General features: G+C 45.0%; 7 protein-coding genes across 10 annotated transcripts in view; 3 read left to right on the top strand and 4 right to left on the bottom strand.

The window, feature by feature from the left end:
• The window catches only part of LOC142570994 (uncharacterized), a 119064-nt gene extending 83182 nt beyond the window's left edge, over positions 1-35882 (bottom strand). Inside the window, exon 1 of the mRNA XM_075679288.1 lies at positions 35751-35882. The gene's annotated coding sequence lies outside the window, so the exon portion shown is untranslated. The remainder of the gene's footprint in view (positions 1-35750) is intronic.
• LOC142572776 (epithelial sodium channel subunit gamma-like) lies at positions 3364-23165 on the top strand. Of its 2 annotated transcripts, none has more exons than XM_075682122.1 (6): positions 3364-3543; positions 4679-4757; positions 9803-9854; positions 10315-10358; positions 18360-18432; positions 21511-23165. In XM_075682122.1, exons 1-6 carry the CDS (start codon positions 3489-3491, stop codon positions 21796-21798), a joined length of 591 nt encoding a protein of 196 aa, XP_075538237.1. In that variant the 5' UTR covers positions 3364-3488; the 3' UTR covers positions 21799-23165. The 2 variants fall into 2 exon arrangements, with proteins under 2 accessions (XP_075538237.1, XP_075538236.1); XM_075682121.1 differs by having other exon boundaries at positions 10300-10358.
• A 2494-nt stretch (positions 35883-38376) lies between the features above and the next one.
• Positions 38377-65573, bottom strand: Atg4a (Autophagy-related 4a). The gene is made up of 13 exons (XM_075682120.1): positions 65514-65573; positions 64287-64385; positions 63744-63815; positions 62290-62388; positions 59828-59926; positions 58245-58321; positions 58058-58133; positions 55198-55367; positions 54278-54356; positions 47586-47725; positions 45757-45813; positions 44143-44257; positions 38377-38641 (listed from the first exon to the last, which is right to left on the bottom strand). The coding sequence occupies exons 1-13, from the start codon at positions 65530-65532 to the stop codon at positions 38577-38579; spliced, it is 1167 nt and encodes a 388-aa protein (XP_075538235.1). The 5' UTR covers positions 65533-65573; the 3' UTR covers positions 38377-38576.
• A 4656-nt stretch (positions 65574-70229) lies between these two features.
• LOC142570462 (uncharacterized) lies at positions 70230-76997 on the top strand. Its single transcript, XM_075678847.1, has 3 exons — positions 70230-70311; positions 74430-74472; positions 76599-76997. Exons 1-3 carry the CDS (start codon positions 70274-70276, stop codon positions 76995-76997), a joined length of 480 nt encoding a protein of 159 aa, XP_075534962.1. The 5' UTR covers positions 70230-70273.
• Positions 76998-84383: 7386 nt separating this feature from the next.
• Positions 84384-208613, top strand: LOC142572773 (uncharacterized). Its single transcript, XM_075682116.1, has 22 exons — positions 84384-84581; positions 88630-88721; positions 97317-97406; positions 102882-103000; positions 105291-105404; positions 116593-116677; positions 117939-118006; positions 125635-125691; positions 126522-126658; positions 137378-137507; positions 141256-141372; positions 143570-143686; positions 162252-162438; positions 171671-171771; positions 172821-172849; positions 176851-176941; positions 178169-180151; positions 184481-184569; positions 192316-192449; positions 197731-198031; positions 202725-202813; positions 206374-208613. Exons 1-22 carry the CDS (start codon positions 84535-84537, stop codon positions 206448-206450), a joined length of 4254 nt encoding a protein of 1417 aa, XP_075538231.1. The 5' UTR covers positions 84384-84534; the 3' UTR covers positions 206451-208613.
• An 11291-nt stretch (positions 208614-219904) lies between these two features.
• LOC142572774 (zinc finger CCCH domain-containing protein 10-like) lies at positions 219905-236783 on the bottom strand. Of its 3 annotated transcripts, none has more exons than XM_075682119.1 (5): positions 236646-236783; positions 235715-235953; positions 234886-235038; positions 227793-228038; positions 219905-223223 (listed from the first exon to the last, which is right to left on the bottom strand). In XM_075682119.1, exons 2-5 carry the CDS (start codon positions 235856-235858, stop codon positions 222852-222854), a joined length of 915 nt encoding a protein of 304 aa, XP_075538234.1. In that variant the 5' UTR covers positions 235859-235953; positions 236646-236783; the 3' UTR covers positions 219905-222851. The 3 variants fall into 3 exon arrangements, with proteins under 3 accessions (XP_075538234.1, XP_075538232.1, XP_075538233.1); XM_075682117.1 differs by lacking the exon at positions 236646-236783 and adding an exon at positions 236417-236620; XM_075682118.1 differs by lacking the exon at positions 236646-236783 and adding an exon at positions 236126-236360.
• Positions 236784-237897: 1114 nt separating this feature from the next.
• Positions 237898-255000, bottom strand: part of LOC142572772 (integrin alpha-PS2-like) — a 93510-nt gene continuing 76407 nt past the window's right edge. The window contains exons 20-27 of the mRNA XM_075682115.1: positions 254436-254608; positions 252398-252487; positions 250208-250310; positions 247305-247505; positions 246222-246305; positions 243155-243376; positions 242348-242473; positions 237898-239473 (exon numbers count right to left, since the gene is read on the bottom strand). Of these exons, the coding sequence (XP_075538230.1) occupies positions 239375-239473; positions 242348-242473; positions 243155-243376; positions 246222-246305; positions 247305-247505; positions 250208-250310; positions 252398-252487; positions 254436-254608 (1098 nt within the window). The 3' untranslated portion in view covers positions 237898-239374. The remainder of the gene's footprint in view (positions 239474-242347; positions 242474-243154; positions 243377-246221; positions 246306-247304; positions 247506-250207; positions 250311-252397; positions 252488-254435; positions 254609-255000) is intronic.

Raw genomic sequence — 255000 nt, 5'->3', positions numbered from 1 at the left:
TTCAGCAGCACTTTGGATGAATTGCAACAAATGATTGAAGACTTTAGCCGAGAAAGTTTAACGCTGAGATTGAAGATTATTATGCAAAAGAGAAAGATAACGTGCAATAGCCTGGCAAGAGATCAAGAATGTATGATCGGTTGTCAGCATCTGGAATCTGTGCATGAGTACCTTTATCTAGGTTTATCTAGATAAGCGGTAGGTAGATGTGGAGTTTTTATTGATATTTCCTAAGATATTCACATATGTTTTTTTGTACTCTTTGACTACGCAATACCTCCATGACTTGTATCTCTACTTAATCAGATGTTTATTTTTTCGTAATCTATGAAAGCCATAATATGGCTTTCATAAATTATATTATAGGTTATAGATATATAGATCATACATTAAATTTCATAGAGTATATCGTTAATTATATTGTGGTTGATTGTACTCCGCAGATTTCTCGGACCTGATTGATAGTATGGATGCGATTCATTATACCCAAATACCTTTTCCAAGAGCCAGTCTACTCACTTGGTTAATTGAAGTGCTCCCCTGATTCTATTGAAAATTGCCTAAATAGGTATTTTATACAATACCAGTATACAATACTGTTTATCTAGAAGGAAACTTAGACAAGGATAAAAATGTGTTGAAGCGCATACAGCCTTTATTGTCAGATCATGGCCGACAGCTTGCCGCTATCCTTGAAGAAATAAAAGTGTAAAATCATTGCATGCATTCTACCGATACGTAAAATGTGGCAGGAACTTGGAGGTTAACAAAGAAGCTGGAGAAGTTAAAGACTGCATAACGAGCGGTGGAACGGAAATGCTAGGCATGACTTTGTAATGTAAGCCATGTAAGTGATGTAATGCGTATAGCTGATAACCGGTGGACCATTAGAACTACATAGTGGGTGCCAAGAGAAGGGAAGCGCAGTCTAAGGTGGCAGAAAACGAGGTGGGGCGATGAAATTAGCAAATTTGCAGGCGCAAGTTGGAATTAGCTAGCTCAAATCAAGAGCAATTGGAGATCCCTGGGAGAGGCCTTCGCCCTGCAGTGGACATAAAAATGTGACGGCGAGTATAATGAAGATGATGGCGTGCAATTGATGGCGCGCAACTTATTACATCTTCGACCCACACTGGACATGAATATGTGGTGGTGATAATTATGATGATGGTGATTCAAGGTGGCCTCTCTTTCTTGACATGAAAAAGCAAAGAAAGGCACGGACGTTAACCAGACGCACACCCGACTTGATGCCCCGCACTGGGAGCACTGGATAAAGATGCGAATGGAGAGAAAGAACAGAAGAGAGAAAGCACCACTCGGCGCCCATACTTGAAAGCGCGCATCAAGCCTATAGGCGGTCGCCGAGACCTGTCAGCTTGAGGTACTGCAGCGAAGCCCTCGTTGATTTCTCTGTAAGCGGCGCTTACGGTCACGGTCCAAGTATCTTCGCTTCTGAAAACGGCCTTGAGTCAGAGCGCTTTCATCCTTTCCGGAGAGGGACGCGCTCAACCTCGTAACAGGAACAGAAAACACAGGACGCGTTCAGCAAGTCCTTCGGCTTCACAGGAGTCGTACTTGGGTGTATCACACATTCCGATGCGGAGCAAGCAAGCTCTTGTGCGTGCCACCTCGGTCCAGAGGCGGCACGACAATTTTGCATCGGAGTGGGACATTCATGGTGGCAGTTGCAACTTTAAAAGAGTATCTAGTTAGTGTAGGCGAAGCTAGTAGACGACCAATACGCGTGAATGACAGAGGACAGACCGAGCCAGGAAATAAGGTTTCTTTGCAGCGTCGAGTCTCGATAAGGGGGATCGGAACCACTCGGGTTCTTTCACGGGCGGACTGGGGTCCTCTTCGGTGAAGTCATTCCCAGTAATACTGGTGTATCCTGGCAGCCACTGTAATATTATGTCATGTGTTCTTTCCTCTCGAGAGCTTGATAGCCACAATGACAGTAATAAACTGCCAATTCCGAGGGCTGCCCTTGAGTCGCAAAATATGAGACACTTACAAGGTCGCTCTAGCAGGACGCATTGTGTAGCACCACGCAGAGCAGCAAGCTCTGACGCCGTAGGTGTTAATTATATACAATAGAAATTTCGTTGTGATTAGCGTTGCCGGAATCACGACACCTGCTGAGCTGGTGGACGACGTAAGAGTACAGACCTCCAATATGTCTCATTCATTATAAGTAGCATCGTTTGTTTTGATACCATTCTATGGTGATCAGAATTCTTACTTATCCTTGGAATAGTAAGGCGCACCTGTGACTGTAGGAGACACCAGGAGAAAGATAAAGGTCGCACTCCTGGTCTACATCCCCATGAAAGCCAATCTTGAGTCAAGCCTCATTTTCTGAAGCGATCACTTTTTTTTTTTAAGTTAGCACACTATCGATATAGATAAAAAGATAATACATGGCTTAAGAGGGTTAACATAATCAGATCTACTCGAGATGCCAGTTTAAATACGCCAATCGTACCTTGACCCAATCACGTGGCCCTCCCGAGCAAAGACTCTTTCACACGTTGCAATATTCATTTTCAAAATATTTGCTAGCTGAAGACGGCCGTTCATAAAGGAGTCACGTGATTTTTTTTTCTGAAGCGCATTATATCACTTCTTTTTTTTCTTTTTTTCTCGGACCAGATCAACGTTCAGTTACACGGAGTTTCACGACTTGCACACCACCGTCGCAAAGCACAAGTTTGATGGAGTCGATGACTGACGTTTTCCTCCACTCATATTGAGAGAGAGAGAGAGGGAGATAAATAAAAACCAAGGGGCTAGGCAAGGTGGTTAACCAAGCTGAAACTGGTTTGCACAGAAGGTGATGGGGGAGCGGCCGGCAACGTAATCGTGAATTTTATGCCCTAATATTAAGGGCCGGCCACTCTGGCGCGTGAATTGCACGTGCCCGAGTTCTCAGTGGTAAGCTGAGCTTTCTCGTGCAACAATTAAAGTCAGTTGGAAAAATTACTGTATTTTGATTTTAGCCTGTTCCACATCCTTTGCGAAATATCTGCAATTCAGACCCGAAGCGCTCGCAAAAGCTAATCCACGCCAGCCGACGTACGCCGGCAATGACAAAATGTGGACTTTCTTAAAAGCTTTCGCACTAGCGCAGCGTCTGGCGAATGGCAGCGCAACATCAGGGTATGACGTACGCGCTGACGTATCAGCAAAAAGCGCACGCTCCCCACTGGGAGTTGTGGCTGTGGTGTGACGCGGAATCAGAAGCAGCAAGTCAAAACATGCGAGACAAGCATCTCTCGACAACGGCTAAAAAAAAAGAAAAGAATCGGTCGTCGGAAAGATTCGCATCGCCGAATCGCAGCATGTGAAGCAGGCATTCGCATGTATACGCCGCGCCCTTCAGAGCGTTCAATCGATGATCCGCACGAAACGCGCGTTCGCAGCTTTGCCTCAAGCTGTGTCAGCAAGGTGCTGTGCTGAAAAACTGCAGCTGCGAGTCAAGCTTCATGCCCGCTCCGTCCTACACCCATTACAACGTCTGCGACGTTCTCAACAACAACGGTGGGTATAGTTTCAACTCAACTTCGCGCTGACAAAAAAATACATTATAGAATGCAAGTAGAGGCTTTCCCTCCCCCCCCCCCTCCACCTTAAAAAATAATATCCTGCTGTGCCTGCTCTCAGTGCCACGGCGCTCCCTTTAGGCCTAGCTACACGTACGAGCGCGAAAGCTCGCGCCTACGTGCCTCGCGAGTAATGGCGGTTCGAACCTGTACAAGACGCGCGCCAGCGCACGCCCAGTCGGCTTACTGCTTTCGCCTTGGTGGACATCGTTTCGTATTGATGTGAAGGAGGCAGATCACGGATATTTGTCAGGAGAATATATCAGAGACCGGCGACCGCGGGGACCAGTATAGGCAGCTCGGAGCACAATCACGTGCCCACACAATATTAGAAGAATACGGATAACAGATTATATATAGCACACGGAGCTGTCTGGCCCCGTCCGTCGCTTGGAGAGCCTCGTCGCGCACAGTTTATACGAAGCACCACAAAATGCGGGACCTTGTATCTCACGAACGCCGTCACGACCCCCAAGGTTTGTCGCACGGCTGCGCCACAGCAAAAGCGAAAGTGATGACGAGAATAGCGAGGAACATGAGAGAGCAGGAAATTCAGACAAGCTTGGTTCCTTAGTGCATGCATACATGTTGCCTTTTTGAGGGGGCAATCACCGCTACATTCTTAACCTGTCCCAGGTGATAGTCGTGGTGCACGCCTCGAGGGCACGTATCCAGATGTGATCAAAGAAATGTCGCAATCAATTCATTATTTGCAACTCGCTTCGTTGTTATAGTTCGAAACATTATTCATGTTGAATATTTAGACGTGGTATCATTCGCATGTCGACTTATCGCGCGAGCCTGCACCATACAGCCGCGAGGTATACGGCCAAGCCTCTAAAGAAGTTGAAGACCAGTGTCTCGTGCAATCTCTTTTAAATACGCGAATTAAGGAAACACGTCACAAATATACCTGCCTCATCAAATCATTATGCAAATGGTGCCTAGATACCCTGCGGTTCCACACGAGGAGTAAACGTGTTTGCATGACATCTGTATCGACAGTTCTAACACCCATTTTCCCAGAAAACGCGTTCATTATTCTTAACAAATGTTCTACGTTTATTTTTCAGAGACCCTGTACTGCGTCGACCGTGTGAGACGCCATTATGAACTGGGTCAACTAGAATGCAACTGCCCGCAAGCTTGCGTGTGAGTTTTTTTTTATTATTATTATCATTAACTCTTGATACGAAAACGCTCACATCGTCTTTACTTCTTTTTTGCTTTCCTTTTTGAGTCTCTCCACGCCTGTGTGTCTTCCTCACCTGAGATTATCAAACTTCCTAATTCCCCACTTCTCACTATTGCTCAACAAATATAGCTAAAGAATGTTTACGGCTGCCCCTCCTTTACGCTTATTTTTACAGCAGAACCTGTATATGACTAACCTTCCATAGTTTTTTCGGCGTCCAGCAACAGAAACGGACTTAGCGATTTCTAACAAACCCATACGGGTGCATTTCGGCGGCGCAGGTGTCAAAATGCGAAACAAATTAGAACGCTTGCCGTGAACAATAGCGTGACGTCAATGTTATCACAGCATATAAGCAGGAGAGGTATCAGCGCTAAAAACAGCTGCGTTATCGATGGGGCGGACACGTAACCAGTCATACTTTACTGACGAAGCTACTTATAGCAAGCGACGCAGGCTTCAGCACCTTAAATTTGATGGGAAATTTGATGATATGAAATGATCTCCTCACTGAAATGGCCCTCAGTCCCCAGTGGCTGCGGAGCAGTGACCAAGGCGGTGGTCAGACTTGCAACGCAGCAGAGGGTGCTAAGAATACCTGGGTCCGGACAGGCCGCCAATGGAAACTGACCCTTGCAACGTTTAACACCCGAACCCTCTCGAGTAAGGCATGCTTAGCAGGACTCTTCGAAGAACTATCAGACATTGTTTGTGATATTATCGACCTTAGTGAGATTAGAAGAACGGCTGAGGCTTACACATTGCTGAATAACGGTCATGTCATCTTCCTAATCCATAAATACATAGCGGGCAACATTGACGAATTCTACAGCATCAACGAGAGGGTAGCAGTAGTCATAATCAAACTCAATAAAAAGTATAGATTAAAGGTAGTACAAACATACGCTCCAACGTCCAGTCACGACGATGAGGAAGTAGATCAGTTTTATGAAGATGTTGAATTAGCGATGAGAAATGTGCAAACGCGGTATACAGTAGTAATGGAGGACTTCAATGCAAAAGTGGCGAAAAAGCAGGCGGGTGAACAGGCAACTGGCAACTACGGTGTCGATTCTAGGTATACTAAAGGAGACGTGCTGGTAGAATTCGCAGAAAGGAATAACCTGAGAATAACGAACACTTTTTTCAGGAAACGTAGCAACAGAAAATGAACCTGGAAAAGCCCTAATGGTGAAACAAGAAATGAAATTGATTTCATACTTTCTGCCGATGCCAGCATAGTGCAGGATGTTGAAATAATAGGCAGGGTAAAATGTAGTGGGTAAAATGTAGTGAAGTGAATCATAGGTTAGTGAGGGCCAGGATCCACCTCAATTTGAATAGAGAAAGAGTAAAATTGGTCAAGAAAAAACAGGTCAACTTACAGGCAGTAAGGGTAAAGGCAGACAAATTTAGACTGGTACTTGCAAACAACTATGCAGCCTTAGAACAGAGAGATGATGATGGTGACATAGAGGTAATGAATGGAACCGTAACGAAGTTGGCTTCAGAGGCAGCAAGCGAAGTGAGAAGCAAGGCACCAAGACAACCAGTAGGCAAGCTCTCCCAAGTGACAAACGACCTAATAAAGAAACGACAAAGAATGAAAGTGTCCAACTCAAGAGATAAGATAGAATTCGCGGAACTGTCAAAACTGATCAACAAGGCGAAAATCAGTGATATTCGAAAATATAACGTGAGAAAGACTGAAGAAGCGGTAAAAATGTACGCAGCCTGAAATCAGTGACAAAGAAACTTGGCATAGGACAAACCAAGATGTATGCACTAACAGATAAGCCGGGTAGTATCATCAGAAATCTCGAAGATATAGTAAAAGCAGCGGAAGAATTCTATACTGCCCTTTACAATACCCAGACGACTCAGGAGCACTCTATTCAAAACAATAATGAACAGTATACAGAAACTCCTCATACAACTAGAGATGAGGTCAGAAAGGCGTTGCAAGGCATGAAACGGGGAAAAGCGGCAGGAGAGGATGGAATAACAGTCGATTTAATCAAAGTTGGGGCAGACATAATGCTAGGAAAACTGGCGGCTCTCTATACAAAGTGTCTATCGACTGCAAGGGTCCCATAAAACTGGAAGAATGCAAACATTATAGTAATCCACATAAAGGGCGACGTTAAAGAACTAAAATATTATAGGCCCATTAGCTTACTCCCAGTATTATATAAAATATTCACCAAAATAATTCCCACTAGAATAAGGGCAACACTGGACTTTAGTCAACCAAGGGAGCAGGCTGGCTTCAGGAAAGGTTACTCTACAATGGATCACATCCATGTCATTAACCAGGTTATCGAGAAATCCGCAGAGTACAATAAACCTCTGTATATGGCTTTCATAGATTACGAAAAAGCATTTGATTCAGTAGAGATACCAGTAGTCATAAAGGCATTGCGCAATCAAGGAGTACTCACCGCTTACGTAAATACCCTGGAAAATATCTACAGAGATTCCACAGCCACCTTAATTCTACACAAGAAAAGTAGGAAGATACCTATAAAGAAAGGAGTCAGACAAGGAGACACAATGTCTCCAATGCTATTCACTGCGTGCTTAGAAGTATTCAAGCTATTAAACTGGGAAGGCTTAGGAGTAAAGATCGACGGCGAATACCTCAACAACCTTCGGTTTGCCGACGACATTGTTCTATTCAGCAACAATGCAGACGAGTTACAACAAATAATCGAGGACCTTAACAGGGAGAGTGTAAGAGTGATGCTGAAGATTAATATGCAGAAGACAAAGATAATGATAAATAACCTGGGGGGCAAGGGAACAAGAGTTCAAGATCGCAAGTCAGCCTCTAGAGTCTGTGGAGGAGTACGTTTATCTAGGTCAACTAATCACAGGGAACCCGGACCATGAGAAGGAAATTCAAAGGAGAATAAAAATGTGTTGGATCGCATACGACAGACATTCTGAGCTCTTGAATGGGAGCTTACCGTTATCATTGAAAAGGAAAGCATACAATCAGTGCATTTTACCGGTGCTGACATACGACATACGACATACGACTTGGAGGCTGACAAAGAAGCTTGAGAACATGTTAAGGACCGCGCGAAGAGCGATGGAACGAAGAATGGTAGGCATAACCTTAAGAGACAGAAAGAGAGCTGTATGGATCAGAGAGCTAACGGGTGTAGACGATATTCTAATAGACATTAAGAGAAAAAAATGGCGCTGGGCAGGTCATGTAATGCGCAGACTAGATAACCGTTGGACCACTAGGGTAACAGAATGGGTACCAAGAGAAGGAAAGCACAGTAGAGGACATTTGCGGGTGCTGGTTGGAATCGGTTGGCGCAGGACAGGGGCAATTGGAGATCGCAGGGAGAGGCCTTCGTCCTGCACCGGACATGATGATGATGATGATGATGATGATGACAGAGCACCCGCACGTGGTCGTGCCAAGCAACAGCCTGGCTGGCGGACGCGCATGTTCAGACGTGCAAATCCGGCGCTCAGTATTTTTTCCCCATGCGGTCTGCATTGTCGGCATTGCATTCTGCACCTCGCGATGATTTCGCGTGTTTCTTTTTGGCAGGAGTGCCACCACGTCATAACGCTCACATTCGGTGAGTTCTCCATGCCATTGGAGAGTTCCCGACCTTATTTCGCTAATTTCTCCGTCCGATGTTCGTACGCTGCCACACCGCCCTTCCCTTTAGAGCGCACATCAAGCGAGTTTTCAGTGTCGCTGCTCCATGTTATCAAAAATGCAAATAAAAAAATCACAGTCCAAGCACTCCATACAGATGGTTAACCAGCGAAGCTGAAACGTTTGGCCCAAGTATTTACAACTGCATTAATCCCGACGGTTCATTAAACGACGGCTCGGTAGGCTGCCGGATCCTCGGTACACAGTTGCTGCTGGCGCTCGGCTGCACGAGCGTGTTCTTGTGCCTGGGCTGCAGCACCGGCACGGCGTAGGCGAGCTCGTTCCCCGTTCTGCTCGCGGCGTTGCTGATCGACAGCTGCCTGCTCCTCGGGAGTACGTATGATTCGTGGCCTAGCCATTTCTAAGCAGGAGAACAACTACTGCGCGCACGCTCGGCTGCGATGGAGAGCAACGGAGTGACTTCTGGCGCAGCGAATCCTGCGCCTCTCTTTCTTTTCTTTCGCACATGCGCATAAAGTTGCGCCGGAGGGGTTTTCGGCGTACAGGCGACAGACGGACGGACGAACCGGCTAGCCATGTACAACTTCGCTGTAAAAACAAGAAAAGCTGGCCAACAAACTTTTTGCAAAAGTAATCGAAGACAAACGAAGACGAACAACGTGAAAAGGGCTGCAGCGGACGCAAGCCGGGCTAACTACTTCTACTTATTGTATTCGTGCAATTGTCATAAAAGTTAGTAGCAAAGTAACGTAAAAGTAGTCGATTACTTTTTAGTAATTGCTTAATTATTTGGTGGGTCAGTAATTGGACACTGCAATCAATTACGTCATTGAAAGAAGTAACTGTAATTATAGTCGGTTACATTCTTTATTTAACGTGTGCTAGTAGTCTGAACTCCACTAGTGAACAAAAGGTTCAATAAAGGTACTTAACATCCGGCTACTTTGGTTGTCACTCAACATCGCAAAGAAAAGCTTACCACGAATATGCGAAAGCTAAGACGAAACCAGGATTTGGGAAAATTAGTGTCTTCAGAAAACGCTGTCCAATCCGCGGCTACATTGGTTGTCACGTCAACATCGCGAAAAAATAAGCTTACCACGAATATGCGAAAGCTAAGACCAAACCAAGATTTCAGAAGACGCTGTCCAATTTGCTCACTTCTACAAATCACGAGACAAGTCAGGTGATGTAGGGTGACAAGACAACGTTGAAGTAAATGACGACTGAGGAGCAACAGGCCAATAAACCTGACTTCACAGGTGTGAGGGTGGAGAGGTGACTGCTTGGAATTACATAGTAACTCGTACGGTTGAATAGAAACATCCTTTTTATCTGTTTTCTTCTTCTTTTTAGAGAAACGTTATTCTTGAAATCAGCCTCCATTGCAGCGTGGGCCAAAGACGTGGTAAGTTCACTTTTCGAGAGAAAAGATCGTAAACAGCATTCGCGAAATAAACGTGTCAGTGATACATCCGTTATTTCCCTTTTAGTTGTAACCTATAGTAACGCTTTTTAACCAATTACCTGTTTTTAATTTCGGTTCCATAGGAAAGAGGAACTTAACCGCGGATGCCAATAAAATAATATTTAGCTATAATACAATCGGTACAAAAATGCCACGAAGAACTAAGACCGTAATCATGAAATGTTAGGCACACCGTGTAAATTCCCGTGGCTATCAAACACCAAGAAAGAATAAGACACAAAAAGCATTAGCGCTATTGAAATAATGTCATTTTTGTCAACTTTTTCCTTTCCTTCTTTCTTTCTTTCTTTCTTTGATTCTTTGTTTGTTATTGCTCACTATGTAAATATGATTGACGTTTCATCGTTTGTCCTTTTTTAACCAGAACTATTCTTCACAGGGTGGGAGCACCAATGCCTACAGACAAAGGACAAGAAGAAGTTCGTAAGTGTTGTTCAGCGGCATGCTTTCTTGGATCCACTTGCGTGTCTGCCATTTGGCGTTTGCTCTCTGCTTTAATCCTGCTCAAGCAACACCACGTGTCACGCGATCATTGTTTTTATGCTTTAAAATGAAGACGGTCCACTGATGAGGACTCGCTTCGATAAGAGCGCCTTTACGAAAAAAAAAAACCATATCTTGGAATCTACGTAAAGCGAAGCTTTATTGAAGCGGTTAATTAAACGCTTTACAACTAACGACGATAAGCAACATTTTGTTCACTTTCATACTATGTAAGGTGTAATCTCGTGGAACGTTCATTTTTATCCACCTCAAAAGGCCACAACTTTATTGTCATGCAATTTTTAATGCGAAAGCATTACATCGCTCATTGTGCGACTTCGCCGTCATCAGAAAGCCTTGGCAGAAAAGCCGTAGCTGAAAAGCGGCAAACTAATTACGCTAACTTCATCTAAAAACAAAAGTGGCCACGGTGTGCATTTGATCCTTTGCCCCACCGCCACCGCTCCGTAGCCGAGCGCGCTAATCATTACGCCACATTTTTTTTTACATGGTACTTATTGCATCATGTATATGCAACAAGTGTGCATACGCGAGAAACGTGCAAGCACTTGCTAACACATCTCGCATTCACTGTCTAGAAATTAAGTGCCTATAAATCACGTTAAGCATATCATGCACGACACAAAAACCATGGCCAGCCTCGTTAATTTAAAAAATTGGTAGTGGCTTAGCTCGGCCATACCAGGATATACGTAGCGAAAGCTAAGGCATAGCATGGTTAGCCTTGGTTAATCTTGATTGCAAGTCCAGGTTAGTCTGGTTGTCTAGCTATGTTGCGGCGTTTAGCCAGTCGTTCGGCGCGCTGTTCGTCCGCTTGCTGGGCGATTCGTTTCCTCTTCATCTCGTTCCGATGTCGATTCCAGGCCTCCTCCTGCTTATCAGAACTGTCGCCATCCATACTGCCACCTCAACTGTGCTTGCGGCGCACATGAGCTCTCTTTTTCAATCCTCCGACATGTTATAGGCATGTGACGCAGCTGGCGAAGCGAGCGGAGGCGACCGCAACGACGAGGAACGCGGTGTGACGTCATACCAAACGGCGGCGGAGAAAAGGCGCAGCGCTGCGCAGCGGCAGAACACCTGTGGCTCGGTGTTACTAGTGGCGCATGCGCAGTAGTGACTAGGGAGCGAGAGAGGGAGAAAGACATGCGACGCAGCTGGCGAAGCGAGCGGAGGCGAACGCAACGACGAGGAACGCGGTGTGACGTCGTACCAAACGGTGGCGTAGAAAAGGCGCGGCGCTGCGCAGCGGCAGAACACCTGTGACTCGGTGCTACTAGTGGCGCATGCGCAGTAGTGACTAGAGAGCGAGAGAGGGAGAAAAACATGCGACGCAGCTGGCGAAGCGAGCGGAGGCGAACGCAACGACGAGAAACGTGGTGTGACGTCATGTGCCTCCTCGGAGCACGGCCACGGCGAAATCGCAAGTTCGCGGCCAGTAAAGCTTTCGCTTTAAAATCTATGGGCACTTTGCTGAGCTAAACCGCAATGGGCGAAAGCCTATCTATGACTGCCTCTGCTGTTATTATCTGCACTGTTCTGCGAACGGACGCAGCAGTAGCCGCGAGCATGGGATGCAATCACAGCCATAATATGGCTGCAAAGTTTGTCGCCGATGTGCGCGCACCTCCACGCGCAAGTCCACGCTCTTCCACGCGGCCACTCGCACAGCGCTACTGGCATAGCGCCTCCTCTCCTTGCTCCGCTCGCCGGTGATCACCGTTTTCCTGCGTCCACCACGGACTGCGCCCGGACACTCATGAGCGACTAAAGGCTTACGCCTTAAAAGGTGGCAACGACAAGCAACTTATCAAGAGGTTGTACCAGTTCGGTTGAAAACATGTAAAGTCGTAGATGTCCTCCAAATGCTCAATCATTTGAGCATTCTGAAATTTTGTTACACTGCGTCACTGTCGCAACAGGCGACAGTGCCAGTAATACCTTTTAGGCAGTGCACGTGATTGGGTTTTGCCTGGCGGGCGATTCACTAGGTGGCACACGTAGTAGTCGCACCTATATAATCTGGCACCAATGTCAGCGCTACGGAATCTTCATCGTCGGAAGTTGAATCGCTCGCGGCTACATCATCAGGCGAGACAGCAAAGCGTCGCCGGAGACGCCAGTTCACTGCCGACGAAGTGCGAGGCCATCGCAACGCAGCGAAACGTGCGAAACGAGCAGCTGCAGCTCTGCTTCAATCAGGACGCACATTCAACGCCAACGTTCGTCGGTGCGATGCGTGCCGATCTCAACTTAAGACTCGCCTCTCTAATAGATGCAATCACCACTTCGCGTTGCACCGGAATCGACTTGGCGTTCGAGAACATGCCATGCACAGTGCACGACGTAAGGTACGCATCGACATACTACTCTGATCACAAGGCCATGCTATACAGTCGATCAACTTGGACCCACAGGCGGCGTCGCAGGAGCCCATGGATGGCGACGGCGAATAAGATGCAACGCGCATCAGGTACCCGTCGGACGACGATTACGACATCCCCCCAGAGTATGAGGAGGAGTTCGCCTAAGAACCCGATGAAGGAATGCAGTGTCAACACCATGGTGCCGCTCGACAAAGTACTGTCATCGCTCGGAAAAGTGGCGTCATCGTGCTGAAAAGTAGCGTCATCGTTAAAGAACAACCAACGCAATGTGCCTGAAACAATGCTTTAACGAGAACTCTGCAAATAAAACTCATCTGAGGGATCGCAATATGGCCAGTTTTTCGTCTTGCGTTGTTTCGACCTTGTGAGCGGCAGCATTACACTCGGAAACATAACGCAGCAGCACTAAACTTAGAAATTTCGCTGCAACACTAAACTCAGCGACATAACTCAGCGACACACTCAGCGGCAAGTAATGGTCTCGCATTTACACATCATAAAGATCGCTTACGTGTCCCAATAGTTTTTATGTTTATATAGTACACCGCTCACAAGCTATGCCGAAACGCAAACTCCAATTCAGCAGAATGCACAGCGCGAGGCGTATATGCAGCGACGTCACAAAGACGAAGGCTTTGTATGATGCTTGTTGCGGGAAGGATGGTGATGACAGCTGTAGGCACAAAATAGTATGACACGTATCAAGCAACATTTAGCGATTCTGTGCATCTTGTGTCACAGTGTGTCACAGAAGGTCACAGTGTAACGCAAGGACGGGCACACTCCGGTGGCACATAGCGAATGGTGAAATCAAGAAAAATAAAGCAAATCAAAGAATCTGTCAAATATAAATCGTTGTTCTATTAACAGATTGGCTTGCTTTAGAGATGCCTCTGAACCAACATTTTATGTTCAGGTTTTATGTAAGAAGTTATCTTTTTGTTACGCAGATCAGAGGTGCGCATACTTGGTCAGACCCAACAAGGGTTATATCAGCCCTTAGTACTTTCATTCGGCGCACATATAACTCTTGTAATTGTCACGTCATAGTGACGAAGATTAAAACGATAGCACAAGTGCGAGTTACGAAAAAAAATCACGTAGAGACTCCACTGGAATTGCCCAAGTATGTGTAAGTATTGTGCCACTTGCTCATCTCCACGCAGCCCGGTGTCATTATCAATCTTATCAAACTTGATCTGACCAGTATAACCCCTCATCTACCCTTATCGGTCCCTATCAACCTTATTGGACTTGATCCGACCCTTATCGGCGCTTACCGGTCTTCAACAACCTTACCAGAATTGCTCCTACCATTATAAGCCCTTATCAGTCGTTATCAACCTTATCACAATTGATCCAATTCTTATCAATTATCTGTAACAACCTTATCGGTCATGATCCAACTCTTATCAGCTTTTATCGTCCTTATCAACCTTATCAGACTCGGTCGGACCCTTATCAACCCCTATCAGTCCTTATCAACCTTATCAGAAGTGCTCCGGTCATTTTAAGCCCTTATCGCTCTTTAGCACCTCATTCGCCCGCGTGTAACCATCATCAACCATGACAATATCTACAGAATCCCTCATCACTCCTTACCATCCATACCAACTCATTGATTGCTTATCTGTCGTTGTTGAGCGACGCGAAGCGCATGGCCCTCAGAAATCGGCGGCAATTCGGTCGGTGAAGGAATGCCCCAACGGAAGGCTCACCCGCGACAAACTCATCGGGGATGTGGCGCGTTTGGCATTCAATTTTCGCGAAGTTGGAATTTTCCTGATGTCTACAATGCTACAAGTCATACATGTAGTCCTACAGATGGCTTTTATTCCACCATCATCAAATCTTTCAACAAAGCCTTCGTAGAAACTGTTCTCCTTTGTCATTTGTTTTGCACCGCCAGTATGGCACATTCATATGGTTCAGATATATTCACTTTCTGCAAGCGTGGGTGTTTAGCCCACAGAATTCGGCTGCAAAGTGTTTTGTTTCAAGTACAAAGCGAATAATAAGAGGGGAGAAGGGACAACCTTGCCTTTCTGATGTTCTGAGGCATATAAATTCGTACAGACAACCATTAACTATTAGCGTTGTTGTACCATTAGCATAACAGATAGCGTTGCATTTAAAAAGAAGACACCCATTGTTTATGTGCTCTAACACACGCAACAGGAAGTAATGATTAACTGTATCAAACGCTTTTGCCAAATCAACCTGAACTATTGCGACCTGACCTACGCTTTCTGCTACACACTCTAGCACAGACCGCGCAACGTGGATGTTTGTCTGGATTGATCTTCCTCTAATGGCACGTTTGATAGTATCCCACCACTGATCATATTACTTCTTCAAGACCACTAACTAATATCTTCGCGAATATTTTATAATCCACGTTGCAAAGTGATATGGGGCGATATCCCTCAACATTTTGCAATTCAGATCCTACATTTCACGGGTTCAAATTGGTGTCCAGTGAGATCCGTGTACTTGCCTATGCAGATAACGTAGCCTTCATCTGTGCTGACAAGAAAAGACTGCACTTGCCATAACGCAGCAGTTTTGTTCAGCTTCCAGTGTAGCAGCAAAGAGTTTGACAAGAGTTCAGGGTTTTCGCGAAATCCATGGTGTACGATGCCAACTCACCTAACAGGTATTCAGTGGAGGCAAGACCAAGTAATTAGGCGTACCTCTCTCTCAATATCGCAACAGCAATTGTCACTAGTCAGCGGAAGTTGCAGAAGTACAACGTAAGGTTAGCTGGCAGGGGAGGCAACTCTCCATATTTAGCCGTGCTGAAGCTTTGCAATCTCTTCCTAGCAGCTCGACTTATGTATTTCCTGCAGGTATGCTCGTGGCTTAGGTTGCAAGCGTTCCATCGTGTGTTTGCTGCCTATGTATGGTGCTCACCTGTTGAGGCTATCCGGCGTGATAACATTTTTTTTTTCTCTTGATAGTGGGAGTCTTGGCGTAGTTCACCTTTTAGTAAGGCAACTTGTTTCCCGGTTATTCTTTCGTGATGTAAACAGTCCATTTCTGAGACGTTAAAACTTCGATTAATCAATTACCTTCCAGAAGTAGTTGTTTCGTCATCTGTCAGAAATGCACCAACGGATCTTGGGGCTCCTTGAAGGAGGTCGTTGAAGGCATTCATTTTCTAAAGGCTCTCTTTAGTATGGATCATATATTCACTGCTTCCCACAGAGAAATTTCTGCTGCACTCATAGACACATTTTTTTACTGTTCCCTATTATCGTGCGCCTTATTTGAAATGTACGTAAGCGTATCCTGGATGTACTTAAGTGTATCCGTCGAATGATCATTCCTCCATGGATCAAAACACTTTTCTTTAAGTTACATGCGGCAAATCTTCCTCTCAAAACCTGGTTTTAAAGAAAAGGCTGTTTCGTGCCTTGGTCGACAAACTGCTGTTTCTGTCCACATGTGCTGAAACTATTGATCAATGTCTTGTAGATTGTAGGGATGCATTGTTCTTCTGGGACATTCTCCAAAGAACACTTAAGAAATATTTAGATATCACACCGTGCACATGTCGTTTCCTACGTTTTAAAGATACCTGTGACCTGCATATAGCCTTTGGCGCAGTAGAATGTGCGACAGGCATGCTGAACCACCGCGAAGCACTCGGTTGTTTTTGTCGAGGATCTGTTGCTTACGTTGGTGTTGTGTACGCTGCACAAGAAACAGCGCCGGGCTGTATGCCTTTATCGGATGTTTGCACGTGCTTGGGTGACTTCTGAATACGTTTTCAGTCACCCTGAATTTCTGCAATGCCTTATTCTTCTTGTTTGCTGAAAATTCATGCAATAAAGAAAAAAAAAGTGGGCGTTTAGCCCACTGGGTGAGACACTCGCCTTCTGAGTGCGGGGTCGTAGGTTCAAAACTCACCACGACCAACATATTTCCTTTTGAATTTATTTTGTTTTATACATTACAATAGCGATCCGTCATACATGACAGAAAGACGGACGTGCTTTCTTGTTGGGTAGACAGAAATTCTTACGCATTTATTACCTCTTCAGTGGGCGAACTTTTGCCCACAAGACTGCTAACGTTCAAGCACAACGATAGCGGCGAGCACAGGCGGCGATCGTCGAAATCTGATCTTCATGTCAAGAGTGTCACGTTTTCTACATGACTCGTCGAAGGTTTCAACGTAATCGCTGGTTCCCGCGTGCCTTCCAGAAAGTGCTGCATCATTTGTCTCGCGCATAAAATTTCATTACAAAAGGTTTCGCGACAACATAGACAACATATATAGAATCAACAACAACGTTCGAGAATGTTACGATGCATGTAGGCGCGCCTTGCGCGTAGCGATAGCTTTAGGTTAGCGCGTGAAAAAGCGGTCCCCGGAAAAAGAATGAACACAAATCACGCACGCGTGGCAATATATATCCACAAATATATCCGCCGAGATAGCGACATCTGCCAGGAAGCCGCGCCAAGCGCGGGAATGTAGGCAAAGAAAGATTCGCTTTAATAAACGGTCAGTAATGATGCGGCTCCAACTGTCAATGACAACCCATAGTACTTGCACCTAAATTTTTACTTACTCAGCTGTCCGCGCCGATTCTTTCCATTAAAGCGGCCATTTGTTACGAGCTTGCAAGCACGCATGATCAAAACTGATCATATTTATTCAAATGTCTTTGGGGAAAAGGGTGAAGGGACATACGTGACTGACTTCACTCGGTGGGCTTGCCGATGTGTTCCTATTACGAGCGCGCAGGACCAGAAAGAGAAACGAAGGGGGAGAGAGAAGGCAAGAATGTTAACCATAAAAACATCTGGCTCTGGTTGGCTATCGAAGCCCCGGCGAAGGACCGGGAATGGCGAAGGAAATGGGAAAGTTTAAAAGCGAGCGCGACTAAAGACAGCTAGTGCATGGGTCATCAATGGAGTGGCAGAGTTACATCTAGCACAAACGCTCGCGGCTCCCCCGCGCGTTACAACGCAACGTATTCAATCACCTAGAAATCCGAAGTGGCTGTAAAATATTTTAAAAAAGGCAAATCACAGTTGAAGCTGCCACTCGCGATTTCTCAATAGCATAGGAAAGCATGTGATGATCAACCTTAAAACATCACACCACGTCAGCGTACTGCGCGCCGCGTCTATGTGTGAACGAGGCGTCCTATAGTACTGGGCAGTATACATCGATCGTATTGCAATTCACTAGCTTACCACGGCTTGCTCGGGCACATCCTTATTAGATTGTATGGCAGTCGGGCCAGGTAGCACAACGTGATGGATTGGAGTGAACAGACCTAGTGCCACCTCATAGCCATGGTGTTGGCTCAGCTTCCCCCAAGCACATTCACTCGGCATGTCGGGGCGATGAACAGAATTAGCCGGTCACAAATCAGCGTAACAGCCTACCTTCTTCAATTGTATCCTGAAAGAAGGTTTCGTTATGCCCGGCAGTATAGATTGAAGGGTGCCATGTATTGAGCACTTGCAATGGCTCATTTACCATCAAATCTACAACTAACTTTCTTTTTAACAGCGTCCCTGCCAAAGTGGTCATCTACTTCCAAAGCCTCACGGCGCAGAATATTCGACAAGTGGCTCAATACAGCGTAAGTGAACTGCATGCGCATTTCTATTGGACGACCAGGCGCGTAGCAACGATCTATGTACGCCATCTAAACACCGGTAAAGGAAAGTGTTAGTCTAATCAGCCTCTTCTTTTTTTAATAGGCAAGTTGCATACTAGTCCTGCACATGCTAAAATTAAATATTGTTACGATGAAGGGAACGAAGAAGTTGAATTGGACTAGACGAAGACGAAGTCTGGCAGTTGCCTGAACGCCATATACGCCAGTTGTAAATATACGTCATTTGACACTCGTGGGCCTGCTTTATTCTGCAACATTTTGGTGGAGGTGCGGGGTACAATCACGGAACTTCGCAGCGGACGTCATCTACCCGCCGCCACAATGACAAACGCTGAGGCGTTGACGCCACAGCGACAACGCCTCAGCAGCCCGTGCCAACGGTCATCCTCACTCATCCGCGGGACCCAGGGTTAAAGAAGTATGAAACAAAGAAACTAAAGATCGCACGATAGCTTGCTATAAAGGAAGTCATGCCAAAACACTAAGCTGACCTGTATATTCCAGGCTACTTTCTGAGATTTTCACGGCATTCTATTTATTTCATTTTTTTTTTTCGCATCGTGGGGAAATTAGTGATTTCAACGAATCCTACCGAATAAGAAAAACAAAATACCTAGCACAATTGTCTGATTTGCTCTGTGTGAGCACTATAGAATGTCGGAAGAAAGTATTTATAGGATATTAACGTGATAGCGTTAAGGGCCCTGTGTCGCAGACAATCTGGTGTCGGTGTCCGATGCCGGCGTCCCTGTGAGCGAAAATTTTCGTACATATTTAGCTACATGTATGCGCCACGCCTTGTTATATGACACACGGTATATTCGGGTTATATTGCCACGCCATTATATCACTAAAGTTGCTCATACTGTGTCTTACACTCTTGACAAAGTTATTCCTCGGAATGTTGAAAATGACAACTCACAAACAACTGTCAGGAAACACAACACCGACAGCACGCGCCTTTTATGTTAAATCTTCTTATACTGAAATATCAAACGTGCCAAACAATAACAGAAACCTGAAAATGACGTAATTGTTTTTATACGGTTCTGCACAACTTCCGGAATCGACCCACGCAGGAGGCCGCATTTCTACCAGAAAACTCGCCTTCGTGCAAAGCATTCGCCGCTAGCGTTTCCCAGTAGATGTTACGGTTACATAAGCAGCACTTGCCGGGAAGCGTGAGAAGCAGTCAGGGATTTTTGAATACTATAGCGTTGCACTTGTAAAGGCAAAGCTTAAGCGTCCTCCAAATATTTATCATAGCCTCTCTGTCTCTGCTCTTTTTCTTTTTTTTTTTGCATTGTTTGCCATGTTGCATAATGCGGACCTGAAATTATAGATATTCTTACGGTCACCATTCATAAGAGGGGTGGTGTGTACGCTCCTAAATTCACTCATAAACGTACATTCATTCAATTCACGCTTGTTGAATTGACAATAATACCAGAGACACAACAGTGCTGATAACACGAATGCACTGCATTCGTGCTTTCTCCATTAAGTGTTACATAGTGAATACGCAGGCCCAATAGGCACGACATCACGTGCGATTCTCGCTTCCGGATGTTACATACATTGTCCAAAAAGTGTTGGTTATTCTTGGCGGATTTGTAGCCGACTTTTGAACTGTGCTCACTAATGAAGTTGCAGATGTATGCGTCCGCGAAGTAGCTTCCTGCGGATATCTGAAGAAAAAAAAAACGTGTTCTTTTATTAACAATATGGGGATTTACGCCATCCACTCCTGTTCCGATCTCCGATTTCTAACGTGAAACAACAGAAGGTGCGCGGGGCTACGAACCGAGTGTACTTAATTGATAATATGGCATACATTTTTACCAGTGGCTGTTCGCTCGCACATGTTAAGGCGAGAAATATATAGGCCCACGACTTCAGTTCATGACCTCTACGCTCTACAAGTGCCTTTATTTACCTGAGCCAAAGTATTCCACAGCCTGCCCGAGACGATAATGATACCACTAGAATCCTGAAATTCGCTTTGTACAAATTTCTGGAAAACGACCATGGCATCCGGAAGGGATAAGCTAATGACATCGGCTTATGACATGAGATAGTCGTGCGCATGCAACCGCGCCGCAAGGGAAAGGCTTCCAAATCGAGAGCTCGCAGAAATGAGGCAGCCTTCCACGTGCATCACGGTCCGCAAAAAAAAAGCCTCTCTCTCTCTCTCTCTCTCTCTCTCTCTCTCTCTCTCTCTCTCTGTGTGTGAAACTGGTTTATTCAATCCGGTACACGGCGTGCTTCAGTGGCAGCGCAAAGAGACGCTCATGCAGCAGAAGTTGCCAGTTAAACGCACGCGCAGCTACCAAATTTACCTCAGTACTCACCCGCTGTAGCGGCGTAGTGGCTTTGGGGTTACTAGAGTTACTGTATATGCTACCATATACAGTAATTCTAGGGGTTACGTTGCCCGAGGGCGCGGGGTCAAGTTCCGGCAGCGGCGGCCGTATTTCGATTCGGGCGAAATGCAAAAAAAAATAAAGAAAAAGACACCCGTGTACAATTCACAGGATGCACGTTAAAGAACCCCAGGTGGTCAAAATTAATCCGTAGTCGCCCACTACGGCGTGTCCCGTAATCACATTGTAGTTTTAGCACGTAAATCCCCGCACTAATTTACATCTACCACTTGCCACGATCAGCTTATTCGTCAAAAGGTCTATCCGATTCAGCCAAGTTTTTCTGCACCTTTTGCACCTATTCACGGCGCACTGCACCTAGGCCTTCGATTCCCCGAGGTGCAGCGGTGCACCCTGCACCCCCGGTTTCGATTGAACTGGGTGCAAGGCAAGGTGGCGTCGCGGTGCAGTGCACCCTTGAACCTTGCAGCGAGTGGGTTCAGCCCGGCACACCATAACTGGCACCCCCTGCACCTTTTTGTTTGTGGTGCCGCGCACCATTTTCTGAATCGAACAAACATAAATAGTATCTGCGATCACGTGACCCCAACTCTGGACATTCGAGTCCGCTCAGCGGGATGGGGAGTATCACTGCTTGATATCTTTTTCATTGCAGCCTTCGAACCTGGTGAGCAACATGGGCGGCATACTGGGGATGTACGTGAGCTTCTCGTTCCTGGTGATCTTCGAGATATTCGAGGTGATCGCCCGCTCAGTTCTGTCGGCGCTGCGAGTCTGGAGATCGCGCAACCGGCAGCAGGCGCCCGCCACCAGCGCCTGGTGGAAGGTCGAGAGGCCGGTGGCCGCCGCAGTGCCAGAGACGTTCTACACGAGCCGCGCTATGCCTATGTTCCAGAGGCCCTCGCTGTCACTATACCAGGGCACTGCCAGTCGGTGGCGATGACCTGCAGGGAGCGCTCGCGACATCGAGATATATATAGCCGCCCGTCCGGAAAGCGTCGCATCGAGTCAGCGGAAGAGGACAAGCAAGAAGAAAGAGAGAACCAACCGTGGATTCCTAGCACCAATTTGGTACATTGTCAGATGTATAGTTTGCAGCAACTGGTGCGTTGTACCAGTTGCTTCGAGGCTATTTTCTTGTTACGTATTTTGTTTATGTTTCAGTACGTTGTGCTATTCCTCATTCCTCTGATTCTTCCCCAAATGTTTATATTGTGTTCCTGTCAGAGCTAAATGCCTTCTTCAAATTTCATCCGAATTTCGGCCGACCCACCATAGTGGGTAGGCGCCACCAATAAAAGAAAAAAAAACAGAGACTCTTTCGACACCGAAAGGCAGCATGAAAGACGAAGACGACGCGGAGACCATTCCATTATGAAAACAAATAGGCTTCCGGCCTGGTTTCTCCATTGGGCGCGTGCATGCGCCTAATGGCAAATCCAACTTGCAAATCCAACTTGCAAATCCAACTTGCAAATCCAACTTGCTTGGCAAGGGAAAGAATTCAGTGCATTAGTGACTCTCGACATAGCAAAACATTATGATAGCGTCGAGTACCCACTACTGCTGGACAGACGGCTTGCATTTTCAAATTTCTAAGAAACACAATTTCATTGTTTTCAAGGCGGCTTTTGTTTAAGAAAGTTCAAGCGGAGAAGAGGGCTGTTCTGTCTCCTGAACTATTTAGCCTGTTGATGATGATGAGTTCCGTTCCGCTGCGCCAGGACGTGTATGTCTATGCAGATGGCATCGCATTTTTCGTGGCAGCAGGAGACATCAATTTTCTTTACCTGTCGTTGCAAGCAAATATTTGTACTCTAGAGGCGTGGCTTCGTAATCTTCATCTGTCACTACACGTACATAAAAGTGCAAACCTTATATTTCTGCTGTCCGGGCTGATAAAGTTACCATTAGTACATGATCAGAGAGAATCATTACCCAGGTAGAGCCACTTAAATATCTGGGTATCACATATGGCGGAAAGTGTAACTGGTGCTCTCACATAGGACATATTGCAACCAACGGGACACGAGGCATAGGTATACCACGTAGAATCAGTAACCGGCATTATGGTATGCAGACACAATAATGATGATCGGTCGTACATACCGTATGTATGTACAACCGATTCCTGAATTTGGCTGTATTTTTGTTTTCCGGAAGTGCAAAATATAAAATAAGACCACTTGTTCTTTTAGAGAGAGGAGCTCCTCGAGTAAGCTTAGGTCGTCCTAAATTCGTTGCTAACAATGTGTTTTATAAGGAGGTGCGCCTACACACATAGATTCCGCGTGCTTATGGATTAAACCTATTTAATAACTTATGAATCTCGTCTACAGCGTTCACAATATGCATTCATTTGTGAACCAAATTCTTTTTGGGGGAACACGCGGCCACGTTTGCATACCCCACTGGTTGTACTTGTGCAGGCACAATTAGCACCTTTAAATGTTCGTATTCGGGAAATCATTCCGTTCGATAGGTCCCAGCTGTCGCACAAAATTTAATTTGCAGACATTTTTCCCAATAACGCTAAATTGCTGCCCCCAACGTATTTGTGTGCCCTTTCGCATTCAAATAATCGCGCGCACCGACGGACCTCAAGAAAGTTATTCATCCATCCATCCATCCCAATAAATGTAATAGCGACTGTTACTTTGCCGTGCGAAGAGAAGGCTGGCGTGGGAATCTACTACTCATTCCTCGATGGGTCTTATTCACTTGGCCTTCAAGATTATGCATCAATTTTTAAGGTCGAACTCCTGGCAATAGTTTTTGTTTTGCAGAAGCTACCCCTTTATGCTAGAAGAGTAGTTATTTACACAGGTTCTCTTTCTGTATGCAGTTAACACATCTACAAATTTGGCAGTTTTGAACAGATTTTATGCAGTAGCTCCGCGCCACTTAAGTTTAGTTGATTTTGCAGGTCACCGAGACATTCGTCCTAATGAAATACCTAATTCTCCACCACGAGCTTCTTTATATGATCCGGTGATATATGTGCTGCCGGTAACTGCACATATCACTGCAGCCAGATATAGGCAGTATTTCTAGACCGAAGACATAAAAAGCCTCTCGTTAGAAAAATCTACGGGCTTACTGAATCTAAGTTATTCTTGGAAAGGACAGTGGTGTCCTAACCGACAATTTAAAGTGTCATTTACAAGGCTGCCGTTGCCGTATTCCGCCACTTAATTTTTACTTGCATAGATGTGGTCTGGCGGTATACCCTTTATGCTACCTCTGCAATGAGCCAGAATCCATTGACCGCTTTTTACTTTTTACTATAATGTTGGCGGCTTTCTACTCAACAAAAACGATTTTCGGAAATTCTGCTTCGTTGTATAACGCTGTCTTTAGGTATTACTGTTTTGCGTTCACTTGAGCATCGGTATTAGTATACACACGCAGGAACGTTTGCCGAACCACGTATAGTTAGTTACCTCTGCAACACAAAAAGATTACCATATTAATGTTTCCCATTTTCAACAATTGAGTTATTTCTCCTTCAATAAATTGCCAAGTTAGAAAATTCAAATAGCAAGAACACAAATGCACAGTAATAATATCATTAGTGCTATTATTCAAAACTTTCTCGTTGTTTACGTCGACCCTTTACTTCAGGTATCTTTAATTTTAAGTTCATGTTACCCTACCTGTCTATCTTGCTGCATTATTATACACTATTTTATTTCCTTTATTATCGGTTTCTTTCTCATCTTCGATTACTGATTTATTTTCCCTTGTTTGTGCTTTATCATTTTACCACCCGGTTCGTGGCCTATCCCCACAGTGGGCTTGTGCCTTTAAATAAGGCATCATCATCATCATCATCAACAACAACAACAAACCAGCGCAATAATGTCATTTCCCCTGGAAAGCCCAATTCTTGGCTGACGTCGACAGCAGTTGGGCGCCCCTATATATATATATATATATATATATATATATATATATATATATATATATATATATATATATATATATATATTGCAGAGGAAACAACAAGCAATACCCAACAATACACGGCACCTTTTTCTAGTTTCTGAGCTCGCTGTTGTTGTCGTACTATGTGTCGTTTGTGTCGTTTTCGTCTTGGGCTCGGTTTACTCAGTGACAGGTGATTTAGAAACTCACCCAAGCTGCAACACTAATATTCCTACAGCAGTGTGCCAGGATTTTTTTATGAAACTGACGACAAAACACACGGTGAGCGGCCGACGCTAGAGTTGTTATTGCCTTAGTGGGTAAACAGCGGGTTTTCATACTTATCAGAACGTGCTCCTATGCAAGAGAAATAAAGGAATGTAACTGAAAAAGAAAACTGAAATATGTCTAACTTGTAATAGCCATTAATTTATACAGAAATTGGAAATAAACTACAAGCATCACATGTGTCCTCGTATCGAATTAAATTGAAACGTTTCAATCGACGTCTCCTATCAAGCTTCGACTAACGTTGATTCCATCCAACAAGTCGTTGCATCTGCAGTAATTTCTTGAGGCTCGGAATGGGTGCTTGAGGAAAAAAATTATGCGGATCCCACGCACTGTGGAAATCGATATAAGCGAAGTTTTCTGTGCTGTTTGCGTTGCCATTTGTTGGGCGTGTTGGTAAACTGGTAAACCGGTGTCGTCTCCCTTCCGTCCTTGTTTGCTGGCGCTAAATATGCTTTCTGTTTGCGTTGATTGACGACAATTGACAGTGGTATGGACGGACGGACGGACGGACGGACGGATGGATGGATGGATGATGTTTTGTTGAGTTAGCTCCTACCAGAATGTGGCCTCCGCGGCAGGGAACCTAACCCGCAACCTCGGTTCGAACAAAATGCCATGGCCACTGATCGGTGGGTGATGAAGAAGATGGTCGCTGCCACTTGAGGTGCCACACGTGGCTCACACAAAAGTCGTAAGTAGTCTGTACCACCATATTCTAGTTTAAAGCAAAGCTCTCCTTGCCTGGGGCTATTGCCAACCACGTGCTACTTGCATAGCTGCGGACACCTATTATGCAGACACCTATTATGGTTAATCAATAATCAAATATCCCTAAAGTTATTATTTCCTGCGTTTCTTCGACAATTTCAGGCTGTTGCCAGCTTCATTAGAACTTATGTACTTTGCACATCTTTCCTTTTTCAGTTGCCAGCGTGCATTACGGAGTAAGCCTTTAAAACCAGAACCATGTTAAACCATCTGCGTTTCGTTGTTTCCTGCCCTGCGTTTATAACGCGCACATTCGTGCCTGGCAAGTCCCAATTTGTACTGTGCTCTATAGCCAGGGCCGCAAGAGAACGATGCCTGCAACCACGAACCTGACACCTATAGGTTCCACACTGGCACCTTGGAGGCTTTTCTGTAAACAAGCTTTCGCCACTAGATCTCAAAGGTGCATGTCGCTGGTAGTGTCATCGGTTTCGCTCAGGCCGCGTCTGCTCTTGTAAAGGTTGTTTCTTTTTTCCACCACAAGCTTCTAGCAGAGAGGAAGCCAAAGAAAGGACGTTTAAACTAGAACAAGCAGGCTGTTTTCCACATGCAATATTTAGCCATTTTTTCCCCGATTAATGTTGATGTTGTTTTTTAAATTCGATGAATGTTGACATTAATGCGATTAGTATTCAAGCTATGGAGCGACACCCTTTATTGCCACCCCAGAAACGCAACATGTATGAGGCGTGTACGCAGCTAGGTATACTCTCTCGTGCAACCCCTTGCACATGCTTAGCCATTTAGCGGCACAGGCGCGAAGTGCACGCGTGGCACGTGTCTGAATATATATACGACGCGGGTTCCATTCTTCCCAGCACCCAGCGACAAAAAAAAAAAGTCTAGCTCACCTTCAACAAAATAACAACGCACTATCAGCTGTCGAGGAGGACCTTCGCGCTCCCCCACGCTAAACTCAATAGACCACAGTCATCTATATTCAGAATGCTTCAGACAGGGTCGTTCCCTTCTAGAGGCAGACTGAGCCTTTATTCACCAGAGGTAGAGCCGCAATGTCCGGATTGTGGCGAATCGTACTGCTCGCTAGCGCACATGCTCTGGCAATGCTCCGCGTTAAGCGGCACCATGTTCAGTAAAGAAGAAGACTGGGTGAACGCCCTGCGAAACGACGACCACCATACCCAGCTCAGGGTCGTCCAGAGGGCTCACGCACGGCCGCTCGGCTTTTGGATCGAGCGGCCGTGGCTCACGAAAGGGCGGAGGCTCACGGGCTTCCCGTCCCAATGTGGGTGCGGCCCGCGACCCCTGCCGACCACTAAACCAAGAGTGGGTGGGGAGGGGTTCCTCAGGGCTCAATAAAGTTATTTCCTCCTCTTCCTCCTAGGGTACTTCACGACCTTTCCGGGGTCTGCCTATCTATCCATGGCTCTAACCATTTCCCCTACAACCTGGGAAACTGAATCATGCGGGGTCGAATGGGTTCTGTGCTGAGGGAACAGGGTTCGACACAAACCGTCGGAACAACTTGGGTCACTGGGTATGTGGTACTGCGTACATACCCCTAGTTCAATGAACCTCTTTGATGTCAACTTGGTAACGGGCAACAGTGTGCAACTGGTCATGTTCCGAACTCAAATAAGCTTCTTTGATGTGAACTTGTGTTATTGGGTATGTGCAACAGGGTATGTGCCACTCTTCAACGAACTTCTCTGACGCCAACTTCGGTACCAGTAATGTGAAGCTCTTCTGTTAACCTTACTGGTGGCAACTTGGACCATTGGGCAGGTGCCAATGGGTATGCGCCATTCTTAAATGAGTCTCCTTGACGCCAACTCAGGTCACTTTGTACCTGCCGTTCTTCAATGACAAAAAACAACTCTAGAACTTCTGCCAGTGTTGGACGGCACAGACCCCATGTCATATATTTTCAGACACCATTTTCTGAATAAATATTCATCACCATCATCAGCCTGCTTACGCCCACTGCAGGGCAAAGGCCTCTCCCATACTTCTCCAACTACCCCGGCCATGTGCTAATTGTGGCCATGCTGCCCCTGCAAACTTCTTAATGTCATCCGCCCGCCTAACTTTCTTCCGCCCCCTGCTACGCTTACCTTCTCTTGGAATCCAGTCCGTAACCCTTAATGACCATCGGTTATCTTCCCTCCTCATTACATGTACTGCCCACGCCCATTTCTTTTTCTTGATTTCGACTAAGATGTCATAACTCGCGTTTGTTCCCTCACCCAATCTGCTTTCTTATCCCTTAACGTTAGACCCATCATTCTTCTTTCCATGGCTCGCTGCGTAGTCCTCAATTTAAGTAGAACCCTTTTCGTAAGCCTCCAGGTTTCTGCCCCGTAGGTGAGTACTGGTAAGACACAGCTGTCGTACACTTTTCTTTTGAGGGATAATGGCAACCTGCTGTTCATGATCTGAGAATGCCTGCCAAACGTACCCCAGCCTATTCTTATTCTTCTGATTATTTCAGTCTCATGATTGGGATCCGCGGTCATTACCTGCCCTAGTAAATGTGTTCCCTTGCCACTTCCAGTGCCTCGCTACCTATCGTAAACTGCTGTTCTCTTCCGAGACTGTTAATCATTACTTTAGTTTTCTGCAGATTAATTTTTAGACCCACCCTTCTACTTTGCCTCTTCAGGTCAGTGAGCATGCATTGCAATTGGTCCCCTGAGTTACTATGCAATGCAATATCATCAGCGAATCGCGAGTTACTAAGGTATTCTCCATTTACTCTTATCCCCAATTCTTCCCAATCCAGGTATTTTAATACCTCCTGTAAACACGCTGTGAATAGCATTGGAGAGATCGTATCTCCCTGCCTGACACCTTTCTTTATTGGGATTTCGTTGCTTTGTTTATGGAGGACTACGGTGGCTGTGGAGCCGCTAATATTCACGCACCCGTAACACGCAGAATTCTTGGCAGTGTCGCTATAGATATATAGATGGCACAGTGTGTGCAAATAAAAAGGCCAAAAATGGGAATATTATCGACAAAAGAAACAACAAGTGCAGGTCCTCGTCCAGGCTAAAATAAAGCAGTCCTCTGATCGCTGGCTGGCTGAAGTTCGCGATGCAACTAAAGGGGGTCAAGAAAATTCTGGAACCATATAAGCTGGCTGGGTAAAGCTAATCACAGAAAAGAGGAACAGATTCACAATGCCGAAGGAAATTGTTTAGAGGGAGATGACGCTGTGAACTACATTGGTTCAGTTATAGCAGAGTCATTTAGGAAAGACGATAGGGTAATCGCCCCAAGTGAGGGAGCAACACAGAATAGCATAATAGAAAACAGCTTAGAATTGACCAATCTTAACTGGAAAAAGGCGGAAGCAAATGTTCCAAAATGCACGTCCGCGGGGATAGACGAAATTCCAATCAAGTTAATTAATGAACTTGGCCCAAGAAGCAAGGAAACGCTGATAAAAGCATTGGAGGCAGTCATAACAAATAAGCAAATTCCGCACAGTTGGAAACAGAGTAAAATGAATTTGATTTATAAAGGGAAAGGTGATAAGAAGAACATAAAATCTTTCCGACCAATTACGATAACATCAGTTATATATAGGCTGGCGATGCAGGCGGTGAAATTAAAAATTGCAGGACGCTTAAGCTTCGCCTTCAAGAGTGGAACGCGACAGCGTTCCCGTCGACCCGCCAAGGGGTGTAAGACAATGGGCTACGGCGCAACGACTACGCGCCCCGCATCGGACGCGGTGAGCGTCGAGCAACGCAGCGTTCGGCGCGACAACGAAATGTGCGCCTGAGCAAGCGACGCACGCCTGAGCCTTAGAAACAGCTCGTTTCTAAGGCAACACCGCGTTCACTAGAGGCGCTTTTGTACCGCTTTGAAGCATCGAACTCGTGGCTCAGTGGTAACGTCTCCGTCTCACACTCCGGAGACCCTGGTTCGATTCCCACCCAGCCCATCTTGGAAGTTGCTTTTTATTTATGAAGTGCTTGCCGGGATTTATCGCTCACGGCCAACGCCGCGGACGCCGACGCCGACGACACCGGCTTTTCTGCGACACGAGCTCCTTAACGCTATCGCGTTAATATGAAGTGCCTGCCGTGATTTATCGCTCACGGTCAACGCCGCGGACGCCGACACCGACACCGACGCCGACGACACCGGCTTTTCTGCGACACGAGCTCCTTAACGCTATCGCGTTAAAAATGCAGTCATGGGTAGAAAGTAATAGAATACTTGGAGAACTTCAGAACGGGTTCAGAAGTGGTAGGCGCTTAGATGATAGCCTGTTCGAGCTTACCCAGTGCGTAGAAATAGCTAAGGCGGAAAATAGACCTCTGTATTTAGCCTTCCTGGACATAAGTGGTGCATACGACAATGTGAACAGGGAACTCCTGTGGAACATATTAAAAGCTGAAGGTATCGGTAATGAGGTAATTGATTTTCTACAGGAACTATATCGAGAAAATAATGTTGAAATAACATGGGAAGGAATCAAGAGTACGACAACTGTCGAGGTTCACAAAGGATTAAGGCAAGGTTGTTCTATCACCGCTGCTGTGCATGCTTTATATGATAAGCATGGAAAGAAGGTTACAACGAAGCAATCTAGGGTATAATCTGTCGTACAGATTAGGCGAAAAGGTTGTTGAGCAACGACTACCGGGTTTACTGTATGCGGACGATATTGTACTGTTAGCAGATAGCCAGGAAGATTTGCAAACTCTGGTTAATTACTGTGGGGACGAAGGAGACAGTTTAGGTTTCAGTTTTAGTGCAGCTAAGTCCGGTGGGATGTTTTTCAACGATACAACTGATCAGGAGCTTACAATACAAGGCCACGAAATACCCCGAGTGGCCGAATACAAGTATCTCGGGGTATGGATAAACAAAGGGCAGATGTACACGGAAAAGCACGAACAGTCTCTAATAGCAAAAGGGCGAAGAGATGCCGGGATAATGAAACATAAGGCATTGTGGGGTTACAACAGGTATGAGGTACTGAGAGGCATTTGGAAGGGAGTAATGGTGCCGGGGCTTACTTTCGGGAATGCGGTCCTGTGTTTAAGGGCAGAGGTTCAGTCGAGACTAGAAGTAAATCAGAGAGCTGTGGGAAGGTTAGCACTAGGTGCCCACGGGAAAACCACAAACGAAGCAGTACAGGGAGATATGGGCTGGGCATCATTCGAAGCACGGGAAGCTCAGGGTAAAATCCTATACGAAAAACGTCTGAGGAAATTGGATGATAACAGGTGGGCAGCTAAGGCGTTTAAATACCTATACAGAAAGAGCGTTGACTCACAATGGCGGAAAAGAACTAGGAAGCTAACCAGTAAGTATGCCAGACACGAGGAAGAAAAAGGACAGAGCATTAAACGACAGGTTAAAAATGCGGAAGGTAAAAATTGGATAAATTCAATGGAAAAGAAGCATAGTGTAGAACTATATCGATACTGGAAACAGCAGATCAGGAAGGAAGCGTTTTATGATAACTCAAGAGGCAGTGCCCTACTCTTTGAAGCTAGATCAGGATGTCTTAGAACGCGGAGCTATAAAAAGAAATTTAACGAAGAAGAAGACACATGTACTGTGTGTGGTAAATATGTAGAAACGATGGAACACCTCATACTAGAATGTGATGGTATCAATCCCGATGTCGATGCGGCCACAGTCACCCTTCCTGAGGCCCTAGGGTTCAGAGATGATAGTCATGTAAATAAATATGCGGTGGAAATTAGCAAAAGGCGATTGGAGGATTGGTGGCTCAAAAGCAGAGAGGTGACATAAGGTTAAAAGAGTAGGAAGACGTATTTAAATAAAATCGAGAAATTCAATAACACACAACACAGATAAAAATAAAAGGCAAAATAAAAATCTGAGCATGGTGGCAACGCTCCTACCTTCCATCCATCCATCCAAAAGAACGAGAGAAGCAAGGCTGTACACACTTCGCATACATGACGGGTTCATAGTTTCAATACTAATCGTGTTATCGTTGACCTCCATCCTGAGATGTGTTGTCAGTATATGTGTATATATTGATACGAGGCGCTGTTAGCGATGAAGATGGACAGAAAACAATGACGCTCGATGATGTTCGCGTGTTTCGGTCGCCACCGTCGGCTACTGGTGGATCGGGAATGACGTCTAAGAACGTCACAGCAAGATGGGGCAGGCGAATGCATTCAGCAGAGAATAGTCGACTAGGCTTCGGATCAGAAGGCTCAACGTCATAGGGTAGGGCAAGTTGAACAATGCTGGCAGAAAAATCAGGGCCGAATGTGCAGACAGAAAATCGAGTCTCAAGATGATTTCATGTGGGCATTGTTCCACATGTTCCTTTGTTCGTCCGTGTCTCTTCTTGTGTCGTCTGTTTGGCACTTCTTCAGTAACATGCACCAACTAGCCCAACAAAAAGTTCTGCTGAAATTGTTCCAAAACAGAAAACAAAAGAGAAGTATGGCATCCAGCAATAGTAACACGGGTAGTAGACATCCCAGAAATAATCGGAGTAGCACCGTCAGCTACATACGGACTACAATGATTGGTGCGGGGGTGAGAACTTTGTTTAGACCAGCACGGAGAATGGAGCTCATAACTGATATGTGGGCGCCGGTGCCAATGAGAGCTGTGACAGGTGTGCCACTCACTTCTATGTTGATGAGGCTGGAAGTTCCAGGTAGCGTGCACGGAGGAATTTCGGGTCGAGTCGTCATGGCAGGCTCACCTCTCGGAGCTGCGCCCGCTAGTTTTCCGTGGAGCAGCGAGAATAGGCGAGAGAAGAAAAGCGACGGGGCTGGGACAACCGGGACTGGCGTCGTGATGGCGACAGAGAGCGGCTCTGTGGCGGAGGCAAGGAGGGCGGAGCAGGTCTGTCTTGAATATGCGTCTGCATGCGAGAACTGTCAGTCGGTCATCGAAAAGTCGAAAAGGACGTCGACTCGTCCACAACATACATATTGTTACTCTCAATGTCAAATTCGGAACAACTAGAAACGCTGGCCAAGAACATGCCGGCCGGAATCACTTGAGGGCACAGGCTGAAATTCAGAAGCGGTAGAACGATGTCGTTGTTAGTAACCGTGACCGATGTATGCGGAACAGCAACGTTCCAGTTCAAAAGCACGTCGATGATGGGGCGAAGCACATTGTCACCGTCAGGAACCTATGGCTGGGCGGTCAAAGTGACGTAAGTAACTTCCTCGGGTAACAGACGCACATCGTGAACCGAGCACAAGTGCAGTGGGGCGGTGCTCGGAGCATCGGCGAGTTGAGGCAGTTCCAACTGCAGAACGCCGGTCGCGCAGTCGATGGGAGCAGAATGAGTGGATCAAAAGTCCAATCCAAGGATAACTTTGTGAGGGCAGTTGTCGATCGCAGCAAAGAGAACAAAAGTAGGGCAGCCGGCTATAATTAAACGCGCAGAACACATTCCAAGAACAACCAGGCACGCTGCCGTCGGTCACACGAAGCAATCGGGATGCTGGTGGGATGAGGACCTTTTTTAAACGTCTACGTAGGCTAACATTATCACAGGTACGTGGGCTCCAGTGTCGACGAGTGCTTGGACAGGTGCACCGTCTATTTTAACGCCAATTACACTTCTCCTTGTGGCAGACAGAGGATTTGCTGCGGTAGTAGGCAATGCAGCACCACCTCCGAGGGCTGCATTTCTTAGTTTTCCGAAAGGGTACGGCCAAACGCCACAGGGGACGAAAGGCGACGTGGCTGCGGTGAACGGGAAGATGGGCAACGTGTTTGCGGTGAACGAGACTGGTGTCCGCGCGCTGATGGTGAGCGGCTGTACCACGTGTTCCTAGCAGAGTTGTCGGCGCTGTTAGACTCGGCGGTGGGCGAACCATCGCGGGCATTTCCATCAAAATGGTTCAGGTTGGTCGGCATGCGAGGTGTTGAGGGCCACGAGTTGCGACAGTATCGGGCGACATGGCCAATGCGGCGACAGGTGAAACATATCGGCTGGTCGTCCGCAGTTCTCGATTTACTTAGTCGGGTTGCGATAACGCGGAGAGAAGCGTCTGGGTGGAGTGAAAATAGAAGGGCGTTCGTTAGCTCTGGGATGGGCGACAGCACACACAGAACGTAAACCAATGTTTTGAAGTTCCTGGCGAACGATGGCTTGTACGAGAGGAACTGAAAATGTGGTAGCATCAGGGCTACGCGAACAGAAAGCTGCGGGCGCCATCGCATCCAGTTCACGTCTAACGATTCGCACCACCTCTGATGACGACGTATGCTGCTGTGCGGGTTGATCTTCACACGTCGACGTTGCGGCAGTATTGGGAAGTCTGGCGAATGGTTGCAAGACGCGTCGGCTTTTGGCCTGCTCGAATTGTCGGCACTCTTCAATTATTTCGTCAACTGTAGAGCAGCTTTTACACATGAGCAGATTAAACGCGTCGTCAGCGATGCCCTTAAGCACGTGCCCGACCTTCTCTGCTTTTGTCATGTCGTGATTGGCCTTACGACAAAGTGCCAGCACGTCCTGGATGTACGAGACATAGGACTCCGTGGTGGATTGGGCACGGGAGGCCAATTCCTGCTTTGCGGCAATTTTACGGCGGCCTGGTTTGCCAAACAACTCTGTGAATTTCTCTTTGCATTGGTCCCAGCAAGTTAGCTCCTCTTCGTGGTTTTCCTACCACACCTTTGACGTGCCTCTTAGGTAGAACAACAGGTTAGCTAGCATAAGCGTAGGGCCCCATCTGTTGATTCCACTCACGCGTTCGTACATGGCCACCCACTCTTCTATGTTGACCCCATCGGTCCCACAGAAAGTTCCAGGATCCTTGGGGTGCACAACGACAACCAAAGGTGACAGCGACGTAGCATGCGACGGTGACGTAGGAGGCAGCACCGACGTTGATCCCGAGTGCTCACCGTCATTCATGGTGCAGACGGTGATGCGACGTCCATTGCGGAGCTCCGTTTCCAGCTGTGGCACCCAGCACCTCCACCAATATGTTACGGGGATGTTGGGAGTATAGAAGATTATATTTACAATATATATACAAAATGAGTCCGAGTAGTTCAGATGGCTGACCACCAACCCGCAGCAGCCAGCGTCTCACGATCTTCTCCCTCTCTTCGTTCATCTTTCCGTAACAAAATATATATATATATATATATATATATATATATATATATAGTCACTGAAGAACGGCACATAAGTGGTGTCCCAAATTGGTTGGACCCAAGTTGGACCAACAGTTGGTTTTGAACGTGGTTCCGTCATCTCAGCAGCCTCAATGCTCTTTACGTTCGACCCTGTGACCCAAACTGAAACTGTTAGAGACAAACATTCTGGAAAGTACATGAAGTATTCGAAGAATACCAATTGCATCAAAATACAGACAGGCACAGTATTTCTAAAATGTTTTGCAGCTTGCACGCGCATGGCTAGAACTGCCGTGGGACAGGATACTGGGACTCCTTACACAATGCCAGTTCCTCTAAAGACCCAAACGTTTTCAGTTAGGTTTTATAAGTCCTTGAAGAAAACAGATGGCGAAGCCAGAGAAGGCATGGGGAATAACCGTGATGTTGAACTCAATTAAATGTAGAACTATAACAAGTAAAACCTAGCGCAAATAAGTAGTTTTAGGTGTTAACCAGCACCCACTCCCAATGACAATCTCAAACACAAATACCCAATATTTAAAGTGTACAGGACAATGGCTGCCACAGCAGTTTAATGCAAAAATTACCTGACACTTAAACCAGGAATTGTGGGTTCGGCTTCCACATACGGTATAGCAAGTTGTCTTTGCGTCCACTTTCATTGCCTTTTACCTTACTATTTTAAGGAAACAATTAAAAACAATTAATTTACCCTGTGATTTCTCTGGCTTCACTGTCTGTCTTTGTTCATACTGTTATAACAAAAAAAAAATGGTGCCCCTTGTATTCCATTATCGTTCTCACTCACAGTACCTTGAAGCGTAACTGACCATCACGGTCGTGCGGTCCAGCGTCGACAATGCGCAGCTTTCATAGCGCTGCTTTCAGCATACAGGCAGTGCTGACTAGCTTAGCGCACTACGAGCTCCAAGTTGGCTGGCTGAGGACAACTGAAAATGCAACAAATATTTGCGACTGAGTCGAGGCCCGTGTCTAAAACAAACAAACAAAAAATCTGGAAATGACTCGGCACGGTTTCATTTTATGTATAGATATTCACCTAACCAGAACTGTAGAAATGTAGGGAACGCATCCAACTTCTAGGAGTCCTGGTGTGCAAAGCTGATTGGAGTGTAAACTGGCCGGCACTGGAGATCAGCGGCTAGGCGAGACATGATTAAAGTAGTGGCAGAAGCAAAGCAGGAAGAGGTGACAACAGGATTGTCACCAGGCATACATAACTTTACAAAATAAAGCATAGATGAGTGCAATGCTAGATTACAGTAGATATAGTCACACATAATTATATCGCTGACGCAGCCTAAGCAACTATTTCTTGCCACCCCAATTTAAAGGTGATGCCACCCCTATTTAAAGACCATTAGCGATCATCATTTATGATGCAGTTTGCCTTTCTATCATGTTTTCTCTGCTACTCTGCGTACCGCCATTTCAACCACAACCTGACACAGTTTCTATGGCAATAGCCGTTTAAGTTACTTGACTGGCTTGAATACACCGGCCACTTTTTTTCTTAAGACCGTACAGAATTTTGAAAAATTGCCTGTGGCAGATAGCATAATTCTAGTCATTGAGCTCGATTATTCAAGGAGAACATTACTTCAAAGAGAGATATAAGTGCATGATCAACTATTTAACAGAATTCCCTAATAAACCTTTGAATGAATTCCTATATGCACATACTGCAACTTACGAAATGTAGCCAGTGAGTTTGCAGGATGTATCCGCATAGAACGAATTTTGAGGATGACACCAATTTTAAAATATTCATTCCAAAGTACGCAACAAAATTTATGGATATTGCAGTCATTTTTGTGCTTCATTGCATAAAAGAAAAGTGGAACAATATGCATTTGGGTGGAAAGTTTCACAGCGCATATCTCAAAACCCATGCGATCTTAGAATACGTTCCAAGCGGATACATCTTGCAAACTGATCGGCTACCATTTTTAAGTTGCAGTATGTGCCGTAATGCAATTAAAAAGTCAATTAGTGATTCTTAGTGGATTATGCATTTCACAGGTTACTGAAATTTAATTTGATCAGAGAACACAGGTGCTGCACCTATAAACAGTGCCCCTCACCAATACTCGCCACCAAATGCCATGACTAAAAAAAAGTTTCTATGGAACTGATTGCGATTTTGCGGACAATGTGTGTCTCCCTGGGAGACGCAGCAAGCTCTAGGATTTTGTGTCCACTGTGGTTGGAATGAGAGTTACCGCATTTTAGTTTAAATTTCATGTTTTGTCCCGTGCAGGCGATAAAAAATACTGCTAAAAATTATTGGGCTTTTAGAACAGCAACTACTCCATTAAAGTAACGAATCAAATATGATAATATTCAATTCATTATTCAAGTTTCGAATATTTGCACACCCCTAGCGATTGCAGAAGTGTGGTCTATCAATCTTCTCATTCCTTCAGGACAACATTACTAAACACCTTCATTGCAGCTAAAATGCCACAAAGGAATGCACACATCATCATATGGAATTAGCGACACAGTATCTTCCCAAACCTGAAACACTTTCACTGCCTTTCACAATGCATTCTAAAATTGCCAGGTCCTTTTCGATTGGCATGAACGTGTATGGTTACAATATATAGATCCTACCAGCTTGCTAGTGCCCTGCGCCGTCTGAGAATACATACATAAAAGGCTGATTTGATTAATTCGTGGGTTTACTGTCCCAAAGTAATACTGGGGCTTGAAAAGGCACCGTAGTGTGGGTTTCCAGATTAACTTTGACCCTCTGAGCATCCTTAGCATGCACCTAAATCTAAAATTATGTTGTTCCATTCCACCCCGTAGGAATGCAGCCACTACGACCGACCGGGTATCGAACCTGCAACCTTTCGCTCAGCAGCCAAATGCAACAGCTGCTGAGCCACTGCAGCAGATGCAGACATAAATGGCAAACTAACTTTCTCGTTTGTCAAGAACAAAGAAGAGATCTTCTATTTAAAAAAGGCTTTATGAGCAGTGATGCACTGTATGAAGGCACAATTATTCCACACTACCTTTTCCAAAACAAGTGCAATAAATTAACAGCAAAAGGAGCTCACAGAATGCACACAGGCACAAGACAAAAATGCCGTTATTTATGTGTACTTGTGTCATGTTCAAAAAATGTCCAGGAGGCTGCCGACGCCAACATTTCACCTCTAAGCCACATTATAAACAAAATTAAACATATTGTGCACAGAATCAACATCACAAAGGAAAAAGAAAGAATACCGTCCATTCTGCGCACGTTTATTTCTGACGGCCACCAACTAATCTAATGACAGGTTGTTTTGGAACTCATTGTATAAACATTAAAACACCCATTGACAAAGTTTTGTGAAAAGAGATGCTACGGAAATTCAATATGTAGTTGGCAGAAGCACATGAATCACAAAAAATAACACAAGGATAATTTTTTGCACAAATACTGGCAGCGTATATTTATTCAAAAGTCCTCCTGTATAAAAAAAAAGCACTTGACATTGCATTATATTGGCAATATTATAGATACAGCAGGCCTGAAGAGTGCATAGCATCTCCTCAAAGAAAGGCTAACAGTCAATAAGCAGGCAGAGGGTTTAGCGTCCTTTTTTTACAGATAGGTACAGCTTAGAGAATCTCAAACTCGTCGTCCGAAGTGTCATACTTGCGCTCTTGCTCTAGAACAGTGAATTCTGGGGAAAAAATAAGACAATATAATGTTACCCAAGACAGTAGTATAATATATAAAGAAAATTCCAGGCTAAATACATCAGGTAAAAAAAAATTTCATGAGAAATTTGGTGCACAGAAAGAATAAAACATGTACAAAGGGAGTCCCCAGAAAAAGCAGGAATGGTCCCCCCCCCCCCACCAAATAAAGAAAACAACGGAATTTCACACAGGTCAAAAAGCACACAGTTTCCTTCAAGATAATCTCTAATGCAGTCAATACACTTGTCCAACCTTTTATGCCACTGTTTTGTTCAAAGCAACTCTGCAGCTGCTCAAGCTTAATGCTCTTGAGTGCCTCCTGCAAGGTTGCCTTCGCCTTGTACACAGCGATAAATCTCCTTTATCTATTTAAGTTTCTTCTTTAAAAATAAACCAGAAAACCACAGGGACCTCGGTCCAAGAATATAGGGTATGTGGAGAACATTGGTCAATCCCTGAATGACTAATTACCATGTCGTAGCCAAAGCCGTTAAGATCTGTGGTGCCGTCATGGTGGAGAAGCCAGTCACCTGTATTCCACCATTTTATGCATTTTCCTGGCACATTCTTGCTTAATCGCCTTAATGATTCCGAGTGAAATTGGTGATTCACAGCCTGTCCAGGAGGAGCAAATTCCCGCTGCACAATTTCAGATGCCGAACAAGTAAACAAAGAAACAATGATCACCGCATTCCCTCGAGCGCATTTACCGAATTTTTTCAGTCTTGGTGAAGAAAATGTCCTCAACTGGCTGGACAGTTGCTTGGTTTTGGAGTCATGCTCATAGCACCAGCTTACACCACCCCTGACGCTCTTCGGGACAAGGTCTGGGTCACTTTCAACATGATTTTTCAAATCCTGGCCCAAAATCGAACTATTTAAGTGCTCTCTGCCTTGTTCTTTTGTCCTCTGTGAGCAGGCTGGAAACAAACATTACAGCAAAACATCTCATGACTAATTACTCTCAAAACCCACTCACAAGAGCTCTAAATTATGCCAGCAGCTTCTGAAATGTTGACGATTGTGTGGCGATGACTCTCGTTGATCTTTCGCAGACCTCTTTGACAATTTCATAGAAATTAGGACAGACTTTAGTGCTCATTCTTCCTCTTGAAACCACCCAAACGAATAAAAAACTTTCTTACGGCTCAGTGCATCCTACATAAATGTTGTTTGGAGTATTTCAGGCATTTCTTTGGTTGTTTTGCCAAGAAGTAATCAAAATCTCAAGGAGATTGGCCGCTTAATACGAACAGATGTCACGATTTTGCAAGAGCAGTGCAAGAACAGTTGCGACAACTGTCACCACAACTCCGTACAAAATTTCATGGTGACATAAACTTAGTTACCGACCAGTGAAGTGCTCCCCTACACCTGCTCGTGGGAGAACACAGCAGTACAATTACGAAGGGTGCTATAGAACCACCAGTTATTTTGAGGGTACAGTAAGACCTTGTTAAACTGTACCCGCTTAAACAGTAGTTTCAGTTTAAAAGTAGTAAAGTCAATTCCCCAAATCAGCAGCCATTGAAGATAAATTATTTTGTATCCGCATAAACCGTAACAGCTTATTGCGTACGCATCGGTTAAAACGTAGCGTTTCCACTTTTCGTCGCGCAAACACAGCGGTGCGTCGTCTCCATCGGGCGGCCCGGCAGAAAAACAAGCCTCAGAGATCGGTACAACGGCCTCCAAGCGCCCTGCGCGTTTGCATGTGAAGCCACATCAACATCAACATCCTTTCAACGCCGTGCCAGAGAGCGTTGTGGCATCGTGCAAGCGAGGACTCACGTCATGCCGAAGCTCTATTAAAAAAGGAGCTGGGTGCTCAGCATAGAAGAAAAATTAGACATCGTCCGTGCTGCCGAACGTGACACGAAGAAGTCGGCGCTGGCCCGGGACATGGATCTGCTGTTGACTACAGTGTGTGGCGTTTGGAATGCTAAGAAGTTGCTCGGCAGCACTGCTGCGACCGCGAAGAGATGTCGGCTATGAGGTTCGACTTTTCGCCATCGTTGCCTCTGTTGCTGCCGAAGTGTCGACGACAGTGATGAGGACGACACGGAAAGCGACAGCATGGGCGATTCAGGCCCGACAGTGGCAGAAGCTGCGCGTTACGTCAGCCTCATGAATGCAATCGTCGCGACGAGAACAGGGGTGCGATAACGTAACTATTTCAAACAAAAAGTATTCCGAACTCCGGCACCCGGCAATGAAAAAGGCGCCACGGGACTTCTGCAGCACTACTGCGCGCGTGCACGGAGTATACGTAACGCCAACGAGGAATCTCCCGTGCGAGTGTTTGCCGAGAAGAGGGGGCTGGCTGAGAAGCTGGCACGGAGCTTCAGTAAGTTTGAGGCCGCTGTCGTCGTGCTAGGCCGCCGCGGCATCAAACGAAAATAACAGTTTTGTCGCGCGAAGTGAATAAATACTGCATGTTTTTTTCCCCTTTCATCGCACTCCCTCCGAGTTCCGTTTTCGACAGGTAAGTGGGCGATCTCATGCTATTTCGGTTAAACAGTACTACCGTTTTGTACTTACTTTTTCCGAGCTCCGGCCAACTACGGTTTAACGAGGTTTCACTGTACCCGCTAGTACGCTAAAGGTTGCAGTGTCATATGCAGTAAAGGTTGCAGTAAAAGTCAAGAGTTAGTGCAGAGGCTTATAGCTTTCCACGAATGCTTTGTTTAGCGCAAAGCAACAGACACAAGAAAGACGACAGGACAAGGCACTACTCTCAACTCCTGTCGTTTTTCTTGTGTCTGTTGTTTTGCGCTAAACAAAGTATTCATGGATTCGCACCAACTAGCCCGCCAACGCATTGTGCTGGCCTATAGCTTCTCTGTCAATAGTAGCAGCTGGAAACCTGATATTTAAATGCATGTCTCTATCTATTTTCCATGTTATAGAAGTCGGGAAATCGGTCAGCTTACATTGAAGTAATATATGTGGTGCATGTTACTCAAGCACCACCATGAAAATTTCCATAATGAAAAGCATCCCTACAGGCAAGTAGGCATATTTTTAAAGTGTAGTCGAGTGGGCATGCACCTTCCAAACATCCTAGAGGAGCAGAGCACGAACATCCACTGGCCAAGCAGGAGAAATTTCGATACACATTGAGAGCAGCAGAATGAAGTTCTGAACTGCGCCCTCATCGATAAAAGTCAATTTGGAAAATTTAAAGCCTCTTCTGATTACTTTTATCATGCTACATGTTTGATCTGCTTGCCAGCTTCGAATGTGACGGAATTCCAAAGACACACTTTCTCCTCACAGCTGCTTTGACAGCACTTAAATTGTTCCAATTGCAAAGCACGGAAACATGTTCCCATTTTATGTGTGCACTACCTGTCATGGAAAGCCAAGAGCATTTACATTTGCCAGCTGGGGGTCACTTTGGGAAACAAGATGACAAAACTTTATACAAGTATAATTTCATAAATTATGAAATGGTAGAAAAACTTTATTGACGTCCATCGGAACATGCACTAGCACGTAGCAGGCTGCTCCCACGTCGGGACAGAAAGGCCTACCCTCTCCACCACGTCGAAGGCCCATTGGACTGCCCATAGTTGAGCTTCAAAATCGGGACTGCATAGGGCAGTCTTCCACTTGGATGGTGTAACGTCTTTGTCGCAGCATAACGCGGGGCACCGCCATAGCACATGATCTGAGCTGGCAAAGTCTGAGCAAAGTGCGCAAGTGTTTGACGTCTCAATTTCAGGGTAGATACGGTGTAAGAGGGCAGGGCTAGGGTATGCCCCAACTTGCAAGAGTCTGAGTGTCAATGCCTGAGGCCTGTTCAATTTACTGTGTGGCAGTGAATACCTCTGCCTCCCCAGATAAAAGTACCTTGTAAGTTCGTTGTATGAGGCAGGGGGATCCCCATTGTCTGGAACCTCAGTGCCGTGCCAATCGGTAGCTACGCGGTTCCAGTTCCAGTTGACTAAGCCTAAAATGGTTGCAGCAGGTATAGGTATAACGCTGGAGTGTAATAAGCTGTCTGCTATTACTATGAGACTTTGAGTGGATTGAAAAAATACAAGAGTGAGTCCTTTTCACAAAAATGCTGTTATCAAGAACAATGAATATCAAGACTCATGCAATTCCGTGACGTAAGTACACTTGTTTCCTTTGATGAGCATTTGTCACTGCAGTTTTGACTTGTCGCTGACTAAGAGGCACTAGTTCTGCACAAGTTTCACACAGGTGTTAAATTACTATACCAAGTGGAACACTCTAAGTATGAGAGTCAATGCCTACCCCAGGTTATTGTAGAAGCTTAATCCTCGGAGAACTTTCCCAATCAATGGGAAAGTTACTATATTGGAGAGAGCATCATGACAGGCCATACACAAGCGAGCATCTGGCCAGTGTTTCTTTTGAATTATATGGGCGTGCACAACCATCAGCCTGATGGCTAAGTGATGCAGCAAAATGGCTTCACAAGAGCTACACAACATTATGCTTACACTCCACATAGCACACATACATCAAGTGACCTTTAAAAGTGATATGCACTCATAATTGTATCTACAAAATTCATCAAAAGAGAAAGCTTGTGTGCTGAATGTTCAATGTTACAGAGAACTGCACAACACAACCTACGTTTGCAAGCCCAAACTCCTTTGCTATGCGGGCTTTCTCTAGGGACTGAAACTTTAAGTTTAGGCCCATATGGACAACAGTGGTGCTTAATCTTTAATTAAGCACATTAGGATTACGAAAAGATAACAACACTGATTTTAATTTAATTCGGTGCCTTCCTCTTTATTTGCCAGCAAGATACAGGTGCTGCACGTGCTGGCTCTGTAAGCGTCAACCTGAATTCAGGTGGGACCAAACAATTCCTTCACGGCTCTACAATTGTTTTGCTTGCCTTTACCCACGGAGTAAGACATTTAGGGGGTGAAACTCCCGTCAGCGCGAGCGAGCGCAGGCGACCAGATAAGGTCACAATTGTTGTATGCGCCGACGGGGCCATATACAGTGGCGGCGCCATGTGGCGCGTCGTAGAAGCCGCAACAAAAAAAAAATGCAGCTCCCGGAAAGCTCCCACTGTTTTGCTTGCCTTTACCCACGGAGTAAGACATTTAGGAGGTGAAACTCCCGTCAGCGCGAGCGAGCGCGGGCGACCAGATAAGGTCACAATTGTTGTATGCGCCGACGGGGCCATATACAGTGGCGGCGCCATGCGGCGCGTCGTAGAAGCCGCAACAAAAAAAAAAAAAATGCAGCTCCCGGGCAGGCTGCTCCGGCGCGCTCTCAACGGCGGTAATTTCTTTCCAGGCCGCCATGCACCGCCAGCACGATAATGGCTCCGTGGGCTTGTGACCTTTTCTGGTCGCCGCAAACAGCGGAGTTTCCTCTCCTAAATGTTTCTTGCTCCGTGCCTTTACCATTGTGCCAGAAATATTTCAAGTTCACTGTACCAAGTAGGTTCAAATTGAGAAGTAAACAAAAAAAAAAGACCACGAACCAGTGCTTGGGAGTTCTTGATCAAGTCGGTGCAGCTCCTCTGTGAGGTCTGGCCATCCGAGTGGTCTGTGCTCTGTGATCTCAAATAGCGGCTGCTTCATCTGGCTAATCAAGTGCTACAAGGTGAAATTGAATAAGGAATTCGGGATAAAGCTCTGACAATTTGCAGAGCTGATAGGCACACAGACGTACAACAAACAAGCAATTGACGACAGACAAGTGATTATAGTTTCTAAATGCGGTAAATGCAAATGCACGATGTGAGTGAACCAAAATTTTAATTTTTCTAGGTAACTTACGTGTTCTTCATAAAATGTTTTAACCACAACTCAAATAATGAGCAGTCACACATATTAAAAACATGCACTCAAGGGCTTGCACATTGAGACATTCGAATAAGACATTATTGCCCAAACGTTTCATTCATTTGAAGGGGCCCTGAACCACGCTTCGGGCTTGCCGAAATAACATAGCCCGTGGGTAGCATACATTGCTGTGAACATCTCAGCCAAGTTTTGCTGTCCTACGCGGTGCATGGAGCTCACAACTGGATCGTGAAGTGACCTTTCTCTCAAACGCTGTTTTCAACAGAAGGCCCTGTCCTCACTTTCTTCTCGACACACTATTTCATCATTTCCTTAGACGGCTACTATTGGCCGATAGCTTACATCAAACTGTGGTCGGTTACACGGCATAGATGCCACGGCCGCTGCGGGGTGCAGCCACAGGTCCACTGGCTAAGCGCACTGCGGCTCGCTGGGGAGAACAGTGTTTGGCTTATGTTTAACGCATTGTAGGCATCAAAGGTAGAAGTCGTGGCGTCTACGTTAACATCCAAAATGAAATTTTAACTGTGCACCACGGTGACATTTAGAAGGCGGAGCATTGTGGGCATGCCCCACTGCACCATAGCCTTCGCAGTGCAAGGCACTGACTGATGAAGGATCGGGAGCACAGCGGAGGCAGTGTTCGATTGCCAATAACATAGCTTCTGCTGAACGCATTGAAGTACTTTTTGCAGTAAAGCATTTCTGAAATAGCCTATTTTCACTTCAAATGCCTTTCTCCGCTTCCATAAGAAGTGTTTCAGGGCCACTTTAAATGCCCACAAGAAATGTAACACTTCAGCCAACACAATAATAGTTTTTTTTTAAATCCAAAGACACCTAAGCACTTCTTACAAGTTGTGAATGCAAAAGCATTAATGTCCGATTATACACCGCTGAGCAGTCCTTCAAGTTATGAACTCCTCGCGGGCAAGTGAGCATGTTGAGAAACTTGGTGCATTTTGATTTGGCCTTACCAAGGCGCAGTTAAACGTGAGAGCTTGTGCAAACAAGAAACACGCGGATAACACGGGCTTCTGATAGCTAGGCTAACAGGGCGTCGCGGCAATGCCCTCTCCCCTCACACAACACCTGGCATGCTATCACAGCCAGCAGGCGCTCCCTTTCACTCGCTCTGCTCCATTGAGGTGCACTCGTGACATAGCATCGCAGCCAATGGGAATTTACCTGCCGTTTTCCTGCGACAGATCACAGGCGGCGGCTTTTTCGCTCAAAGGGCCATTTGACACTTTCACATCAAAATAAATAATCATAAATAAGGCACTCACTTTGTGCGCCAAGTTGCACCAACTGTCAAACTCTGCTTCTGTTGGCAGGTAGAAGCACTAAAAAAGAAAGAAAGCAAGGAATGAATTCTAAACCATACACAAAGAAGCAAACACATTTAGAAAACTATTATACGGTGTTGAGGATTGCCAGATAAACCAAATTGCAGGTATTCATAAACTTTTCAAGTTTTCCATGTGTTTTTGCTGTTACAGTGAGCAGATATTCACCCAGTAGTCCCAGTCCAGCCTGAGTTATAATTTCAAAGGGCACCAAAAGTGCTGTTACATGAGGTATTGTTTCTTGGCATCGAATTTTAGACTGCCCCTTTCAGTTTAACTTACATGATGATATGGTGCCAAAGCAAATTGTTTTGGTATTAAGTGTGCTAATTCTGATGCACTTCTATTTCCCACAACAGATACTTATAGACATTTATAGATATTTAGACATTTATAAATTGCCACCTAGAAACAACACAGATGAGTTTGGGAAAACGCATGTTCACACATAAGCCATATCTGCAACATTTACAAGATCAAGCTGTAAGAATTACGAATATCTCTAGTTAGATACATGCAGTACTAATTTACAGTTCCTTAACCCCCTAACTGCCAATGACGAGTTGACTTATCAAGACAAAGGTTCCACTACCTTCCAATTCTGACACATAATAGAGCCTCTGGCTATCTTTTTTTTTTTTATCAAGAGTAGTAAAAGCGCTATAGGCATTCTTGGTATACATTTTAGAGAAAAAAGTCAAAATAAATGCAGCTTTTTAAGAAATCTGCATTTTTCATCAATATTTTTAAAATTCATGATGGCAGTTAAGGGGTTAAGCATGCTACCATTATACTACATACCTCAGCACAAATTGACTTTACTGATATACCGCATACCCAACTTTAGATGGTACAATTAATATTTCTACCCTTACTTAAAGCCTTAACAATAAAAATTTTTCTCCAACAAAAATTTGCTTAAACCCCAGTCACACAGAGCACGTTCAATATGGATCAAGCCCAATTTGGATCGAGTTCATGACTGGCTCCTTTGTGCAAGCTACAGAAGGAAGCTAATCGCAAACAAGAACTTCGATCCCAATCAGACTTTATCACAGTCAAAAGCCCTGCGTGACTGGAGTATTGCTTCCTTGAATAACAACTAGACAGTTTTAGCCTGTCTAGTATTCCAGTAAACGTCGGTGGACTGGACGTCCTGCTGGATTGGCAGAAGCGTAAACGTGAGTAGCCCGAGTGGCGCAGCCCCCCAGTGGTGCACAGCTCAACCAGACAAACACAGACAGACAAGCAGTAGCCAAGGGTATTCTCTTTCACTGCAGGTCTAAATTTTGACAGTGGCTTTACTGTGTCACGATTCCCCACCACCAGAAATTTATACCAGCAGCAAAGTAGAATATACTTCGTTGATGCAATATTAGCTCTGTGTTTGTCTGGTTCAGTTCTGTGCCAGAAGGTGTCACCACCTGTCAAGCCGCTCATGTTTATGCCTTCTGCCCATCCAGTAAAATGCCCAGTCAGCGCGCGTTTACTGCAATACCAGACAAGCTAAAACTCTTTACTAATTATGATAAATTTACTGCTTTTTTATGTGCAGAGTGAAACCTTCATATAACAAATATTGATATTGTGTAATGTTAAACTTGGCATGACCTCCACTTGGAATATTGAATGTATTTTGCTTTTACCATGAGAGCCGAATGAATGAGCTTCGATTCTGCTTGAGATATTACATCAATTAAGTATTCTACATGGCTAGAGTTCAATACGAGGCAGAGACACTAGCAACATTTTGCCGCCTCATTTCCTACAAGAGCAATGGAAGGGTCGAGCTGGCCAATGTCCATCCTGCTGGCGTGGGCACAATGGTAGCTCTCATCTTCAGGACACTCTACATCCAGGTCAACAGCAAGTTGGGTGGTGTGCGGGTCCAGGAACACTAGGTCATCACCTAACAAGAAAGATCAAAGACAGCATGATTCATTTCATACAACTAGGATTATCATCAAGTAAAGCAGATTACTGGGACTGTTCATATTAAATAAAGCTTTCCAGCACTCTGGACCAACCAGGACACAGAAGGGCAATGTACCAGTTCCCTTTTCTATGTCCTTGGGTGGCATGCTGCTTCACACGTGGAAGGCAGTCACTGACACAACATTGTACATTTTCGAAGGAAAAGCCCATGCCAACATATGAAATGCATCATTAAGCTCGCCTTGAAGATCTCTGAGTAAAGTTCTGCGATGTGTACAAAGTGCGCCGAGTGCTGCTAGTTTCGTATGCGCTGTGCTTTCGAGGCTTAGCTCGTACTGAAGCGAGACGCTGTCTATTCGCTCACTGTTGCTGCCACGCCTCACTACAGCATTTTGACGAGTTTCCACGGTCTTCAAATGGTATGTGTTCATGTTTACCTGTGCGCACATGACACCGTGTTTGTTAATTTAGTTAGTAAGCGAAAATGTTTACAAGTTTATACAGCTAATAAAGCTACTATCCTTCCTTCACATAGCTATCTACTAATTTGCTATCACAATCAATTCTTCGCCTTTTGGGCAAAACTGTGTCTTTCTTTAACTGTATAATTGTGACAAACATTGCTACATTGCAATGGGTAACATCCGGCACCTGCAGTATGACGCCATTGTAAGTGGAAATGCAAACCAGTAGACAATCGTTTGCAGTGCCAAATTGAGAGCAGCAATCATCTGTTTATATAAGAAAATGAAAAAAAAAATCTACGGACTTCAGTGATTCCTCTGACTCTCAACTTATTTACGGCCAACAGCAGCAGGCACATACAACAACATCTCAAGAACATCGTTATGCACGACATCTTTGTCTACTGTGGCCCCTGAAATTCATATGTAGACGAGATTACTCTCACAGCCTCCATGCCATTTGTGCATGAAAGCCTTCACAAATTGCCAAGAGAGAATGTCACATGATAGCTCAGTGGCTGGCATGTCTGGCTCTCAATTGCACGATGCCACAGGGGCACGAGTCCCCAGTAGCAGCGGCGAGCAGATGTTTGTTTTAAAATTAAAATATGGGGTTTTACGTGCCAAAACCACAATCTGCTTATGAGGCACGCCGTAGCGGGGACTCCGGAAATTTGAACCAGTTGGGGTTCTTTAACGTGCACCTAAATCTAGGTGTTTTCACATTTTGCCCTCATCGAAATGCAGCCACCATAGCTGGAATTCAATGCCACGAGTTCGTGTTTAGCAGCCCAGCACCTAGCCACTAAGCAACCACGGCGGGTAATGTTTGTTTTCCTTCTTTGTAAGAGGAGTGAATCTGAGGATGACATGGCAGCCTGATGACACAACAATGTTGGCATGACAGTGACCGCATAATCAAAAGGATGGATGAACATATGCAGCAAGCCCAGTTTCAAGCTCTGAACTGTTGTTGCAGTAACAAAAGTAATTCTTAACGACCAATTATAGGGATGCATCCATCACAAAAAAAAATCAGTAGCCAGAATTTGCACCATGCACACATACCAGCACCTTCATGATGATTGCAGTTCATCGTTCTGCTAATTTACGCCCAGAGAAATAGCTGAGATCAATGCTGTACACAACTTTTATTTATGTCTTATTAGAAATGCCTTAAGCTACATGAACCATTTACAGTCACCTTCCCAGGAATCTCATGTGTTTAATGTTCTTGTAAACACATAATGACCTGAGGTGATCCGATTTTATCAGGGTTGAATCACCTTGTTCTCACTGCATATCTGACCTTCGATGAAAACACACGGCAAAAATTATGCCGCACACCTCATCATGAGAAGTGCCGTTTTATAAAATTCAAGTGCTTCATAGAATAATTTAACAAATTAAGAGCCTCAGAACAGGGCAATTATTTCAGGACCTGTGAAAGCAATTACTATTCCAACGAACAATACAATCTACCACAACAAAAAAGCTTTCAACTGCAAGTGACCGATTAATGTGACTGGCAGTTAAACATAAAGGGGTCCTGAAACACTTTTTATTGGAGTTAAAAACTGCATTTGGCATTAAAATTTACTATTTCAGAAATACTTTGCAGCAAAAAGTACTTCAATATGTTCAGCAGAAGCAGAGTTCAGCAAGGCATTTATATTCAATGCCTTGCACTGCAAAGGCTATGGCAGAGTGGGACATGCCCACAACGCTCCGCCCACTGAACATCCCCAAGGCAGGCAGTTCAAATTTAACTTTGGATGTTGACATAGGCGCCACCACTTCCAATTTTGGTACCTATGATGAGCCAAACTCAGAGGCTATCTCTCAACTTACGGATGAGTCCACGGTGTCTCATCCCTTTGCTTTGCTGCAATGTACGAGAGAGCTACATGCGGCTCTTATTTTCTCACACCGAGTGGCAAGTAGCACATTTTCTTTCTTACTTATCTCTGTGGCAATCACACAATTTCCGAGGGTCGAACAAAACAGCATCTTTACGTTCACTAGTGCAAGTATGTTGGGAGCGCCCCCAATGGGTAAGCGATGGATGCCGCACTGCACTTCTACCATAATGGTGACATACCTCAAAGGTGTGCAACTCAGGAAGCCAACAACCTGTTCCAGTCCGATGTTGGTGCTCAGACTCAGTCACCATGCGCCTGAAGTCATATCACCCACAGGGACCAATCATTGAGAGTACACGATTGTCCTCAGTAAGTTGAAGTGAGCTAAGCAAGCGGGCTCGTTACAGCGCCCCGCAGAGGCCAGCCTCAACGCTACGTAGCAGACACAACTACATGCAACTGTACACTATATTTGTTATGTGCATAACCGGGTTGGATCGCACACTCATGCTGATACACTTCAGCCTGGCCCTGCTATGTGGTGCAGACCAGCTTTGTCTTGCATCAGCTTGACAGATGGATAGTAGCCACATCCAAATAGCTCAATCCGAAGTGATATCTGCCAAGGCGTCTAGCCAGGAGTGCCAGAAGTGGCAGGAGTGAGCGCACACTGGCAAGCATATGTATAGTCTCAGCTTAGCTTTCTAATTGTTTTAGGTAAGCTGTGTGTTCAAAACTAATCAAAATTAGCGAGACCTGATGGCTACTACACCGATAAGCAGTGTGGCCAAAGTTTATTTCCTACATGGGCTGCCACAACCAAGTGTAAACAGACAATAGCTGGCTTCTTCCAGAAGTACATAAATTTTATCAAAATTTTCGCTTACTTCAGCCTGTTTATTAAACAGCGTCAATAAATCTACACAGTAACAGTCGGAAGAAGTGCGCTGACCTAAACACCCTTCTTGGTTGATGACAGCTATCAGCCAATAGCAGCCATCTGTGGGAATCTTGCATATGACAACATAGGCAAGCTACCAGCAGTTTCAAAACAGGTTAGGAGAAGGTCTCATTTGAAAAGAAAGTGTCTGAAAAAAAGGCGACTTCACCCTCTTCTTGTGAGCTCCATGTGCTTCACACAACTGCAAAGTTTGGCTGAGATTTTCACAGCAGCATATGCTATCCATGGACAATGGTTTTTCACGAAGCCCGAGGGGTGGTTCGAGACATTTTTAAAGGGCCCCTCACCAGGTCTGGCCATTTTGGGCTGACAATCACAGTGCATACAATGCAGGCTAACGATTGTGCGTGCTAAGTAATAGATTGCTACACACCACAGAAAAAGCTGAAATTTAAAACCAAACATTGTTTGCTCTTCCCCTCACGGGCACCACGGTCCCTGCTGAAGAGGTGACATATATGTGCAAGTGCGACTACGTACATGTACAGTATAACCTCGTTCATACGTTGTTTTGTTTTTTTTAAGTTACACGAAAAACTTACAAACCGGGAAAACGTACGATCCACAGTAACTAAAAATTTCACAGACTCAACTATAGCTGACATCTATGTAACACGTAGCGTCGCGTGGATCATTGCAGCCCGAGACACGTTTTGTTGTTTTCCTGTTGTGCGGTGTTTTAAGAAAGCAAGGGGAAACCAAAACAAAACCGAGCTGGTTGGCAATACCGGATGCCACTGTAGCGAAACGTGATGCCCACATTGCGTCGCCTGCAGCAGGGAATGGCCGAGCGTTTGGATTATTGCCTACTAAAAGCATGCAGTACGCTACCAATCGCACTACACGCCACGCGCTGTAAAACAGATAGGTGAAGATGCTTATCGTAATACGTTTGGCGGCAACAGTTGTGAATGTAGCGTGCGACGACCTGAGTGGAGAATTGCTGCTACCGGAATAAGAAACTGCGCACGCAGTCGTTTTCACGCAAGATGGGCAGGCGAGTACTGCAGTGAAGCTGCCATGGCAGAGAGCTATACACTGTTCTCGATCGCGCAGGCCTCACGCATGTTCTTGTGTACATGGGATTTAGCGGCTGGAAAATGTATCATACGATCGCACTTTGGCAATGTACTCAACGTTCATGCCAAAATTGTGTTTTCCGGGAAGGAATAAACCAGTAAAAGATGGGCGTAACTCTATTGGGTCACTTTTTGTGTTCTCGACGGCAAACGTTGGCGCCAGGAAAACGTACTTAGCCAGAACATATCAACGAGGTTCTAGTGTATATGCTGTAGCGTTGCTCATAATGACACGCGACATCGAGAATTATTCAAAGGAACATCTGTTATTTGTGTAATCTGTTGCTTTAAGACAAATTAAAGTTTAGAGAAATAATAAAACACGCAAACAGAATGTCTGTACGTGCTTGTTTGACATTGCACTGCAGCAAAAGAGATCTGCTTCCATTTCAACAGCTTGTTCCCATGTCATTCAGTCGCACGCACAGACAATGAAACTATGTCATTTTCTATCGTATTCTAGAACACGATCAGGCTCTGTGATCCGTTTGTGTCTACCTCAGTGTTCGTGTAGCACCAACGTATACCACTAGTCAGGCGTTTTCATGCAGAGCATGCAAAATCGTGTGCTGCGTGAAACAAGACAAAAGCAACAGCTCAAGCATGACACCATCAGCGAAACTGCTCCAAGCAGCAAAAAAGCGAGGAGAAAGAAAAGAAGGAGGAGCCTGTGACGTATGCACCCCGGAATCCTCGAGCTCCGGTATGGGAGGACGTAGAGAAGGAATTTCGCTTGCGGAGCAAGTGGAGAGAACGTCATGTTGGCGGCGACGCTCGCCTCCTGAAATCATCGGTTTGTGGCACTGAAATATTTCTATCATTTGAAAATTCTTGTGGTGAACTCTCCCTACAGGACACGTTACAATTTCCAGCCATAACAGAAATTTTCTATGTTGCCTAGTGAGGGGCCGTTTAAAGAAGTACTGACACAAATTTTTGTGCTGTTTTTATTACTTTATCGGAGAGCCCTCAATCCAGTAGTTACATTATGGAGTCTCAATTTCCCGAGAGCGCAGCAAATAATTAATTAAGTTAGCTTTCAATAATAACATTTCAAAGTGCAGGCCAAGAGTAGCACGGCTTCGGATGTGAGAAAGGTTGCCCATTTCATTATTGAAACCTGCTGTTGCGGCCTCGGGGTACAACACACACACACACTGGTCGTGCATTCAGTGATCAATGGCATAGAGCATCACCCTGCATTCCCAAGAGAAGCAAACAATCGGAGAGGCCACTTTAGCAGCTTCCGGCAACACAGTCATTGTATGCTATCAACCATCATGACCTGCCACCTCCACTTTCGGTGACATGAGAAGTAACCTTTCTCACGTCAGAGGACACGCTGCACTTGGGGAGCGTTTTGGGCAGGCCTTACAAAAGGGGCTGTAATTACTCATCTGTGGTGCTCTGGAGGAACTGAGGCTTCGTACTGAGACTACGGAGTCAACAACTCCTTAATGAAGCAAGAGGGACACCAAGTTTTCGTGTCAATACAGTCGGCGTCACCCTTGTGTAAAGCGCAGGAACGGCAGCTTCCGAAGCACTACTGAGACAGCCTGCAACCTCTAACGCTAGCTGCTATATCTGACAACTAATGGTAGCTGCTGGGCATGTCTGGGCCTCATAACTACGTTGACTTCGCTGGCTGGCTCCTGAGCGCCCCAGCAGCCACCATTCCCGTGCTCTACATAAGGATGATGCCGACTGTACTCCTTTAAGACAAAAAGCAGCACGCGCTTTACAATTAGGCGAATTTCCAGCTATGAGACTTAACATTTAACAACCACGCTCAATCAACATTCTCACACTTAAGATCCTGCATTTTCTCACAATAAAGGCGTACTGGCATGACAATTCTTTTTCTATCTGTATTTTTTCTGCATTCTGTATTTTTTTTACATTCTTTTCTCTCATTTCACCACCTTCAGCATCATGATGCCATGACACAAACAGATCGTGGGAAACAAAACCAAAATCAGTTCATGGAAAACTATTACAGTAAATTATTTAGCGCCACTTTGGGGCTTTCCACTATTTTTTCCGCGGTTTCGAGGTCCCGGAACTTCACCTAAAGCAAGAATGATAGGTAAAAGATGTCAAGTCAGTACTCCTTTAATTCGGTGCAGGGGCCATGAGGCACTAACAGACTGCTGTGCTCACCAACAACACCAATGATGTACAGTGCATGGTTCGGTTTGCCACCAATTATGCCCAGGGACTGCTTCAGTGCAAATGTCCTCTGCAAATGAAAAGTGAGTGGCACTGTTTAGCCGTACACATGGATGCCACCAGTGAATCTAATGAGCAAACAATGGTACAGATAAACCGCAGTGAACATGACCCTGACAAATTTTTCAAACATTCCATATTAAGAAACATAAACATGGTCTTCAAATCATTATTTGAGAGAAATTAAAATCTTTGCTCAACTAAAATTTTCATTAAGTCAGCTTCAAAGGTTGACTGAGATACGTACAGGATACATCAAATGAACCTTCCAACCTTTATGCACGTCACTATTCATTACAAGCAGAGCTAACACATTTAAAAGGCATCTGCTGTGCCACTGAAGCTACAAATTGCAATGCAAGCTTACACTCACGGCTACCCCTTTGCCAGTTATTCTGGAGGCTTTTAGAGAGACCCATGCATAGCTCATACCTTTTGTAGTGACTGCTGCTTTATTGGCTTTCCTGCCCATCAACAATGATGCATAATATCATATTCGGTCGCCATGCAATTTTTCAGTTATAAAATATATGACAACCAAAGTACTTAAAAATTTCAGCAGCCTTTCAGATACATAATTAGTTTCAAACTTCGAAATTTTTTTGAACTTTGAACTTTGAAGTTTATCACATTATGCTCTATCTGAGGGCGAGAAGCTTGTTACTGCATTTTTTCTTGCTCTTGGCAACACTACTTGAATGTTTTGTTGATCGATTGTATCACATTTACCAACTGTTAGTTGCTACAGCATTAATATTCTCCTTTGTGAACACTCACATGAAAAAAGCCTTTTCAGTCACTGAAGTGAACTTTCGCATCTGCCAGTAGCACTTCTTCATGTCCATTCTTACCTTGAGGCCACAATAGTAGATTGGGTTGATTTCACTCAGGCCAAGCCTCAGAGGAATAAAGAGCACAAGAGGCTTCCAAGAAGCTGCTGCTGCAGCTGCAAGTCCATGTGGCTGCGTCCGATTTCTAACGCCATCCTCAGCATCTGATGCCTCAACTCTGCATACTTTCCCTGCAAGATAAAAGCAAGCGAAACCACTACAAATAACTAATGGTATCAGGGAGCAATAAGCACATGTTTTAGCAGTGCATACTGCAGTGAGCATATGCAATGCTCCTGTAGGCTGTATTTGTATGAAAATAACACTATAGTTGTTTTGCATTTATAGCTAGAACAAGTATAGACACTGCAAGCGCATTTTCACTGTTGCCGCCCCCCCCCCCCATATCCATGCGGTCCCAAATGAAGTTCAAGTGCAAAGAGAATGAGCAGCTTCTGCGCCACACGTTGGTGGTCACGTGATGTGCTGTGGGTACGAGAGTGAGCCAAGGGGTTGTATGACCGAACCCACACTGCTGCACAGCTGGGCTAGAGGAGGAGAGCACATACATCTTTTTCTCTAGCCTGACCATGTGAGGTCACAGCGGCAAACGCAAGTGACCTATGCACTGTAGCTTGGAGGTGATCTGCTGCAGGTGCACGGACAAAGAGCAAACACGCAAGGGAAGGTCAAGATGATTGGTGGCTTCATGCCCACTGCTTTCTAGTGTGCCTAAGGTTGGAGGTTGCGTGATCCGAGTTTTGGAGACGCGGCCCTGTTAAAATGATGAAGCAAGCGGCAGCATGAATCGCTCACTTTGGGGCGAGCACACGCATTCCTCATATCCCGCACTCCTAATCATGCCAGCGTTGTGACAGCAAGTGCTTGCAGTCAATGACAGGGAACTGCTCATGTCTGTGCGAACTTGACGCCAAGCTGACACTAAGTTAGAAAGGAAAGTTCACTGCAATTTATACGGTACAGCCTATTGAACTATGAACTTTATGTCACGTAGCTAACACTTTGCCTAATACAGCTAAACCTCGACATAACAAAGTAGGTAAAATTGGCAATTTATTTCCTTATATTGAAATTTCATGGTATTGAAATTCAACTTTTTATGCAAATAAGTATAGTCGCTGATCGATTTGTCTTGGATGGAAAGGGGCCACACAATTTTGGAATTATTGGGCAATCGAAAAAAGCAAGTTTAAATGAGAAAACAATTCATTTTTGATGAATTTGGAAGTGAGTAACAAATGATACGGTTTCATAGCACGTCGACGATATCTTCACATCGGTGGTACAAATTAAGCAAAGCCAGCCAGGCATGCACTCCACCCCTGTGGCTGATAGCATTCACCGCACTGGAATGACGTTATCATAAAAAGCGCTGGCAGCAGGCAGCGAATGCTTCGGCTGCCTCTCGCTCCAACAGTTTATTGAAACTCATGATTATGCAACCACCAATACTAAATGCACAGGAAGACAGCTTACATGGTGCCATGACGTCTAGGCAAGCCCACTCTTTTCACATGCAGCAGATTACGCCAATGGCTCTGAGTTATCTCATATTCCCGACACATAGTACACACTTTTAAGGACCTCTAAAAACAAAAGGCCACAGAAATCCTTAACGCCCATTTGCTCCCATTTGAGTGATCACACAACCAAATTAATGAGACTCACAGATTCCAATGGTATTTTGTGCTTCTACTGTCATTGTAAGTGTGTGTGGGAGTGTAGAGAACCAGCCAAAAGCTTGGTATGTGACCATGATTTACGCTAACATGGTTACAGCTGTTCTTTCCCATTGAAATTTTTATACAAAGCTTGGTCAACTGGCAGTAAAGCTTGTTGCAACTTGCAACAATAAAGGTATTAAAAGAATTAGGTGCTGCTGCATCTGTTCATGACAATAGCAGCCCTCTGTGATTCTCACTAATGTCAGTGAACTTACGAATGATTCAGTCATAACATGTCACAGTAATGTAATGTGAATATTTGGGCACATTCGCTGCGGTTAATTTTTCTTTAGTACTAAACTGGAAATAAATTTTTTCTTTCATTTTGTTTTTCAAGTTCTTTGGTTATTTTTAAGCAATGAATGGACCCACAAGTGTCTATGTCACAAGGTGCTGAAGTTCGAAGTCCAAAGTGTCCTTAAAGGGACACTAAAACAAAACAATCAGTTTGGACTAATGAAGCATTGTTTGAGAACCCTGCAGGCAGTCATTTCAAAAAAATAGTTTGATTATTAGATGAGAAAATGAAGGTCCAAGTATCAGTGTTTGAATTTCGCGCCGAAACCCCAGTGCCGGTACGTCAGCGTGACGTCAGGGATTCCAAAGTATGTTTTCACATTTGGGCCGCGTTGGCTGAATAAAGGTTCCCGAAACTTGCCATGTTTAATATTTGGTTCCTTTAGAACACAATGTAGTCAATCTGTACCGCTATATATAATTAGCCCTCGAAGATGCCATCAAAATCCAAGACGTCACAGCCCCCAGGTGAGGGAACTTCAAGTAGGTGTCGCCACCTGCATTTCGTTCTTGCGCTTTTTCTGGCTTACCAAATGTCTTATCGTTGTAAGAGTGGTGTTTTTGGTGTTGTAGAACGGTAATTTACTGAAGCAGAAGAAATTATTTCTCACTTTAGTGTCCCTTTAAGGCAAGTTGAAACATGCTCTGGGCCAATAAATTGATTGCCCACAAATAACATTAGGTTGCAGATGGTGTTCAATAGAACTAAAATCAGGAAATGAAAGAGGTCTTTTTAATCGCAGTTTTTGCTAAATGGATGTTTCTTATATTGAGGCTCCACTGTATAAGTAATGACTGCCATTACACTGCCGAAAAATTAGCAACAAAGTGAGCCTCACTTATGTCGTCCATCACTACAACACTGTCCATGGCAACATGCATGGCAAAAGAGCTCCACTTGTCAAATGCAGACAGCTTCCTGCAAGAAAAAAAAAAGATCTTTCAGAGCTCACCAACCATCTACCATTCTAAACCGCCGTTTAGTTGGCAGGAGACCGCACATGGCGGCACAACTGATGCAGAAACTTGCCTTAGTACGTGAGCAATGGTATTAGGCCCAAACCATTGGCCCACTGTCTTGCCTTCCGAGACACCCATCTGTGCTGGAATATGGATACAAAGAACAACACACACAAAGTCAGCTACTAGTATATAGGACTGCAAAATAAAACCTTGCTGTACATTGCCCTGTTGAAAGCTGGTTTACCGCAAGCCCGCTGACAACCATGGAAGAACAAACCTTCTTTAAGCATTTAGAGCAATCCAAGTGGTCTGTACTAGGACGCGAAAATGTCACACTGCAGTTGAAACAAGCAAGCAGGTAAGATTCGACGAACTCAAATTGGCCAGTTTCACTACCATAGCCAGATTCTGGCTCATTGCTTCAGTTACATGTCACTCATAGCGAACAAGTAAATGGATGGATTAGCATACCTATTCACAGAAAAATGAGCAGCCCAAAGATGCAATAGGCACTCCCTCAAAACAATTTCTTTTTTTTATTTTGGCAAAACAATGTGCTAAATAAAATCGGTAAATCACACATGGTACAGTGAGCTAGGTGCAAGCACAAAAAGAACAGAAATCATAAGAGGCACAGGCTGCATTGTTGGCCATAAAGGCACATAACCTCTGTTACGCAGGGCAACCGATGGTTTGCTGAGGTACATGTATTCACCCTTATGTGGCATGTCATTATGACGGGCTGCACATTTCTGCTTTTGGGACAATACAAAATCTTTTGATTCACCACACAATCGATTGCAACCCCACTCTCTGCAAGGCGAAGTCAGAAAATGGTTCAGTGGATTGTCACTCCTCTTGTGTTCACTTAACCTAGTGGTGACACAAGAGTTGTTTAGCGAGTTCTGCACGTGGGTGGAAATAGATATGCTACTGCCTCTGCACACGAGCAAATGGTTTTGTGCACTTAAGTAAAGAGGATTATGACCCAATCATTCAGCAAAGGATACAGACGATTCAAAGCACAAGACACACTGACATCGAACCTCTCTCTTAAACTCTATACCATAAGAAAAATGGTACAAATAGTTTGCCATTCTCAGTTTCAAGGTTGGTAAGTTATCACAATCCATGCCAACATGAGCTCAGTTACCAGCTGCCAGTGGTAGCATGCATCATATTACAGGTTCAACTCCTCTTTGGCCTCGTGGTTCGTTTGCAATTTCTTTACAAGTGCACGACTGTATTTGTTCAGACAACAAAGCAAATATGTCACTACTTTTCTTTCACCAGGCATCACTTGTCATTTGAATATCAAATGCATGTGGTTGCCACCTAAGGCTGGAGCTTCAGTAAAGCGGACCTCTAGTGAGGTACACTCTAGCAAAAATTACGGTTTCATCATTCTCTACCATGCATCCTTTGAACACAGGGACTCATAGGTCAAGCAGCATGGATGAAAAAATTAATTAAAGTGTTTCTTCAATTTCTCAATTTGAACAAAAGTTGAATGAACACGTGCACCCCCCAGTGCCTACAAAATTCCAAAATGTACCAAAGGAGAAAATGTCTGCCAAGAAAAATGCGTGCCTCCAAACAATGCGGCTCTCCTATGGCCTTGTCTTTATACAAACCAATGCACTCACCAATCTGATGTATCGAGTATGTGCAGTTCTTCTTGTCCTGAAACATGCGCAGGACGCGCAGGTAATTTTCGTCTTTTGTTTCTCGTGACCATTGCCAATCTGCAAAACAGATGTTGAGATTATCACACACCCTACACGTAAATAGTCACTGCTCTACTTGTAAGCATACACATTTGAAAGAATGATATGCCTCACTGCCATCTTTCTCACTAGGATAAAATACCTACAGTAGCTGGTGACAACCTAAGAATACAGTGGCAAAAACACCACTGTCCATAAGAAAGAGAGTTTGCATGGATGTGTCAGCCAATTATGTTGACTCATTACCTTAATGTGATGGTGGAGGAGCACATTTTTTTTTTCAATATACGTACACCTTTTACAGCACCGCGGCATGGGCGCTGGAATCTTCAAACACGTGACCACACTGATATTGAGTGCCTTTTGGCTCCCCCTTCCAGATAGCAGACGATGCACCAAGAAAATGCAGAAAAGCACCGTTTTTGCTTTCTCAGTGAATTATTACTGGCCAGTGATGCAACACTTTCAACCGATAGCACGAACAGTACATTAGTGCTTGTGATGACATATACAAGGCCTTATTATAGCCTGATGTCAGTGAGCAAAGACGGTGCATGAGAGTTGTTCGACGAAGTGATTGAGCCAATTGTACGTCATTCTTTTTCTATTTTTGAGTAACAGCAGACAGATCTTACTGCCTCATTACTGTGTAATACATAGTGACAGTCATTATGTGGAAGAAATCTGTTGATAACATTACTTTCAGCGCCATTAAGAACTTACGTGTTGTTTTTACTGCCTCTCGCAACCATCTGTTCTTCTGAACATGCAAAAGACTGATGGTCTCCGAAGACATATAGCAGTGATAACAGTCGGAGCCACATATACATGAAGGCCTGCCTACTTAGCTACGCTATAGTTATATAAGCTTATTGGCCACCAAGTTTATCATTTGGATAAAATAGGAATAAAAGTAATTAAAATTTTGCACCTGAAGTACCTTGGTGTATCACACTTCAACAAAACTGCAGTCAGTTAAGGACATTTCATTACATGCTTTATGTGCTCAGAACAAAATTTGCAATGAAGCAGAAATTCCGTGACCGTGAATAGAAATTCCGTGACCAACAGTCACTACAATTTAACTTGCTCTCTCAAATGCAACAAATTTCACTAAAATCGGTCCAGGGGTTATTTCAGAAAAACGTTTTTGCGTTTTTACATGTATTTGAATAGGCCGCGTCAGAGTTGGGCCCGAGCTAAAGCTTCCTCTTAACAACCATAGACAATGCCGTTTGTTCATTGACTGAGCTTCAGAGCATTTCGAAGAGGACGCCGATTTTGGCCGAAAAATGATCTTTAGCGACGAGGCACATTTTTGGATGAATGGCTACGTTAACAAGCACAATTGCCGTATATGGGACGATCCCGACCCACACGAGGTTCACCAGGTGGCAATGCATCCACAAAAGGTTACTGTTTGGTGCGGATTTTGGGTCGGCGGCATCACTGGTCCATACTTTTTTGAAAACAGTGTAGGTGAAGCCATCACCGTCAATGTCGAGCACTACAGAACAACGATAACCGATTTCTTTTGGCCCAAATCAAATGATATGGATGCATACGACATGTGGTTCCAGCAGGATGGCGCTACGTGCCACACAGCGGACGCCACAACACGATCGACATTCTGCATGAACGATTTGAGGGTGTGGTTCTCTCTCGCAGAGGTGACGTGAATTGGCCACCAAATTTGTGTGATTTGACCCCGCTAGAGTTTTTCTTGTGGGGTTTCCTGAAGTCACAGGTCTATGCTAATAAGCCGCAATCGATCTATGCCCTTAAAGTCAGCATAACCCAGGCCATCGCTCAAATTAAGCCGGATCTATGCAGATCTATATGATAATGAGGCACACCATAGTGAGGGACACCTGATTAATTTTGACAACCTGTGTTTCTTTGACGTTTGCCCAATGCACAGTACACAGACGTTTCTGTATTTTACTTCTATTTAAATGCAACCACTATAACCGGAATTGGATCCAGTGCCCTTGGGCTTAGCAGCGCAATGTCAAAGCCACTACGCTACCACGGCAGGTCTGTGTCATGATAATGTTGATAATGCCAGATCTGGCATTTTGTGACAACCATCATATCAAATAGCTTATGAATGCTTCCCAACCTTCCATATAGACAAGTGTGATTCTTTCATGTGCGAAAAGTGTGTAGTTTAAAAATTTATGTCAGTACTACGTTAATATTCATTTTATGTATGCAAATAGTATTGCTGAAATTATCGCATCTGTGGCATAAGAATACAAAAGCTCCAGCGGTCAAACCGGATCACAAACTTGAAAGAAGCATTCAAATTATTTTCTTTCTGTATTTAGAAAGCTTAGATATTAATAAAAAGAAAGGAAAGAAACAATGACGAAAGAGACCTTTTCCAAGGTGTCGTCGCATGAGGGCCTCAGCAACTACCATTTGCCCACACCGAAGCATACATCCCCAGCCTGTGTCAGAGGTGTAGTCTGTTCCACCTGCAAATCCAAGAGGACACGCAATGCATTACATGTAGTCTAGCCACTCTCAGTCTATAAGAAACACAGCACCAGGCTGCTACACCTTAGCAATGAGAAAAACATCACAGACTCGAACACATAGCTCGCTTGCATGAACTCCTTCTTAACAAAAGCAAAGCAAAAGTATGTGGCAATAACTGCAGAACGTATTCTATATTAAAACTAGCAGCAAAAACCAATTCAATTTTAAATAAACATTATGCTAGAATGAGGAAGTGGCAAGGACTGTAAACTGTGACAAAATTTTGCATAAATGCACGTTAGCAGCAGTAAGTGCTTACTTAAAGGTTTACCCTGTACGTAAGAAATTACATCTGAACTATGGCGCACGCAGTTCATTCTGCTGTTCTGCCTAATAGAGGTAAACAACACAATGATAACCGCATTTCCTCTCTCATGATTACAGCACAAGGTATGGCATTTGAGGAGGAAATACTCTTTCTCAAATGGGAGACAAGGTCCTGCTAGAAAACTACAAAAAAACCTATAATGTAACATTTGTAGAATGATTCCCACCTTATCTGCGGGTTTACACAGGCTACACTTTTACAACAGTTCCTGCATGTTAGTGCTAATTGTTTTAACATGATAATACTGGCATGTGCTTGTTCTACCGGGCAGCTCAATGTCAAGCGGTTGCACTGCAGAAATCATTAAAAAGCTGCATGTAAAGAGCGCAGGACACCTGCCTAGATCAACCAAACTGCATGTCCGGGACTGTGCAAGCAACATTTACTTGATAACGCCTGGTTTGGGATCAACAAGCATGCACAGCTACATTCACAAGATGTATTGTTTGCTTTCACACTAATGCTTGCCACATGATTTGGCCACCACTTTCGTCATCAGAAATTCCATCTGTGGCATCGCATCACAAAACAATAAGCAGAGATTACTTGATACTTGATGTGGCAAGGCTATGAATGTTTTATACGCATAAGTTTATAAGCTTATGCTGTGGTTGTGTGACTGTTCCTTGAGCCTGCAAAGTTATGGGCTTCATTTCGATGTGCACGTAATTGGGCATCATTTCAACATGCATCATTTCAAATTGGCAAGTAAGAAGTGTGCATGAAAATTTGCATTTTGCCATTGTAGGCAACAGGAGATTCAAGTACAGAAGCTAGATAAAATTAATTAACTCTTCTGGTAAGATAAAAAATACTGTATTACTGTTAGAAATTTTGCAAATCAGGAACATTAACAACAATTTGCTGCAGAAATGAGCACACCATTAAAGTACAGAAACAAAAATTCTAATGCAAGGCTGCTGTAAACGCAAATCTGAGACAAAGTAAGTTTGTTTTTCTCACTAATTGCTGGGAAGTTCCTTCGATATGTCAGCCAGACCTTTGATGTAATACTGTTCCTGAGGTCATCAAGTTCTGGAACAGATGACGGCACAATTTAAAATCTGGCATTTGTGAAGGCCATGGCAGACATGACACATAACTAAACACACACACACTTTAATGTGTTTCATGCAGCAATGAAAAACAATGCATAAACTTCCATAACGTAAGATAGCTGGAGCAAATCAAAAGAAACTTGTCATTTTCTCAGCTGACAATGTTGTAGCAGTTCCAAGCACGGGATAGTTCAGCAAAGGCTCTTTCAATGGCAACATGTGTGCTTACAAGCGTGTGCACAACTTTTACAACAAACAGTAATATAAGTGGCACTGATTTCCTCACAGCTGTTGTGCCGGAAGGTCACTGGCATGATGACGAGCTGCATGTTAATCTAAATGTCTCCAAAAGCACACCGGAGGCTGTGAATTCTTAACAATAATATAGTGAGCACACCATCACATGCAAGCTATCCATACTATATAGTGACATGCAAAAGGGACTGACCATGAAATGTGCTGTACTTTCTTCCCAATATATATACAGGTTCCTCAGATGGCTTGAAGTCGTCATACTCTACAGCTCCGACTTCATAAGTTAGGGAGGCTGAAACGCAACAAAGAATAAAAGGTACATTCTCACACATCCCTTTCCATGCTGCTGATTCGAAGACCTTCCTGCTGCACTACAATATGCGAGTTCTGGCAAAAAAAACATACGCTAGCTTTCCTTGAAGCACTCACGTCGTAAATACAATTCCCAGGTGCTTCGGAAATAAGAGAGCTGTTTCCGCAACATATCACCTCTGCCAAAGCAGACCATCACCCATATGTTTGGGTACAAAAACACGCATGCACACAGCCTTACAAGTCAAGTTCATCTTCAAGGCCACACTGCAGGAACAGGACAAATAAAAACTTTTTAGGTATTGTTGAGTGTCAATACATCGTGCTAGCAATACAAGAAGCGGTAAAAGAGCCTATGACTTAGGTATATTTAAAGAGAAACGATATTTTGTCATTCGAGCACGAACTTTGGAGACGATGACATCAGTGAAATACACCGGCAATACAGTTGACAATGAACGGTTTCGACACTGAAGCGCGTTAGGCTATAAAATATTACGCGCCTGAAGTCACGAGCATATGCCTGTCAAACTGTATTTTATTCCATAACTCATTATAAACCCTGAGCGCTTGTTATGCAAGCCTGAAACCACGCAGCATAACGAGCGATAAATATGAATGACGCGATCGTACCTAAACTTCGTGTCTGTAGTGCGATCTAAAGTAGTCAATGTCACTGCGTGCCACCGCAACGAACGGCGGACTGCCATGACGGACTTCAAAAGTCAGCCAGACAACGAATGTAAACAAACACGTCATTCTGTGGAAATGTACAAACGCTAGTTTGAAGACACGAGAAACACTTTATTTCGAACAAGATCAACACGCCCGGGGACAAAAGATTTGCATTACAATAACCCTTCGTGACGACTGCGTGCAGAAGGACAAAACCTTTTATGAAATCAACGTCCGGAGATGACAGCTGATGACTAGGTCCAAGTCACTCAGTTTTTGAGTCATAGACTAAGAGGCACTAAGCCAGCTTATAAGCATTCTGATTGTATGCTTTGAGTGCAAAACGATGTACACACCCATGAGCAACTTCAGCTTGGCGACAAGTTATGGAAACAAAGGAGACAAAAAAGCACGATCAGGTGAGGCAACATACCATTGAAAACATCAGCCATTCTTGAGAGGCAATCTCTTCATGTTTACCGCGATGGGTTTGATACAGAGAAACAAAAGCGAAACCAAAACTTAAGTTGCAATAACTTGTGCTTTTCACTGTCGTACCACAGCTGCTGGGTAAAAAGAAAAAAGAAAACTGTCTTTCTTTTTTTTTTTACACCGGCTGTAGTCGTACATGTTTCTTTTTTTTTTTTGCTAGTTCCTCTTTATTAATACTAATTGTAGGCTCGTAAACAAAATACTTTCATATTGCCACTTTTCAACGAGTGAACTTGCAATTTTTGTATATCTTCTCATCTTAATTCTTCGCAGTAGAATTATGGGAGACAAAATAAGCATGTTTGCTTTGTTTACTGTGGTAGTCGCGTTTGGGAGCATCGTACATAAATCTGCTCTCTACAGCACGTTTACGTCAGAATACGTAGCAGGCAGCAGATAATGGCTTTTATTTTTATTCTATGCCGCACACACTCTTAGAAAAATTTACACCCTTTGGGGCTTATCTTGTCCCACAATGATAATCGTCATCTGTCTTGCCCGCGTTTCCTTTCTTTAAGCCTGCGAGCCCGGTACTTCCCAGTCACGAACGGCATGCGCGTCATCAGTGTGACGCAGCTGGACGCACCATTCTCGACAGGAAAGTAGCGAGCGCGAGTTTTCAAGAAAGGAAACGCAAGCTGGCAGGTGACGATTATCGTTGTGAGACAAATATACACCCCAAAGGGTGCAACCGCTTTAAGAGTGCATGCACGACACATAATTCAAGTGACACATAATTCTAACATGACTAGTCGTCTTTTTGTCTCTTATTACTGGGTGTGACACGAACATACGGGACCTTTTGTGACCCATGCTCACCTTGGTGTCTTTGTTTGTTAGCTTCTATGTTATCACTAATAAAAATCGGGCCCTCAGTTTCCTTTCTTCTCGTTCATCACGTATAGCGAGGCCTCGAGTCCGGCAGCATTGATGCCTTCGGATAGCATATGTGGGTTTATTAGCCACTTGCCTTCACCCAAAAGGATCACGTACACATAACGCCTGCAGAAAAAAGGATGTTCCACAGCCGCCGTAAATGCCGTGAATGGTGACACTCGATCCCCGGTTTAGTTCCATCAGATAAACATAAATACCCTAGAGTTATATTAATGATCAATACCCCAGAGAACAGAAAGACAGCGCAGCGGTAGCTAAGAGCTACGCACGCGTAATGCGAAGACGTGGGTTCCTGCCCCACCTGCGGCCAATTGTTATTTTCATCCAACTTCATTTCCATTACTTTATCATTACTTTAATTCAGTTAATGAGCGCAAGTAATTATTCTGTGCTGTCCTTGGTGCCCTTGTATGTTGGCTTTTCATGATAGGCCTAATAAATATCGGGCCCTCGGTTTCCTTTGTCCTCGTTCATTACATAGCGAGGCCTCGGATCCGGCAGCATTGATGCCTTCAGGTAGCATGTGTGGGCTTACTTTCCTTCACCCAAAAAGATCACGTACGCGTAACGCCTGCGGCGGAAAGGATGTTCCACATCTGCCGTAAATTAAGGCCGTGCGCGCTGGCACTGGCTAGCACTCCCAGGTTTAGTTCCAGGAGATATACATATAAGGGGTCTGTTCTGAAAGAAGTAGGACTCATTTTTTTTAATTTATTCATGAGAATAGTACAAACAATTAAAATTTTTCAAAGTAGCACCCTTCCGCATCTACACACTGCTGCCAACGAGCTTTCCAGTTTTCGTACGCCTCTGTTTAGTTGCCCCGTCACGGCCTGCTGAACCGCCTCTACCGATCCGTGATGCTTCTCCTTGAGCATCGATTTTATTCTCGGGAATAGAAAAAAATCTGGCGGGGCCAAGTCGGGGCTGTATAGGGGGGCTGAGGCAGCGTTGCCACCTTGTGCTGGGCAAGATACTCCACTACACGGAATATGCTGTGTGGCTCGGCGCGTTGTCATGGTGCAGCCGTCAATTGTTGGTGATGGCTGGGTGGACACGAACAATGCGTTTTCGCAGTCTTTTGAGGACTTCCACATAAAAAACTGCATTAATTGTTTGTCCGGGTGGTACGAACTCTATGTGGATGACTCCATGTCGATCAGAAAAGCAAATGAGCATGGACTTTTGCTTGGATTTGCTCATTGATCGTGCTTTCTTGGGGCGTGGGGAAGAAGGGCTGTGCCATTCTGAGCTCTGCCGCTTGCTCTTCAGGTCGTAATCAAACACCTACGTCTTGTCACCAGTCACCACAGTGGACAAAAAGTCGGAGTTCTTATTCACATGAAGAAGAAGATCCTGGCAGATCGCTTTCCGGTTGGCCTTTTTCTCCTCTGGCAACACTTGCGGCACGAACTTCGCGCACACTTTCCTCATGGCTCAGTTTTCAGTCATGATCTCAAAAACTTGGGTTTGAGGAATGCTCAAGTCATCAGCAATCATTCTGATACTCATCCTATGATTACTGTTCAGTAAATTTTTCACTCGCTACACATTTTCGTTGGTCTTGCTGGTCGAAGGGCGTCCGGAGCGGTCATCGTCTTCCACTATTTCCCTACCTTCTCGGAACAGCTTGTGCCACTCAAAAACACCTGATCTACCCATGGCAGCATCATCGGAGGCTTGCTTGATCGTGTCGTGAGTCTCTTTGCCCGTTTTACCAAGCTTTACACAAAATTTGATCGCTTATCGCTGATCCAGCAAATGGTCCATGATTCTCCATGACGAGGCATTTCGACAGGGGTTCACAGTACAAGCGACCTGCTCTCTTCAACGGCCGAGAGCCGACTGCCGATTTTTCCCAGCGTTCCCAATATCCGCCTTCACTGATCCTGCGCGCGCAGACCACTTTTCGTCGGCCCGTTCGTCCAGGAAAAAACCAGTCCTACTGCTTTCAGAACACACTCTAAAAACAGTTGCGCACTTTGGGGTGTATATTTGCCACACAACGATATTCGTCATCTGTCGTCCTCATTTCCTTTCTTTAACGCTGCGAGCCCGGTACTTTCCAGTAACGAACCGCATGCGCCTTATCAGCATGACATAGCATTCCCAACAGGAAAGTAACGAGCGCAGCGTTTTCAAGAAAAGAAATGCGGGCAAGACAGATGACGATTATCGTAGTGTGGCAAATATATACTCGAAAGGGTGTAAACTTTTCTTAGAGTGCAGACCCTGTATCATTCTTAAGCAAAATTATACCCCTTTGCCACACAAGGATAATCGTCATCTGTCTTGTCTGCATTTGCTTTCTTTAACGCGGCGAGCCCGGTACTTTCCAGTAACGAACGGCATGCGCGTTATCAGCATGACATACCATTGCCGACAGGAAAGTAGCGGGCGCGGCGTTTTCAAGAAAAGAAACGCAAGCAAGGCAGATGATTATTTATGTGTGGCAGATATACACCCCAAAGGGTGTACTTTGTACAACACTCTACAACAGTTGTACCCTTTGGGGTATATATTTGCCACACAACAATAATCGTCATCTGTCTTTAACGCGGCGAGCCCGCTACTTTACAGTAACGAACGGCATGCGCGGTATCAGCATGACATAGCATTCCCGACGGGAAAGTAACGAGCGCAGCGTTTTCAAGAAAGGAAATGTGGGCAAGACAGATGACGATTACTGTTGTGGGACAAATATACATCCCAAAGGGCGTAAAATTCTCTTACACTCTTTAGAAAATTTACACCCTTTGGGGCTTATCTTGTCCCACAACCATATTTGTGATCTGTCTTGACCGCGTTTCCTTTCTTTAACGCTGCGAGCCCGGTACTTCCCAGTTACGAACGGCATGCGCGTTATCAGTGTGACGCGGCATTCTTGACAGGAAAGTAGCGAGCGCCGAGTTTTCAAGAAAGGAAATGCAAGCAAAGCAGGTGACGATTATTGTTGTGGGACAAATATACACCCCAAAGGGTGCAATGAATTGGCCATCCAGTGAGCCGAGGAAGCCGCCAAGGGCCAACAACCGTTGGCCGAAACCTAGGCGGTGTCTAGGCCCACCCCACCAAATCACAGGGCACTCAATAGAGTTATTTGAATGAATGAACGAATGAATGAATGAATGAATGAATGAATGAATGAATGAATGAATGAATGAATGACGGCCTTGGTGACACGTACGACTATGACAACGCCCCCTTTCGAAGGGGATGCTATCATCATCATCATCATCAATATCTGTCCCTCTCTCTTCCCTCTTCTTTCACTCCCTTTCTCTATATACTTCAGTGCTGTTGAGGTACTGCGCTTTTCCTCTTTACAGAATATCTCCCTCTAGCAACGCCGACTAAATGGAAGCTTCACAGAAAGATTAGAGCTGCAATAGACAAACCGTTCGACGCGTAACTGGCTCCCTTTGCCGCAAGTCGCAGCTTTTGCAGCACAAAATGCCGCTCCGCATTTCGTGTGCGAGGGACGAAAGGGCAAGGGAAGTCGCCGAAAGGCGGGATAAATGTATTCCTACTCTCGCTTTTCGCCTTAGGAAAGGCAACTCCGCGCTCAAAAGCTTTCGATTGGTACAAATACCTATAATAATCAGGTTAACTAACTGGAACTTTTGATCATCACCAGCGTCTAGTTCGATCAGCCCAACACACAGCTTCACCTTGATTTACTTTCCCGTTTAGGTTTTTCTCTCTCCCCTTCCTTGGCCAATCCCCCGTAGTGGGTAACCGCCACAAGTAAGCGAAGCAAGCAAGCAAGCGAAGAAGCAGAAGGGGCAGCGCCGTCCGCAGACAATGTGGGTCAGCCTTCTGGTGACTCATCTTGGTCTGTGGTAAGCGTGCTCACAGTTTTTCTAGGCTTCTAGAACTTCTCACGCGTATGTTGTTGTTGCTCATGTGCGAGCGAAACGTTGTAGCATACACTGAGAGCGACCGCGGTAGCCACTTAAATTGCAGTACAGCGTTTCACCTTTAGCTGAGTTTAGACGTTATCCTCTTTTATACACCGGGCGTTGTGTTTTTAAGAGTGCGCAGAAATTTTAAAAATCGCCTTTGGAAAATAGTATGTTTCTTAATTGTCGCTGAGCTAGATTACTCAGAGTCAGATATTCTACTTGCAGGAGTAATAGAAATGCTTAATCGACTAACAAAATTTACGAGTAAGCTTTTTTTAACCATTACATTGCTGCACATACTACAATTTACAAACTGCACCCAGTTCGCAAGGCGTATGTACTTAGAACGAATTTTTAGAATAATACCAGTTTCGATATATTATTTCCCAAACTGTGCGACGAAATACGCGGGTGTTCCAGTTACTTTCTTGCTTCACAATTTGGACGACGATCAAGCTTCGCCTTTAAGAGTGGAACGCGATAGCGTTCAAAGATCCCCGACTGCTTCCCACGCTTCCCGGCCACTGGAGCGTATGTAACCGTAATTTTTTACCGGGAAACGCTGGTCGCGAACGATACGCACGAAGGCGGGCTTTGTGGTAGAAACGCGACCTCTTGCATGAGCCGCGATGCGGTGGAGGTGAGCGCCAGCTGGAGGTATTGCAAGGAACCGGGCGCGCCGCTCCGTGGTTTCCGAGATATTCGCGCGCCGGAGCGCGCAAACGGCGAACGTCGTGGCCGGCCTATGAATGTTAGAAACGCCGCAAAATGGGTTTCTTTTAGTTTTCGCGTAACAGAATTTAGTTTTCTCGTATAGTCAAATTACAGCCCGAGAGCTATGATGTCTGTAGGTTGTGTGTAAGTCGTAGTTTACGATTTTTCCACGTATTTTAGTTTGAGAAATTCAATCAGTTCAGTAAATTTCTTGCGTCACATGGAGGGCCTATTTGCGTGGTTCGAAGTTTTTTTTTTTTTTTTTGCCCAAACAACGTCCGACGCCGACATCGAATTTTCTGCGACACAGGCTATCGCGTTAATACATAAAACTGCAATTTCTTGAAGAAATAAGTGGAAAAACTATTTTACAGCAACTTCGATGGCGCGTATCTCAAAACCCGTGCATAATCTCAGAATTCGTTCCGAGTGGGCATGCATTGTGAACTCGCCGACTACAATTCGCAGATTGCAATGTGTGTCATACAATAGTTATCTAAAACTTATTTAGCAATTTGTTTTAATTGGTCGATTGCGCATCTCGAATTTCTGTACGAGTAATGAGCCCCGTTTCCAGTAATCTAGCTCACGGAATGGAATTGTACCACCTGACACAGTCGATCTTTACAAGCAGCAGAGCTAACAAGACGAGAACGAGGAAAAGAGCGCGGCTGCTAGCGCTGCTGCTTGTAAAATATAAACTTGCACCAACTCGCTCAAGTTTCCCCACTATTCTTTATATAGTCTAAAAAACAAACTGTATATGCCAGGTGTTTCACGGCACACATGAGGACTAGAAGCAGGCTGGTTCGTAGGGCATAGAAATAAATTAAACACTCTGCCGAACGCAAGTTCCTAAGTACGTACACAAAGGGCGATATATAACGTAAAGCTACGCCAAACTGTTTCTTTTCCATTTCTGCAATCAGCCCTCCTCTCAGGGCCGTACCCAGGATTGTTTTTTTTCAACGGGGGGGGAGGGGGGTCGAACGGTGACCATATTGAAAGATATATACTTCGCTTATTTTTGTTTGTGAATCCAGCCCATCGCTTACATATAATAATTAGAGGGTACTTTTAAATTAGTTGTAGCTAAATAAGTAAAAAAGAATCGATGTGGTAAATTAAAGTTCTCGTTAAGACAAGGAATAAAAGGCTGTAATATAACACCACCGAACCGGCGGCAACGCTGCCTGTGTTTCATGAACGAAAGCTAACTGCTTTTGCCATGCCGTTAACGTGCCTATATCGTATAGAAGCTGTGCTCAAAATAGTTCTTCGCAGTCAGCGAAATGTGTTTTTCGTAGTAGTTCCGAACGCTGGTTGCCACTTCTGTGTAGATGAATGCACTTATTGCAAATGGTGATGGGAGATCTAATTACATTTTGTTTGCACTTTCTTGGGCGTGCAGAACCATTATTTGTGCATATGTTAAATGCATATTTGCATATGTTCATATTTAAAACCATTCGCAACAAGATCTTGCGACAGATAAAGCGGGCGGGCGGGAGAAGGAGCGCTGAGGTGGCCTTGTAGAAGAGAAGGCTTGAGTAACGGAAGAAGAGGGAAGTAATATCAGGAAAGTTAAGTGTACGAAAAATCCTCGCAACTGGTCGCTGTGAAGGCGTGTGTATTTTCGCTTGTGTGTCACACAACGTGGCGAAAACCGCAAGAACTCCCATTTTGATATGACGTGTGCTTACTCATTATGCATCACTAGACCGAACAAAAGAAATGCTTATTTCTGATTCCAGGCCTTTTTCGTCTTCTGCCCTCCGCTATTATTCAGTGTAGATGCAAACAGGTCAACGTAGACGCGGTAACAATAAAAGCAGACGAATTTACGCTGATGCTCGCAAACATATGTGCATGCTGCAGGTTTAGAACAGGAAGATGAAGGTAACGTAGAGGTAATGAATGAAACCACAACTAGGCTGACTTGAGAAGCAGCAATTGAAGTGAGAGGTATAAGGCACCAAGGTAAATAGTAGGTAAGCTCTCCGAAGTAATAAAGAACCTAATAAAGAACCGACAAAGCATGAAGATGTCTAACTCAGTAGATCAGACAGAATTCGCTGAACTGTCAAAACTGATCAACATGAAGAAGGTAAGAGATACTCGAAATTACAACGTGGAAAACATTGAGGAAGCAGTAAAAAATGGCCCCAGCATGAAATCAGTGAGAAGAAAACTTCGCACAGGACAAGGCAGGATGTATGCAGAAAAATATAAGCAGGGTAATGTCGTGGCGAGAACGAACCTATTTGCGCCTAATAAAAATTTTAACATGGCCGCACATCGTTGTAGAGCCATTTCGGCCCGTATACGACGTCACTCGGCCGGCTCCTATTCGCAGAGGATCCGTGTTAGCAGCATTTTTAACCTTCCGTTGCACGCCGCCGCGATTTTCTACCAGCCACTGCAAGCTAAGCAATGTACGCGGAGCAATCGCAGACTCCGGCACAACCCTACCCATCCTGTTATCTAATTCCACTGCGCTAGCTCGGCCCACGGAAACCCTCTGCACTTATGCATGCTCCTTGTCTCTTGTCAGGCAATAAGAAAAACCTGTCGAAACAGCCATTGTTATTGGTTTTGAAATCAAACCAAAGTGACCTCTTATGAAAGAGAAGAGCTATTGATGGGGTGGTTCAAACAACGCTGTGCTTCACTCGTGCCGGTGGTTACGTAAATTTGACGTCAGGGGATCGGAATAAAAAACATATTGGAATAGTTTTACGTTATAGGGCCCAAAGTATAGGGCGGCAAAGTACATTGGCGTCCCAGTTAACGTTTAAACAAATAAAGTAAATTAAATTATGGATTTTAACGTCCCAAAATTAAACGCATAGGCACTGTACAGACGCTCTAGTCGCCAGTTCCTTATTAATTTAATTGAACATGCAGCCTATACGGGGTCCTAATTTCCAAACCCCAATACGTGAGTCTTTTGAACGGTTAATGGGAGAAAGCGTAATCCCCGACCTCCACTCTGGATTTGCTAATGCTTCAGGATCGGCTCATATCCGTGGTAAGAAAGGACGCGCCCAGTGTCGTGTGCGGAACATGCGATCACGTGACAAAAATCTCGACGCTGTTTCAGCGAAGTTCACGCGCAGCCTCGCGTCTCGCTGTCATAGCTGCGCGCTGGACGGCGAGGTGTACAGCCGTGCAACTGGACACGAAAATACGAACTATACAAGAAAAGCTGCTCGCAGGGACAAGCGCAGTGTATAATCATATCTGCATACAAGCTATATTGAGCTTCGCTTACTTCGGCAGTCATCTTGGACCATTTCTGCACACGTCTCACTCTCTCTCTCTATCTCTCTCTCGGTCAGGGACTGGTGCACGTGCCCAAAAAGTGGATTCTGCTGCTTCTGGGTAAGTCCGCGTGTTTTCGTCAAAGCGCCCGACGCTTCGTCGTTGATAGCATACGCAAGCGTTCTTACACGTAAGAGGAAAAGAGATCCGGCCACCGACCCACGGGCGCCTTGTTCACAATGAAACAAGCGGCAGATCTGGCGCACTTTCTTCTTTCTTTCTTTCTTTTTGTGCGGATCGAGACATGATTAAGGCGCTTGTCGTACATGGACTGCAGATTGCCTTCGTTGCGATTAGAGTGTGCGCCGTGGTTTGCAAGATTGTATAGTAACAGTCAGGCAAACGGAAGAACAGCCTTCTGAAACCGCGGATATATAGGTCGATCTTGTGTGCCTATTCGTCAAATTGGTTCACACATGACACATCCTATAAAGCAAAAGAAAGAAAGAAAATGTCGGGGGTCGCACAATCATGACACTTTTTTTTCTGTTAGTTTAGACTTCTATATACAGTACTAAGGCCCTGCAAACGTCACGGGTTTTCTGTCGCTCATCGCGGTCACCATACCACAGTATTCATCGAGACGCAGAAGCCTGCATCGTTGGTGCACAGCTGCGCGCTCTTTAATAAATAAATAAATAAATAAATAAATAAATAAATAAATAAATAAATAAATAAATAAATAAATAAATAAATAACGCATCAGGCACAGTCATGCTTGCGACTGTAGAGAGATTTAGGTTAAGGGTATGCAAACGTTGGGGCCCGCTAGCTCTTACTGCGCACGCGCAGTACCGTGGCCCCAAGCGCCAGCGGGCCCCAACGCTTGCGTCCCCCTATTCTAAAAACTCCCTAGTGAATGGCGCTGCCTACAGTGCCCGTTTGCTGCAGCTACAGCGTACTAGAAATCTACTGCCAGCTAGCTGCAGCATACGCAAAACGTATGCAAAATCTGCATGGTTCTTCCGATTGAGGAGCTCTTCTTCCACGGGCGCGTCAGCTGGCAGGTTAGGTGACGGTAGCTGGCGCAGAGGCCTTAGCTATAGCTGCTTCCAACTGGAGACTTTTCCGCTCTTATTAACTCTCCCCGATATATGGGCTAGCAACGTGCTTTCCCACCGCCTTCGACTGCTCCGCCTCGGTGTTATCACGTGACGGTTCGTGCTACGCCACGCTGCCCGAATTTTCCACTCTAAAGAGTACCTTCAAATATCTGTCACCAGAAGAAAAAGAAAAACAAATATAGAAAGAATTTCTTGATGTTAAAGCTGCACTAATTTCTATATTGTTTACTATACTCCATGATATCGTCATTTCTGTCGTTTATCAGTGTTGCCCATGTCAGTACATTTACGGTCGTACTTTAACATCAGTACATTTACATCTCAGTGTACATTTCAGTGTACAATAACATAAGTACATTTACGGCTACGCCGTTGCGCTGCTCCCGTATACTTGGTTGACCGTGGCTGCTGTTTTAACAATGGCTCGAACACAGGACGGCACTCATATAATGAATGAGCCCCATCTTTCTACTACCCCTGAAGATGTGCAGGTTGCCGTCGCTGTTCACGCAATGAAACAACACTCGCACTGCAACAAATATACGTCTTGAAGCGCATATCATCATCATCACCAGCCTATTTTTATGTCTACTGCAGGACGAAAGCCTTTCTCAGCGACCTTCACTTAACCTTGCCTTACGCTATAGCTGCTTCCGAGTTGTGCCTGCAAATTTCCTAATTTCCTCACCCCATCCAATTTTCTGCCGTCCCCGACTGCGCTTCCCTTCCCTTGCTGACTTGCCGGGCAGGCAAGTATATATAATCGCTATGTCGAAAGGCGCGTTGCAGAAGATGAACATGTTTGATAGCATTTAAATATACTCTTTACGATGTATATCTTTTTTTTTTCCTGTACTGGTTTCTCACCCGCGGAGAGATAAGGGTGGGAAATTATTTGGCGCTCAGTAAGTTAAATGGGACAAGAATTTTAGCGGTTGAGGGAGCCAAAATCGTGGCGCAAAATGTGTCGGTACCTTAAAAATGACGTCGCGTGCGTTTTGACGAAAGAGCACAGCCACGCGGTTTACACATCGGGCCGAACTCGTTACGCGTCGCAAAACGACGTTTCGGCGCGCGCAAACACTGCTGCGTGAAACGGAACCGCGCGTCGGCGCTCTGCAGCCGTGCAGGAAGCCTCCCGAGCGCCAGCCCTTCTGCGAGCGGCTGCCGCCAGGGACGAGTGGGCCGCCGCTTCCGTCCCGAATGGCGTCCGGTGCGTCGAGCACGTGGGAAGAGAACGTGTACGATGACGTCGAAGTGCCCGGCTCTAACAAGTCGCAGCTGTACCTGCAGACCAGGGACGGCCTGACCGAGGTCACCTACGAGCCGGTCCCCGACCACGACCACGTCGAGACCACCATATCGCGGGACAAAGAGAAGCGTGCCGCCTCGCCCGATGCGAAGCACTCCGCCGCGGCGCCCGGGGCCAAGTCGAAAGGAGCGGCGGATTCGACCAAGCGTTCGCCCAAAAGCGAGGATGAGCACATTTACGAGAACATCGATGCCGCCCATATAAATTAGCAATATAGTCGGTTAGGCTTACTTCCTGAACTATGTAAAACCCCAATTTTTTTTCGGTATGCTCGAGCCATTGTTTATTTTTTTTTTCGGCTCGCGGATCTGAGAAGGCGTGCTCGAAGAAAAAAAACGTGAGAGTCGTCCGATTGTTTTTATTGCATAGCGATGAACAGTTTGCGTGCACAAAGAACAAACCTACTCCAAACGATGCGGGAGCCTCTTGGTATATAATAGTTTGGTAACCATTACACATAGATACACTTGTGCAGCAGTGATGCTGTCCTCAGAATATTATAGTGAGCTTGGTTAATGCAGCGCGAGCTGAATTTGCGTTGTCTAAAGTACGCGCTCAGAATCTTCGTTGCATAGCCTCTATAGCTTTACTATTTGTTATTATTTTTAGGCGCGTGGTGAACTTGGTCAACCTGTATAGTTTATTGCATATTTTGTAAGCTACGTTTGTCTGGTTCATATAGTGTTAAAGCAACACAATGTTGACGTTATATAAAGTACTCACAGATTTGCTCAGTGAAAGCGGTCCTGATATGTTGTTCAAGTTTCAAAATGTTTGGGCCACCAAATGATATAGCTGCAGGCAGCCAGAAATGAGCGAAGCGGGAAGCCTCAAGATCGAGAACTGTGCTTCCCTGACCCAGACTCGTACATATGCCCCTCGGCTCGGTACAACACACGAGAGATGCCGCTAGTGTGAAGCATATAGCTTTGTGACAAGGTTAGGCTCAATTAACGATGGAACAGGCACGTATATGCAACCGCTCGACAAGCACGCGCAAATACTTTGCAGCAATCGCAGCGAAGGAAGCAGAGCGCTGGAATACCCGTGGGCATACGGCTCGAAAAGTATAGAAATGGAGAAGATAAAAGGAAAAGAATCGCCACTCGTATTATAACGACAAAGACAAAAACAAAGAAAGGAAATCGGGCAGGTCTCGTTGTTTGATGTTTAAGACAGTGAAGAGCTGTCTTGTAAAGGCATGGTAAATATAAGCCAATTAAGCCCAATCATTTCATTGCATCTGGGTATTGTTTATTTTAAAAAAAATGACTCGCCATCCTGCTCCTGCGAAAGTGGATAGCCAGCGGCGCTGTTTCAAAACCACCACTGCAACTGCTGAGGGGGTCATGCAACACTTTATTGATGGTTCACCGGTTGAAGGACACCGGCGCCACAGTCGACAAGGGCTGAATGTGTGGATGAAAAGTCAATGCCCCAGATCACGTCGTATGGGCACTGCTCAAGCACAAGAAACAGAGCACTTGTCCGATGGCCAGATATAGTGACGCGGGCAGTACTTGTTCCAACAACGGTAGATGTACTTCAATAGGCGACTCTTACTGCTCGTTGCACGGCATGTGTCAGGACTTTCTTCAGCTTCTCGCGAAGACTAGCGCTCATCACCGAGATTTGTGTACCGGTGTCAATATACCGGCCGTAACAGTAACACCGTCGACTTGGACTTCAAGCAAATTGGAGCGGGTGGGGACAGTAAGACGATTTCGAAGCCGGGTCAAGACTGCAGCCTCACCTCCGGGCGCTGCACTCGTTAGTTTTCCGGTGCGTAGCGTCCAGGGTTGGCACGCGAAGGGAATCAGCGGGCTTGCGGCGAGCGAGATCGGCGGTCGCACGGTGATGGTGACCTGCTATACACATTGGTGCGAATGTCGACATCGGGCGTGTCAGTTAGAGTGTGCGACAATGTTGTACGGCAATAGCCTTCAGGACGAGGGTTCTGGGTTCTCCGGCCAGTCGGCGACGTCCGACGGCTCCAGCAGTGCCGCGCAATATGCCCAACTCAAGAGCACGCGAAACAGTGGGCGATCATCCGGCGTCCTCCACTCGGCGGGAGTTGCGGTATCGCGAATAAAAGAGCCCCTCGGTGCGACTGGTGAAACTGATGGTGTGACTGGTATAACTGTGGAGCGCGCCCGGTGCAGACAGAGGAGAGTCCCAAATTAGCGACCTCCTGTCGAACCACAGCTTGAATCAAGGAAACCATAGGCTGGTTAGCAGTGGAGACATCGGGCACAAGAGGGGCTGGTGACATTGCTTCTATTTCAGGACGAACGATACATTTTTAAGTGTCTGAAACAGGTGATTGTAAAGTCTGTGGCGGTTCTTCGCATGATGACGATGCGGCAGTATTGAGGAGCCTGGTGAATTGCTGGGCATACGGCGGGATTTTGCTTGTTCGAATCACCTACACTCTTTCATGACAGCACCCATTGTAGCACCGTTCCCGAATACCAAGAGGTTGAATGCGTCCTCGGCGATGCCTTTGAGTCTGTGCCTGATCTTGTCCGCTTCGGACATGTTACCGTCAACTTTGCGGCAAAGCGCTACAATATCCTGGATATACGAAATGTATGATTCAGTAGATGACTGCGCGCGAGAGCCAAGTTCTTTTTTAGCGGCTAGCTGGTGACCCAAGGGCTTGCCGAACAAGTCGTTCAGTTTTTCTTTGCGTAGGTCCCAGCTGGTGAGATCGTGCTCATGCGTCTCGTACCAGACGCGTACAGTTCCCTTTAGATAAAATACCAAATTTGCCGGCATATAAGGGTATCGTCCCACCTGCTCTGTTTGCTGACACGCATGTAGCATGAAATCGAATCTTCGACATCCACGTCATCTGTGCCACAGAAGGTGCCCGGATCTTTTGGACGCGATAAGATGACAAACGGTGGGGACGGCTGCGGCGCGGTAAGTTCCGTCGCGGTGGGTGCTTCAGTGGCCATCGCCGAGGGAACAACGCGGCGGCCACTTCGGAGTTCCGTGCTGGGGTGATGGTGATAAACAGGCAGAGTACCCCGCACCTCCACCAGAAATTTTGCACAAAAAACGTATATTTACAAATATTTACAGGTAAGGTGAGCAGCTCAGGAGTGACAGCAGCCAATATGGCGAGGATGATGATGATGATGATGATGATGGCCTCATGTTATGGCTCATACTCACACTGGGGGATTGGCCAAGAATTGCGTGCTGAAACTATTACCTATCCTTTGAAGTGTTACAAATTCGACGAGGAAAAAAAAGAAAGAAAAGGAAACATACAAAAACAAACAGCCACCTCTACGTCTTCTTCATCGATGCTGGCCTAATGCGATATGGAATGGAATAGAATGGAAAAATTTATTGACTTTTTTAAGGTTTTAGCGGGTCGAGGCCGAAGTCTTCATTCTTGAAGCTTGGGTCCTCTTCAGCCATGGATGGGCCCCTAGTCCAGGGCTCCACTGAGCTGGGCCGCCTCGCACGCGTGTGCTATTATAGAGCTCTTTGAGCCTCTATATAGCTCGCGGCTGGTGAGCCAGCTCTCCCATTGCTCCGCACTTGGTGTTTTGTGTTTGTGGAATGCCTGGTTTCTTGTACACTCCCATGTAATGTGGTATAATGTTGGTTTAGCTCCACACCACGGACAGGTTGCGCTATACTGCGTGGGGAACATCCTACTTAGTATGTGTAAGTTTGGGAAGGAGCCCGTTTGCAGTCTCCGCCATCCTGCGGCCTCCTCCTTTGTTAATGCTTTATGTGGTGGGGGATATTGATATCTTAGCCCCTTATAGAGGTTTAATAGCTCTGAATAGCTGTTCCCGCAGTTGATCTGTGGCCCCTCTGGGGCAGTTGACGTTCCCGCTCGGCTGGTCATCCCTCGAGCTAGGCTGTCTGCCCCTTCGTTGCCTCTGATCCCTGCGTGGCTTGGTATCCAGATAATGTTATGTATAGATTTCTTCTGTCACGCGGCAATATCGCACGCTCTAACACTTGAATAAGATTTTTTTTTGAAACATTGTGTTTGCTGCAACCGTATTTAACTTCTCACAGAGAGTCTCCATTGCCTACGAACAATTTTCCTTAAATTTGGTCTTGGTGGCTCTTAATTTTCTGCCAAGGCAGGGGGCTAAATTCTGCCCCGCTCGTTAGACACGCTCATAACACTCTAAAGTGCTTGCATGCGTAATTTATTGCGAGAGCACCAATTACCTATCTACTTCGAACTTTACCTCCAGGACACCCATTATCTTGTCCTTACCGCCAGCAAACATAAGGAAGCTGCCTCCTTTAGTTCAGTGAGGACACCACGCGAACCTAAAGTATCACGCCTGGAAAAAATAAATGTATGGGGGTTCAGTAATTATTCGTAACGCCTGTAAATAAGCCAGAAACGTTAAAACTGCTCTACACATTGCACTTAATTTTAAATGTTGCCTATTCCTTCAGAGTATAAAATATCTGAAACGCGGAGTTACCTTGGGACATTGGAAAAGCTAGCTAATAGCAGCAGCATACTTTCGAGCACTTGCTTACAATTCTTTTAAAGGCTGTGTTTGATCAACGCGCATTTACCATCGCACCTAAGCTTGCTGTATTGTTCCCATCATGTTCGCTAAAATTTGACCTCAGTTGTAATTATGCCAGCGCAGCCGCCTAATTAAGTTTCGCACTGCTCGTATATAAAACAGGATAATAACGCTATGGACCACTTGTATGCATATTCTACTGGAAAATGCGCATTTAACTCAGCCATTTGGAACAATGACTGCACATTGGCCATACAATGCCCTAATTTTCCCCAGACATAGACAGATACGTTGTTTAGCTCACCGAGGACAACGAAGAAAGAAACTATGAATCTTGTATGATGCACGAAAACACTTGGAAAAGCGCGGGGACGTAGAAATTAACTGCAACACTCGCATCTAAAGCAGGAAAGTGAGTTCCGCAAAGCATTGTGTTTAAAATTCTCGCTATTTTCATGGAATTTCAACCGTCTCTCGAGCTGTTTTAGGAGTCTGGAAAACATTTCGATTAGCAGCAGTGTCACTCGGAACGCTTCACTAAGTAACTTTCTGCAGAGGCTGCAATGAACATACATGGAATAAACGTATATCGCTCGTCGCTCGGAGCATAGCCTCGTACTTCGAATAACTTTAAACACCGTGCCTCGCATATTTTACCGAGCGTAGGGGTGGGGGGGAGGGGGTCACGCCTAAATGCTGTCTATAACGCATAAAAATTGGGAGAAAGCGGCCATTCAGTAACTGTTTTCACAGCACATAAGCAATCTACACAGCGCAAATTTCCAGTACCCGTCACCAAAAAGTGGCCCTCATTTTTTGAAAATACGAAATATCAGTTGTTTTTACTCCTGCCGGCAAACAAGTGATAGTGTGGCTCTTATTTAGAAACAGCCTGAAAATGAAATCGCCAAGTCGGAAGCGACACATGCCTTTAGAAAAAAAATTAGAAAAGCCTAAAGCTTATTGGTAGGTATTGAAATGGCTCGCACGCTCGACCAAGGTAGTTCTCACGAGCATGTCTTCGATAAATCGTGACTACACAATGAAATTCCACGGTTATACCTGTAAGAGATATGATTAAATTTTTGATCGCGATAAAATACTGGGACTGCAACACTACGTAGGCTATGCCTGCACAGCGATTAAATAGTTCCAGCATTTGATAATCCGCCGATTTCATGCCGTACGGCACACCACTCGTTGGGCGCGGCTGATTATAATACTTTATGTGGACCTCGCCCGCAGGTCAATGGTAGCAAGCTGATTGTGTCTTCTTATACGGATATCTAAGCGGTCCCAAAAAACTGGACATGATGCAAGTTGCGCAAGCTGACAGTTTCTTATGGCGGGAACTTCCCAGCGCCAGGCGTTCTCCACAACGCGAGCGTGCTATGACGAATCCCCGCATCGTCCGCTACACAGCGTCCCGAGAAGACACAAATAACAATCCTCGCTGTCCAAGCAGGGTATGTGCAGTAAAGAAAAGCATTACTTATGTGTTCACTCTATTAAGAAAGAATATTAAGCTTCAATTGTAGGTTTGTTGGACTTTCCAGCGTTCAGCTGAAAAGTGCCCGCTTTCAAAAGTGTGTGGGGGGGGGGGGGGGGGGTAAATGACACACTTTGCCCCCTACACTTTTGACAGTGGGGGGCGGGGGAAGTGCCCCCACCCTTAACTTTCCCACCCTCGGTAGATACGCCTATGATCTGTCTTGTCCGCATTTCCTTCCTTTAACGCTGCGACCCCGGTACTTCCAAGTCACGAACGGCATGCGCGTTATCAGCATGACAGCGAATTATATTAATCTCGACAGAAAAGTAGCGAGCGCAGAATTTTCGAGAAAGGAAACGCAAGCAATCTACAGATCACGATTATCGTTGTGTGGCAAGATACGACCCAAAGGGTGTACACGTAGAGACTCCACGGTGTACATTCGTTTAAGAGCGAATTGGTCAACGCACAGTGCTCGCGCATCCGGTCAGTGACGCATATCGGCCTGTTCGGTGAATGACCGGATGCGCGAGTTTGTGTGTTGACCAACTCTCAAGGAGATGCATGGTCACCTGGCTTTTCATTGTCATCACTGTCGTCTGTGCACCATTTTTTGAAAATGTGACGATTCTTGGCAGGGTTAATTAGGACGAAAACCGACAGAGAAATACTTGAGGCGTTTTATACACAAGAGGAAGGAAAATGCATCAGTGTTCCGTCTATCTCTCTGAGCGATAAAGATCGTGATAGCACTTCTGAAAGTCTGGATTTAAAGATGAGTTAGGGCAAAATGGTGTGCTCATCAATTTAAAGATTTTGTACCTTGCTAAGTGCATTGCGCATGCGTTGGCGGTTTCGTGTTCGAGGGTGATCCGTGTTTTCATATGTCAGTGGCTAGTCCAGCGTTCTGGTGCCTCTTCTTTCTTTCGTGCTTGCGTCTCAATTTTTTCGCTGGTTTTCTCAAGTGTCAGCGTGAACCAACTCGCCCAGCAAGCAGCACTTCTACCGTTATACCGGTGTCAAATGATCACTTTCGATCGCGATCATGCCCGATGCGGATTGAAATTCTAGACCGCGATGGGCTACCTCACGCAGTTTGCGCAAAGGAACCAATTGCAGCCGAGAAATTCGATCCGGGTCCGGCTTGATCGCGATCAAAAGTGCGCCGAGTGACACCCGTATTAGTTGCTGCTTTTTTTTTCGTCTAGCTTTTTCTCTAGAGTGTAGTATATTAACTCTATGGATTACCCGCTTTGTTGCTATTAATTTTTTTGCTCAGCCTCACAGAACTATGTAACCATGTCTGTTACTCTGCGCTCTTCTAGTACTTCCACACATAGTAATTTTGTAGGAAACTCTATGCTTCCACAGGCGCTATGGCTAGCCATTGGGCTAGCGTGTGCCGCGGATATCTCTGAGGTCAAGCTGAATTTGACCCAATAATAGAAAAGCAACAGACGCTGTAACACTAGCGTAAAAATTAAATTAAAGATATTACTTGTTTGCACAAGATGCAGTTAAGTTGATTTATTTAGCTTATATATTTAACAAAACAAGTAAAAATTGTTGCTTTCCTCGGCGCAGCTGTGACGTCACGTTACCGCTCGTTCGAACCATTTCGAACCTTTAGTCAACGTCAAATGTCGTAGCTGCTAGTTTTCGCAATGAAATAAGCAATGTGCGTCGGCTTTCATTAATTCCACTCTCGGGCAAGCAGCCCATGCAAGTAATATGTCGAACATCAAGGTAGCTGTCAGGCTGAGGCCTCCCATTGAAAGGTGAGTTGGAGTTACGTTATGCGATTATAACTGTTTCGTACTAACTGCTTGTAGTGCGAGGCGTCGTTGCGTCTAGCATTTCGTGGGTCAAATTTCATACGTCCTACCATATAAATAGTGCAGCTGCATCGAATTCACAGCAGAACAATCAACAATGGAGTAGTTACGATGTGGTGATAACAATGCGCGTTCGGCAGGATTGTTGCTTTTACAATAGACTCTGTTATTTCATCGCTCTATTGCTGGGGCATAACTGTGGCATTGGGAACAACACACCCTTTTATTCTGCTCAACATGCACTTCCCGTTCCCCTTCTCACGTTTTCTTTTTTTGCTACAGTTAACTGTCAGCTTGCTTTAAAACTCGAACGGATGCGCAAATGACCTGGCCACCAGCTGATCACGTGCATCGAAACAAATAGCGCGTTCTACTTCAGGCGTGAAGCTGCAGAAAGTGTTTAATAGCAGTTAATGTAGTGCATAACTCCACAGTCCACCCAGGATTACGAAAAGTTAAAGCCATTGATTTAGCATCGCCGACAACATGTCGAACACCCCATCTAACATGGTAGCGCTTTCACTAAAGTGGCCGTATATGCGTGACGATACTCTGCACACTCAAAGTGAAATAGAGCGGCATTTAATATGCAGGAAGTCCAATCTGGCTCCAGCTCGGTGCTTTTCTTTTTTTCTTTTTTCCAGCCACCGTTGAACGGAAGTGGCAGAAACAGGTGCACTAGCGTGTACAGGTGCCTCAGAAAGTAAACGGAGCACGCGAGTGAAGGCCGAACCCGTGATGTTCTGCACCTCACAGAAAAATTCCCATTCGTAGAAATGAAAGTTATCTATTCCTCAGCACTTCTACCCACATGATTAGAAAAAATATTCCCATGAATTTCCCTGAAAAAAAAGTTCCTTGGCAAACGTGGTTGTTAGATGAAAGTTACGTTGAGTGACCTTGCAAGGTTTATTGGTCACTTCCGTGTATAACGCGTAAAACAAACATTCACTTTCTAATGTTTACTGTTCAGTTCTGGGCATTTCTGCCGCATAGTCCAAAATTTGTCATCCAGCTTTAAAGTGATTCTCAGTTGTTTAACCAAGGAAATATTGACGCAGCAGTCTGCACTTCATGCCTTGTACCAACCATCATAGGAGCTTTTCAATAATGGAGTATAAGAACTTGAAACTGACTGATTCTTAGTTGATCCCGTCCACTGACATTGATGTGCTGTGGATAGACTTCACAATGTCTTGTTCACTAGCATAATTTGAGTGTTTACTCCATGAATCGTAACTTTCCCGGAATATCTCAATGATTTCCCTTTTCCCTTTCCTCCAAAATTGTGGGCAGCAATTCCCTGAAAAGGGGAAATACCTTCACGGAACATTACTGGGCCAAATTGCATCTCCGTGCATCAACGGTGGCAGCATGTACTACAGAGTACGCATGAAAAAAAAAAAAAAATCTGTGGTGGCAGTGTGACACACTTTTGACCACTGCTTTATCGACTGCTCATGCAAACAAGTGTTTTTCGTAACCGCAGCTGCTAGGGAAGCTTCTTGCGCTTACAGCAACCATTTATCAACTGTGAGCAGCTCTTGCCAGAAGCATTTGCTTCCTGCACGTGCAGTATGCGTCGCTGCCTGAGCTTCGTTTCTTGAGGCATGCGATGATTGCTCTTGTTAACAATCACCGTCATCTCGCTGCGAGCGGGAACATCATGATGATGGTGCCGCATTAAGTTGATTTCAAAGAACGATAGACTCCCGCTATGTGCGATCAGTTAACACTTTTTATTCAAAGACCTAAAAGCAAATATTTTCAACGGAAATCAATCTGACTGGGTGGGACATAGAGGAGAAAACTGCTCCAGCTAAAGGTAAAAAAGGTCAGACATTTCGGGATTGGTGCGGTCCCTTCTTTAAGGGGTGACTGAAGCGACCGAAAAAAGTCTTTTAAGCTCCTGTCTTTGTGTTGCCGATTCCTCCTCTCTGTAGCGCCGCAAGCGCCTTGAGCATGCACAAGGTGAAGTGTACTCAATGACCGATGGATGTTGCTGGAGTATTTTGTATGTGCTACGACTCAAGGAGGTGTCTTGTCGTGTTGGTCTTGCCTTCGACCACAGAGGTGGCTTCCAAATCAATCGCATGGTCATGCATCTCGCAGCGTTCAGGGAGAGCGCTGTGCTAGGCTTTGAGCTTTCGTATATCGTTCTTGTTCTGGTGGATTCTGTCAGAAAAGCTATTGTTTTCATCAATGTAAGTGGTGGGGCAATTTGAACAAGACCCTTCAGAAACAATCCCCTGGCATTTCTCCATGGATGGTCGGTCCTTTGGCTGCATGAGCAACTGTGTGAGTGTTCACACTGGATTCTTCATGTACTAAAAGTTTCTACAAAAAATCTTGAAAGCACTTCTCATCTCAAGAAACAAAGCTGGGCCAAGGACACTTGCCACATATGCAGGAAGCAATTGCTTCTGGAAAGAGCTGTTTGCCGCCGACAAATGACTACTGCAAGTGCAGAATCCCCCCTAGCATCGACAGTTAAAAGAAGCGCTCCTTCGTTTGAGCTGTCAATGAGGCAGTTGTCAAAAGCATATCACATAGTCATTGCAGATTTATCTTGTGCATGCGCAGTAGTACATGCTGCTGCCGCTAGTGTATTTTGATGCAAGGTCCATTTGATTCGCGTGCACCACTGTGAAGCGTTTCATGGCAGGCTACAAGAAGTCCAAAAGTTGCCCAGCTCGAATTCAGCAATGCAGGCATAACACAACATGTGAAATGAATGGGGAGCTGCAGATGCGGTTAGTCTGCATAATCTGCATCGTCCATGTTAGTTTGAGAGGCATAGTAAAAATATGGCGGATCCCAACCTGCAGGTATGGTTTGCTTCTTAGGCGTTTGGTCTTAAAAACAGAAAAAAGCTGTTCCTGCGTACAGATAAGCAACCTACAACCTAGAGCACATCTTGAACTGAACTTCTGTCTTCTTTGGTAAACATGCAGGAGATCTTATTTTTCCCTCGGCATTACAGGGCAATACACATCAAAGTAAACCACTAGTCCTGACATATTATTGGGGCACGTTTAATCTGGAACAACGTCGGTTTGATCAGCACGAACAGTTGAATAGTGTCCACATGCATGAAAATTTAAGCACGTAAACAACACATCCGGTGTTGTATATACGCAATAGGTGTGTGTAAGCGGTGTTTAAATCATGCATATGCCGGGGTTCTGTGTCGTTGACTGCGCTGCTGCTTTGCACTTGCATGTCGGCACCATCAGTAGGGAGAGTGCAGAAAAATTGTGAACCAGTACTACATTTGTGCTGAACCTTTGGAAACGAACGGCACGATTCAGAGGATGTCATTGCTGTACCGCTGAACACGAATGGCAAGATGCAGCACATTGTGAACTGGCTAAAATGATGTAGGCAGATTGAACAAACCTTCGGTTTGGCTGACATTCATATCTTCTGTTTACTTTCTGGGATGCCTGTACACTGTCATACAAAAGGTTAGGCACAGGTGCATGTCAAAGAACACCGTCTACTACAATGTCCCTCATAGACCACATGTGCACCTTTGGGGCATCAAGCCTCAGTTATTCATAGTATGTGCGACATTGGAATATGAAGCCCTATCAATTATGAGTGGCGATGGCATCTGTGCAAGTCACTTCATCTTGTTTTTCTGCAAGCATGCAATTCTTTTTCCATTGGGGTTGTGGTTTTTATTTTGATCATAAATGCTTTCTTGAAATGAAATGCTATGTAGACCAGAATTTTCAGTGCTTGTAGGTTGCAGCCATCTTTTCTTGGGGACTGTGGAAACTGGTGAATGAGGGAGAGGGTTGGCGCTCAGCCAGGTTCTTGTTGCATGCGCAACCCTGTCACTGCACCGGCCACACCGACAGATGGTGACTGAGGTCAGGATTATGTATGCTTGCTCTAAATGGGGGTGCGGCAATAAAAATGTTCTGGTCTGTGTAGTAACAAGTCTACTTACCATGTTTTACCAGTATTTTTTTTTCTCTTTTAGGGAGATAAACAATGGCGAAAAAGCCATCTGGAAGGCACATGGCAACACTATATATATGGAATCTGGAAAAATCAACTCACTCCACACATTCGGTTTGTATACTTCAATATTTTACTGCTCTGGCACTTCAACTTCTGTAGTGCTGTATTTTTCAATTTTTACAGTAGGCATTGAGTCGCAAAGTTTGGCTAACCTACACTGATTGCTGTACATAAGTGATCGCACTTGTGTGAAGTAGTCAAATGAGCGGGTCAAGCGCCAAGAGCTGTTTTGGCTCTATCTTATCCGAATCACAGCCGAGAAAGGGGCAATCACTCGATCATTACCACTTCTTGACAGCATCAAAGCATGCATACCTGGTAATTGACAAAGTAGCACATGCATGCCATACGCATGCTCGTGGTACTCTGCATGTGTATGCAAAGCCCACTGCTCAACAGCACAAGGCAAATATGATTTGATCTGCACAATAAGCAGTGACAGATTTCACAAACATTAACTTCACTCTTATTATACTTTGATTTGTATAGAAGGGCCTTAATAGTATGCTTGCCTTGTTTAAAAGTTGGTTGAGGGATTATACAAGTTGTGTAATTTGACACAAAGATCACTTGGTGTTGGGGCCTTGGTCAGATGAAGTGCATCTGCCTTTAGTTTATTCATCCCTGACATTGTACAGTCGATCCCGGATATATCGAACTCGAAGGGGATCGTGAAATAGTTCGATATATCGATAATTCGAAATATAAAATATGCATGTCAAAAGCGTCTCTAAGAACTCCACACATCTCGAGGCAGTTTCCTGATGTCGTTACTAACGGGAACTTGCCGATCTGTGCCTCCAAGGCGTGTAAAAAAACAAAAACACAGCGCAATGACCAGAGCCCTTTATTTCGGAAGAGAAAAATCTCTGACCTCTGCTTGCTTTTTCTTCTGCACCATCAAGTTCATTAAACTGTCCTCATGCTTATTGACAGTGTCCAAATTAGAAAGGCCAGCTCCTTCCATTGTGCCACAACAGCAGCGAATGACGCTGAAAGCTGATGCAAGTTCAGCTGTAGTGCATGGTGATTGGTCCTCTTTGTCGGAACCTTCGCTGCTGCTTGAGTCTACGTCCTCGTCACCCATGATGCCAGCCATAACCTCTTCATCAGCGCGACTCGCTACAGCTTGGACGCCATCGTCAGCACTGACAAAATCGCGTGCTGTAACGCCGCCTGGGATGGTGCCTGGAAATGCCGAGAGCTCGCGAAATTCGCTGTTTAGGCATCCAGCGTCATCGTCTTCACTGTCAAGACATCAGTTGTCTGCAGCTACCACAAAGCCTGCTTTGCGGAAGCAGTTCACAATTGTGCTGTTCTTCACGTCGTTCCAAGCACCAACCAGCATTAGAATGGTTCCGAGGAGGTCCACCTTGAGTTCGGTTCCTAATCGAAGGTTGATTAGGAGCCTCTGCACCAGTCGTCTGTAGCCAACCTTAAACGCTTTCACAATGCCTTGGTCGAGAGGCTGAAGTTTTGCTATTGTGTTTGGCAGCAGAAGGAACGAAGGAAGGAAAGAAACTTTATTTTCCAAGAAAAGTAGGCGAGCGTGGTTGGGCCCTTAGTCCAGGGCTCCACTGGCGCTAGTGGCTCGCAGGGCTTGGTCCAGGAGAGCCACTTGACTCTCCTTTCCCTTGTCCGCAAGCCATGCCGCCCACTGCCTATTTAACATAAGTGGATGTGCAGTTATGTATGGGCTAGTGGTATGTGAAGGCCGTTCCAGGCACTCCCATGTGATATGTTGTAGTGTGGGTTTGTTAGAACACCATGGACAGACGTCCAGAAATCTAGGTGGGTTTATTTTACTGAGTTGATGCAGGTTGGGGAAGCTGTTTGTTTGAATGCGTCGCCAGTCCCTGCTCTGCTGTTTGTTAAGGGCCTTGTGTGGATGACCGTACTCTCTGCGTTCCTCCCGCTGTTGTAGAAGAATGTCACGAGTGCTTGGAAGAAGACCCGTGCTCGGCTCGGCTGCATCTTGGTTGTTGAATCCTCGAGCTATACGGTCCGCCGCAACGTTACCCTCCAAGCCCTAGTGAGCCGGACACCAAATAATGTCGTGTTCTGTCAGGGTTCGTCCCAGAATTCTGCGTACCATTTTGGGTACTGTTCCTTTGAGAAACAGGTGACACGCTGTCTGCAAGTCGGAGAGTATGACTGCCGATTCGTTTCTGTGTTCTGCGTCTGCTATGACCACGGCTATTGCAGCCGCTTCGGCCGCGCACATGGACCGAGTTACGACTGTGGCCGTTATGACACGTTGTTTTTGAGTGACTGCTAGCATGTGAGTCTCTCTACTGGCTCTGCTAGCGTCTGTGTAGTACACGGTAGAACCTTTCCCAAAATGATTCTGCAAGGTTGCAGCTCGTGCTCGTCTTCTACCTGCATGGTACATTGGGTGCATATACTTTGGTATCGGTGCCACCGTAATATGAGATCTCATGTCCCTGTTTAGTAACACTGTATCCTCGTCGCAGTACAGCGGTCGTGGCGTGAAGCCCAGCTTTTATAGAACTGCACGTCCCTGGTTCGTTACGGAGAGCCGCTCTCTTTGAGCTATGAGGACCGCGCTCGCGTATTCCTCAAAGGTGTTGTAGATGCCCAGTTTCTCAACTTTATCGGCTAAGGCTAAGCGCTGCCTTGAAGGCTTTCCTTATAATTGTATTAGCCTGTTTCATCTCCTGGTTTTGTTAGTGCTTGGTACAAGAGTGCGTACGCGACCCTGCTAATTATAAAGGCGTGGACCAGCCTGGTCGTTTCTACTTCAGTTAGCCCATCTTTACTGCTGGATATTCTTTGTATCATACGGGCTACCCATTCGTTGCTGTTGCTCTCAACTTTTGGATGGTGTGTGTGGTGCCTCCGTTCTGGTTGTACCCACATTCCCCGAATGTGCAGTATTTTCACCTCCCTAATGGGACATTCATCCAGATGTATCATTATTGGTACAAATAGTTTTGCTCACGTATTTAGTCCTGGTTCTGGTCAGCTGGCTCTTCTCAGGGGAACATTTCATCCCTGCTCCGTCCGTGAAAGCCATTATCTTGTCCACTGCTCTCTGGAGTGTGTCCTGTTTTTCCGTGTACGACCCTCTTTGTGGGGGGGGAGGGGGTGTTCAAAGGGTTATGTCGTCCGCGTAAATTGCGACGCCTGAATCTGGGTCCTTGAAGAGGATAGGAGAAAGTATAGCTCCTTGTGGGGTGCCTCTGTTCGGGAGGTCGAAAGTGTTGGACCTAGCGGATCCCAAACCTGTTGTGCCAGTTCGGTGCGTCAGGAAGGACCGAACATACGCGTGTATGCGATGGCCACAGTTTATGGACTCCAGGTCTTCCATGATCAAGTCATGGGAGATTGCATCAAAAGCTTTCTTGATATCGAGTGCCAGTATAAAATTGTCACTCGAGCCTCTGATCGGGTGCAGGACATCGTACTTCAGAAGGAGAAACGCGTCCTGAGCTGATACGTGTGGCCTTAAGCCAAACATATTGCTGGGTAGATAGTTTTCCATCGCTACATAATTCGACAGTCTGGTTAATATCACTTTTTCAAACTTTTCCACGCATGATGTCAGCGAAATCGGTCTTAGGTTCTGGATATCCCTGGATTTACCCGGCTTGGGTATTAGGGTGATATTGGACTCTTTCCATTCTATTGGGAGTTCTCCACCCTCAGTCCAGACTTTCTCATTAAAGAAATCCATGATTTGTGTTAGGGCTGCGTCACTGAGGTTTCGGATCATGGCATTGGTAATCTGATCATTTACTGAAGGCGTATTTTTTGGATAAGATTGTGCTGCCGCATATATTTCTTCCAAGGTTATAGGTGCGTCTAAATCGGGTTGCTCTATTCCTTTGTATTCCACGAGTAACAGCTCTGTAGTAAGGTTGTGCCCGACATATATCTCCTTGATCCTTCTCTAGGGTTTTGAGTGTCCTGTTCGCCACTGTTTTTGTACCTCCGGGGTCCATCATGCTTCGCAAGACGTGCCATGTCCGCTTAGTACTCAGTGTGCCTTTGAGTGAGTCAGTAAACTGTCTCCTATTGGTGTCACTCAAACGTTGCACATACTCATTAGCTTGCTGTGCTAGCTGGGTTATACGCATTTTCAGCTTTCGATTATGTTCCTGTCTCCTCCAACGTTTGGTGAGGCTTCTTCTGGCATCCCACAAATGAAGTAGGTGTTTATCGACCGCCGGAGTTTCAGTGTTTGTTTTAATCTCCTTTGTTACCCTCGCGTGTGTCCTTTTGATTTGTGCTGTCCCTGTGCTGACGTAGGTCAGGTCTCCATGAATGTCTAGCCCTTCGCGGAATTTCACCCAGTCCGAGATCTTGGCTTTCCTGATCACCCTTCTTATCGTGGCTGCACTGAGCTTTATACTCAAAATGAAATGGTCGCTGCCAAGATTTTCTCCTAGATTCGTCCACGTCGTGTTCCTTGCGGTGTTCGTGAATGTCAGATCTGGTGACGTGTCTTTTGAGACACTATTACCAATGCGTGTGGGGAGATCTGGCTGTGTAAGCTGGTATAGGTCGTACCTTTCCACTAGGTCTGCTAGCATTATTCCTTTGGGGTTTCTTTTGCAGTAGCCCCAGCTAGAGTGCTGTGCATTAATGTCTCCAAGAAATATGTTTGTCCTTTCCTTTTAGAAGGCCCAATGAGTGCACTAGCATATTCTCGAAGTCGTCCTGTTTCTCTCAGGGAGGGCTATAAACATTGATTATTACCGTTTTAGGCCAGCAGCGCTTTCGAAGCCAGACCATGATTACGTGATGTTAAATAGGCTCGTTCCCTGCATAGCTAATACTGAGTGCCACGTCCTTCTTTGCGAAGGTAGCAATTTGTGGGTGCTCCGGGGTATTGTAGCACACATAGCCCTTCAGATTTACTTGGTGTTTGCCTACCTACTGTACACATATAACATCGGGAGGGACTGGAGACGATTAAATGAATTTTGTGAAATTGCCGAGCTTTTTCCGCAGTGAGCAGCAATTCCACTGCCAAATTTCCACTTGTTCGGTCTGTTTACAATTACTCTGTCTAGCCATGATTGGTGTTCTCGTAACCCAGTCCTACTTCTTTCGATCGTCTGCTGGGAGAGCCTGGGCTTTCACTAGTTCTCTTGTGAGGGTTCTGCATCTGGCTTAGGTCGCTAATGGTGCGTTCCATCTATCCTAGTTTGGGAAAGACAAGCTGCATCTGCTGTACGAGGTAGGCTAGCGACACTGTTTGTGGTTGCTGCGCTGTCAAGGGTTGCACAACGGGTGCGTTCACTTGGCCTGGCGTGTTGCTCGATTGTTAAATGTAGTGCCTCGAGGTGTGCCATCTTAGACTTAACCTCCTCTAATTCCGTTTTGAGTTGTCTGTTCTAGTCTACTACCCTTCTGTATTCAGGGTGTTGCGTGATCGGTGGTGTAACAGATGTATGTTTGGCAGTGAGAGATACGATTTGCGCCCAGCTTACCTGATTCACCTGTGGCTTGCTCTGTGCCAGGGATGCCCCAGGTGACTTGCTTCTCGGATGGGCTTTCGCCTTCGTATTTTCCTGTGTGGTTGGTCTTGACCTCGACGTGGTCCTTCAGCACTGCTGCCCTGATTGTCCGTGCTCCGAGCGGTTGCTTGATAGCATGCAGGTTCTTGAGCGGCTCCTGTTGGTCGCACCTCGTCTGCCCGCCAATTCCGATTCTTTGTCCTCCTAGGAGAACCAGCAAGGTGCTGGCTTGTGTGGTTTCTTGGGTGGTTTCGCTGCTTAGTTTTGTACAGGCTTGAGGCGTTTTGGGCAACTGCGGTCTCCAGTAAGATGGTCCCCAGAGTGAATTGCACAAGTCGGGGTACAGTTGTGAGTTACTTCTGGGTTGCGCACTCCGTAGGTACGGCACTTGGGCAAATCTGGTTGCGGGCACACGTCGGTGCGATGGCCAACTTCCCCACGCGCTCGGCAGAATTGGACAGTGTTACGAAAAGGAATGCACTCCTTCTCACCTCCTCTGTAGTAAATGTATCTTGGTAGGACGTCTCCGAAGAAAGTAAGGAGAGCACTCTGAGGGTCTCCCAACATCCGGGCCTCTACCAGCTCCAGCCCTGGGTGCGAAAACGGATGCTCGCTTTGAGGGTCTCAGACGGAGTGTGCGGCTCTATACCGCGGATAGCACCTCTCCTGGTTCCTTCGCCTGGCGTGACGTAGACATTGACTAGGTGCGGTCTTCCATTGATCTTCAAAGACATGACGCTGCTCATCACGATTGCGACGGTCGCATTCAGGGTGGACGCTAGTGCTATGTTGGAGCCCGACCGAATGCGGAAAAGAACTGGTCCCACCTGATTTTTCCTTGACAGGCCTCCGCTAGTGGTTACATTCCGCAGTGGCAGTCCCTGGTGAGGTCGAAAGACCACTTGCAGCTCATCCTTGGGTAGTGGTGGGGGCCTGCGTCTCGTAGGCTGACCCCGGCGTTTTGGCTGGTTGTCCGCTGTGTGCTTGCTGTCCGCGGAGAAGTCCCCTCCTCACTGTAAATTCCTCTCCTTTGCCTGTTTCTTCCATGCTCTGAGCGATTGGGATATCTGCTGACCCTCCTCTGCGCGGTCAGTCTCTGTTTGGGTGGGAAAATGTGCGTGGACGCCATAGTGCAATTCCCGCCCGGTTGTTGATCGTCCAGGTTTTGGGCGGCAAAGTCCATAACCTCTTCGCTCAAAGCCAGTGCGGGTTGTTGAGCCATCGGATGCGATTCCGTAGTCGATGTCATGGTCGTCACTGTAATTGCGGCAAGGTCGTGGTTGACGTCTTCAGGCGCGCGTCTCCCGGCGTCGCCGCTGCTCCCCTACTCGGGGTGGCAGAGGCTTCGCATGGGGGAAGTGACAGGTGGCCGTCAAATCGTGAAAAATGGTCCGAGTTCGGTGAGAGTTGTGTCCACCGATGCCGGAGCACTTCTCCTTCAAGCGGGTGACAATTTCCGGACGGTTTCAGGGGATGAACCACCCGAAAATGTAGATCATGCGGAGGTCGATGTGCACGTGTCTGCACTGGTCGGCGTCCATAGGCGTTTTTGGCAGCAGAAACTTGAGGGTGATGTGCTTTAATGGGCAGATGACATGATGGGCCGAACAATTGTCAAGAAGGCAAACTTTGCGGCCAGACTTCTCCAGTTCGGCATCCCACGGCTGTAGCCACTCAACGAAAAAATTGGGTGTCATCCAAGCTTTCTTATTGGACACGTATCGAACCGGGAGGCCTTTCACATTCTTAAAGCAGCGTGGCGACCTGCTCTTTCCGATAACAAACAGCCGTAGTTTGCATGACCCATCCATATTTGCAGCAAGCAAAATTGGTACGCCCACTTTGCTGTTCTTTCCACCATGGCATGCAATGCCCTTCAGATGCAGTCTTGTTTCGCAGCATTTGCCAAAACAGTGCCATCTCATCTGTGTTGAATATTTGCAACGGCGAAAAGCTGTCGGAAATATTTGGCCACTCTTCGGACAACCACTTCTCTATGTGGCTTGTGCTAGTTGCCTCGCTTTCACCCGAAAGGGTCTTTCCGACGATGCTGTAGCGACTCTTAAATTGCTGCTGCCAACCAGTGCCACCAGTGAAGCTTTCTTCTCCGAAGGCCACAGCAAACCATTTGGCCTTCTCCATGAGCATTGGGCCGCCAACAGGTATGTTCTTGGCACGTGTCTCCTAAAACCAGGCGTACAATGCCTTCTCGACCTTGTCAAAGGTTGGGACGCGCACATGACACGCTCCAGGGCGACTGGACTGCACTGCCTTCAGCTTAACATAGGCTTTGTTCTTGGGAATAGTACTCGGGGTGTTGCGAGGCATTTTGAACACCGCGGCGGCCGACGACCTTTTCTCGCCAACTTTTGTTGAAAAATCCAAATTCTTGCGGTTTTTTTCGCGACCATGGCTCTGGAACACGTGCCAAAAGCGGAAAGAAAAACGCACTGCACCACACGAGTCTCAAGCCTTCACGTTGGCCTCGTGAATAAAAGGAACAAAGCGAATCAAAAGACGCACCGCTCCGCGTCTCCGCACTACCACAAGCCCAAGCTGCATTGACCTCGTTCGTCTCGCTGCACCAGCGGTGACAGCCAACCAAAACACAGGAAACGGGCGCCTGCGGTCAGCATGGTTTTCCCTCCTGCTTCCCTTTCACACCTAGTCGCACTCAAAGTGCACCTCGTCACGTGCCTTTTACCCACACGCCCCTTTCTCAGAGTGCGGGGCGGCGCGCGTGATATCGCGGGAACATCGCGAGAGCTTCGTGAGGAGAAGCGCACTTGCGGGGGTGGGATGCGATGGGAGAAGCGCACTTGCAGGGGTGGGGTATGGTGGGAGAAGCGTACTTGCCGGGGCGCAGCTCAGCACGAAGTTCGATACATCGATATGCCGGTGCACGGGAGTTCTATATACGCTAACAATAGCGCTATTTTGCATGGGATTCCCAAGGGGATTTTTCAACTGTTCGATATAGGCAATAATTCGGTATATCCAGGTTAAATATATTCGGTATCTACTGTATGTCTAAACCAAACTGAAATTAACATTCAGAAAGTTCAGTATGGCCATGTGCTATATATTAGTGTTCAAACTTGAGCACTGAACAAAAATGTTTTTGCAGTCCCCACTAATTCACCATGTTTTCCTTCCACAGACCATGTTTTTGACTCTACAAGCACCAACCTTGAAGTTTATCAAAAGTACTGCCACCCAATTGTGGAGTCAGTTATGCTAGGCTTCAATGGTAAGCTCCTTGCAGCATGAGGATGAACCAAAAGGGCTTTACCACTGTGTCTTTTGCTGCCATGGGTGATAATGTTCAAGCGAAGAGACAAAGGTAGCGATATGGGCTTGTTGGTACATTTTGACTGAAGGGAAGTCAAGTACAGAGAAGCACCAGGACAAAAAAAGGAGGCATGGTGGACACAAAAGCACCTGTTTGTCCACTGTGCCTCGTTTCTTGTCCTCGTGTTTATGCTTAACTTCCCTGGAGATGTCGTGGGAGGATTACAGGTGAGCAACGGGCAGACCCCCTCCCCTCCCCCTTTTTTCTTCTTTCTTCTTATACTTGCAGCCAGTTTTTCCTGATTGGCTGATGTGATGCATAGCCTCCATTGCACAGAGTTAGTGAGATGAAAATAAAGCATAGCACAGCTGTTGTGCTCTCACAAAAAGAGCGACTTCTCAATGTTTGCCTGTACAACTAGCCATTCATTTTATGTGGTGAATATTGCGATACTGAAGAAGGCCTGCTGTGTTGCTCCTCAATGTAGTGCGAACAGCGAATGTTTGTTTTCAAGAAAATGCAGCTATAGAGTGGGTGACTTATACCCCTGTCACACGGTAAATCTAATGTCATTACCAACAAAAAAAAAAAAGACATTTGTTAGGGTTAATATCATTATCACGGCGAAAACTAATGTCATTTGAAAATGATGACATTGACGATAGTAAAAGAAAGGCACTCAAAAATAGCCTCAAACTCACCTTTATCCAATAATTATTTTCTAATATGCTAAATTACCTTCGAATATGGGATCGTCCCTTTCATACCATAGTGTTCGATCACTAACTTATGAACATTGCCAATGAAGTGGAGTCAAGCCAAGCTGAAGGTCAGGCAAGCAACATGGCGAAAAGCATGATGACTACATCTGCCAAAGTGGTACGAGAAGGGCAGTTGTGTGTCATTGCCATTCTGATGTGCATGCAGGCTCCTAATATCCACATTTTTGGTGTGTGCCACGGGAAAACATGTGCATGCTTTTACGTTAAGTTAACCAAAGTGACCGCGGCCGATGCTCCAGAGTGAACCAACACGACTGCCGCAGCGAAAGCGAAGAGCTGTCTAGTCACTGGATTGAGAGTAGCTTTCTGTAATTATGCACTATGATGCACTTCAATGTCGTTAATTAGGTAATAAAATCAATAAAACAATAGTTATTTTTTTAAACAAAAAAAAGAAGCACATACTGTTTGCGAAACTGACTGGTAGGCTCATGGTGTCGAGGATACACATTCAGTTCTAAAACAAATGTAAATGAGTTTGGCGAACTCATTCGTTTGTAAATGTCATTTTCGATTAATGTAATTTGTTGTAAATGACATTAGATTTGCCGTGTGACAGGGGTATCAGGCAAGTATGTGTACCAAAGAATTGTAAATGTGTGACATGTTCAGCAATTTGGCATCATACACCTTGAACAGCTGCCTGTACTGCTCAAGTTCACCTTAGTGCTGGTTTATGAATGCTTCAATTATGCATTGAAGTAGGGCGACGGTTGTGCAAGATTTCTTATTTACCTTTAGTTAAGCAGGCAATGTGCAAAAGGGGCAGGATGTTTTGTGACATGGACAGAAAGTGAAAAGAATTGCTGCGAAGGGTGACACACAGCTGCTGCTGCTGTTAAAGAGCAGCTGAAGATAATGAAAGGAAGTAGAACATAGGACAGTTTGTGAAAGCAATTAGGCCACTTCTGCGACTGCTGTTCACATGTTATAAGTGACAACAGTGTCAAAAGTCATAAAGGACTCTTAAAACGCTTGAGCACCCCCTCAAACCTTATTGTGCACTTACTACCATCTTCAGTTCTGCTTATAATGACATTTTATCATGATAGCAATTTTACGGACACTTGATATGCATTTGTGCTGCATTCATGCGCTCACGCTTCCACTACCATGGAAGCATGATGGCGCAGTGCATTTGGCTACAGAAATGATGAAGCCACATGGACACACCATTACGCTCTGCTGCGGAGCCAGGTTCCGCCTTCTGCTGCTGGCATGAACATTCTACACACACCAGTTTTTGTGCTGTGCATACGGTGGTCTGAGTGGAAGGGACAGTAAACTTCAATGATGACAACTAAACTCGTGAGCTTTCCACAATTTTTTTACATGTGTATATGTGTAGTTTCTTGTAATTTTGACAAATGAATAACACAATGAATTTTGTAACTTTTCTTTTTTTCAGCATGACCAGTGAAATGCATTTGGCATTCCTGGTATACTTTCTACAGATACATAATTGGCAATAAATAAGCGGCTTTCATAAAAATGGCACTCTTTAAAAAAATTTTGTTTGGAGTTTGCTTTGGCAGATAAAGGGTGAAAAGGACACTAAACGGCAGCCCTAAATTAGTGTATTCTTTCAAAGCCCTATCCTTACTTCTTTGGCACCAATTCATCGATTACTGAGAAAATTAAGGCCAAGCTTCCCCCTTTTCAATCTTCGCACACAAATTGCGACGCCAGTGTCAGTGCCACGTCAGATTTCACACCATTTTCATATGTTTGGGTCATTTCTGTGTTCAGGTCTCCACACTGGGTCTCTGCTTACATTGGAATGCAGTTCAACACTTTCTTATAGGCAAACCTTTAGCCATCCCCGAGCGACCACTGTCAAAATGTGCAATATCGCGTGGAACTAGTGCGGGAACTTCGAAATTGTGTCGCGACCCACTCTGTTTTTTCTGTCCTTTCCAATTTGACAAACCTCCACTCACTGTGAGAGTGATGTTTGTATTAAGTGCATCCTGCCAGTGTTGTTTAGCCTAGCTTGATACAGTAGACCGTCGTTCATACGTCTAACAAAAAAACACGAGAAAAATGTACTAACTGGGAAAACGTACGATCTGAAGTAACTAAAAAAATTGGCAGGCTCGATTGTTGACATGTGTGTAATGCTTAAGCTGGGGCTGCTCCGGCGGTCTGAGATGCGTGTTGTTTTCTTATTGCGCGCTGTTTTAAGAGGGCGGCAGGCAACCGAAACAAGATCGAGCTAGAGGGTGACGCCGGATGCCGCCGAAGCGAAACGTGATGCCCACATCGTGCCACCTGCAGCGGGGAATGGCAGCGTGTTTGGATTATCGCCTTCTAAAAGCTTGCAATATGCTACCAATGGCACTACGCACCATGCGCTGTAATACAGATGGGTGAAGATGCTTATCGCAATAAGTCTGACGGCAATAGCTAGGAATGCGGCGTGCGTGGTCATTTTTCATGTGAGGCAGGTGGCTATGTACTGTTTTCGATAGCGTGTTCCTTACGGCTTTTCTTGTTCACATGGGATCTAGCAGCCAGAAAACATGTATGATCGCAGTCTGCAGCAGGGAACAGCGGCTCATTTCGGTTATCGCTTAAAAGTGTGCGCTATGCTTCCGACGGCACCACGCGCTGTGAAACAACTAGTGGAAGATGCTTATCGCAGTAGGATTGGCGGTGATAGCCAGGAATGCCTCGTGCAACGACTGCGCAGAAAACTTTTTTGGTACCAAAATGAGAAACTGAGTGCGCGCCGGCGTTTTCACGTGAGACTGGCAGGCGAGTATTGCAGTGAAGCTGCCGTGGCAAGCAGCTATGTACTGTACTAGATCACGCTTACCTCGCACATTTTCTTGTTTACATGGGATCTTGCAGCCGGAAAATGTGTCATACTATTGCAGTTTGACGATGTACTGAACATTGATGCCGAAAAATCATGTTTTCTGGGAATGTATGAACCAGTAAAAAATTAGAACTCTGTTGGGTCATTTTTCGTGTTCTCGATTGCAAACGTTGGCGCCGGAAAAACGTGCGTAATGGGAACACATCAATGAGGTTCTATAGTTGACTTGGCAATAGCAAAATCGGCGGGGAATGCGAAAAACTTCGCTCTCTTGACAAATTTCGTTGTTGCGGAAAGAGACAGCACAGATAGGTAATCCATCACAGAACAAAACTTTGATGTCAAAATTCCGTTAGCCTGCTTTGCAAGCTTTGCTCGAGGATGTAGAACCGCATTGCCAACAGTACAAGCAGTGGCAGCACTACCGTAGCCCAGTATTCCCGGTAGATTGCTTTCGGAGATGCGGTCACTTTTGCGAGATTTTGAGTAACTCGGTACTGCACGCAGAGCGACAGCACATGCAGCAGCATTTCCCCAGTGCATGATGTTGCGCATAGGCGCAGACACATCCAGTGCCGAGTGCAAAAGTGATTGTATCTTGTGTACCCGAAAGCAAACGATAGAGATAACGGCCTTTTCATACAAATCTATGGCCGGCGCCGAATCCGCACGCGATGCCTGTCGGGTGGCACCAAAACCAGCGTTCTTGAAGCAAGGGATGCATATTACCGGACGATCGCTGAATCATGGCCCGATGCGTGACACTGCATATTTTGCGACCGCCATCTCAAGCGCCATAAACAATTCCAAGTGGGTGGGACGTGGATTTTCTTGTTTTTGCTGCATTTTTATCACCAAGGCATACATTACGCAGTGCACTGCCTTGATCAGCGATTGTACTTCGAAACGCGCATTTAGTTTGTGTTCAGTTTCGCCTCACATGATGGGCATAGGCCGTGGGGAACACAAACTGTATGCGCGTTTCGAACGATTTACGATCCCACCTATAATAGGCTTGCAAAAACCGTCGTTACATGTCGGTAGCAACATGGGTAGCAACATGCGTGCCGCTTCAAACGGGCGATCAACAAACAAGGTGGCGGCCATGACGTGTTTCCAGCGCACTGACTGCTTCTGGCGCTTGGTTGTTTCTGTGAATGAAAATGGCGGCACCCACACAAGTAGTAATGTGGTGGTATTTTACGTAATTTTAGTGCAAAACAATCGAATTTGAGCACATTTTGGAGCCTACTAGGCTTATGCGAATAGGTAATATGCAGAGTAATGTTCTGGTAAACTTCGTTGATGCGGGATTGCAGTACAGCGACATTTTGTTGCCGAGAGGTTCGAAATGCATTGAATCCTATGGCTGTTTGCTGGGAATACGAAAATGTTTTATTGTCGCGAGAATTTCGTTGTTGCGGGATTTTGTTATCTTGGGTTTCGGCTGTACTGTATTTCTCTCCAGACCCGCTACTGTAGCTTAATGGCTATGGTGTTATGCTACTGAGCTCGAGGTCACAGGTTTAGTGCTGGCCGCAGGAGCCGCATTCGATGGGGATGCAATGAAAGAATAAAAAATGCTTGTGCTCTTAGATTTAGCTGCACAATAAAGAACCCCAGGTGGTGAAGATTAATCTGAAGTGCCACACTACGGTTGGCCTCATGATTATATTGTTTTTGCATGTGAAACCTCTTAATTGGATGTTTCTTTCCCCTTTCACTTTGAGTGACTGTTTCTCTAAATGTTTCAACTCTTTGCTCAAGTGTGCATGCATTAGCCACCTTCTCCCACTCATTGCTTTGCTGAAACATTGATGCTCTTTCCAGGGACCATCTTTGCCTTTGGTCAAACGTCTTCTGGTAAGACGCATACAATGATGGGAAACAGCAGCCAGCCTGGCCTTATCCCCCTGGCCATAAATGCTATCTTCGACATCATCCAAAATGTAAGACATTCAAGATAAGCTGTTTTTGGCTGGCCACCTGTTTACAGCTGCATCTTGTGTGGCATAATGCTCAATAAGCATTGCACATGTAATGCCCAATAAGCATCGCTTAATAAGCATTGCATGTGTAATGCAAAAACTTGGGATTGTTCCCCACCTGCAGCAGGTTGTTTCTTCATGCACTTTCATTACCATTTATTTATCATTTCTTTAATTCAATTAGTAAGTACAAGTAATTTCCCCTATGTTGTCCTTGGTGTCTTTGTTTGTTGGCTTCTCATGATATGAATAATGCTCAGTTAGTGTGAACATAATTGCATGAACTTAAACAGGCAGCCTACTTACATGCACTGCACCTTTAAGTGTTTTAAATTCTGTAAGACTTACCTTTATTATGCCGAGAGAAGCCTTCTACCGCATGTGTTTGTTGCTCTCATTAATGGCACATTATTAAAAATTTTGCTTGTGCACCCACAGTACGCTGAGTTCAAGTTTGTAAGGCGATTTTTGTAGAAGTATTGTATTTACTCGGCTAAAATCCTCCCGCAATGCACACGCACGCTTACACACACACACTGTACTATCTTTCGGAGTGTACCAGGGAGGTATCGGGTTCAATCCTGGCTGCAGCGACCACATTTTGGTGTAGGTGGAAGGCAAAAGTGCTTGTGTATTGTGCATAGGGGGCATGGTAAGGAACCCCAGATGGCCAGATAAATCCAGACTTCCGCTAAAGTGGCGTAGAATTGGAAAGTGCCTGGAACGCGCTTCCAAAAGTGAAGCCAAACGACTGTAACGCCGTTGGGGGCGCTGCGATCGGTAGCACTCACGCGGCGTGGTGCAGAGGTAGAATGTCTGCTTCCCACGCAAAAGACCTGGGTTCGAATCTCAGCAAGGTGTAGTGTTTTTCTCTTTTCTTTTAATACTTCACGCTTTGATGTTTATATTATTTATACTGCTGCTTAATACTTGCTTCTGTTGCTCTGTAAGGCAACAAAGAGTGAAGGAATAACAACAAAATTAAATTTTTTAATGTTGAAAGATTATTTTTGCAGCACCACCTCACGGGAATTAACCAAACTATCCCAACCAAAACATGGCCTCCTACACCTATACGCATACACAAGCCTGCCAACGCCGGCTTGACAGGCTCCGATTGCTTTGCTGGCTGTGCTTTTTGAAGCCATCAATGCAAAAGGGAAACTGGCTGTAGTAGAAGGCGTTCAGTGACCGCAAAACAGCCCAGGTTCGAATACTGCATATTCTGTGTCAACGCGCATATTTATACACTGAATGCACCCCAAGAGAGAAGTCTCCCATCGCTGATGGTATGCAAGAAGCATGCACTCTGGTAATTCTAACCGCACCGTTTCACGGTCACTGAATGTCTGCTACTACAGCCCGTTTCCCTTTTGTATCAATGGCTTTGGAAAGCACAGCCAGCGAAGCAAGCAAAGCCTGTCAAGCGGGCGTCGGCAGGCTTGTGTATGTGTACAAGTCACGGAGGCCATGCTTTGGTTGGGATAGTTTTGGTCATTCCCGTGAGGTGGCGCTGCAAAAATTATTGCTCAAGGTAAAAAATGTAATTTTGTTCTGTTTCCTCCATGTTATGGTTCACTCGTTCTTGCATTACATAGCAGCTATTAAGCAGCAGTATTAATAATATAAACATCAATGCATGAAGCAGTAAAAAAAAAAAAAGAGAAAAACACTACTCTTTGCTGAGATTCGAACCCTGGTCTTTTGCATGGGAAGCAGACATTCTACCTCTGCACTAAGCCGCGTGAGTGCTACCGGTCGCAGCGCCCCCAACGGCGTTACGGTCGTTACTTCACTTTAATGCTTCACTTTAAATGCATTGAAAGAGCGCCCGTTCCGGACACTCTTAGGTTCTAGTACACTCTAGTTCCGAACTACAGTATGTCTCACAATCTTATAATGGCTTTGGCACGTAAACCCGAATTTTTTCTGAGTGTAGTGGCGAGTTAGTAGGCTCTGGTGGTGATGAGAGTGGCAAAAATGAATTAAGCTGAACTTGATCAGTAGTGCTGAATCTTGAATAAATGTGGCCATAGTGCCTAGCCAATGTTTGCTGCGATATTCTGTGTATTATTCGCAATGTCGTCTGAATCTTTACTGAGTATTCATGCACTCAACTGGCACAAGAGCCCCCTACTACCATACTACCCTGCCACGATTCCCCAATATGTTCAGGTTTTGTGCAAGCAAATATAGTAGTAGTTTTGTTTAAAGTGCTCACTTACCAAAAGGTGTTTTTATTGTGGTACAGGTGCCAGAACGGGAGTACTTATTACGAGTCTCCTACATGGAAATCTATAACGAAAATATCCTAGACCTCTTGGACAACGGTGACGGAAAGCACCTGCAGATTAGAGACAATGTGGTCAGTGACTCGTTTGCATTTCCAATACTTTGCTTTGGTATTTATTTGTCACTGCCATAGACTTGCAACTGTTTTGTCTGCGGGCAGTCAACTTGTTGACTGTTGTGACTTGTGAGCTTGTATATACAGAGCAATCCAAAAGTAAAGAAAAAGTTTAAAAAACTGGAAAAACCCAGAAAGTAGCAAGGTGCAATTTTTGCAGAAATGCAAAGAAAGATGTGGGATTATCTTTTATAACTCAATATCTTATAGCTAGAGTAGTTACATTTGCCACTGACAGCTTGTACTAGGCCTTGTTAGCTGTGCCAAAGGGGCAAGAACTATTTGTTTTTCTGGAACAAAAGGACCGTGCATATGTGTTAAAGTAGGTGGATAGAAAGCTGTACCGTTTTGATCTAAATTCACCCATGCCAGTGATATTCATGACTATTGTCGAAAGTAACTGTTAGCTCTTATCTTTGCGAGCAGGTCCGATGTTAAGCAGTGCTGACAGGATCGTTCAAATGGACTTGCACCGATCCTATAAATGTAGTGTAGTCATCATATGGTTTGTTTGGGCCCTAGTTGATGGTTTTAATCTTTTTTTTTCTTTTTCTTTTTGTTGTTTTACCCCAAAAAATATAGTGATAGAATGATCTGCCAGTTCATGTGCTTGTAGCACATTTATATTACTTCATTCGTATATTATTGGCGCAATACAATAAAATATGCACAGTGTATAGAAAGAAACAGCATAGGTTCAATTGTGAGCTTACTCCTGTGTTTGCAATGAAATAGCTCGACAAAATGCTGTTGTCTATTGTGCTCACGCTCATGCACTTCTCGTAACAGACAGCAAGACACATTTGCACACTGGAATCACCTGATAACAATGGAAGTGAGATTGCCACCATTCATGCTTATTCTAACATACATTATATGAACTGATTATTGTAGCTCAGTGTCGAAGATGTATTGGTGACACTCTTTCCTGTCTGGGCGTTTATTTATACGGTTTTGCTTCCTAATTTTCAGTCATATTAAAGATTAACCCTTTCAGGGACGATTTTTTTCGCCATATGCGGCCGCCTAAGGTCAATTTCTTTTAATGCAGATTCCAATTCTTCTGAGGGACCTATTTCAAAAAAAAATTTTCGTAATTTTTCTAGGGTGACCGTAAAGTGAAAAAAATATATTTTGTGTTGGTATATATGTACTCTTTATTCATGAATAACAACAATAAGAAAGGAAATAAACTTATAAGAATTAAAAATTTGATGCATTGTTATACACATACTAGTTCAAGGCTTAGAAAATGCACGCACGAGAATATTTCGCAAGTGTCAAATGTTCCTGCTCTTACACTAATATTTACACTCATAGTGTAGTCGAACCACGTAGGTGAGCACACTCAAGAAAACTGCGGTTGTGTGCCCGTCAAAAAAGCAAAACTTGTGACAAACTTCTGCTAATCTTCATCTTATTGACAACCAGAGGCGATTAGTCTTTGCGAGTCTCAGAAAAAAAAAAAAAAGAAAAGGAAAAGCAGGGCATCCTTCCTATGCGCACCCCTGTGAGCACTAAACGATCGAGAAACAGGCGATGGCCCTTTGAGCGATCAGTAATGAGATAGCCATCAGTTTTGCGAGCGCAATAAGCCAAAACCACCGCAACAGAACCCAAGCCGCCGCCCGCATGTGCACGCACCAATGTGCGAGCAGTAGTACATAGACGTGCTGGAGCAAACTAGCTCTAAAACAAACCATGCAACGGAAACAGAGAGGGATGTGCGATAAAAAGAATTCGCTGTATTCCCACACAGCGGCAGCACATGACAGGAAAGAAAAAGTTATGTAATTGGCGCGCTTTTTAAATGTGCAGACGGCACTGTAGGTATGCGGCATTTACCATTTTGGACTTGTTCGTGGAGCCGTATATTTAAAGGGACCCTGAAACACTTTTGACGAATTTCTACAAACATACCGAGTCATTAGACACTATAGAATGTAATTTCTTGCAGCAGCTGCGAATAAATGCTATACAATTAAAAAAAATTACACTTCTTTCTTATGTTTGGAGTGCATCAGCAATGAAAATAGAGCAGACTAAACATCCATAACATATAAACAAGTGCCAGTCCGACTGTGCTGCTCAGCTTTCATAGCTCGCCCATTTTTTACAAAATTCTTATCATGTAACATACTTTACAAAAACTGCTCTCTGTGCTTTCTAGCAACGATTACAAAGAACAAAAAAAAATGCCTTATGTACAAATCTGCCAACAGCGGCACGTTCATGCTTCCATTCACGGCAGTCAAACTTACACCTCCAATGTTCTTCAAATCACATTATGCCAAAGCTTTTCGTTATAAGGGAACTGCATTCCTGCATTGTTGCATTCTTCATACTTCGTAACATAGACTCGTGCAAGAAAAACGTCAGCAGTGACACTGACGGCAGCAGAACTTACACAAAAGGCGGTGCACGTACTGCTGTCTTGAGTGAAGTATGGTGGCCAGGAGCAAGTGTCATGGCGCTCACACAGCTAAAATAAAAAAATAATCAAGAAAACAAAAGGCACTGCCGGCAGCACGCGCGCTTGTTGTCGCAATGACTGCACGACGTAACTATGTGACTCTGCTCCACCAAAAGAGAGGGCGCGTCCCTCTTCATCTGCCCTCCCTTACCAAAGCAGGGGGCATGATAAAAGAATGTGTCCACTTTTAGCTTTATTCAGGGGGCGTACAGGTACAATGCTGGTAGCGACATATTGTGAGACAGAGTTTAACCAGGGAGTACGCAAAGCTAATAGTGAGATCTCGACATGACAAATATCACGGGACTGCCGAAAATTATTCATTACTTTGAGGTATTGCTGTATCGAAAACGTGCACTTTGTCATTGAAAACTACATTTAGCAAGACGAATCACCTGCATTTGAAAGCAGTACATCCCGAAAAGCATTTATACCGGTGACAGATTCCACATGATAAAAGTGAGAATGCGCATTTATGTTCACGATGACTTCGCCTAGTGCGCGCTCAGCTTGCGCAGACCTCGAGTTAGGTGACACAACTCGAGTGTGTGCCCGGCCATACGTCTGCGCATTGTTCAGTCATAGAAAATAAGGTTATGTGCCACAGTTTCGAGCATGTTCCATAGGCTATAAGAAGAAATGCAGTACTACAGGACGACAGTGATTCTTGGACGTTCGCCAGCTGTCACAAATAATTTGTAAACCATGCAGTGGTGTGCTTCTTCAGAGCTAAAAGCCTGCTGATAATGCCAGTAGCTGTCGGTAAAGTGTGCAACAGGCACTATTGTTCGCATCTGCGCATGCTTGACCACTACGGATCATTGTCAAACATTACCAAAACCCCAAGGCATCCACAAATTTTATCGCTTTCCTTGTGTCTTTCACCAACTAGCTGATAGGGTGTCTACAGACCCGCCGTGGTTGCTCAGTGGCTATGGTGTTGAGCTGCTGAGCATGAGGTCGCGGGATCGAATCCCGGCCACGGCAGCCGCATTTCGATGGGGGCGAAATGCGAAAACACCCGTTTGCTTAGATTTAGGTGCACGTTAAAGAACCCCAGGTGGTCAAAATTTCCGGAGTCCTCCACTACGGCGTGCCTCATAATCAGAAAGTGGTTTTGGCACTTAAAACCACAAATATTATATTAGGGTGTCTACCAACCGGGAAAACTGGGAATTCTCAGGGATATTGAATAGTCTGGAAATACTCAGGAATAACTCAGGGAAGTGCTTCTATCAGGGAAAAGCTGTATCAGCTGTAATTTTATTGAAAGGGAACGAAAGTAGTGGTAATGCTTGCACGCGTAACAGAGAAGAATCGTAACAAATAGGTCTTTTGACGCCGTGTCGTCGGCTGGAGGAGTTGGCAGTGTACAGTCAACGACCGACTTTCCAGACGCCCGATAATTCGGGCGGCTTTGCGGCACCACCATGTACCCCATAGAGTCAATGTATAAGAATGTCTGAAATTTCGGATGCAAGAACCCTTTGCCGTCTGATTTTATAGACTTTTTGCTGTGACCGCAGGTCCGGAACGGCATTAATCAAAGCTACCACTGCCGCCGTTTTGATTACCTCTCCGTAAATGCTAGGCCTAGCTGTTTCAACGTTCGCTATTAAGCTCCTTGCCGTTTGGCACCATGTTTTTCATTGAAGGAATTCGCTGCTATAACCAATGGCACAGACTCCGTCTTTGTGGTCCTCGCGATTGACTTTGAAGCTCGGAAAGCTTGGCGCGTTACATAATACTGGATCCCGCAAGTCAGCTTAGCCTCAACACAGAAATGTTATGTGGTGAAACAAACACAAAAGTGTTGCAGTGAAGCATAACAAGCATAGGAAGGGGTGATTGTCACGCGACACGGTCAGCATCATCACTAATCTATGTTAAAGGGACACTAAAGGCAAATAATAAGTCAAGCTATAGATTAGTGCTTGGGAATCTCTGAGCCGTCAATATTATCACGAACAGAGCCTTAATAATCAAGAAACTGAGGTAAATGCAGGACATGATTAGAGTCCCCCGGGACATTCAGGTACTTGCCCAATGACCAGCGCACTCCTCAGTTAAATCGTCACTAGTACTCAACCACTCGTTGAAAAAACATCCTTGTATTGTATTATCAGACAAAATAAAATGCTACTTATCTAATCCTGTTTCGTTTTTAGAAAAAAGAACTCATTGAAATTGCCGTTGACGACGACGTGAGCAGTCAAATGGCTTCGTTTGCACTTGACTCTGCGCCGCCCACGCTTTCGCATTTCAGTACTTTCCTGATCATGTAGTGCTGTGCTGGTTTTGCTGCCTTGCGAAACTCGCACAAACTGCAAGTAGCAGAGAATTCAACGTCCAGATGGTGTTGCAGGATGCCCGAATGGTCTACGCCACTTGACCAAAAAGCAACTGCAGCGGCGAGTCCACCACTCTGTCTTGGCTCAGTGCCGCCGTTTTACTCACCGATGGCAGCAAATGGTGGTGATGGCGTATGCAACGTCACCACTCCTCTGTTGGGTGGCGGGAGATTTGAATTTCGAACAAGGTATTAAGGCATTTCAGATGCAATTTTTTCTCCCTTCCTTCCTTGGCACGAAACAAGCGTTGTGAGGTTTGTGGAATGGTATTTAAACAGTCCACGTTGACTTAGTATTTGCCTTTAGTGTCCCTTTAAGTTCGCTGCAGGACGAAGGCGTCCCCTTTGATCTCCAATTACTCCTGTGCTGTGCCAACAGATTCCAACTTGCGCCTATGAATTAATTTCATCCCACCTGGTCATTTGCCATCCTCGACTGCATTTCCCTTCTCTTGGCACCTGTTCTGTAACCCTAACGGTCCACTGGTTATCTAATTTGCGCATTACGTGACCTGCCCAGCTCCATTTCTTTCTCTTAATGTTGATTAGAATATTGGCTATGCCCGTTTGCTCTCTGATCCACACCACTCTCTTCCTCTCTCTTAACGTTACGCCTATCTTCTTCGTTCCATCGCGCTTAGTGCGGTCGTTAACTTGTTTTCGAGCTTCCTTGTCAGTCCAAGTTCCTGCTCCATATCTTAGCACCGGTAGAATGTATTGATTGTACACCTTTCTTTTTAGTGATAATGGCAAGTTTCCAGTAAGGATGTGACTGTCTGCCGTATGTGCTCCAACCCAATTTTATTCTTCTCTGAATTTCCTTCTCATGATCAGGGTCCCCTGTGAGTATCATATCTATTCCTTAATTCTACACGCGTCCACCTACCATCTCCTGTCACAGTACGAGCACTGATATGCCTTTTAAGTGTACTGGTAGGCCTTTTCGGATGTGCCTGTGACGATTTGAGCCCTTAACGGCAGTAAAAGACTGCCCGATGTTAAGGGCATTTTCGCGGCCTCTAGTGAGTCCGAAAAGTTAAATGTTGACTGTACAAGTGATGAAAAGCACACTTCAAATGGTCCGTGCGGCAAATCCCTGGTTGAAGGAGGACGAGAACAGAAAGGACATTGAGGAATGAACGGGAAAAGAAGTGTGTCACTGCTTCTTTCAAGGAGCGGGCTCAGAAAACAGTGTTCGCTGATGCTGAGATGCAGGTGTCCCTCATCCAAACCAAAGTAAGCTCGTTAAAGTGGTGAAACGCAATGCTGAGGCATTGCGTGCAGGCTGAGAATATGTCAGGACAGTTGAGGTTGACACACCAGCTGTTGGGGGAGAATCTTACTTGTGACAAATTTCGGGCCTCATACCAATGAACTTGCTATCAATTGATGAAAATAGCTCAAATACCATTCAGTCACAGCGTCCACATTTGTGGGTGTGGCCTACTTTTGCCATTGCTAACTTTTGCCAATGTTAACAAGTAATAGATCACAAACATTAAGCTTAAAGCAAATTGAACATTCTGATAACCTTAATTACTTCCATTTTGCTTCCGAGTGATATGTATCATTACAGATTACCACTTCGGTGGAAGCACTATACCATGTTTTATGTGATGCTTGACGTAGGGCATGTCATTAGCAACCTTGAAATATATATTTTTCTTTCTTGATATGCTTGAGGCCAATGAATAACCTGTGCATGTAATTCGAGTGGGGGATTTATCCTTTTTATGAAGAAACGTAGTATTACTGAATTTACAATATTCTAATATTTAGTTACACTAAATATAGGGACTCATCATAAAATGCTCAGTCATTCTACCACCTTGATTTGCTTTCAGTGGAGTCTCAAGCACCACCTATGTTTCACACATGTATCGACAGTTGATCATAATTCGGGACTGAAGGGGATATTTGAAAACATTTGTTTCTGTGTGCATCTCGTTTTTATTCGTTGAGTATGTTCGACTCGATTTACAATGAGCTTTACTATTTTTTAAAAATATATTTTATTTGCTGTGCATTTTACTAGCCCCTCCCTTCTTACTTCTTTTTGAATAAAATAAATGCTACTCCTTACTATACAAACTGGATTATGTCATTTATCTTTTATTCTTTAGCATGCTTACTAGAGAGTGACAGCATCAGGCAACATGGTGTCAGCCTGTCTTGATGTAAAACAGAATTCTGTATCACTGAGGGAGTTTTGCAAAGCCACTCAGGGAATTTGGAAATGTCAACTTGGTAGACACCTTGGATGATCAGTCTTAGGTTTAGATGGCACTGTAAGCGAACCTGCCTTTTCACCGGTTTTTTATTCATCAATTCTTCAAAACTGTTGCAATTCTGAACAATGCAGAGGGTGGGATTTCACAATCTTTACAGTGCTGATTTGTGTAGTTTCTATTTCTGCGGGCCATGATTACTACAGGCGGTGGCAAAAGGCGGGCATGGATTTGTACTCGCAGCCATCTGCTGCTGCTGATGGTGGCAAACCTAATTTTTCACAATATTGCACTATTGTGTGTGATATTTCAGTTACAAATTCATTATTTTGAGGGGCTGCTAAAACACAGAAAGCATAAATTTTCATTTGGTATTTTCAAATATAAACGTTCTGCTAGGGATATCTTAAATTATTTTGAATCTGAGGAAATTTTTCATATGAAGTTTGTAGTGACAAGATCTCACACTGTAGTGATTGATCATATCCTACTTAACTGAGTAGAATATGATAGCATTGATAATAACATGATTATTAACATGCAGTCCTATGATTTTACTTCAACGAAAACACTAGCACAACGAAAAAAATTATTTAAATGTATTTTACATACAGTAAACCCCAGTTAACTCGAAGCTGTAAAAGCTGAGAAATTTTGAGATAAGCAGAGATTCGAAGTAAGGGAAATCTCGATAATAGAAGCCGTCTGGCCACGCATTAACCATATGGAGCCTTTCCAATATACCGTTCATATTTTCAGTCACTTTCGCGTGTATCGGCACCGGAGATGTCGGCGTCTACAGGGAACTGCATTACTGATACTGTACCAGGACAGCATGCTTGGAACTGGGTTATGACGATTAACCCTAATGCAATATTTGAAGCCAGTCGTCTGAACATAACCGTTTTCAAAAAGCTGATGCTGCTACTTTCTGCATCGTAATGAATACTAGAATATTTACCTTCGAAAATCTCAACTACAGAATAGCGCAATAGTCACGCCTTGAGCAGATGCTTACGAGTGACGCAGCATGTACACCTCACTGTCGCACAAGCATGAAGCGAGCGCCCTTGTCAAGCTACAATCTTGCTGAAACACTGGGGGCACGCATACTGGCTTCTTTTGGGTGCAGTGTGTGGGCTAATCATGCCTGCTCAAAAGTGCTGATATCTATATGAAGTGCATATACAGTTGACTCTCGATACAACGGACCCTGATAATCCAACAAAAAACGTCCATTTTATGCAAAGTTCGTAATATCCGAGACGCCTCACTTCCGAAACGTTTGTCGCAATGTCTAACAAATTTATTGCAAAGAGTGAGTGACAAACGTCCAAAGTAAAAAACAAACAGAAAAGTTGTAGTTTCGCCCAAGAGGCGAAGCATCGATTGCGATAGCAAATTAAGATGAGCGCGGCAGCAGCAACGAGTCAATTTACCTTTCAGCTGTCTCCCCCTTGGATGCGAACTAAACCTCGGAAGCATAGCACATACGAAGTTACCAGCACTGGGCGCACTTTGTTGACCTCGCAGATCACTTTGAAGATACGACACCTGCGTGGCTGCGCCGTTGGAAGCAGCCACCGGAGTAGAACCCCCCTCTTTCCCTCGTGTCCTCCCGTGCCTCGTACACGAAAGGTGGCCTGCTTTTGCCCCGCTTTCCTCCTGTCCTCGCGCGTAAGCTATTGAGCCGCCATCGTCGGCTGACTCTCGCAAGTAGGCTGCCAGCCCATGCCCGTTTTCTATGCCTGGTTTTGACAAAAATTGCTGCTAATTTTGTCCACTGTAGCCAATAGTCCGTTGTAGTGCAGTCCGTTAAAAGCGAACTTCGTTGCATTGATAGAATGGGCAGACCAAACTAAGGTTGAAAAATGGTCCATTATATCCGAAAATCTGTTGTACGCAGGTCCGTTGTAATCAGTGTAGACTATATGAAGGCTATATATACATGCATAGACAGTAACACTGGAGACGAATTGCAACAAATGACCGAGGACCTTAACTGAGAAAGTGCAAGAGTGAGGTTGAAGATTACCAGATCCTGGCTGGCAGCTTTCCACCGTCGTTGAAAAGAGAAGCGTACAATCGTTGCATTCTACTGATCCAATAGTCCATTGTAGTGCAGTCCGTTAAAAGCGAACTTCGTTGCATTGATAGAATGGGCAGACCAAACTAAGGTTGAAAAATGGTCCATTATATCCGAAAATCTGTTGTACGCAGGTCCGTTGTAATCAGTGTAGACTATATGAAGGCTATATATACATGCATAGACAGTAACACTGGAGACGAATTGCAACAAATGACCGAGGACCTTAACTGAGAAAGTGCAAGAGTGGGGTTGAAGATTACCAGATCCTGGCTGGCAGCTTTCCACCGTCATTGAAAAGAGAAGCGTACAATCGTTGCATTCTACTGATGCTAACATATGGGGCAGAAACTTGGAAGTTGAAAACAAGTTAAGGACCGCGCAAATGGCAATGGAAAGAAAAATGTTAGGCATAACGTTAAGAGACGTAAAGAGAGCGGTGTGAATCGGAGAGCAAACAGAGATAGCCAATATTCTTGTTGACATTAAGAGGAAAATATGGAGCTGGGCAGGCCATGTAGTGCATAGGGTAGGTAACCTGACCACCATTAGTTGCAGAATGGGTGCCAAGAAAAGGGAGATGTGCTGTCGAGAATGGCAGAAAATTAGGGGGATGAAATGAGGAAATTTGCAGGCACAAGTTGGAATCTGCTAGTGCAAGACAGCAATAATTGGAGATCACTTGGAGAGGCCTTTGTCCTGCAGTGGGCATAAATATAAGCTGATGATGATTATAGAAAAAGGGAAGGGGGGGAGATAAATTGGGACTGCGGCTGGTTAGCAAGTTGCCGCCTGGTAAGAGGCGAGTGGAAGCGACTCTACTGACACTGCCCGGTTGCCTTTTTCCTGCTATTTTTTAATCCAAGGTTTCAATATATGTGGAGGCCGGTACAAAACTTTTTCAAGATAGATGAGAAGCGAATGGGTTGAAACCACGGGCAAAGAAAAATTTCTACTCTACCTATATATTTATATATCGGAGTTACAGTTAATGAGAGTTTACTGTATTTACAAAGTGTCATACTATGTCGCTATCAGCTTCACTATTACTGTCAACAGCTCTGGTAATCTGTAAACAATAAGGGGTTTATGAACAAACTAAAGCTTTATTAACCCTTTGAGGGTCAATGATGTAAATATGTGGCGCCACAAACAAGTCCAAAAATGGTTGATGCCGTATATTTATGGTGCTGTCTGTACATTTAAAAAGCGCACCAATTTATTAACTTTTTCTTTTCTGTCATGTGCTGCCACCATGAAGGGAACACCTGCGTGCGTGCGTTGGTGCGCGCACGCAGGTGGCGGTTTGGTTTTTGTTCCGCGGGCGGTTTTGGCTTCTTGCACTTGCTAAACTGATGGCTGTCTCGTTACTAATTGCTCAAAGGGCGACCACCTGTTTCTCGCTTGTTTAGTGCTCACAGGGGTGCGCATAGGAAGGATTCCGCTGTGCATGCGTTTCTGTTGCTTTTTTTTTTTTTTTGACACTCGCGAAAATTTATTGCCTGTGGTTGATGATAAGATGAAGATTAGCAGAAGTTTGTCACACTTTTTGCTTTTTTGACAGGCACACAACCATAGTTTTCTTGGGTGCGCACACCTATGCAGTTCGATTACGCTATGGATGTACATACTATTAGTGTAAGAGCAGGAACATTTGAGTCTTGTGAAATATTCTCGTGTGCACATTTTCAAAGCCTTGAACTATGTGTATGACAATGCATGAAATTTTTTATTCTTATAAGTTTATTTCCTTTTTTTATTGTTGTTATTCATGAATGATGAGTACATATATACCAATGCAAAATATATTTTTCTCATTTTATGGTCACCCTAGAAAAATAATGTTGAATTTTTTTCGAAATAAGTCACTAGAATTATTGGAATCTGCAATAAAAGAAATCGACCCTGGGCGGTCACACATGGCGAAAAAAATCAACCCTCAAAGGGTTAACCCCACCATGTATACAGCCTTGGTACAACTCGCTTCAATGCTTTCTTGGCTCACTTAGGATGGCCAGCCTGTCATTGTGGATTTGACTGAAGTTCCTGTTGGCTCCAAGGAAGAAATTGAGTCTGCAATGAACAATGGTGAACGTAAGTCTCCTGTATATATCTTTCCACTATAGTAGATATTGCATTCGCATGAGCTTTTTTATAGTTTTAATTCGCATGAATATGCTTACCTGCCAACCCTACAGATTGTATTTACACAGCCATAAATTGCCAGAGAGACTTCTTCAACTCTACCATGAAACAAAAATAATGCATGATTCAGCACAGCTGCATTGTAATTGTTATGTGCTAGGTAGTTAATTGAAGTCAGATTTGAATCTAAGCCAGTTGTGTGTAGGCAGTGTAGGCCTAAGTTCACTTCCCATCAAAACGTGTGTTGAGGAGAGCGGGTGAAGCAGAGGCTTAATCTACGTTGCATAATGGCTGGTTTTCTTAAGTCAGCTTTGCTTTTATGCAGCCACGTTGTGCAGTGACACATTAAAAATGTAAAGGGGCCACTGTCACTTGACATAGTATGGGTTCCTTGATTACAAATGCATGCGCATGGCACTTCTGGTCACTGTAGGAGCACAGAGACTTCTAATCATTGTACTAAGAGTTGTTGCTGATTTTGCTGTGGCCCTGAAAAAAAAAATTGCAGCGGAACCCATCTCATGATGAATGTCGACAATAATACGTTCAGCAATGAAGCAAATTATTGACACACCACAAAGACACGTCTTGTATGAAGCATGTATGCAGCCGGGCTCCACTCTCATGCTTCCCTCTGGCCTCGCTGGGTCATTCAGCGGCACCACCACAAAGACCATGCATGGAACTTGTGTGAATATACGTTTAGAGAAGCTTATCTGAATATGTATGACGCAGGTTCAATTCTGCCTAAGCACTGGAGAAATCTTAAAGTCTTGTTTTTCTGCCATTGTAGAGTGGCACATAGTTACCCAAGCTGTGTCAAAAGAGGTTCATTGAAAGGCGGCACTTAGCCAGTGTTACATACCACCCAGCGACTCTAGATTGTCCGGCGGTGGGTTTCGAACCCAGTTCCCTCAGCTCTACTCATTAGACCATGGACTTCCCAAAACCCAGGTTGGTTTGAAAGTGGTTAGAGATACAGATAGAACAAACATCCCCCCAAAAGTAGGTGAAGTACCCTAAGAATGCTAAGTGCAAATCTGAATTCTGAGTGGCCCAGGTTGGCAGTTATGAAAATGCAAATCTTTCAGCTAATATATGGGGAAGAAGACCATGAAGATGGCTGACCACATCTGCCACCGCTAATTTCTACCCAATTAGAGCAAATAGTTTTTCCCTCCTCCTCCTCCTCCAATTTCATTTCTTGCAGGTCGTCGCCACGTGGCCAGCACTGAAGCAAATCAGAGGAGTTCTCGGTCCCATTCAATATTCAGAATGGTGAGTTAGTAGCCTGAAATTGTAATCAGTATGCAGTACCTCAAACTTTTGGTGACTGAAGCTGGTGACTGAATCAACCAACAATCGCAGAAATAATGATGTAAAGTGTGAATTGCAAAGAAATTAAACTAACTTTATGTAAGCCATATTCTTGCAATTGTGGTTCCTTGTACAGCAGCAACCCTCACTGTTTTCCAGTAATTTGTTGTTGATCAGTAGCTTATTTCTATGTGGACATTTCTTATCAGTCACCACTTCATCAGCGGGCCTGATGGCGGCCTGCACTTTGCCCATATGGGCTGCGGGCCATTGTTATGGTAGCTCCTCAATAGTGATCATCACATATAGCCTAACTCCTTCCTTGCCACTGAGGAACGAGTTAAAGAAGCCACTGTAGTAACAATTCCTTACTACTGGAAATATGTACTCGTTTTCACTGCATTCATGTTTTATCATCTTATTTCAAGATGTATGTGTGGCAAAACATGCTGTTATACATAAACTTGCAGCCTAACTGTTCGTCTTCTGAATGGAAGTACAGCAGAAATAATTGCTTGAAATGTTTTTGAGAATTCTTGCATGAAATTGCAAGGAACGCTTTTAAGTGTAAATGAGAAATAATTTGCCATTTTAATGAAAGCACTGATAACATCAGAAAATTGGAAATATACAAAATATGTGCCTTCCTCCTGATTTCCATGGCAAAAAATTTGTTCAGATTTGGTGGCATGAGAACTAGCCTTAGAGGGCCCATGCTATATATGCAGCAAAACCACGGCTTTGAAATGTGAAAACAGGTGTGCACCTATTGGTACAGGGAGTGTTTGTTTTGACTCCTCGCAATAGGTGCCTGGTTAAATTTCTGTATTCTTTAGGCTCTTCAAGCAAGGGTTGTCAAGATGGGGAAGATCTGCTAACCTCCTAATACTCAGTTGTCATGTTTGATCAGCTTCTTTCTGTAAGCAAGATTAATAGTCGTGCACCTTGAACTGACACTGGAGCCTTCGCATGCTTTCTACTGCATTTCCAGTAATAAGGACACTTGCGCAGGTTGTGCTTAAACATTAAGAGGTTAGGCTGCTAGTCAACCTTCTGTGGAAGGTTGGTCTGCGATTTCACTTGTATGAGTGAACTCCACATGATGGAAAGGATTTCCCAATAATACGCTGTACATATGCTTTCAAAGTGTTGAAAAATAAATCCAATGTGAAAATCAGTTGCAGTCAATGTTAGATGAACGTAAAAAAAATTGCAGTTTCACCTGAAAGGTGAAGTATGTATTACAATATTAAATTATTATTTAGCTATACAAAGTAAGGAGAGTATTTTTATTGGCTGTATAAACTTGTAAACATTCGCTTACTAACTAGATTAACAAGCATGGTGTCACGTGAGCACAGGCTAACATGAACACATTTCACTCAGTGACCACAGACACTCGCTGTGAAAACGTTGGTGTGAGAAGAGCAACAGCAGCGAGCGAATCAACCTTCTTGCTTCCTCTCGCTTCAACGCGAACTAAGCGGCCAGAACACAGCACGCAAAAAGCTATCAGCCCTCGCAGTGCCTAGACTCTGTACCCATCACAGATCGCTTGCAACGTAGAGCCTGCTTGACTGCACCGTATGCAGCTGCTGCCAAAGTTCAGTGAGGTTTGATTCCACACAGCACCAAAAAAATTTTAAGGATTTTTTCTTTTTGCCGTTGGAGAGCCGCACATACCCAATGACTCAGTTTGGTGTCGTGAAAGAAGTTCATCGAAGAGCGTCATGTACGAAGTGGCCCCATATCGGTCCAACACTTTGTTTCGAACCTGGGTTTATTTGGTACAGCAGCCCAGCGGGCTAGACCATGGAAGGCCCATTGACTAAAGTTGGCAGGAAAGACATTAGATACAGACAAACAAACCTACGTCAAAGTGGATGAAGTAAAAAGAAATGCTAATTGCATTACCTACTAAGGTAAAAGAACTGCTTACGTTTAAAGCTACGGGAGAAAAGATGGCTGTAAAAGTCAGTGAAATTCAGTCTTCAGTTGAATTTCTGTCTAATAAGTATGATACCGTGATTTCCACCATGGAAGCTAACCAACCGGAGATGACCCATCTACACACTCAAGCGGCATCATTGTCTTCAACTGCTGTCACTCGGGCTGACTTGCTGGAAAAACTAAGGAGCGAAGTAAATGATCTAGAACAATATAGTAGGAAGTGCAATTTTGAATTGCATGGGCTACCGCTCACGCCTAGTGAGAATTTGAGGTCTTTTATGGGTGAGTTGGCCCAGCATTTAAGGATAACAGACTTTACACCTAATATGATCACTACTATACATCGCCTGCCCAGTAGAACGGATTCCATTCCGCCCATACTGGTCCAGACTAGCGATGTTGCAACAAAAGACAAATGGCCTAGAGCAAGAAGGGGTCTTTACCGCGGCTTTATTTCAATGAAAATTTGACCCGCCACAACAAGGATCTGTTCAGACTGGCTCGTCTGAAAGGCAGGGAAAAGAGCTTCAAGTTCATTTGGACAAGGAATGGCAAGATTTTCGCCAAGAAATGTGAGGGCGTATCCCTCATCCGTGTAGAGGAGTCTGACCTGGATAAGATAAGCTAAGATGGCAGACACTGGCTCTCTGACTTGCAATAATTTTGTAGAGGTTTCGAAGTTTTTCAATACTTGCAAAGGTGATGCATTTCGTGCCTCACATGTTAACATTCGCAGCTTTCAGGGTGAAGTAATTTCAGGGTAATTTCAAGGTGAAGTACGTTCCCTCACGTTGTTTGCGGCCTAAGAACCTTTACCTCGTACCCAGGCGTTGTACAAGATATGGCAAGAGAATACGAGACTACTATGTTCCTGTATATTTTAACAAATTGTCTCAAACCGTCTTGCGCGCTCAAACCAAATACAAGTTAAAAAAGGCACTCAGGCAAATTGACAACTAGTCGCCTCAGGGAATTATTAGTTTTTCTTCTTCTTTATTCTTTTTTTCCTTCATAGACTACTTTAAATTTGAAAAGTACATGTCAATTGAATAAGTGTTTGTTCCGCTGCCTGCCGGGCACTGCCGCTCAAGCCCTGTGTGGCTTTGGCAGGCCTGTTATGTACGATGCTCTTTTTATGTGACTTTGTGGAATATAGTATTATTATTATTATTATTATTATTATTATTATTATTATTATTATTATTATTATTATTATTAATATGCACTATAACCAACTGCGCAATGAAAACAGGTGAAAGTGTAAGTGCAAGTGCTAAGAGCTGCATTTCTTCACTAAGCAGTGACAGCAATGTGCACATTGGTGTGCATTGCAGTCGAGACATGAATAAGCTAGCGCTGACATGGAAATAGCTAAGTGAAGCCAAAACAATAAAGGAGTAAAGGAAAGGAACAAAACACAAACAAGGAAAACCTGTGCTTTTCCCAAATAAAATTGCTCGCATATTGCTGCCAATGTTTTATGCAACTAATACTGCACGAAAAAATTCAGCTATTGTTGTGCTTGATAATGGTCTAGCTGTTGCCGCCTTCACTGCTACATTTTACTGCAAGAATAGTTGAAAGCTGGGCCTTCTGTGTGTGCATGCACTTTTTGTTCACATAGCTATACAGCAAACATATTTAAAAGGGTCTATACTTTCTTTCCCCATAGCAAGCAATGTTACAAAGGCTAGAGTAACTCCTCTTCTTTCTTGCATTAACAACAAAGGAGACAGTGAGAATGAAGCAGTTAATTAGAGCCATTTTGCACAAAGTGAACCCCGCCATAGTTGGCTTAAGCTGTGGAAATGGCAGCAAATAGACATGCAAAAGCAAAATGAAAAAGACGAGAAAGGACAGGGCAAGGCGGGACGAAGAAAGGTACTGAGAAGCACAGAATAGAAAAGCAGGAATGTCACTAGGCATCCGGAAGTGAGGAAGCACTAGAAGTGAGCGTGACAGAAACTACAATCTTGTGTACCAGCTGCAAAAGCATGGCATGCATGTCACTGATAACGATAAATACAGGATAAGAGGCCAGTGAAATGTCAGTGGTGTACGAGACGTCACACAGTTGGGCGACAATGTGCGCAGTGCAGACATGAAGCGAAGTAATGTCTCGTCCTCACACACCATAGCACACGTGCAAAGGTTTGTATTGCGAAGGTTAAAACGGTAGAGGTAATATGGGAAATGGCCAGTGAAGAGGTGTCCAAGAGGCCGATTGGGAGGGAAGCAGCTCGCGCTTTCATGGGCACTTCGTATCCTTTGATATAAACTGGTACCCTTCCCTTCATGCTGCCAATAATGGTGCCATTGGTTATGTGAAATTTTGTATAAGCGTGTTCAAACTGATTTTACAGATAAAAGGCTTTCCCAGAGCATGTCAATAGTTCCCGCGGAATAAGGAGAGCAGCGGTAGTTCCGTGTTGGCAAACTCAGTGCCTACCATGCCCCTGTGTCCTGGGACATGTGGCGCCCTTTGAGCGCCTGAGAGTGGAGCACTTGCTTGATCAGTCGAACTCCTGCGTTTGTGACGTGAAGGCTTGAGAAGGTGACCTGCAGCCAGAGGAAATATGTGTAGATATCTAGCAAGACTGTGTCGTGCAAGGTGTTAACATACACGAGTGCTTCAGTGAACATGGTTACCTCAGCACTATATGCGCTGGTTGCTTTCATCACCCGAAACTTTAGTATGCTAGTCAAGTGACCAAATTGGTCGAACACGACAAATGCTGCGCCCGCCGCGGTGCTAGTAAAGGCACTGGCCGTTCATAAATGATACACAGAGTGCGAGATATCTCGCTGGCCTGAGGAGGAGTCAGTCTGACGAGCAGGAAACGGAACTTCTTCCAAGGTTGGTCCAGAAACGGGTCACAAGGGAAATCTATTAGGCTTCGATAGAATGCGCTATGGCCATAGCGCGTCACCTGACAAAAGGTGAACAGTGAGAAACACGCTGCCAATCTGTCTAGCCCCACTGTGAGCAGAGGTCAGTTGGCCATGGCATGAAGCGCCGATGTTTTAGTAGTATGATGTACGCCTGTCAGCGCAACAAGGATGGATTGTTGCACGGACAGTATGCGTGTGGTGAGATGCGTCATGGGGAAAAGGGGCCACCAAACAGGGATGCATATAGAATTGCTAGCAGCTTGACTTGTTTGTATAAACTACAGGTGATTGCGGGATTAAGCATGTAAGCAGTCGAATGAAATTTAGTATAATTGTGTAACCAATGCCTCAGCTTTAGTCTTCATATAATCAACATGAGCATGAAAATTGAGTTTGTCTTCAAAGACCACACAAAGTAGTTTAATATGGTTTTTGTGTTTTAGAAGGGTGCCATCCCACCTAATGGACCCGTACCGCTCTGAAGTACAAATGTGGCCATTGTTGAAGTAGACAAAAAAAATATATATTTTGGATAAATAATTTTGAACCCCCTCCCCTCTATGCCTCGCAACGTTAGGCGCCTCGCGTGCGATGGAAGGTGGCGTGCTTCCTCCCAGCTTTCCTCCCTTTCACATAGGCAAGATTGAGCCACGATCATCGGCTCCACTTGCACGCTTTCACTTGCACATACAGCTCAGGGCGTGCGACTGTGTTATGACCCTTGGACTTTATAAGAAACATCACGCAAAGGCAGAAATGCGCCTGGAGTGTCCATGTAGTTGTTATCACAATAAATAGAGAAAGGTGTGCAATAGAACTTGGTAAACACTGTAATCAGACATTGTGAGTTACTGTTATTGCTTGAAAATCTTCCCTAGGGCAGGTCAAAAATGGGTGTTTTCGACGGGAAATTATGTTCAACGCATTTGCTGTCCCCCTAAGCTCTACCGGGACAGACGCTGCTACTAAAGGGTTTGCTATTGGGGCCACCACAGGGGTCAGGCACATGCATGCTGACTGGTCAAGGTTGAATTATCTGGTGAAGGCCAATTTCAGGATTGAAATAACGAAAGTTTGGACCCATAAAAATGCATGGGCACCGGCTGCAACCTTCGCTCATGATCGAATTAATCGAAAAATCAAATTAACCAGAGTTGAAATGACGGAAGCCTATTCTATTGGTGTATGTCACACGACATGAAGTCTCGTACTTATATGTTTCGAAATATGACAGTAATTGTCCCATAAAAGGCATCGGAGATCAAAAACAACTGCACTGCAAATGGCGCAGAGTGAGACTCCTGGAACCACACGTTGGGTAGCTTCTGCAGCATTGCTTGCCAAGTATTAAACTGAGTATTTTAGTAGACATGACAGAAGCAAAGAAATGTCCTAAAGCATGGTGCAGATAGCTAAAGTGTTGGGGTGTTGGGGCAAGAGGGTGAACCCCTTCCTCGTGCCCAGGTTCTTTCCACTTGCCTCAACCAGTATCCACAAGCACCATTACCCTTTCATCTCGCATGTTAGAGCCACTGCCTCTCAACTACTGCCTCCAATGTTTTTTTTTTTTTTTACTGCAGAATTCGTTTTTCTCGTGAAATATCTTGTAGACTTACATCACACAGAAGCTACGTCATCACCCTGCATGGTTCAACACAGGACAGCACACATATATAGAGTAAACATTTATCTACAGTACTAGCCTTAGGTTTACCAGCTGCTGGCTCAGTTCTCTATGAAATCATGCCACAAAACAACAAATACTGCTTAAATATCCTCACTGGAACACATATAAGCCTTCAAGCGCATCCTCCTTTAATAAGTTGAATTCATTTCTTTGCATCTTTCTGCTCTTTTAAAGCAAATAGCTTTCCTGGTTTTCTTAATTGTTTTAGTACTTCAATGGGTGCATTTGTCATCGAACACCAGCTCTGAGACACACAATGGTTCAGGTGCTGTGGTCAGTGGTGATGCTACGTGACATTTCTCCGTCACTAAATATTTTTTTGCCTTGTCCTTGTGCTCAAAATGTGCTCTTCTTCCTTGGGTAATACATATTTCAATGCCATGCACTTGCAAACCTATTCGTCACTACTTTCAGTTTCTATGGCACTCAATGGCCGCAGCTTCTGCGCTAACCTATTTTGGTTCAGAAATCTGTTTCCCCCCTTTTTTTCTGCCTTGTTGCATTGTGCTTTTCAGAGGCTGTCCTGTGCACTTTGCATTTCATGGAAATCCCTGCGCAGTTTCCGCTTCTGGCGACTGAACGTCTGCATGAAGTTGAAGCAACATTGCATGCGACGTTGGATTGCTTGCAGCTGGAATCAAGAGCAGTCAGGCTCTTGATTAAATTTTGAGCGGTTTCTCAGCTTACTTTTGCATCCAGTCGAACATCAACATATGCAGTTATCAGATATGCTGGAGTAGTAAACCTAAAGTGTTTCCCACTGATATTAGCAAGTAATGAATGTACACTTACACCAAATATTATAAGGGAAGTATTTTTGTGTTGGATATGGTGTCATTATAAGGAAGCTTGACTGTAATAGTGTGCAGCCACTGTTGTCGCTGCATGATCTGTGCACTGTGATTGTCTCTCTGCAATATGCAAACCTGATAAAGGACCTCCTAAAGCAATAGTAGCTGAGTTTGCACTTAAAGGGTTCATAAAAAGCACACATTTTGTTGTTACCATGCAAGTTCGCCTGCATTGCACGATCTCAAATTTTTCTACTTTTCTCATCCAGGTGATTGAAAGCAGTCTCAGGGATGGAACAGATGGTGCCGTCGCCATTGGCCAGTTGGTGAGCGATCTTATTCTTTTCCCTCAGAATGCAAAAAATACAAGTGCGGCTTTGCCAATATGATGCTACACACTTTTTTTTAACTGATGTAAAAGTATGAACAGGTGCTTTGTCGTCGTATAATGATGGTTGCTCCTTATTAGTATGTAAAGTTAGATCAGACGGGAAGAAAAAATTGTTGCGAAGTATGTGTGCAGCTGCTTCATAAACGGATTAAAACCATATTTCACTGCGCTGTAAAGGCATCTACAAGGTAAATTTAATGTCAAGTGTGTCAGTACAAGAGCATACCTGCCAACTCTCCCAAATTTTACGTAATGTTTGTGAATTTAGGCTCATTTTACAATCTTATGACTGCTGCATGAAGTCTTAAGGAAAATAAGTTGTTCACAAAACTTTTCGCTTGCTGGACTCCGTACCTTCCATTGGGAGTCTTCTGATGGTGAAAGAACCAGAGTGGCATTTGGTTCAAGTGACATTATATATAGGCACTTTCCTGAATAAGACGAAATCGGCAACAGGGATGTTGCTAAAAGCGTCAGTTACTTGTAGATATGTTGCTTGTCAGTCATTGCTGTTCAAACTTTGCTGCACCTATAGGTAAATCATTGTTAATAAAACGCATATATTCCACAAGAAGCATTTTCTCAGGGCAGACTGAGTGCTACTACCAATGTTAATGGCAATGTGGTATAATATTGGTGTTAGGAATGTCATGTTCATGGCTTCTTTAAATTCTGTTCACAAGTTGGCAGGCATGTGAAAGCAGCCCTAAATTTTGCTCGAGTAGCCCTAATACACTTCGTAATCTGTTTGCTTTTTTTGTGCAGAACTTAGTAGACCTTGCGGGGTCAGAGCGCACAGAGCAGTGTGGGGACTTAGGAGAACGTTTTCGAGAGAGCACCCGCATCAACGTCTCTCTCACATTCCTCACGCAAGTCATTTCCAAGCTCAGCCGAGGAGAAAGGTAACCTCAGAATTCATTGCATAATTTGTGTGGGACTTCAGTCTTCAGTGTGCAGTAATTTCACACCACTAAGTTGTGAAACATATGTTAATGCATCAGTATTCATAGGGTACTTCCCATACTTTCCGGGGGTCCATCCTATCTCTCTGTTGGTCTGTTCTTCCATCCGTGGATAGATGGATGGATGGATGGATGCACTCTTTCAATACTGCCATTTTCTGTGAGAGCAGCAGCAGTCTTGTTACTGTAGAAATTTTAAAATTGTGGCATCCCTCAGGGTCACAGCAACAAATACTTTTTGTGGAGAAAATATATTTTCCAAGTTTACTTAATCTCATGCAAAAAAAATTGTGGCAGAGCCGACCTCATGATGACTGTCGACAGTAATGCGTTAGCGTTGAGTCAATATAGCGGCACAACGTATTACCACCATCGAAACGAGTTGTATACGAGGCATGTACTGCCGCGGAACTCCTCTTTTGCACTTGTCTAAGAACGGTCGACGCCATCTAGTGCGGACGCTGCAAAGCCTGTGCATGGCCTCCGAAATGCAATGCGCACCAATGCGTGCGAACACTGAGAAGCGTGTCATGTGGCAACTGGACTTCTCTCTCACGCTTCTTTATGGTCATGCTGCGCCACCGAGAAGCCCACCCGCGGCCTCTGAGACGAGAAGCGTGGTGCTCCGGTTCCTGGGCTACGCTGAAAATTGTTCCCTCGCTTGCCACACACTCAGTGGCACATACTCTGTGACCCAAGTTGGCGAGAGGTTCATTGAAGAGCAGCACTCATGGTGCAGATAGCTAAAGTGTTGGGGTGAAAGGCATTCATTTAAAAGTGGCGCATTTGTGGTGCAGCCTGTTTCTTATGCATCAGCTTGCTGTCCCTGAGAAACCCTTGTGACTTTGGTTCGATAGCATTCAGCATTGGAGGAATCCTTTTCAGAATTTAAGGAATCCTTTTCATCATACACAGTGGTGGAGAGGCGAGGTCTTTCTGTCTCGGCATGGGAGCGGCCCGCTACGTGCTAGTGCACGTTCTAATGGACCTCAATAAAGCTTTTCCATCCATCCAGACATAGCAGAACAGCACATTCCCAGTGTCACATACCTAGTTACCCAAGTTGGTGTCAAAGAGGTTCATTGAAGGACGGCATACACTTAGTGGAATATACCCAGTGACCAATGCTGGCATCAAATACCGTACAAACCTGCGTATAATACGAATCCGCATATAGCATGAAGTGAAATTTTTGGGACGCGAAATGGAAAAAAAAGTTTTTATCCGCGTATAATACGTGTTAGGAAGACTCGAAGAAAACATTAAATTGCACTCCGCACTTCAGTCGCTGTCTTCCTCAGCTGCCCTCTCTTCGGATAGTTTCTCGTCGGACATATCTTCCCAGAGGTACTCATCCTCTGTGCCATCGAGTGCGTTCGAGATGCTGCACTTCTTGAATGCGCGACGCACAAGGTCCTCTGGTATGCTGGCCCATGCGTCCACAATCCACTTGCATAGCGTGGCTGGCGAAGCCCGCTTCAGTAGTCCGGTCGGTGTTACTGCAGGCTCACTTGAGCGCAGTAATCTGCGTAACACCACTTGACTGCGTCCTTGAACGGCTTGTCCACGCCAACATCTTAAGGCGTCATCCCACCCGGGATAACGACGAGTTCAGTGCCGAATTCGCGCAACAGCCTCTTCACTGAGTCGGCTAAATGGTAATGAAATGTCCAGCACGAGGATGGACGGGAACGACAACAGTGGGCGTGGCCGCCTATACCAGACAGACTTTATCCAGTTGAGCACAAGATTTTCATTCATCCAGCCTTTTTCACGGCTTCTCACGACCACATTTTTTGGCAGCTTCTCACCTTTAGGCACTGTCTTGCGCTTGAAGACGACATAGCGCGGGAGCTTGCGTCCGTCTGCCATACATGACAACATGACGGTAACTTGTGTTTTGTCATTGCCAGTGGACTGGACATAAACTTGTTTAGAGCCCTTTTCATGCACGGTGAGGGGCGATGACATGCCCAGATAAACCGGCATTTGGTCAGCATTGCCGATTTGCCCTAGCTGGAAGTTCTTGGATTTGCGCAGCGAAGTACTGTGGCGCTGGAAAGCCACAAGCAGCTCTTCGAACGATTCAGGCAGCTTTTGCAAAATCGAAGTTCGGCGGCGTAAGGAAAATCCTGCACGGCACATGTAGTGATAAATCCAGTGCTTGCTTGCTTTGAAGGTGGAGCTCGGTAGCCCTTCTCTTGCAAGCTCCTTAGCTTTTCCCTGCATAAGCTCCACACTCACAGCTAGATGCACGGCTTGCTGTTGGCAAACGAATTTCATCAGGGCGAGTTAGATTTCCAGGAACGTCCCACTCTTCGGGCCACGAAAGCTTCTTTGCATTCCGCTGCACTTGAAAAGGTCTTCCTTCTGTCGACGCCACCCGCGAATGCTTCCCTCGTTGACGCCAAACTGCCTCCCGGCCGCACTGTTGCCAATGTCCTGTGCGGCTAAACTAACCTTTCCCTTGAAAGCAGCTGAGTACTGTTATCGTGGTCCGGACAACTTGGTCCTTCAATGTGGAATAAAAAAGACGCACTTCGCGAAGCGTGGTTTGCACGTGTGCTGCCAAGGTGCGCACTCAACAATAAAGAAATGATGCTGTAGTCACGCAGCAACAACGAAACCAAGCCATAGCCGCGCAGCAATAATGAAACCAAGCTGTAGCCACGCAGCAATAAGGAAGCCAAGGGATAGCCATGCAGCAATAACGAAACCAAAAGTTCTAGCCCAAATTTCTGACTGAAATTTTTGTTCGGATCCACTTATAACACTAGGCGAAAATTTGGGACGCTAATAATAGGAAAAAGAAACTCGTATTATACGCGAGTTTTTACGGTAGGTTCATTGGAGACCAGCACAGACTGAGTGGAGCATATCCAGTGCTCCAAGTCGTGAGAGTTTCTTTGAACAGCGGTACCTACCCAGACCCGCATCTGCAGTGATCCATGTCGGGGTTCGTTGGAGAGCGGCACTTATGTACACATTGCCACATACTCAATGACCCTGGTCCTATTGTTGATTTGAAACCCTCAGCACAGTAGCCCAATGTGCTCCCCATTTGACCTTTGTTTTCCCAGTGAACCACATAGGCAGGAATGCAGTTGGAAACAAACATGCAAACCTACATAAATACACAGCCCCCATAAAGTGCGTGATGTACCGTAAGAATGCTAATGCATTGAATCTTGTGTGGGAAAGCTTCAGCAGTTCATTGTATTAACGATAGTGCACTCACTGGATTCTAATGCTCCGTTTATTGTATTGAAATGCGGGCCTGGTTTTAATAATGAAAAAAAGAGAAAAATGTGACTGCCCTGATCCTAACACATGCCCTTTGACTCGCATGCAAAAATACTTTTGTGTGCATGAGCTGTGTACAAGCATGGCTAGTGTCCACACAAAAATTGCTTGCATGAGCAGAAGCTAGATTGAATTTTTCACGTGGGCCTGCACATGTTAGAATCAGCATTGGCTTTTATACGAGAAAGAAATGTTACATGCGCATACTGAAACTCTCCCTCTGATCAACTTCCTGTGCATACACAGCCACACGCCATTTTGTGAAGTCTACACAGCTCACACACACAGTATTTTCGCATTAAGAAGAGTTGCATGCAATGCAGGTCTGATATCAGCTATGGATAAGTGCATGACTTTTTGTTTGTACGTTTTCTAACACACCAATTTTAGACACACCTTTCACACAAAGGAAGTGCAGAATTCGATTGGTTAACATTTCATTGGTAGCATTGTTATTAAAATATCTGGAGGTTGCAGGAAGGTCTCGATTATGTTGTTAAGTATGCGGACATGGCTTCAATAGGACACTACGGTTGAACCCACTTCTAATGATACCAGTTTTAACAATATATCGGATGTAACAATGAGCAGCTGATGCACCGTCAACTTTTGTGTGGGTTCTATGGTAAAATAAACCACTTACTACATTGCTCCCATACCGCATTATTGGTTCATCACATCACCTCTCTCATGCACTCGTCTTCTGTCTACCCTCCATTCGCCCTTTTGCCGATGTCGGAGAGGTGGGAGAGAGACAGAGCATGCCTTTGTTACCATGGTAACAAAGGCATGCTGTGCAGTGTGCACGGCACAAAGGCAGGTATGATGAAGCAGCTCACATTCTTTTTCCCCTGCATTTCGCGTTTTTTTTTTTTTTTTTTTGGCACAGACACCCAGTAGCCATACTTACTTGATATAGTCAAAATGTGGAATGGGAACATTGTAGTAAGCGGTTTTTTTTTTGCCATAGAACACACACAAAAGTTCACAGTGCAGCAGCCGCTCATCATTACATCTGAGTAGTGTTAAAACTAGTAGTGCTGGATTTGACTGCTCTTCTGTCTGATTAAAATGTTTGAATGCTTGACCCCTACACTTTTTTCGTGCAACCCGGTTTAACAGTTATCGGTTGTAACAATGGGATTTTCTTGGCACTTAAACATAGTTATAAGTGGGTTCAATGGTACTATTGTTGGCCTCTGCAAGTCACTCACTGCCTACCGTAGTATACATAATCTTTCCCAGCACAAAGCGTACTCCAGTTCTTTTATTTTTCAGTAATGACATGGCTTTTTAGTGAATAAGAATAAAGTTTAATGAAAACAGGAAAGGCCAGTTACAGAGCCCTAGTCGAAAGGGAACTTTCACTTAGTTTCTCCTCATTCAATGAGTTTTGCAAGGAGGTGGGCTGCGGAAGGCGTTTTCACTTCTAAGAACCTGGTTACAGCAGGAGTTTAGTTGGAATGAATGAAAGAAAATTTGGTACCACGGTCAGTGAACTTTTTAAAGTCGAAACATGTGATACATGTGTGTGGGAAACCTTGTTGTTCACAACCGATAACACAGGAAAGCACCAGCCGTGATTTTTAGGGACTGTTCTTCCAAATTTAGAAAAATTATTAACCTTGCTAAGCACTAGGCTATGGGCTCGATTCCCGCATCCACGTCCCGATAGGAATGGAATGCAAAAATGCTAATGTATTTAGATTTAGTCGCATGTTGGAGATAAAAAACCTCAGGTCATCAAGAATAATCCACAACCCTCCACTGAGGTGTCCCTCATAACCCACTGTCCAGCTTTGGGATGTTAAATACAATAATTTCTGAAAATATTCACCTATGTAAACTTCTACTTCAGCTTACCTTTTAAAATGAGTTTCGGGTTACTCCAAGAATTAACTTCTTACCAATGAATTCAGTGCATTGTCTACAAAAAGAACATGTTCAGTTATGAGAGTAATTGCTTGTTTGTGAAGGCTACCTTTTTCTTCAATTGTACTTATTTTCACCTTTGTTCCTATTCTAAGTCAGCAACTGCTTATGTTATCTTTTAAAGGGACTCTAAGGGCAAATAGTAAGTCAAGCTGAAGCGTTAGATTAAGGCTCGAGGAAGCTGAAGGCATCAGTATTATCGCAAACACAGTTTTATTAATAGAGAAATTGAGGCAAATGTAGGATATGTTTTGCGACTCACCCGTGACATTCAAGTACTAGCCCGATGACGACGGCACTCCTCATTTTATTTCTGTCACCAGTACTCAACCTCTCCTAAGAGATAATGGCATTGCATTATAAGATGGACGAAAATGCTACTTAACCAGTTCTATTTGATGTTTAGAAAAAAGAACTCATTGACGTTACTCTTGACAATGATGCAGTCGGTCTAAAGGTTTCATTTTCGATGGACTCCACGCTGCCCATGGCTTCGCATTTCAGTAGTTTTGTTATGCGTGGTGCTGCGCTGGTTTTGTCAGCTCACGAAATTGCCACAAACTGCAAGTAGCAGAGAACTCAACTTCCATGTGATGTAGCGGGATGCCCGAACGGTCTACACCACTTGACCAAGAGCAGCTGCAGAGGTGAATCCAACTCTGTTTTGGCTCGATTTCTCCATGACCGCACAGTTGTTTTGCACAAAAAACCCTAGCACTGCCTTTCAGGTGCCATTTTACTCACAGACTGCTGTAAAAGGCAGGGATCACGTATGCAATGTCACCACTCCCCCGCTCACAAGCTGGCGATTTCATCATCATCAGCCTGTTTTATGTCCACTGCAGGATGAAGGCCTCTCCCTGTGATCTCCAATCATCCCTGTACTACACCGACTGATTCCAACTAGCACCCGCGAATTTCCTAATTTCATCGCTCCACCTAATCTTCTGCCATCCTTGACTGCGTTTCCCTTCTCTTTGTACCCATTCCGTAACCCTAATAGTCCAATGGTTATCTAACAGGCGCATTACATGACCTGCCCAGCTCCATTTTTTTCTCTTGACGTCAATTAGAATATCATTTATACCCATTTGCTCTCTGATTCAAACTGCTCTCTTTCTGTCTCTTAACGTTATGCCTAGCAATTTTCGTTCCATAGCTCTTTGCGCGCTCCTTAACTTGTTCTCAAGCTTCTTTGTCAGTCTCCAAGTCTCTGCCCCATATGTCAGCACTGGTAAAATGCAGTGATTGTACACCTTCCTTTTCAATGATAATGGCAAGCTTCCATTCAGGAGAACTTTTTGTTGGGCTAGTTGTTGCATGGTTACTGAAGTACTAAAGCGCCAAACAGATGACACAAGTGCTCGACACAAGCGCTCGTCCGTGTCTCTTCTTGTGTCGTCTGTTTGGCACTTTAGTACTTCAGTTCCATTCAGGAGCTGACAATGTCTGCCATATGCGGTCCAACTCATTTTTATTCTTCTATGAATTTCCTTCTCATGATCAGGGTTCCCTGTGATTAATTGACCTAGGTAAACTTACTTCTTCATAGACTCTAGAGGCTAACAGGCAATCTTGAACTCTTCTTCCCTAGCCCGGCTATTCTTCATTATCTTTGTCTTCTGCATATTAATATTCAACCCCACTCTCTCACCTTCTCTGTTAAGGTCCTCAACCATTTGTTGTAATTCGTCTGCATTGTTGCTGAATAGAACAATGTCATGGCAAACCAAAGGTTGCTGAGATATTCGCCTTCGATCCTTACTCCTAAAGCTTCCCAGTTTAATAGTTTGAATACTTCTTCCAAGCACGCAGTGAATAGCATTGGAGAGATTGTGTCTCCCTGTCTGACCCCTTTCTTTATAGGTATCTTCTTGCTTTTCTTGTGTAGAATTAAGGTAGCTGTGGAACCTCTGTAGAATATTTTCCAAGGTATTTATGTAAGCGGTCTTCACTCCTTGATTACATAATGCCTCTATGACTGTTGGTATCTCTACTGAATCAAATGCCTTTTCATAATCTATGAAAGCCATATAGAAAGGCGTATTGTACTCTGCGTATTTCTCGATAACCTGAATGATGACATGGGTGTGATCCATTGTAGAGTATCCCTTCCTGAAGCCAGCCTGTTCCCTTGGTTGACTAAAGTCCAGTGTTGCCCTTATTCTATTGGAGAATATTTTGGTAAATATTTTATATAATACTTGGGAGTAAGCTAATGGGCCTATAGTTTTTCAATTCTACGCGGGCCCTTCAGACATGATTTTCTCTTAAGTGAAGTCCTTTCTTGGCATGAAACAATCGTTGCGAGGTTTCTGGAATGGTATTTTAACAGTTCGCGTTAACTTAATACTGTTAGGAATGGCCTGCCGAGTTGCGGACCTGGAGGTTTTCTCAGCCAGCGCCAGCTGCGAGCGTTGCGATCTTCCCCGAAGAGAACCAGCGAGGACAGCGCTAACCGACCATGCGCCTCGTTTGGAGGATCAGTGACGACAGCAGGGCTGGCCATGTTTGGCACCCCGTGCATTGTTGGTTAATTTGCCGGGTCGTCATGGTCTCTCTGCAGCAGGGGGAGCCTCCCTGGCAAAAGGGTGCTTTGCGGTATGGGGGCCCCAGGATTCGTCACAGTCTGCCGACACACGTGGCGACTAGAGGAAAAAGGCAGCTCTGGAATTTAGAGGTGCCGACTGGGGTCGGGCGTGACCACCTGACTACGAGGATGCCAGACAATGGATACCACGATGACTGCGCTGCAAAGGTCGTCGGCTCTCGGAGAGAGCACCGAAACCTGTGCGGCATTTGTGTGTGTAAAACCCCTACCCCCTTCTCTCAAAGGCGACTACGAGGACTTTCTACGATGACGTCGAACGATGACGTCGAATGATGACGTCGAACGGAGTGGCTATAAGCGGCTGTTGTCGGCTGCTAGGGTGTGCTTGTCGTCGTGCTCTGTGCTCGAAATGTACTCATGAGCTGTGTGCTCGTTTGCTGTATTCTTCGTCTTGCGGGCTCCATTTGGGAGTCACGCTAGACTGTGTACATGTATCCCATGTTTAAAATGTAAATACTGCAGATAAATCCTGCTCGCCTAGTCCTGTCGCCCCAAGTTCCTCGGATTGTCCTACAAGCCCGACTCCAAATCCTACAAATGGTGGCAGCGGCGAGATCGTCCGACAAATCCTACATCTGGTTGACAGCGGTGGGAACGACCTCCAAATCTAATACCAGGGTGTCTACCAACCGGGAAAACCGAGAAAACAAGGAATTCTCAGGGATATTGAGTAGTCTGCAAAAACTCTGGGAAAACTCGGGGAATTTGTGCCTCTGTCAAGAAAAATTAACTGTAATTTTATTGAAAGGGTCGAAAGTCGCGGTAATGCTGGCTCGAGCAACAGGCAGCAATCGTAATGAACTGTCTTTCACGCCATGTCCTCGGCTGGAGGAGTTGCCAGTGTACAGTCAATGACCGACTTTCCGGATGCCCGATAATTTGGATGGCTTCGCGGCACCCATTTCCCATTGAGTCAATGTATCAGAACGTCTGAAATTTCGGTCGCAAGGACCCTTCGCCATCCAATTTTCCGGACGTTTTGCCATGACTGCAGGTCCGAAACGGCGTTAATCAAAGCCACCGCCGCTGTTGTTTTGATTACCTCGCTGCCTCGAACGGGTGCTCTCGCATGCGGATCTGCTGGCAGCTGTTGCCACCATTGCGGCAACACTAGACCCAGCTGCTTCGACGGTCACTATTAAGCTTCTTGCCGTTGGGTGCCTGTGTTTTCATGGAAAGAATTTGCTGCTGTCAGCAATGGCACCGACTCCGCCTTTGTGGTCCTTGCGATTGGCTTGGAAGTTCGGAAAGCACGACGCGTTGCGTAATGCCGGTTCCCGAAAGTCAGCTTCACCTCATTACAGTACTGTTACACTGTAAAGCATAACAAGTGTGGGAAGGGGCAACTGTCACGGGACAGAGTATGTATTCCTTAATTATAGACACGTGCACCCGGTATCTCCTGTCTGAGTGCGAGCATCGATATGCCTAATACATGTACCGATAGACACTCGTAGCATTTTTGAATGTGCCTTTGGCGGTTTGAGCCCTTAAGGGCAGTAAGTGACAGGCATTTATTTTTTCCAACTGGCCGATTTTTCGTACGCTTTCGCAGCCCCTAGGGAGTTAGACAAATCGGACGTGGGCGGTGCAACTGATCAAAAAGATGCTTCAAATGGTCCATGGGGTGAACGAGTGACGGAAGAAGGACAAGAACATAAGGGACCTATGCATTGAGGAATGAACGGGAAAGGAAGCATGCTGCCGTCGTTTTGAAGGAGCTTGAGCTCAAAAAACAGTGTTGGCTCATGCCGAGATGCAGGTGTCCCCCCTCATCCAAACCAAAATAAACTCTTTAAAGCAGTGGAACACAGCACTGAGGCGTCATGCGCGGGCTGAGAATATGTCAGGACAGTTGAGGTTGACTCGCGAGCTGTTGAGAGAGAGAATCTCAGTTGTGACAAAGTTCGGGCCTCATACCACTGAGCTTGCTATCAGTTGATAGAAATAGCTAATATTCAAAAATATTTGCTTCTGTATGCGTCTCTTTTTATTCGTATTTGAGAATGTCAGACTCGATTTGCAATTTTTTTAAGACATTTTATTTGCTGTGCATTTTACTAACCCCTCCTTTCTATTCTCTTTTTGAATAACATAAACACTATTCCTTAGTATTCTAATTGGATTAAGCCATTTTTTTTCTTCATATGCTTACTCGAGAGTGACAGCATCGGGCGATATGCTTTCAGGCCATCTTGACATAAAACATAGTTCTGCATCACTCAGGGAAACCTAGAAAACTCAGGGAATTTAGAAATGTCAATTTGGTAGACACGCTGAATACTTGCCTTTAGTGTCCCTTTAAAAGAAAATTACGTAAAAGGCTTACATTTGCAAGCTCTATCATTTGTCTTGCAAGACTGAGAGGGATAGAAATCTGGGCTACTGTTGGTGAGCTGTGATTAGGAGTGTAAGCTAGATGATAACTGCATGAATTCATGACAAGAAATAAGTGATGGACTCACTACAAACAGAGGTGACAATGCATTGCTTATATAATTGTTTCTGTTCATTGAGCATGTTGTGCTGTTATTTCCTAGCTGCGTTCTAGCTTCTATTAGACAGCCTATTGTTCTGTCATTTGTAATCTTGGAGCAGGGATTAGCTTGCAAGCATGTGACAGCCACTGCTAAAAACAAGGTGTGTGAGAGTTTTTGACAGAATTATAAGATGCAGGTGCAGCTGCATGCAAATTAGAAAGGATAAGATTGCATGCTGCTATCATGATGAATATATACCTACATGGTTTTCTTGATATTATGTGGCTTTAATTTCACTGCCTACCTAAGCACATCCACCCGTGTTCTTTCCAGGGGTCACATCAACTTCAGGGACTCCAAACTGACTCGCATTCTTAGGAACTCGCTGGGTGGCAATGCACATACTGCCATTGTGTGCACAGTCAACCCATGCTGCTTGGAGCAGACACTTCGCACTCTCCAGGTGATTGTGGAGCAATAATGTCGTTTTGTCACTGTCATCGTTGCGGTAGTAAAGCTATCTTTTGTTGCAAGAGCAGCATGAAAAGGCACATGTGAACATCCAATGTGCACCTGTGTCACCGTGACACATAGTGTTCTTGGTAGGCAAATAGAATCTTCTTGCTAGAAATTAACCACGAAATTGATGATTACTATGACTGCAGCAGAATTCTACCCTAAAACAGTGTTTCCCAAGTTTTGCAGTATGCTACCCCTTTTAGCAGTACAGTAGAATCTTGTTAACTCGAGCTCAAAGGCCCCAACTGGAAATTTATTAGAATAAAACTGAGTTCGAACAAAGGAGAGATTCTTTAAATATAGCACCTGATCAGTAGTAAAAGTGGTACTGTGTGCAAAACCAAAACTGTCACTGGGCTCGCATTGAAGAAGCCTCATCTTTCCTCCATTGGCATGTGATATGTGCCGTAAGAAGCCCAGGTTCCCTATAAAGTCCAAGTTTGATAAGATCATGCCTTGACTGCCACTCGACTGCCGCTTGACTGGTGCGAGGGAAAGCATCCAAGGGTGAGTTGAGAAGGATGGTGGCTTGATGCGTGCTGTACTCTTGCAAACCCAGTGTTGGAGAAGATGTGATCGAGCACTGGCTAGCGGCTCCTTACTGATACTTTTAAGCCGGATTGGAAAGGAGGATGTGTGCTGCTCTGTTTGCTCCCGTTCAGTCTTGGCTTTGCGCGTATCTTTCCTTGTTGCTTTACGGTACCTGGCGATGCATCGAACCCTCGCCTTTTGCTCGGTTTTGTCCAAAAAGCAGTGGGCGGGAGTGAGAGATCCTGTTTGAAATAACCGTTGCATGGTTTTTGGAGTTTGAACTTGCGGGAATTTTTCTATATTTAAATACATAGGACTTTGCAGGGACCAGCGGAGCAGTTCGAATTATCCGGAAATTGGAAAGGAGATTTCAAAATATCGGGATTGCATTGTAGTGAACCTCCTGAGACCCTCCCTCCTTCTACCCCTCCCCCACTTTAGTAGCTTTCTGAAAATTTGCATTCATTAATGATGCCAGATATCATATTTACTTGAATCTAACGTGCACTTTATTTTCCAGAAGAATGGGTCCAAAAATTGCGTGCGCGTTAGAATCAAGTACGACCCTAAATCTGCATTACCATATCGCCATTGGCATTTCAAAATGGTCGCCTCGTACGCGCTTCGAGCCTGTTGTAGTGCGTGTTGCACCATCTGTCTTCCCACTTTCTGCATTTGTGCTATCAGCATGGAAATGCCGACTGCAAAGACATGCCGACTTCATCACTAAAACTAAAACTAAAACTAAAAGGAAAGTGGTCAAGTGTGTGAAGATGGACGGGAATCGGGCTGCATAACGGACGTTCGGAGTTCCCAAAACTTGCGAGCGGGACTTGCGCAAACAGGAGATGCATTCTACTATGGCGGCTACTACTATGGCAGCTGCACAAAGATCAATTCACTCCATGATTTGCTTGCTCCTGCTACCGCTGATAAAGAGTTTCTGCGGTCATTGGGCGAGACGTGTTTGTTTGCTTGTGTGCACAGGACACCATGCTTGTTAATTTATTTGTTAAGTGAAGGTTTAAAAGTTTATACGGCCTGTAAAGAAACTATCCTTACTTTTCGTATAGCTGTCTACTAATTTGCCATCGCAATTGATGCTTCGCCTTTCGGGTGAAATTGCGACTTTTTTTATATATTGCAACTTTAGTATATTGGAAGCAAATCTTTGTTTCTCCAAAATAATGAAAGTTGTATTTCTGTGTGAAAGAAGGAGGTGCATGGTACTATAAAGGACTTTTCTTATTTTAGGTCACAGAAAATGGGTGCGCGTTGCAATCGGGGGCAGTTTTTTTTTTTTTTTTTTCGGCCATGGAGGAAAACGGGTGTGCATTAGAATCGAGGGCGCATTAGAATCGAGTAAATGCGGTACATTTACAATTTCATTTATTTAAAACACATTAACTATGGCACGGAAAGCTACCAAAAATGTGTTACTTTTTAACAGGGTTGATTTAATCACGGCTTTTAATGGGAAGAATGTATTTGCTTTCTTGATACAACCATTTTGCTGAACCCAAATTCTACAGTTTCTGTTAGAAAACTATGCAGTTGGGCGGCCGGGTTCGATGAAGTTTTCTTTCTGACTGAAGGTTCAGATCACCATTTGGTCTTGCCATTCTGCCCCCCCATCTTGTGACCAAAACTAATGTTACTCTGCATAATAAACTTCATTTTAGTAGTGATATATTGGCTTATGCATTACTCTTAAAAGAAATGGCACTGAGAAAGCATGGGCGCCGAAGCTGAAAATTTATCTCTGTTCCGGTAAGCAGAATGTGCACATACCTAGTTGGACCATCCATGAGCGCCAGAAAAAGGCTTATGACCCATTTGGGGGTCATGACCCACTGTTTGAGAAACATTTTCCTTATAGGGTGTGCAATACAGATACATATTTAAGTAGCCAGTGCCTGCAGGACATGCTGTTGCACACACACACGTACACAGAACACCTTATATGTACATTCATTTATTACCTACTGGGTGGAAGGTGCTCTGTGGCCAGATATTTTTAGCATGTTTTTATTTGTTTGCTTCCTCTGATTGATCATTTTGTTTCTTGCTTTGTTGTTTATACTACCAGTGGTTGTTTTTTAGTGCTTTTCAGTAAGGACCATAACACTCAATAGGCCTCTAAACCACCATGAGCTTGAAAATCCTACTTTGTATTTATTGTTGATAATTCTAAATTGCAAAGGCTGATATCCCTGTATATATATTTTTATATTTTTAAATATATTTTTTATTCTGTATTTTTCTATTTCTAGCCTTGTTTATGACCATTGATGTAACCACTCCTGCTTGGGACCGAATAAGGCCTGCAGTATTTGTAAATAAAGAATTTGTTATATAGGGGCAGCTGCTTGCCAGTCAACAATGAAAATACACTCGAAAATTTTGAAACGATGTTGTAATATTAAAGTTGTATGCATTTAATGAGCGAATACAGGGCCTCCACTGTTTCTTTCTTACCTTCACTACCCTCCCCCACAGGTGCTCTGTGCCAGTCAACAATGACAATACACCTGAAAATTTTGAAATGTTGCTGTAATAGCAAATTTGCATGCATTTAATTAGTGAATATGGGGCCTCCACCATTTCTTCCTTACCTTCGCTACCCCCCCACCCCACAGGCACTCTCTTCTTTTGCTGCATGCTCTCACCAACCTCGCACAGTGCAGCGAAAGCTACAGGTTGCATAAACACCATAGAAGGAAAGCTCCTCCATTGCCCACCCTTTATTGGCTCAGCACGATGCTAACTGAATGGAAGCTTCATGAAAGAATCGGTAGCACACAACAAGTGAGCCAGCTCGACTCCAGTGATTAGAGATGCTCCATGTGCGCAAAGAACTGCCGAGACACCGCCAGAGTGGGGCGCTTGATTCCACAATAACTTGTATGGTTCATACGCCCAATTGTCAGCCACTGCTTGCTCAGTAAGGCATTCTCTGATTGATGTCGAGTGGAGGTTGAGTCGCCTTCTAACTTTTTCGGTGTGCTGGTTGCCAATGACTAGTTTGAATACTCTATATATTTTTTGCCATGTCGTGTAGTGAGGCATGGTATGGCCTTGTGTGCTGCCTTTAGATTTTCTTCACTGACACACTAGTGCCTACAGGTTATCTTGAGCCATGTGTGTTTTGCATTCTGCAGTTTGCAAGCTCTGCAAAGAAGATACAGAACACTCCCAAGGTGAATGAAATTGTGACCAATGATGCTCAGATCCGCCGCTATCACATGCAAATTGAAGAGCTCAAGGGTAAAGTGAGGGTATGTTATCACTTTTTCTCTTGCATTGTTCTGTTCAGGAAGTTTTAGTCTTACAAGAGTGCAGTATGTTGCCTCAAACCACAGCATTGCATGGGGACTTGAATTAACCAAATGCCCAAGCCTGTCCTGACCTGCATTCTCAGCTCAATTTATTAAGGAGTTAAGGTATCCAACCAAAAGGCATTTATTAAACCCGCAACTGGGCCATTTTTATCATCCCAAGTGATAAAAAATTTCCCTCCTCTTCCCCTATTAGGATCAAGAACTTCCTAAAAAAGCTGCACCTACCACCATTCATCATTTAACCCCTGCACAAGGAACAAAGTTGGTCCTTAAAATAAGGTTTAATGAATGCCACCTTTTGCTTGGCGTCATTACTAACTCTTTAAATAGCCCATCCAGACTGGCGATTCTGTTGAAATGTCTAGCTTCCCAGCTGAAAGGCTTTCTTATTGTGATCATAAACTTGTTAAAGCATCAGTTGACAGCCCTCTTTTCTAGTGTACAGTGCTGCTTTGACATGTAGGTGAAGGAAGTAAGAAAGCTAAATCATAGGTGGTGTGCATGTGTTGGATAGCTTGTGCAGATTCTTATGTTAAAAAAAATTTTAGTAGAACCTCATTGATATGATCCCGTTACGTACGATTTCCCAATGCCAACGTCCACGATTGAAAATGGAAAAAATCACCCAATACAATTACACATCTTTTTTACCAGTTCATGCACTCCCGGAAAACACGATCTTTCCACGCCAACGTTCAGTACATCGTCAAATTGTGATTATATGATACATTTTCCGGCTGCTAGATCCCACGTAATTAAGAAGAGGTGCGGTGTGTGCGCGATAGAGAACAATACCAGCCTGCAACAGCAGCTTCCCCGCAATACTCGCTGCCCGTCTCGCGTAAAAATGCCGGCAGCACTCAGTTTCCTATTCCGGTACCAGGAAATCTCCTCGCAGGATGTCACACGCTGCATTCAGAGCCATTGCCGCCAACCTTATTCGATAAGTATCTTCGCCTATCTGTTTCACAGAGGGACACAGTGCCATTGCATCCATACTGCACACTTTTAATAGGCGGCAGGTGGCACAAAGTAAATGTCGCGTTTTGCTCTGGCAGCATTGTAGGCATTGTATTCCAGTGGCGCCTAGCAGATTGATTTTGTTTCGGCTTCCCGTTGCTGTAGGAAAACAACGTGTGTCTTGGGTCGCTTGGCCCTTGCCAGCTCGATGCAGGTCTATGCCTTGTGCTGCTACATTTCATGCGTAGTGGGCATGTCAAAACTTCCCACCGAAATGCCCCGCTCGAAGAAGCTGCTGACCAAGGCCAAGATCGAGCATTGCAAACATAAAGCTCGCCAAAGCCACAAAAACGACAAAGCGTGTCTTTAGCCACTCAGGCCCCACCAGCTCGGCACACATCTGCAACTCATGCTTCGATTCATGCGACAATTCACATCACCGAGGTGTAAGCTACAGTTGAGTCTGTCACATTTTTTAATAACTTTGGTTTGTACGTTTTCCCAGTCTGTAAGTTTTCTCTGGAGTTCTTACAAAACATGAGCGAGGTACTACTGTATAACACCATTGTGTACCTCTTCAGTGTGTGCAGTGTGAGCCTAGCTCCACGCTGAGCTAGCAGTATTGTCTGCTGGCTCAATTGGTAGGCAGGGCTTGGGCTGGGCCTGGGCCCTACTCAAGTGCAATTCGGCCAGTACAGTTTACTACAAAAGTTTACCGGACAAAGGCTCCATGACAAACTTTAATTTCTGCTCTGGCATGGCACTCATAATTAAAGGGAGATCACTGTGTAGGTTGCAGAACCTACTTCAGGTCAAACCATCTTATTTGAGTCTGTGCCCATGCCTTTAGGAAATTCAGCTTTTTCGCAAATCCTAAGTGCCGGTAATTTCGGTGCACGTTAAAGAACCCCAGATGGCCAAATTAATCTGGAGTCCCCTACTACAGCATGCCTCGTGATGGGGGGTGTTTTTGTCACGTAAAACCCCAGAATTTATTATTTTAAGCTTTGTCATGCTGGGCAGACATTTTCTCTAGTGCCTTTTGTGGTTGCCCTTTGCTCTTGTATGACAGATTCAAGTGATGCCAGAGCAGTGCCTGAATACTCCAGGCTGTTCTCTGCAAAATTTAATCTTTGTATATAGAAAACACTGCTTTACATTAAAATGCATGCAGGACTTGGAAGGAAGTATGCTGACTAAGACTCTGCTGGAGAAAAACAGCCAGATTGACGAGCTCAAGAACCAGGTTCGGTCGTTGGAAAAGAAGCTGCTTGTCTCCACCCTCCCACAGGCAAGCTCTTTCACATTTTGCAGTTTCTTGTTTTGCCTTGTTCTGTTCCCTTTGTGCAAAGACATTGTGAAAGTATATTGTATGTTTCTTTTTATTTTTTTAATGTGAAGCTTTCTTTCCCTGCCATCCATGGTTTCACCTAGGTTGGTTGGTCGGTCAAACATCGGTCAATCAACTAGTCGCTGGTCGGGTTCATGATGAGTACCGTATTTACACGATTGTAAGTCGACTCGAATGTAAGTCGACCCCCCCATATCGCTTGACCGAAAAAAAAAAAAAAACCCCGAGGGCGCATTCGATAACGAAAATTTATTAGTAGCTGACATGGTCACTGGACTACTCGTCTTCACTAGTGCTGTCATCATCGTTGCTGCGGTCCCACAGCGCGTCGTGGTCCAGCGAAATTTCAAATTTGGCAAACGACCGCACCTGGACATCTTGCAGAACAGCAGCCCACGCCAAATGCACCCAACCACACGCAGCTGTCAGGGAGGCTCTTTTGACAGGTCTGGTTGGCGTAATTTCGCAGTCTTCTGCCGCCAGCCACTCGTACTCACGGCGGAGCAGAACCTTAAAATTAAGGCGAAGGTCCAGGCTTGTTTCATGACCACGTCACACTTCACTGGCAGGGACCGATCACGCATTTCAGCGACGCTGCCGCAAGCTTAGCCTACAGCTCCGCAAAGCGTCCAGACTTCGGCACGTGGGAAATTTCTCACTTGCCGCCACAGGGTGAAAATTTCGCTTCGCTGCAGTCGCCACTCTGGCACCACCCGCTTAGAAACATCGAAATTGCGGCCCGCTGTGCAGTGATTTGTTTCTTCGGCGTAAAGGATGGCAGCCCTCTTGAACGCTGCTGTGAACGAGTGCCAAAAGATTAGTGGGCCTGCTTAGTGACGACTGGGGAAGCTAAAGCCACTCCATACACGTTTCCGCCGACCAGGTTAAGTACCGCCAACCGCCCCTCCTCCTCCACGCTCCCCTCCCACTCACCCCCTTAGCTTCCCGCGGCAAGCGGAACTTACGTAGCTGCAGCTTCCTGTTCCGAGTGGAAGTGACACTTTGTTTTTTAGCGTTGTTTACTTTCGCGCCGCTGGAGAGGCTTTAATTGCACGAGTTGCGGTTGAAACTGTGAATGCGATTCCATCCAAGAACCACCGCCTACTGTAACCAGCGATCTGCTCGTGTTCGCTGCTTCGCGTCAACCTGCGACGGGTTGTGGCACGAGCGACAACGTACAGTGGAATGTAGTGCCTGGGCGCTTGGAGACCACTGCCGTTTTTCGTGCATTTAGACAACAGCGACCGCGAACTACTACTTCAGCGGAATACAACAGCTTGTCCCCTTTGCATTCTTCTTATGGTGACTGCCACAGCTCTGCTAAGCACGCGCGGGCGTTTCACCATCGTCTAACAGCAGTTAACGCGGGAATTCCCGCAGCGCAACTCCAGGAAGCGGAAACGCCGGAACCGGAAATTTTTAAACCGGAAATGCTGGAACCGGAAATACCGGAACCGGATTTGATGTGAGGGGAAAAGCGGCGCACAACAAAGGTTGTCGCTACTTAAGAAAGCGGCGGTGGCGCGTAGATGCAGGGGCTTTAGGGGAAGCATAGAAGTAGCACATAGCTGGCAGTCAAGTGGAGCGCGTCAAAAAGTTGGTCAAACCAATGCCAATGCCTTTAAACAGAGAAAGAGAAACCCGCGAACGGTGTCTGCTCTTCCATGAACTACCGATACTGCCCGCAAGCGCCGCCGTTCTAAGGGTGCCGCCGCAAATAGGAACAGCGGCGCTTCCATCAACTATCGACACCCCCCCATGAGTGTTGCATGCACTGTAAGACTCTCAAAAATGTTGAAAAACCCTTCCGAAAAGCAAACAAACACGCGGGATAGCGAAAAGATACAGGTAGGACCATAGAGCAAACATAAAATTAACTACGTTGCAGCTCTCGTTGGTATCGCTTTTTTTTGGCGGGGCCATGTTTTGGTTTCGATTGTAAGTCGACCCCCCAACTTCAGACTTTCAAATTTTAAAAAAGGGGTCGACTTACAATCGTGTAAATACGGTAGATTCCACCTTGCTCTTAAAGAAAGAAAAGTGTGTCCGCTGGCGAGATTCAAACTTCGGTCGCCCAGCACAGCAACCTGGTGCCCTGATCATTAGGCCACAATCACTTTTATTATTATTATTATTACATTAGAGCAGAATGTTAAGCAAAATTTAAAAAAAACACAAAGCACTATAGAAATTTAAGGTGACTGAAAACATTAAAAAGACAGGCAAGCACATGCAAGCTTCCAAAGAAGGCATCTAGTCTGGTGCTGTTTCTTGTGCAGCGTACACACTGCGAATGTAGGCAACAGATTCCTGAAAGAATGACAGAGTGCTTCACATTGGTTCAGTGTGCCTGTCACACATTCTTCTGCACTAAAGGCTATGTAGGCCAAGTACCATAAACATATCATATGGTGGGTCACAGGGATATTTAAAAGGTACGAAATGAATTGTGTACGGTGTGACATCTAAAAGAAAGCACACGGCTATAGATTTAGAAATTAAGTGCTTCTAACCAATGAGGTGATCGTCGCGAGCATGCTTGCATCGGATGGCGACAACAGCAGCGATGATGCAGTAGGGCAGGCTGCCTCAACGTTGCCCTCACAGGAGGCCCGACAGATGATTGTCACTCTTTGGCTTCGTTTTCACAAGGAATCTTCCATTGCACTACGTAGCGCACCTGGATGCCTTGGAGAGGGATGTCGGCAAGCTTTGCGTAAGGCATGCAAGGCTGACGGACATGGGGTTTTCTCGTGCAAGTCAGTGAGAAGTATGTGGCGAGGTGCTTGTGGCGATCTCGCCTCAGCGTTTCTTCTGAATTTCTCAAGCTGACAAGCTGCTGCGGCAACCTTCTTACATTTCTTAAAGGCCCCTTTTGGGGCCACCAAAGCAATGCCTCAGCGGTGCTTGCATATTGCTTGCCACCCGTGACCCCGCTTTGCACTTGTCATAGCAGTGCGATTCTTTATCACCGATAGCTGGGGCTTGTTACACGCAATCAGAGCGCCCAGAAAGCAGTTAAATGAGTGGACACAATCAGCAGCCGGATGGAGGAAGGTGGTGGGGAGGGGCACTGGCCTCCCTGCCATTATAGTTTTCTCACATCAGCTCTGCCATCCTCTGTTTGGTTTTTTCATGAAACCTGGTTATAACAATTATCGGTTATAACAACGGAATTTTTGTGGCACTTGAATATTGTTACAGTCGAACCCCGCTACAACGAACGTCGCTTCAACGAAATTTTCGCTTCAACGAAATATTTCCAATTCCCCGTCAGCTCGCTATACAAAGTAATGGAACAAATTTCTCATCACAACGAACCATTTATGGGGCGCGTTTCCGCTTCAACGAAATTTTTGCTATGCGAAGCTCGATTTAAAAATATATCTTACAATAAAACAAGCATATCGCCGCCCATCTATGTACTTCCATAGGCCCACGCTGCTTTGTTTCGCTAAACATTCGCTGGACCAAACTAATCCACTCACTGAAACGCACATGATCACCGCCATAGCTTGGTGTTGATGACTATCGGGCTGGCTGCCTTGCGACAAGGCGCGGGGGCAAGCTCCCGTTTTCTTCCAATCCAATTCAGAGCCGCAACCAATCCGTTGCCAAAGGACGCAGCAGCCTGGCAACAGCAGCGCGTTTGCCCTAGTTTTTTTCACTCGTGCTTGTGCTGCTAGTGCGCTGTAATGAATGCGAGCATGGCGACTTCATCTAGAAAGCGGAAGTTCCTCTCGCTTGAAGAGAAGGCACGGATTATCAGCGCGGCATCCAGTGGCAGGAAAAAGGGAGATGTTGCAGCGGACTTCGGCATCTCACAGAGCACGCTGTCAACGATCTTGAAGTCGAAAGACGCGATAGCGCAAGCTCTTTCTTCGGGGACATCCGCGAAGCGGAAAAAGCTGACGCAAGCGGCTCATGAGGACCTTGAGAAGGCTCTGTACACGTGGTTCCTCGACGTGCGCGCAAAGAAGATGCCGGTCAGCGGAAACATGTTGCAGCAAAAGGCACTTGGCTATGCCTGTATGCTGGGCATCAATGATTTCAAAGCCAGCTCAGGGTGGCTGACCCGTTTTAAGGCCAGGCATGAAATCGTCGCTAAAGTGCTGTGTGGGGAGTCGGCCTCATCAGACGCCGACGCTGCATCTGCTTGGGCATCAGCTACTGTGCCGGAATTAATGGAGAAATATGCCACATCAGACATATACAATGCCGATGAAACGGGACTTTTCTTCGAGCTCCTCCCCTCCAAGACGCTTCACATGAAGGGCCAGCCATGCAGCGGAGGGAAGCATAGCAAAAAGCGTGTGACTGTGCTCCTGTGCTGCAACATGGACGGGTCTGACAAGCGCTGCCCACTGGTGATAGGCAAAAGTGCGAAGCCGCGGTGCTTCAAAGGTGGCAAGAGCCTGCCCGTCAAATATGTTGCCAATAAGAAGTCTTGGATGACACGGGCCGTTTTCAAAGAGTGGCTAACCGCTTTCGACCGTGACATGACGGCAAAGAAACGTAAGGTTTGTTTGCTCATCGACAATTGCTCAGCGCATAACGTTGAAGACGTTCAGCTTCAAAGCGTGGAAGTAAGATTCTTCCCGCCGAATTGCACGGCTTTAATCCAGCCGCTGGATCAAGGTATCATCAATAGCGTTAAAAGCGCTTATCGACAACGACTGATTCAGCGGCTGGTGTTAAACATCGACACCGGTCGGGCAATCGAAGTGGATTTGTACATGGCTGTACAGATGGTCTCAGCAGCGTGGACGGCAACCAGTCGCAGTATCATCTACAACTGTTTTGTGCACGCCGGCTTTCACTCCGATGCTCAACTGGCAGCGAACTCCACGTCGGACGAGGAAGGCTGCAGTACAATTGCTCCACCCTCCACAGAGGCCAATGCGGCATGGGCAGCCCTTCAGGACTCCGGAGATGTGCCGGCCGATGTTCACATCGGCGACTACATCGCTGTTGACAGTGAAGTGCTAGCTCACGAGGAGCTGAGTGACGAAGCTATAATTGAGGGCGTTTGCCACAACGACGCATCATCGGATGATGACAGCGACGCGGAGGACTTAGCGCCACCACCTGCAATAAAAGTGATGGATGCTTTTGATGTGATCCGCAGATTTTTCGGTGCTCACGATGACGACGTCGCGATGCAACTGTTCACCGAGTGCGAAAGCCGCGCCACTGCACTCGTGGCAAAAAAAAAGAAGCAGAAGAAGCTGACCGACTTCTTTGGAAATAAATGATGTTTTGGGACTATGTGGTCCAACCTGACAGTGTTTTTGGCCTGTTTTCGCCTCAACGAAATTTCGCTTTAACGAAATTTTTCGCGCGCCCCGTCAGTTTCGTTGTAGCGAGGTTCAACTGTATAAGTGGATTCGACTGTACCTGCAGGACATAAGTCGAGCTACTAGGAAAACATTGCAAGCTTTAGTTCGGCTAAAGATGGATAACTGCCGTCCCTGCCAGTTGTAAACCTTACATTGTACTTGTGCAACTTCCCCTGACCAGTGTGTAATACTATTGTGATATTGACAGATACGTTCACCTATGTACTTATTCTTGCCTCCACTGAATACTGGCGAAGTAGGTTAGCATCGTACCGTATTTACACGATTGTAAGTCGACTCGAATGTAAGTCGACCCCCCCATATCGCTTGACCGGAAAAAATAAAAAAACCGAGGGCGCATTCGATAACGAAAATTTATTAGTAGCTGACATGGTCACTGGACTGCTCGTCTTCACTAGTGCTGCCATCGTCATCGTTGCTGCGGTCCCACAGCGCGTCGTGGTCCAGCGAAATTTCAAATTTGGCAAACGACCGCACCAGGACATCTTGCAGAACAGCAGCCCACGCGAAATGCACCCAACCACACGCAGCCGTCAGGGAGGCTCTTTTGACAGGTCCGGTTGGCGTAATTTCGCATTCTTCTGCCGCCAGCCACTCGTACTCACGGCGGAGCAGAACCTTAAAATTAAGGCGAAGGTCCGGGCTTGTTCCATGACCACGTCACACTTCACTGGCAGGGACCGATCACGCATTTCAGCGACGCTGCCGCAAGCTTTAGCCTACAGCTCCGGAAAGCGTCCAGACTTCGGCACGTCGGAAATTTCTCACTTGCCGCCACAGGGTGAAAATTTCGCTTAGCTGCAGTCGCCACTTTCGCACCACCCGTTTAGAAACATCGAAATTGCAGCCCGCTGCGCAGTGATTTGTTTCTTCGGCGTAAAGGATGGCAGCCCTCTTGAACGCTGCTGTGAACGAGTGCCGAAAGATTAGTGAGCCTGCAGCACTCATGACGACTGGGGAAGCATAGAAGTAGCACGTAGCCGGCAGTCAAGTGGAACCGTTGTCAGATGGGAAGAGGACTTGGCAGCTTTGAAGGCACCGCGTCCATGAGCGTACATATACTCATCAACCCATCATCATCCGATACATTGAGTCAAAGGGAGCGCGTCAAAAAGTTGGTCAAACCGATGCCAATGCCTTTAAACAGAGACAAAGAAATCCGCGAACGGTGTCTGCTCTTCCATGAACTACCGATACACCCCGCAAGCGCCGCCGTTCTAAGGGTGCCGCCGCAAATGGGAATAGCGGCGCTTCCATCAACTATCGACACCCCCCATGAGTGCACTGTAAGACTCTCAAAAATGTTGAAAAACCCTTCCGAAAAGCGAACAAACACGCGGGATAGCGAAAAGATACGGGTAGGACCATAGAGCAAACATAAAATTGTAACTACGTTGTAGCTCTCGTTGGTATCGCTTTTTTTTGGCGGGGCCATGTTTTGGTTTCGATTGTAAGTCGACCCCCCAACTTCAGACTTTCAAATTTTAAAAAAGGGGTCGACTTACAATCGTGTAAATACGGTATGTCATAGACCGAACCAAAACCCTGAACTCTTAAAGTTTACTGCTGCACCAGAAGCTGAGCGAAACTGTTGCTTTATGGCAAGGGCATTCTCTACACTTTTCTTGTCAGCACAAAAGAAGGCTATGTCATCTGCATAGGCAAGTACGCGGATCTCATTGGATAACAATTTGTACCTGTTAAAAGCATGATCCTTCAGAATTCCTGAACAGTGCGGTTCTAAGTACAAAGCAAATAATGGAGGGGACAAAGGACAACCTTGCCTTGCCGATGCCCTCAGGTAAATAGATTCGGATAGACAACCATCAGCTATAAGCCTTGTTGTGCCATTAGCATAACGGATAGTGATGCCTTTAAAAAGAAGAGACCCAATGTTTATGTGCTCTAACACACCGAACAAAAAGTAGTGATTAACTTTATCAAATGCTTTTGCCAAATCAACCTGAACTATTGCGACCTGACCTGCACTTTCTGCTACACACTCTAGCAAAGACCGTGCAACGTGGATATTTGTCTCGATTGATCTTCCTCTATTGTCACATGTTGAAGGCAGCTGGCTAATATCTTCGCAAATATTTTGCAATCCATGTTGCAAAGTGATCTGGAGAATATCTCTTTATGCAATTTAATTGCGTCACTGCTTTTGGGGATAAGTACTGTGAGCCCTTAAATTAAAGTTAAATTATGGGTTTTTACGTGCCAAAACCACTGATTTTGAGGCACGTCGTAGTGGGTGACTCCGAAAATCTAGGCCATCTGGGGTTCTTTAATGTGCTCCTAAATCTAAGTACACGGGTGTTCTCGCATTTCACCTCCATCGAAATGCGGCCGCCATGGCCGGGACTGGAGCCCGCAACCTCGTGCTTAGCAGCCAAACATCATAGCCACTAAGCTATGGTGCAACCCTTGGTAGAGTGTGGCGAGTAGGTATTCAGTCTGGTAAGCTTCTTCATATACTTTAAGCTAATAAGCTCTATAATAATAATAATAATAATAATAATAATAATAATAATAATAATAATAATAACCTAATAAGCTCTATATTAGACCACAAACACTTACTTCTCTCATGCCAACGTCAACTAGCTCTCTCAGATGGTCGCCACGTGCTGACCATGATCATGATTTCCATAATATGGCACATACATACAACGTGGGATTGGCGAAGTGGGCCCTACATATCGTGCCAATGACAACTAGCTCTTTGAGATGATCGCCGTGTGTCCATGGTTATGATGTCCATACTATGGTACATACCTACAACAGGGGATCGTCCGAGAATCATGTCCACATGTTCATTATGATGATGATGATGATGTAATCTGCACAATGGCACATACCCCAACAGGCATCGTTGGCCAAGGAGCAGGTGGTATATATAAAATAAGGAGAAATGGAGAAATATAAGCCTATGTGAGACTTGTCACATTGTGTAGCACGGGTGCATGAGAGCACATGCCCACATTATTTTCCTTTTCGCCAAAGACACAGGAATGAAAGGGAAAATTTATAGCATTTCATCAATTGCTTCACGAAAGCCTCGCTTCACATAGATTCCAATTCTGTATCTGCATTGGATCTGCATAATATTTTTCTTTTTTTTTTATATCACAAAGTAGGAGCGACTGTGATATCAAGCTCTACAGTCAAATCTCGTTACTACGAACCCCACATTGACAAATTTCTCAAATGTACAAATATTTTAAAAATCCCCGCCAGATTGCCTATATCTTCAGTGTAAAAATATTTCAGAGCTACGAATTTCAATACAACGCACATTTCAGAACAATGCAGGTAGTTCATTTTCCGCTATGAGGAAACGGCTGCGACTGGGAAACTTCCAAAATGTGGACCAAGCTGTTCTCATGTGGTTCAAAGATGCCAGATTGTAAAACGTTCCCGTGTCTGGCCCAATGCTCCAAGAAAAACCCTGCTAATTTGCCAATGCACTTGAAATAACTGAGTTCGACGCCAGTGCGGGTTGGCTTTTTCGTTTCCACAAAAAGAATGGAATAACTTGGCAGGTAGTCTCAGGCGAGAAAGGGGCTGCTGACAGAGAAGGTGCAGATTCCTAGCACAATGATAGTTTTCTAGAGGTGGCTGAATCGTACTCTGAAGACGATATATGCAATGCAGATAAGGCCACACGTTTTTATCAGCTCCTGCCAGACTGGACAGTGCACTTCAAAGGGCAGCAGTGCAAAGGGGGGAAGAAGTTGCATCTTCGCATGACAGTCCTGCTCTGCTGCAATGCAAGAGGCACGAAGAAAATTAAATCGCTCGTCATCAGCAAGTATGCGAAGCCTCCCTGCATGAAAAACATCATGTCGTTACCGTACGACTACTGCACCAACAAATGAGCCTGGATGACCAGAGAACTCTTTTCCAAGTGGCTCATCAAACTCGACGACCAAATGAGGAGGGATGACCAAAGAATTCTACTGGTTGCCGACAACTGCTCTGCTCTCATTGTGAATGTTCGCTTAGACGCACGTTCGCTTGGAGTTTCTGCCGCCAAACATGTCCTTGCTGTAACCCCTACACCAGGGCATTATATAGAGTGTGAAAGCAGAAAAGCCTTGTGCAGCGGTTGATTATCAACCTCTCCTTAAAGCAGCCGACTGAAATCAATATGAGTCAGGCAGCGGAAATGCTCACAGGAGCTTGGTAGAACTTGAAGGCACCCACCATTAGCAACTGCTGGCGAAAAGCAGGGCTTGTCAAGGCGCCTGTGCAGCTTGAAGATAACCTGGAGGTCACCGACAACAATCCAGGAAAATTGTGGACCAAGGTTGCGGGACTGCTGCCTGCCGTCTCTTCCTTCGATGACTACATGGAGAGTGACAGCGCAGTACTAACGCAGCGGACCTGACAACAGAAAAGATCAACTGCATTCACGACGTCTCCAGTGACAATGACGACCCGAAGGAAAACGACTGTGGGTCACTGAACTCGGAAGATCTGATTGTGTCAAACATCGATGTTTTCGTGCACATGAACAAAGTCCGCACTTTCATCGCTCGGTGCAATGACGCACCCGATGAGGTATTGCGCAAAGTGGAAGATGTAGACGCATTCCTAATTGTTCATGCATGCTGCCTGCGTCAGAAGAAAATCGCTGATTTCTTCAAATAAAGCAGCTTTGAAGTGAGTGAAACATTTTTATTTGAGAGCATGCTTGTCTGCACACGCGTCTACTGCCAAGGTACATCATTTTCATTCCTAGGTTTGTGCACTGGCTTATAACTGGAAGTTTTTCATTACAACAATATTTCAAAATGACGAACGATTTTCGGTGGTCCTGTGTGATTCGTTATACAGTCGAACTCGACTATATCGAACCCGTTTACATCGAATGATTCTATATATCGAACAATTTCTGGACACGGTATAGTTACAATGAGTATATTGCCGCCAGGTGTCACGAGCCAGCGCTGAAAAAAAAGAAGTTGGGACTGGAACACGCGCTCAGCAAGAGACGGGCGCTGAAGTAGAAGAGGTAGAAGCTGAGGACGCCGGCTTAAATTATTGCACGCCATCTTGTTCAACCGCCTCCCTCGCAGACGCCGGGTACATCGTCTATTGTCTTTTCATGACAAAACTGGTGGAGGTGCTGGGTACGGTTTATCCGATGCCACAAACCCCTCCTGGTAGCAGGAGTACCAGCCCTATCCTAGTGGACACCCCTGTTCACCGGGCAAGCAGGAGAATCCGAGGATTGCCTCCGGAGCTTGATCATCTCTCCGCAACAACATCGACGCCCCCACACACCGGTATGGAAGAAACGTCGACGTCCCTACCGACCATTAGGCAAGGTACGGCCACAACGGCAACGCCGTATCTGCTGCAGACTCTCCGAGTGCCGAATGTGTTCCACGGAGATATCTTCGAGGATGTAGAAGACTGGTTGGTCCAGTTTGAGCGCGTTGCCGAGATAAATGAATGGAGTGACGTGGCGAAGTTAAGGAACGTCTACTTCAGCTTGGAGGACGGTGCCCGCACTTGGTACGAGAACCGAAAAGGGCTCATCAAATCGTGGCCTGATTTCCGTCGTGCCTTGCTGGATACCTACACCAATGCTGATCGCCACAAACGAGCCGAACGGGCGCTCCAATCCCGCATTCATCTGCCGAACGAGAGCGTGACGTCGTACGTCGAGGATATGACGCGCCTTTTCCGTCGGGTAGACCCAACCATGTCCGAGGAAAAGAAGCTGCGCCATCTAATGCGGGGAGTTAAGGAACAGCTATTTGCTGGCCTTGTTCGAAGCCCGCCGAAGACCGTGGCTGAATTCTTAACTGAAGCCACCACGATGGAAAAGATGTTACACCAGCGCTCAACTTTCTATGACAGGCAATTGAACCCAACTTACCTTCGGACCAGCGCTCAGCTCCGTATGACAGGCACGCGAACGCTGCTTCACTGACGGACGTGATTGCCTTTGGAAACGTGGACGTTCTCCGAGATCTTATCCGCTCTGTGGTGCGTAATGAGCTTCAACGGCTCATCTGCCTGCCTCAGCCCACGCTAGGTTCCATTTCTGCCCTTGTGAGGAACGAAGTGCAGCAAGCGATCCAGTGTCCCGTTCCTAACAACAATGCGCCACCTGTGACAGCACAGTTGCAGCGGCCATCGTATGCGGAAGTTTTGAGGCGAGTCCCTGTCCAAGCTCCGACCCATTTCGACCCCGCCGCGTCATACGTCCCGCCGCTCCCATCTGTGCAACCAATCCAACGTATGGAGGATCGTCGCCCACCCGAAAGGAAATCTGACGTCTGGCGTACCCCGGACAGAAGGCCTCTGTGCTATCATTGTGGAGAAGCCGGTCATATATACCGCGAGTGCCCATACCGCCGTCTCGGACTGCAAGGTTTTGCCGCGGATTCACCAAGGCCCCGATATGGTGAAAGGCCTAGGGCGATTGAAGAATACTTGACCCAGCAGAGTATGCCACTGTTCCCGCGGCGACAGTCGCGCTCGCCGTCCCCCAGGCGTTCTTCCCCCGCTCCTAGAAGCCCTCCAATGGCAGCGCAGGGACGATCGCCAAGCCTCGCCGGGGAAACTAAGAACAGCGACCTTCGGGGGCGAGGCCGCTGATAATCGCCCTTCCGAAGACCTCCCATCGACGCCAGCACGGTCTATACAGCACGATTCAACGACGACAGCAGCCGAACTCAGCGACAGACTCTCGCTCGACATACCTGTTGTGCTCGACGGCCGCCACGTGTGCTTTATTGGACACGGGGGCTGACTACTCAATCTTGTGCGGAAAACTAGCGAAGGAACTTAGAAAAGTTATCACACCTTGGTCTGGAGCGCAAATTCGTACTGCTGGCGGGCATGTCGTCACACCGTTGGGCATGTGCACGGTCAGAGTACAAATTCGTGGGTCCACGTTTCCTGCCAGCTGCCTTATACTCCGCGATTGTTCTCGGGACCTTATCTTGGGCGTCGACTTTCTGCGAGAGTATGGTGCCATTATAGACCTCCGGGAGCGCACAGTGACTTTTTCGACAGAAAGAGCAGCGAACAACCGCGACAATTGCCGACGTAACGCGCTTCGAGTTTACGCCGACAGTGTAACTGTACCACCACGCGCAAGTGTCATGGTAATGGTCGTATGCGACGATCTGCGTGACGGCGAAGCTGTTGCAGAGGGCAATTCCTCCCTTATGCTGACACACGGTGTATGTGCAGCCCGCAGTCTGATTATGCTTCGAGGTGGACTTTCGGCGCTCCTCGTGACAAATTTCAGCCAGGAACATCGGCACCTCTTTCGTCGTACTACTATTGCTTTCGCTGAGCCCATAGCAGACGTTGCTGAATGCTGTGCGTCTGTGACGAAGGAGAACCCAGCTCAGACACTCAGCAATATCGACATCAATTCAGACCTTTCGGAGCAAAAGCAGAAAGCGCTGCGTGAGTTGCTCCTTCGGTTCAAGGAGTGCTTCGCATCTTCTTCTAAGGTACGCCAGACGTCCATCACGAGACACCGAATAATCACGTATGACGATGCTCGTCCCATACGACAACTACCTTATCGCGTATCGGCGAAAGAGCACAACGTGATTAATGCACAAGTGAAAGAAATGCTTGACGATGACGTCATACAACCATCCCAAAGCCCTTGGTCATCGCCGGTGGTCCTCGTCAAAAAGAAAGACGGAACGCTTAGGTTCTGCGTTGACTATAGAAAGTTGAACAACGTCACAAAAAAAGACGTTTATCCGCTTCCGCGGATCGATGATTCGTTAGATCGACTCCGGCGAACCAGGTATTTTTCATCCATAGATCTGAAGAGCGGATATTGGCAAATCGAAGTTGACGAACGAGATCGCGAAAAAACTGCCTTTGTTACCCCAGATGGACTGTACGAATTTAAAGTACTCCCATTTGGCCTGTGTTCTGCACCGGCCACATTCCAGCGAATGATGGACACTGTTCTGACGGGTCTGAAGTGGCACTGCTGTTTAGTATACTTAGATGATGTCGTCGTTTTTGCGGCGACCTTCGAAGAACATCTGAAGCGTTTAGAGGCGGTACTTGAGGCGCTCCACTCCGCTAATCTCACACTAAAGCCAGAAAAGTGTCACTTCGGTTACGAAGAGCTGAAGTTCCTCGGGCATGTCGTGAACGCCGACGGCGTCCAGCCTGACCCAGACAAAACATCTGCTGTTGCTGCTTTTCAGACTCCTCATGACAAGAAAGCAGTACGCCGCTTTCTCGGTCTGTGCGTACTATCGTCGCTTCATCGCCAATTTCTCGCGCATCGCTGAACCACTCATACGCCTCACGCGAGAAGACACACCCTTTGTTTGGGCGGATGAGCAGGACGCAGCTTTCACCGAGTTACGGCAACGCCTGCAGGAATCACCTGTCCTCGCTCACTTTGACGAGGACGCTGACACCGAGGTGCATACCGATGCCAGCAACATCGGTCTTGGCGCTGTACTCGTTCAACACCAGGAAGGCGTCGAGCGAGTCATCGCTTACGCCAGTCGCACCCTTTCACGCACCGAAATCAACTACTCCACCTCCGAGAAAGAGTGTCTAGCGGTTGTGTGGGCCATCATGAAATTTCGGCCTTATCTCTACGGTCGCCCTTTCAAGGTGGTGACAGACCACCATTCCCTGTGTTGGTTAGCCAACTTACGAGACGCGTCCGGGCGACTTGCTCGATGGAGTCTCCGTCTGCAGGAGTTCGATGTTACCATCGTCTACAAATCGGGCCGAAAACACGAAGATGCCGACACGTTGTCGCGCGCTCCCGTCAAAACTTGCGATAAGGACATGGACGAAGACGGCGCATTCCTTGGGGCCCTCACCGCATCAGACTTGATCATACGGCAGCGTGAGGACGCCGAAATACGCCCTCTCATCGATCACCTAGAAGGCAAGAATGCTACAATCCCACGACATATTTCTCGCAGTCTCTCGACCTTCTGCCTCCGACAGGGCGTCCTCTACAAGAAAAACTCGAGTGCCACCGACAAAGAGTATCTATTGGTAATACCTGCCGCCCTTCGTGATGACATTCTCCTAGCCTGCCATGATGAGCCCACGTCTGGACACTTGGGATTTTCACGCACTCTTGCACGAGTACGCCAGACGTACTACTGGCCCAGACTTTCTACCACAGTGAAGCGTTACGTGCAAAGCTGCCGGGAGTGTCAACGCAGGAAGTCGCCGTCTTTGAAGCCCGGGGGGTTACTCCAACCCATCGCACCACCTAGCGCGCCGTTTGATCAAATCGGCATGGATCTTTTGGGACCCTTTCCCTTGTCAGCCAGCGGAAACAAGTGGATTATAGTCTCCACAGACTATCTAACACGCTACGCCGAGACGAAAGCTGTACAACGTGCCACGGCCTACGAAGTTGCCCAGTTCTTTATCGAGCACATAGTCCTCAGACATGGTGCCCCCTCACATGTCATCACCGACAGAGGCACTGCCTTTACAGCCCAACTTATAGAGGACATATTCGAGCTGAGCTGCACACAGCATCGCAAGGCGACTGCCTATCATCCGCAGACCAACGGACTGACGGAACGGCTAAACAAAACCATAGCGGACATGCTGTCTATGTATGTGGACGTCCAGCATAAAACATGGGATCAAGTCCTGCCGTACGTTACATTCGTGTACAACACCGCCATTCAGGAAACCACACGCTTCACACCGTTCCGTCTTGTCTACGGGCGCGAGGTCCAGACCACGCTAGACGCTATGCTCCCGCACGACACCGACGCATCACTTACTGCCGACGCCGAGCAACTTACTCAACACGCAGAGGAAGCTTGCCAACTCGCGCGCATACACATCGCGAAGCAACAGAGTACAGACGCACGACGCTACAACCTTCGACATCGGCACGTCGAGTACCAGCCAGGTGACCAAGTCTGGGTGTGGACTCCAGTCCGTCGCCAGGGGTTGTCTGAGAAGCTCCTTAGTAGATACTTTGGACCCTACAAAGTGATACGCCGCGTTAGTGAACTATGAAGTCATTCCCGACGGTGCCGCGTCGCCTCGGGGTCGACAGCACCGCTCTGAGATAGTGCATGTCATTCGCCTCAAGCCGTATTTCACGCGTTAAGGCGACGCCAATCCGATATCATACGAATTCCACACTTCCTCCTTCTAGTTTAGTAAGCATCGGGTTGATGCCTTTCTTTTGGCGGGGGAGTAATGCCGCCAGGTGTCACGAGCCAGCGCTGAAAAAAAAAAAGTTGGGACTGGAACACGCGCTCAGCAAGAGACGGGCGCTGAAGTAGAAGAGGTAGAAGCTGAGGACGCCGGCTTAAATTATTGCACACCATCTTGTTCAACCGCCTCCCTCGCCGACGCCGGGTACATCGTCTATTGTCTTTTCGTGACAATACATAGCAAAAATTACGCTTACATCGAACAAAAAAAAGCAGCGACTCCCGATATATCAAACGTCAAGCGGCAGAAAGTGCCCCCGGAAGTTGGCTTTCCCTCGCGGTGGCGGGAAAACCCGGCTGCGTGGCTCCATCCAACCGGTCTCCCTACCGTGACCGCCCTGCCTCGGACGAGCCATCGACACCCCCCTGCAAAAAATGATCCTGGCCCTCCTGCAGCGCTTGCTTAGACAGCCAATCAGAGGCTCTTGTGCCCTCGTCGTGAAAAATGGCAGAAGTGCGAGTTTTCTCGCTGCTGCTTTTCTGGTTCATTGTGTGTGCGCCTTGTAGGCCTTCTCCCGCAGTGTTGCCGTGATGAAGCAGCTGAATTCACCTTTCGTTGCGAAGCTCAAAATCATAAATAGGATCGAACGCGGTGAGAAGTAGGATGTCCCTGCAGCGTACAAGATTCCGAGGAGCACTCTCAGCACGATCTTGAAGGGGGAGATTACAGCTAAAGCGGCCAAACTTGCGACCCGGTGCCCGTGGCGCCCGACACGTACGCCCGGCCGTGTACGAGTAGTTCATTCGAAATTGCTTCAGCCGTGCCAACTTTCGCGTGCTCGGTATGACTAAATTCTGATGAATGCGGCGAAGCCGTTGCCTATGTTGCCAAAGTTCGGAGCGAGCTGTCAGAATTTCCGGAGGCTGTTGACGAATCAACGGTTGACGAGTTTGTGAGCGCAAATGATAGTGTCGCGGCCACAGGAGAGCCCGAAAACGAAGACTACATTGCTGACATCGTACCGAGCACAAGTGAAAGTGGGCACAATGAGGAAAGCAACGACGGTCCTTGGCCCACATCCTCCGAAGTGACTGGTGCGCTCGCACTAGCCTGTGCTTCTGCGCAAATGCGGAAGGTTGCAGCTTCAGCTGCTCCGATGCTTTAGACAATGTGGAAAAGTGCGTGCGTCGCAGGCAGCGAAATTGCCCAAGCAGAAGAAAATGCAGGACTACTTTGTTCGAAACTAAGCTAGTTTCATCAATAAAGTGATCTTATAAATGGTATGTGCTTTTATGACATCCAATTATTTAGCAGGCTTATATCAAATTATGCTCTATATCGAACTGATAGGCGTTTTTTTGCAAGTTTGATATAGCCGGGTTCGACTGTATCGAGACTTGACTGTACGAGTGATGGCGTGATTGTTGTGCAGCTACCGCCACCTAACAGTTAGGTTACTTGGGCGCAAAAGGGTGGCTATCCCTCTTTGGCTCGGGGGTCCGCAAGTGGTGTGGACGTTCTGCGTGTGCGCCGATCCATGCTTCCTTGAGACTGTCTCGCAAGGCCTCGTTCGAAAGCGGCACCGTTCACATGACCGCACACGCAAACAATCGGACGTTGTGTGTAGCATGGGGTGAAGATATTCGCTCGCTATTCGGTTGCAGTTAGTCAGACTTCCTCAGTTTGTTGCATGCCCATTGGCATGTTTTGTGGGTAGCAACTTGGCATCGGGTGCGGCATTGGTGTATGAAAGGTTTAATAAATGCCCTTGTGATTGTTTGCACTACTCTGGTGTCGTTCCTTTGTCCCAAGAGCACGAATCAAACCCCCACAAATGACAGGCAGCACAATTATGATGGCATGGCGAAAATGAGATGATGATCGTTAACGATAACGATGGTGTGATGACTGTGATGATGACAATTGTATGACGACAAATGGATGACAAAGCTGGTATGATAACAATTTAACGACTGTGACGACATCACGTCGACGGTACGATGAGTGCATGGCGATGACTGTATGACGATGACGGCATGACAATAGTATGAGGACAGTGGGATGACGACGATGGCATGACGAGAGGCAGGTGACAAAGCTTGGTCTATGACAACTGCACGACCATGACCACGACGATGCATGATAGCCACTGTCTGATGATGATGCAATGATGACAGTGGCATGACCATAGCGGCATAATCACGATTGAATGACCATAGCCTATTACGACAGAATGATGAAAGAGTGACATCAATGGAACAACAAAGGCGATGTCACAATGACAGCATGATGACAATGGGATGACGTTACTGAAGCAATGATGATGGTAAAACTACAACATGACAACGGTGGCATGGCAACAACGGTATGATGACGACTGTGTGACAATGGTGTGACGGGTACGACATGATGAGAGTCAGATAGTTTCTCGTTTAGTTTGGCGTGCGGTGGTGGGTATTTACATCTGTTCAATCTGTAGTGTTGCGTGACATCTCTGAAAGTGGTCATGCGACCCCCCACGTCCACTGCCGCATCGCTCTCACGGTAAAGTTAGAATGGTGATGATAGGGCAACTGCGATGGCATCACAATGGTGCATGTTGCATGTTTAGTATCATTGCAAATTCATGAGCCGTCAGTGATGTTAGACATCTGGGCAGAGCAGCACCAAAATTTTCGTGTGATAACACACTTGCTCTTCTTTTTTTTTTTTTTTTCTCATTGCCCTTCCTATTTCGCTCTGCATGTATAGATTTCGTATGCATTTTCCTTTCTTACTACTTGCTGCTGGACTAGTTGGTTCATACTTATTATGGTGCAAAAGATGTGAAACTATACATATTAAAAAAAAGGCACAAGAGAATGTGGCTAACGAGGAGTGCTCTTTCCTTCTGTGTTGTATCTCCATATCGTCTTATTTTTTACACCATTCCTTTGATGTTTTGCGTGTGCTAAATGCATGGTGCCGTTTGCTCCTTTCAGTGCCGGAAGCAGCGTCGGGAGACATGGGCAGCTCCAAGGAGGATAGATAGCTCACCTGGAGCCCCGCAGCTCCCACTGCCCTTTTTCAGAGCTTTGCCAGCTAGCAAGGCTGTGGAAAGTCCAGATGTGTTTGAAGAGCGGGGTCGACTGTCAACTGTCATGGAAGAGAGCGAGTCATCGTTTCACGGTAAAGCTCTTCCCACCACCGTCACAAGCTCTTTTCATTTAGTTTTGTAGCTAAAATAATAATAATAATAATAATAATAATGAGAAACTTAGCCCTTTCAGACGCCACTTTATCCTGTGGTTTGAAAACCTACTTTCACCACATTTTTTACATCTTCATAATCATAGAAAGTGTACAACTGCAGAAAAGGTTAAGAACTTTCAATTGTTTAGCGAGTTTTGTCAAGTTTACTGGACTCCGTGCGAGAACTCGCTGTGGGAACATCAAATATGAGAACATAACTATTTTGTGTTTTGAAAAGCTTGAAAAGCACTTATCCAGCCACTTGAAAATTATGCCGGGTGTTTGACATGCCTGAAGGGAACCTGCTACATACAACACACTAATACCGAGTAAAAACACCCAACCTTCTACTTTTCCACTTATTTTTCTAGAACATATTGTACATGTTATCCAAAATTGCAGCACAATTCTGATCATAAGTGTTTCAAGATGTATGCGGCACATTTTAAGTATCATTGTACTTTTTTTATTAAATGTATTTAAGGAGAGGAATCAGTATACTTTCAGCAGTGCTTTTGCTGTTGAGGCACTATCTTGGTGTACACAAGTGTGTATACAGCGCCTGAAAGGGTTAGATTGCTCTTTATATATCAGCTGCCTAAGGGATGCTCAAGGCCCGCGTGTTTGTGGAATCTGGAAATTTTGAAATGCTGCTGTATCTAATGGCACATCAGTTCTGTGGAAGCCTGCAAGGTGCAGGAAGGTCTTCAAAAAGAAAAACTGTCATCCACCTGACTGTAGCATGAACTGCAGAGGAAACTCGTAAGGGTTTCTCAGAAACAAGCCTTCAGAGTTGAAAAATTCGTCCTGGTCTGGTAGAGTGACTACCCCAGAAATATGCTCGTCCCGGGTTCATTCTTCAAACTGGTTTTTCTTCAACTGTAAAGCTTTATTTCTAAGAAACTCGTATATTTTACTTTTGTAGTTTTGTGCTACAGTTGGGTGGATGACAACTGTCCTTTTCATTCTGCTACGTCTCGCATCACTCCCAGTATGGCTCTAGTATCTCTTTGAACATTATGCTTGTACATCTGTGGATGAAAACACCATACATAAATCATAAATGTAATTTTCGTCTATAAAATGCTAGCAGCCATGTTTCCTCGCGAGCACAAGCTCATGGGTATGATTCCCAGCTGCACAATTCACATTCCAAGAACAGAATGCAAGAGGGCACATACGACTTAGATTAACGAGCCCTGAGTAGCGAAAATTAGTTAATTGCTCGTCATTAAAGGCCAACTGCAACGAAATTTCACTTGGGCTCAATTGCCTATAAATGCTTAGAGTATACATTCTACGCTCGTTATAAGGAACCTGTGTACAACAGACTTCCGGATATAACGGACCATATTTCAGCCTCAGTTTGTTCTGCCTATTTTATTTATGCAACGAAGTTTGCTTTTAACGGACTGCGCTGCAACAGACTATCGACTACAGCAGACAAAGTTGGCGGCTATTTTTTTTTTTTTAATCAGGTATATAAAATATACTTTTGCTGTGTCAACACGGTCTGACAACTGACTTGCAAGGGTCAGTTTACAATCGTGGCTCAATATCACTAACGCGAGGGAGGAAGGTGGGGGCAGAAACGCGCCATCTTTCGCACGCTCAAGGCACGGGGGAGAGACAAGAGAGAAGGGGCGTTCTACTCCAGCAGTGGCTGCTTACAACATGGCCGCGATACCTTGAAAGTGATCCGCGATGTGGACAAAATGCGCCCAGTGCCGGTAGCTTCGTATGCATTGTGCTTTCGACATTTAGTTCGTGCTGAAGCAAGAGACAACATGAAGGTCAATTCGCTCGCTGCTGGTGCTGCACTTGCTTAATTTGCTATCGCAATCGCTGCTTCGCCTTTCGGGCGAAACTGCATTTTTTTTTATTTATTGTTTACCTTGGACGTTCGTCACTCACTCTTTGCAATAAAGCTGTTAGACATCGTGACGAAAGTTTCAGAAGTGAGCCGTTTCAGATATCACGGACGTTTTTTGTCGGATTATCTTTCGGACATCTTTCCTGTCCCAACTTTTAGAGCGCAGGCATGCACCATGGCACAACAGGCAACTGCGACTCGGGCCAGCCAATGCGCAGAAAGCATGTAAACTGCATTTGATGAAGCAGCACAAGCTACATTTCAACAGCACAGTCAAGTACCTATGCAAGATCTGCTTGACAAAGACTTTCTCGGGATGACTAGAAGTACCATAAGCCACTATGATGCATGAAAGGCAAAGCCTTGAAAAAGACAAGTCCACTTGTCTTGGCTCCCGCTTTTACCTTGTTCTCGTTTTGCTCATTATCATGAAAACCAAGGGTAAGTTGTATTCAGGGGCAATACTCTTGAGCGATCATTTCAGGTAGTGAATCATCTTCGAGACATTTTGCGTGTCGGACACATCAGAGTTAACAAACGAAAGCCTGTCTGACACAGCGCCAGAAACGCTGTCAATAAGAAGCGCATGCTGAATTTGTTACGAAGAAGGAGGCGACACGGCTGCCATGGTGTAGATGTGCCGGAAAATCCATGCAGGAATTCGGTGCCACAAGGCGAAATGAGCAAAACTTCATCATGGCCGGAGTCCAGCCTGTCTGGCTGTGAGTTTACGCGCACCTAGCCTATGGCCGGGGTAGAGGGTAGACCGGGTAGATCCCTCTAGCCCCGGCCGTGCCAAGCCTCAGCTACTTATCATCCTTTAATACAGATGGTGGTAGTTGTCTGATCGGTCGACAAGTCTGTCATTTCCAGCGTGCCAGGCTGCAGCCGGTGAAGTTTGATGCATCATGCTGGAGACGTTGAGATTGCTTTAATTTTACCCTGTGCTTTAAATGTGACCCACAGCAGCACAGCGATCGGTTGCTGTTGCAGCGCAAATGCACAAGTGTGCAGCGGGCAAGCGCTTTCTTGTTTGTCGAAGGTGCAAACTCAACATGCTCGCATCAGTGAACCCTAACTGTATAGGTCAGTATACTGCTAGTCAGCCTAGCTGGCACATGATGCAGCCTGTTCTAGCGGCGCTGGCATGCCTAAGGACACATTCCATTCCCATGCCAGCCACACCAGGCTGTAGAGTGTCCATTTTTCTCCGACGTAGCATAACTGCGCCACGCGTGGATAGTCGGACTACAGTAAAACCTTGTTATAACAAAACAGGATACAACGAAGCAATTGTGATTACCGTACCCTTGAAGTTCCAATAGATGCCCATGTATTAAAAACCTCGTTTTAATGAAACTAAAATTTTCACCCAGTGGGTATAACGAACCTTCTTTTAGAGTGCAGCTCTTTGGTGGCTGTTCCTGCGTTTCGTGGCGCCGTCGTGCCTCGCCATAACCAGCTCTGTAGCCAGGGCCAGTGTGCTGCTCCCGCTGTGCGCGCTCCTGGCGCCATCTCTCATGCACAGCGCGAGCCTTGCTCTCTTTTCTCTTCCTCCAGTGCCACCCATGTGCAGCGGCAATCAGAGCACCGGCTCGGTGGTGGCTGATCTGGTGGTGGTGGTGGTGGTGGCGGCTGGGGCGAAATGTTCCGTACCAGACTGATTGTCTGAGGCTCACAGGCGGTTTATATTATGATATAAACCGGCTGTCTATATAAGTAGTTTATTCTGAGCCATGAGCGAGGCAACCGGTGGAAGTCGTTCGTCTGCCACTGCTGCTAAAGAAGCTGCCCAAGCAGAGACCTAGCGTCGTCGCCACCAGAATCCAGAGATGCACTATGCCAAACCAGGCATTGGTGCAGCAAGTCTAGCATATACCCATCGATTTCTCCGACCACAAAGCTACCTTCATGACAATCAAGGACTGGGAGTGGAGTGTTTCTTGAAGAAGTGAAGAAAAATAAGTTGTAACAGTACATACATGTCTTGCTCGAATTATTTGCCTCAGTATATAGAAAAGCAGAAACAGCTGAAGAGCTGTGCTCATATTTCACATTAGAAAGTAATGTAATCGCCGGCATTTTTTTTTTTTCCACAACGAGCATTTACTGACCATTTTGGTACCCGTCAGGTCACTGTCTTATAGCACGCAACATTCACGTTTCCCATGCGTGTCTCACGGTCTCTCCTTTCCTGTGTAACTGGTGGACCCACCCGCTGTTCCGCTGCATGCGTGGGGCGGCGGCGACTGCGGTTTTGTTGTTGCTTGTCGTTGCCTCCGTGCGCGTCAACGATATCAGCGTTTCTATCGGTTCGTTCGTGCAAGTTCCCGCTGCCAGAAAGGAGATGGACGACGGCTAATGGAAGTGCAAAACGATATCAATCGAGCAGAAGTGGCTTTGCTGCAAGCCGTCAAGTCTGGCGTGAAGAAAAAAAAAAGTGGCAGAAGATTTTGGCACAGCGTTGAGCACGCTGTCGACGATTTTGAGCAGCAAAGAAGCTGTCACCAGTGCTGTCGCATGTGGCATAAAAGGTGACAGAAAGAAGCTGCTAGCCCCCACTTTTGAAGCTGTAGAGAAGGCGGTCTTCAAGTGGTTTTTGGACGCAAGAGCAAGCGGCACTCTTGTGAGTGGGGCACTGTTGGAGTGCAAAGTGAGGGACTTCACGTGCATCTTGGAGCACGACAATCTTGTGGCGAGCGTCGGCTGAGTGCAGCGTTTCAAGGATCGCCACGACATCATCGGCAGGGCTGTCAGCAGGGAAGCACAGTCTGTCGACCGCGAAGCTGCAGAGGTGCAGGTGGAGACAAACGTTGGACAGCTGCTAGAAAAATACAGTGCCAAGGATTTGTTCAACGCGGATGAGACAGCCTTGTTCTACCAGATGCTGCCGCAAAAAACCTTGGCCCTCAAAGGTGAACGCTGCCAGGGCGGTCTGCATAGCAGAGCAAGGTCCACGTAACCGTCTTGCTTTGGGCCAACATGGATGGGTCGGAAGAGGTTCCGGCCCTTGTGGTCGGCAAAAGTGTGTCACCACGATGCTTCACAGGCAAACGAAAGCTCCAAGTGAGCTATGTGTCCAACCATAAGGCTTGGATGACGAGATAAATTTTCACATAATGGCTGCAGGAGTGGGACGAGCTGCTGGGCAAGCTGAACCGGAAGATATTCCTCGTACTGGACAACTGCGCGGCCCACCACACTGCCGCTATGCTCAAAAACATCGAGCTATGCTTCTTGTCGCCGAACTGCACTGCACTTGTGCAACCCCTCGACCAAGGAGTTACCATGAACTTTAAGTCGGGCTACCGCAAGCGTGGGATCGACTGGATTCTGCTCAATGTGAGGATGAAGCACGAGTCCATGATCAACTTGCACATGGCGATCGAGATGCTACAAGCTACTTGGATGGCTGTACCGGCAAGCACGATCGCCAGTTGCTTCCGGCATGCCTCATTTGGCGTCTAGCAGCGGTGGTTACAGCAAAGATCTCGTTGCTGCTGCCAATGAGGGTGCCGCGGATGACCAGAGAAGACGCAGCAAAAATCTATCAAGGACTTTTTTCTGCGAACTGAGCTGCCAGCTGGTGTGCTGTTTATAGATCAGTGATAAGCCATTTGGCGTGAATAAAGTAGCAATTCTGTGCTGTCTTTTTTTTTTTTTTTTGCTTGTTTTTTTCCTCATGCAACAGCCGTTTTCTTTTTCGCGTGGCGGGCTGCTGTGAGATTTGGTAGTGAGTACCGTATTTACACGATTGTAAGTCGACCCCTTTTTTAAAATTTGAAAGTCTGAAGTTGGGGGGTCGACTTACATTCGAAACCAAAACATGGCCCCGCCAAAAAAAAGCGATACCAACGAGAGCTACAACGTAGTTACAATTTTATGTTTGCTCTATGGTCCTACCCGTATCTTTTCGCTATCCCGCGTGTATGTTCGCTTTTCGGAAGGGTTTTTCAACATTTTTGAGAGTCTTACAGTGCATGCAACACTCATGGGGGGTGTCGATAGTTGATGGAAGCGCCGCTATTCCCATTTGCGGCGGCACCCTTAGAACGGCGGCGCTTGCGGGGAGTATCGGTAGTTCATGGAAGAGCAGACACCGTTCGCGGGTTTCTCTTTCTCTGTTTAAAGGCATTGGTTTGACCAACGTTTTGACGCGCTCCACTTGACTGCCGGCTACGTGCTACTTCTATGCTTCCCCAGTCGTCATGAGTGCTGCAGGCTCACTAATCTTTCGGCACTCGTTCACAGCAGCGTTCAAGAGGGCTGCCATCCTTTACGCCGAAGAAACAAATCACTGCGCAGCGGGCCGCAATTTCGATGTTTCTAAACGGGTGGTGCGAGAGTGGCGACTGCAGCGAAGCGAAATTTTCACCCTGTGGCGGCAAGTGAGAAATTTCCGACGTGCCGAAGTCTGGACGCTTTCCGGAGCTGTAGGCTAAGTTTGCGGCAGCGTTGCTGAAATGCGTGATCGGCCCCTGCCAGTGAAGTGTGACGTGGTCATGAAACAAGCCCGGACCTTCGCCTTAATTTTAAGGTTCTGCTCCGCCGTGAGTACGAGTGGCTGGCGGCAGAAGAATGCGAAATTACGCCAACCGGACCTGTCAAATGAGCCTCCCTGACGGCTACGTGTGGTTGGGTGCATTTGGCGTGGGCTGCTGTTCTGCAAGATGTCCTGGTGCGGTCGTTTGCCAAATTTGAAATTTCGCTGGACCACGACGCGCTGTGGGACCGCAGCAACGATGACGATGGCAGCACTAGTGAAGACGAGTAGTCCAGTGACCATGTCAGCTACTAATAAATTTTCGTTATCGAATGCGCCCTCGGGGTTTTTTTTTTTTTTTTTCGGTCAAGCGATATGGGGGGGTCGACTTACATTCGAGTCGACTTACAATCGTGTAAATACGGTACATCCTCTCTTGCTTGCTAATTGTGGATAGAAATGGATAGTGGCTATAACGAACTAATGATTATGATGAAGTAATTATGGCCCTCCCTTCAACTTCGTTATCACGAGGTTTTACTGTACATCCGCACCTTTAGCTCTGCCACCCCCATGCGCTCTTCTTTGAGCGGATGTACAATGCATCATGGCTCTGCTTGTCGAACGTAGACAACCAGATGACGAAAGCCGGCTTGACTGGGAGAATAGTTCGCATTAAGAGGACATCGCGGATGTGGATGAGCGTCAGCACAGTGCAGGAAGCAGCTAGCAAAGTATACTAATTCTGTGGCAAGCAGACGCAGAGTTATATACCGTATAGTTATAGTTCCGTATACCATTCACTGATACACAGGAAGGGTATACGGAAGCAGACAAGCTGGTCTCTGGTTTCTAGTCTTCAAAGTGCATCATTTCCGGCGACTGGTGATGGCGGCATTTTTTTTTTTTTTTTTTTTTCAGTTTCAGTATGAAAAACGGATTTTTGCGAGCGTTCTGTGAAGTGCCCACTCTCATTTCAAGCTTCACATTTTCCACAGAGGCTACTGTATGTCTAAATTATCTAAAATGGGGTTTTTATGCAGTTCAGAATTTCGTTGCAGTTGGCCTTTAAGTAAGGCGTTTGCACAACCTTTGGGAAGTACTAGTGGTGAAGTACCAGTCCTTGCAGCAAAACAGCAACAGCTCTTTGTGATAGCAAGTATTGACAATGCAGCTGTATACATGTAGCACACGTTCACAGTTTAGATTTATGGCTGTCGTGGCTGCATGGCAATGGGGCAGAATGCAAAAAAAGAATATATTATTCTTACGGTGCTTGTTATAGATCTTTAGCTGCACATAATTAATCAGGGCACTAAGGTGTCTGTAATAGCACTGGTGGGGGGACCTTTGGGATCGGAAATCCTACTGAATACGGTGGAACATTGCGAATTCGAACTGCAAGGGGGCCAAAAGATTATTTGGACGAAATTGAGTCCAGTCCTAAAACAGCCCCTTTAAATATAGTGGTTGATAACATGTATGCTACAACATGCAATAGCATATCATCGAGCAGTGTTGTAGATTTTACCATGCATTTTTGGAAGCACTGTCTAAGGAGTTGTAGATCGCCGAGTGACTGCGGCTATTTTTAGCTGGGAACACTGAGAATTATAAGCACACTAGTGTGCAGCTGTAGACTGTGTGGTAACCGTGGTAGTAGTGGCAGCTACCGCCAGTCGTCGCACGGGATTACATAGCATTGCAGCATCCAGGCTGCTTGTATAGATATGAATTTGCTCTTGCTGCCTGCTTTTAGTCATGAGATCAAGCAATAAATGGTAAGATCAGCTATCGCTTCGTTTTATCTTGGGCTAGAGATGAAGTATTGGCTACATTCTGTCAACAACTGTGTTTTGGCACTGTTCAGGATGCCTGTGAGCAGCAAAAGTATTTTGATTCGTACTTAATAGGTGACACCATAGCATTTAGCGCTGTTTATTTGTTATTGCGGAGCTTTGTAGAAGCCTGATTCCTCACTGCTTTATTAAAGGAACTGACAACCGATCCTTAAGGACCTAGTTTTTTTATGGCGCAGCACAAAGCTCACCCTCGCTAGTTTTTACATTTGCAGCGGTTACTTCCAAAAGCACGTGTACATTTAGTAAGCAGAATTTTGCGATCTGGGTAGCCTCTAAAAAGGCAAGAGTCCCTCCTCCAGCAATGCTGAAAAGTGAGAGCGATGTCGATAGCCCACCTTGCAAATTGTGTAAGCCGCCCATCGTTCTGCTTTCACAGGAGTGAGTGTAACTGTGATTAAGCACCTATATTTTGACCTTTTCAACCACTTTTGAAAATAAATAGCTGGTGCAATAAGTTCACATTGTTATACAGACATTTCTTATATTTGTACCGCATTCTTCCCCAAGTACTCGCCTATGTCATGTATCATGGTAAAGTATCATGTATTACATTAAGCAGAAACGCTTGATTTCTGTGGTATGCTATGTTACGGTGGCTAGCTTATACATTGGACCTTTGTGTTTTACTTGGATTTGTCCGAAAAGAAGTCCTTGGGAGTGAGCAATTTTGTTTGAAAGTAACAATTGCATTTTGGGAGTTTGAATTCATAGAAGCTTTCTTCCTGTTCAAATGCGTGCGACGTTACTTGGATGAACTGCACAATTCAAATTGTTCATCAATTGGAATGAGTTTTTGACTTGCTGGGATTTCAATTTATGCAAAATGTGTGCACATTGTCACAGAAAGTGATGTTTTTGTGCACTTAGGGCTCATTTTGTTGTTTGAGTTTTAACAAAGTTCACTTACTCTTTTTCTTTTTTTTTACATAAATGGCTGCTTCTGTTTTGTAGCCATTTCCTATGATGACTTTGAAAAGCAACTGCAGAGAGAAGAGAGGATTCGAAGGTCAGCTGTTCTTCACTCAACGGACAACACGCTGGGCTCTCTGAGCGTACGTACTTTTCGTTTTGGCAATCAGTGAGCTTTCTTTTCTTTTCACCGAAGTAAACAGTAAGGACAAAGATTTTTACCAGTTCAAATAAGTGACATTCATATATGAACAAACCTCCTGCATGGGAATTGAAACATTTTTTCTAACCTTTGTGATTGATTTCTGTATCACAAAGTACTCTGACCCAATGGTACACAATCATATACTGCAGTTAGATGCTTTCGATTAAGCTATAAAAGTGTCCATTCATTTGTCACTTGTACATCCATTTATGTCAGTCTTTTTCTATATTTATGAGATTTGAAATCTTTTTATTTATTTATTTATTTATTTATTTATTTATTTATTTATTTCATACTGCAGACCTAGTTCAGCTTCAAGCAGGGTGGTAAGACACAACAGTAGTACAATGCATCATTCAATTGAAACAGGCAACAACGATTTATTCCAATCTGTTATAGTTTGGGGAAAACAGGAATACTTGAATACATCCGTCCGTGTAAAATAAGGTATTAGTGAATTCGGATGATGGTGTCGAGTAAGCCTAGACGTTGAAGTAGACAGATAGGATACAGGTTTAATTGATAAATCTCCATCAAAAAGCATGGAAAGAAATCGACTTCTTAACTTTTTCCTTAAGTTTTTCCTCATGAAGCTTTTGAGGGGAATTGCAATTATTCTTTATTATATTCATTAGCTTGTTATTACAAAGTTTGTCTGTAAAGACTCATCAAGCAAGCTTACATAAATGTGCGCATGAAAGTAAGAACCCTCTTGTTTGCGAGGTGTGATCTGTTCTCACCACAACTGGCAGAGCTGCTGCTATTGTCTGGCATTCAGAATGTTGCTTAGGAAAAGCACTGCACACTGAACAGATGGTAACAGCGGTGCTGTTGGCTAATTAAGAAATGCTTTTCAAAGATGAACCAGGAAGGCATCTTATTTTGCATGCCTGTATACAGTGAACAAACACTTGCTTGTATGTTCTGAACAGTTCGGTGGGAATCGCGTAAGTCTGTTTCATGACCCCAGTTACTTTTGTATTGCAGGCTTGCAGCAACACCGCGTGTGCTGAAAGGTGAGTACTGCTACGAGCTTCTCATTAGAGAATGCAAAGCAAGATAGGTTGATTGCACTAAGGTAGTAGCACTCGTGTGAAAACGAGAAAGTAGCCTATAATAGTACTGGTTACGAGTGCTTCTCATTTGCACCTAGTTCATGAAACAATGATGGGGCACCAAACGTTTCATGGTTTTTCAAATTTCAAACCACCAGGCAATTCCGGAGCATTCAGACTCGTAGTACTGAATTTTCATGCACATAAGCTTCACCCACGCATCACCGGTAACTACCCTTGACCTTGGAAACCAGTAGCACTCTCCTCCTCACGCGCTTTCCTTTTTAATTCTTCTCAGATTTCAGTCCCCAATGAGCCGGTGTGTTGCACTCCCATGCTGCCTCCCCACCTTCCTCCATTCCGCGCACAAGGTTGAGCTGCGATCATGAGTTCCCCTTGCATCTGGTCGTGATATATACAGTTGCTGCCCAAGCCCCCCCGCCCCCCATTCATGGCCAGATTGAGCTACGATTGTTTGCTCCCATCGTGCGCTTTCACTAGCACGTACGGCATACAGCACTCGGTGATGGTATTATTGCCCTTGGACTTTATACGAACATCATGGCAACGGCAATGGCCAAAATGTGCCTGGAGTGTCCATACATTTTCTATCCCAATAAAACTCTTCAAGAAGGGAAGTAAGCAGATGTGCAACGGTATTCTGACCATGAATCAGCCCAGTGGTCAAAGAACGTTTGCCTTAATCTCACTGCTCAAGGCACATGCTTGACATGCGTGAAGAGTTAACACTACATGATTAATGCAAGTGCCTAATTTAATGGAAAACAAATTCCTGTGGTTGAAGCTGTGTGGTAACTTGTTCAGTGAGTTGGTGTGATTTGGTAACCTGTCATGGGGACGTGAATGAAAATGGAACACCCAGAAAGGAAAGAAACAAGAACACTGAGACATACAGTACAAACTTGCAAAGAAACGCCCCAGTGGGGAATGGTAAAGCTACTTGGCATATCACGGTAATGAATTCGTTTATATGGCAGTCAACTGAGACTAATTTGTTGACCATAATACCAATATGACGAGATGAAGCAAATGTGCTGTTTTAGTTGTATATCATGGCAGATGCCCTTGTTCATTGTACAGCATAAATGATCTGGCAGTGATTTTTTGTCTTTGAAGGAATAACAACGGAGTTCCTCATATGCAACTCTAAAAGCGATGGTGCTGTCACACAGCTCCAGAGTGTTGTGGGGTGTCATCCAGCTGACGTGTTTCGTCAAACAAAGCAACTGTATGGCGACTTGTGTGTTTTGGAAACAACAGTGGTGGATTAGGCAAAAATGCTTAGGGAAGAATGTGGACGAGCAAGTGATTATTCTCGTCCTGGTTAAGTGATTATTCTTGTCCTGAACAGAGGACACTTGTGCAAAGATTCAAGCTATTCGTGCAAATAGATGCCTTAGTATTCAGTGCATCAGCAAATCAATTCGTCATGAGTGATGGGACTGTACAGAAGACTGTAAAGGATCTGGGATTTAACAAAGCTTCCACATGATGGATTTCGGTGATGTTGACAGAGGGACAAAAGTTGGAATGCGTGGCGTGTTTCCTTCCTGCTACGACAGAGTGGTAATGTTGTTCAGAATGAATCCTGGCACCACGATTTCGAACCAAATGCAAAATTTAGATGTATGCAATAGAAATACTGCTCAATCCCGAGCTCAAAAGTTAAATGGAGAGTCGTGCTTTTCACATTTGTTTATTGCTGTGGATCAATAATGATTGACTTCAAGGAACTAGCTGAAACATTTAATGCCAAATGCTGCTGTGCGACTTTGACCCGTCTTCCAGCATCTATCAAAAACAAGGCCTGGTTTTCTTGACTTCTAGGGTAATTGTACTGCATAATAATACCTTTCCCCAAGTTGCTTGTGGTGTTCAGGAATTGTTCCAAAAATTCAATTGGCAAATGCTGTCACTGCCTCTACAGCCCTGATCTTTTGCCTCATGACTTCCACATCTTTGGGCCTCTGTAGACGGCATTTATAAGATAGGTTTCACTCAGATATTTAGGCGAAGGCAGCCATCCATCATTGAATCGAAAGCTAGCCTTCCTAATTTTACATGGATGGCACTCATTAATTGCTTATACAACGGAATGATTGTCTGAACACCATTGGGGACTTCTGAAGAACAAATGCTGCATCACAATCATGGGTGTATGTACATAGTATAGAAAGTGTAGTTAAATACATAATGCAAAAAAGAGGTGAGGCGTGCAGACAGGACACAAGAGTAGAGAAGTAGACAACACGAACGCCGACTGTCAACTGAAGGGAGCACTGAAGCGAAAAAAGAATGAAGACACAAAACTCATCGTCTTCTTTCTTTTTTCGCCTCAGTGCTCCCTTCAGTTGATAGTCGGCGTTCGTGTTGTCTACTTCTCTACTCTTGTGTCCTGTCTGCACGCCTCACCTCTTTTTTGCATTATGAATCCTTGCCAACTAGCTCAGCTTTCTGTCGTTCTAAGTTAAATATACTACTTACTTACTCTGCAAGCAGCTTTCAGTTGATCAATCAATCCTGGTACAATGAAAATTGTTTAGAGTACGTACTTCATCCAATTTTTGTGGCCTTCCCCACAGGTCTCGTCATTGTATTTACGATTGTTGTTTTTTTGCCTGAAGAACACTCTTGAAGAGTAACTCTGTTTGTACACAGCAGAGATTTGGCCACAGATCTATGAAGCCGGAGCTGCAGTCATCAGTGTCATCATGCCATTGTGCCAGCACTGTCATAGTTGTTCTTATCTTTACTGTCGTTATGCCAGCTATCACTACGTTGAGGGGCGCTGTCCTCTGAGTTAGTTTTGTGAATTTTTGGTAGAGTGACATTTGTAGAAGCACAGCTTCCATAAGATTGATTAGCTGGTTTTCTTTCTAATTGCTTCTGAGCAACTTTTTCTTGTTGCTACTGTTACGTATACAGTATAACCTCGTTCATACATTTAAAATAAAAGAAGCGAGAAAAAAAACTTACTAACCGGGAAAACATACAATCCGAAGAGACAAAAAAAAATTGACTCAACTGTTGACATCTACGTAATGCAAGGTGTTGCACGAATTTTTGCGGCACGAGATGGTGACGTGCGTCAGGCTGGTGATGCTCTGGTGGCCCAAGACACGTTTTGTTGTTTTCCTATTGCGTGGTGTTTTGAGAGGGTGACGAAAAACCGAAACGAAATCGAGCTGGTGGGCAACACCGATGCTACCGAAGCAAAACATGATGCCCACATTGTGCCGCCTGCAGCAGGGAACGGCAGCACATTTCGGTTATCGCCTATTAAAAGCATGTGCTACACTTCCAAAGGCACCATGCACTGTGAAACAGATAGGCGAAGATGCTTATCACAATAGGATTGATGGTGATAGCTGTGAATGCTGCATGCAGTGACCTCGGAGAAGAGTTGCTGGTACCATAATGCAAAATTGACTGTGTGCTGGCTTTCTCATGGGAGAAGGGCTGGCAAGTATTGCGTGAGGCTGCCATGGTGGGCAGCTGTATACTGTTCTCAGTCGCTCATGCCTTGTGCATTTTCTTGTTTACATGGGACCTAGTGGCAGGAAAAAGTGCCATGCGATGGCAGTTTGGCAAAGTACTGAACATTGGTGCCAAAAAATTGTGTTTTCCTGGAATGTAAGGACCGGTAAAGAGTGAGCGCAGCTCTATTGGGTAACTTTTTTTGTGTTCTCAATTGCAAACATTAGTGCTGGGAAATCATACGTAACGGGAATGTATCAGCGAGGTTCTACTATTTTACAGCAGTTTCTAAACAAAATTTAATTGTTATTACAGTGTTAGCCTGGATTTTGTTTAATCTTGTGCTGACTAATTTTGTCTTAATTCCCTGCCATGAGCACCACCTCCCTACAGTTTGATTGTCCCAGGCTGCAGTTTTCAAGCTTCAGAAGCCACGTTGTGTTAGACCAACCTTCTATTTGCAGGATTGCATTCCTAGAGAATGAGCTCAGCATTGTGAGAAAAGAATACAAAGAGCTGGAAGAAATGACTAGACTGGAACGTTTAATGTGCAGGGTAAGTACATGGCTTCTGTTCTTTTTACTTTTCTGTATATGCCCCACTCGTCTGCCTGTTCATTGAGGGTCCTAGGTGCAATTGCTGTATTGGCAATGTTTAATTAGAGGTAGTTATTGCAGTTTTGTGGCAGCATTGCTTCCATATGGACACCAGACAATATACAAGGTACAATTTAAAAGTTTTACACATCAGAAGTTAAACAGTTACGTAAATAATTACATCTCCGATGCTGCCACCGTTGCCTACAAGGCTGAAGTGCACTATTGTTGCCATGTGCCGCCTCAATCTTTATTGAATGCTGGGCACGGATGAGAAGCATCCTGACAGTCTGAAGGGGTCAAAGTTCCAAAGATTTAGTCAGACTTCCTCCTCGGGGCATGTTCTTGACTATTTCTGTGCTAGTAACAGCTCAGGAGGATAAAGAAATATAAACCAACCATCAGAGCATTTTGTCTTGCAACAGCTTCACCTCTTGAGACATGAATGTGTTTATTGCTTGCTGTTAGAACAGTGAACTGCTGACACTTGATCCTTTCTATGAAAGCTGCTGAATACTGTGCACCCATGACAATTCACCAGTACTTTTGATTGCACGCATCTGCTGAGTATAGCTGTCTCTGCCATATGTGACAAAAGAACCAACAAAAACTATCGTTTTCTCCCCGGCATTCTGAGGCAAGACGTAATGTGGCATAGAAAGGAAAACTGGATAGATTAGATGAGCTATGTTGTGGGCGAGCTAGACAAGATGGCCAATGCTATGATCAAAATGTTTGTGTTCACCTTAAGTAGTGCTGTCAGGGCCCTTGCTTGAATTAATAGTTTTTGGGTTTCGGTCTGCCGTGGACAGATAAAAATCCATTAAGCCTCTTCAATAAAGTTGCTTTCTATGAACACACCTGAACTGAAAAACTGTGGTACTTGCACTAACACTCTGGGCCCCTAAACATCATAGAAAAAGAAATGTCTCATGTTAGTGGACCCTTCCTGTGATACGAGCTAAAGGGCGTCTCATACTTATGTCTGTTGCACATAGGAAGGGTTCCGAACTATCCCATCACTGCTTCATTATGACTGGGTCAAAACAGGTGACATGAGCTGCCTCTAGACCACTGCCTCTTCTCTTGAAGTACTTGTTACTGCTTCTCATGCTTTCGTTAACAGGTGTTCAGAAAGTTGTGGTGATATTTTGCAATTTTAACGTGCTTTTCTGAATTTGTGCAGACATCTCGACGACCTGTTTCATCAGAGAAGCAAGGTGAAGCAGAAAGTGCAGCACCAATCTTACCATCTGAATCCACACAGAAATCCCCACTACCTATTTCAGCTGAGAAGACAGATTGGGCGCAGAGCACACCAATCTCCCGTCTGAATGAATGCTGTGTCCAGACGCTATTGGCATCCAGGCAACAACTGCCTTGTGCAAGTCGTACGAGTGGTGCTTTCTTTAGCCCATTGGCTGTCAGTTCTGCACTGGCTGAGCATGATGACAGCTCAAAATCCAGCCTACCTACCACTAGCCCAGAAGGTTGCCAGAAGGGGGAATCTACACAAGGCTCATGTTTACATACACCAAGAACTGTGCTATGGTCATCCCAACATTCCCCAGCTGCCTGCATCGATAACACACCTGCTGCCTTATCGAAAACTTGGCAAGGGGTCAATCAAAAAGAGTCCAAGCCCTCATGCTCTGCCAAAGCCACACAAACTGACGACATGCAGTGCCTGCAGGCACCTCGGCACATACAAACGCTGTCCATTAAGACAGAAGACAGTGGCATGTTGCAGCAAGTTCAAGTGCCCACAGTAGATGCAATGTGCCAGACTGACTCTGAGGATGTGGAGGAAGCATCAAGGCCACTAATGATTGAGCTGTCCGGAAACAATGCTGCCGTGCATCTAAACGACTCAACATCAGATGTTAATTACCACAAAAGAACTCTCACGCAGCCTTCAGGAATCCAGACCACTGATTTGTCCTGCAATATAGTTGAAGGACAGTTGGGAAGACCGGAGCTTACAGATGCAGCAATCTCTTGCCACCTCTACTTCGAACAGCTTGTTGAATGCCACGTTCAGATTGAGCCCTTTGTGACAGATTGCAGTGCCATGGAGGGGGCCAAGCAGGAGGCAGAATGTGTGTCTACTAGTGTCGGTGATCATGTGTCTCCTGTTAAGATTTGTTCTGTACGGAGTTGTGGTGTTCAAACCTTTGTGGATGCAAAGGACCATGAATCGCAAGTGAACACATCCTTGGCTGACAACTACAGAGCAGATTTCGGAACCCAGGCAGTGATGGCAACGCCAAGCAGCACTTGCTGTGGTGTTCAAGCCATTCCAGACGTTGAGGACTATGCTTCACAAGTGAGCACGTCATTTGGTGAAGCATACAGGACAAATTTTGGAGTCCAGGCCATGGCTGAGGTGCTGAACCGTGCTTCACAAGTGGATGTGCAATTCACCAGGAATGGAGCAACAGACTGTGCTGTGCAGTGCGAGTTGCTAGCACCAACTGATATCATAGAAACACCAGCTCCTAATGCTGTAGATTGTGGGGTGCAGGCCACATTACTGGTACAAGAGTGTGCAACACAGACACAACAGTGCCTTTTGTATTGTGATCTCAGAGATAGTGATGTGCAGGTTGCACCATCTATGCGAGACAGTGCTGTGCAAGTTGAACAACCTTCTAGAAGCAACATGCTGCACAGTAGTGTGCAGACTACATTGCGATCCTTTTGTGATAGCTCTACACAACCAGAGCGCCAAGTCCCTCGAGCTGTAGGAGTTACCTGTGAGGTGCAGGCTGTTCCAGTGACCAGAAGCTGTGCATCACAGGTGAATGCATCCCTGATGTCACAGGTCACACCTGTTTCGAAATCGGCTACTACTCCTTTTGCCACAGGTGGCAGTAGCCAGTTTAGGATGTTCTCCGTCAAAAGCATTCTAGCAGATAGGCCTGAAAATTCTATGCTGTTAGATGCTTCAGCATCCAGTTCAGCAAGTGGAAGTGCAAGACGTCAGCAGTTCGGCCATCCTGGCGGTGGTATCCTGGCGGCTCTTCAGGCCAGTCAGCGTAAATTTGTCAAAGATGGGGAAGACGCTGGGTTCTCGTCATCTGGTCACCAAAAGGTTGTAGACCATACCTCTCCAGCCCCGTCGGCTCCAGCCTTGGGAATGAAAACCTGGCTTCAACGAAGTAAAATGGTAAGAACTCATTCTCAGCATAATGTGAGGATTCCTTGCACTCAGTTCTACTGATCACCCTCGTTCACAGCCTGCCGATTCTTCTGATGCCTTCCTTTGTTTCTTTATTAGATCGCGCATGATGTATTTTGATCTTGCTGAATGTTTCATTGTGGCTCTTTATTTGTTCATGAAATAGCTGTGCAAGAAAAAAAGCAGTTGTTTACAACTGGACGACATGCTTAAAGGGGCACTAAAGTGAAAAATGATTTCTTCTGCACCTGTAAATTACCATTCTACAACACCAAAAACGCCACTCTTACAACGATAAGACGTTTGGTAAGCCAGAAAAGCGCAAGAACGAAATACGGGTGACGACGCCTACTTGAGTTCCTGCACCAGGGGGCTGTGACGTCTTGGATTTTGATGGCATTTGCTAGGGCCTACTAATCATATATAGCGGTACAGATTGACTACATTGTGTTCTAAAGGAACCAAATATTAAGCATGGCAAGTTTCGGGAACCTTTATTCAGCCAACGCTGCCCAAATGCGAAAACATACTTTGGAATCCCTAACATCATGCTGACGTACCGGCGCTGGGGTTTCGGTGCGAAATTCAAATACTGTTTGTTGGACCTTAATTTCCTTATCTAATAATCAAACTATTTTTCTGAAATGACTGCTTGCAGTGTTCTCAAGCAATGCTCCATTAGTCTAAATGGATTTATTGTTTCACTTTAGTGTCCCTTTAACATACCTTGGTGGTGAAGCAGTGCACTGACATGGACGCAGAGAAGACACACAAGACGACACTCGATGCTTAACATCCCTTAAAGTGATACCAGAGAAATAAACCAAAATGAATTCAGACTTGTAGGTGCTCATTTAAACCTACATATTTCTTTAGAATAAGAGCGAAGAAAATGAACAAACTTCTTTCTTTGAATTCGCATCCAAACTTCAACGCTGATGACATCAGGATAATGTCACAGATTTTATGAAATTTTTGCACTTTCATCTTTTTTACAGCGAAGCTGTTAAAGTGGTTAAGTGAGCTCAAAAACATGGTACAGTGAAGCCCAGTTATAATGAACTCAATAATTCCACGAGAAGTGGTCGTTGTTATCAGTAGCTCTTTTACATCTGAACTTGTTAAAATTAGGCACCAAATCTGGTGTCAGCATTCAACACGACTTTCATCTGAAAATAGGATCTTCAATATCTACAATTTTGTTCCCAGCACTTTCTGGCATCTAGTTGTAAGTTTCCATTAAAAACTTCCACCTAAAGAAGGAAATACGTTGTCGTAGCTTTCAAAACAGCACCCAGCCGCTTCTGATCACCTGCCATTTAGAAACTGCAAGGGCAGCTGGATTTTTCTTCTTTTTTTTTCCTTTGTGAGAGAGCTTAATATATTTTACTATCAGTGGAACACAAGTGCACTCTGCATACAATATTGAAGTATTCTAGTTGGCCAGAAGTGGGAACTACTGCGGCATGCCGGCATTTTGCAATGGTCTTGCCGTTACATTGAGGAGGCAAATCTTGTAAATGGAACAACTGGAAACGGAAACCTCAGAAGTGGAAATTGTGGGAGTGGAAGTGATGTGAGTGGGCGAATCGGGGAATGACAGTGCACGTGAAAGGTTGGTGCTACTTAGAAAAAGCGGCAGTGGCATGTGGATGGAGGGGCTTTAGCTAGAGCCACTGGAGCACGGTCGAGGGCGACGCGCGACATGAACACGAAGCAACTGCCAGCATCTCATGACGTTCTGCACCAACTCGCAATGTTTTCACTCTCCATGGCTTTCGTAATCGACACGTGGGCGGGATGCGCTGTGCAGTAATTGTGGCTGATATGAACTCGGGTATGCAAACCCCTTGCCCCATTACAGCATCGTTCGTTTAAGGTGAACTTAACCCCGTATTCAAAAACTATCCTTCACTCGAAGCTCTTCCTCCATGAAATCCAGTTCAGCACAGTGAGAACCCTCGATTGGAAAAGACACTGCGCTTCTCAAGAATTGTCATGGAGCGCCAATAGAGAGCAGTGACCACATCGTCCAATGGGTGGTGTTGCCATCCACTTCAAGTCGAGGTGGAGGGCTGGGTGGAGGAATGTTCTATGATATGGGGGTTAGCAATCCAAATCAAGTGCAGTCTGCAGGGAAAATGCTATATAGAAGGCAAAATTTTCATCTTTGTGTCCAGCATGCAGTCATAACACATCATTATCTATTTCTTTTTTCTCATAGCTCTGATTCATAAGTTTGTACTCTTCACTCGACTCATCATTAGAACTGATACATCGTTATATGTGGTATCATTATAAGTGGGCTGCACTGTATAGTGATCTATACTGCCACTAAATGTATGCTGATTAACCGCCCTGTGCTTGACAGAATTGCACCATTAAACAACAAACCCGCCATGGTTGCTCGGTGGCTATGGTGTTGGGCTGCTGAGCACGAGGTCGCGGGATCGAATCCTGGCCACGGCGGCCGCATTTCGATGGGGGCGAAATGCGAAAACACCCGTGTGCTTAGATTTAGGTGCACGTTAAAGAACCCCAGGTGGTCAAAATTTCCGGAGTCCTCCACTACGGCGTGCCTCATAATCAGAAAGTGGTTTTGGCACGTAAAACCCCAGATATTATTATTATTAAACAACAAATGTTACCTAAATATCCTCACTGCAACAAGTACACCTTCAAGCGCATCATCTGTTTAATAAAGCAAATGGCTTTCTAGAAGCTCTTGGCTATATTCATTTATGCTGACAACCATTGTCAATGGTTTCTGCACAACTTCTGCAGAAGCTGCTACAAACCCTGTAAGAGGACAATGCTTATCGGACTACAGGAGGGAAAGGTCGATGCATGTGGTCGACTGTTCTCGATTACTTTTCTGCTGGAGAGCAGTGCCTGTTGTGAAGGGGAACAATTTCTTGAGCGAAGGCATGAAGCAAAAAACTTTTCAATAATTTCTTGTGATTAAATAAAGATGTGATGCCAATAAACAACCTAAGAATTTGTAGTCGCGATAGATGCAAGGCACTCATGGTAGCGTAGTGGCTTTAGTGCTGCGCTGCTAATCCCTAGGGTGCAGAATCAAATCCCAGCTGTGGCGCCCGCATATAGATGGGGGCAAAATGCAATAACGCCTGTGTACTGGCCTTTGGGTGCACGTTAAATAACTCCAGGTGATCAAAATTCATCCGGAGTCCCCCACTACTGCACGCCTCATAATCATATAGTGGTTTTGACACGTATAACCAGAGAGTTTAATTTTTAATTGATAGATGCAAGGCACTTCAGTAATTAGCCAATGCCAATATGTTATTATTTATTTAAGACAATGTGCAGTACTGTAGTATTAAACTTAGCTCCTTGAAGGAACACAACTTCTCATGTATCTGGTGATATGCCGTTCCTCTGGTTCACTACTGTCATTCTCGTGATGCTCCAGATAAGATCTTTCACTTTCTTCCTCTTTTACACACTCCACATTGCGGACGTCCAGTTATAAAGGGCGTTACATGTATCAGATAATGTAATTACACCTCTTCCTTGTTAAACAGTTTCAATGTAACCTTTATAGCTTTTATTTCGAAATAAAAGGTTCAATGTTTGATTCAACATTCAATTGTATGTCTTAAAAATTATTAGTCGATTCGATTAGGAAATTTCACTATTCGAGGACCCTTACATTTAAATTTTATTTCACCTGCAGTCATCACCAGCATTCAGCTTGTGGCTACTTCGTGTAGCTAACGTAGTTTGCATTTGGTATTCTGGGGGGTACGCATCATACTGGCTGTTCATGCCCACCCCATAAATCAGGGGGATGAGAAACAGCCCTCACTGTAAAGTGGTGGTTAGTCTGTAGTTTGCATTGAGAATTAGCGCGTGTATGCTTTGTGCATGGATTGCAGCTTTATTTGAATTTTGGTACTCGCAGACTTCACTCCAGCCAGCTGGTGCCCTACCTTTCTTTTTTTTTTATTTGTTCTCGGTGCTATCATTTAGCCATTGTTGTTAATGCTTTTGAAATTTTTCTTGCCTCTTCAAGCTGATAATCATTTCACAACTTTATTTTTTAATGGCCTTTTTCATGGCGTAGTTTCATCTCTTCCACCTGTCTGGTGAAATTACGTAAATTATTCTGCTTGTGCCGTTCCGTTCTTATTTAACAATTTTGTTTTAAACAATTTTACTGCCTTTTTCTTCAGAATGTGCCGATACTTGGAGGACTTGGCTAATTTTCTTGGTCCTGTTGGTGCCTCTTGAACATGCCTGTATGATTTCGCAGAATCTTGTAGGTGGGCTATGCCTTACCCTTTTTTCCAGGCCAGAGTATCTGTTGCTGTCCAGGTTGACATCTGGAGTATGCAAGAAATGCAAGAACTTCATCAGGAAAGGAGAAGCATGCAGCTTGGGTACGTTTCTTCTCTAGTCTTCTGACTCACGCCTGTTGTCTCAAACCTGAAAACTGTCTCAAAATGCTTTTGCCTTTTGCGTGGTCTTGTCCTGCTTCATTGTACAAGGAAGTCTTTGTCATAAAGTACGAGTGGAACACCAGTGCAATTTCTAGTGCGCTGAGACCAGGTCCAGCTGATGCTAGTTTTAAGATCAGCGTGTCGAACCAAACCCAAACTGGAATTTTAGTTAAAACTGAACCTGAACCGAAAAGAAAATAGCTGCTATCAATTCGACATGAAATCGTTCAATATATAAGGTGTTCAATAGCATAGTTTTTCAAAATATTAACTCCTTCATTTGGCCTATCCATCTCGCGTATTGCTACAACTCATGAGTTATGTTGTGTGCGAGAATTGGTATAGACCTAGGGAGAGAGAGAGAGAGAGAAGAAACATTATTATAAAGTGAAAGGATTTATGTGGCTGGGGCCCTCAGTTCAGGGCACCAATGGCTGTCGCTACTGCTTGTCGTATCTGGGCCAGCCAGACCTGAGGCTCGGCGGGACGGAGGATCGCCTCCCACTGCGCATATGGAGAGACGCTCGCACTTCTGAACTTGGCCATGCCAGTTCTGTCTCACAGCCGAAACTTTGTTTAATGAATGATATTCAAATTGGCCGCTGCTCTGTAAAGAATCGCAGTGGATACGACGCGCTCCCATTTAGAGACATGCTGTTACACCCTCATGGTGTACCTAGCACCTCAGAGCCTTCCATGTCGGAATTTGTGTGCCCTGGCCCCGCTGCTGAATCACCGTTTCTGTTGAAGCTCCCGGTTCGGCTGTTATAGGTTGGCTTGCTACTGTCACTAGATAAACTGTAAAATGCACATGCCAGGATACACAAATAGCAACAGTGACGTTGTTCTCAAGTAGGGAAAATAGGAAAACCTAGTTCATCAGTATGGCTTCTTGTAACTATAACACTGCAGTCGCTAATATTGATGCCGTCACCATCACGGTGTGCTGCAATGACAGCAATACTGGTACTTAATGGAAAGGAATGTATGCTTTTTGTTGTGTGCCATGGTTCAACGAACATTTGTAGTCTCCAAGCAGATTAAAAGACTGATTTTTCAAATCTTTCCTGGGGCACAATATGCATGATTTTGACTTCTTGGTGCATGCTTAGTCAGTGCAAGATACTGTTCCACGTGCAGCAAGACTATTGTGGTATTTAGCACACACTGTCCTTGTTCATTGTTCAGAAACATTGATGTCCTCACCTGCTTTTATTTAAAAAAAAAAAATAAAACTGAGTGAGGTGTCAATTGTTGGCTTTTTTCATTGTTACAAACTAGAAGTTTGCAGTTGTAATTTGTATAATAGGCATGTGGACACTCTCCGACAAAGCAAAGCATACAAAAATTGTGCAAAGAAAGAAAATAAGGATCCAGCCCAGATCTATGCTGCATCCTCGAGGCCAATTCTTAGTTCCATTTGAATACTATAAGGATAAACTAGGGGTGTGCAGACACCAAATAGTAAATTTCGAATTGAATATTGAATTTAATCAAGAAAACAAAACTGAATATTGAATTGAACATCAGAAAATTTCTCAGAAACGTTTATGCTTCCAAATATTGTGCGAAGAGCAAAGTGCACCTGTTCTGGCAGCTAATCACATTACTGAACGAGAAGCTTGCTAGCTATCAATAACTTGGGTACCTGTGGATTGAGGTGTATGGTATGCTCTGCTATTAATAATAAAGGGAACACCAAATTAGTGTGGCAGCACTCTTAACTCAGTTCATATGAGAAAGTGTGGAAAATTTTTTTATGGATTGAATGTCTGTCGCACCAATTTTTTTTTTTGCTAAATGAAGTTTACCACTACTGTCAAATAGAATTAGGTGCTTTTTTACCTCTGAAGCTGAAGAAACATTGGCGAAGTTGCCCTAAATACCAATGAGGTTTTCAATTTAATAGTAGGCCATAGTGCGCATAATGGAGATCTTCTATTGATTAGAAAGTATTGCTCTCTCCGATTTTCTTCCAAAAAACAGGAAGGGTTTTCCATCTTTATGGCTGGTGGCTTTTGTGGATAATCATCAGGTAGTTAAGGCTAATCTGCGGGGAATGCACATCACGTCACTTGGTGCCGACGGTAAAGGTCGAGCTCTCAAATCGAGAGACCCGTGACATGTTCGGTTGACATGTGCCTCCCGACACCTGACATCGCAGGCCCAATCAAGCCTAACGGGCTGGACAGTATGGCTGATGATATTGCCGTGACAAAAATTCGCCACCAGCCGATGTGATAACAGGCCTCAAACAGTCGTGGAAAGCTGGTTGCTAATACACGTATGTTCCTACAGGTGGCCCATCAGTGATTGGCCGCAAAATCATGCATACAGGTTAGATTGATGGCTGTTAAAGTGGCGTTCGGGTCTGCAGTAGACCAACCAGCAACTACCGTGATCACGCGTGCCAGGTTAATCTGTGTACTTTCATGTGGGTAGTATAGTCCAAACTGCACAAACCTGCGTCCGTGAACACAGAACTGGCGGATTCGATGCAATAAGCGTGCCCTCTGGTGGCTGATCAGCCCAATCTTCACACATGCTTCCATGCTTTCCACACGCGCTGCTTTTGTTGTCCCCTCAGTTCACGTAGCGTTAATCGTGGTGATTGAGTTCCTGAGCAAGCACACAGAGGAGGTCACCTATGTACAGTAGTTATCAAGGCAGAAAGCTGGGCTAGTTGGTGTGTCATCATTATTAAAAAGACTAGTGCAAAATAGCAGGGACAAAGACAGAGAAAACGACAGGACGAGCACTAAACATCAACTGGTTTTTATTGCGAGCGAAGGTACATATATACATTTCGTTGGTGCATGCGCACACAGGGTTAAAACAGTACAAGCACATTCTAATCAAAATGTGGCAGACTGTTCTGTAAGTACATTTTTTCTTTTTTCGACAAGGCAAGTGAAGCCGTGCTGACACAGTTATCACCTTCCCTGTCAATGTGATATGCCTCACAAATCTCTTGCCCCCACCTTATGCCTCCCCTACCAAGCACACACGTGGTGTCAAACGCAGGCATGCACCCGCATCGCTTACAGTGCATGGCCAAATGGCCGCCCCCCTCTAATGAATCTACCAGCGTTCGGTGCTCTCGTAGCCGTTCATTTAGGCAGCGGCCAGTCTGCCCCACGTAGCATCTATCGCATGAGAGAGGTATGTGGTGTATGACCCCAACAATGCAGGGTACAAACTTGCATGCATGTTTTATGGCGCAGACCGGTTTTTTCTTCTCGTTTACTACGGCTTTGCACATGCGCACCAGTTTTCCGGGGGCAGTAAACATCACGTCCACGCCGCACTTCTCTCCAACTTTTCTCAGCCCGTGCGATAGCTGGTGCACGTACGGTATAGCTGTACGTTTCAGCTTCTTGCAGCTTTTTTCGGCTGCTACGCCAGGGCGTCCACCTGCTCTGATTTCTTTCAGGAGGCATTCCGCCACAGCCGTCACGATACGTTTCGGAAAACCGGCGTTCTGCAACCGGAGCACTTGCATCTGCAAGCTAGCCTCAATTTTATGGTGGCAGGACTTTTCGAGAGCACCATGCAGGCAATTTTTTGCAATGCCCCTCTTAACCAATTTTCAGTGAGCCGAATTATATGCTAGAATTTCCTTTTTTGTGCGAGGCTGGTACGACCAGAAGATGTGCCCTATGCCAAAGTACAAACACAGCTCGAGGAATTGGAGACACCCATTCATCGGCACTTCATGCGTGAACCTTAATTTGCCAGAACAATCACCGAAAATTTCTAAAGCACTTTTTACAACCTGTGGTTTGTCGCTCTCGTTTTCAACATTCACAAACACAATAAAATCATAGACATATCTAAAACACCTCACAACACGTTTTTCCTCTTTTATGCACACTGCCACGCGCTTGTCAAATTGGCCTAAAATATTTCACTAAGTATAGGAGCTATGCAGGAGCCTATGCAAATACCATCTTTTTGCACGAACAACTTGTCGTTAAAACAAATGTAGGTGAAAGAGAGGTAGCACTCAACTAATGCTACAAAGTCGTTTACGGAAACCCTGCTACTATTTTGGAACTGGACAGCCCCCCAGTTTTCAATCCGCTCTTTTACTGCGTCTAACAACTCTGTTTGGGGAATGGAATAAAAGAGCTCCTCAATATCAACTGAAAAGGCAAAATTGGCTCGTGAAGCACCATCTTGCTCACCCAAAAATTCAATCACATCCTTTGAGTTGCTCACATGAAAGATCTTCTACATCTATTTGGCTAAGATGCTTTTGTAGGTATTTTGATACCAGACCTTGCCAGGCTTCTTTCTCAGATACAATTGCTCTGAGAGACATGCCTTCTTTGTGGGTTTTTGCAGAAAAAAATTTTGTAATGAGTTTAACGAGACACCGCTTGGTTAGGAAAGTTGGGCAATGTGCAGATGCGGAAGAGAAAGCTAGATGTATTTCTGAAGGTGTCGACTGCCTGACAAGTAGGAAACCATGCGCACTTGGGGCAACGCTAGCGGTGAGCAAAACTATTCATTACCTCAGGAAGAATAATCTCTCTTTGCTGACTGCTGATAAGGAGGGTGGTTTCGTCGTGTTGCCCAAAACAATGTATCATGAAAAGGCTAAGCAGGCTATTGAAAAGAATTTTGTTCCCTTGGAAAGATCTGGCAGGAAAGTAAAGGCAGAGGCACTAAAACTGTGTGAACAGATCAATTTGACAGGACTACACAAGTCTGTAAAAGCTGCGAAAATGCTGGGGCTGAACGTATTATTTTTTTTCCGCAAAAACCCACAAAGAAGGCATGCCTCTCAGAGCAATTGTATCCAAGAAAGAAGCCTGGCAAGGTCTGGCATCAAAATACCTACAAAAGCATTTTAGCCAAATAGACGTAGAAGATCCTTTTCGTGTGAGCAACTCAAAGGATGTGATTGAATTTGTGGGTGAGGAAGATGGTGCTTCACGAGCTAATTTTGCCTTTTCAGTTGATATTGAGGAGCTCTTTTATTCCATTCCCCAAACAGAGTTGTTAGACGCAGTAAAAGAGCGGATTGAAAACTGGGGGGGCTGTCCAGTTCCAAAATAGTAGCGGGGTTTTCGTAAACGACTTTGTAGCATTAGTTGAGTGCTACCTCTCTTCCACCTACATTTGTTTTAACGACAAGTTGTTCGTGCAAAAAGATGGCATTTGCATAGGCTCCTGCATAGCTCCTATACTTAGTGAAATTTTTTTAGGCCAATTTGATAAGCACGTGGCAGCGTGCATAAAAGAGGAAAAACGTGTTGTGAGGTGTTTTAGATATGTCTATGATTTTATTGTGTTTGTGAATGTTGAAAACGAGAGCGACAAACCACAGGTTGTAAAAAGTGCTTTAGAAATTTTCGGTGATTGTTCTGGCAAATTAAGGTTCACGCATGAAGTGCCGATGAACGGGTGTCTCCAATTCCTCGAGCTGTGTTTGTACTTTGGCACAGGGCACATCTGCTGGTTGTACCAGCCTCGCACAAAAAAGGAAATTCTAGCATATAATTCGGCTCACTGAAAATTGGTTAAGAGGGGCATTGCAAAAAATTGCCTGCGTGGTGCTCTCGAAAAGTCCTGCCACCATAAAATTGAGGTTAGCTTGCAGATGCAAGTGCTCCGGTTGCAGAACGCCGGTTTTCCTAAAGGTATCGTGACGGCTGTGGCGGAATGCCTCCTGAAAGAAATCAGAGCAGGTGGATGCCCTGGCGTAGCAGCCGAAAAAAGCTGCAAGAAGCTGAAACGTACAGCTATACCGTACGTGCACCAGCTATCGCACCGGCTGAGAAAAGTTGGAGAGAAGTGCGGCGTGGACGTGATGTTCACTGCCCCCGGAAAGCTGGTGCGCATGTGCAAAGCCGTAAACGAGAAGAAAAAACCGGTCTGCGCCATAAAACATGCATGCAAGTTTGTACCCTGCATTGTTGGGGTCATACACCACATACCTCTCTCATGCGATAGATGCTACGTGGGGCAGACTGGCCGCTGCCTAAATGAACGGCTACGAGAGCACCGAACGCTGGTAGATTCATTAGAGGGGGGCGGCCATTTGGCCATGCACTGTAAGCGATGCGGGTGCATGCCTGCGTTTGACACCACGTGTGTGCTTGGTAGGGGAGGCATAAGGTGGGGGCAAGAGATTTGTGAGGCATATCACATTGACAGGGAAGGTGATAACTGTGTCAGCACGGCTTCACTTGCCTTGTCGAAAAAAGAAAAAATGTACTTACAGAACAGTCTGCCACATTTTGATTAGAATGTGCTTGTACTGTTTTAACCCTGTGTGCGCATGCACCAACGAAATGTATATATGTACCTTCGCTCGCAATAAAAACCAGTTGATGTTTAGTGCTCGTCCTGTCGTTTTCTCTGTCTTTGTCCCTGCTATTTTGCGCTAGTCTTTTGAATAATGAGTACAATAGTTACCAGCCGCTGAGTAAGCATGTCACGTATTAGGCAGGCTATAAATTCTCTGTCTTGATTTAGACAAAGCAATTTATTATATGACCCTTTGCAACATGTTTGTATTCCTTCAAAACGATGCACCGCACTGTAGTATTTCCTTTACCTCTTTCAACAAGCACTACAGTCTACTTGAGGCATCTGGGACATGCCCTTACTCTTTTGCATTATTTATTTTCATTGTACATCAGGTATCTTATAGTACCACATGTTGTGTACATGTATGAAATAACGTAAACAACCTTTTTGTTTCTGAATAGACTTCACCAATCTTTTTATTTCACTTTTTTCTAGGAATTGTGAGTGATTGATATTCCATTCTATATTTGATTCTATATTCGACGTTAGATTTTCTTGCATTCAATTAAATTAGAAAATTTCACTATTCGAATGCCTCTATAAATTTATACAGCAGCCATGGGCCAGGAAGCCCACTCCTTCCACCTTCTCACAAAACATGCACATTCACCATACAGATACGTCAATAACACTGTGTAGCATTCCGTCATCATAGGACAAGGTAAAATTTACTGTGCCGAATCGGTTCGTGAACCGGTTAAATGTTGCGAACCAGATTGTGAACCGTCATAAAATTTTATTTCACCAATCCGATACTGAACTGGAACAAAGTCGGAGCGCACTGAACCCTAACCGAACTGGTACTTTGTTTGGTTAGACACCCTACTCAAGATTCCCACTAACTGGATGTGCTTGAGCACTGACTGGCATAACTTAGCTGTTGGAGGATGTACCGTAATGTAATTTATTAGTTTACTTTGTTAGGTAAATTTCATGGGTTAGTGAGCCACCTCTGATCACCTCACTGCTATTTCTAAAAGTGTATTGCTGAAAAATAAAAAATAAGGCATCATCCCTACTGTATTGTCTTCAAGAAAAATTGGTTTTCTTTTCAAAGCAGGCCTTCCTACATGGCTGTCTACTCCATCCTGCAAAAGGGAAGTGTATGTCATAAATAAAAATCAGCCTTCTTTTTCCTTACTTTCTTTCTTCTATTATTTTATTTCGTAGGTTGCAGGTTCTGCTGCTTCCATGAGGGGTTGACCTTGTTTTGAGTAACATGTAACATTGTGAGAAATGCTTTAGAAGTATATGAGTGCCTTTTTTTTTTTTTTTAACTGTACACTACCATTGAGTTGAGACTGGTCTTCAGTCACACTACTTCTGCGTAGTAGTAATCTGCCAATGGGTGTGGTTTTCTTGCAGCATGGAAAAATACAAAAAAGCATTGCAAGAGTGGGAGTCCCAGTACAAGCTTCGGGAGAAGGCTGCCAAGAAGCGAGAGATAGAGCTTAATGCTATAATCCGCCAGCTGACAAACAAGGATGCTGACACCTCAGGTATGTGACATTTTAACACTTCTTGAGATGCAAAAATCTGCCCAGGAACATTGTCACATTTTAGTTCAGTTCTTAATACCGACTGGTAGGCTACAGAGCGTTTTAGCCCTCTTGCCTTGTCTTTCATGGTAAATATTCTGCAAATACAGTATACCTTTCCCCTATATCTCACCTCCATCACAATAAGGACCTGAAAAAGAAATATCACTCTTAGATGCTGAAAGCAGCACCTTCACGTACTGTACGTGGACAAAGGGACCCTCTCCTGTTTGGGAAAATAAAAACAGCTTTTTTTCCTACCTTAATACAAAAATGATGAAACAGGGCCGGCACACCGATGTTGCATCCACAGTTTTTGTTATTGCAGTATTCAAAACGCACACAATAGATGTTTTTCGTCTATGAAGACACAATGTTAGATTTGTTTATTCAAGTACATCATCACTCCAGTAGGCATTGCATAAGGGGGCACAACAATTTATAAAACAACGTAGCACAACTCATTAGCCTTCACAACTAAACAAGAAGACAAAATAAATGAGTACAGTAAAACCTCTTTGCTATGTACCTGCCTAATAAGCAATTCCAGTTTAAATATAGTCGCAGTGAATCCCCTGCCTTGTCATTGCACCTAATGTATTGGCTGACTGCTTAAAAGGCCCCTCACCAGGCCACACAGCAGACTTCGGTTATATGCGGGAAGTTGTTACGTGTCCTCTAGGGAATGTTCTGCCGCAAACATTTATCAGAACGGCTTATTAATAGCCGAGATAGCAATATTTCAGTGCCGTGAACCCATGATGTCAGGAGGTGAGCTTCACTGCAAACATAGATGTTTTCTCCACTTGCCCAGTCTAGCCTCCGCCAGTGAAATTCCTTTCCTGTGTTCTCCCATACAGGAGCCCGAGGATCGCGTGATGCATATGTTAAGGGTATTCTTTTTTTTTTTTCCACCTATCTTCTTCTCTTTGCTTTTTCTTTCTTAAGTTTTTTTCCCCCGGCACGGTGCACTTCCCCTTATGGCATCGCAGGCGAGCTGTTGTGATTGTCTCATTTTGCACAGCACACGATTTTGCATGCTGTGCACAAGGACACCTGACTAGTGGTATAAGCCAGTGCTACACGAATACTGAGGCAGACACAAGTGGATCACAGAGCATGATCCCGCGCTGGAACACTATAAAATGACATAAGTTTCGGTGTCTGCACGTGCAACTGCATGATGTGGGAACAAGCAGACAAAACGGAAGTACCGTACTTACTCGAATCTAACGCACACTTTTCTTTCTCATAAAGTGGGTCCAAAAATTGCATACGCCTTGGAATCAAGTACAACCCTTGAAAGCGATCTGCAATGGAGACAGCCTATGCACCTAGGTGCACCACGCTGTGTTCTCGCCGCTTAGTTCACGTTAAAGCGAGAGGACGCACAAAGGTCAATTCCCTCACTCCTGCTGCCACACTTCCTCACTCCAGTGTTTTGATAAATCCGCAGTCATTGAGTGAAACGTATTCATGTTTGCTTGTGCGCGTGTGACGCCATGCCTGTAAATTTGGTCAGTAAGCGAATGTTTAAAAGTTTATACGGCCAATAAAACTGCTGTCCTTACTTTTAGTATAGCTGTCTACTAATTTGCTGTCGTAGTCGATGCTTCACCTGTCGGGCGAAACTGTGACTTCTCTTATTTATCGCAATGTTAGTGCATTGGGAGTAAACCTTTGTTTTTTCCAAATAAGAAAAAATTGTATTTCTGTATGAAAGAATGAAGTGCACCATACTGTAAAGGACTTTTCTTTCTTTAGGTCATGGCAAACAGCTGCGCATTACAATCGAGGGCGCGTTAGAATCAAGTAAATACGGCACATCTCTCTTGCTGTGATGCAAAGTAAAACAAATGCAAGCAGACATTCGGTTTGTGTGTTTTATTATTTCCCTGAGCTTTAATTCGCCTATTCAAGCAACATATTACACAAATAACAGATGTTGCCTTGAATAATTCTGGTAGTCACGTGTCACCACGAGCAACGTTGCAGCACAAACACGTGTACGTAGGCGCACTAGCGCTTGTATGTCACCCTCCGACTTGGAGCATGGCAGCCGCGTGGAGAAGGGCAAATGGCATTTAGTTCGAAATTTCAGATCTTTCCGCGGCGCTTAGCGATGTAATACTTTACAGACACAATCATTTTAGTGCATTGTACGCTCTGTGCTTGTCAGCTCAAGATGGCCAGACCTGCTGAGAGGCCCTTTAAGCCGTATAGTCGCTTAAGCGATACCTAACGTTAGTGCATAGCATCTACTTCATATTTCGGCATGTACAAGCTTGCAAATGGCAAAATGTTGTGTGTGCAGATCATACATATAGAAATTTCAGTGCACGGGCCTTTCCTGGACTCTAGTCGCCACCAATAGCGACATAAAAACATGGTAGCCATGACGTGTTTCGTGCTCCCATAGCTTCTAGCGCTTCCATGGTGCCATGCCAGGACGATGTGAGTGATGGCCCTTCCATATCTGATGTGGCTAATGCCTTGACCATCATGAGGACATTAGCACAGAAGTGGGGCCTGATAGAGAAACTGGCTTATGGCCTTGCTGTTTGAGGATGCTGTAGTCGCTACAAGGCCGCTATGGCGGCAACTGAAAATTAGTTTTCTGCTGCCTGCTTGCAAATAAAACTTGTCTGCGTGTGGGTTTGAATGAGAATTAACAAGTTTTTCTCAGCCGGTCAGTTTATAGCCGCTCATCCGCAACTGTCTATTAATTAGTACGTCACACTGTGTGTACCTGATCAGTGTTCCCTGCCAACTAAGTATTGATGAGGTTTTACTGTACAGCAAGAACTTTCGTTTTGCAATGGCACTTCGGTCTGCAAAAAATTTAAATTGTGCATGTATTACCAATAACTGGAAGGTTATAATTTAAAAACACTTCACGCAATTGACAAATGAATCGTCGTCAGTAATACAGTGTCAGCCATGAACATATTTCGTTGGCGGATGGCTAGGAGGATCAATACATGCCAATTTTGTCAAGTTCTAAAACCAACAATGTGATTCAAGTACTTCCGTACAGTTCTGCATGCATCTGACTTCATATACAGAATGGCTATTTTACTTAATTGTCTCCAGTTAATTTTGAAAAGTATTGATGCTGCAATATAATGTACAAGGGATCTTGCAGTTCTAAGTTTTTGTGTTTTTGCATCTGTTTCATGTGAGTGTTCCGTCTTCCAATATCAAAACAAATTGCACAATTGTGCCAAGACCTCGTTATTTCTAACTCGCTCTCTTTGTATAAAGTACATACCTTGCTGACTGGAGTGAGAGTACGTTATATCCCTGCCGAAGGGCAAACTTAGTCACCTTAGTTAACTTCACTTTGTTGGCATCCTCATGCACACTGCAGGAGAAAGTGTACTTTGGTATTGACGGTAGTGACAGTAGTTGGCACATTGTGCATGTGATTTTTGGCACTAGTACTTGGAAAATTTACAAGTACCTGATAAAAAATGAGGTACAGCGCGAAGGACAAGGACTGCGAGAGACGGCATACACAGCGCTGTGTGTGTTAGCACTGTGTATGTCGTCTCTCGCAGTCCTTCGCGCCGTACATCATTTTTTATCATGAATTACCAACTAGCCCAAGCAACCACCCTAGTTTACAAGCACCATTTCAGCTTAAACTTCCGTGAATTCAATGCTGACGGTACTGACAAAATTGATCGAATTATCCAGCAGGTTGAATTATACAATACTCCGAAAAAGCACTAAAACACACCACTGATTCAATTAGCAGTATTTGCCCTATTCTAACACACCTCCAAATCAAAACATGTACCGACTTTCTATGTGTTCAAAGTAAAAAAGACATTAAAGCTCCTAAACATAGTAGGAATGTAACGCGCGGCCGATTCTTTAGCAAGAAAAATTGTTGCTCAAAGGCAGCTGGTTTTCTAAAGTCAGCTTCGCCACACGATTTTTTAAAGTCGGCTCTGCGGCAATACATCGCTATGAGGTAAAGCATACAATTGTTGCCAAGTCTGTTTTAGTTTTGTGCCCGAGTGTACCGTGCAGCCAATTTTTGGCCCAACTTAAAAGAAGAAAAGATAAGAAAGGTGCGCTTTAGGATCAAGTAAATACTGTCATCAGGCACTGTGAGCTGTGGTTATTACTTGAAAATCTTCCGAGGGTGATCTGATAATAGGCATTTTCGACGAGAGGGGACGTGTGTTCAACGCATTCACTGTACCCTAAGCATCGCCGGGACAGACAGTGCTACTAAGGGGGTCGCTATCAGGGTCACTAAGGTCAGGCAGTGCATGCTGACTGGTCAAGTTCGAATTAACCAGCAATGGGCTGTTTTAGGATCGAAATAATGAAAGTTTACGTCCATTAAAATGCCTGAGCGCCAGCCATGACCTTTGGTCAGAATAGAATAAATGAAAAATCAAATTAACAGGAGTCGAATAAATGAAAGTCTACTGTAATAAAATCTTAACTGCGACTACATTTATGTGACATACTGTCACAAATCGAGATCAAAACATCGGTGCATCTGTTAAAGGGACAATAAAGAGAAAAGTGATTTAGGCTATGTTAGTAAATTACTCTTCCACATTACTAAAAAAGCCACTCTTGCCACAAGAAGACACCTAGTAAATCAGAAAAGACTCAAAAACAAATAATGGGTGGCGGCGCCACCTTGAAGTTCCTGCACCGGCCTGCCGTGATGTAATAGATTTTGACATTGTCTGCTCAGGCCAAGTTAAATTTTGATCAGTAAAAGTGGACTACATTGTATTATAAAAGAGCCAAGGACAACTTAAGAAGTTTCGAGAACTTTTAACCTACCCACAATGGCTGAAATGTGAAAAACAAAATGTGAAAATGTGTGACGTCACACTAGTGCCAACTCTGGAGCATTGGCACAAAATTCGAAAACATAACTTTGGTTATAGTTTTATTTTTTCAATTATCAACCTATTAATTCAGATCCCACAATAGTAGCATTCTTTAAGAATACTTTATCAATCAAAGCTGATTCAATTTTTCTTTTTAGTGTCCCATTAAAGTGGTGCCAAGGACTGTCAAGGGCCACGCCACCTGTACATAGCTCGCTGATAGATCACTCAATCAATCAACCAATCAATCACTTTGCTACAATGCTCTGTTTGTACACAGGCTGGTTAACCAGCAGCCACCTATATGCTCACCTGTTCTGTATTGGAAACCGCATATGTATTCTTTATTCTGTACCTGTCCTTGTTTTGATCTACAGTAGTGGCTGCCTGTGGAAGTCGGGTTGCAGCAGCGACTTCGGCAGGAGGCGAGGCCCTCCGGAAACTAGGGGCGCCAGCCAAGCCACTGGCCACCGAGTCATCCGCATCTCTGGCTCAGCAGCTCAAGGCCATGACTCCCCGTTCACGGGAGGGCGCACGACTCATCTACTTTGGTCGTAGTCTGAAGGAACAGGCCATTGCTGAGGAGGTGCAGGTGGCACAGCTTAGGGCCTCTGCTGCCTCCAAAACCCAACGGCTGGAATCTGCAGAGAGGAGGCATCGTGCCTGGGCCGAGCTAAGGTGGGCAGTTTAGTTGCTCGTGAACACAGGATGCCAGAAGCATGACAATCCACGACAGAGCGTGGATTATAAAGTGAACATGGGTAGCTAGTATTATGGCCACGTATCCAATTGTGTGCGTGTCAAAGATTGGGCTTCATTTGGTGTTTTAGCATGCTTTTGTTTTTGTTTTTCTTTTCTTTTGCATGTATAAATACATAGTGGAAAGCATTAAAAAAAACTTTATGTATATGACCACGTAGATGTTGCCATTACATTTTCTCGCGCACATGTTAATATAATTTTTTCCTGCATTTCACATTTGTATTTGGTGCATGTAACAGCATTGTTTGCTGAATTTATTCTGCCAAGTATATTTCTGTCACTAAATTTCTATTTTTGCTCGTGGTGAACCCACGTCAGGCCAAATGGCCTTTAGCTTCACTTTGATTTTCTGTATATACTATATGCATAAATAATCGTTCATTTAAAAAATGGAGTTGGGCAGCCAATGTAATGCATAGGACAGATAATCGATGGTCTCTTAGTTACAAAGTTCCAAGGGAATGGGGAGACGTAGTCAAGGACTGCAAAGAACTCGGTGGTCCGATGAAATTGTGAAGCAGCTAAATGGAGACCACTAAGAAAAGCCTTCGTCCTGCACTCAACTGGCTGATTAGTATATAGTACTTTGTTTCAGTAGTTCTGTGCAACACTGCGGAAGCTATAGGCTTCTTCGACCAATCAGAGGGCGAACACATCTTAAAGGTGCCCTTCCACGCCCTGTTGTCTGCTAACCGTCAGCATTGCATCGTAGACAGCGACAGCGTCTACTATGACCAACTGCCCGGTGGGAAGAGCTGTCGTGATAACAGTGGTTGAAAATTCATTCCACATTCGCTCTGACACCAAAAAGGCATGCGTCTTCAATATATTTCGAGATACAGAAGAGGAGGAGGTTTGCAGAGACAGCGGAAGCAGAAGGTTCACGAGGAGCACTCAGCCAGCATGTTGCATGGATTGGGGGCACCATCTCTTGATCCCTCTTGTAACATCCATTTGTACATGGTGCTCCCACTGACATTCGTAAGCGTAGCTGTTTTCCTAATTAGAATTCTCGCATGTTTGTCTCACTCCTCCCACACAGTTTCAAGCATGTTCAACACCAACTTATTTGTCCCTTTTGCGTAAAAGAGCAGCTTGGGACGATACCTAACAAGCAAGTCTGCAGACGCCATTTTCACAAAGGATGAAGCTATCTTGTGGCTGTGCCGGCTACATGTATGAATTTAGCTACTGTTGAAATAATCAATTGTTTGTATTTTTTAAATGCAAATAATGTCTGTATGGCAACATTGCAGAATTTCTTTTTTTTTTTTTTGCACATTTTCGCTCGAACAAGTGGAGAATTAACTGTATTTTCAGAATCGTAGAACCTCAATAAATATTTTATTAAAGAATGAAGCAAAGTCACGCAACAAACCGTCCTGAGCCTCCAAGTAAACGTGCTGACAAGACCACTTGTCAAGGCCATTTAGTCATCCAACGAGTGCCAAACTGTAGCATTACATCTCGTTATGCAAGAAATTGTGCTTGTGGGTTGCCTAGCCTTGGTTCTGCTTCACAGAACTTCTGAAACAGAGTTTGGGATATTGTATGCCACCCAAGCTCCGACTGCTTTTCAGTGTATATTTTTTTCTTTGGTGCAAACGAAACAAGAAACTCTGGAATAGATTCCGTAGGAAAACCTTCTTCCATGTGCATGTAAAAGTTGTTCCGGCAATTTAACCTTTAAATTTTGAATAATACGGAACCCAGGAATGAAGGGCCCTAAACATGATTTCCAAAGACACAACACTCACACAAGGACACAGAGTGGTGTGAGCAAACCAACACCATCAAGTATCATGTTCGATTCTAACATGCACCTTTTTCTTTTAAAAATGTACAATTTTGTGCCTTAGTATGTGTATGAGGTCAGAACTGCAATAGTGACAAGCTGTTGTCATTGGCAGTAAAAATTGCTCTAATCCAGTCTAGTTTACACGTCTGCAGCTGTAGAAGCTGTGGTTGAAGCGGCATTGTTTATGCAGTCAAGAGCAAGTCTGGAGACCACGGAGTCTGAAAAAAATTTAATTTCTTCTAGCACAACCACGCAATGTGAACTAGTCTTAATGCATGACGCTGGTTAAGCAGGCGCACATAGGCAGTACCGCTTGAATTCAGCCTTTATGCCTATGCTGTGAATAGAAAAAAAATTTGCAGAGACTTTTGCTCTCGACTGTACCTGCTGTGCGAGTTTATTAAGCTTCCTTTGTCTACAAGTCAGTATCTCAAATGCTATAGATGGCACCAAAGAGGTGCTGTGGGCTGTTGATACTAGTGATAAGGTGTCCAACAGCAACAATTAATAATGTCACTGAGGCTCAGATACAATAATTTGTTATGTGCATCTGTATATGCCCCCAATTTCAAAATATGCGATGCGGGTGTATGAAGCTCAGCAATAAAAGTTCGCAGAGTGCCAAGAATGTGGTCAGCAGCACAGCTGTCATGGCACATGATGGATGACTTAGAAAAGAATTGGCAGGCGGCGCTGCGGGTGATGTCATTGTAACAACTGGCGCAGTCCCAACTCGCACAGATAGTGCAGCGGAGAGCGGATGGATTCAGCACCAGGCATAACTCAGTGCCCATGTACAAATAATCAGTTTTGTATCAGTGCTTGGAAAGAACAGTTGGTGCTTAATTGCTATGAAGTAGTATGGATGGAGCGAGTCCTTCTCTTGATTACACAAGCAGAGATATCAGCAGATGAAGAAGAATCAGGATTGGAAGAAGAGTAGGAGGCAGAGGTGTGGTGGGTTGGAGGATGAAGAATAAACAGCAGCGGATCCTAGTGAATGAGGCATGAAATGAAATAGTTGTTTAATAATGTACGTAATTGTGCTATCTTGAAGTGGGCAAAAATTAAGATAAACAATGGCAGCAGAAATCGGAGAAAGTATGCTCATACGAAATACAGGTTTGGAACGAAGGTCATTTTTTTCACAAAGGACAAATTGTTATTCTCTCTTTTAATAAAAATTTTGTAAGTGAACAGCCAAGCGCATTGCATTTTTGCTACCTTGCTGTGAAGTGTGTGTTACCGTCAATAACATGTTAAAGTCAAGTAAATATTTTCAACATGTCTAAAGAAACATTAAAACACTAAAAACGGTTGGGATGAGATCTATGGCTGCTTGTGTTCTTTCACTCAATATGTGCATCATCTCCAAATTTTGCTCTGTACATATCTAAAGAGGGTGTTCCAGTACTAACAGAGCAACAGAGGCACCTATGCAATTTTACACATGCTGTACATAGTTGGGAGCAAAATGTCGAAATGCTAGTCTACTTTAATTTAGGTGCATGTTAACCACAGGTGGTTAAAATTAATCTGAAGTCCCCCACTATAGCATGCCTCATAATCGTGGTTTACAGGCTCCATTATACTTTACCAAGCATACCTTGAGTGCACCTTTGGCTTCTCTGATTTCTTTTTTTAATGCAAATCATTCTTGTCAGTCAACCCAGCTTGCCTCTGGCCTCTTTCATGAAGCAGCTGGTAAAATGAAACTGCTATTTGGATAGTCATCGTGCATGACTTTTGTCCAAATTAAATGAAAGCTTCATGCCCGAAAAGAAAGTGTCTTGAACTGTATAATTAACCACGAGATCGATATGCCTCTTCAGAAGCTGCGTTGCGTGAAAGGCTTGGGCACCCTTGCTCTAGATTTGATGGCGCGCTTGATGGTTGGCTGGGGTGCCAAATGCATTGTATGGGCTCATCATGCACGCACAAAGTATCTCCTCTTTGGACATGCCCTTCTGGCCGCTACCGTATTAGCAGGAGAAAGAGATGCGGGCAAGCGCCATTGGTTTAGCTGGTTCAGTTTCCCCTTGGCGTCCTAAATGACCAGATAATGGGAAAGCTACAAAGCGCATATGGAACCACTTGAGCCCTACTAGCTAGATGCACGTCTGCGTCTCGTGCTGCAATTCGGACAATGTTTCGCATTACACAGATGTCAACTACAGTAAAGTCTGCTACAGATCTTCTTGGGTGATTTGAATGTGACAGCATAAACAAACACCAACGGACATCATATTTAGTGAAACTGCTAAATTATTCTTCAAACTCTCTTGGAATTAATTTTGTGGTAAGAGGTTGGTAGTAGAAGAGAAAATGAAGGCCAGAGTTTAATTTCTTAAATTTCTCACCAAACACCAGAATTGCTATGTCAGTGTGACATCAGGGGATTTCAACGTATATGTTGTGTCCAGACCACTTTGAGGCAATAAAAGCTCTCAAAACTTGTTGGGTTCATTCTTTGGCTTCATTAGACTACAATTAGGTCCATATATAGTGATGAAAAAGTTAACCAAGCCCGTCAAAATCCATGTCACGACGAGCTGGTACATTTTTTTATGGCCTATCGAGTTTCTGCTCTCCGTAAGAGGAACTTTTTTGCTATTCTAGGTCATTTACCATTACAGCTCAACTTATCATTTTCTCTAGTGTCCCTTGAATGTGTCTTCCTTTCAAAGCATTCAAACTTTGCTCCGTCAGTGGGAAATTTTTCAAGTTAATCCTTTAGTTATGTCTTTATTGTTCATGTTAGTTCTGGCAGTGGCTGTACATTGGTTATCGGACATTGTGTGCGCTTTTCAGTTCGCATACTGGAAATGCTGAGCCAAGAAGCCCGTTGAAGGAAGCCAACCAGAACAGTCACAGTTCTGCAGAAAGTGCCACCAAAGATGGTATGTATCCTGTGGCTTATATGCAATAAGCAGGCCACTTGAAATCATTCTTGATCACTTTATCTCCAATTATGACTTTCAGGCAGCTTGACGATCTGCAAGGATGCAGCATAGTTGAATATATACTATATAATTGAAGATCAATATGAACATCTATCAGAAAATAAGTGGTCTTTTGTAGCCATAAAATTAATGACGCACTGTACTTTAAGCAGTTGAAGTAATAATGTATAAAACTGTTAAATGTTTATTTTATCCCTTGCTAAAAATAACCTTGAAAGATAAACTAAATTATAGTCAGTTATGTAATGTAAAAAAGCCACTCTACAAATTTTCAATGTTCTGGCAGCATGGTGACAGTGCTCCCCTGTTTTTGTTTCTAGTTTCATGTTTATTGACAACAGTGTGGACAATTTTGTCAACCATATTGTGGCTATGCCTAGTTTCTTTTTTAATAAGTAAATCGTAATGCACAGAGATTATCCGTGGGAAATGCAAGTGCATAAAAATGTACCACAATAGCGTAAAGTACAGAATGTGCATGTAATACAACATGTACATACTACTTGTAGGGCTCTTCATTTCCAGAGGAAAGTCATTACGTATTTAACATCATTAAAATGCTGACCACCACAAAAATAATATGAAAAAGAGTGCAAAACTAATTTGTTTCATCAACATAAGTTTGAAACATTGTGCATTTACAAACTACGCATGTTAGTCACTGCTACCATTTTGTTTGCTACTACTAATAGTGTTTCAGAATGAGTTATGAATTTTCAGAATTGCCTGAGGCAGACAGCACAATTTTAATGCTTGAGGTGGATCCTGCTCAATGAGATGGACATTACTTGTGCGAGAAATCGAAATGCATAATTTGCTAAATAATAAAAATGGGCAAATGTCAACTTTTTCAGATATGAAGTAGTAATTATTGAATAGTCAAATGCAGACGCTTATATTTACTGCAAGAATATTTACTTCAGTGTAATTAAAGGGGCACTAAAGGTTACTATGAAGTCAAGTTAAAGTGATAAAGCAATTCTCTAGAACGTCTAAGGCGTCAATATAATCGCGAACAGAGCTTCAGTAACCGAGAAATTGAGTTAAATGCATGACACGATTTGAGACCTCCCAGCGACATTCCAGTACTAGCCTGATGACGAAGGCACTCCTCATCATAATTTGTCACTAGTACTCAACTACTTGTATTAAAAAGATCATTTCATTAGGTTATAAGACGGAAGAAAATGCCACTTGGGTACTTCTGTTCGATTTTAAGAAAAAAATAACATTTTGACATTACCCTTCAGTAGTACGGGTGGTCGAAAGGTTTCGTTTTCGCTCGACTCTGCGCCGCGGGCGCTTTGGAGTTCTAGTTGTTTCATTATCACATCATGCTGCGCTGGTTCTGCTGGCTTGCAAAACTTGCATTTGGAACAAGCAGCGAGAATGCCACGTCCATGTGATGTCGTGGGATGCGCAAAGGTCCGCAGAACTTGGCCAAGGGCAGTTGCAGCGGTGAATCCATTACTTATCACTGTGTGCCAACAAGTGAACCTCTCCGTTCGAAGTGGTTAAGTGTCGTACCTCTGCCACAGCGCGTTGGCAAAGAGCCAAAAAATCGCATAGTGTGCTCGCTGCGCTTTCATCCAGAGGATTATGAGTTCAACGCCGGCTTACTGAAGTCGTGTGGAGTGCCTTTCAAAGCAATGCTTTCCCGTAGCACTGTTCCGTCGGTCTTGCCTGCATTCTCCAAAGCGCAAGAACAATTGCTGCAGGTCGAAGACGGGGCGGTGAGTGCAGTATTTGGTTTTCACGAAGGAAAAGCTACAAATGTGCGAATATGTACAGCCATGACATACAGTTGCCGTCGTAGTAGTATGCAACGACGCTGGCAGCGCGAGCCCTCAGCAGCAGGTCGCATTCATCAGTGCTTAAATCGCTGAAGTCGAGCCTAGCATCGCGAGCCCATGTGTCGTTGTCAGGGTCGTCCACTGCAGCTAGCGTCAAAGTTGGCGTCATAAAATAAAGAACCAGCTTATTGTCGCGCTTTTCTTTCCGCTAGCCACCATAGTTCAGCTTTTGCGCTGCTGTCGGCTCTGTCTTGACTCTGTTTCTGGCCGCGCGTTTGCGTATTGCGAAGAAAAGCTGTAGCGCCGTCTGCTAGCGCCGTCTGCTGGCGCCGTTTTACTGACCGACAGCGCAACGTCACTACGAGACCATGACGTCACCACTCCTCGAACGGAGGGCGGGCGGTTTGAACTGTGCTAGAGGTACGCGGATGCTTCTCAATGCATTTTCTCTTACAATAAGTCTTTTTCGCATGAAACAAGCGTTTCGAGGTTTCTGGGATGGTATTTCAGCAGTTCACATTGACTTAATATTAACCTTTAGTGTCCCTTTAAGTGCCAAGCCATTACTGACTAGTGCAGAAAAGACAGTTAAGTTATAAGCACAAAATGACTTATTGTCATTAAAAAAAAGTTGCGCGAGTAGCCTCTCAACAACTTCAGAGCCTGGTTACAGGCATTACTTCCCAGGAAGAATGGCTTCTGTATGACTATCTTTCCAAGTATGCTAAATAAATGGTTGCCAAAAAAAAGAAAAGAGCAAAAGTTGTGGAAAAAGTAAAAAGAAAAAAAAGCTGCTGAAGGACTTGTGTACCATAGACACATAAAAAAGGGCCTGTGAAATGAAAGCATTGCAGGTTGCAGAGTAGAAGATAACTGTTACATGGCTCTATAGACTGTCAAAAATACTAAATGACAGACTACAAACAAATTGTAGGTTGTCATGTAGGCTTCCGCCGCAAAACCCAAAACAAAGCTTGCGTTGGCCATTTTGTTTCTGCATTGCTTCGAGAACTTTTGTCGTTGTAGCACTCATGAGAATTTGCAATATACTTTGTTTAGCAGGTAGGCAACTGTAACGAAACTTTAACAGTTTGTTGCAAAATATTTGGTTAGTTTGGGATATTAAAAAATACCATATATTTCGTATTTGAATATGAACACGAATAATTGGCGTGTAATATTTGATTCGTATTCTAAACTTAGAATATATTTGTCCACCCCTAATAAATCAATTACAGTTTTAAACAACTTTATAACCCATTAATTTAACACCTATATTGCAATTCACAAATTGTGGCTGGTAGGTCAATCGAGTTATCAAAAATGACGGCTGGAACAAAACTGTTCGGAAATGAAAGTTAATCTCTCTCTCTTTGAGCAATGAAGCCCAAGGATTAAAATTGTGCTATTTGCCAGTTCATTTGAAATGTGGCATGATGAAAGAACTACTCTTTGTAAGTATGGGCCTTCTCACAGGCTAGTAGTTGATTGATTTTTGCTAGTAGTAACTTGACATGGTTGCATGGAATCAATGAGCAAAAGAGAATAGACAGGTTAGAGTTCAGGTTGCCAACTTCATTGCATGCAAGGTGAGAAACCAAATATATGCACAGGTGGGGCTGCAGGTGGGGCTGGCCCACCTGCTGCACCTAGATACTTCTGGTTCTTACAAGATGCTATTTTTCTTTTCCCACCTACTTGCAGAAATACTGGACGACATGGCGTATTGGCCACCGATGAAATTTTTTATGGATGACAAAGAGAATGAAGACTCACCGTAGTGGTTGTAGTTGCCGTGTACAAAGGGTGTACTTACCCTGCACTAACCTGTGTCATTTTAATTAGTTTTGGCTTTTGACTTCTGAATTGAGACAACTTTTATTAAATGTGATTCGTATCAAAAGTTTTTTGACTACTGATCATGACCAGAACTTCTGCTAAGCTGTATGGCAAGGTATTCCTGGTGCACCAAGCCCTGTAGAATGGACGAAAGACTCCTTACTGTCAAGAATTCATGAGCATTAAGGTACACTCTAGTACTTCAGAAGCACAGAGCAAGAATTATTCAGGAGGTGAAACAGCTCTTTTCCCTGCAACTCAATACGGTCACTGTGCAGGGCGTGGCGCAATGGTGCCCTCTCTTGTACGCCTTTCACAGTAAAAAGATAGGGTGCAGAGAGCATGCGCTAATTCAGGGTCATTCTGGCACTTGCCAGTTTTGAGACAAAAGAGGTGCTTTCTTAGTACGAGTTGTAAAGCAACAGAAGGCACAATTTCTTTTTTCATTTCGAAAGCCAGTATTGGTCAGAGCACCTTCACGTCTTATTTTTGCAAGAATACATATATCTTACAGTGGTGCGTTAGCTACAAAATGCAGTACATTTGGCATCTTCCACGACTTTTTGCAAATGCAGTGCATTAAGAACTATGCATATTTGGTTAAAACAATGTCTTGTTTTCTTGCAAACTTATCTAACAAGCCCATGTGAGGTGATGAATCAAATATGTGTGGTCCAATTTGTGCATGTACATTTACGATAGCAGTTACAGGTGCTGTAGCATCTGGTGTTATGGCCGGCTACTTCACTGGTACTGATTCTTGCACTCGAAGGGTTCCAAGCAAGAATAAAAGAAGTGCTGTCCACGGACTCTAGAAAGCATTGTAGGTGACAGGATGCACCATCGATTCTCTACAGGTCTCTTCACCTTACCGCTCGCCATAGTACTGCTTTCTCTGTATCTATAAATTTATTGTTGCAACCATAGTCGTAATGTGAGCTCTCAATCTTTCCTTGGAATGGTACGAGCACACGCTTGCAATCAGGCTGGTTCACTGGGAACTTTAAGGGTAATTATCTTTTCACTGCAGGACGCGTAACCATTGCTGTAGTTAAGTGCAATGTATTTGCACCCCATACTTAAATTGTACAGATGGAAGGTGCTTGCCTTTGCTGTCATCTCTTGGTCACATGGCACGGAAAGCCTGCTGAAAGCCAATGCAATGTAATACAAAAGCAACTGCTAAAGCACATGGCTACAAAGAAAAGCAGCAATCAGTGCTAGCCGTGAAAGCTTGCACAGCTCATCACACCCTGCCCAGATAAGAGCAATCGCAGCATTGTTTCACGAGGAAATCTGCCCTCGTAATCAAAAAGCATGCAAGTTAGTAACTTTGTGGCAACGGCGGGCACTCTCTGCAGGCGAGTTGCTGCTAACCTTTCTGTTGAGATGCTTTGCGGCACGTATTTGGAGCAGTATCTAGGAATAACTATGCATGAAATTAAGCAAAGTTTGCTAAGTATGGAGCATTAGCATAGTTTTTTTCATGAGCCACTTCCCATCGAAGCGCATGTAAGCAACGGAAATGTTATGCTGCACCGGAAACATTTGGTTTCATCCTCGCATGGTGTGACGCTACCGTGGCGCCCGAGTGCATTGGCATTGTTGGTTGGCACAGGTAAAAGGATTCTCCTTCTGAATAATTCTTGCACTGTAGTCGAAAGTTAAAGGTGCTGGCTAGGCCCCTATAATGTTTCCGCATTTTCCAAAAAACAAGTGTGAGAGAGCGCGCCCACCGTCGTATTCTTTGGCTGCATGGCATACTGTGGCAGCCCCACAGGACAGTCCATCGAGAGATCTTTCCACTCACAGAGCGGCCTCAGAACTTTTGACATAACCAGTAGACGAGCTCTATGAAAATCCAAGCTGGCTCAGGCCAGACTTGCTGTTACCAGGAAACTTTCCAAAAGCTGTTGCATGCCATGATTAGTAAGTTGACTGTAAATTGAATAGACTGGTTGGTGCAGGCTGTAATTAGTATAAGCAAGTACAGATGTGAGGTGGTGATTCTGATGGAAAGTCCTCAGAACTGGCAATTTCTGATTGTTTGTACAGGTGCAAGTTGTTTCTTGTTTGGAAACGCAAATATAAGTAATTTAATGCTCTTTTTTGTCTTGCTGTTGCATTTCTTTTCTACCAGTGGAACCATGTAGCCATTCATAAATTTACGTTATAAGAAAGACTGTTGTAATATCATAATAAATTTGGGTTTGAAGTGAAACATTTGAAGTCCTTTGCCCATAACTTGAGGGTGACTGAAAATGTGGCATCATCTCCATTATACATTGTACCATGCATGCAAATAATTGCACTTGCGGCCTCTTACCAGCTCCTACAAGGTCGCATTTCTCTCCAGGCCCCATCTTGTCATTGCGTGCTTCACACATTTGCAAAGATTTTAATGAACAGGAACAACGTCCACAGGTGCATTTTCCATGCAAAGAAGTTTCTTCTGGATGGTAACCTATCAATGCTACTTTTGTGCAGATGGACTTCTGCAGTGCATTCCAGATCAAGTACCGCAATGTTGCCTTGTCAACCTTGCTACTCAAAACATATTTGATAATGGTAAATCTTTTTGATAGCGGTAATGCACCTTTTTGATAATCTAGTCGACCATAGTAGGGTAAAACTTTAGAAGGCAGTGGCATTTGCCCCTCAAAGGTGGATGCATTTTAGCCTCCACCGATGGGTGTGCACTCTAGACTGCAAAGGTATTTTTTCATGCATTGTTACATGTTTGCATAGAAGCTGTGCTGTTAACCAGCTGCAACACTGTACAAACAACTCTTACTGAAAGTTGCAGTGTTGTCTTGTTTTCTATTTAAGTTTTCCTCTGGTTTACTACCAATAAAATGTCTGTGGCAAAAGCCACATTGTGTGGTTTGTGTGGGAAAAGAAAAATGTAGACTAGACTAAAGCGTGTTGGCAAGCTAGTTGGTAGCTAGCCAGCACAACTGGATGAAGACAAAAAATGACACACACAGTGCATTTCTTAAGTTGAGACTATTTTCAGAAGTGAGCAAAAAAGTAATAATTGCTACACTCCAGAAGAGATTCCAGTAAAGCAAGTCCCCCTGCCCAAGGAACTGGTAGAGAGGTATCAACTTCCATTGTGAGCGATTGCTTTATGTGTGATTGGTTTAGACAAAACTGTAACATGAAACATTCTTTGCCTCATACCAGGCACTTTGCGGCCTCGTCTAGTTCCTGGCCTCTTCAAAAAAAGAATTGTGTAGAATGGACGTATTGAACAAAAGTCTACTCTGATGCTCTGCCCATTAGGCTGTCAGACGTATGCATACTCTCAACAACTTGCTTAAAACTGCGAGAGTATGTGCGCATGTGCCAGTTTTCATTAAGCCACAGTTTTGTGAATGGAATGCGTGAATAATTGTTAACCACTGTTCTTTGTGTGCATCGTTTCACATAGAAAAAAAAAGTTGATAACACCGACAGCGCACCAGGATTCGCCCCTTATGGCAGGTAATGCTACATTCATCTGCCTATTTTTATGTTCACTGCAGGACGAAGGCCTCTCCCTGCGATCTCCAATTACTCCCGTCTTGTGCTAGCTTATTTCAACTTGCACCTAGAAAATTCCCAATTTCATCAACCCACATAGTTTTCTGCTCTCCTCTACTGCACTTCCCTTCCTTTGGCACCCATTCTGTGACTCGTACAGTCCACTGGTTATCTACCCTACACATAACATGGCCTGCTGAGCTTCATTCTTAAAATGAAGCTTTTCTTTATTGATGTCACCAGGTTTTCGTGACCGTGGGAGCTGTGTGCCTGTTCTGTCGCTGAATAGGCCAACTAATTTTTGCAGAGGAGGCACGCACCACCTCTGTTGGGTTCCTATCATCACCACCAGGTGGCTCTGGTCTCAGTGGTGGTGCCAGCTGTGCAGAATGAAAAAAAAAAGCCAGAAAGCTCACCTTCGAGCATCCGTGGCTGCATGGTAATGAAGAAGTAAATGCTTTGCGGCTAGAATGGATTCAAATTGCACTATGTACGTTTGCACATGCTGCCTCTGGAACCATGATAAGTTCAAGGCGTCTTTCATACTCGCTAGTAGCCAGCAACTCCGCTTAAGGCTCGGTATAATTTGTGTGCACCCACACTTGTGTACATGTGCGCACGTGTGTGTACTAGCGTTTCGACTCTTTATGCACTCATACAAAGCTTTGCTTTATATAGATTCCAGCTTGTTGGATCTTCTGCATTTCTTTATCTTAATGTCAAATAGAATATTGGCTATCCCCGTTTTCTCTCTGATCCACACCACTCTCTTGCTGTCTTTTAACTTAATAGTTCTGCGGAAGCCCGCAAGGTTTTAATTGCTGTCTTTTAATGTTATGCCTAACATTTCTCGTTCCATCACCCTTTGCACTTTCCTTAACCTGTTCCTGCACTTCTTTGTCAACATCCAAGTTTATGCCCTGTATGTTAGCACCGGTATAATTCAATGATTGTACAGTTTTCAACAAAAGGAGTACGGTCTAAGTCAAGATTTGGTAATGCCTGCTGTATGTACTCCGTCATTTTATTATGTAAATTTCCTTTTCATGATCAGGGTCTCCTGTGAGTAAGTGATCTAGATAAGCATCCTCCTGCACAGACTTTAGAGGCTGACTGGCAATCCTGAATTCTTGTTCCCTTGCCAAGCTATTCAATGTTACCTTTGTCTTCTGCATATTCATTTTCAACCCCACTCTTACACTTGTTTAGGTTTAGGTAAGTACTTCAATCACTTGTTGCAATGCGTCTCCACTGTTGCTGAATAGGACAGTCTTCCACAAACCGAAGGTTACCGAGATATTCGCTGTTTATTCTCACTCCTAAGCCATCCCACCTAATAGCTTGAATACCTCTAAGCATGCAGTGAATAGGATTGGAGAGATTGTGTGTCCTTGCTTGAACCCTTTATTGATATCTTCCTACTTGTGGAAAATTAAGGTAGCTGTGGAATCTCTGTAGATAATTTCCAAAATATTTACGTAAGTGTCCTGTACTCCTTCATTACATTAAATACCTGGGAGTAGTAATAACATCAGATCTTAGGTGGAATGAACATGTAACATACATTTATAATAAAGCAATGAAGAAACGGCTTTTTAAGGTGATCAATAGGAAACGCTTCACCTGAAATAAAGCTTTTAGCATATAAAACATTCATCCGACCCATTCTGGAATACGCTGCGATTGTTTGGGATCCGCACACACAAACCAACACTAAAATTGAGAAAGCCCAAAGAAAATCAGCCAGGTTTATTTTCAATTCGTACAGCTGGCACACATCTCCATTGTCTCTTCTAGAAGCTGCAGAACTGGAAAACTTTGCAATAAGGCGTTACCGGGGCAGAATGAAATTTTTCTTTTTACTCTATAGCAATCAATTGGGAATAGATAAAACACCATATATTCTACCGGCTAGCCACCGCTGCATGCGCTCTTATCACAACAAAAAGGTTAGAGATTTTTCCTGCAGGACCAATGCATTTAAAAATTTTTTTCCCGCACACGATTTCTGAATGGAACGCATTGCCTGCCACAACTGTCGACTGTCCAACGGTTTCATCCTTTTTTTGTGAACTTTGTGAATAAACCATAGCGTTCGTCCCTCGTTTTTACCAGTCAAATCATAATTGTGAAAAGGTTTCTCTCATGTTGTTTGTTATGCAGATTCTTGTTCAGTGTCTGTTGTCTTGTTTGATCTTATTTCATACTTGTTATTTTTTTTTTTTCCATATGCCTACTCCTGCCTAAGGCCTGGTAACAAGGCTGGCAGTACTTGTAAAATAAATAAATAAAATTACATAATGCCTCTATGACTTCAGGTGCCTCTACGAAATCAAATGCCTTTTCGTAACATACGAAAGCCATATAGAGAGGCTGATTGTACTCTGCGGACTCCTCGATTACCCAATTAACGACATGGATTTGATCTAGTGTAGTATATCTCTTCTTGAAGCCAGCCTGTTCTCTTGGTTGACTGAAATCAAGTGTTGCCCTTATTCTATCGGAAATTATCTGGGTGAATATTTTATGCAATACTGAAAGCAAACTAGTGGGCCTATAATTTTTCAATTCCTTAACGTCGCCTTTCTTATAGATTAGCGTGTTTGCAGCAGTGGTCCAACTAGGCCATTTGCACCATTTTGCTACAATTCGACTTGCCTGCTCCTAGCTGCACCTACTCAAGGGCCATTTGTGCCAGCTGCGCAAAAGTGCGGTATTTTTGTTTTTTCACGGCAATGCAATGTTTTCAGTAGGCTTATGCAGCTGCAGTCAACGACCAATTTTTTGGACATGCCCGATAATTCGGACTCCTTCGCAGCACGGCCACGGTACCCCATAGTCATTAAGACCATGTGAAATTTAGGACGCAAGAACCCTTTGCCGTCCGATTTTACGGATTTTTGCAATGACCGCAAGTCCAAAAGAGCATTGATCGAAGCCACTGCCACTGCCATCAAAGCCGCTGCCATTTTGATTATCTCGCCGCCTCGAACAGGCGCCCTCGCATGCAGATCCACTGGCAGCCATTGCCACCACCGTAGAATCGCTCGGCCTAGCTACTTTGACGTTCGCTACAAGGCTTCTTGCTGTTCGGTGCCGTGTTTTTTGTTAAAAAATTAGCCGCCGTTAACGTCAACGACTCCACCTTTCTAACCCTCGCCAATGTTTTTGAAGCTCGAAAATCACAACGCATTGCATGATGCCGGTTCCCGAAAGTCTGCTTCGCCTCAATACAGAAGTGTCATACGCCAAAGCATACGCAGAGTAGTGCGATGATGCACATCGAGGGAAGAGGGTACTTGTCACGGGTTATATGTGTATTTTTTAATTACACATGCGTACACCCGCCGTCTCCTGCCACAGTACGAGCACCAATATGGCTAATAAATAAGTAATAGGCAATAGGCAATACAGTAATAAGTAATAGGTAATAGGAAAATAGGTGGCATGCCTGCAGAGCTATTTCAGATGTCCCTGTGTCGATTTGAGCCCTTGGTGGCAGTAAAAGATATGCATTCGTTTTTTCAGACTGCTTGATTTTTAGGACGTTTTCGCGGCCCCCTAGGGAGTCCAGAAAATCGGACGTTGACTGTACGCAACTACAACGAATCACATTGTAAACATTCAAATAATTGTTTGCAACTCGATTATCTGCTACTCTATTTTCGTACATTTGGTGAAATGCTCGGCTGAGGTAGATGCATTGCACGCCCAGTTTGGCTTCGGGACAAAAGAAAAATTTAATCCTGGAGTTTTTACATGGCGGAACCACAATCTCATTATGAGACACTCCTGTCTTGTACAAGAATCGTCCCGGTCATCAACTCCAATCAAAACAATTCCTATACCAAACTCCAACAAATGGAAAGGCAATGAAAGCAGTACCTATGTGGCACTGGAAGGCACACAGATCGTGTCACATTAAGCGTGTTCATGCACGCAGATTCACGCATTTGCACATGCAGTTTGAACTTTCTGTCAATCTGCAAACTTCTATGCACAATTGCAGTAGCTGCCGGCTTAGACGGTTGTCAAAAATATGGGTGCATGATCTTGGAACCGATCGCCAGTTAGCCACTTATATGAACATATTTATTTATTTATTTATTCATACATACTGCAGCCCCTTTATGGGGCTATTGCAGGAGTGGGTTAGACAAAAATAAGTCATATAAAAAAAAATATTAGCGGTAAGCTTTTCATGACGGCTTGTGGAAAGCCTGCCAGCCACATCGGCCACCTTGGCCGTTAGGCCTAATCATTAGTGCTTCGAAAGGTTGGTTGAGTATCGGCGACAAAAGTTAGGGTTTCGTGCCGAATTGACTCGTATCTATTCGCAGAGGCCACATGACACATGGGAAGCCGACAAACTGCCTCACAATGAAAGCAAATATACGGGATGGTACGAACGTTCTCCGATGTCATCTATCTTTGCATCACACTGTATGGAGGCATCTCATCTTAGCACCATTCACAGATGCATAGTCTCTTGTTGAGCTTCTAGCATTGTTATTGGGCGTAATATACATTTTGTCAAGTGCGGTAAAGCCTATCAAAGCACATCTGCGATTTGGAAGGCACATCAAACATTTGCCATCTCTTTTTGTCTTGTGCCCGACAGCCCAAAGTGTTCTAGCTCACTTGTAGTTTTATGCCCGTCTTGTGCCCAGTTGCGTATCGTTGTTCTCGTTAGCCCACAATGTTCTAATGAATTGTTTACAAAAATTCAGTTCCTTGCCTACCCAAATAAAAATGCTTGCAACATAGCGTGCATGGTACACAGTCTGTGGGAAGGCATGCTTATTGGTTTCTGTTGGCTCTGTTTCGGCACCACTTGATGATTGAACAGTAATAACAAGCTTCGTCAAATGGCTACACATTACTGCTGTACTGCTCCAAGTGTTCCAAAAAGACCAATTCTTCTGCTCTGAAACTATTCCAAAATGCTGGTGTGGCTGCGCCTATACTGCTCCAGAACGACATTTTTCCAGCTCCAAAAATGGCTTCAAATTATAAACTGGCTGGGCCACCACTGTGTTTGCATTCTTCCAGCTCTCTGGTTCACTTGAAATCATGAGGCATTGTGCATGAAGGGCTGCAAGCTTTTCAAGCATGATTGCTCCTTCATCTTTGATTAAATCAACTGTTATTCCATCTTCTACCACTTTATCCTGGGCCATGGCTTACAATGCCCTTATCTACCTTCACCACTAGTTATATATATCTGTATCCTGTTCATCACTACTTCGAATGAAGGTAGCATGACTGCTCTGGGTACAGTACAGGTCAGTATAGAATTCTTCTGATGCATTTACTATAACATTGAAATTGCTGATGACATTACCGTGCTTACCTTTCAGTGCATACATCTTGCCTTGCCCTATGCCAAGTTTTCTTCTCGCTGATTTTTGATACTACATTATAATATAAACACTCTGTTAACAAAATAATGGATGTAACAAAGTAAATGGAATTCCTCTTGAAGTTCTCCGAGATTCATAGTGCAGTACATGAAACATAAATACAACGAAGCAATGCATATAACTAATTTTGGCTCCCCCTTCAACTTCCCCTAGGGAAAATTCTAATATCTATTGGTACTATACAAGAATTGTACATCCAATAGCAAAATTTACAGATCCCATAGAGATTTCTGCCAGTCCTGCAGCTGCTTCCACTGGGCAATACAATGATCTACAAGACAAATAAAATGCTTTATGGGTCCAAACGGAAGCAACAGGACTATAGTGATCCTAATATAAACTTGTACCGGCAGTATTTCTCAGCAAGAAGCCAACTGTGCGGATGTTCCAAACATAGGGAATGAAGGCACAGAAGACTTCGCTTTAATAAGAGTTACGACTTCCAAGCTGTACATTTGTTGCAATGACTATGTTTACATACTGTTAGTTGTTTCATTGCGCAATTTTGTAGAGAACAAAGCTGGCTGTCAGCACATCTGTAGGGGTAGTACAGATCGAGCTCTATACAAGCCACGATTTGTTACATCTGTGCTGTCCTATGAATAAGCTATTTCACAATACAGCAGCAACCATCAAGGTCTGCAAAGTCCAGGAGGCTTCGCCTAGAAAGCTTCGCTGTAAAGTGAAGAATTAATGTACCTCTGTAGAACAAACCGCTTTGCTACACAGTGCTCCTATCTACACCAATATGCCTAAGCTATCGGTGTATGAAGCCCCTTGTTTCATAGACTAGTATTGGCTATCTGTTTTATCAGTGTAGGTCTGCTTCATAATCCAATAGACTAATACAGGCTATCAGTTTTACCAATGTGTCAGGTCTATTGTTTCATAATCCAATAAGATTAAACCAATAATCTTTCTCTATTGGAATTTTTTCTAGTGTCGTTAAACGAGGCTTTATTTTGCAGCCAAACCACTTCTTCCATTTTATTCTGCTCATTCTAAGTTGGTCAAGAGAGGCATTGCTAACCTTTGCCTAAATAATGATTTGGAAAAGTCGGGCCATCATACAGTTTTGTCTAGCTTTGCTTCTCAGTGTGAACGGCTTTCTTAGGCTGGTTTTCCCGTGTCCTTACAAGTGTCAGTAGCTGAACGGATTCTAAGAGAGTTTAGAAAAGACGACCGGCACGAAGATAATCCTACAACTACTCGGGGGGGGGGGTAGGACAAGCATCCCGTATATCCATGCCGTCTCACATAATCTGAAGAAAATCGCCACGCGAGTGAATATTTGTGTGGTGTTTTCTGCCCTTGACAAGCTTATGAGCATATGCAAGCTCACTAATACGAATAGGGAGGCTCCTCCTAGCTGTGATAAGAATCATAAAAAAGTTTAATTGCACACATTATGTTGTTTATTATTTTCCACTCAAGTGCGGGAAAACGTTACGTCGGTCAGACTGGCCGATGTCAGAACGATAGGCTGTGCAAACATTGTTACAATGCTAAGAATTGTATTACAGCTGGGGGGTTTCTTGTGCAGCACTGCAAAACGTATAGTTGTGTACCTGTTTTAGAAGAATGTCATTCTAGGTCGTAGTCATAATCAGCTCACAAGAGAAATCATTGAAGCAAAAGCTACCATAGGTCTTGGTTATGCATGTGTAAGCTCACCTTCATTATCGTTATCAAGCAATGAATTGGCGTATCTCGGACTGCCACCACAGGCTGTCTGAATGTTTTTTCACATGGTTACTTTTGCTTTTGTTGCTTGGTTTTGTGTTGTTTCTTCATGTCACATGGTTCGCTGAGTGTATAAGTATAGCCTTCCGAGTCACGAAATAAACCATCAGTTGGAAGTTAGCGCTCACCCTGTTCTTTGTTCCCATTCATTACCCCTTTCACCTTCCTTTTGTGCTCGTTCTGAGCTACGCTACAAGCCTAAAAAGGTCATGACATATCCACTCGCCCAACCTGCCATGCTTTTTGACCAGAAGGCCAAATTCTGATAAGTATGGGATAATGCAGTGGTTAAAACATCCAGTTCCCTACTAAATGTTGCCACAGGGACAATAGTTTAAATCCTAGTGGCAGTAGCAATTGCTTCATCCCCCAACTTTGTGACAAGGGCATTTCAAGCTGTCAAGTGCTCTTGCAGCAAATGGAATATCTGACACAGCATTCGATATCACAGAGCAAAATTTTCATGAACATAAATAATGAAATTGAGCTTCCAGATTTCAAATGCGCTTGCCCTGGTATGCAGTATTGCCTACGGGCAAAAACAAATACTGCCCATGGTCCCAACTATTGTGCCCTGTGCAGCTAATTGACGATGTTATGTTCCACTCTGGGTATTTAAAAAAAAAAAACTGCATGAAAGATACGAGTACTACACATAAAAAGTTGGGCTTCTCCCAAAAGGCAAAGCATTAATAGCGACAGCAAAGCATTACACAGTTGCATGAAGGTTTGTAGTTTTATAGGCTGCGACTTGCCTCCAAAACTCTCATTACACGGCGTCCAAGACTAAAAGCGCAATAAGCCACCAACCATCTTGGCTTTCCCTTCACCCCGATTCCTGTAGCAAACAAACTAAACTTCTGCGTGCAGGCTGCGTGGGCAGCCATAGCTGGGCCAGAGGAGACACTCGCACTTCTATAGCCCAGCCGTGGGGCAGTGCGGGTTCAATAATGTGATCATTGAGCACACTGGGAAGATAACACGCATCAAGCCACCACCTTTCTCAGCCCAATCCTTGCACCTGCACATTCTCCTTGCTCTTGGACTTTATGTGGGGCAGTACAGTACCAACACACCTCAAGTGTCTGTATACAGGGACTTTTGCAATAATAGCAGCAAGGGTTTGCAGCCACATATTTTTGTGTGGCTACTTTTATATTTCAGTGGCTTTTGCTTAGGCCTTGCTGCCAATTTGTCTAGAGCAGTTTCTGCACATAAACTTATGACATCTATTGGATCCAATGGCTCCCAATGCTACTTCTTTACACATTGTAATGCGGTTCCACTGGATTTACTCGGCCTAGATGCAATATCATGTTCTTGTTAGTGAACAGCATTAACGTACTGCTTACGCTTCTAATACTGCCACAGAAGTAGGTGCACTATTATCCATCTACATTGCTGTGCTTTAGAACGATGTGCACATCAGCTGTCTCAAGTTGGCCTGAGGCACCCAAGGACCACAGTTGTGGCGTTACTAGATGTCGCTGCCACAAGTTCCATTTATTGAAGCTAATAAGATTGCAGGGCAACATTCATATTTTTTGTGGGCATACTCCACAAAACGTGCAACAGCCGCACCATCTTCAAAATTGTGTAAAGCAAAAAAACAATGAGGCACCTGTGTGAATAGAAATGCTTTTGGCTTAAGGCTTTATCATAAATGTTCATTTAGCTTCTTTCTTTTTGTTCTTCTTTCTTTTTTTTTTTTTTCATGAACTGCTGCACAGACTCATGTAGGCCAAGATGAATAACCGTAAAAGTTCCTTACAAACTTGCCAAGAGGTAAATTTGGAACCGAGGTCTAAGTGGGCTTCTGCAGTGGCGTTTCAACCAGCATGGGAATGATGGGACATATGGCCTTTGTCAAAGGTATACAGGCTGCCTCACACCTTGACCATGTATGTAGTTCGGCTGGCTGCCGTGGTCTTATGGTACACTCTACACATACAGACCCCTGGATGCTGAATATGAGAGTTCTTTTCATATCCCAGGACACTGGAACTTGTGGCATACCACAGGAACTTCCTCAAACAGCCTATATATAGCCAGCATGGTTATCGCAGGCAACGTGGCTCACATACTTTTGACAAAGTGTGTTCGATCATCAGCTGATGGCTTAGAGCACAAGGTGACTATGGCTGCTTACATGCCCTTTTCGGGAGCAAATCTGGAACAATACAATGGGAAAGCAAAATCCACTTACAACACACCTAGATATTTGGAATTATTCTATACATGAAACAGAGTTCCCTTGAAAACCAGGTACAATACAAAAGAAAAGTTGCTCGCTAGTATCCAAACTCCCACTTTACAGACAATTTTGTTCCCACTGCCGTGACCAGTCCCAGACCAGTTTGTCTTGTCCTTGATGTGCTGGAGGGGATGTCTTTCTTCAACATTTCTAATTACCAGGTGCACACCCCTGCAAGGCGACTTTGCCTCAACGTTGCTTGCCAACACAACCAGCAGTGCTGGGTCAGCTGACTGTGCATGTGGGCTTGATATAATTCAGGTTCAAGTGCATTTTTATCTTGCGAACATATTTATTACCAGGAACTTCACACACGCCATAAGGCGCTGTGAAGCTGCAAGGTTCAGACTTTCCCACTCTGAAATAAACGTTAATATTTTCACGCAATAGAGGTCGCTACCAATGGCACTGTAGCTGCATCCTGATGATACCAGCACAAGGAGGAGTATGTAAAATAATAAAATAACATTAAAACTTTTTTTTTCTTTTTTGCAAGCATCTAGCAATGAAGTGAAACTGTCCAGCTAGCACTACAACAAAGTGGGAAGTGAGCCAAACAGTATAAATCCAGAACCCACAAATCCAAGATGAATTACTACATCGGCACATGAACTAACAAATTCCAATCCAAAGCCTGTTGTGCTTACTATTCCCAAGGGTGTTGAACAATTGCAGCGCCAGTCTTCGCTCTAGTAGGTTTGTATGAAATTCTGACACTGGCCAATGCAAAACATGCTCGCATACTATATATTGCTTGACACAACTAAGCTAGGCTGTTTCACAAGAATGTTGCTTTTTTTTTACATTTTGAGGTTAAGTGTACAGCTTACAGATTGTTCAAATCTAGAGATGTTTTCTGTAGAAAACGTTTTTTTTTTTTAATTTCATGTTGCAGTTGTGCAAGTCTGCAATGTTTCTCTTTCCAATCCTCAGCAAAACAAACCATTAAGGCAGCTACCTTTGGTACTTACTTTTCAGTGTGATAACAGCTGGGCTCCAGATTAGTGCACACACTATGAGAGCACTGAGTTTACTGAGTTAAAGGACCCATGTCTCAGCACAATGGGTTGGCGGGCTAGCTGGTGCGGATCCATAAATACTTTGTTTAGCGTAATACAATGGACACAAGAAAGGCGACAGAACAAGGCGCTCCTTTATAGACAGCAGAAACTAGAGGAACATGCGCAGAAACTAGAGGAACATGCGCAGTGAGCATGTTCCTCTAGTTTCTGCTGTCTATAGAGGAGTGACGCAATAAAATGATGTCAGTTGAGAGTAGCGCCTTGTCCTGTCGCCTTTCTTTTGTCCGTTGTATTGTGCTAAACAAAGTATTTATGGACCCATGTCTCAGCAGCAAATGAGTAAACCATCTTCATCAGCAACTGGTAGCCTAGCATCTACCCAATACTACCGGTACAGCTACAGGTAATAAGTTGTCTGATCTAGCACTGTTTGGCACATGCATTATATTCAAGAGTGAAGAAAAGCCATTTGCAAATACCAAAACAGTTTGGGAGCAAGACAGCCATACTAGCCTCTAGGCTTCGATCACAATGTGCTCTTACATTCTCCAGTACAACCTGTGATGTAGTGGCAAAGCAGCCACGTAAAGCACAGCAATATGCAAGACAAAATGTGAAAGACTCTCTAAAACATGCAAGCAACCACTGTGACAGCAAAGGCAACCAGCTCCCTGAACTACAGGTTGCTAGCACAATCCACTCGGATAAGTACAGTTCTCCAAAGCACCATTTCACAAAGCTTCATCGCCCCATAACCCCCCACCCCCTTCCAAAAAAAAAGGAGGAAAAGTCTGGCATTGTGACAGCTTTACAGCTTCTTGTGCCATTGCCGATAGAAGCTTGTGAACCACATGAGTGTTAACCAAACTGCATAGCTGCATCACATGGTAACTTGGTACGGTAGTTTCAAAACCATGTAAGACGCTCTCACCCCATGCCTACACTTGAAGCCATCCCACAGGATTGTATGTTGCATACTATTGTAATCTGGTGTCTCATAACAAGCAAAGAAACTTGTGTGCTTACTGGTGCACACTGTCTGTATGCTAGATAAGGTTTGCCCGTCAGTTATGCCTTGAACTAAATAACATCTTGATTTCTGCTTTGTTATCAATCACCAAGGCACCACAAAGAAAACATTGTTGGGCGGACACTCTCACACAATCAATGCTGTGAGCACAAAATGAAATGCATCAAGCGTCGCCTTAAAATTGGAATAAACGATAAGTCGGTTGATGCTTGCTGCAATGCGATTTGATACACACCCATGTGGCCTGGAAACTATCTCCAAGTGCCTCTCTCGGCATCAATAAACTGCGTAATGACCACAAGTTGGCAACGTGTGGGCAAGGGCGCCATCAAAAATGTTGGCAAGACAGAGCGAGACCACACTGTCATGCGTGCCTGGCAAAGATGGAAAGAGAAAATTGCAACAAGACGTTACAGGGCTAAGAGAGCATATTTCAATTTTTTTTTTCTGAATGTACACAGAATGGTGCAAGAGGTGAAGCAGCACTGACAATTTAATAATGTTGCTGTGCTTCTGTTGTGATGGTTGTGTCAGAATATAGTTTGTTGAATTGCAGTGACAAAAGTGTCCAATGCGAAACATGACAGAAGCATGAAACAATGAAGAGTAGGATGTACGTTGAAACCAGCAGCAACAATGCATGTCAGTGATTGTACCACAGTGTGCAACAGCAGAGCACCATGAGAAAATTCAACATGCTTATAAAAATATGTGGAACCAGACAAAGCCAAGAACACATCACACCTACCAAAAAAAAAGAAACAAGAACAATATGAAAGAAAAGTGTCAGATTTAAGCAAAGTTTCACACTGACATTTCACCCACTGTTTAGATGTTGGCAATAACATTTTTTTTTTAGCCAGCAGTACAAGAACACATCTGGTTTTTTTTTTTTGAAGCCACACACTTTTAACATTTACACCAGGTCTCGCAATAATCATCGTACAGCTTCCCACCTTAACTTGGTGTCAGACACAACCAAGGCAGCAGGAGAGCTGGTGAGTTGAAACGCGAGTCCATGCCACACAAACCGAAAAGGAATGGTTTGTATCCAGGGGACTTGGGGTGAACTGGAGGGGGGGGGTGGGGAAATGATCTCCATGTCACTCGTCAGGATTTTGTGCGGGCATCACCACAGCAGAAAAACTAATGGCACCAAATACAGCTGCCATCCAGCAGCAGAATGTCCGTACCAACAAGATGTGACGTCTCAACGCTAGATGTTGCATTAGGACGCGCAGCTTCAGTTGCTGCATCGCCACATGCTTCACTTAAGAGGCATGCCCTTCACACGATCCAGACCAGTGCAAGAGAGATTGGGAGTATGGTTGCCACCTGGGATGGGCCTAGTGAGTCATGCGGTGGGCAATGACTGGGCGCAGGCTTTGAGTCATGACAGGGTAGGAAACCAGTGGCGCTGATGGGCTGCTCATGGTGATTATGGTTTGTGCAAGGCTCTGTGACAGGGAGGCTGGCAAGCTGGATGATATGGACACTGGCACCACGGGCATCATGGGCGTCATGCTCTGTGGTGTGGAAGTGAGGTCGGCTGTGCCACCCAGTGGTGCCACGGGCCCCAACGCAGCCGCTGTTGGGATCACACCCAGCGGCTGGGTACCAGCGGGTGCCTGCTTGCTCAGCCGCAAAGCTGCGTTCTGGTCCAGCAGAAACTCGTTGGTGGCCATCAGGTCAGCCACCTGCTTCTTCAAGTCATCCACCTGCAAGACAGGTGTTACAAATGTTGAGAACTTTAAATGGCTGTGAAAAATTGGGCGTTCTTTGCCCACGTGAGCTTTGAAGATAATCACCTACCTTTACTACAACACTTCAGGGATAGCCAATACATCAAGGTGTGGTATTCAATCGCTAGTGCAGTATGCCTGTTCCATGAACTGGCAGTTATGACATTTCAAAACCACATGCAAGATTACTTGCAAAGGCCAGTCTGCTAAATACATGCATCTTTGAGGAGTTTCTTTTTCTTTCTTTTCAACACAGTGACAACTACGATATCGAGGAAATTGATCTAAGAAAATTACTAACTAAACATTGCACAGGAACATGTGGCACATGTCACAGCTTCAAACTGTCTTTTTCTTGCCAGTGTTTCAGTTGCAATTTATTTATTTGCAGGGCACACGGGCCAACCCATAGAAGCATCAATGAATAATTTATTTATGCATGCAGCATTAAACATCCCATATAGACTTTTCCAATAGCTCCCTGTTTGTCTCCATAATGTTCCCTGTGCTGCAAGCCTATGTGATCACGTGATAAAGAGCTCTAGGGAAGCACATGCCCTATGTGGCCACATAGGGCATGTTTGTGCTCCGATCAAAGGCTATACAGAATAAAGTAATCAATTACAATTTGTGTGCACCTTACAATTATATACCAAAACGTTAGTTACAATTAGATCATCTGCTTCTGATTTCATTAGCTATAGCTCTTTTCTTCTTTCAATGATTTTTTTTTACTGCAAATTTCTAGTTAGTCTATTTGTCACTTATTCCTTTCTCAACTTCCATGTCTTTTTACATGTCCTCATTTGAAGTCATTACACAACAAATTAGAAAGCAACTTTATGAAAAGCAAATGGCAGGGCTGTACTAATGCTTTCATAACACGCAAGTGAACAAAGAAAAAAAAAAGAGCTTTTCTTAAGTCAACCGTATTTGCTCTCTTAAAATAAGACATCCCTTCATGCCAGTAGCACAGACCAGGTACAAAAACTGGCTGTACAAGGGCTGGGAATCTACAACTTGGCATTCCTACTGTGCACCCACATTTGTATGTGGTTATTTGGGAAGTATAGCTAGCTTTCTTTTTTTTTTGTATATACGACTATGCTAAACGGCAAGCGAAACCTACACAAGCTCTTAAATTTTTCACATAACAAGCTGCAATTTTAAACAGTGTAACAAGTGTAGAGTCCGTGAAAGTCAACCAGGTGTTGCCTTGACAAGCGGGATAGAACTAGCACAGAAGCTTGCTCCACCACTGCAAATCGCAAGACTGGCAGCCAAGTGCAAGGCTTGTCAAGTGCAGTGCTGTCAACTGCTGTGCAGAGCACGCAAGCAGCCTGCTCCACTCTATGGGGCGACCGCAGCGTCCGAGATTGTACGCCTAGAAGCATGCACAGACTAATAGACATTGCAGAACTGCTTTTCACAAGTGGCGATGCTGATAACCTAACATGCACTTGGCCTTATGGCAACTCGCAGTCTTGCTGCACCGCGATGCCACAGAGTGATGCGCCCGGGCTGACAATGCATGCCCAATCCTTTCACAACAAATTATGTGCAATTACTGAGTGTTCAAGATACCGTTCCTCTTCCACTGTCAGTCGAGAGGCCATGACAAAAGTGGCAATTCATCAGAGGTGTTTGGTATATATACAGTTTTTACAGCCACTAGAAATCACTAGATGTAGTCGCTTGTGGGCTGATAACAGTATCGGAGATCAGTAAAAACAGATGTGATTTTTTTTTTCACATGATGGGACGTGAACCGTATGCATTATCAGCCCACACACATAATTCCACTGCCCTGCTGCACAGCAAGACAGTGCTCCGAGACAACATGCACATCCGGCAAAACAATGCCGCTTACCAACATCACTGCTGGTTTAAAGCAGCGCGTGCAGCTCTACGTTTTTATTAGGTTGTGCATGCTCCTGCGTGCACCTCGGACCAAGGAACCGCCCCAAGGTGTTACTCTGTAGAGCGAAGCGTCAGATCATGCGCTCCATAAAGCAATGGACGGCACTGTACAAGTCCAGAGTCTAGTGAACAAGATGAAAATAGTGCCAGAACATGAGCCTCCACCTTAAGCTGTGTTTAGTCCGTACCTTGTACTTTGAAATTGAGAAACCCGTGCTATACATATGACATGCTCGAAGAAGTTTGTAAAAATTGTTAAATCCTTGTTTCAGCAGCTGTAGCTTTGCAACTACTACTATCATTCAACATCCAGGCATATCTTACTGTTTAGACTGGGAAAACTAAGCCCAGCTGCATGCCTAAATTTCTCCAAGCTTGCATTTGTGATTGAAGTCCACCTGCACGACTTGAGCTAAACGAAATGCAATTATTGTATGAATTATCATCATCATCAGCCTACTTTATGTCCACTGCAGGACGAAGGCCTCTCCGTGTAATCTCCAATTACCCCTGTCCTGCGCTAATTGATTCCAACTAGCGCCCACGAATTTCCTAATTTCATCGCCCCACCTAGTCTTCTGCCATCCTCGACTGCGCTTCCCTTCTCTTGGTACCCATGCTGCAATCCTAATGCTCCAACAGTTAGCTAACCTGTGCATTACATGACCTGCCCAGCTCTCATTTTGTTCTCTTAATGTCAATCAGAATATTGGCCATACCCATTTGCTCTCCAATTCAAATCGATCTCTTCCCGTTTCTTAAAATTATGCCTGGCATTGAAAATAACTACCAATACTACTTAACATGGGAATATGCGAGCTAAGTGGGCCACACAGCAGACTCTACAGCTGGGCTTGCCACAGCTGTGGCTTTTTTTTACATGTGGTTATCATCTGCAGCTTTAAAAAAATGGGCAATGTTTGTCCTGTTTAGAGCACTATGTCAGCATCATTGCAGGATAAAAAAAACTAAAAATTTTTAATCTTGCAATGGGCCATAAGATAAATTTAGTTGTCGCTAAGGGCACAACAACCTTATTCCATGATGTTTTTTTGGGCACACACCCAGCGCTTGCTAAACATGCGTCACGAGATGCCACTGGTCTTCTGCAGATGTCACTTGGACCATAAGAGACCAGTCACAGGCAGTAAAATGTTTGGCACCAGAAGTCAGATTTACCAATATACCTCACTATAGCCGTAAAGAAATGTTGACATATCTGAACTTTTCATTTTTAGCACTAAATAAACCTCCTCAACCCCAAAACCATAGCAGGAACACTGGCAAGTCTCAGAACAGCCTGAATAATTTACTACGATAGCTTTACTGCTCACCAGCTTTCGTTTCATTTCCCAGGTGGTCGTCTCAAAACAGCAGAAAATTGATGTTTTGGCACTCACTCTGGCACACTTTGTCTGTTGTGCTGCTACATTGAGCCGTGAAATGAACAGCAGCATAACAGACAACTCAGCGAGCCAGAACAAGCGCCAAAATGTAATGTTATTCACAAGGCCCGTGGGAGACAACTCGTGGGAAACAAAACAGAAAATGGTTTGTAGAAAAGCTATTATAGTACATTATTTAGGGCACTCCGAGGCTTGCCAGTACATTTTCTAGAGTTTCTGCCAGTTGAGGACCTCAAACGTGGGAAATGAAAAGTTGCAATGTCGTGCCAGCACTCCAAGTGTGAAAAAGTACATATGCATATAGTGAAAGGTACAAGTTTATCTTCACTGTCAAAACTACATATAATCGAGGGCAGGCCCATGATAAAACATTAGTAAATTTTTTTTTATGCACACAGAGGTTAGGTGGCACTTGTAAATAAACTATCAGATCTGCACCAACCATTGCACTCTCTCTCCCCCACACTCAAGCTGTTTTACGGTCGTATCCAGCACAAAGTGTCCTTACGGCCAATAAATGCGAGGCGCAACCACAACTTGCCGGTTTGCATTTCGTGGTGAGATGCTGCAGCTTCTTAAGTTGTCCACCGTGCCCCAGGCTCATATTGAAACAACTAAAATGATGCCACGTGTGTTCCGAGTATCTCTCCAGGCCTCCTGAATGCACACATTTCTGCAGCATTTCGTCCGCCTTTCCAAGTCACGGACCTCCCGGTTTTGCAGACCTTGCATTTTTGCGCCGCGCTTCCTGCCGCGCTTCCTGCCACGCCGCTGCTTTCGATTGCCATTTCGCATGCGCTTTCGCCTCTTATTACGATGCTTCGCCATGCTGCAACGCTTTTTATCGCGCACATGCCCCAAAACATCGCGCTGCGCTTTTCCCATACTTTTGCTTGCGCTCTTGCCTTGCGTTTACACAATATACCGTAGCCACGCCATTCTGCAAGTGCTCTTGCCCGCCATTTCGCACGCACTTCTGCTTCTCACTTTAGTGCCTTGCCAATCACTACAAGGTCTCCGCCCGCGCGTTTGCCGCACTTTTTTATGCTCTGCATTTTGGCCTACTGCGCTCTTCGCTGCACTGCGCCCCGCGCTCGCGCCCCCATCCCAGATAAGAGAGAGAGAGAGAGCCACGAGTGGGGGGGTGGTGAGTGCCTGGCAGGCAGTGAAAAGGCCTTTAATGCTGCATAAATCGGGTATAGGGAGTGGGACGGCCGACCTTGCGGCGCAAGATGGCATTCTCTTGCTGCAGCACACGATAGCCCATCTCGTCATCCAAGGCCCGTCGCTTGGCCTCGGGTTCCTCCTCGCCTAGGTGTCGGAACTTGCAGCGGCCTGCGCGGCGGCAGTCTCCCTTCAGGAAATCTTTGCAGACAGGCGGGATCATGCCCACCACCTGTGGCGGCTCAGACACACCCCCGGCAGATGGCGGCAGACGCCCCGTTGTGCGGAACAGCTCTTCCTCCTGTGCAGAGCACAAACAACCAAACTTGGTGGTTTAACCAAATTGAGTGCTGCGGACATATGTGGGAAGGAAGTACTTTTCGGACAAGAACTAATAATTGGGGCAGATTACTAGAAAGAAAAACGGGCACAATAAATATTCTGGATATATCATTATCAGTGCGCCTACTTTCACTCATCCCTTTTTTATCTATGACAGCACGGCAAACAACGGACCTAAAGCAGTTCACAGAGGAAATACTAAGCTGCACTGGTAGATTACCCAACTGAAGTAGTGAGCCAGCCAGTTAGCTTTACTAAGATCAAAGGATCTCGGTAATCAGAGCAGGTTGGAGCAACACCATGTTCAAATCCTCCAGCTCTCTGTGATGCAGTATTTGCAACATCTGGCCAAGGGCAGCTGAATAAAATTATTCACACTAAATCGGAAATTAGTAAATGCTTGACCTGAAAATTCAGTGGCGTTATCCTACACAAGCACAACTCAAACCTGCAAACATGCAAACACAGGCTGCTGTAAGCACTGCAGTTTGGGTGCAATGTTCAAGATTGGAACTTCAGCATTTGCTTGCTATTAGAAAAGAGAGAGAGAGAGAGGTTAAATTGTCAGGTTTTAGGTCCAAAACCAGGATATGATTGATGTACACCGTAATGAGAGGGGGGGGGGTGCAGAACTCCGAATTAATGTTGACCACCTGGGGTTCTTTAGTGTGCACCTAAATATAAGTACACAGGAGTTCTGGCATTTCACCCACATCGAAATGTGGCTGCCGCAGCCTAGGATTGAACCCACGACCTTGTGCTTAGCAATCCAATGCCGTAGCCACTAGGCCACCGTGGGGTGGGTAAAAAAAATATTTTTTTTGCCTGTGCAAGCTCAGACTCAGCCAGAAGTTACCAGTCTAGCAGTTCTTTAACTCCCACATATTACACTGCCCACAAATGCAAAATACAAACACACCAAGTATAGTCACATCCACACAGGGGATACGGTGCAAATGCAAAAGATGATGTTTCAAAAATAGAGATAAGTATGGTTTCATCCCTTCAATATGTAGTATAAGTTTGACGCAGAACGTTGCAAAAGGATCATGCAAGTTGAGACCCACCTATGAAATCTAACAAATATATTATCCCACATGGCATTACGGTACGAGTGAATATGCCTTAGCCGCTGCTAAGAACACATTAGTACTTACCAAAGTTATTTCCTCATTTGCACTGTGCAAATTTGAAACATTTCATTTTCTTTTTCAGCAATGGAAGCAACTAATGGTGGTATTGGCAATGGTTCAAATGAACACGGTGCTATACGCACATACTGCGGCTACGTGGTAACATCACGAGAGCCACATCAACATTTTCCGTCTCAGTGTTTGCAGTGTTTACAGTGTTTGCAGCAATGACTGGCATTAGTCTGCAAACTCCCTCACAGAATATAGTGCTTTACAATTATGAAATAGCTTTATTATTGTATGACTGATTGTAAGTACTGGAAGGTCTTGCTAGAAAGCTGCCTTCACACGATCAACCATCGCAATTTTTGCTACACACAACGTTGTACTCATCACTGTCTACCTGACATATCAGTCTGCACATTTCCTCCACACATTTATCCCATGTCTGGCTCCCTCAACAAATGTCATACATCGCTTCCACTTCCTCGTGTTGATTTTCTAGGAATGCCTGTCCCAATGGCACCCCGCTGCCCCTCCTATCACAGCATAAAAAACCGAGATGCATTTGAATACTTGACAATGGAGAAGAGTAAAACAGGTTTACACACTGAGATAAGTGAAAACTGCCATTTGTATGTTGTATAGATGCAGAAACTTAAGTTCAAGTTTTGCAGAATTTTGTCCTAACTTGCAAAATTTGAAGGTGCCCTTAAACAGGCAGCAAAACGAAAACATCAAATCAGTCCTCTCCTTTAAATTCGATCCACAGAAAACTTTTGTTATTTCTCTCAGCTGCCAGTGTTGCTGGCGTATGTATACTTATAGTCAATAGAACTCGCAGTCCTAAAATGACTCAAATTCCAGTGATACCTTTGCACGTACGGACACTTTTGATGATAACCTTTCAATTGAGTGATAGAAGTGGCGGTTGTTAAAAATTGGTACGACCCTTTTAATCTTTTATCTACTGGCTTATGGAAGAAGCACCAACAAAAAAATCTAATCTTCTTCTCAGTGGAACAGACAGCCCCATAATTATAGTATGAAGCATCAATTCTTCAACAGCACAACAGATAATTACATCACTTTTTAATCTTGACCATTGCAAAACATGAGGGAGGCTAATTACAGTAGAACCACAGAAATTGAAGATGGGTGATCACATGGAGTTACGAATCACCAGTGCACCATAACAAGGCCCACATGCAGCCTCCAAACTTGCCCCTGGCACCAGTCATCATTCTGCACTGCTTTGCAGCCAACAAGGTGTTTAATGTTTCAGCATTCTTAGGTTACTTCAAGCACATTCCAAGGGCCAGCTATATCTATATATGTGTGTTTGTACCTAACCATTTTCCCGCCTACCTGGGTCACTGGGTGGTCCGTGGTTGAATGGCTAGCGCATCAGGCTGCTGTGCTGGGGGACACGGTTCTAAACCAACCGTCGGACTAATTTGGGTCATTGAATATGTGCCAATATGGGCATATGTGCCACTCTTCAACAAACCTCTTTCGTGCCAACATGGGTCACTGTAGATGCGGAACTGGGTAGTTACCACTGTTCAATTAGACTCTTTGACGCCAGCTTGGAGCACAGGGTATGCGCCGCTCGGTCTGTGCCACTGGAAATGTGCTGATCTACAGTGACGAAAAAGATCCCTTAACTTTATCCAATGTTGACGTCAGTCGAACCCACGTCACTTGGATTCCTCAAGGACGGCAATTCGGCGCTTTAGCAGGCTGCGCCACAAATGCACTGGGTATTGCCACTTTTCAATGAATGCCTTTGACATCAACGCTCTAGCAAGCTGCGCCATGAATACGCTGGGTTCGTGCTCTCTTCAATGAACCCCTTGCCAACATGCGTCACTGAGTTATGGGCCAGTCAGTGTACGGCAAGCTTGGGAACTATTCTCAGCGTCCGCAGGCACGGGTGTGCCACGCTTGTCGCCTCGGAGGCAAGGTGTGGACTTCTCGGCAGTGCTACCACATTGCTCAGCATGTCCGAAAAGAAGCCCAAGTGAGGAGCTCAGTTGCTGCACGACACGTTTCTAAGCATTCACAGGCACAGAAGTGCCATGTGTTTCGAAGGCCGCGTGCAGGCTTCACAGAGACTGTGCATTCACAGACACAGGAGTTCCATGTGTTTAGAAGGCCGCGTGCAGGCTTCACAGAGACTGTGCTAGATGGCGCCAAGGGTTCTCAAGGAAGCACGGAACAGGAGTTCCACTGCAGTACACGCCTCACACATAACTTGTTTTGACGGGGGCAATGTATGGTACCGCTATATTGATTCAATGCTAAGCACATTACTGCCAACAGTTATCGTAAAATGGGTTCTGCCGATTATAATTATTTTAATTCCTTGCCAGAAAATTTAGTATGTATATAAACTATCTGCTGTTGCCTGCTCCAGAATCCAAAGCGTTCCTCTAGCAACCTCTACCGTCCTGTTCCATTGAGTGCTCAGCGCACTCAGCTTTCGACAGCGCAGTTACGATGTGATATGCCACATGGTATCTTGTGACCACCTCCTCTTTGTGCAATCTAACCGATTTCTAGCCTTGTGTCCAAAGCTGCACTTGTACGTTTCAAACTGATCCCTAAAATGCTATCTGTTGCACTGTCAAGGAATTGAGGCTTCATACTCTCAAGGGACACTAAAGGGAAACACTGAATCAGTTTAGGCTGAAATTATTCTTTTAAAACTGTATTTATGTTGACTACACTAAGAGGTTGATTACTAGAAGAGAAAATGAAGGCCGGACCTCCATTCTTTAAACTTTGTGCGGATGTTCCAGTGCTGCTACATTGGCATGACACAATGATTTTCAGATAATTTCTTATATTATTTGAGCCGTTTTGATGAAGTGAACGTTCTTAAGTACATTGTGCTCTCCTTTAGAGTACACTGTAGTTAAGCTTTATCAATGGGTAACTAGACACAAGCAGATGCTGACAGAATCCATAATATTACAGCTAACTGGTGTAAAAACTTCAAGACAACATCACCACCTGTCTTTGGCTTTTGCATTTTTTTCTGCCTTATAAGCCTCCTGTTATGGTAAGAATAGCTTTTGTTTGTATTGCAGAAGGGTAGAACTAACACAGATCAGCTTATTTTCTCTTTAGTTTCCCTTCAACTACTGTGTCAGTGGCTACCCATTAAAAGCAAAAGCAAAAAGGAAATGAGCCACAAATGTGACACTGCACCTTTTAGCCACTGTAAATGGCCTAAAAAACTTCCTTCTCTATGTAGTCTTGCACATGACTGAAGCTATGACATTAACCAGAGAGCAATTATTTAATTGAGAAAATTGTGGAACTGCCTTTCCACAGTTCCACAGGATGAAACCATATCTCATGAACTATAAACACTCCTCTCGCAGCTTAACCCTTCAGGTGTTTGCTTTTATGAAGTGCAATGAATTCATTGCAGTTTCTAAAATGAATTTAATTTCTGTTTGAGTAGCACATCAATGAAGGCTTTAAATTCAAATTGTATTTATTGGCGACATGTTGCTGAACATTATATAAACATTTTAAAGTTTTAAAATCAAAAACAATTATTTAGTTATGCTGATTAATGAGCTTAAGTAGGATATTTAGTGTTCCTCAGGCTAAATGGCCTCTTTGTCACTGTTATTGTCTGTCAAAGTTTTCTTGTAATCAACATAGAAGTCATCCCAATCACAGTTGAAAGGATGTTCTTGAATGTCTGCATCATTAAAAAAAAAAAAAAATGCACGGGCTTTTTTTCGCCAGCCTGCCGTGTCAGAAAAAAAGAGACACAAACAACACTGACAGTTGATCATAAGCTTTGTCGCACCATGTGTAGTAATAAAACAAAATTCACCACAAGATTTTAGTTTAGCCAACTTTTGAGTAGATGGTGTAACCAGTCTATGGATGTTCCACATTCACAAATTGCCTCGGACATGGCAGGAGTGTGCATCGGAGGCCAGACGAGAACATAAATGGAAGCAATAATATATGCAATAATAATGCTGACAGCAATGTAATGCGAATAAATACAACGAAACCACTAAATATGGCAGCCTCAGCCATGCTGTTGCTAACATGAGATTTTACCCCAGGCGCCTACGGTAATTAGAAATTTATTTCCTAATGCACCTCATCCTTCAGAATGCAACTTCTTCTCCAAAGCCAATTGAAAATCCACAAGACTGTCACTACCCCATGTCTCTTCAGCAGCAGCCGATAGCACAGCGAGGACACACGTACATGGCATGCCCCTAAAAAAATACCATACCGATACCTGATGCAGATAGACTTTTAGTAACAAACATGATGCTAAAGGTTTTTTTAAAGTGAAGTATTTTTAGCATATTCTCCAGCAGAGCTATAAGCTCTGAGCACACCCTTCGTTCCTATTTCTGTCATCTCCTCCTTCCACGCACTGCTGAACGATGTTCAGGTGTCAGCAGGGTTTCTTTTTCTCTATCATTGTCTCTCTCTCTTTCTAAATATCCTCAGTCCGACAAATGTATGCCTTCAAGTACACAATTCCTTTATTAATACAAAGCTTTATATGCCTGCTCTTTTGGGGGTTCGGCATGTATGCTCGGTTGGTTTTTCAGCAAGTGAAGTGGGCCGACTCTGCAGACAGTGTCACAGCAAAGTGAGCCAACACTGGAGACTGTCACAGCAAAGTGCACCAAACCGAGAGAAATGTGCAATCCACAGCTGTGTAGTGGGCATCTCTGAGCATTGCCGTTCTGCCAGGCAATCACTTAATCTCTATGCAGCAAAATGTGGTGCAGATGATGAACATTTGTGTGCATTTAATTGCCCACTTCACAAAACCTTCGCCTGCACATAGACTCCAGTATGTGCATTGTTGCTTTTTCTCTGAGCAGCACCCTGCCCAAACTCACCGTCAAAATCCTAGGAAGAAATCTCACGGAACACCACGCTATTACGTGGTGTCCGGCGCACGCCGGAGTGAGCGGTAACGAGAGGGCGGACTGCCTCGCTCGAGAATATAGCATCCGAGCGACGGAACGCACTCTCGTAGAATCTCCGATCACAGCAAAAGATATCTTGGAGGCACAGAGACGAGGAAGGCAACGGTATAGCTTTCCAGACACATCCTTGGACTCAGCGCAAATGCGGGACTGGCGCCGACTACAAACCCGTACATACCCACACCTACTCCTACTACACCACATACACCCCACCCGGTATCCCAACACTTGCCCTTGGTGAGGAGGGCGGCCATCTCTTGACCATATCACATGGTCGTGCCAGAGTCGGCCACAAGAAATCCAATCACCCCTTATGGGGCAAAATTTCAACAGTAGGCAGTGGGAGGTGTGGCTAGCCAGCACGGTGCGGGAGGACCAACTGGCCCTTCTCGACCAAGCCCGGCGTGCCGCGATCGCCAGTGGGGCCCTGGACTGAGGGACCCACCCACTGGACCTGAGTGTGATTTTTTTTTTCTTTTTTTTAAATAAAAGTTTTATACTACTACTACTTCTCTGAGCAGTACAGCATCAAAACCTGAACAAATGGTAGTATTGTGTTTTCATAAAAACGCACCACAAGGAAGACATGCATAGATTATGTGTTGTGCAAGTTCTTCCGTTTGTGCCCCGCACTGCCACAAAAGTGGGACGCGTTGCTCCAACGCGGAATGGCTTAACTCACCTGACGAGTGCAGTGCAGGAATTTGCAGTTTGGTCGCAGACACTCGGAGTTCTGGTAATCATGGCAGAAGACAGGCTCCATGGTGCCGCGGGCATCATCGTTGTCCAGTCCCTCAGGATGCACAAACTTGCAGCGACTGCCTCTGTGACACACCTGAAGGCTCAACAGAATGCGACCGCATTGCAGTGCCGTGGGGGACAGAGGTTGTTTAACATTACTTTCTATTCCGTTTAAGCTATCGTCAAATAATTGCATTCGAGGCAACGAATATCTCCAGCATGCAGCTGAAGCTTGCGCTTAATAAGCACTTGCTAGGATCTCCCATAATTGAGCTACTATGCTTAGGGCAGTTAGGATGTATGGTAGCAGTTCATACTTTCTACAAAGCTTTTTCTTCTTTTTTTTTTAAACACCGAGACAAGCTGAAACTAATGGTTGACGCAGACTACAGAAGTACTAAGCTCTAATATACATAAGCATCTGAAAAGGCTCGGCTACTGTGAAGGAACTGCCCAAGATATGGTGAAGCGTTTGCTAAATCTTGGCAGTGGCAACACTGAACCCTGTACATGCGAAGGCGAGAAACTTTTCTGCTAAGCAATGAGACAATCAGAAACTAACGGCAGTGCGCGCAGTATTTAATCTGCACACAATAAACAAAAGAATCTTGCAAATGTAAATGCGGATCTCCATCAACTTAATCCTCCTAGGTGCGCGTGCATTCGCGTTGTGCGCTAACACGCATCACGAACGTTGCGACGTATGCAGATACGATCAGTACAGATATTGCGAATAGTGTTCCCTTTAACAAGCACAATGAGCGGGTCACCTTGCGTAGGAAGTCTCGGCACACGTTCGGCGCATCCAGTCCGCCGTTAGTACCCGACACCGCCATCAGAGCTTCGGGTGGTCTCACGGCTCCCACAGCGTTCACAGCGCTGACGGCAAAGCTCAAATCCTGATTGTCGGTCATCAAGCCGATGATGATACGCAGCACCGTCAAACGACGCTATCAGCAGCAGCAACAGCAGCGGACCGCAAAAGCATGAGACTTCGCCGCGGCAGCGCCTGTGCAAAACAACAGCAGCACTTGACCGCCCGGCGCTACTCGCTATAGGCATGGAACACTACGCCAAGAGCCGCTATCTCTATCACAATAACTAACAAAGTACGAAGACTTTCCAGATCGCACTGCTATGCCTTCGCTAATAAAATCTGCACCAGCCGCTAGACAACTTACGTGCTACAATTGAGTCTAAATGGGATGATTTACGGCAGTCAGCGCAAGCAACGCGCAGGTGCTCGAAGGCAGGAGCGGCGTTCGGCAGGAACTGCGCGTGCAAGCCAGCTTACGCCACCTGCTGATGATAATCAAGAAAAATGTGCATTCACAGCCTACAGTAACGCCGCAAGTTGCGCAGTGAGGAATCTACGGCGTTAGAAGCTCAAGTTGTTTTATTGTCACTCCGCTTTTCAGAATCGCCATTGGACCCCCCTAAAGTAAAAAATGCATACAGGGAACAGCTTCTACCTTATGATGTGCCCGGCCGCATCTGTAGCAATGCCTGCGTCGTCTAACACCTGCTAGAAAAAGCACTCGCACTCGAAAGTCACGGTTTTGATCGTTAACGCTCACGAACAAACACGAAAATTGACGCTAACACAACTATCACGCACAAGAACGATACAGCGTCCGGAATGGAACACGAAGCCTGCGTGCTCAGGTTGTTGACTTGATGTATACAGTCGCTGTTTCTTACCTTTATTCAGGTCTCTAGTAATATTACCCGAACTGATGCATAAATAGCTTGTGTAATAACATCAAGAATTTGAAAAATAAGCTCTAATAATTTGTCAAGCTAAAGTGTGAAGTGGCTAGTTGGGGGCTAAATGTTGAACTATTTTTCATCGCGCACGCAACCGGCGCTTCATGAAGAAGGTGGTGCGCACGCTACGCTGCGCATGCCGTGACGTGCGCAGCTAAAATGAAAAAACCAAAGTAAAAGCCCACATGTTATACTACAGACTATGTACCATGAACGTAATAAAGTATTTTACCATATTTCTGTAGTTGCAAAGATTTTCACTCATGTATTCTAAGCGCATTTTGTGTCACTGCTGAAGGCGTTGTCCAAGTTATGATTTCGGTTTCGATTTCGCTCATTTCTTTAGCGCTGTCATTTCCATGTTTGGTCATTTGTTGAACGGCTGCTATATTATTGTTAATAAGTGCTAGTTGAAATTAACTGCATGAATTCAAAAGAATTATTCTCATTATCGCTCAAGACACTGATGCTTTTGAAAAGACAAGTCGCAGTGTGGGCGTTTTACTTTGCTACAAATACTATGTCCGATAATCTCTGTATGAGATGCTCCCGCATTACTGTGTGAGATTTTTAGGCATGGTGGTTAGGGGAGGTGTGTGATTTTTTTATGAAGAATTTTATTTCACTTGTGCATAAAAAATACTTTGGGTAAAGGGAGAGAGCAAAATTCACCGACGTTTACAACACTACATAATGCGAAATTTGAGCGAAGCTCTACACGTGTTTCACTTCGCGATGTATTGGCTCGCGCGGACAGTCTGTTTCGTGCGGCACATTGCAAATGGAACAAAGTGTGGGGCGACTGCCTCGCTAATCTGGAGATCGTCAGAGACAGCGCGTGGGTGACGCCTGGCTGCGATTCACAGCAGCCGCCGTAGAGGGACCTCCCAGACGACGCGCGCTACTCGGGCGCCATCTCGTAGCCATCGTCGCCGCACTACGATTCTCGCGCTTTCGCCACAACCTCCTCGTACGCTTTCCGCCTCATGATTCAGCTTAGATTCCGCTGCGCCTTCCTCCTCGCGTCTTTCATCCCCCGCTGCACTCCGCGTTCGCTTTCATCCTTGACTCGTTCGCTCGGTTACGCCGACACCGAAGCTCGCCGCAGGAACGGGCGCCTAGCGGTGCTCCAAAAGAAGTGGAAATGGGGAGGGTGGGAAGTAAGGAGGGACAACCAGACGCCAAGAACGAACAAAACTGTTTTATTTTGAGCCATGACGGCAGTGTCAGCCGGGCCTTTTCGGTCGGAAATCTCACTCCCGGTCGATAACAGCCCAATAAATAGAAAGCGCGCACAACACGAATCATGAGATCTGCTGCCAAGCCACAGCGTGCTTGAGAGGCCCTGCCGCACTTATTGCACCAGCGCCGGCACAACTTTCCTAAAAGCAGTCTCATTCACTTGTCGTAATGATGATAAATGCACCTTGCTGCTCCGTCCATAAACCACGTGGTTGTACAGTCGGACAGACTTGGTATCGTCGCCATTGCGCAAGCTCCGATCGATCAGGCAGCTAGCACATCGTAATTTTGGGCTCTGACATGAAGCTGTGTTGAAATGGACACGTCCAGAAATGAGTGAGAAAGTATCATGAACGAAGCACAAAACATAGTTTGATAGAGAAAACAAAATTATAACAATGACGATATAAAAAACTGCCTGCAGAGCTCAAATGTGCCAACGCTGATCCTTCCTTTTTTATCTGGCATTTGATTGCCTCTTTTACACGGCTCTGCTAAAAACTACTGACTTGAAAGATTTAGCTTTTTGTCTGCCAGCATGTTTCAAAACACAAGAGCGTTCCCGCTAGCGTTAGCCTTGTTGGAAATTGAGAAGAACGGAGGATATTTCTTTATACTGTAAGCCAGCTGTCAAGGTTCACGTTTCGTGCATCTCTTCAGAGAACGAGTAAATTATTTAAATAAATTTTTGCCTTTGGCAATATAGGGACAGGGCATGAAAACTAAGATCATTAGATACTACACTCCTGCTTGTGAAGAACCGGAAATAAGAATGTTCCTTCACAATAGTTAAAAATTCAATGTCGCCTTCGGAGGTAATCGAAGGAATGTTAGCCAGCTTACCCTTGGGCTATGGCTCGAGGCGTTCTGCGACTTTTATCGAATGCGGTACAATTTTTTTTTATCTGGCTCGAATAAAGCCATCGAACGCCTACGAAATGTTTAAATACATGCCTTTGTTTCATTTATAACATACACTGACTGACGCACTTTATTTGAATCACGTAACTTCTTCTTAAAACGGAGAAGCTGCGACGTATTTCAACTTCAAAGCGTACGCGCCTATGGGGACCCTTCTTGCTATTCTTCAAAATTATACATTTTCTCGGTTTTATTTTTGCTTCGGGTCATTCAGCCAAGTGTAACTGCAGTTTGTTTAACAGTATTAATGTAAAACTAGCGGTAGTTCTTGGCAGAAGCAATCATATTTGTTCCGAGCATTCAGAGGCACTGACACAGCTCCAGCCTACAGTCGCGTATGATGATTGCAATACGCGCTGTCTCAATGTCGGGGCAGCAGGCACTGGATTCAGTTGACGGAGATGGTACGGGCCGAGGGCCTTTGAAAGACCCTGACAAAACCGCCCGCCGTCGCCTTCTTGTGGACCATGTACGGATCGAGTTCGACGGTTGCCGCCAATTCACAGGGCTTCGTCACCCTGGGCTAGTCGATAGCCATTCTTCTCCGGTGGGTTGAGGGGTTCCTGGTCCTGCGGCCTTTTTCTCTTGAAGAAGCCCAACTGCGTCGAGAGGTACGCGAAATTTCATGAGACAATTACGAAGGGAGCATTGCCTACAGAATCAATGTACATGTACCGTTTCACGCACGACGGTAAGGCAAGACACCTTTCACGAGCTCGAATCCCTGCGTGGCAAACTTGCCCAAATAGCGGCGGCGCCGTGGAGTCATAGTGAGAAATGCGCGTGTCGGCATTTATGATGTTACACGTGGGTCCGCCCCTAAAGCGTCTGCTACGGAGTGCAAACCACGCAGCTATGCGCGCTCATTGCAAATGCAAGCTGGCTACTGCGACGTGACATTGGCAAACTGTCTTGCTGGAAACCTACCTTTACAGAGTTAAAGAAAAATGCACTACGATAGTGCAGCTGCGCGGGTTCTTATTTAGGCAGTCATCCCTCGTACACGCGTGATTCTTCACAAAGAACTAAAGAATCAAACGAGCCAGGGCGAACGTGCAGTTCGCATGTATTTCACGGTCTCCAGAATTACACGCATCATCGCTTCTCACAGTCGTTAAGAAATTAATCTTGCGTGCCCCGGTGTAATGCGTATAGAGGGAAAAAAGAAAAACAAATCGGGATTTTTGTGCCAGGTCGTCCACGCACTTCGGCGCGATGACGCACGTGCCCAGTTGACTCGGTGCTTATTCACCTTTCCTGGTGACGATCACGCCACTACCGATAAATCTACGTTCCGCGGAGGTGAGTGCGCTAAAAAACAACAATTACATTCTGGGATTTTACGTGCCAAAGCCTCGGCAGCGCGACGCCGTAGCCGCTGGGCTGTAGCGCTGTGGGTGCGAGCGGAATACTGTCAGTCATCGCAACAAATGTCCTGCGTGCGAGCCGTGTATGTCGTATCTCGAAGACCTTTTGTCCTTCGCGCTGTACGTCATCTTTTATAATGAATTATCAACTAGCTCAAGCAATCACCCTAGTTCACTTCATTTCTAGTACAATGGGCCCTTTCTCTTCTTCCTGTTCCTCAGCAAGTTCAGCGCTGTGTATGTCGTCCCTCGCAGTCTTTATCATGAATTACAAACTAGCCCAAGCAACCACTCTAGTTCACTTCATTTCTAGTACAATGGGCCCTTTCTCTTCTTCCTGTTCCTCAGCAAGTTCAGCGCTGTGTATGTCGTCCCTCGCAGTCTTTATCATGAATTACCAACTAGCCCAAGCAACCACCCTAGTTCACTCCCTAAAGGTTGCAGGGAATAGCACCTCTTCCTCTCCACAAACACTTTCTCTCTCTGTGCATAGATAATAGAGAGTTTTAGAATAGGGGCCCCAAACGTTTTGGGGCCCCGAAAAAATAGCGTTGAAGCCACTGCGCATGCGCGAGACGCAAACTGCGTTTGGGTTTTGCATTGGGAACGCTATTTCACCGATTTAGCGGGAGCCCAAATGGCGGCCCCAAAAGCTTTGCGTCAGCAAACATGGTGGCACCCATCGAAGTGACGGCTCTAACCTAGCCCCAAACTGGTTTCGATTCGTGGTAACCCGTAAAGATCGCAAGCTAGAAGTGACTGCGGTTATCGCTTTCTCTCAACTAGCCTGTGTTATGAAGATTGATTCATTAGATGCCGCTGATTCCGAATTCGATTGCGGATGTCATGGCTCGTAGGCCTAACACTGCTAAGTTTGGCTGGTGAAGGCAACGTTCGGTGAAGGCACATTAAGCGCAATTAATTGTTTGCTGCTTACAGAATAACCTCTAAATTGTAATTAAACGTGAATACACGCAAGTGAAAGTTATTGTTCCTATCATAAAATGGTATATTTTATTTAATTATTTCTAATAGCTTTTCTTTGACGCCGTAGTGGCGCTGTCAGCGCAAGAGGCTGTCCGCAAACGCAAAGCCCTATTCTAAAACTCTTCACTCCTGCGTGCCCCAACGCTAACACCCGCAAAGCTCTTTGGGGCCCCAAACTATTGGGGCCCCTAGACCAAAACTCTCTAATATATTGTCACAAGACGTCGCCACTAACGCGGCGCTTCGCGTCTAAGGTTTCGGATATGTTCTGCGAAACGCCTATGCAAGTGCAATGTTCAGCTATATTGAAACGCGATGCACGGATCACGTGCATGGCGGCCGGCCCTTTCGCGCCACCGGCGAACACTGCGTGATCACAGTAGCACTCGCTTTCATTCTACACAAATATGCCGCAGATCGGGGAAAAAAAGAAAGAAAAAGAAAGTTCCGGCATCCACGTGCTCCGAGTGTCGCGTTTCCATCATTGAGCACTGTACGTCACCGTTACCTTCCTCACCTTTCTTGCTTCTTCAGCGCAGAGCTCCAGCATACAGTCGGCCATAGAAGTTCATGGGACACGGGATTCGTGAAAAAAGCTAATTTCCCACGAAGCCTGCGCACATAGTCTCGAATACGAAGTTTAAGTGCGTAGCAGCCTTCGCAACGTACGCAGTCAGCCATTAGATAGAAACGTCATGTACTAAGCGAGCAGAACTATCCATTTGCCGTGACAGCCGTGTCCCGTACGTAAACTTTTGTGGCCGACCGTACACCAGCATTTGGCGGGCCTCGAGGAGAATATTTCGTTATATAGTGACGAACGCTGGTTGGACAAGGAATGTCGCTGAGGCCAACGTCCCCTTCCCCTTCCCCCTCGTTCCTTTTTCGTCAGTGCGACAACTACCGTTCACCACTTCAAGCCTCTATCTTCCTGTGCTTTTTTGTCTAGTTCAGATTTCGTTATCACGGCCTTTCGTAATCTATAGAAGGCACTGGTTTGCCCGTTCTCCCTACATTCATTACGCCTCCGAATGTAGCCACACGGCGCCAATCGATAGAGAGTCCGCTCGTGATCGTTCACGGGCGTCAAGTGCACAAAGGCGTGGCTGTGTGGCGCACCTTCCACAGGAGCAGCGCGAGCAGGCCGAGCAGCAGCAGGCCTCCGAGAACGGCCAGCAGGATGATCCACCACTCGAGACCCCGGCCCGGCGTGCCAATGCCTTCCACCACGACCTCTGTGGAGACCTGCGAATGCAGCGCACTTGTGAAGTCGCACTCCGCATGGGGGCACGTGGTGCTTTGTGTGTCAAGGTTACGTGATTTTGGCGAAAACGTTATTTGGGTTCCTTGGCACTAAACGCCATCACTGGTAACCTAGCGCTTTCGTTATAAACAAGTTTATTTCCTAAGTTTACCGTCGGTCGGTAGATTAATTATGTAATTAATTGATTAATTGGCCGACCGACCGACCAGTAGGTATAACGTCCTCAAGCAATGGTAATACTGCGAGACGCCGTATTAAGCTTTGCCATATCGCTATAGGAAATGGGAGAAACACAATGCACATAACCAAAAGAAATTACATCAGCCTCGATTTGTGCGCATTAGCAGTACTCTGGGTTTCTACGCGGGAGAAGGACCGTGGCCTGCAAATTTCCTAATTTTTGTCACTGCCGTCTTCGACTGCGATTCCTCTGGTCCTGGAGACCCCAATTCTGTAAGACTGAAAGAGCCCTCGGTTATTTCAACTTCTTCCGCTTAACCGGAACCCCCGAACACACCCTGCAGTTCGGCAATAAAAAAATAAAATAAAAAAGATCGACTCGAGCGATTACGGCCGTAATGCCGGTCTTCGGGTCCGAGTGTCACACACGCTATACACGAGGCATCGGAAGAAGGAAAAAGATCTGGACCGAGGTTTCGTACGAAGTGCTGCGTGAGGGGCACGTTGTCCGGCGCCAGGCCGTACTGGAGGGAGGCGACGCGCGCCACCAGCTTCGAGGAGACCCGCAGCCGCTCCTGGCCCATGGCGGCCACCGTGCTCTGCCACAGGCGGGACTCGGCGCTGACGACGGCCCGGTCGCCCGCCGACAGCGAGCCGCCCAGGGGGCAGCGGAACACGGCGCAGCGGGGCAGCTCGCCGCAGCCCTGCGCGCGTGGAGACGCGTTCCGTTCACGGGAGCACGTGGAAATGTGTTTGCCCCAGAGCTCGAAGTCTCCCTTCAGTGGAGGGTGGCGACCAGTAAAGCGCACGCACGCACGCACGCACACACACACACACACACACACACACACACACACACACACACACACACACACACACACACACACACACACACACACACACACATATATATATATATATATATATATATATATATATAAAAGGCAAGTTTACAGCCTTTGGAGCTTATCCCGTCCCATAACGATAATCGTCATCTGCCTTGCTTGCGTTTCCTCTCTTGAAAACTCGACACTCGCTACTTTCCTGTCGAGAATGCTGTGTCAAGCTGAAGCGCAAGCCGTTCGTGATTAGGAAGTACCGGGCTCGCAACGTCAAAGAAAGGAAATGCGGGCGAGACAGACGGCGATTATCGTTTGGGGACAAAATACAACCCAAAGGGTGTAAACTTTTCTTTAGAGTGCATACGTGGCGGGTACAACGACTTAAGAGAGGTAAAGCGAGTTACAAAAAGGAAAATCCAGAAAGGGCATTTGCTTGGAACGTTGTCTGAGAACTCATAAGCGTACGAAAAGTGCGTGTTGCAACTCTTATGTCGTTTCGGGCGTGGTCAAATTAATTACGTTCATTGTCGCTAAGTTGCGTGCCAGTTCTCGGCACGGCTCTCTCGGCAATCGCTTGTGACAGTGGTACGCGAGCAGCTCGGCCACGCGGCGCGTTTCCGCTAACGCGTCGTCTTTCTCTTCCTGTCGTCTCTCGTGCTACCGCGACATTCGATGCTGCAAACAAGCCACGCCAACTCGCACGGCGATCTCCTGGCTCTTTGCTCTAACGAAGCACGTCTCCCTCTCTCTCGTCGCCGCAAGTCACTCTCGAAGTGCTGAAACGAAGCAGCACGTGGATTGCAGCACGTGACGCAACTGTCTGCTGGCGTTCGGTTGCTTTAGTCTTCACTCTAGTTCTTCACATAAATGGCCTAATTTTCGCATGCATTCTGTGTTAACGCGCGCAAGGTCGACATCGTTCGAGGTGCTTGTATCTGTAGCGTTTCCTTTTCTTTCCACCTCCGATTGGAAGGGCTGTATTTTGTGACGAATGTTTTTGTTTTGAATTCTTTTTGGCCTTTCGTCATTCGCTAGCACAAAGCCGCGCCGCAGGTATTGCCGGTATTGTCCACTCGACGCGACAGCTGATAAAAAGGGAACGGAGCATGCATTCACAAAAAAAGCTCCAGTAGAAAGATTGTTCCTAAGAGCACATTCGAGCCAACCTTGATTCTGGACATATAAGCGAGGGCAGCTCGCCCAGGGTAAAAATCAGTTGTGAACAAAAAAGATTTATGGACTAGCTCCACTCCCCTCCCCCCCCCCCCCAATCATCCTTACTCGGCCGAAAAAAGTATTTACAAAATACGGCCTCATAAATGTATACTATCTCGTGGTGTTACGCCAGAAACCAACTAGCCGGTACCCAAACCCTGCTTCACTCTAAGGGAGCACGCAAATGCAAGGTCTGAGCGAAATTTCCTCGGCGACTATACAGGGTTTTTCTTTTTAGACAACACAGATTTTTTTATAAAGACGCCATAAGCGCAACGAACATGGTGCTTTTGCAGAGGAGTTCCTAGGTATACTTTGCTAGGACATACTTTGCCGCTAATAAAATGACCTTCAAAAGATTAAGTAACAAAAATTATTAACAAACTTTTTATTAGCGCCTTGGGGGCAGTCATTTGAAGGCCGTCACACTTCAATGCACCATCATATCTATTCCTTAAGAATCTTGAGAGTCGCACCTAAGTCGAGATGTTTATCATCGAATTGCAGCGGTAAATCCCGGCAACATCGAAACCGAGCGCGTCGGGAGCGTAGGGAAGGCGGCCCCGCTCTCGTCTCAGATGGAAACGCCCCGTGACGACAAGCGCGAGCGAGTTGGAAACCGAACGTCTCGGCCAGTCGCAGCAGCTACTGATACGACACGCTTTGCCTGGCAAGCATGTGCTGCCGTGTGTCGGGTCAGGATTTTCCCGCGGCATTCTGTCGTTCAAATTTCAACCCCACACTTGTTTACGGGGCGTTGCCGTCTGACGCGCAGCGGGACTCTCTCAGTCTCGATATTGCCTCGATCGAGCTCTGTGGAATTCGACGATGAATATATCGAATTAGGTGCGATTTTCAAGATCTTTTAAAATATGGGTGCATGAAAACGTCAGTGCCTCCAAATTCGGCATTTAAACAACACACGCACACGCCACCCTGTGCAGTGTGTAAGCGTCCAGCTCTGCATGAAGGCTGCAACAGGCAGCAGCGGTTCCTCTCCACCCGCCATTCACAGTGCACTGACATATTTTCTATCGGCAACCGCAGCCGCAGAGCACTCAATGAGCAGGCCACGTTAAGTGCTCCCACGAACAGTGTCAGTGGCCAGCAATGTACATTTGAAATTTGGGACTAAGCAATCGCTTCCCTCTCTGCTAGAACCCTGTCCCTTCCCCGAAACTTACATGGAATATACGTATTGTGAGCGCAACACATGCCTGACTTTCAACTTCATCGTCTCCTTAAGCAGTATTAGTGGGCAAGACTGAGCGTCAGCCTGGTGCCAAAGCCGTGACAACGTCAAAAGGATTTTCGTCGTTGTGTTACCTTTTTCTTTTGATTGTCCGATTTAGTTTGTTCTGATTGATTGATTGATTGATTGATTGATTGATTGATTGATTGATTGATTGATTGATTGATTGATTGATTGATTGATTGATTGATTGATTGATTGATTGGCGCATACTTAGCCATTCAGATTGACCATACTTACCAATTCAGATTCCAGTTCGCTGTCCCTGATATCACGGTGCACCCGGACCGCAGCCGAAGTGTCCCTGGGCCTTCTCGATGAACCCTGGATTCGCGGAACAGTGGGAGAGTTGGGGTATCAACATTAATCAAAATGTGCCCGGTTACGTAAGCTTTCAGCGAAGAGTGTATGTATATATATATATATATATATATATATATATATATATATAGCGCTCAGAACTGCGTGTGTGCGCTATACTTGATACTATACTGCGCAGCAGTATTAAGTGTAGCTCACAAACGCACTTCTGAAAGGGGCGCCATATATGGCGTCCCGTGCTGTGTAAAGGCGTAGCGCTGTTATTTTATTTATCTGTGTGTCTCTATGTAAACATCAGCACGATTGCCCTGCGACTGTCTAATAAGCGCTCGCTGTGAAAGACTAATGGCTCTTGCAGGGCACCGAGCCAACGTTACGGCCTATAACTGCTTGCGCGTTATATTTAGGCCGGGGTGTGGGAAAGGCGGGAAACACCTTTACCCCCGTTGGACACCAGTTGTGGGAACCTTATTTGGTTCCCGTACTCGGCCGTATAGCCCTAAAAAAAAAAAAAAAGACATCGAGGTCACGAAAGGCTAATGTTTCATCGCCCTCCAAGCGAAACTCGGCCAACGCTGACATGATCGGCGTTCCGAGCGCGAGCGCGCCAGAGCTCGGGCCCGTCCCGCGCCGCGGTTCCAGCCTACGAGAGGCGCCCCGCACACCTGAGGATTTTCTGCTTGAATTTAGTGGGGTGGCCATTACCGCGCACGAGAGCCACCCGTGCAACATCTATTCCCGGGAAGAACGCCGCAATCAGAACATCATCCACACAGTCGAGTAGAACTTGCTGCTGGGCGGATCGGTGGAGATCTAATGAACACATTGTTGTGCCAAAAGGAAGTTAAGCTTAGGACGGCAAGTAAGAAATGACAGGTCGTTTCTTACTTAAGTCTTCGTTTTCCTTTTGGCGCAACAATGTATTCATTAGAACTCCGCACAGTCTTCTTTCTTCCCGCGCTTAGCAAGAAAAATACAAGGAAAAGCAAAGTCAACGTGTACCGCTAGACGCCTAGGGTCGACGGCTTCGCCAGGTGCCTCGGGCGAGATGACGTCGCAGGGTCTCCGTTTGGCCGCGCTCCCGGGGCCCTGAACCGTGGGAGGCTCGAGCAGGTACAGCAGGGGCTGGTCGTGCACGTTGTGCGTCGGCCACACCAGGTACACGTCGGCCTCTTGCACCACGCTCGGGCCGCGGTTGATCAGCTGCGCGAAGAATCAGGCCGCCACCGGATTTTGTAATCGAGCGCGGGACGCCTCGACTGCCGTCCGCGCGTCGCTCCGAAACACTCGGGACCACAGCGACACGCGCAGGGTGTGCATATTCGGGACAATAGCGCACACGTCAGTTTAATACGCTGGGACGCGCAATATTAAGCGTATCGTGCAGTGCTCGCCCATTATGGGCAGTCATTTTCTTGCGCGCATTCCGCAGTTCCGTATACGAGGCATGCGTAATGCACGCCGTGCATTAACTGGACGTTGTGCGTGTCCGGTGCATATTGGCGCAGTGTGTCATTGCATTGTAGGGACTTGCCATCTTCCCCTACTTGACCCTGTCTCCTCCTCTCCCCATGTACCGCTGATGAGTAACAGTCTTTTCAGGGTGAAAAACAGCGCAAGAACGACGACATAGAGACGTGATAACACACATCACGAGCGCTGAAGCAACAGGCCAGGGGAAGCTTATTCAGACCGACCTCCTGATCATTAAGATCTCTCTCTGATCTCGGTGCAGTGCTAAACGCAAACAGGATGCAATCAGATTAACGGAATAGTGTGTTAATCGACAGCCTCATCGGCGCGTGTTCTGAGATACGTATATGGAAGTTTCATTAACAAAATTAACACGCGTTTTATAACGTGTAGGCAACATTTGTAAAATAAGGTAGGCGCCATATTACTGCCTGCTTATGCTTAAGAGAAATCAAAAGACCTCTTGCAAGCAACCTATTTGGTTGGAACTCTTCCAATTAAAATGAAAGTTGAACACTGCAAGAGCATAAATGTACGCTGTGCGCGGGTGTCTGTCTATATACGTGCCGCGGCAAGATGACAGTGGTCATACTAAGGGTGCTTTAGCGAACTTTCAAATTTTTTTGTAGCTTGCCTGTGGCAGATAGCACAATTCTAGTCGATGGAGAGGCGGACATTACTTGCAGAAAAAGCTAAGATGCGTAATCAATTAATTAACAAATATTCACTAATTAAGTTTTCAACTAATTGCCTTATGGCACATATTACAAATTCTAGCCGGGGAGTTCGCGCGGCGGATCCATTTGGCACGAATTCTCAGTATGACACCAGTTTCGAGACATTCATTCCTGAACATTAAAAAGACGTTTTGTTTGGAACAACAGTGCATCTTTTACCGTACATATTACGGCGCATATCTCGTAAATGATGTTATCCACACTATTTTTTTTTCAAGGGGATATGCCTTGCAGTCTCACCCGCTAGAATTTGTAAATTGCAATAAGTGCTATAAAGTAATTAGTTAAAATTTCGATTTATGCAGTTCATTTTTTATTTGCATGTCCGCCTCTTCGAGTAGACCAGCTCATGGACTAGAATTGGGCTACCTGCCACAGGCGGTTTTAAGAAAATGTTTTGAAGTTGTTCGCTGAAACAGCCTGTGTAGTTGGCAGCTCACTCTTTCGAAACCGGCATGAATTTCACATGACACCTTTGCATTGCCTACGGGATGGAATGCGTGCATGCTGCGGCGATAAAGAGAGAAAAAGAACGCGCATTAATGACAAATAAAAATGAAACATGAAATAAAAAGCAACACATATGGGTCTTCGGGTGGGTACACATAGTTTAGGTTTACTATTTCGATCCTAAGTCTGTGTAACGTTAAACGTTGTTGTAGAGGGTTTTCCGGTGGGCCGGGGTTCTCCCGTGGAAGGATCCAGTCACTGTGAAATGCGTTTTAAGCATCGCAGGTTGTGACTGTTGTTATGTCATCTCAAACGCGTTCAGTGTAGCACAACTGTAGTACATGGGTGTAGAAGAACACATCGCACACGTAGCGAAGTAAAATTGTCTGAACGAGCACACTGGGGGTGGTAGAGCAGTGAGGCATCACCATCTGAACCGAATAACAATAACGTCCCGTGTGTTGTGTGTACGTGTATACATCCACGGCACGCATGTCTACGTGGAGCCTGCAGTTGGTGGTGGCTCCATTTGCGTGTGTGCAGGTACACGTGCGCTTCTACTCGCCAGATAGCAGCGTGCTATAGCTCACCTTAATTGGCAGATGCCGAGACGTGTCTGCCGTTGGCCCATCGAAATACGCTGCCGTTTCGGGGCTCCTTTAAAAAGAGGCATTGGTTCCTGGCTGCGCTAAGACTAATCTTACACGTTTTCTGCGCACTGCCAGCAGCCCCATCGCGATAACAAGTCGGCTGGTGAAGCGTTCACGAGAGGGTTTGCACGCTCTGTTTTCTATTTATGACGTCTCGTTTTAATTTGAATTAAAACACGAATAAGAAAGATAATAAAAACAGTACCGTGCGTGTCAGGCTCTTGCCAAAAGGTAATACCAAATAAACAAGAAATCGTTCGGGCAATGCACAACATATGCCGTTGAAGTCGTCGCTCACACCGGGTTGCGGTTGTGGTTCACCTGCTCCCCAAGCCCTTCTTTTATTTCGCCGTACTGTTCGAGTGCTTCCATAAAGAAGGGCACCACGATTTCGTAACAGTAATGTAAGCGCGAAAAAAAAAAAAGCTTTTTCTGTAGTCGTATATCTGTGCTGCAACTGAACAACGGACGGAACCTTGCCCAGTGGATCGCCGTTTCGATCTTACATTGGCTCGTATAATTTCATCTCGAGACTGGATAACGCATCCCGCGACTTCGAGTCGAGCCTTCTCCGCTGAGTCGCACGCTCACCCACCTCGTAAACGTGCTTGACCGGCGGGCCGATGTCAGCCGAAGTTTGAACCTCCTTGTCCTCGATGAGAGACATGTTGAGGTACACTTCGGCTGGGAACGAAGTCCTGCGCAGAAACATCGTAGGCAGGCGTCGCGCGTAAATCGCTTATAAATCAATGTATAGGGGGACATTGGAGTCACACACGGCGTGACGGTTCACCAAATAAGCCCACAGATGACCGTGTCGTGGTTGAGCTGCAACGAGTCGTGCCGCCATGATAGCAGCTAAGAAGGGAATAGGTTTGGGCATGTTGGTTATTATTCATCGTGATGCAAGTGACGCAGCGCAGTAAGGACGAGGGACAAGTCGAAACAGGACAAGCGCTAGGATAGCGCTTGTCCAGCATATATATATATATATATATATATATATATATATATATATATATATATATATATATATATATATATATATATATATATATATCATAAGAATCCATCAAGGCAAGGACACGAAGGACAGCATAGGGGATATTACTTGTATTCCTAATGTAAGTAAAGAAATGATAAATAAATGGATTTTAGTGTGGATGAAAAACACTCACAGGATTAGTTCCAGCATATCAGCATAAATACCCTAGAAAGTGGATGGGAAAATGCCGCCGCGGAAGCTCGATTGATAAGAGCATCGCATGCGTAATGCCGTAATGTGAAGACATCGGTTCGTATCCCACCTGCGGCCAGTTGTTTTTTTTTTTTCATCCACTTTCATTTCCATTTATTCATAATTTTTTTTTTTACATCCATTAAGAACTACAAGCAATTTCTCCTATGCTGTCCTTGGTGTCATTGTTTGTTGGCTTCTTATGATATGACTAGTAGAAATCGGGCTTCCTTTCTTCTCGTTCATATACTGCAACTGACACTGCAATTGACAGTGGTCTGCTCTGGACCGCAGTCAGTTGCACTTCGCTCCTAGAAGAGGCAGGACATCTGTCGAGTGAGTTCCTGAACAACACTTTGCAATCTGGCGAACGCGGTTTGAATCGTGGATCCGGAAACTCAAAGAGGTGCTGCGTAACGCTAACGCATTTGGATCGCATTTAAGGCTAAATCGTCACTGAGTTTTGGTCATAATCGTACTTGTCAGAATTGTGTACTTATAATTTCAAGCATATCACGAATAAAACTCGACCTTTCATTGCAACCGTTAAGTACTCGACGCGATATTGCCATTTTATCATCATTGTTTCACAGATTCATTCAGGGCCTAGCCATTAGATATCTTAAAGAAGCCTCCTGGACGTCACAAACGCTGTACAATCAGTTCAGCTACATCCGAATCTATGACACTACACGTGCTCTCCGTTCTTCAGCTCTGCCTCATGCTATCAGTCTCTGGAAGGCTCATCCGGATAATATCGCTTCCCAGTACAACCACGACGCATCTTACAGTCGACTGGTAGAGCATTCTCGGGCTCAACCACCTAGTTCTATTGTGACTTTAATGTTTTCGGTACGTTTGCATACATTTATCAAGTAATTTCATTGGTTTCGTAGTATGTATAGTCCTTGACTATGTTATATTTATTAACTCATTTTTCTACACAAGTCCGGTGCAGGCGCACACTTACTTCATTATAATGTAACACTGTAGCTTGTCGTATCTATGCGAGAGTTTGTTTCCTGCCTTGCTTGTCTCTGTTTTTTCTTTAATTCTCTTTCTTTTCTTCTTTCACTTGGATTTTTGGTGATTCACTTACTATTATTATGGTTATTGTAGCGTTTGTACGCCTACCCTGTAATGCAATGATATTCATGTGATGTTTACTACTGTCTGTTGATGCCTATTTTTTCCCAGTTTTAGTTTTCATATATAATTAAACTTTCTATAGCGACTGTTTTGATGTTGTGTAACATTTCTTTGTGCGAATACTGCTTTTGTAACGTTGATGCCTTTTTCTGCTTTTTCAAATGGTGCTTGTTTTATATTGATGTAACCCTAGTGTCCCCCGGACTCAATGCATTACTCAACATATTTATTTATTCCTGTAGATATGAATGAATGAATGAATGAATGAATGAATGAATGACCCGATTATATTTCCTTTTAATAGACACTAGGATATCCCTGCCCTCACTCCGCACTAATCCGCACTGCCGCCTTCGTGTTTCTTAAAAGCCCAATCCTTCGAAGCGCTTGTTTACTCACCCCCTGGCAGTCATGTTGACTTTGACGGTGACCGGAAGTCGAACAACGAGGCTGTTGTCCTTGGAGGCCGCTTCTACTTCGGGGTTGGTGCTGCGAGAAAAGAGAATTAACGAGGAAGGCCGTGAGACGGGACGCCGCTGCTCTGGCCAGTATGTACTGGCCAAAAAGATGCAGCGCATTGCACAGCCGATCCCCGATACTCCGCGTCGTGGCCTTTCAAGCCAAGGCCGAGCCACGGTATTTGACAAACGCCGTTTTGTCTGCGAAGGCGAAGCGGCTGAAAACAAGGGAAATTATGGAACGATATTCGGTAGAGAGACTTGGTGACCAATGAGTTGACACTCCTTCTATCCTCCTTCCTGATGAAGTAAAAGCCCCCCGGCACATGTTGTAGACTGCGTCCTTTGCGCTTTTATCAACAAGAAACACGCGTCCTTTGTGGAATAAAAATCCAGCTCGAAGGAAGCGCTCTGTATATGTCTCTTTTCGCCGCGAACCTTGCTATATGCGCTGCTATGTTCTACTCGGGGAGCGGCTAGAGAAAGAAATATACGAGCAAAAACTTACACCGCTCGATCGAAAGTAGCGCATCGAGCTCACATTTTGCGATATGTTTTCCGCGTAATTACGAAGTGCCCATATTAGGCAGTGCTAGCGAGACACGCGTCCATGGCCACCCGTTTGCAACCTGTTCGCGTTTGACTCGACTCGACCAGACAAGAAGCAGGCGTTAGTTACATTTCATTTCGCGGTCCACGATCTGCCACGTCGAAGTGCGTATGTATCAGTTACGATTGGGTCAAGCACGCCTTGCAGTACGCGACCAGCAAAAGCACTGAAATCTGTTCGACAGGTTCAGACACGTGCAGTAAGCTCGCACCTTAATTAACGGATTCGAGCCACGAATATTTGGAAACTCCGAACGAGTCCGCGACAGAATGGCAAAGAGCGTAGAAAAAAAGTAGACCTAGCATAATATGGCAAAGAGTTGGCACGCGGGAACAATGCTCAAAAGTAGACAAAAGAGTTAAATACACGCGTCGATAGAAAGCTGCAGAAGATGTGAGCGTTCGCGAGAAGAACGGGGTAGAAACTGTTCTCAAGATTACAAGCCCTTCATCTTCGTGCTGGTTCCTCGCAAGAAGTCAACAAGCGTTCAAAAGGCACTTGGCAACCACAGACGAAATAAGCTGTCGGTAAAGGCAGACGCGACGCGCACTCTGGACAACATAATGGCTGATCGCACGTTTCGCGGCAAGCACGTATGGCGGCGTACTCTTGCGTCCCGTCTGCCACTAACTCTGTCCCGCGCTTAGTCTGTGAGCGGGAAATTCACATTCGGATACCGCGCATCCGATGCCGCTGTTTCCAGACTAAACTGTCCTTCCCACGCATAGGGCACGCGTAAAGTCACGGACTGAGCAAACTTTCGCGTTAAGTAAACGAATGCTGCTCCATTGTAGTGAAGTGAATTTGAACTGAACTTTACTGTGGTCCGTGATGTCTCAGCATTTCCGTCTCTCCTGCCCTTAGCGAAAGGCAGCAGACAATGGTGCCATTCGAGACAGGACAGCTGACCGTATACGGTGCGTGAATGCGCTGCAAGTAGGTTCTGCAACGATGTGTGCCCGGACGAGTTTGCCCACACAAGGGGCCAGTACAGATTGACTTTTTAACGCCGAGCCCGAGTGAAAGGGGAATTTTACCGAGCCAAGTAGCATTCCCTGGAACGGCGGTTTAAACCCTCGAAGTCTTCACAATAAGCTTCATTGAAGACTTTCAGATAGTGCTCCTGGATGTTACATCAAAACGGTTTCGCTAACTCCTACACGTTTCTGGAAGAGCCGATGTACACACTTTTGAGGTTGCGTTCTCATGTGTAGCCTTCCTTGAGCAAAAATACAAATGGCTCCACCGAAACGTGACCGAAACCGTTGTTTAACGTAAGAGTACATATAGGCAGTGACTTTCCAGACATACCGCATATGTGCAAGTTAAGCGGGTTGCTGATTGTAGAACACACGGCCCCGTGAAGTACCTGTTCACTTGCACGGTGATGTTGAGCTCGGCCGCGGTGGGCACGAGCCTAGCTGGGGCCAGGATGACCTTGAAGCGCACCTTCTTCCCCGCAGGGAGCGGGTTCTGTACGTCGCACGCCAGATGGCTCTCACCCGACGCCTGCTTCAGCGCCCCGCCACACGTCACCGAATCCTGGGGGGAAACAAAAAGTTTGGGAATGTTGTACAAGTGTTTCTTCGTCTAACAACGACAACAATGTACGCCACTAGTTCTGTTTTGGCGTTGCAAATGAGGGTTGCGCCGGCACTCAGCAGCATACTTACAATATAGAAGCACAACTATGGCAGAATGAAACAAGTAAAACAAAAGACATTTTTTCGAACTTTAGTTAAGGCTCGCGCAAGTGTTTCATCACTTCAAAGCACTAGTGCTAGCGGAGATGTAAAGTGCGACGTAAGCGGTTGTCTAGACTCAAGTTACTGCCGACTTCCAATTTAAATGAATGTGGGAACGAAACTGTGACATCCTGGCCGCAAGATATTCTTGAAAAAAAGAATATAACGCCTGTTATTCTTGTACGGTGC

Source organism: Dermacentor variabilis, chromosome 2, assembly GCF_050947875.1.
Source record: "Dermacentor variabilis isolate Ectoservices chromosome 2, ASM5094787v1, whole genome shotgun sequence".
Taxonomy (NCBI): Eukaryota; Metazoa; Arthropoda; class Arachnida; order Ixodida; family Ixodidae; genus Dermacentor; species Dermacentor variabilis.
This window is presented reverse-complemented; position numbering and strand designations above follow the sequence as displayed.

Excerpts from the sequence above, each read along its gene's own strand:
- LOC142572776 (XM_075682121.1), top strand. The coding sequence starts at position 3,489 with ATGCCCGCTCCGTCCTACACCCATTACAACGTCTGCGACGTTCTCAAC. Across the intron at positions 9,855-10,299 it reads CAGCGTGGGCCAAAGACGTG|AACTATTCTTCACAGGGTGG; the intron begins GTAAGTTCACTT and ends TTTTTTAACCAG. Across the intron at positions 10,359-18,359 it reads CAAAGGACAAGAAGAAGTTC|CGTCCCTGCCAAAGTGGTCA; the intron begins GTAAGTGTTGTT and ends TCTTTTTAACAG.
- Atg4a (XM_075682120.1), bottom strand. Across the intron at positions 63,816-64,286 it reads AAAGTACAGCACATTTCATG|AACTTGATGACCTCAGGAAC; the intron begins GTCAGTCCCTTT and ends CATCTGTTCCAG. Across the intron at positions 44,258-45,756 it reads GGTGCAACTTGGCGCACAAA|CACTTGATTAGCCAGATGAA; the intron begins GTGAGTGCCTTA and ends TTCACCTTGTAG.
- LOC142570462 (XM_075678847.1), top strand. The coding sequence starts at position 70,274 with ATGTGGGTCAGCCTTCTGGTGACTCATCTTGGTCTGTG. Across the intron at positions 70,312-74,429 it reads GTGACTCATCTTGGTCTGTG|GGACTGGTGCACGTGCCCAA; the intron begins GTAAGCGTGCTC and ends TCTCTCGGTCAG. Across the intron at positions 74,473-76,598 it reads GTGGATTCTGCTGCTTCTGG|CCGTGCAGGAAGCCTCCCGA; the intron begins GTAAGTCCGCGT and ends GGCGCTCTGCAG.
- LOC142572773 (XM_075682116.1), top strand. The coding sequence starts at position 84,535 with ATGTCGAACATCAAGGTAGCTGTCAGGCTGAGGCCTCCCATTGAAAG. Across the intron at positions 137,508-141,255 it reads AGACACTTCGCACTCTCCAG|TTTGCAAGCTCTGCAAAGAA; the intron begins GTGATTGTGGAG and ends TGCATTCTGCAG. Across the intron at positions 180,152-184,480 it reads GGCTTCAACGAAGTAAAATG|GCCAGAGTATCTGTTGCTGT; the intron begins GTAAGAACTCAT and ends CCTTTTTTCCAG.
- LOC142572774 (XM_075682119.1), bottom strand. The coding sequence starts at position 235,858 with ATGACCGACAATCAGGATTTGAGCTTTGCCGTCAGCGCTGTGAACGCT. Across the intron at positions 235,039-235,714 it reads GCCGAGACTTCCTACGCAAG|GTGTGTCACAGAGGCAGTCG; the intron begins GTGACCCGCTCA and ends TTGAGCCTTCAG. Across the intron at positions 228,039-234,885 it reads TCCTGCACTGCACTCGTCAG|GAGGAAGAGCTGTTCCGCAC; the intron begins GTGAGTTAAGCC and ends TGCTCTGCACAG.